The sequence below is a fragment of the Natrix helvetica genome (assembly GCF_964273705.1).
Source record: "Natrix helvetica genome assembly, chromosome: 1".
NCBI lineage: Eukaryota > Metazoa > Chordata > Lepidosauria > Squamata > Natricidae > Natrix > Natrix helvetica.
The window spans coordinates 238,880,173-239,168,530 of NC_138548.1; the positions used below are offsets into that span (position 1 = coordinate 238,880,173).

The following is a 288,358-nucleotide window of genomic DNA, read 5'->3' on the forward strand; positions in this document are numbered from 1 at the left end:
TGATTCAGGGAACTACATCCTAATTCACACACAACAAATTATCTCCATGGAAATTCCCTGCAGTTGGTAATCTAAAGTACTAGAGGAAGCAAGGAGAGATTTGAAGGTAGACAGAAGAATAACCCCACACCAATTTCAATCAAATTCCAAAGGAGGTTTTCTGTCAGGGTATCAGTTTGTAATTATCTCAAGGGAACAAAACCTCGTGGGGAAACAAGGGGAACATAAGGCAGCTTCTAATTAGGCCAGGAAGACAAAATATATATATATATATTTTTGCTATGTGACATCTTTGATAATTACCTATTCAACAGCACCATGAGAATCTCCAGTTTTACCCCAGTCTCTTCAAATTGAAGGGAGATAAAACCTTAAAACAATGGAAAGACAGATAAGAGAACCTTCCACTCCCTGATTAATTGCCTCTAGAAAACAAAGTCCTCAGATTCAAAGGGAGCTTCTTTTATACAATGAATTCTCAGAGCTTCTCCAACAGGGCCAATACAATTTAAGATGCACAGAGAGAGAGAGAGCCTGCGTCAGACACTTTATTACTGAATAGAAAAGTCAGTGCTATCCTCCAATGCAAACAGCGGTTCTCTCCTCCTTGATGTGTCCAGCTGTCTCTCCCCCATTTTCCTTCTACTTTTTGATCTTGATGAGTGAGTGGTAGACGGGCTTGACAATGATATGCAAATGCAAAGAGTTGTCAATCAGGTATTCGGAGGTGCGTTTCTGCAAGTCGGCATATATCAGGAAATCGGCAACTTCATCTGTGCTCTGGTGGAAGTTATAGGTGTGCTTGACAAAGAGTTTACCCTGCTGCCTGACACCCACCAGAATGGTCTTCTGGAAACTGATGCCTGCAAAATCTGAGCTGGTTGTGGCTGGAGTGATAACCAGACGGGGACGTCCGTCCTCGATTCTAATAGGTTGGATGGCACCAGAGACCGAGTCGGAATAGACAGGACGCAGGCTCACCGGGAGCCAGCGAGGAGAGAAGAGGACGTTCCATGTCACTCTTTTGGTAGAATCATGGTTGCTGGGGCCCAGCTGGGTCTGGAAACTGGTACTACGGTCATCTCGAGCAGGGTTATTAATGACCCACTGGGACCCCCAAGAGATGGAAAGGTAGTTACGGGGCAGGAACATACTGCAGTTGATGTCAAAGTATTTGGCAAAATGGATTGGGGAAGCTGAATGGAACTGGAAGGCTTGGAAGAGTAGATCTTGCACAGTGCTGTAGTGTTTCACCATCACAGGAGACTGTTTCTGCAGATGGAAAAGATGGTTGGGGGAGATCATAGGATAACGCAGGGATCTCAGGATCTTCTCCACTACAGGGTCCTCAGGCTGATTTGTGGTAATCCACTTCTCTATGCCTGCGTACAACTCCAATTCACTCTGGAGGACTAGGTCAGACCTTTCAAGCAATAGTAGCAGCAAATCTAGGCTTACAGAGGCCCATTCAGGACTACTCATGACAGCAGAGAAGTTCCAGGCCAGAAACTGGAGGCAGCTCTCCTGCAGAGCCTCATCACCAATCCCCACTGCGTAATGGTACCATCCCACTACATGGCCTTGGCTCGATTCACCAGCCAAGTGGCACCTCATATACTCAGCTATCCCTTGCTGCAAACTGGACACATGGTATTTACTGGCTAGACGGTGAAGTGGGATGGCTTCATGGAGGAATATGGAGACTTCGCCACAATACAGATACCTAGAGAAAGAAGGCAATGAGAATCCGTTTTTCATGCCAGGTTAAATAATCATCTTGCTTATATTTTGCAACAAAACTTCCCTTTTAATGGGGACAAAAGAGATGGTGGGATTTATCTCTTTAGCCATCTACACAATCCCCATGTCAATTCAGCACCGCAAGTAGTAGTACAAGTAGTATGCATTTCTTATAAGTATCAAATCTGGATATGTGTCCACTGCTGGGCATTTAAAAAAGAAATCATCCAGCCATCCACATGTGTTTGATATTGCTGTGCTTATTCTGCTTAAGCGAGAAGGAGCAGTTTTACTATGATGGCTACAGAGCCACTTCTATCTCACTTCCCTTCTCCCAACAGATCTGCCATCCCAAGCTTAAAGAAGAGAACTGCTTCCCTACCCCACCTCCCCAACTCTTCCCTTGCTATTTCTCTAAGCCCTAATAATCTAGAGTTGAGCTGCCAGGTTTGATACAATTGGTCACAAAAATGGGAAAGATGACCTTTTGGTACAACAGAAGATTCCTCATTTTCCTGCTGCCTAAAAGAGAACGATACTGGAAAAATGGTGACAAATGACCAGCAAGGGAAAATGCATGCAGCAATCTCAAGCAGGTAACAGGAGGGCAGGTCCGCATCCCAAGCTTACATCAATATGACTCCAGCAGTGGGCTGCTGGGGGTTCGCAGGGGTTTGGGGTTCCCCAAGAATCCCCAAATCCCACTCCTGGCTGGCCCTGTCCACACCACCCCGCTGCTCCCAGGAGTTCCCATGCGGCCTATTTTGGATGCAGGTAAGTGCAGGGCGCGCATGGAGGCTCGGGGAGGGTGAAAAACGGGCCCAACGGAAGTTCTGGAACACCAGAAATGGGCCTGTTTCCCACCTCCAGGGGGCCTCTGGAGCCTGGGTAGTCCTTTTTTGCCCTGCCGGATGCTCGAGGAAAGCCTCTGGAACCCGGGGAGGGCAAAAATCCCCCCCCTGCTGTGGTGCAGGAGACCGAGTAGGTCACACCCACCATGGCCACACCCACAAAGCAACCTGGCAGAGAACCCCTTGCTAACATTTTGAAACCCACCCCTATATGACTCCCTTCAAAGGTTTTAAACAGCAAGTGGAAGGTGGGAAGCTCTGGAAGAGGCCAAGAGGAGTGTAGGCTGTTTCACAATTGGCCAGGAGGTAGAGTTGAACCCAGGCTTGCGCTTACAACCCCTAGAACAAGCAGGATGGTGTTATACTGTGGTTAGTGAGCCATGCGGAAAAGCCCTTCACATCTTAGCAAGCCGTGTTTCTCAGACCTGTTTATCGCTGACAAGGTTTCATTCAAGGTCTTGTCAACAAGGTCCGTAGGCACAAGGGAGGGTGATCTGAAAGACAAACGCTGCCTGCAGAAATCCAGCGCCCCTCCTGGCATGGAGTCAATGAAAACAATTCACACACTACACTTTCTAATCTGTGGAATTTCCCTCCCTCTCTCTGTATGGAGAGCAGGCCACCACCCGTTTACCTGATGAACTTTTCAAAAAGGGCCACGTTGTCAGGCGGCTCGTGCAAGTCAAGCACTGTCTGGTTCAGCAACAGGGTCTCAAAGGTCTCGCTTTGTAAGCTGAGCATCAGCTGGTGGACGTGAAAGACTTTAATTTCGTCAGAGCCAGCCGTGTGGACCCTCAGGGTGGTGTCACTGGTGTTCCCGTTGAGCAGAAGATCCTGAAGCCGCTTCAGCAGCAGGTGTGAATGGTTGATGGTAACCGCTGCAGGATCCCCGATGGTTTCTGCCTTCTGGACTGCAGCCGACATGATCAAAGATAGCACGAATGGGCAGTGAGATTATTCAGCCAGGAAAATAGGAGAGAAGAAAATGCAGTGCAACAGGGACGTGTCGCTATGAATGTTTCGTACAAGTCAGGAGTTTGCCAAGGGAGCGTGTGATAGTGTATCTTTGCAACTGGACTTCATAACATATCCTACAAAATTCAGATCAGTTTGCACCAAACTATAGGCAAGCAAGAGGGAAAGCAAACAGAGCATGGCATATTGTTCCCTGTGGCATTCCACCCACCCAAGGTTCCTCTCCATGGAGTTAAGCCAGTGATGGCAAATCTTTTCAGCACAGAGTGCCCAAAACGGAACATGTGTGCGTGCTGGAGCACTGGAAACCCGAAGACCAGCTGGCTGGTGCACTGCATGCCTGGGTTTTTTTTTTGGCTGTTTTGGGGGCTGTTTTCAGGCCATTTTTGATCCCTTTTCAGGCTGTTTTTGAGGGTGTTTTTAGCCCAAAAAACAGCCTGAAAAACAGCCCCCAAAACAGCCACATGCATGCTGGAAACTAGAAGAGCATCTGGTGATAGCACTCGTACCCTCAGAGAGGGCCCTGCATGCCACCTCTGGCACACGTGGACATCATGGAGCTAAGCAGAAAGCAAACATTCAGTGGAGTCTGAAAGCTTTCCACAGTAACATAATTACTCTCAGTAGCGTTTTCCAGCTAACCATGGTTATTTACTTTGTCTAGAGCAGGGGTCGGCAATCTTAAACACTCCAAGAGCCACATAGGTCCTAAATGGAAGCCTCCCATTCAATTCTGGAACCGACCGGAAGTCCGGTTCCCCCCACCATAGAGTGTCCTCCTAGTGTGGCATCCTTTTCCCTCTGCTGACTGGAAGTCCGGTTCCCCTACCATAGAGTCTCCTCCTAGCGCAGCATCCTTTTTCCTCTTCCTGTCCTAACTGAAAGCCCTATCAATTGTGGAGCCGACCGGCGACAGGAAGCCCCAGCAGAGGGATGAAAGAGCCACATGCGGCTCCAGAGCCACAGATTGCTGACCCCTGGTCTAGAGGGCTGATGAGCATTAATTGGGGTCCTTGGGCCATCAAACATATATCCGTCTGTGAAGTAGGGAAAGAAACAAAATTGCTCCCCAGTTTGCCTTTTACTTGTTTCCCTTTACATTGGAGGAAGGCAGAAGAGACCAAACAGGGCCAGGATTCTTGTGTAGGGTTTGGCAGCTTTGGGATCTTTGTTGTTAGAGACAATTTTATAGCTTCCACTAGAATATTCATGCGTTCTTGCCTTGAAATGATGAGAAACCCTGTTGCTGAGTTGTAGCTATTGGGGCTGGAGAGAACCTGCTGGCCATGAAACGGATCCTCTGGGAATCTCAGATCTCAGTTTACTCCTGCCTAAATCACTATGAATATTTGGAAAGAGCAGAAAGGGGAAAAGCAAGGAATGACTCTAGCATTAAATCACAATTTATCTGCACAATCAAGCTTCCTATTCTTCTAAGTGTGGCTTGAATAACTACCAGAGAACACCACAATGCCCATCAAATTAAGTTTACATGCTACCCTTCCCATAAATAATGTTTCAAAAGAGCTCACAACCAGAATAGCTTCCTTACCTAAACTTCGAAATGATTCTGTTAGATATATTGCTCTGTTTGTGGGTGCACTCACTGCAGGGGTGGGTTCCTGCCAGTTCTAACCTCTTCTATAGAAGAGGTTCCACAAATCTACAGTGCCGTTTAGAACCGGTTCCAGCTCTCTCTCTCCCCCGCCCGTCCGCACATCATCAAGATGAAGAGTGAGAGGAGGAATTCTGGGGAGTTGAAGTCCACAAGTCTTAAAGCTGTCAAGTTTGAACATCCCTGGGGGTTTCTTTCTAAAGGATTAGGGTTGCAAGAGTCTTGTAACTTGACAGCTTTACGACTTGCGTGCTTCAAATGCCAGAGTTTCTGAGCCGACATGACTGGAGGAGGAATTATGGGAGTTGAAGTCCACAAGTCTTAAAGCTGTCAAGTTTGAACACCCCTGGGGTTTTTTTTCTAAAGGGTTAGGGGTGCAAGGGTCTTATAACTTGACAGCTTTAAGACTTGCACACTTCAAATGCCAGAGTTTCCGAGCCAACATTTTGGTTGCTAAGCAAGAGCATTGTTAAGTGAGTTTCATCACATTTTACAAGTTGACCATGCCCACCCAGTCCCATGGCTGGCAAGCCACTCCCACCCGGTCACATGGCCAGGAAGCCACTCCCACAAAGCAGGCCACACCTACAGAAGAGGTTCTAAAAAATTTTGAAACCCACCACTGACTCACTGCTATGAAATTCTGTGACAGTGGTTCCTGGTGATGGGTGACAATGACAACTCCCCTTGAATTGGTGTAGGTGAATAATAGGGCTCCAAGGATGGATTCTGCTTGCAGTTCCTTCATAGGATACGCTGCTCCTTATTATTGTCATTTATCAAGCAGATAGAGAGCCAGTTTGGTCTAGTGGTTAGGACACCAGTTAGAAACCAGGAGACCACAAGTTCTGGTTCTACTTAACGCACAAGGTCATATGAGCGACCTTGGGCCAATCCCTCTCTCTCAACCCTAGGAAGTAGGCAAGGGTAAACTATTTCTGAAAATCCTTGCCAAGAAAACTGCAGGGATGAATCCAGGCAATTGCCAGCAGTAAACGCTGATTCAAAGGCACACAGAAATCAAGCAGTTACAATCTATTCTGCATATGCAAAGAATCAGGGATAGACTTTTTTCCTTCTTCAGATCATCAATTTCAGAATCTCTTAACTCAAAGCTATGAGAAATATAACTTACAGAATCATATAAGGGTCAAAGCAATGTCTTGTCGTAAAGCTTTTTATAACAACTTTGCTTATATGAAAGGACTGATGTTATTGTTAAAATATTCATGACTGGGAGAGAGATGGGAACAAGGTCAGCCAATGAATAGGCATAGGAACTAAGTCAACCAATGGGAGCTTAAACAGATCTGAGTCTGTGCAAAGAACTGAAACAGAAACTTAAGCAGTCTGCTGCTCTGAGAAGTAAACTAGCAGTCTGTCTGGGCTTGTCTGCTGAAATGATGCTAACTGCATGTGTTTACCTGTAACTCTCCTGCCTTGTGTTTATTTGGAAGAACCACCTGTTGGTATTATACATTTATTCATCTATTCTTATGTATATAAAGAGGTTAATGAATCCTGCTGCATCCATTATCTGTGTGTGCTTCTGGATTTGAAGTTATGCAACAAACGCTGACAGTTATGTTGGATGTTGAAAATGATTTCTGAATCACAACGAACCTAAGTGTTTGACCAACATCTTTTTACTGGAGTTAATTAAGAGGAGATAATCCTGTGTCATGCATTTCTCCCGAGGGCTGTGTTTTTTCTAAGGAAATAATCATTAGACTTTGGAGAAAGCAACCTATCCTTGATTGGGATGTAAGGTGTAAATACGTATACATGCATAGCAGAGTTGTGTTTGTGATAAGTAATCATTGATGCAGGGAGTGAGACAGAGGTAAAGAATAGATGTGAACCAGGCTAGAAAGCAAGAGACTGTGAGTTCAAGCGCCGCCTTAGCCATGAAAGCCAGCTAGGGCCACCTTGGGCCATTCACTGTCACTCAGCCCAACCCACCTCACAGGGTTGTTGTGAGAAAAATAGGAGAAGGAAGGAGGATTAGATGGGATTGCCACCTTCAGTTATTAATAAAAATAATAAAGGCAGGAAAGAAAGAAATGATATATGGGCTCTCACAGCACGTTATCCATTTATATTATATGATAGCAACGATATCTTGAAATGCTCTTCATTTGGTGCACAAAACAACACTGTGTTTAAGGATAACTCCAATCAAGTCATTGACTTTATGCGTTGACTTTAGAAAATGAGCATTAGGTTTTATTTACATTTATTTATGCAACCTACCATATTTTTTGGACTATAAGACACACTGGAGTATAAGACTTTGAAGAGGCAAATTTTAAAAAAAAGTTTTTGCACTCGGCAGATCTCCCAAAAACGGCCCATTTTTTGTGAAAACGGACCCTTTTTTGTCAAAAAAAAGGGCATGCATAGCCTTTAGGAGGCTTGTAGAATGCTCCTGGGGGCGGGGGGGACAAAAACAAGCAAAAAACAGCCAATTTCCCACTCATTTTTGCCCTCCCCAGCCACCAGGAATGCTCTATAAGCCTCCTAAAGCCTATGGATGACCATTTTTGCAAGGGGGGGGGGTTCCGGAGGCCAAAAATGCTGTATTCAGTGTATAAGATGCACCCAGATTTTCACCCCCTTTTTTTGAGGGAAAAAGGTGTGAAAAATTTATAATCCGAAAAATACAGTATATTCCTGGCCTTTGAGAAGCTGCTGTAATCATTTCTAGATCTATATAAGTGAACCCAGATGACCGGCATATTCAGGGTTTTACTGTGCCTCACCATGCAATTGTGCTCATTGCAATTTGGGATGGCCTTTTATAATTACACTCTATAACCCCAGATGGTCTGAAGCTCAGGAGGACGGCAATTACTCCTGCTATTCCTTGAGGGTGTCAGGGCAGACACTTTACCATTCTCAGGAGTTGGATCTGAGCCTCTGGCCATCATTAAATCAATGAAATCATTGCCGTCCAATGAATTAAATGCTTGCCCCGGTCCAAGATGTGTTTCAGGGCCACCCTGGGGGGAAAAGAAAGCTGAGTCTGTTCACATTCTCCGTCTCTTGGCTTGGTTCTTGGTGTCCAGTCCAACTTGGGCAAGGGATAAAAGGGTCACATTCAAAGGCAAATAAACAAACCCGCTTTCTCTCTGTGTCTCTCAAGGACAAAGAGGCATAATGCGATGGGAAAAGGCTCCTTAAAGAGAAAGGCACCCAATGTGGTTATTCCTAGGAAAACATCACTTTTGTTGAAGCCACTTCAAAAAGAAAAACACTGGTGACTCTTCGCTCCAGAGAGCAGAAGAGAAACAACCGCACAATGTCCTCTTTCAGCCTCGTATTGTCCATCTCTCTGCAGCTCTTTTTGTGGGCTTCCTCATATCCGTATCCCAGATTCCTTTGATATTTATGTGGGGGTTCTTCCTGCATTCGGCTGTGGGACATTGATATGCTTGTTTTGCAGTGAGGCACAGCATATTAATGTGGCAATTTTCTTATTTTAACCCTGATTCCCAACTCCCCACCTCACCCCACCTCTTTGTTCACAATTGAAAGTTCATGCCTTTGGCTTGCCATGAAGTGCTAACAGCTAAATTTGGAATATCAAAAAATGAGTTAAAACACAAAAACACAATCTGATTCCAAATATCATCATTTCATTTCGCATAAGTGGTAGCACAGTGAATACAGTCCAAAGATAACTTCCAGTCGTGAATTTTATATCCCATTCAAATTCCCATCCACCTGGGCTATAAATTGATTCAACCCAGACTTTTCCTTTTGATTTCCTTGCACCCTTCAGTGCCAAGTGAGTCTGGTTTAGGTTATATTTGTTTAAATCTTTATCTCAGCCAAAGGATTAGCTTCCTCTAGAAACAAATCCCTCTCCGATCAAGCTGAATTAGAGATTGAAAGTAAAGGATGCAGCCTTTCAGAACAACAGGAAACCCAGCAGCGAAAAGGTACCAGAGGTTATCCATATGGTTTGTTATTGTTGTTCAAAAAACCCTTTTCTATTTCAGCCATAAACCAAGTGGCTATCGGGAAGACAAACAGGATACCAAGGCATGTGTGCTCTTTCCAGTGCAGTTCTGTTAAATCAGTTTAAAGACCAAATGAGTTACTCAGTGAAAGCTGAAAGGGCCACCGTTTCAAAGCTGTGAGAATCCTCACTCTGTTCGACTTACGTCTGAAACCCTCTTGGCAGTCTGTTCAAGCCACACACCTTAGTTTGACTTGAGACTATTGTTCTCTCTCTCTCTCTCTCTCTCTCTCTCTCTCTCTCTCTCTCTCTCTCTCTCTCTCTCTCTCTCTCTCTCTCTCTCTCTCTCTCTCTCTCTCTCTCTCTCTCTCTCTCTCTCTCTCTCTCTCTCTCTCAGCTTTAATGGTTAGAGAGCAAGATCATGACTTCTTGGGCTCGTGAATATGAATGAGGTGCTTTTCTAACCTTGGAGTCAGCAATGTGGAACGCATTGCTGTGGAACAGGAGAGGCCAACTCATTCCCTCTCATTTCCTCACGCTGTAGTCCTACGACAAACTAAGGCTACAGTATTTGATTTTTAAAAAATCTATTATAAATGCATTGCTTGTGGCTTACACACTTTTGGAGAGCACCCCTTCGAAAAGCCTTTGCTGATTCCGATGTTCTGCCAGAAACATCCCCCATTCTAGCTGTTGTGGGGTTTCCACACTCATACCATGCACCAATGTGACACACACACACCATACCACATTTCCATCACCACCGAGCCCAGCAAGTTCACCTGGAGTGTTCCTTCCCAAAAGCCTTTCCTCTTACCTGCTTGGACAGCTAGACACAGCAGTGACAGGGCAGCCAGGAAGCAGGCCCATCGCCGGGGTGCAGCTTGCTGGGTCCCTAGTCCTTTAGCCATTCCTTTTTTTTTTCCTGGAGAAGGTCCAGAGAAGGAATAAGCCCTCAACTGAGCGGGCTAATCTGTCTGACTCTTTATGTAGGACACTGACTCCCCCGGTCCCGCTTGCCATTGATTGGTGGAAAACTAGTAACAGCTGTTACCAAGGAAACGGGTTAAGATTGTGAATGAAGGCCTTTGGGGCATTGTGGGACTCCCAGGCGGTTGGCAGAGTCTCCCTGAGGAAGTAAGACTACCTTGATCCCTCAGCCTGCTGGAAGCTAAGCAGTTGAACAAAGGGCATCCATCTTTTCGCTTTTGCTTTTCTGGTATCTCAGTTTCAAAAGTTACAAAAGTTACTTTCTTCCCGACACAATGTTCCAAAAATACTAAGAGAGAATGAATGCTGCAAAGGAATGAATTCTCTCCCCAGCTTTGATCTTTGCATATTTTAGGTCTGTTGTTATCAGCTGGCTGAAGGTTGGCAGCAGAGCTTCATAGAACACAGAATCCTAGGGCTGTAAAAAACCTTGGAGGTCTTCTAATCCAACCTCAGGCCCCTTATACCATCCCTGTCAAACGGTTGTCTGGTCAGTTTTTGAAAACCTCCAGTGATGGAACATTCTCAACTCTGGGAGGCAAGCTATTCCATTGATTAATTGTTCTCACTATCAGAAAAAAAATGCCTTACTTCAGTTTTTCTCTGTTTGCTGAAGTATGGGATATTCTGCTCTTTGACACTTGTTTGTTCCAAAAGAGGTGTGTGTCACCATATAATGGTCTTCAGCGAGCAACCTAATTTTCCAGCACTCTAGATAAATCTGGCATACTAATGGACTAAACAGAGATATGAGGGTATTTCCACAGTATCGCAGCGGGGCAGTATCACAGTAGGGGAAAAGAGAGTGGACTGCGTTACATATGATTATAATATCTCCCCTGCAAGATATATAAGTATATAGGCTTACTACAATATGCTTAAGTATATTTACTAGCAGCAAACAAGAAAAATCTGTTTTGCACTCTGAAAGTTGCAATTCAGCATCCCAGCTGAGATTTAAAGCGTCCTGAACTATTTCAAATTCATAAAGTTATTTGCCTGTGTAGCCAATAAAGACTTCAGTATACTATAATCTATTGACTGAATGCTTGGCTAATAACCTAGAACCAGGTTTATCTGTCCACATTATGGGCAGTTCAGAATCTATCAAAATTAGAACAAAAGATGAGATAAACGAATAAAAATTGGCAAGTATATGCATGGATGATGCTTAAGGCTTTTTCTGGAGAGTATCCTAACTTTTCATTCTCCATCTTATTCTCTTTTCAAGAAAACAGACCTCCCAGTTTGGTGAGCAACAGTGTGGGGAAAATCCAGCTGATTATATCTGCTCATGCAGAAATGTTATGTGAAAGGAATATGAGTCAGCCATAAATGAACTGACCTGGCATGGTACATCTTTTATCAGCATTGAATGGAGAGAGAAGAAACCACATTCAAATTGCCAGTGTACCAAGGAATTCACTGAGTTATAAACTGGATAGATAGATGATAGATAGATGATAGATGAGATAGATAGATGGTAGATGATAGATAGATAGATAGATAGATAGATGATAGATAGATAGATAGATAGATAGATAGATAGATAGATAGATAGATAGATAGATAGATAGATAGATACAGATGAGATAGATGATGCTAAATGATGATGATAGATATAGATAGATGATATATATATATATATATACAGATGAGAGAGATGATGCTAAATGATGATATATAGCTAGATAGCTAGATAAACGAAACAGAGATAGATAGATAGATAGATAGATAGATAGATAGATAGATAGATAGATAGATAGATAGACAGACAGACAGACAGACAGACAGACAGACAGACAGATGATAGATGAAAGATGAAAGATAGATAAATAAATAGACAGACAGACAGACAGATGATAGAGAGGGGGGAGAGATGATAGAGAAAGGAATATTTACGGCACAGGCTTAGTTACTTGCTGGAGTACCTACTAATTCTGCCCATCTCATAAGATCCAACAAGCTGGATATGCTCCAAGTCCTTTCTACAAAGCAGCGTCATTTGTGGGACCCAGCAGTTGTGCCTTCTCTGTCATGGTACCTGCTCTTTGGAGCTACATATCTCTGCCTCAAGATTCAAATCATCCCGGCTCTGTTGGCCTTCTAGAAGGTCTTTCCCCCAGGCATTGCACAAGGGTTCTGGATGAATCTGTCTGATACAGCAGGAAATTGACTGACTGTGGGTTGACCTAAGTTTCTTTTCCTTCTGTTGTTTGCATCTTGTTAATCAGAGTTGCAAGTTGCAAGTTGAGTAGCTATAAAAATCTATTACATGCATACATACATACGGTACATACCATGGTTTTTGTTATGAGGAAAATATTAAGAAAGATTCCCACATGGATTATTTTAAGCTTCTCAAGAAAAAATAGTATAAAAAATTGAGTCTAGGACAACTCATCACAGCCAATTTGTCACCAGACATTATAATTTGCCAATTCAATACTGTATTAATGATTTCATTCAGTTACTTTTATTATTGATGAACACGTTTTCATCAAAATTACTGTAATTCTTGTATTTCCGGATTGATTTTATTTTATTATTATTGGGCACTGTTAAATCAAATTTAATTTAATTTTTGCATTTGTTGAATTATCCCATCGCAAGTTGGCCACAGTGAGTTGGTCACGGGGGGTTGTCCCATTCTTTAAAAATATAATCTCTTGAACCATTTCAGCTCCTTTGTATCAGAGCTATTTCTGTTATGACAGTTTTACCCAAAAGCACCATCTGTATAAGTGTTTGTGTGTGTGTGTTTTACTAGTTGTAATTTGTCATACATTCTTTCATATTTACATGCATATAGATTGCTGTTTGTACTTTGTTCATCTTCATAGTAAATCATCGTATAAATCTATCCTTGTTTTTATCATGTGTATTTTATATGCATGTTCAATTAATACTGGTAGTAAAATATTATAGATGACTTTTCCTCCAGTAACAACCAATGAAATGCAATTTAATCAATAAATTAAGCTTTATCTGAAGAGGCATTCTTAAAAGGATAACCCTATTGTATAACGGTTGGGTAATTTAGACATTTGCAGCGGGGAAATTGGTTTTTTTTTTAAATCAAAAATAATGTTAGGCTGGGTGGCATGATGAAGCCCTTAAATATATCGAGTAATCTGATCACTGTTTCTTCTTGCAATGCTCAGAACTCACTGGATTTTTATCATTAGCTTTTTTATTTCATTACCTGAATTTTCTAATGCCTCCGTGCCAAAGAGCAAAATGTCTGTGAGCCATGCAAATGTGAGCTTCAAATGTTTCCAATGATTCTGCTTCTCCTGAGTTATGAAAATAGCTTGACTGGGTCGGTGGGAAAGGAGATGGCAGGATGGCCCAAATCTGGGCAGCGAGATGGGAATCAAACTAACGGGCCAGACATGAAAAGCTTGCACAGGAGGGGGGCAGAGAAGAGTTTACACTCCAGTTGCTTGCTTAATTCAACCCAGATGTCTGCATAAATCCAGACAGCTACTCAATAAATAGGAACAAGCTAATATTTCCCCAGCTGTGACCAAATTGGATGTATCTCAGATGAAAGTCATTGTGTTTGCCAGAGCATGACCCCGGGATAGATGAAAACGAGCCTGTGCTGAGACAGAGGAAGAGGAGGCCGCCCGCGTGCGACTTTCACTGGCTAAAATCCATATCTACAGCGGGGTGACTTCTCCTGGCTAGGCAAATGGAGCCACATCCTCAGAACTAATCACTCCTATTTAGCAGCCTCGCCTGTGCAATTAGAGCCTACCCAGCTCCTAATCATTCTGTCAAGCGGTTTTAATATGGTTCTAGAAGTAGCCCATTATTTTTGTAACATCCCCTCTTGTTTCACTTGACAAAGGACTCAACACTACCCCGAGAGATGTTCCTACATGTATAGCAATAGCACTTAGACTTATATACTGCTTCACAGTGTTTTACAGCCTTCTCTAAGTGGTGTACAGAGTCAGCCTATTGCCCCCAACAATCTAGATCCTCACTTTACCCATCTTGGAAGAATGAAAGGTTGAGTCAACTTGAACCTGGTGAGACTCGATCTGCCAAACTGCTGGTAGCCAGTGATCAGCAGAAGTAGCCTGCAGTATTGCACTCTAACCACTGCGCCACCACAGCTCTTCAGACACTATGTTTCTAGCTTTCCATTCTGAATGACCAAAGAATTGTCATAAGTATAAAGGGTCATGGATAGACTCTTAACGAGAGAATGTATGATCTGTTAAGGGAGGGAAATAATAAGAGTCCTGAGAAAATGGAAAATGTGAGAAAGTAAGTCCAAATTGATTCTCTTCAGTATAGGAAGTGGCAGAGAGAAGCTCTGGAGACATTCAAAGTTGATGTCTGAAGATGGCAAGATCAGGAAACAGACACCATGAGAATTACAGGAACACTACCTTATTATTTAGGGTATGAGTCTTGAAAGCTTACTAAAGACACTCTTTTATGTGCAAACATCTTTACAAGCAGGAGAGAGTGCAACCAATAGGTATGTTGATCAAGTTAGAATATCCAACCCCTTATAAATATTTTAATATACATTACATAACAGAAAACGAATGAATGGATTGATCTACTTATTACCGGTAGTTTCTAATATTGGACACTTGGAATAGCTAAAGAAGATAAAATGATAATTACTCTTCAGTGATTTTAAGCAAATACAGTATGGCAAATGCTACATGGACTTTGGATCATCTGTTAATCAAATTCAGAAAGAGAGATACACAAGTACACTTATTTATAATAATATGTAAATATCTTTAAACTCAGCAGCTAATTGGGCTCCATAATTAATTAATTCAATGTCTACATTTCATTAGTAAGCTAGTAATACATTTTATTCTTTTTTTATTTTATCACATTAATAGTCACTCAGCCAATAAAACACCTGTGTCCAGAAACCACATTTTTAGTGGTTCACATTCATATAATTAAATATCTAACATTTCTCAAGTGATGTTTTCCCAAATCAGAGAACTAATAAATTGAATCAGTTATCGCCTTATTCATTGATAATCTTAGGGATGATTTAAATATTTTCAATTTCCGAAAGCAAAGTTTTCTACTTTGCAGGATGAGAGAAATAAATAACAAAAGATGACATCTGAAGTGCCTGCCTAGTTTACAAAATTCATTTGAGTTAATTTGATTACTCAGTTTAACTTTAATGTTAGATCCTTTAACATTCTTCCACTGTAGTCTTCTATGCATGGAGATGGCAGGTTGAATGGTACACAGATAGAAATGGTACCCTTATCAACAGTAATTTTACCTTTGAGCTGCAAGGCAATAGATTTCATACCATTTGACTCTGGACAAAGAGCATCTCCTAGTGGCCATATGAATGGATTGAATATCTAGCTTTCTAGGCACTTTACCATCCAGCCCTGATAATTCAAACAACAAATATTTTTGGAGAAAGAAGGCAAAGGAGGGCTCAGTCAAAGCTTGAGAGCTATCTTTGCCGAGCCTGGACAAGTGAAAAGCTACATTAAAATCAGTTCCTTATCTCTATCAGAGTAATTGTTGCTTTTGATGTCATCTGATCAGACTCTTTTTCCTCTTCTCAGTAATAAGGATTTAGTAACTAAACCAAGAAGAGATACTTAGGACAGCAGTTATCATGGTTCATATTGGGAGAGGAATGATGAAGGAAAAAGAAGATAAGGGAAGGGAAGGGAAGGGAGGGAGGGGGGAGGAAGGAAGGAAGGAAGGAAGGAAGGAAGGAAGGAAGGAAGGAAGGAAGGAAGGAAAGGAAGGAAGGAAGGAAGGAAGGAAGGAAAGAAGGATTGACCAAGTTTAGAGAAGAACAGGAGAGAAATATTTGGCTCTTAAGAAATAAATATTCCAAACTGAAAAAGGAAGGAAGGAAGGAAGGAAGGAAGGAAGGAAGGAAGGAAGGAAGGAAGGAAGGAAGGAAGGAAGGAAGGAAGGAAGGTGTCTCCAAGTTTAGAAAAGAACAGGAGAAAGATTTGGCTCTTGAGAAAGAAATGTTTAAAGCTGAAAAAAGGAGGAAGGAAGGAAGGAAGGAAGGTCCAAATTTAGAGAACAGGAGAGAAAGATTTGGCTCTCAAGGAAGAATTATTTCAAGCTGAAAATATGAAGTGCAGCTGGTGGGTGGGGGAGAGATCAAAGATCAAAAACAGTGTAGATCCTTGGCCCTTTCAGATATCAAGTACAGTTCCATTTGTCACCTCACACCTATCTCTACCTGCCACTAAGTGAGTGTGCCATAACCAGGCAAATATGGATTTTTATATTACTAGTGGCAACGGTGCTCAGTGCTGCCTGCCATTTGTAGGTTAATCGCTTGGCAGTCCATCTGCTGATCGGCTCATTTAGCCACTGGTGCGAAAAACAACAGCTTGATGAGAAAAGGCACACAGTCCACAAGAGGAAAAACAGAGCGATGGGGAGAGAAAAATAAGAGAAGGAAAAATCAGCTTTGGACAGGTCAATAAAGAGGAAACATAGGAGCCCCCTCTTACTGAGATCAATTAGAGGAAAGGAACTCAGGGACATATCTTGGGTTAGGCCAGGCTCATATTTTTTCACACAATGACACCCATGTGCCTCACCCCCCCCTTTAATTAGTGGTATAATGGAAACCTGGTGAATAACTGAAATCCTCCATGAGCAGCGATGTTAGCACATCTCAGCTTCTGGCCTCTCTTCTGAAGGCCATTTTACACCTAGCCTTTCTCTTGACTTGATCGGAGAGCCATGCTGCAGCCTGAGCCAATTATTTAGTCCTCGTGTGATATTATCAGTTAATGCTGTTGTTATTATCGGCTAATTCCTCTATTTTACAGATGGCTGCATTTAACATATGCTCACCTGGCCCTTGGAAGCATCCCTGGGTTGCTGGACTCTCACTTCTTATCAGCTGTGCAGAGAACAACAACATGAAAGGGACCTAGTGTTATGTGTCATACAACCAGAACACCCAACCACACCAAGGCTGGAGAAAACTCTTAAGTTTGAGGGATTTTCCTTTGCTATTCACCTAATAGAAATATGCATATCTCAAGCGTCAATCTTGCTACTATCCCTAGGACTGAGATTCCCAGGGCTCCATTTCTAGATTCTTAGCAAACATTTTTTTTTTCATGTCTCTCATGGAATACTAGTTCTGACGAGAGGAAAACGTTGCTGCAACATCTCAGTTTGGTATTTTGGGGTGCAGAGCTTCAGTCAGCCACATTCTCTCAAGCATTGGGTCTAAATTATATGCTAACTACAAGCTGCTTTGTTCCAGTTTTGTTTTCTCCTTCCATATCTTGTTAACGTTGTGTATTTAAAACAGAATGCAGATGGAAAATATACATTTCAACTAATGGAGTCAAGCTGCAGTCAAGCTGACTGTGCCAGTAACTGGCAAAATCAATTTTCTAGAATTTGCATGGAAAAAAGTGAATATTTCTATCTTTTCAAACTTCACTTATAACTCCTAAAATATATATACTGTAACGTCTCCCTTCAGTCAAATAGGAAACTGAAAGGAGGAAGGTTGACTGATCTATGTTCCTTGTGCACCATTTTTCCAAGAGCTATCATCTAGTAACATTCTTCCTTCTTATCTCAGTGACTTTTAATATAAGAAGAGCTCTACTAACCAAGCAAGGGCCCATCGGCTCCCACGTTCAGCATCCCAATAGATGCATTCAAATAATGATTGTAGCATTTAAGGCAGGCCATCTGTAATTCTGGAGAGAATAATCAGACACCACGAATAATAACCAGGAATATTGCACGGACCGGCTGCACATGTGTTTAAATATTTTAGGGGGAGGGCTTATTTGAGGCGGGGCTTATTTTAGCACATGCACTCAAAAGCCCAATTGGGCTTATTATTCAGGGAGGTCTTATTTTCAGAGAAAGAGGGAAACATTCCAGCATCTATGGCACTGTGTCTCCTCATAAACAAGGTCATAGCATTTCTGCTTTGAACCAAAGTTATGTAAGAATGTGTGTCTTGGGAGAAGTTTAATAGGGAGATGGGCTGAGATATCAACACACGTAGATGGAAACATGTTCTGCCCTCTCCATTTCATCTCACAAGGGTTGTGGAGCAATTCCTGAACCAGGCAATGGACTCAATGATAGATTCTTAAGTGAAAGGCAGAGGCTATCCAGACATGCTTTTTAAATCTCCTGCTAATATGCTCTATCTTCTGGCAACGTAATAGCAGTGACTGTGAGAGGGATCTTGGAGTTTTAGTGGACAACCAATTAAATATAAGCCAAGAGTGTGTGAAAGCAGCCAAAAAAGCCAATGCAATCCTAAATTGCATTAACAGAGGGATACAATCAAGATCAAGTGAGGTACTAATATCACTTTATAAAGCCTTAGCAAGACCACACCTAGAATATTGCATCCAGTTTTGGTTACCACTCTATAAAAAAGATGTTGAGATTCTTGAAAGAGTGCAGAGAAGAGCAACCAAGTTGATTAGGGGACTGGAGGCTAAAACATAGGATGAACAGTTATAGGAACTGGACGTGTCTAGTCTAGTGAAGAGAAGGACCAGGGGAGACATGATAGCAGTGTTCCAATATTTGAGGAGCTGCCACAGAGAGGAGGGGGTCAAGCTATTTTCCAAAGTACCTGAGGGCCAGACGAGGAATAATGGATGGAAACTGACCAAGGCGAGATTCAACCTAGAAATAAGGAGGAACTTTCTGACAGTGAGAACAATCAACCCATGGAATAGAAGTTGTCTTCAGAAGTTGTGGGAGCTTCATCACTGGAGGCTTTCAAAAAGAGACTGGACTGCCATCTGTCAGAAATGGTGTAGGGTCTCCTGCTTGGGCAGGAGTAGATGACTTGCAAGGTCCCTTCCAACTCTGTTAATCTGTTAAATAGGTATAATCCTAAATAATAATAAAACAAGTTTTAAAATGACACAGTGGAAGGATAAAGATCCAGGAAGAGGCTTGGCCAATTACTTTCCTAACTCCAGGAAGAAAACTGCATGAGTGTATCATCCAGAGTCAAGTTCAATTCTATTAAGCGGCCTGATAAGGTAGACCACATCAGGAAATAAGGCAGAATAACTAGAACTATACTTTATAAAAGTAAGCCAAAGTAGCAGAAGCTTGCAAGTGTGATTGTGTCTTTGCCCCCCCCCCTGCCATACCAATTCCCCAATGACTCAGGAAGGAACCAAACTGAGTCACTTGCTAACACTGTCTCCTTTCACAGGGTGCGTGTTTGCATATATGCATGTGAGAGATTTTTTTTTGGAAGTGGAGAGAAAAGGTTTGCACCAGTAACCTCTGGATTCCAATAAGTTCAATGCAACCCCCCCAAAAAAAGTATTGTAGAAGTAAATGGTTAAAATCTCTCCTTTCCCCCTTCTACTGTCATTACGTCATTGCCATATTCCTCGATCATTGTGTCAGAAGAATAATTTGGGGTTCCATCTCAAGCCAGGACTGCACAAGAATAAAAAAAAGGGATCCAGACAGCTGTGAGGAAAGAAGAAATATTTATTTCTAAAAGCAAAACAATTTGCCTTTAGGGGCAGGCTGCATAGAAATGGAGTACAGTGGCAGATTTTTATAGGGGAAGCTTATCCAGGGTGAAGTGTCCACCTGCTGAATCTAGATGACACTTGAGGTGTGTTTGTGTGTGTGTGAAGATATGTTTATTCTTGTGAGCATGCAGTCCCTCTGGGAGACCTAATTTTATTAACTCTGTGTTTGCGGGTCTTATCCTTTGATATGTGGATTAGGTCTGGGTAACTTATTTGGGGGTTTGAGGAAGTTGCTGATTTTAACTTAGTTTCCGCTTGACCATCAATTATCTAGGGGAGACACTGATTCTCAAACTATTGCGGATTCTGTTGATATTTTAAGGGAAGGTGGAAACAGTATAAAGAATAAAATATACTTGGATATAAAACAACTCACAACTGAAAAAATTAGGGGGAGAAATGCAGTAGCCTAGAAGGATTGCCTTCCCTTGATCTAATCTAAGCAGGAAGGCCTGCAGTGTGGGCCTCCTCTGGGATTGATTATGTTTACTAGAAGAACCTGTGACTCAAAGCGTGTTTGATCAATGGATTGGCTGATGTTCTTGGACAAAAAAAGCTTTGCGACAATTATTCACATTCTGGTAACCACCTGCTTAGGTCAATGATCTGTAGTATATCTGGGACTGCTTTTGAACCTTGTCCAAAAGTTCCAGTTAATCAAAACCAGGACAGCTAAGCTGCTCTGTGGGACCTGCCCATCCAAACTCATTAGGCTTGAGCGTAACCATCTGCACTAGCTGTCGTTGTGGCCCGCCAGCGGCCAGCAGAGCTGGTGGGAGACTTGGACAGTGAGGAGGTTGGGGAAGAACATGGGCCAGTCCTGGAGTCTGCGGAAGCCTCTGATGTGGGCTCTGGGTCAGAGGCAGAGGTGGGGCCAGGGCTGCCCGACAGTCATCAGCTGCCTTCAGAGTCAGAGATAAGTGGGCCAGGAGAAGGGAACAGGTAAGGAACAAGGGCCAACTCGGGAGTAAAGGCGCAGGTGGATGGTGAATGGCCCTCCCATAGGGAATAAAGAGGAGCGAAGGGGGAGTGGAGCTTGCTGGAGATAATTTGTTCGTTTAATTAGTGTGAAGATTTGTTCATGACTCTCAGAGACTCCTTGCCAAGTATTTTCTTATACGGCATGGCGTTTGGAAGATATTGGCCTTGGCAGCTCTCCAAGCCTGATAAGGTCTGTGACTGTAAATTCACCCTTGAAAGACTTTTTGCCGATACTTTGCTGGATGTGAATGAGAGGAATTCACATTAGTTTAATAAAAAAAGGCGTTTTGTTGGGGCACGGAGTCTGCTTCGTGGTTTGGGGAAGCCTAGGTCAGAACAGCTGTGGTCTCTTTCCAGATCCAAATCAAGCTATTGATACTCACTTTTCAAGCACTGATTGGTTTGGGCAGAGTTTCTGGAGGAACATCCTCTCTGTCGTTCGTGCCCCTTACTTTACTTTTACTTTTATTTAGATTTTTATACCGCCCCCTCTCCCCAAAGGGACTCGGGGCGGTGTACAGTCAAATAAAAACACATCAATAAATAGAAGATACAAACACAAAGAGGAGGCGATAAGAAACTGTACATATCTGAAGTAAAGTAGCCCCTGCTTGAAGGTCCTCGGGTCCTCATCTCCATCTCCAAGCAAAAGGCATCACGAAATCTTTAGCTTTGGGAGAGGAAAAAGGAGGCGATGGAAAAGAAGACTATGCGTTACAGACATGCATGAGAAGCTCTCTCTTGGGAGGAAGGGTAAGAATTGACATCAGAGGTGTCAGAGGAGCCACAAAAAAAAAAGTCAAGAGGGCAGCTTTGATCACATAGCTGCAGCCACACCACAGTAACCTTTTTTTTCTCTTTTAAATCACCTCTATGGCTGATCTTGAGACAAACTGTCTGCAGAACAAGAGCAAAGCGACCTGTTGCTTCTAGCCCTCTTCCGCCTCTTTTCACTCCTTCTGTCTCAGCTCACTGTCCTCCAATTTGATTACACCCACACTATTGCCATAGGTAAAAGCAAGCTCAAAGGCAGGCAGCCTCGCTGTGGAACACACTCACTGCTGGGCAACATCAGTGGACACCAGTTTCTGGGCCAGAGGGCAGCGTCTGAAGAAGCCTTCGGCCTGAGCCTCTGGGCAGAAGTCCATATGGACATCTATGCCAGTGATGGCGACACCCCCCCATAGGCGCGCACAGCTTTCTTGGAGCCCGGGGAGGGCAAAAACAGCATCCCCCACCCTCCCGGAGGCCCTCTGGAGGCCAGAAATGGACTGTTTTCTGACTTCCGGTGGGTCTGGTAGGCCCAGTTTCCATCCTCTCCAGGCTCCAGAAGATTTCTAGGAGCCTGGGGAGGGCACAAAAGAGCCCAATGCGCAACCCAGAGATCGGGAACGGATTTCCGGGTTGCCCATTGAGCCATTTTTCTCCCTCCGGAGGTTTCAGGAGGGTTCCCTAAAGCCTCTGGAAGGCGAAAAACAGCCCCCCACACACACAAACCGGAAGTCTGTTCCCGAACCTCTGGTTTGCTAGTTGGGCGGGTTTTCGCCCTCCGGAGGCTTCAGAGAAACCTCCGGAGGGCGAAAAACGACCGAAAATCAAGGCTGAAAATCAGCGGGCCAGCGCATACATGCACAAGCACATGCGTGCTGGAGCTGACAGGGCAAGACCTCACCAAAGATTCGCCCTCACAGGTCTGTGGTTTGAGATACCATTTTTGCACCCATACAGCAGAAACAAAAGTAACTGACTGGCAGTACTCTGGGACAGCTTCCTCCCCTCCCTTCCGCCTCCATCTCTGCTCAGCCAGACCAGCCGGCTTCTCCACGCCCTCCTAGGTCTGTCTCAGCCAAGTGCACACCTGCCACTGCTCCTCCTCCTCCTCCCCCCTCCTTTTGCAAGAGCTTGAATCCGCAGCTTGCTCAGCCTCTTTCCCATTTCTCCCCCTGGGCTTTTCTCTTTCTTTTCTCTCTGGGTCCCTACAACAACCTTGCAGAGGGGGGGGGAGGAGGGGGAGGAGGACCTTCAGACATCATCTACTGGGGAGAATCAGCAGGACCACTTGCAGAGCTGGCGAACACAGGACAACAATTTCTGCCACCAAAGCATCCAGGTAAGTTTACACCAGATTGCATCTTTAAGGAGATGGCACGTAGGGAACTGGACTGGAGCCCTGATCTAGCCTGATCTAGCAAGAGGAAAGATAACTGCATTCCCTTGAGCTATGTCGTTACATTGCTTAGTTCTCCCAACCTCAGAAGCCGGATGGATAGAAAGTTGCCACTTGCTAGGAAAGAGTGAAATAGGGGATTGGTCCATAGAGGGGAATAGTGCACCCCAAGACTCTCCTTCTAGGTCTCACTGTCTGGAAATAGAGAAACAGAATCATTCTACCTGAAGGAAACTCAGAGGCTACCTAGCCCAACTCTTTTGTTAAGGCAGGGAACCCATTGCAGTTTCCTAGCTAATAAACTAACCACTGGAAAGAAAGAAAGAAGGCACTAGCAAAATGGAACAGAATATATCTCAGAGTTGGTTGAATGCCTCTTGTATTTAAATGTAGTCATTTATTTCCAGCATGCCCACCATATTGGCATCTGTCTACATCTTTGGGCAGCTTGCTAAATGCCCGACAATATAACGGAACATTCATTAATCCCTTCATGATGTCTCTCTATCCTGAGTTTTGGAGAGGGCACTATAATTCTGTCCTTTAGCTTTACATCTCTAGGTGCTCTTGTTTCCCACACCTAAGTGACTTAACAGAAGAGGAGCAGAAGTTGTCTTTGACCTCTTCTTTAGAAGCTTCATTGTACACCAGCAAATCTCTCTTTACATACACACCAAGGGGAAAAAACTTTTCTCAATTGGAAGGCTATAGAATTGCCAGGATAATGACGACTACGGGGAAATATGTGGGTCAAACGAAATCAATCATTGCCTATAGCTATATTGATTCATTCAGTGGCACCCCTGTTTTGCTATCCATGTTTTTAAAAAAAACAACAAGGAACAATTTCCTGCAGCCAACAGTCCAGGATCGGTGAGATTTCTGCTATTGTAAGCAAGGATTCTATTGTATTTTTTTAACCCCGTTGTCCTTGGTCTCCTCGTAGCCGGAAGGCACTAAGAGAAGATGAACAAAAGTGATCCCGCCTGGGGAAGCAATGCCAAGGACCCAGATGAGAGGGAGATATCGCCTTGCATGGTCAGCATAGGGGCCCTCCTCTACTACTGCATCCTGCTGTGTGTGGGTTTGCCTGGTAAGACAAAAATCAAGAAATCCGACAGCTCCATAGGTGTGTCAGTGAGACGTGTTTATGCGTACTTCCAGCAGGTAGGAGGAGGTAGGTAGACAGCAGCAGCAACAACAACAATAACTGGTAGTTGAGAGATTTTAGAATTATTTGTTTAAGTGCCTGGGTAGTACTGCCAGGAAGACACATGGGGGGGGGGGGGAGAAGAGGCAGTCAAGCTATTCTCCAAGGCACCTGAGGGTAGGACAAGAAGCAATGGATAGAAATCAAGGAGAGAAGCAACGTAGAACTAAGGAGAAATTTCCTGACAGTTAGAACAATTAATCAGTGGAACAACTTGCCTCCAGAAGTTGTGAATGCTCCAACACTGGACATTTTTAAGAAGATGTTGGATAGCCATTTGTCTGAAATGGTATAGGGTTTCCTGCCTGAGAAGGGGGTTGGACTAGAAGACCTCCAAGGTCCCTTCCAACTCTATTATTCTATTCTACTCTAAATATGCAAACGGGCACAATAAAAACTCCATCATATCAACTGAAACAAATACAGTCCAGAAGCCAAATCACATTTTAAAAGCCTGCAGAAGGAGGGACTCAGATATTTTTTTGTGGGAAAGTCTGCCAAGAAAAAAAAATGGATCCCACTGAGAAAGATTTGCCTTTAGTGGCTACCAGGAGAAAACAGTTGGAAATAGGAGCCAAAGGCTATCAGAGAGAATAGGAGATGGAAATGGAAGTCTTGCCCTTGATATGTCCTACAGAGGTGAAATACAAACAAACCAGTGCGAGCTGCAAAAGGCTGACAAACCAAAGTGAACAGCTGCTACAAAGCAAGAAAAATAAAATACATCCAGCCAAATTTGAGAAGGTATATTTTCAGGCAAGGATTATAACTGGAAGGAAAATAACTGAGCCCTTCATTTTAAAATCAGAAGGGTTTAATGTTTTTCTTTACATGTAACTGCAGTGGGATTCACTGATTATTACAAAGTGCTTATCTCTTACCAGCATTCACATATTATATTGGTAAGTGACAAATAGAAAACATTCGTACTTAGAGTGGGAGCGATGTTAAAGTATCCCCCCCCCAAAAAAAATGGACTGCAGAATTCCCATAGAACTGATATATAAAGGAATACTGTGCACGATGTATTGTTCCAGTAAGGACTGGGGGTATTTTTCTAGGAATGTTCAAGATGCAGTATATAGGGATTATAGTAAAATCCCTTAATAAAGTTTATATTACTAAACCTGTTTTATTTTGTGGTTAGATTTATATGCTGCTTTTTGCTCAAGAGCTCAAAGCAATCCAGGCCCTCCCCAGGTTATGAGCAAGTTCCGTTCCTGTGTTTAATTCGAATTTGCATTTAAGTCAGAATTCATACTTACAGATGGACTGCCTGTTACTAAAACTGGCAGACAACATTCTCTTTCCTCAAGCCGATCAACGGCTGAAGCCACACAATATTTCCATGAACCATTGAAAAGACACTATTTGTTAAATGTGCACAGTTTCGGTGGCTCACGAAAACATTGCTTGGCTTCAGCAGTTCTTTAGCTCAAGGAAGAATTGTCAGTCTGTTCATAAGTTATCAATTGTTCAGTTGTTAGTCAATTGTTTTTAACCTGGAAACTGCCAGTGTATCATGCTTCAAACCTCTTACAGCATTTCCCCCCATAAAACAATAAGACTGTCATCAATCCAAACTCACCTAGGGAACTTTTCTTCAGAGATAGTCTAGATCTGTGATGGCCAACCTATGGCACACGTGCCAGAGGTGACACACAGAGCCCTCTCTGTCGGCACATGCACCATCGCCCCAGCTCAGGCAGCTGGTTGTCAGGTTTCCGATGCATGCATGAGCACTGGCCAGCTGGTCATCAAGGTGTGCATGTGCACCAGCCAGCTGATCGTTGGATTTCTGGCGGTCTGGCGCACACCTTCCGCTTTGACCACTCTGTGCCTAAAAGGTTCACCATCACTGGTCTAGATTCTAGATCTCTCTGGAATTTGGTCCAACACTTTGACTAATATCCCACGATCATCACAACTTTTGTCAACTTCTTGTGTATTTTCATCAAAATCCTTTTAGCAGAATTTTTTTTTTCATCAACATTAGTACAAACAAAATCATAAAATGTTAAGAGCACAAACTTTGGATGCCATCCAGTCATTCCAATAACCTATTCAGTACAGGAGATCAGTGCATTCTCCGATGTCTACCTATTATTATTTTTTAGCAAAAGGAAATCCAACTTCATTTCTTACACCAACATTTTAATGCATTTGTCAGGATTTTTTTTTTAAGCATGGCTACAGGACGGTAAGAAGTTTATTAGGTACAACTTTATTCATATGGGCCCATCATAGTGTTAACTTCAAGATGACCACGAGAGGGAGCTATCATCTCACAAAGATGTGGAGAATATTGATGGGCCTTCTAGGCGGTTTTATGAGTCCTTACCAAGGGAAAGTGGGATGGTTGGCTCAGAGAGAAAAAATATGAAATCTGCTTGCCCCACAACTCCATTAGTGTTTGCATCTACAATGCCAGCAATACTGAAAATAATTTGTTTTCACAAAGCGCCTGGCATTACTTTAGCCATTCATAGGAACTAGCCTCATCTGTTTTGAAATGTTAGCACTCACTGTACTATACACTATACATTCCGAGCAAATGGCTGTCCAATCTTTTCTTTAAAACTTCGAGTGTTGGAGCACACACAGCTTCTGGAGGGAAGACATTCCATTCATCAGTGGAACGACTTGCCTCCAAAAGTTGGTGCTCCTTCACTGGAGGTTTTTAAGAAGAGATTGAACAACCATTGTCTGAAATGGTACAGGGTGAGGATGGGGCTGGACTGGAAGACCTCCAAGGTCTGTTCCAACTCTGTTCTTCTGTTATTCGTATGTAAGAACATGTGTGAGAGACAGAAGGAGGAAGAGCTGCAAAGTAGGGATTGGTCAGATAAGAGGCAGCTTAGCTCACAGAAGGAATGAGACCAGAGCAAACATTTGAATTTATTTGTATTTATTAGTTAGTCAAACATGGACCAGATAGCAGGTATAAATATAAACATGGGAATGAATGAAAGAAATGAATACAAATAAATGGGGACAGTAGGACAGGGATGGTAGGCATGCTGGTGCGCTTATGCACGCCCCATTTACGGAGCTCTTAGGAATGGGGTGAGGTCCACAGTAGACAGTTTGAGGTTGAAACTGTGGGGGTTTGAGGATGTAACAATGGAGTCAGGTAGAGCATTCCAGGCATTGACCCCTCTGTTGCTGAAGTCGTATTTTCTGCGGTCGTATTTGGAGCTGTTTACCTCTGAACATCTCTGAAAGGAATCCCCTCCCCCACCCCAAATTTCTTGGATTTGGTAAAGGTAAGGAGAGAGAGAAATGTACTTTCAGACTTGCAACAATAAAGATAGTTCTAGTACTCGTGGTTGTTTCTTTTTGTCTGGATTACTTCTAAGGGGTGACATTGTCCTACTTCCTATTTCGTTTGTATAATTGGGTCCCCAATACAATTACTGTATATCTAGTCCTCCTTCCGAAATCCTGTTTGTTATCTTTCCCAGCCTTATTTTACCTTGATAATAGCCCCGTCAAGGAGAATAAGCTAAATGGCGGCCATTTGGGTCAATTTTACAGAAACCAAATATTAGTCACAGCTATGTATACAAATACTAATTCATCCTAAAGCACTTTTAAAAGCTTACTACCTTTTTGTTATCTTTTCTTCCTTGTTCAAGTTAACATTTTAACTGCCGCTGCACTTTCCCGTCTTGCTGCTCGTACCCAGAAATCCTCGTACTGCTACCTCTTGGCCCTCACCGCTTCTGACATCCTGACCCAGGTCTTTGTGGTCTTTGCTGGCTTCATCGTGCAGGCAGCCATCTTGGCCCGAGATGTGCCAGGTGCCTTTGCCCATGCAATCAACATCTTGCAGTTCACGGCCAATCACGCCTCAATCTGGGTGACGGTACTGTTGACTATGGACCGTTACGTGGCCCTTTGCCATCCCCTGCAGTATAGGGCTGTCTCCTACCCAGAACGCACCCAGAAGATAATTGCTGCCGTGTTTGCAGTCTCACTGGCTACTGGAGTCCCTTTCTACTGGTGGCTGGATGTTTGGCATGATGTCTACCCACCCAGCACTATGGACAAAGTCCTGAAGTGGCTTCATTGCTTCATCATCTACTTCATTCCCTGCACTGTCTTTCTGATGACAAACTCTGTTATCATCTGCAAGCTCAAGCGATCAGGAAATCCCAACCGCCGCCTCAGCAGAACCACAGCCATTTTGCTGGCTGTCACCACTGTCTTCATTGTCCTCTGGGCTCCACGGACATTTGTCATGATCTACCACCTCTACGTGGCGTCAGTCAATCAAGACTGGCGAGTACACCTGGCCTTGGATGTGGCCAACATGGTAGCCATGCTCAATACCTCCATCAACTTCTTCCTTTACTGCTTTGTCAGCAAGACTTTCCGACGTACTGTCCGTGAAGTGCTCATCTCTTACAGGTTCCAATGTACCCAACCATCAAAGAAGGACACTGCTTTGGAATTGACTCTGAAACCCCTGGGGGTCTGGGCTGGGACTTCAGTTTAGGGAGATTATCATCATCCTTCTGCAAACAGCCCCGCTTTTGCTGAATGTGGATTCCGTGGGCCTTTGGGTGCACCAAGATGATGGACGACAAGGACTTCCTTTGTGTCCCTGAGTTCCTTCAAAAAAAGGGGGGGGGTGGGGAGGTAGTGAAGTAGCTTCATTCAGAGATGCTTTGTTTTCATTCTTTATTTTTAAGTAATGAATTGTTTGGGAAAGGGAGGAAGAAGGGAAGCCTTCGTCCTCCTTTTGTTTTATGGTCTTACAACTCTCATCCTTATTCAGGGAGGTGAGCCATCTGTCAAGGGCAAGGACAGACATTCACTGCCATTTTGAGATGTGTTCCACCTCAGTGGAATGTCTTTAGTATATGGCAGAAAGACAAATGTCTGGTTTATCCCCAGCTCTTATTTACCATATCTGTTCTGATTCTGATTCTTCCATAGCAAGGGCAGTGTATACACAGTATTTAAAGAAAGCAAGAAGGGATGTTTGTGTGCATTGATTTCCCTGTTACTGAAGGCAAAAGACAAGGAGGTCTTGAAGAAGCCACGCCCTAGAAATCAAAGAGAGAAAAGTAGCACTGTAATATCCATGTAACAACATGTGGGTTTAGAAGGGTGGAACCAGCAGAATTGTTTCAAGCAAGCAATCCCTTTGTGCGGTGAATGTCTCTGAGCCAGATAATCCATTCCACACTTTCAAAATTCCAACATTCTTCACTCCTCACCCCTAACTTTCCACTCCCATAAATATTTGCCTTTAGGTGGGTTTCTCTGAGTGTTTTTCTCTCGCCTCCTTTGAAAAGCTTCTTTCACACCCTTTTGGAGGGCCTGTCAATCTGGCTGCTCCCCAAATAGCTCCAAGCACCACTGCCTGGGAGGAAAGCCAGCTACGTCCCGCCAAGCATCAACTCATGCTTTCTCCCAGAGGCACAGACAGAGGCATATAGTTCAGCTTCAGACACGGGAAGTAGGCCCGTTGGGACATTCACATGGTCTTAGATCCATGCACAAATTGGAAGGTCTGTGCAGGGTCTGTGTGAAGGTACCTATAACCGTTCATAAGCCACGGTTTGTGGCGTAATCCCAGATAATTTAAATGCATTCAATAATCCAAGTTTCTGTATGGTTTAATCCAATTTGACTGAAATGAATCAGACTCACCTAGTCTCTATACCATGTCAAACTGTTGACAAGGATCAGTGTTATAAATTCCACAAGTAAATGGAGAATGCTTAGATTTGTTTTGTATAGACAAGGCAACTTACAAGTCTGCTTAACTTTTGTTGTTACTGTCTTAATAATAATGAAGGTTTTTGTCATACTTGAACTGCCGGCTACTGATCTATTCACTTGAGAAAGGATATTGAACAATTGGAAAAGTCGGAGAAAAGGGCAACCAAAAGGCTCAAAGAAAAAGAAGTACAATTTAATTTTATTTAACTTGGAATCACCCACCATCAACAAAGAGGGTTTGAAGCTTTTTGATTAAAATTAACACGTATTTAAAGTAATTTGAGAAATTCAAAAACAGAGCTACTTCTCTCCATTTTGTGTGACAGCATTTTTGGATCAGTAGTCTGTTCAGACACTTTCCTTTCTTTTCAGGCATTTTTTTTAGTCAATGGCAGGGATGCTAGTTACTAGGGACATAATAGTATTTAAGGTACCAAACTAAAAAGTTATAGACTCATTTTAGGCACGAAAGCTGGCTGGGTGACTTTGGGACAGTCACTCTCTCTCAGCCCAATCCCCCAAATAGGGTTGTTGAGGGAGGAAGGAATATTAGGTATGTTCACCACCTTGAGTTATTCATAAAAATAATAAAAGGCAGAATAAACACATCTAAAATATGTATAGTATGACAGTGGTAAAATATTGATAAAAGTGTCACGTGTGATATTTTTCAACATTAACAGCTTGGATGAAAACATAAAGATAATGCTTTGCAAATTTTTATACAAGATAAAAACGAGTGAAATATCTAATCTTTTAGACAGCATATATAAGATCCAAAATGATCTTTTTTTATTTTGGTTTGTCAAGCATGTATAAGAAAAACAAGTTTAAGTATGAATATAACATATAAAGATATAAGTATAAACAGGTATACGTAAATACACAAGAAATGAATACAAATAAATGGGAACAGTAGGCCAAGGACGGTAGGCTTGCTAGTGGACGCCCCCTTACAGACCTCTTAGGAAAGGGGTGAGGTCCACGGTAGACAGTTTAAGGTTAAAATTTTGGGGGTTTGAGGATGTAACAACAGAGTCAGGTACTGCATTCCAGGCACTGACCACTCTGTTGCTGAAGTCGTATTTTCTGCAATCAAGTTTGGAGTGGTTTACTTTGAGTTTGTATCTATTGTTTGGCCGTGTATTATTGCAGTTGAAGCTGAAGTAGTTGTTGACAGGCAGGACGTATCTTAAGTTTGAGAGACTTAAAATAGTGCTTTTTAATTTTTAAAAAAATGCAAAGTTATTATCTTAGGATACAAATCAAATGTACAGGGGGTAGGGGATAGGCAGGGGATAACTGGTTTGGAAAGTGTATGTGTGAAACTATCTAGGATTTATAGTTCCCAAATGGATATGGAACAGCAGTGAGATTTGACTATAGCAATAGAAGTATAATTCCCAAGGCACAAGGAGTTATATCTTCACTGAATTCAATAATCATTAAATCCCATCATGTATTGTGTCATCCTAGGCTTTAAGAAGGTTTTCAGAAAAACTGGAACATGTGCAAAAAAAAAAGGGGGGTAACAGTGGTAGAAGAGAATTTGAAAGTTGTTAAGATATGTTTAATCCATAAGCCATGACAATTAATGAAGGTTATTGTGGCCTTCTTCAAGTACCTGCATGAATGCCTTGTCAAACTTGCAAAGACAATATCGAAATAGCAAAGAAAATTTAATACAGGCAATTCAACAAAATATTTTAACACTCTGACCAACATCAAATATTGTGAGAAAAGACAGAGACTGTGCTACATAATACACAGTAAGTTCGAGCAAATGGGGAAAGGATATTCATAACCCCTTCAAATTGAATTTGACTCTGGGTGTTTTCATGGACATGTCTATAAACTGGTGTTTTCTTGTCTCAACAGTCCAAGACTTCTGGACTGTCCCAGTTAGTCTAGTCAATGCTATGGCTTCTTGCCTTCCTTTATGGCCAAGGAAGAAGCTATATTTATAGCTAAATTCTGACCCTCACAGCTAGGATGAAACAAGGAGGCCGTACCAGCTGAGGACTTCCAGATTTGAGGTGCTTACATGTCTAGTGCAGTTCTAGCCAGCATGGATGACACTTGGTCACTCACACTCTAGTCAACCCTTCTTTATCCTCCTACCACCTGGAAGGAGATATAGAAGCATAGGCAGCCACATCAACAGGCTGAAGAACAGTTTTTATCCCTGGGCTGTCAGACTCCTGAATGAAAAATAACTCTACAACAACATAGTACGATTGACTTGCAGGGGTGGCGCAATGTGCAATAAGTTCACATGGTGCAATAGGAATGGGTGTTTGTTAGTAGGATTCATCGGGCTAGGGATTTTTTTGTCTTTCACTGTGAGTTGTATTGTGTTGGGGGCAGTGGTGAAATCCTCTGAAGTCTGCTAGCAGTTCGGTGAGTCTGCTACCAAGCGCGCTCTTAAAAAAGGAACATTTTTGAAGCCTTCTGAGTCTGTTATCATCTGCAAGCTCAAGCAATCTACCAAAGGTAAGTAGAACAGTGAGGGTAGGGGAATCTGCTGTGGCACACAATTTAGATTAGCTAGAAAGCAGGGAATCTGACGATTCCAGCTGATATAAATCGTGCATCACAGCTGATCGTCGGAAATATCGGTTCACCCGAACCAGTAGCATTTTTTTTTACTACCGGTAGCATTTTACTCCTGGTTGTGGGGGGTGCACGAAGGGAGGCTCAGCCAATCTCATTGTACACATGTTGTGCTCTGACAATAAAGGTTTGAATTTGAATTTGTTGAAAGATGCTACTCTCAGGATAAACCTGTTATAGGAAAGTAACACCTATTCCCAAGCAGGATAGGGCAAACTGCAGGTGAAGACTATTTTCAGAGTCTTAAATAATATTTTTGTAACGTCCTATGTATAAAAGGAAGACTCCTCCCACCAAGTTCTGAAGTTATAGAAGCATCCAACCCCCCAACCCCCTGTTTCCACTGAGCAAGCTGGAAAGGCCCTCTGGTTATAGTGTCATAGTGCTTCTTTCCCTCAAGGCAATAACAATTTCTCAAATTGACTCTCCAACGTTTAGCCGCCTTTAATTCATTGTTCATGAATAAATAGACATGCTTATCTGGCTTGGACTAAGCTGGCCAGAGAATTTAAGCAAATCCTTTGCTTAAATTACCCTCTTTTAGCTTCCTTTGACAGATCTACGACTGCTTGGCAGCCTGCAGCAAAGCAGCAAACAAGTAGAACTGCATTTCTTCCTTCATCATTTATTGCACGAGCTCAAGCATGACCCTCCCAAGCCTCTTTGGTATGGCCTTCTGGTGATGTCACTCTTCACTAACCACTAACTACCGCTACCTCCACGGCCCATGAAGCTCAGAGAAAGAGGCCATTTCAGTTGAAAGAATAATCCACATTCCCCTCGTTTCAAAGAAGAAAGGAAAACAGTAATTTCGCACTCCTCTCCTGTTGCACCTGCCTGCCACCTGCTTTGCCACAGACCAGCATCAAGGAGGACAAATACCTGGCCAGCCCTGGCTTGTCAGTTAGAAAGAAAAATAGTTCCATTGAAGGGGGAAAAAGTGGCTCATTGTTTGTTTAATTGAATGAATAAACAGCTTGATCAACTCAAAACTGAGTTGGAGGGCCATCAAAATTTTTAGGATGAGTTATTTACCACTAGACCCTCTCAGTGCCCCTTGCACTGAGAACTGGAAATTGGAAAATCCACCAAGAGAAACTTCTGGGAGGGAGAACTATTTGTTTTCTTCTTTATTGGTGGCCTGTTCAGATCAGGCTACTTGTTATTTCTCTTGACGTATACCTGACACAGTGCCCTATTTGCACAATACATTCACCAAGTCAGTATGTAAATCCTAGGAACTCCCTTCACAATGTGCGTGAGGCATCGCTGGCTTAGACCTTGCTTCATCTTTTAGGTGTCTTAGCAAGCTAGATGAACCCAGCTTGTTTGGTTAGTTCAGGTTTCAATAAATAAGGGGAGACATGATAGCAGTGTTCCAATATTTGAGGAGCTGCCACAGAGAGGAGGGGGTCAAGCTATTCTCCAAAGCACCTGAAGGCCAGACAAGGAATAATGGAGGGAAACTGACCAAGGAGAGATTCAACCTAGAAATAAGGAGGAACTTTCTGACAGTGAGAATCAACCAATGGAACAGAAGTTGCCTTCAGACGTTGTGGGAGCTTCATCACCGGAAGCTTTCAAGAAGAGATTGGACTGCCACCTGTCAGAAATGGTGTAGGGTCTCCTGTTTGAGCGGGGGGCGGGGGCTAGATGACCTATAAAATCCCTTCCAACTCTGTTAATCTGTTAAATTAAACCCAGAGTCAGATTTAAGATATTATGCAAATGCAGCCAGGCTGTGGCTCCCAGTCCTGATTTGCAAAGGAGAACAGCAAGATAGGAATAGCAGTTTTAAAATATCTAGAATTTTTGACCCTTGACTGCATATGAAAAGAGCTCCACCCTCCACCATAACACAGGGATCACCCAGTTGGAATGAGAGATGGAAATCTATGGATATCTAAATCTCTCTGGCCTAAGGCTCGGCTACATATCCACAATTGTATGCTTTTCTCCCAGGCTTGACCTGCTCCTTTTAGATGATACTGCTCCTTCCCCCCCTTCTCAAGATGGGGTTGCTGCTCTCACAGAGATTCACCCCAGTTACTGTCAGGGTAGAAGTTGGTTTTCCTTAGCTGGAAAAAAGAGCTGTGCATTGTGATATCTCACTTAAATTTGTTCTCCACATTTTCTTTGGGGTCTGGGAGCAGAGTTCTGGTCATTATGCTAAAGTAGGTACAGACTGTTTTGCCTTCTCTCTCTTCAGAGAGGAAAAGAAGTGGTTGGCTGGAGGGGGGAAATGATTTCCTGCCCTGGAAACGGACTGGTGGAAGGAGAGCAGTGACGTGCGGTCAGTAGAGGCAGGGGAGGCAGGGCCTCACCTCTCTTCATGGAATAATAGTATATAATATTATATACTATATATAATATTATATACATCCGTCCGGCCGCGCCCGGGAGACGCGGAGGGAGCAATGTTGTCGGCGCCTCCGGATGACGAACCAGTCGCTTGCTTTCGTCATCGGGAGGCCGACAACATTTCTGCCTCCACGTCTCCCGGGCGCCGAAGCAGTCCGGCGAGCGAGCGAGCGAGGCAGCGAGATCTTCGGTCACTCGTCCACCGGACTGCTTCCGCATCTCCCGGGTGCGGATGGACGAAGGTAGCCAGAATGGCGCCGAAGCAGTCCGGCGAGCGAGCGAGCGACGCAGCCTGATCTTCGGTTGCTTCCAGAGCCGGAGCGGGATGGAGCAGCCATCGCCTTGGAAGTGAGTCGCGCGGACGGAGCTTTGGGGCTGAGGAGAGAGGCAGGGATGGAGGGAGTGGGGGGAGAGGAGCCACCCCCCTCAACCCCCAGGCAATGGGGAAAGCTTTCCCGAAATGGGGGGGTGTCGCGGGAAATAAAAAGGGCGCGCGCTGGGGGGGGACGAAGGAGGCTTTGGCGTGCCTTAGAGGCGGGCGGGCAAGCAACGAAAGGAGCAGCGAGGGCGGGCGGTGGCTGCAGGCGGCAAGGCTTGAGCGGGGTGAAAGGGACTGGTGCCGGTGGAGGAAGTAATGCTATGCCGCGGTCCCCTTAATGTTCACTCAGGAAGGTGGAGAACGAGACCACGTGGTCTGCACACGTGGTCTGCACACGTGGTCCCATTCCCCGCCTTCCTGATGACGTCACCAGCCTCCCCAGCCATAACCCTCACCGCACGTCACTGAAGGAGAGATAGGGTGACCAAGAACCAATCAGCCGTTTCTTTAGTTATGCAAACTTCAGAATTCTTAGTAAGCAGAATGTTATAGTTCTCCAAGGTAATTTATGCAATAGAATGCTTATGGTTTAGCCAGTCTGGAAATCTTGAATTATTATTTGATCAGAGAGATATCTGTTCAAGATATGTATAATAATAAAAAGAGGAACAGAACACTTAACTAAAGGATAAACGAAGTGTAGGGCAAGTACAGGGAAGCAGAAAAATGGTGCCATGCACTTCCATTAGTCTAAGAACTGTAGGAAGTTAGCACCCATCCGTCTCCTAGAAAAATGAAATATTTTAGGAAATATTAAAAGGGCAGAATATTTCCCCCTAAAAGGGAAGCACAAACTCAGCCCCTACACCTTTGTCAATAGGCCATTAAGCCCTGAGCCAGTCTATTCTACATAACAAACATCTACCTCCTTCAGGCAGAGGCATAACAAGTCTTTTCATTACATCATTACCCAGCAACAGCTCACCCAAGCTTGGGACTCAAAAGACAACCTACAGAGTTGCCCCTGCATGGCCCCATGGGAGTCTGATAACCAATCAGAATACAAGCTCAAGATCAAAGGCCAGAGAGGGCATAAAACCAGGGCACTCTCAGCATCTCTTCCCTTTTTCTTCAAGATCTTCAAGGCATGTGATCACCCTTTTTCCCCAGGACCTCAAACCATGTGGTCCTGTCCACCCTTAAAACCATCTTTCCAAGCAGCCTCCCTGTTTCCAGTGTTTTTCTCCCCACTTGGAACTGAACCCAGAAGGACATTTCTTCCAACAGAACTTTGGCCAGGTGGGAGAGAATATCCATGGGGAAGCAAAGGACTGGGAAAAGGAACAAAGGGCCAACTTGAGACTGTACATCTTGCACACCTGCTAGGACAGTGTTTCTCAGCCCCTGGAACTTTAAAGAAATGTAGACCTACTCTCAGAATTCCCCATGCTTGCTAAGAAATTATGGGAGTTGAAGTTCACACATCTTAAAATGGCCAAAGTTTAGTATCACCTTGTTGGAGGAAATGTCTATCTGAGTTCAGTTCCAAGTGGGAAGAAAGACACTGGAAACATGGAGGCTGCTTGGAAAGATAGTTTTCAACAGTGGACAGAACCACATGGTTTGAGATCCTGGGGGGAAAAGGGAAGAGATGCAGAGAGTACCCTGGTTTTATGCCCTCTCTGGGCCTTTGAATTTGAGCTTGTATTCTGATTGGTTGGGTAATGATGTAATGAAAGGGCTTTGGGCAATTCCTACTATGGTTCTGCCTGAAGGAGGTAGATCTTTGTTATGTAGAATAGACTGGCCCATTGACAAAGGTGTGTGGGGGGGGGGGCTGAGTTTCTGCCTCCCTTTTAGGGGAAATATTCTGCCATTTTAACATTGCCTAAAATATTTCATTTTCCTAGGAGAGGGGTGGGTGCTAACTTCCTACAATCTAAATGGTTCCTTCATGCAAATCAGAATATTTGCAGGAGGGCGTGTTAACATTTGTTGATGGAGGCTATAGATCACTTGGAACCGGTTTCATCCTGCCAAGGAGAACTTTCAAGAAATGGTTAGCGGGCCACCTCAGCTGCGGTAAGGAAACAGCAGGCTTGTTGTTTTCCATTGGGCTAATCACCTAGCAGTGAAACGTCAAGATGAGGCTTTGTCAGGCCTATTATTCTTTCTGTTCCTACTACTGCACTGTCTTTCTGTGCAGGCACTCATTTCCTAAAATATTTCATTTTCCTAGGAGAGGGGTGGGTGCTAACTTCCTACAATCTAAATGGTTCCTTCATGCAAATCAGAATATTTGCAGGAGGGCGTGTTAACATTTGTTGATGGAGGCTAGTTGATGGATGAATATGTGTGCAAATAACAACCAGAGGGGAGAGTACCTGTTTCATTCTCAGACCTTTATTCTTATATTAAGAATAAAGGTCTGAGAATGAAACAGGTACTCTCCCCTCTGGTTGTTATTTGCACACATATTCATCACTCTGCAAAAATAGATGTTTCCTAGAATGCCTAGATCTTGGTATGGTACTTATGATTTTATGATCATTATTATTTATACTCAGTGGCGTAGCGTGGGGGGTGCAGGGGGGGCCGGCCGCACCGGGCGCAACATCTGGGGGGGCGCAAATCCGATCCGAGCCACCGGGTCGCCGCCCACTGTGGAGGGGGGGTGCCAGCAGTGGCGTAGCGTGGGGGGTGCAGGGGGCGCAAATTACTTGCCTTGCCCCGGGTGCTGACAACCCACGCTACGCCACTGTTTATACTACACCTTTATTGTGGTTATAAATAACTAAATAAAAAGGACACGGTGGCTCAGTGGTTAAGACACTGAGCTTGTTGATCATAAAGGTCAGTAGTTCAGCGGTTCGAATCCCTAATGCCGCGTAACGGAGTGAGCTCACGTAACATGTCCCAGCTTCTGCCAACCTAGCAGTTTGAAAGCATGTAAAAATGCAAGTAGAAAAATAGGAACCACCTTTGGTGGGAAGGTAACAGCGTTTTGTGCACCTTCGGCGTTTAGTCATGCTGGCCACATGTCCCCGGAGATGTCTTTGGACAGCGCTGGCTCTTTGGCTTTGAAACGGAGATGAGTACCACCTTCTAGAGTCAGGAATGACTAGCACATATGTGTGAGGGGAACATTTACCTTTAAATAACTCAAAGTGCCAAACCTATCCACTACTCCTCCCTCCTCCTATTTTCCTCATAACAACCACTATGTAAAGTGAGTTGGACTGAGAGAGAGAGAAGGTACTGGCTCAAGTGCAACGGATCCAGAAATAAACCACAATAGCTATCAAATATAATTCATGGCATCCCAAAAGGCCAGAGCTGATGTCAACCACAATCCACCACTGGGAATGTCCTGAATTGTTTAACAGAACCGGAGTAAAGAGATCTTGGGAAAGAGGACAGTGATACTGGATGTCTGCTAGGATTATTGTTCTTAATCAACATTTGGTTTCAACAAGCAAAACCAAAAACAGAATCAGTATAGTTTAAAACAACCTCCTTATCAGTTCTGTCGTCCTTCCAGTTAAGACTCCTAGTAGGAAAGAAAAAACTGCCAAGATAAATGTACAATTCCCAGTTCACCTAATTTCGCCTAAGACTCCAACAAGCTTCTAAAAAATAATGATTAAACAAGGTTTGGCTTGGATTATGTTTGGCTTGACAATAGCCTAACAGGTTAAATATTTCCAGACACTCCAGGAATCAGCGTAATGTTTAACACCAAACACAAGACAGAGGATAACATAGATTATTCAGTAAGCTCGTTCCCTAAATCCTTAGGGATCAACTACAAATACATTGTGGACAGAAAATGTGAAAATTTTCAGTTTGAAAACTCTTCTATCATAAAAATATCTAGCAGCTTCAACTATTTCTGTGCTAGTTATTGGTTACCTAACATTCCACATTAGCAGCTTGTTAATGCATTTGAAGGAACTGGGTGTTCAGAAATGTTCGTTTTTTAGTATTCTCGTGTATAAATGTCCAGGATGACATTGGTACTTGGTACTGGTACTGTTTTTCTCATCCAGCACTTACCAAAACTCACTTTTTCATGAAAGTAGAATTGCTGGGCATGGTCTCCAAATGTGAGGGGAAAAAAGAAGAAAAAGACAAGGACAAGGACAATGGAAAGAATGTAATAACAAAAACTAAATCAAAGCAAGATGTTGCACTAAATGACCTCCAAATTTCTTTCCAGTTCTGTGATTTTGCAATCCAAATGTGCTGATCCTCAGTTTGCCCCTATAATTCCTACCGTGTTTCCCCGAAAATAAGACAGGGTCTTATTTTCTTTTGACCCCCAAAATAAGCACTTGGCCTTAGTTTTGGGGAGGTCTTATTATTTTTGAGGTGCAGGAGGTGGTGAGTGGGGTCACCTCATGGCTGCTGCTGTGTAGCAATATTTTCGGGGAGGGCTTATTTTAGCACATGTGCTCAAAAACCCAATTGGACTTATTATCCAGGGAGGTCTTATTTTGGGGGAAACAGGGTAAAATGACATAGTTACATACTTGGAAGTAGACGCCAGTCAGAGGGAGGCTGGGCTGATAAAACACTCCTTGACCCATAGACAGTCTGGATATAATTCTAAATGTAGCAGCAAATAAGCCCCATGAAGCCTTGAGAATGTGTTGGCAGTAGAGAGCCAGGATAAACCCCAGAACCCCCTAGGGTAGTGTTTGTCGCTTTGGCAACTTGGTGTCGCCAACTGCAGAGAAAAGTTAATTGCTACTAACCTCCATCCAGTAATTTCAGAATCTCCGTGGTTCTTGAAGTTCTGCTGATTATGTATCAATTGTAGTAATGGCTTAAAGGTAGTATTCCACAGCAGCAAATCGTGGAGAGAAAGATTTTCCAAGTGCAAAGTATTTTTGCTCTTGTTAGAACGACACACCAATACCAAGCTGGGTATTGTTTTTCCGCATCCAGTCCCTGTTCTCCGCAATAGATTCTCTCCCCCCCCCCCCCAATTCTTTGGTCTCTTCTTCCCATAAACAGACTTTTCATGACAGCTATTGCATATTTAAGACAGCTGACATATTTGCTATAATGAAAACCCAGCAGCTTTGGTTGGTTTCCTGGTGTTCAGGAACTCTTCCCATGGCTTATAGTACTTTTGGTTTTGTTTCTTTCAAGCTAAGGCATCTTTAGATAACTCTCGATGCTTGCTTCCTAGGTGCTTCAACAAATTTTGTTTGTTGAAAGTGGGGAAACATTTGTCAGCCATTGAATATTTTCTGAAACGTTTAGCAAGGAACTCAAGCAGCTTTTCAGGGAGTCACATCACTTTCTTGAGATATATTGTTGATAGGAATGACTCACTCTTCCAAATTAGATGCAATTAAAAACCTGAAAAGTTCCTATAAAAGCCTGGCATCAAACCCACTATTTTTGGAGACAATTTAAAAAATCAAGACACGGATGCATAATCAAAATGGTTTTAGGGAATGTCTCTCTCTCTCCAGCTGTGATATTAGTACTGCTGAGAAGAATGCTGAAGACTTCTGTCACTTCTATCTATACCTCCTATTCATATTGTAATTTTGGGCACATTACTCATCTCTGCCTAACCTTTTCATCGGTAGTTAAGCCAAACATTTCTGGGGACTGAATAAATAGAGGGTAAGGGCAAAAGCATTCCTTTACTATTTGTCCTCCTCAACTTTAGACCTTGAATAAAGAACTATCCTAGCAACTGGGAGCAGTTACCATAGGTGGTAACCGTTGACTTACTAAAGATAACTCATTTCTTTCAAAGCCTCCCTTCTAGAATGTATTTTATGAGCTATAAATTAGCCAACCACTTTTTAAGCTAGTCCATTTTGTGTGACTGTTGAGTACATGCCAAATGTACAGTTCAGGACAAACCCAGAGAATTGTGTTCATTTAATAAACAGTAGTTAACTATGAGTAAACATATTGTGCCAACACAGCCAAGAAAAGCTTCTTTTTTTCTCCCCACTTATTTTATCTTTCCAAGTAGAGAGCCTTCTGATTAAAGGGGTGGAGCCATAAAAAGGAGTGTTAAATCCTGGATGCGTGATTCAGAAGCTGAGCCTTTTTTATTTTGACATACTGCAGCTAGGACCTGCCAGGCAGCCATTCATGCATAAAATAGTGTTGTAACCAGAACAGGGCCACCTCATAAATGGTGAGATATAGAGCAGCCCTGGAACAGAGGCTTGAAGGTCATTGTGATCCAAGCCGAGAGGAATTTACAACAGTAATAATTCTGCCCCCTTAGAGGGAAGCTGGTTCAGCTGGGAGAGAACTGTACAGGCCAAGAATTTGGGTTACACTATGAAAACACTCATTCACATCCGATTGCCCCGTAATCTGGTGGAAGGAAAGATGCCAATGGCAGACCTATCAGAAAACAGATCAAAATGTTTACCAACTAACAAGACAGTTCCTGCAATTCTCTCTCCCTATCCCCCCTCCCTCTAGCCTGTCCCAAGGACTAAGAGAGGTCACAGCAGAGCACTCCGGGCAGCTAAATAATTCATGGAGGTGCGGTTTGCTCGGGCTGCCATTTCCGGGAATAGCAGAAAAATTGCTGCCATTACGAAAGGCTATCTGGCTGAAGGATGTAGCCCCTGAACTTGGCATGACCTCCAGTCCACCGTGTATTAATCAAGGCACTCCAGAAAAGTTTGTTAGGGCTGAAGATGTGTTTTGAAAACAATGTCACGCTTCACAAGACATTATGGTCGTTTCATGTCTCCTGCTTGAGAAACACCTCAAGCATAATAACAAACTTTATGGAGCATTTCAGCAAATAGATGACGTAGCAGGTTTTTAAAGACTTTTTTTAAAAAAGAGCTCACAATGCTAGATGGACTGCTGTTATTTTTTTTAAAACTAAATCATCATTTTTGACAGAACACAATATAGCTGTAGTTAGAACACTGGCTCTGTGGATACTGTTCAACACTACTGACACTATTCCTATAAAAGTGGAATATGCAGAAATATTTCTTGGAGGATGTTGACATACATCATATATTCACAAATTTTGCTCACCATTCCAAAGGGCAACTACAATTATTTGAGAAAGAGGGTCTACTGCTACTCCTAAAACTGTGACGTCCATGGTCAGGCTATAAGCTAATGATATAATGCAGAGTTTCTTTTCCTTTTAATTAGAACCATCATACACTGGCCCAATCTGACCTGAAACGTACGTTTGTGTGTGTGTGTGTGTGTGTGTGTGTGTGTGTGTGTGTGTGTATGGAGAGAGAGAGAGAGAGGGAGGGAGGGAGGGAGGGAGGGAGGGAGGGAGAAAAGAATGCACTGATGTGACCTAGTTTGATAATGAAATGTTTGCAAGAAAACAGCCAAGCTCAGAGAGCAGTAAGGACTCCACTAAAAAGGAAAAAAATATCTTTATTCAGAAAATATCTTTATTCATAAATATCTTTATTCATTCACTATCTCTACACTGGCACCCCACCTCCAAGTGGGTAGAAGAGCAAAAAACAAGCTATCGGTAAATTTTTATTGGCTAGAAATTCAGAGAATTGCAAGACTAATTAACGCAGCTACCTGAGTAGCAGCCTAAGGATGAGGCTGGAATACACCCCAACGTCAACCACCACAAAGTACAATGTCAAAGTACATTGTACTTCCATAAGAAAGAGTGACAAAACCAGAAGGTGCCTAGAAGAGGCTGCTGAATCAGACCAATGGGCTATCTAATCCAGTATTCTTGCCACACAATGCCCAACTAGACGGTGTAACCTCTTGGTTATTCTTTAGTAGCTGGCATTTAAAATAAGCTGCTTGTATTTTGAAGATAACAACAATCGTAAAGACAGGTAACACATCTTCAGTTTTAGCAAGAAACAGGTAGCCAGCTCTTGATCACTGGACTCCTACATAATGAAAGATTCTCCTGCTTGTAGATAGGTTGAAATGCTATCAGCACACAGAAAATAGGGTCTTGCTATTTTATTTCTAGAATTCCATAACATCTGGTACAAAGCGTCTATGGAGATTCTCAATTCTCCAGGTCATAGTTGTCCCAAACGTGCTCATCAAAAGGCAACTGGACTTTCTTGGGTTTTTTTTCCCCTTGAAAACATTTCATTCTTTAGATCTGATTCTTGGGTGAAAAGTGAAACATTTTCAAGGGGAAAAAACCCCCCAAAAAGTCCAGTTGCCTTTTGAAAAGTACCTTTGGGATATCTGGTATAAAGATGAGGGGATTCTCATCCAATAATGCTGAGGGGAAATCATGGCCACAAGAAACAATATTTCTGCATGGTGGGAAAAAAGAGAGCATGTTGGAGTGAATGTTTATTGCTCCAAAATGTATTACAGTTAATATTATTAGTATAAATACTTAGGCAGATTACTTGTCTTTTAAGGCAACCTTTAAAAAAAGTTAAAAAGAAAAGAACAAGAGCAAAACAAGAACACTGCCCAGACTGGAACAGAATGTTACGTTCCATACGTTGTCCAGAAAATAAATCCCTTGTCAATAAAACGATCTGAGTTTTCAAATCATAGAATAATCAAGTTCAAACTTCTGGGAAGTCCAAATCCTTCCTATTAATCAGCTGAATCCATCAGTTAGGAAATGCACAGAAGAGAAATATTTGTAATTTTTGCCCTTCTCTTTGTCAACTCTTCTTCCTTTACTCTCAAACCCACAAAAGAATATGACAAAACAAGAAGTCAGAAGCCACTTTTAGGGAAAAAAAGATATTTAATTTGTCAGACAATTCTGAATTTTAAAAAAGGCATATCTGATAAGAACCACTTCCCCAATCTCAGCTTAAAGAGTAGCGTGGATGAAACAGCATTCTGGGACATTCCTCCTTAGTCTTCTGCCATTTTGCATTAGCAAAATGCAATTAGCTTGCATTAGCAGAGGGAGATTACTTCATTCCTCATTATCAGAGCAGAGAATCTTTCAGCCAAAAACTAGAAGCAGACTCATCCTCTAGCAAGGTACAGAAGAGCATCCTCAGCAAGACGGGCAGAAATCATGACTCAATGCAAGCCTCTTCCAGACTAGCCATGGTCTGAGTCAGTATAAACTTGGTCCTTCCACTTCCTGAGCACAGGCTCTGCAGGCAGGGTATGGTCCTTCTATAGACAGTAGAGAAATCCTTTCCAATCAGAAGACGGCCCAAAGAACATCCGTCACTGTCCCAGCACATTTGAAGGCTCCTTGTTTGGAAAAGTCTGGAAAAGAATTTACCTGCTCAAAATGCTTACACAACAAAAGCAGGCTAAACTTCAGAGGACATCAGTCTAGGAGGCCAGCAGAAGACTGGATGAAAAGGCATTGAAAGAAACAGGCAGCGCTTCTTTTTATCAAGGTAGCTTCCTTCTCCTGCTAGCATATGAGAGAGAAACAGCACCCCTTTTCTGCCCAAGAGAGGGGAAAAGAGACAAAGAGAAAAATGGCACACGACAGCAGCCTAAGGACAGGGAGGCCATAAGCCAGCAACTAGCACACCAAGGCATGAAGACAAAGTGGGATACCATGAAAAGGACTGAAGGCATATCAAATAAATGTATTGAGGCATAAGACTGTGCTTCTCAGAACCCATTTCATCAGTGGTGGCTGGGAGACAACTCCACACAGGGGAAAGTTATTGTTTCAGGGTAAACCCAGAGCCTGAACAATTCCGCAAGGAGCAGCACAAAAAGGATGATAAAGGATAAGTCAGCACAGTAAAGCATCCTAAATGGAGATGACTCATCCTCACCTGGTGAGGACGAGGTAAAGTAAGATGAGTAATGCCAAAAAGAGACAATTACGTTTCTGTAGGGAAACTGCCACTCCCAGATGTTTTTAAGCCTGAAAGCATCCATTCCGTAGCAAAATTCCATTTCAGCAGCACACAATCCTTTAAAACTTGGAATAGTTTGTGCAGTTACATGGCACCACCCATCTCTTGCCTTGTGGAGCCCTCTGGCCTCTCCTTGCCATTAAATTCCTTCACTTTCCCTTCATACATCTGCATTTCCACCCCCTAATCTGGGCCCACCAGTTATCTTGCACTCCCACTTTGGTTGGGATGATAGTCCCGTAGTCCTTCAGATTGAGAGAAGATTAAGTTAAGGAGGGTTTATCCATATTGAAAGCACAATCGCCAATGAACCTTTTTGACAAAACAGTACTGATGGCAGTCTTGCAAATCCCATTATATTTATGTTGTCGTGAAATGAAAGTATCATTTTAATATAGCTTCCTCCTTTCATCTCCACTAGTGCCTCCAACATGTTCAATCACCAAGCTGGTTGTCAACATCAGATAAGAATGTTTAAAAATCCCACCACAATATAAAGTAAATCCTCCCTGCTGCATAAACACAGACATTCAAAGTAAAACATCAATCATTTTTTAAAATACACACATATATATGCAGCCTTAATTTTCATAACAGGGTGGGATTAACAGAAGAGGATATAATAAGGATTCCAAAAACAATACCATAATGTCACATTCCAGGGCTTGGTCCAAAGGCAGAAGGATCAGGAGAAAGCAAAGCAGGCTTCCAATAAAGAGGTTCTTGCTACATTTGACCAGTTTCACTCTCTCCGTTAAGAAAAATGGAGTGATACCCTTCTAATTTCCAAAAAAACTCTCTCTTGTGGGAGTAGATATGAGATGGGAGGATGCAGGAAGCATCTATTCCCCCAACAAGAGGCTGAATTGTGATCTGTAGATTGGAACTCCTCAGCATTCATAACGCCATATTTGTACAAAATGAACAAGATTCAATGCACTGAATGTGGCCCCATCATTGGTGGGGTGAAAATAAGGGAGACTCTCAAAATACTGGCAAAACAGAGGTGGAATTATAAATTTGACTGAAGGCTCCAAGGAGAATAGAAGGCCCACTGTTCGGAACACATAACAGGAGGTGGCATCCTGACCCAGTGACCCAGATTTACTGTAACAGATGTCAAGTAGAACGTTTGGTTTATGCATGAGAAAAAGAAATGCATTGCCTCAGCAACCAAGAGGAAATTTTCTCAGTTCCCAGGATAACATCTCCATTCTCCATGTCTATCTGAGGCCTTGCCCCAGTTAGATGCTCCTTTGTGGAGGCTTTTGTAAGGCATCCTCAAGGAACAGGATGTGCGGAGATCAAGGCTCAAAACTTCTACCATCTGTGCTTGCTATATGGAGACGAAGCCTAAGGCAAAACAAGACATTAAAAGGTTAGGTCCTTTACATTAGGAATGTAACCGGGAAAGAGACAGACTGGTCTATTTTACCCACAGCAAATATAAACAGAAAGGTCAGATAAGAATTCAGTTAGTCCTAAGATTACAACAGAATAATCCAAGGCTTACCATTTCGCTCACTTGCCCATTCCTTCCATCTTTCTGAGCCGATGCTTGCTTACTCTGTGAAACATAAGCATCATCGGCACGCAGGGTAGAATTGGCACTGCCCATCATTTGGCTGTTGGCCGTAGCACGAGGGAGGATGACATCGTAAGGGGCATCCAACTGGAATCCACAAAAATAGTAAAAATGGGGTAAAAAGTATAATCCTGGTGTTTTGTTTTGTTTTTTTGAAATGTGACTATAATTGCAAAAGAAACCAAACCAGCATTAAGTCAAAATATTTTAAGGCAATAAAAAGGCTTTCACAGACTTATATTCTCAATAAAGGAGAATATTTGTAGCTCAGGGTTGAAATGAGGGCTCTTTGGTGCTCTCTGAGCTTGGCTGTTTTCTTGCAAACATTTCATTACCCAAACTAGGTAACAACATCAGTGTTGACACAATGCTTATCTCGTTTAAGTAATGAAACATTTGCAAGAAAACAACCAAGCTCAGAGAACACCAAAGAACCCCTCACTTATATTTTCTCATTCCCTAACACGGTTACAAGCTTAGAGTCTCATAAGGTCTATCAAACTAGCCTTGACATTTGCTAGTTTTGGTAACTGTGATGTAGGCTTAGAATTGTGCAGGAGAAAATTGAACAGAACAAGGAAGACTGAGACATTTTAAAGGTAAACCACTGCTACAAAGTAATTAAGGGCACTATTCAGGAAGAGTAAGCATAATTTCTGCCATTTTACTTTAGACCAGTGGTTCTCAACCTTCCCAATGCCGTGACCCCTTAATACAGTTTCTCATGTTGTGGTGACCCCCAGCGATAAAATTGGTGTCTCAGCTCCTAAGACCATCGAAAATATGTGTTTTCCAATGGTCTTAGACGACCCCTGTGAAAGGATTGTTCGACCCCCAAAGGGGTCCCTGACCCACAGGTTGAGAACCACTGCTTTAGACCCACAACTGAAGGCTTCAAACCTTTCCTGAACCCTTAAGCTTCTTGATTCTTTAATTGAACAAGTTCAAAACGAAAATAACAGCTGCCCAGAAAACTGCTGGAGAAGGCCAGGCTCTCTCATAAAACACCCGAGGCACTAAATTAATGTAGGGAACATCAACTCAGGTGAGAATAACTGTAATTGAACAAATATTCACGACTTAAGCAATAGCTGAGCTAAAATTCTCCTACTTAGGAAAATAGAGATCAAGGGAATTTGCCATCTCATATCCTTCTGTGTTTGAGAAGTAGGCCTTACACAGTTGTAACCACAGTTTTTGTTTGTTTATTTTGTTATATGAGGTTTTTCTTTCCTTAAGAATCTGTATATGGTACATTGTTCATTTTAATTTTATTTGCATTATTTTTTTCTTTAAAAATGAAATTAAAAAACTATGCAAAAAATCAGATAAAAAACGAAAGCAATGGATTTGTTATTTTAAACATTTTTTAAAAATGTTTACGCAGAAACATCCATGACCCTATCCACCTTTATTTACAGACTATACCCTCAAATTACTCCTGCTTGTGATGAGCCCTTTCCAACTTATACCTGACATTATTTTTGGATTTAATATCTCAGACAAGCCCTCACTTTTCTGGTCAAGCAGAGCAGTGGTGGGATTCAGCCAGTTCGCACCACTTTGGGAGAACCGGTTGTTAACTTTCTGAGCAGTTTGGCAAACTGGTTGTTGGAAGAAATTATTAGGGCAGAGAACCGGTTGTTAAATCACTTGAATCCCACCACTGAAGCAGAGCCACTTCTTCTAACATCTTTTATAGACGTGGTTTATTTGTTTTAAGCCTACTACCCAAAAAATTAAGCTACAGTCAAGCAAGATGAGGAGGAGAAGCAGCTGCCAGCACAACCGCACATTCACTTACAGGCCCGCTGTGCATTAAAGTCATCTCTGTGGGTTGATAGACGCTTGTCAGGAGCTGCCCATTGTATCCGCTGTATGGGGACACAGGCTTTTTAGCTAGAAAGAGAGAAACCACAGGACAATAACATTTAAATACACCATTCCAAACTTTTTCACGAGCAAAACTAGATAGCATGGTTTGAATGGCAAGCTCTGGAGAAGAATGCTGGTCAATAACTTATATAAGACAATTTGGTATCTAAATATAAAATTATGTTGATTTTCTCGGAATGGGACAACTTGATACAGTCAATTCACTGCAGCCAGTTCACCATGGTCATTTCATCTCAAGACAATTCACTGTGGGGCAACTTGCTGCCGGGCAATTCAGCAATTCAATTTTAAGTACTTAAAATAATTTAGAAATTATTTTAATTTCTGCCATTCACATTTTACTTTGTCTATCGTTCTGCATCCTCTTTTTAATGATTTCCACCATTTCTTCAATATTAATGTAAGTCTTGTCCCACGGCAAGTTGGCTGTGGTGAGTTGCTGGGTGCTGAGTTGGCGAACCTTTTTTTGGCTTGGGTGCCATAAGTGGGGGGAGCACATTGGGGTTGTGCGTGGGTGTGCTGCACCCATAATGCAACATGCGACCTCCCCCAGTGTGCATGCGTGCATGAGAGGCTCTTCCCCCCATTTTTTGCATGCTTTTCTCGCCCCCCCCCCAGGCTCCATAGGCTTTATAGGAGCCTGGGGAGGGAGAAAACAGCTCCCCCCCCCCGAGGCTCTCCGGAGGCAACTTCTGGTTTGCTCGTAGGGTCAGTTTTTGTCATCTGGAGCCTTCAGGGAGGCATCCTGAAGTTCCCTGAAGCTTCCCGGGGGCTTAAACCGACACTATGAGCAAACCGGAAGTCCGTCCCCAAACTTCCGGTTTGCCATTTTTTTGTGCTCCGGAGGCTTCAAGGAAGCTCCTGAAGCCTCCAGAAGGCCTCGGGGGGGGGGCTCTTTTCGTCCTCCCCAGGCTCCTATAAAGCCTCTGGAGACTGGGGAGGGCGAAAAATGGCTTTAAAAAAGGCTGAATTGAGCAGCTGACAGGGCAACGCCTCACATGCCCTGACAAATGGCTCCGCATGCCACCTGTGGCACGCATGCCATAGGTTTGCCATCCCGGTCCTAGACCCAATTTTCTACCACAGCCTCATTAGAAAAAGCTTCCCCTGAGACTGTAGGGTTTCATGTGAAATAAGAGAAAGATTATATTTAAAGGAATTTTGGGCCCAAAATCTCAGCAACTGTTTGCAGCCTCCCACTGTTTTTGGCATTGTTATTATTTTTTTGCTGTCTTCCCATGTATACTTCTGGTTTCTGAAAAAGAATGCCCATTAGGGAAAAGAGGCTCATTTAATGACCACTGTATTTGTTTAACAACTGTGGCATTTTCTTAATGACCATGGCATTTGTTTAACAACTTTAAAAAGGTTGTAAAATTGAATGCAATCACAGGGTGCCCCAACTTCACAAACAGCCATGACTTATGATCGTAATTCTGAGCTCAACTACAGTTGTAAGTCAAGGACTACCTATATAGGTATATTACAATCTTAGCATACTGGGTTTATGTGCCCAGCTACTTTTATAGCTCCAGGAGCAAGGAAAGATAAAAATAGAAAAAGAGAGCAAGATAGACCCTAACAAATAGAGTCACAAGTTTGTACAGAAGTGTATACTTTTTTAAAAAAGTGAAACCCTTACGGCTGTTCCCCAAATTAATGGCATCCTTTCTTAGAAGTACACCTGTATAAACACACATCTATGATTCTTTCCAGTGAGTTGCTGTTGCTTATTAGCATCGTCTGATCAATGCGGTCCAATGAAAAATCCATCAAAAAGCTACTGGGACTTTTGTTTCATAAGCCACCCATAAAACAAATTCTTGTTTGCGGGTAACTATATGCAAAGTAAGTTTTAATGAGCCCAAGGTGCTTGGAGGCTTTCTCTGAACAAGAAAATCCATCTGGATTTATGGCACTCAAGAGACAATGTTGGTTGTATTGATGCTTTGAGGTTCAGCTCTCTCTATAGCACCAGCAATATGGCTGATGTAATCAGTAAGCCAATGACAATAAACCATAATTTCAAACTGACGCATGTGCCTAAAATAAATCTTGCTTATTATATTGAGTCCATTTGTACAGTATATGATACATAATCAACAGGTTCTGTCCTGCGTTGCATCAGATCTTAGCCGGTTTCTCTTCAAATCATATAAAATAAAAAGATGAACTCAGCTACTGGATGCGCTATTCTAAATTGATTTTACCTTAGCTGAAAATAGTCCTAATGTGATATCTTGGTTTTTATTTATAGTACAACATTCCTATCTTTCTCAGCCGGCAGAGTTTCTGGCCATTTCAAAATAGAAGGTATGAGCCTAGAAATCTCGTAAACACACAATAAATTTACTTATCACTGTATAAACTTAGATATAAACTCCACTAGATTTACTTCCTCCCAATAAAATATAGCTGTAAAACTTTTTTATTTTATTCTACCTGTAAAGAAGACCAAATTATAGAGCAGCTCAGATTTAGCAAGCCTGTCTGAATTTTGATGCTATGAAAAATATTGTTCCATCTACTGAGCTACTGTCCAATGGAGTTAGAAAAATTCAACTACAAAATTAGAGGAGACAAAGAACTGTTATAAGATCATAGAAAGGAATTAGATGGCATGAATGCTATGTAAACTCCCTGCCCCAAAAGTGTGCCAAAATGACAGTACCATTCTTGTACGGATTACTGGATATCCAGCACTCCTGGGAATCTACAAATTAAAGCAACCATCACAGCACACCCTGAGATAGGAAGTTGGATCAACCTGATTCGCTATCACCGATGCATCAATTTTTCTGGACTTCTCCAGCTCGACCACAGATACCGATGACTATGATACCCACCCGTAGGCAACATTGTCCTTAAAAGGGGGGAGGGGAGAAGCACAGCAAATAATTTTTTCAGGACAGTTAGTCCTTGACTTACAACCATTTCTTTAGAAACCGTTCGAAGTTACAACAGGACCGAAAAAAGTGACGCACCACCACCCCTCAAACTTATGACTGTTGCAGTACCCTACAATCACTCGATGGAAATGCAGTTTCTTGGCATGTGGCATGTATTTAAGACGGTACCAGAGCCCTAGGATTGCCATTTGCAACCTTCCTGGTTGGGTTCCGATAAACAAGAGTTAATGGGGCAAGTCAGATGTACGATTCATTTAACAACTGTGGCTAAAAGGGCCACAAAATTGGGCACAACTCACTTAACAACTGCTTCACTTAACAATGGAAATGCTGGCTCCAGTTGTGGTTGTAAGTCAAGGACTACCCATAATCATTTTCATGTCTACATAAAAACATGTTAAGCTATGTTTAGCAAACATAAACCTGCATGCAGTTCCTCTGATTACACTCCCACCCCCTCTCCCCGGTCTCCTCACCAATGCCTACCTGAAGAAGGTTCGTCCATTGAGAAAGCTTTGTTCTCCACGAACATGCTTTGGGATTTCTGCTCCTTGAGGATTGTTTCATAACCAACCCCCCGTGTGGGGTAGACATCGTCCTCATAGGCCTGCTCTGGTCCTGGCTTGACCATCTGAGAAATCTCAGGAATGACATAAAACAAAACAAAAACCGAGGCATTGGAGACAAGAGCAATAGCCAAGGTGGGGTCATCCCAGGTTGATCTCTGGTCCTGCCGGTTGCCATACACATACATAACAATCCATACTATCCAGATGGCCATCGAAAAGGAAGTAGTGAGGAGAATGAAAATGGCATGCTTTCTCCAGTGCTTGTAATGGCCGCACAGGACAGGCCAAGTAGCAACGAAAGTAGCTACTTGCAAGAACATTACGTAGATGAGTGCCATGACAAAGTCCTCGTTCTTCAGTTCACAAGGATCCTTGGCAATACCATCATTCCTCACCACGGTAATAATGAGCCACTCAGCATTGATGATGACTTCAACCAAGACAAGGACAAAAGCCATGCCAAAGGTGACCCATCCCCGAGGTCCAGTGTTTTGCCGGGCAAAGAAATTGAGACTGAGGCTATGGGCAGCCAGGCAGGAGAAGCAGATTGCAAAGAGGACACCAAAGAGGAAGCGTCGTGAAGCACATGTTGAGAATTCCTGCTTGACAATGAAGGTAAAGGTCAAGCAGAAAAGCCCCAAAGTGCCCAACAGAAAGAAAGCTTGAGTCCCTATTAAGCTCTTCTTCCGGTAGTCTTGGATAAAAGGCAGACTGGCTACTAAGACCACAGTGAGGACAAAGCTGGTGACAACACCAAAGCTGGCCACGGCTTCTAAGACAACACCCCAGGCGACAGATAGGTCACAGAGGTTGTAGTAGATGGAGTTCAAGTCCTTGCCACATCCAGGCGGTGGGGATGGTTGTGGTGGTGGTGAAGTCCCTTGAGCTAAACATGTCGTCATGGAAAGCACAAGAAGCCAAAGACATGGCAATTGTGTCCTGGATGTAGCCATCATGATGGAATGATGGCAAATATTCTTGGCTCTTCAGGAAAGAACTAGAAAATAAAGGGAAAGAAAAGATAGTGACTGTATGAAAATGCTGATTATTTTTAGTATTTTTCTTCTCCAGACGTATCCAATATATTTGCAACCAAGAGTCATTACTTGGCCTTTAGATCATCTATCAAGAATCACACACCAAAGTGGACACAACCAGGACAAAGTAGGGCTTATTACACCTGAATAAAATAAACACTATCCAAATGAATATTTTCCCTATTTAATACCTTACTCCTTGTATCATATTAAACATTACAATACAATGTAATTTGTAGAAGGGTTATGTAGCCAGAATTTTGAAGGCCCATACAAAGCCTTGAGGCCTCTCTAACTCCATTCTAGTCATGACCATGTTAGCTAGGCCTCTTTGGTTCCCCTCTTCAAGTACCTTTAAGAGCACTGCTAGGGTCTTAAAGGCGTCTGCCCCAGGTTGATTGGTACCCTGAGAAATACTGGGAAAGATAGAAATGCTTACAGCAGGATGGTTAGTCAAGGATCAAGGTTTATTTGAGACAGCTCTACTTCTTGAAAGCACTTTTCCATGCCAGCCAAACTACATGTTCCAGAGCACAGCTAAATTTAGAACTTTTAATTATGAGAATGTTCAAGTTCATTAAAGCAACAGAGCTGGGTGCTTGAATGTTATGCATCAGCCTTATTCAGCTTAATGGCTCACTGAAACTTTACCCCCCCCCCCTCCCAAATCATGGGCCATGCGGGTTGAGGCTTAGAGGAGTTGTACCCCAAAAATCTGGAAGACAAATTTATTGGGGAGAGAAATGACTCAACACTTTCTCCTAAGCAGTTTCCTAAATCTAGATCACAGAAGGCTAAAAGCTAAGGCAAATCAAGAATTAATTTCCTAATCTGTGTATGTTATTTAGCTAATAACAGCACTCAGATCAATTTAAGGGCACGTGAACCTACAGTTTTGTAAGGTCGGAAAATCCAGTAATAGACTCCAAAGTAACTTGAAGTCTAGGTTTTTTTTAAAAAAAAAAAGACCTGCAGCTAATATGGCCCTTCAGTAGCAATTTTCTCATGACACAGATTTAAACTAAGCTGCCTCTTCTAACTTGTGGTTGACCAAGACTATATGAATTCATGGCTCAGTGAGCCTCCAAAATTAGATTAAATCTATAAACGTAGGTTAAGTTTACTAAGGGTAAAACATGATACAGACAGAAGCCACAAGGGAACACATAGATCAATGATTTGATTCGCTATAAGGCAGTTCTTTTTATTTCTGCCTCACAGTGTTTTGTGGCTTACAGCACAGTTAAAAACTTAGAGCAGTCTGAGGGACTGTACTAAAGGAAGCATTATGACACTAAACTGTAAAAGTACATATCAAATCTTAAACACAGAAATTAAAAAAAAAATACCCTAAGACAGTGTTTTCCAACCTTTCCAGATTTGTGGCCCGCATGGAGGGGGAGGAGGGGGGAAGGGGGATGGTTTTGTACGAGGGGCAGGTGCGTGTGTGCCCCTACTCATGCAAGTGGGGCTGTGAACGCCAGGGCTCACCGCAAGAACCAGTAGGGCTACGAGTACTGGTGCCTGTGCACCAGCCCACCATCACACGCCCAGTTGTGAATAGGCCGCAGCCCACAAGTTGGGGACCCCTGCCCAAGAGACTAAAAACCAAGAATCTGGCCAATAAAACTAATCTAAAATTTAATGTAGAAACAAAATAGTCATCATCTGATGTCAACAGCTACAAGCAGCTGTCTTTAAAAAGACTCGGAATAAGATGGCAGTAGCCACTGAGCAGATGGCCTGTCTAAATTAGAAAGAGAGGGTTTTTGTTCCCCTCTTCCTTTCGGGTTTCTGGGGAAATCAATATATTAGAAACACACAAGAAGTAGATGGGGTATCCTGTCAACAAGTAAATCTCAATCAGAATGCAAAGAGAAAATTGCTGCAAACTCTGCATAGGCATCAGGAAGGGCATCTAGCCAATAAACTCTCAGCTCCACCCATTTGTCCCAACTCTATCCTGAAGCAAGAGATAGCACAGCCATTAAAAAAAAGTCAAGCAGGTTAGCTGGTATACCAATAAGCTGACTTTGGTGGCTACTGGAAAAGCCCAAGGGAAGAACGCTGTTGATGTAAACATTTAACAAAGGTTCAAAGTTAGTTCACGAGAGAGGCCTTTCCTTCTCCTGCAGAGCCACCGAAAAGATTTGTGCCATCTCCCTCTTCTTTTGCTAAGTTGTGGCAGAACTGCTAGTGACAGACTTGTGACGTTTGCAGAGAGAAAAGAAGCCTGACGCTACATCTTGTCTTTAGACAAAAAAGTGCAGGGGTTAGGGGGGGTCAGGGCGCAGAGAGGAGAGAAAATGCACAGACTCCACATAAAGAACCGTGGCTGAACTGTTTTGGGGAACAACTATAATAAGAACTCTGCCCCTCCATTTCATTATGTAAAACATTTGCCAGATCAGCTGTGCTCCTCTGAGATAACACCCTCTAGCCCTCCCTTTCCTGGGCTCTCACTCAGGACTGCCTAGTTCCCAGGCTCAGAGGAATCCATGAACTTCTAAAGGCCAGAGGGGTGTGTGTGCTCACATGTCTCCAAATCTGATTATTGCAAGACCAGGACCAATCAGGGTTAATGTGTGTTTCAGGGGCTGATACCTGGGAGCTTTGTAGACTTTGGTTTCCTCTCTATTTAGAAGGCAGCTCTGTCTAGAAGGACTGACGTTTCCTCTATAGCCCTGGTGGCAAACCTTTGGCACAAAGAGCCCTCTCTGTGGGCACGCCAGCCATCGCCCCAGCCCAGCCCCACCGCAGATGCGTGCATGTCTCCCGCCAGCTAGCTGGTCCTTGGGTTTCTGCCACGCATGCGTGGGGTGGCAGGGCACACTGCATTTTGGGGCCTTACGCAGCACCCCCATGAACCGTTTTGGCTTCCAGGTTGGTGCAGGATGCTTTCGGGCGGGAGGGCAGGGTGCATGCGTGGGACAGCGGGGGGGTGTTCACTTGTGCAAGCATGGGAGTGGGGCACGCAGGGGGTGTCACACGTGCATTGTATTATGCAGGCGACAACAAAAAGGTTAGCCATTAGTGCTCTATAGGCATGTAAACAAGCCACTTCATGTCTATGGATTTCGGCCTTTTCAGATCTAAAAAGCAGCCATCCAGTTCCGGGGGGGGGGGGGGAATCTCGTTTCCTACTCATCCAGACTATCATCCTATTTGCTGAACATTACAACCTAAAGAATAACTCTTAAACCTTCTCCATATCTGGCTTTTCACAGTCTACCAATGGTAATCTTGATACCAAAGGTGTTAGTTTAAAGGAACCAGAGTGCCAGAATATAATGCAACAACCTTTAGTAGGGATCCTTTAAAAGGGCCCTTTTGCTAAGCGTCAGATCAGGAATTCACTGAGCTCTTAGTATACACTTGTTAGCTATTATTTCTATTTAATGTGGAATATCAGTTCTTTGGATGAAAACTTGAGAATCTCAGTTATAAATTTAGTGTTTAATATTGTACTGTAACTGTGGGGTTGAAATCATATTAATCCTGTTTGCAAACAGCTAAAAATAATAATATTAAGGCAGGAAAGTTATAAGCTTTGGTTAAGCAAGAAAGCATCAGGCCAATGAATTTCCTGTCCAATTGATTCCTATTTATTTAGTCTCTCTGCATATTTGGCTACCATTTCTGACAACAGACTTTTAACCAGTAACAAAGTAATAACCAAAATGAAATAACTACTCCAAGTCATTGTCTCTTGGATGATGGTGATGATCCTGTGCAATTTGGATTTATATAAAAGTTTTTTTTAAAGTTACCAACTTTTTTTCCAGCAGTGTTTCAATACAGTAAAAAATGGCAATCTAATTTAATAAGAGCTTTTTAACTCTATTAATTCTAATATTTACAGGATCTTTTTCAAGCTTATATAAATGAGCACTGCACAAGTTGCATCTTCTAGACATCAAAGATAGGTTTACCATTATAGAATATTATACTTTTGGCTTAGAGGTGATTTAGCATTATACTCTAAAGCTACAGCATCCTCCAATATCCCTTTAATATGCCCAACTGCAGCACTAGCAATGGAAGCACCAAAATATCTTAAGCAACTACAGACCCTAGGAAGCTTGCAGATTGTACAGGTTTAAGATTTAATAAACAAACACCCGAACATCAAATATTCCTTTTAAAAATGCTTTATCATATAACACCTTAAATTATATAAACAAAAGCTAAGCTCCCTAATTTAAGAGGCTGCTGAGATATGACTGCAACACCCATTGTTTCCTTATTAGCACAATATTGTGCCATTTTACTTTAAAGAGCATTATTTCTGAAGCTTAATTCTACTCTGCAGAACATCAAAGTCAACTTAGAGCATGCCAATGATGATCCAAACAAATACACGGACCTGACCAGTGAGGTGTGCAGCATCACTAGTAGGCTGGCCCTAAATATATTATGCTTATTTGGAAGCTATCAATTCTCCAGTTTTAACCTGCTCCAGCTTGAAAATTAACAGCTCCACAAATGTAGGTATTTCTGGCATTTGAACTACTGTACTGCAAGTCCAACATTGATATAACTTAGTTTTTAGAAAAGAGGGCCTGGCAACTTGGCCTGCATATTCTAACTGTGGTGGAGCTCCCCCATTCTGGGATAGTTCATTATGTGGAAGGAAGGAATTTTGTCCTCCTTAGTGCAATAGGTCTTGGGCATGTAATTTTCTTGATTCTCATTCCCTATCATCGTATCTGCCTTTTTAACATAGTAGCTTCCTTGAGCATGACTCTGTGTGCGTATACACACACATAGGGGTGGACTTCAAATTTTTTAGCAAGGGGTTCTCTGCCTGGTTGGTGGGTGGCTGTCGCTTAGTCAGCTCCTGAACCACGGGGGGGGCTTTTTGCCCTCCCCGGGCTCCAGAGGCTTTCCTCTACCCTCCGGGAGGGCAAAAACAGCCTCCCTAGGCTCCAGAGGTCCTCGGTCCTTCCTGAACTTCCGGTAGGCCCATTTTCGCCTTTCCTGAGCCTCCGCACACGCCTTGCACTTACCTGCATCCAAAAGGGGCCACGTGGGAACTCCTGGGAGGGGTTGGGCAGGGCCAGCCAGAAGTGGGATTTGGGGGTTCTCCAAACTGCACAGAATCTTAGCTAAAGGTTCTCCCAAACCCCTAGCAGCCCACCCCTGCCATATACATATTTATTCACACAAACAGTATGGGTTTTTTTTTCTACATAGCCAAGTATAGGGTTACCAGGTCTGAATTGCATATATCCACACAGATACTAGATGATAGTGATGAGACACAAAAACCTAAGTTTTTGTCATCTAGTAAATGACTGGATTTTTTTTTAATATCCTGGATATAGCTGTCCTATCTAATAACAAGAAAAATCTAGGGTCAATGCATGGTCTGTCAGCAGATGATGTAGCCTTTTTTGCAAAAATCATACAATGCAGATTTTGTCCAATTCAATGCCTGGATAAGATCAGAAAGGCTGTATAAAAATATACTAAACAAATAAGGATTCAGAGCAAGCTAGTTACTGTCACCTCTATTCTTAGAACAAGCACTTTTGCCCTGCTCCCATGTACTCCAACGAACTGCTTGATTCAGCATTAATGTTGCAGAAGCCTTAAGTAAACATTGATACCTACTTCACTGCCAGTTCCTTGGAAATCCACCCCAATAAACTTCCTCAAATTGCTGATCAGTAAGATAGCTTAGCTATTAACCTTTCTTTAGTTCCAATCTTGAATAGGCAGAAACAGATCTGTGTTTAGAATATTGCTAAGTTGGTGAAGGCTTCCATTTTCCCCTAGGAAAAAAATTCAAATAGCAATATAACTAATACTTGACAAACGACTAAAACAGATATGACTTTTCCCCCTATTCTATCTATGACTCTAAAAGGAATGGGGGAAGGGAAGATCCATATTATCATTCTCTCCGATTAGAATTCATTTCTTGTACAAAGCTCATTCACATGTTTCAGTCCCCAGATGCAATTAAAGGTAAAGGTAAAGGTTCCCCTTGCACATATGTGCTAGTCGTTTCTGACTCTAGGGGGCGGTGCTCATCTCCGTTTGAAAGCCGAAGAGCCAGCGCTGTCCAAAGACATCTCCGTGGTCATGTGGCTGGCATGATTAAACGCCAAAGGCTCATGGAACACTGTTATCTTCCCACCAAAGGTGGTCCTTATTTTTCTACTTGCATTTTTACATGCTTTTGAACTGCTAGGGACAAGTAACGGGAGCTCACTCCATTATGCGATGCTAGGGATTCAAACGGCCAAACTGCCAACCTTTGTGATTGACAAGCTGAGGGTCTTAGCCACTGAGCCACCACTTCCAGTTGCAACTACAAACATGTAATATGTTAGAGGCATCACTAGGAAGCTTCGCATACTTCTAAAGGTGTTCTTTGGACAATGGCACTGAATCACACCTGGTCAGGTAAGTCATTTGACGAAAGGACACTTTCAAGCTTACATTCCCTGACTGGTAATAATCACTATGTGCAAAACAAAAATAGAAACTCTGCATTCTACAATACATAGGCGAAGGCTCTCTACATGGCAGCTCTTGATTAAAACATTTGCTCATCCTTGTTGCGGTACCTGAGATTTATCTTAGTTTTCTCTAGAACAACTCAGCTACCAAGGGATAACATGCTTATTTCACTGTAAGAATGCAGCAGGCTTCCTCCTCCATACATCTTCACTTAGCAGGGGAAATAAAAAGCACCTCTGTTAGAACTCACTGCTGGTTGGAAAAAGCAGTGTTGCTCCAGATGTATTAAAGGTCTGAGCTTTCCTGGATCTACTTTTCCCAGATTCTCTTTGCAAATAACATGTGGCATTTTAAGAAAAGAGCGGATGGAAATATTGCTTTAGGGGAATAGCATCAAGGGCCTATGAGAAGCCGCAGTTCTGACATCTGGTTTCCATGGCAGGCCAGGAGGCACAGTACATTTTTATTAAACACTTCTGTTTCAATTTCTCCACTTGTACCAAATGATACATTATCCCAGATGCTTTTGTGAGCTGCCTTCTCACTGTATCCATGTAGACAACACAAAGGACAATTTACACACAAATATATTTCCCTTCTCCCCAATAGCTTTCAGAGAGTACAGAAATAATTGGAAAAGTTCCTTTATTTCTATAGGTAGTTTTCCTTTCCAAGGCAAACAGGCAAACTGCAGAACAGCCCCCAAACTACAAAGGCCCAGAAATTCCTTTCTTCTATGATTCACACCTCTGCAGGAAACAGGCACCATTTCCAAGGTACCTAGAAGTAATTACTGGCTCTGTCTGAAGAAGGTTGGCTGCTTCCAGATGAATCTCTGTAGTAGGCAGGAGAGATGGAAATGGCAGAGGAAGGAGGAAGCAGTGAGCAAGTATTTCTTTTGGCTGGCAGGAGGGGAAAAGAAGGCATAAAATAGAAATAGCAATAGCATTTAGACTTATATACTGCCCCACTGTGCTTTATACAGCACTCTCTGGGGTATTAGCCTATTGCCACCAACAATTTGGGTCCCTATTTTACTGACCTTGGAAGAATGGAGGGCTGAGTCAACCTTGAGCTCTGTCAGGATCGATCTCCAGGCTGTGGACAGAGTTAGCCTGCAATATTGCATTCTAGCACTGTACCACCAGGCCTCTTATAGATTTCAGGGACTCTTTTCTCCGTGGTTCCAAACCCACAAGGATGTCTTAGCAAAGAGCAACAACCTGATCTTAAATATGCTTGATTATGCAGGTAGCTCATACCAGGCAAAAGTGAGAATAGCAAGTGGTGCCCATAGAACAAATCAACAGTGAACAGAAATAACATACAGACATTATTGGATAGGTGACGATGAAGAGATATATGCATATATACATCATCTACCTAAAAGCACTACCAATATTTGCCTGCAAAGAGTATTGAGATCTAGAATTCTGCTCCTAATAAATTGTATGTATCAAATTTCCAGAAACTGAGTTTGGTGAAAACCTATCTACTTAGTTAACTCAAAAAAGCACAGCTGAAGATAACAAATAATGGCTATGTTCACTCACCATCCTTATCTATAATTAACTGAACTATTCCACTCAATATCCTGGGTCTGCCTGATACAATAAACAAGAAATTAATCTCAGTGGCTGAATTCATATGCTATATAAGGCTGAAATGTTGTTGGTAGGTTTGTGCTTCAGTATGTGATATAAACATAACGAAATATAACATCCAGTGTGAAACATTTTTAAAACTGGTTGTGCAAAATCTAGAGCAGGAGTGCCCAACCCTGGCAACTTTAAGACTTGTGAACTTCTGGCTAGGGAACTCTGGGAGTTGAAGTCCACAGGTCTTGTCAAAGTTGGACATCCCTTTTCTAAAGCAAATGCATAGCTCTAATGCAGACCAGAGTATGTTGTGATTGACAGTTTATGATAGCCTGAATTCTGCAGACCAGCTTTGAGAGGTCAATCAGTATCCATAATACTAACTGAAGGTATCAGTCCATATTATATATTGGCCTAATTCCAAGAGCATACACACTTACATTCCTCAATTGATGTTCATCAGATGGCTTTGACTGCAATTCCTATAAGCCTCAGCCACAAAGGCTGAAAGTCAGAAATAACAAAAGTTGTAAACCAAATATATCGAGGTTACCTCACTGGGAAACACTTATATTATTCCTTCTCTGAAGGCTCCAGATGTCAAAGCGACTGAATAATTCTGCAGTGTTATCTGTTGAAGGGTATTTTGATAAGGAAACGATTAAAGTCATGGAAAAGCTTGTAGCAGCTTATGAATTATTACTTCGAGAGAGCCAGTTTCGTGTGGTTTGGTTAAAGCAACAGATTAGGCCCTGGGAGGCTGTGAGCTCTAGTCCTGCTTGAGGCACAAAATCAGCTGGGTGACCTTGGGCCAGTCACTCTGCCTCAGCCCTGGGAAGGAAGTAATGGCAAGTCACTTCTGAAAACTTCAGGGACTTGTCCAGGCACGCACTAGGAGCCAACAGACACTCACACAGATTCCAATTTCACCCATTTAGCCTAGGAAAGTACTAGAAGACCTCCAAGGTCCCTCTTCCAACCCTATTATTCTATCTTCTCCAGCCAAGAAGCAAAGTCCCAGTTTAATTTAGTCCATGTTTGTTTGCAGAAAAGAAATAAAAATGAAATGTTCTCTTTTGACTTACTCACAACCCTTCTGAATGCTTGCCCAAACTCAAAGAGTTCTGTGCTAAAGCTACAAATCCCTAGACCCACCCCCCCTAACGTGAAACCAAAAAGGAATCCATAAGGTAGCTTGGTTCTTAAAAGCCAACTCCCCACAATGTTATGGCAACATGAAGTACCACCAAATGGCTTTTTAAAAAAAAGTTATCAGGCACACTTGTAGTTTCCCTTTCTTCCCAATGCCCTAGGGATAAAATATTTTGTTCAATGTCATGCTCCAGCCAGCCAAAACGTTTGAGGAGGGCTCAGCAAGAATTTGAACCCTGGGTTCTTTTGCTCCACATTCAACAGTTGTTGCATTTTTCAATCCCCTTTGCTGGGAGGGACTGAGTGAGTGGAAGAAAGAGGGGGGGAGAGCGAGAGAGAGACTGTATTTCTAACCCCCGCCCCCCTCTGTATGTATATGCGTTTGTGTGTAAAGGGAGAGAGAAACACACCAACCATTAAAGAATCCCTCTTTTGCCTTGCAAATTCCCAGCCACCATATTAAGCCCCTGGGTGCACTTCAACAACCTTTTGGGAGGGGCTATTATTTGTTTTCCTCTTTCCTCAATCACACACCTCAAACAAAACATTAAAGAATGTTTCCGATCGGTTTTAAAGCTTTAAAAGCTTCTCCTTGCTGTGGTTTTTTTTATATATATTTAAAGAAACAACGTCGGATAATCCAAATGTCGGATGCCCCTATACTTCAATGCCTAATGTGCGCTCACACACATCCAACACCCATCGCCACCCTTAAGTTTTACTTTTAGAAAAGACCTGGGACCATCATCCAGCGGCTCCATAGTTCCGGCGCGCGTTAAGAGGATCTGACTGCGCCAGTTCCTACAAAGCAGAAGCGAAGGAGAACCGTCTAACAGGAAGCGGGGGGGGGGCCTGCTTTGTATTTGAAGGCATTCCTTCCCCCCATTCCCCGCCGCTGCTGTTTCTGAAAGAAACACCCCCCCCTTACCCCTGCCATGCCTCAACTTATCTTCTGAGTCAGCACAAGAAGACCCCGGGACGGGCTTAGCTGGGCTGCGAACGGAACTCCCTCCTCAGAAGAGCGGAGCGAGGACCCAAGCCCCAACGCTTACCTGCTTTAAGGTAGGGCAGACAACTCGACGGGAGCTGAGGAGCCGGCGGGGTTGGCAGTGCGGCCAGCCGGCCTCCCGGGACCCTTCCTCCCACCGGCCGGAGCCGAAAGTTGAGCTGGCGGGAGAGGGGGCGGGGGCGTGTCGTGGCGAGGCTGGGAACGACGCGGGTGGGAGGCGAGACAGAGCAAGGTCTGCTTCTTCTCTCTCTTACTCCCCCCCCCCTTCCTCGAGTGACGCTCCTGGGCTTTCTGTTCTGGGAAGCTACTAGCTTGACACTAGCATGACATCAGGCTCCATTCAAGGGTGCTTATCAGGCCCTCGGCCAGCCTCTCTGGGCAACCAGATTGCAGGCGAATAAATCACCGCCGTTGCCCCGCTCTCGGCCGCCGGAGAACTCTTCGGGTGTCGAGTAACCGAGCTCTCGCCTTACGTACCACGAGCCCGTCCCGCCTCCCCCCTGCCCAGGTTCTGTTTGGCGCTGCAATTCCAGACCTGGTTTTGTAGCTGGCGCACCGGGCTGGTTTCATCCACGCCTCTTCTTTCTTCTGCGTTCTTCTGGCTGTGTCCGAGACAACAAATCCCATCCCAGGAGTTGAAAGAGTCGAGAGTCTGGTTGATTTGACTCCAGAGGGACGCCGCTGATTTGTGGGTTTTTTTTTCCCCTTCCCCCTTTAGTCTAGTTTCACGAAACGCCCAGGTGGGGAAATTCCTGGAGAACTCTGCATAGCCTCAGGGGAGTTGTGTAGGTTTGGTGTTATTCAATCTTTGGTGTTGAAAAGATGCCAGGTGTTGCTCTTAAATTTCCTTGATATTTTGAGGATAGGAATCCCGTACTTTATTGTCAGTTTGAATGTACACTCATCGGCATACATAATTAAAATGAAGTGACATTGCATACAGCTCTCAAAGGGTCTCCCCCTCTAATATACACTACATAAACATGACAAAATAAAAAATAAATACAAAATTATGCATGTAACCACATATATTATATGACACGGAGAAACAACGCAGTCTACTTTGGATGTACCCTGTTTCCCTGAAAATAAGACCTCCCCAGATAATAAGCCCAATCGGACTTTTGAGTGCATGCGCTAAAATAAGCCCTCCCCCAAAAAATAAGCCCTCCCTGAAAGTATTGCAACACAGCAGCAGTCATGAGGTGATCATGCTTGCCGCCTCCTTTACCTCAAAAATAATAAGACCTCCCCGAAAATAAGGTCAAGTGCTTATTTCAGGGGGGTCAAAAGAAAAGACCCTGTCTCATTTTCAGGGAAACATGGCTATACATATACATGGCAAGATAAATAAATGAGGGAGTTTACCAAATGGATGGCATAGGGAACAAAGCTGTTACAGAATCTGGAAGTCCTGCTAGAAATACTTTGAAACCTCCTCCCAGAGGGGAGGAACAGAAACAGACCATGAAGTGGGTGTGTGGGGTCTCTAACAATATTTTGAGCTCTAAGCACATAGCTTAGATCCCCTTTGAAAGCAGGAGACGGTGTGCTGACTTAGTTGTGAAAGGCAGCTGGGTGATGACTTGGGCCGTCCCTCTCAGCCTGACTCCTCTCGCAGGGTGGTTGTGCCCGAAAATAGGAGGAGGAAAATGTATTTGGATAAATCTGCTGCCTTGAGTTATTTGTAAAGATAACCAAAGCAGGATACAATGGAGAAAGAAACGAGGAGGATTGCTGGCTCTAAGGGTGGGGTCTGTCTGTCTGTCTTTTTTTACCTGTTAGTCATCCTGAGGTCAGCAGCCCAATTACACAAATTAGAGCTGGAAAGATGGCAACCTGCCTGCTAGGGTAGAAGCTATAATTCAGCCAAACTATAAATGAATGGCACCATTGGCAATAGAATACCAGAGAGCATTGCCGAAAGGGCAGGTTTGTCCTAGGGAGCATTCGCATCGTGAACTACTGGCTGTGTGAAGGACTGCTTTGGGATACAGACATGGTCCACAGAATGATTCCTAAAGTACATAGTTACATTTTTTTTTAAAAAAGAAATGAAGTATGAGCCCAATGTGACAAAGTAGGAGAATGGAGAAGTATTGGATATGTAAATCCTTTTTTTTTTTTTTTTGAGATTGTACATAGTTCTCAAAAGGTTCGTCTGCTATATCGCCCATCGTTGGCAAGCAGGGAGGGATTAGCCACCTGTGGTTGACTCTGTTGCCTTCTATAGGTATCTCTAAATCTTCTGGCTACTGTGGAGCCCCTCAAGATGGTTCAAAATCTAGTAGAGGAGAGAGGTAGGGAAGAAGAGAGGGATAGGAGAGAGGGCAGGGGGGGAGGAGAGAAAGGGGGAGTGGAAAGGGGAGAGAGGAGAAGGAGACAGGAAGGGGAAGTAGAGAAGAGAAGGACGACAGCGGGAAGAAAGGAGGTAGGGAGGGGGAGGAGAGAGGGAGAAGAAAGTGATGGATAAGGTACAAATATGGTGTATGGAGAGCAGAAGAGCCAATAATTGGTTTTTGGGAGTTGTTGGTAAGATGAATTCATGTAAACATTTAATAATACAATACGATATTGGCTATGTAATAGTATACATGTGATTACATGCTATGAAAATGGAAAAATAAAAAAATTCATATACCAAAAAAAAAAAGATGGTTCAAAATCTGCCTCCAAAGGCACTTTTGAGCAGAGTAAATAAAACCGGATGATTTACTATTCAACTATAATGCTGAACACATTTCATTCTTGAACAGACTTAAAGTGAACTTTAACTCAGATATTCTATGCATGCTTGAAGTATTTTATGAAAACTTGAATATACAGTAGTGAAACATTTCTCATTTTGTTCCACTTCCTAATATGGAAATCAGAAGATGTTTCAGCACACCTGAATCTGACCTTTCTCAAACAGCATGAATACAAATGAGGTTGATGAATAGAGATTTTAGGAGAACAGGTAGTTCTCGACTTAAAACCACAATTGAGCCCAACATTTATGTTGCTAAGTGAGACATTTGTTAAGTCAGTTTTGCTACATTTTACAACCTTTCATTCCACAGCTGTTAAGTGAATCACTGCAGTTGTTAAGTTAATAACATAGTTGTTAAGTGAATCTGGATTCCCCATTGACTTTGCTTGTCAGCAGTATATAAAAGGTGATCACATGACCCTGGGACCAGAGGTGGCATTCAGCAGGTTCTGACCAGTTCTGGAGAACCGGTAGAGGAAATTTTGAGTAGTTCGGAGAACCAGTAAATACCACCTCTGACTGGCCCCCGTCTATTCTCTGCCTCCTGAGCCCCAACTGATCGGGAGGAAATGGGGATTTCGCAGTATCCTTCCCCTGCCACGCCCATCAAGCCACGCCCACAAAGCCACATGCCAGAACTGGTAGTAAAAAAAATTGAATCCCACCACTGCCTGGGACATTGCAATCATCATAAATATGAACCAGTTGCCAAGTGTCTGAATTTTAATCACATGATCATTGGGAAACTGCAATAGTCGTAAATGTGAAAAACATTTGTAAGTCACTTTTTTTAGTGCCATTGTAACTTTGGTTACTAAACAAATGGTTGTCAATCAAGGACTACCTATTTTCAAAAGCATACTTTAAAAAGTTGGTGATGTCTGTTTCTGAATATGGGACTACTACCCTTTTGAAAAAATGGTTAATGTCTATGGCTGAAAAGTCACAGATAAAAAAGAGGCATCCTGGGTGAAAGAAGGGCACTGGGCACTTGCAGCCAGCCAGTCAGTCTTGTGCATTGAATAACCCTCAATTTATATTCAGAAATAGCCCAGCTAACAGGATACAGGTACACAGGAGGAATTAAGAAGAGTATCATGGATGCTTACCCTTTTTACCATATGCTCCTCCTCCATGATCTCCTGCAATAGTTCCTTCCCCCACAAAAAATAAGAACTGTAAAAAGTATGGCAGTATGAAACTCTTTCTTAACAGTGGAAAATCGGTAATGAACAACAGAACCAGCAAACATAGCTGTCAAAATCTGGTTCTCTTTCCTGATTTAAATTGGTTCTAAGGCTCTTTCAGAAGAGCATTAAATCCATATCTATAAAGAGTCCCCAATAAGACTTGATAAACATTTCAAAAATTGCTGCTTCAGCCTTACATGGCCAGATTCTTCTATGGACCTCAGGTGTCCAGTTTCTTCTCTCTTGCAGCCCAAGCCAAAATGGCCATAGAAATCCATGACCAAAGGAGGAGAGGTATTGTCCACAGCAGCCTGAAGTTGATAATAGGAACTGTCCGGATTCTAGCTGCTCATCCCAACTGCAATCTCTTTATCAATGAAGCATGCTAGATGGTATCCACTGCCCAAATGCTATTGGTGGGAAAAGGGAAAATACTACTTTAAAACTAGAACAGCCACAGGCAACTTTAAACTTTTAATGATGGGATAAGAGCAATTTTTAAAAAATTTATTTGTATCCCACCTTTATAATTTTTACTTAGAACTCAAGGTGGTGAATATATTGAGCATACCTTTCACCTCCTATTTTCCCCCAAAACAACAACCCTGTGAGGTGAGCTAAGCTGGGAGAGATAGTGAGCAGCCCAGAGTCACCCAGCCTGCTTTCATGATTAATGCAGGACTAGAACTCAGAGGTTCCTGGCTTCTAGCTTAGTGCCTTAACCACTTAGACCAAACTGGCTCTCATGTTTATATAAAAGAAATGCCTAAATACTTAGTTCTTTCCTCTGGCTTTGTGTTAAGGAGTTTGATGGGTTTCTTTAGGCTCCGGCTGATGTAAGGAGTGTATTATATTTCTTGGGGTGATTGTTGCCCATTTTGTAAAGTAGTTGTCCTTCTGTTTTTATTTGGTGAACCCTTTTGGAAAAGAGCAGTTTAGAAAATTGATAAATAAATAGATACATCTCCTGGTGACCTTTTTGCAGTTCAGATTAAAACAGGATTCATCATAAACCTGTTTTGTATTTGCCTCCTAATTCCAGTTTACTGCCCTAAGATTTTTACCTATGTCTGTTTTCCTATCTGGTCATCACTTCCTTGTTCACCCTCTTCCTTCTTGTTAAAAGATTATGGCCTTTTGTTCTTTAATAGTTCTGCAGTATTTACATCTGCCTAATCTGGTCCTTTTGGGATCTCTAGATTTAAAACCTCTGCTAATTTTGTTTCCTTTTTCTCGTGTGGATGGCAGCCCACAGGCCTGGTGGTTAGGGCCACCGACCTCACAATCAGTGGCCATCTGTTTTGTGGTGAAAACTTAGTTCCCAACCATCTCCTGAATGCCAGCTTTCACTCTTAATTTCTTTAGACTCTGCTGGTGTGTTAGGTTCAAGCTATTAGACCTGCTTGGGTTTTAGCAAAAATATCCAAGCTAGGCTACATTTTAACATATTAAAACCTTTAGCCATTTTTTCCAGGTTTTATTTTTACTAACTTGTACTTGGCTGCCCCCGTTATGTGTTGCAGTCTTTAAGTTTTATGGGATAATAAATTTCTATTACAATAAGAATACTCATGTTCACACACATAATTTTGTAACCAGTAATGCCAATAAAGCACTGCTGTTGCAGGTTGTATGTGTATTTTGTTGAGTGTGTCTGTCTTCAGCAGATGGATGTGGACTCATATCTATTTATTATTTACGACGTGAAGAGTTCTAGGCAAGAACACAAAATAATCAGTAGGATACATTGCTTCACTGAATGCATAAAATAGGATGGTACAATTCTGGCTCACTCACTCCATAGCAGAATGGGCTTGTGCCAGATATCCAACACATCACACCCAATCTAATCAAATGCACTAAGGATCAAGATACCCAGAATCATGGGCCTCATCAACCTGTGCCTCACTGGCTACTTTCAGTTTGATGGTCCAATATACCAACACATCAGAGGAGCACCTATGAAATCACCACTCTCAGGATTCGTAGCACAGACCATAATGCAGCGCCTGGAAGCTATAGCACTCCCACAAATGCATCCCAAATATAGATTTAGTATGTAGATGATACCCCATCATAATAAAAAAGGAACAACTAGAAAAGACACATGAAACAATCAACATCATCTTCAAAGAAATAAAATTCACAAGGGAAAAAGGAAACAGCAACACACTACCCTTCCTGGATATCCTCATCAGCAGAAAAAAAACAATGGCAAATTAGAAACACAAGTCTATTGAAAAACAACCCACATTAGCCAAGTTCACCAATACCAAAGTAACAACCCGATCTCCTACAAAAAGAGCTATGTAGAGGGATACAATTCTGATGCATACAAACACATTGCAACAATCCAAAATTCCAGATACAGGAAAGAACCATTTAAACCAGGGGTGTCAAACACAAAGCCTGTGGGCCAAATGCAACCCGCCATGTGGTCGGATCCTGCCTGGAAAATATAAGGGGTCAGCCAGTGTCACTTCGGCCCAGTCTACCCAGTGCAAGGAGGGACCATTGGGCCAGCGTGGCATCAACCCGGTTTACCCAATGAAAAGAGGAAACCAGCAGTTTGGGGAATGGCATCAAGATGGCCACACCCACCCAGTTGGCCACACCCACCTAGTGGCCACAAGCGGGCAGCCCCCCCCCTGAGGGCCTAATGCGGTCCTCAATGAAATCGAGTTTGACATCCCGGTTCTAGACAATGTCTTCCAGCAAAATGAATACCTAGACAACTTTATTAAAAAGTGCTTTATCGTTCAACTCTTCACAGCACACCCAAAGCTAAGAAAAAGATAATACTACCACACATTGAAAATAACTCAGAAACAACCAACAGATTATTACAACCACATAGCATCACCAAAGCATACAAGCCAACCAAAGTTTTCCAAAACATCTTAAGTAAACTGAAACACCAATTTAGGCCATGGGCAAAAAAAAAGGAATCATTCGAATATTCAATGGAGGAACTGTAACAGCCCTTGTTTAGGACAGACAGGTAAAAGATTAACAGTGTATCATAAACAACAATTAGTAGTCAGAAGATAATATAGAAAATCCATAATCTCACAATACATGGATAGACTCAACTATAGTTTCAATTGGGAAACTGAGCATCTGAGACCAAACTGAAATAAAAAATGCTAGGGAATTTATTGAAGGTTGGCATTCAGCAAAATCAGCCATCAACAGTCACATAGAGATAGACTACATGTATGCACCATTCAAAGGTGGCAATTAAAAAAGCTAAGAAGGAAACAAAAAGAGCAGAACAAATCCAGTAACTAAAACCCAAATAAGCAGGGATTAACACCAGACAAACAATCAAGGACAAAACAATATCTTGATCAAGGAACTATCAATGAGAAAATCACATTCCTTCCAACATTGGCAGGGCAAGTGATTGTATATAAGCATGGATGAAATCCCACGCTCACCAGCACTGATGATGTTACCTGGTGGAATAATGAAATGCCTGCAAGCAAACAACCAAGCTTGAGAGCTCAAGAATTCTACAGTTCATTCCTGAGCTACACATATTCTCCTTTATTAGTTTCTCTCCTCTAAATTAGAAAATCCAGAGTTTTTCAGGAATCCCTAGTGATCCTTTCCTGTGTGACGTGCTGACTATTACCTCATATTGGCAGTGACTTGTGTTTCATGTTTGTGTTTCTGGATGACTAGGTGGTGTTGACTATTAGCTAGATAACATCAGCAGCATCCAGGGCAAGCCACAATTTCGTCAGAATGACCAAACATGTATGGTGGTATTGCAGGATAATTTCCATCCCTTTCGTATTTGCATGCCACACATTGTGACTCATGAGCAAAAGAAAAGATGACATTGAAATGCACTTTTCATCACTTCTCTCTCGCTTGCCTCCCACACAGATGCTGATGTTTGATCTGAAGTGTTGCCTGCCTGCCTGCTCTCTATAATGGCTTTTGTTGAGGTTTCAGGTGCTTAGAAAAGCATGGAAAGAGACAATGTATTTTTGCTCTCCACCCATCTGGCAGAAAAGACATATTGAGGACATTTGCAGTCCCTGGCCTTTTTCATGGCAGTTTTCCAATCCTCATTTTTGGGATGACAGCCTTGATAGTGATCTTCTTGTTCTTGGTCTGGACAATGATGCTTGGTCACAGCTGGTTCAGTATCCTGACTATGCCAGCATATCCATTCAGGCATGAATGCATTGGCCAAGTTTAATTAACGCATTATGTTAATGCTTTTGGGTTTGTGAGGAAGAATAAGAGGCAGGCAGTTGGACAGGCATAGGAAGAAAAATCTTGTCAGAATATCTCCGCTGACAGCAGAGCTTATTCCCACTGCTGGATTGGATGACAGTGCTGACAAGGACAACATTGAAGTGAATATGATGCATAGAACACCAGTCAGCCAAGCTGGTGGAGTTTCCTCAGGACACAGAGTTTGTTGTCTCTTGAGAGGTACTCTCAGATTAAACTGGGCTGCTAAGGGTTTGCAAAGGTTCAGGCAATCATCTATCTTAGGATCTGCCCAATTCGGTGAACCCACAAATCCCACCCCTGGCTGGCCCCTCCCCTCCCCCCCCAGCAGTCTCCACACGGCCCGTTTGGAATACCAGGTAAATGCGGGGCCCATGTGGAGGCTTGGGGAGGGCAAAAAGCGGCCTCCCGGAAGTTCCGGGAGACTGGAAATGGGCCCATTTCCGGCCTCTCGAGGGCCTCCGGAGTCCAGGAGAGGCCATTTTCAACCTCCCAGAGGCTTGAGGAAAGCCTCTGGAGCCCGGGGAGGGCGAAAATGCTCTTCCCCCCCCTGCTGTGGTACAGGAAGCCAACTAGGCCACGCCCACCATGGCCATTCCCACCCAGCAACCGGGCAGAGAACCCCTTGCTAAAAATTTTGAAGCCAACCCCTGGATTAAGCCTGCTCTGGTCCTCAACTGATCCTGGTCTTAAATTGCTCCATAGTTCATTGGCCTCTGCTGGAAATCCTGATGATTTTAGTCCTGACCTATTCCTATGGAATGATACCCAGCAGGAAGCATCTTGGGTCCAAGGTCAACCTTGACACATATACAATAACAAAACTGTAGTACCTCAATGCAAGAACAATGAAGAATATTCAATTGCATTTTCATTCAAATGGAACTTTTTGCCCTGAAACACATCATTTCACTTGCTTTCTTCCATTGTTATTTCTTCATCATTTCAGTAGCACTTTACATGCAAATCCGTTTTGGTTCTTCATTGATAGTTAGATAATAACTATCTGAGGTGCAGCAGGATGAAAACGGACATTTTATTTTACAATCCCTGGTGAGTAGGGGTGGGCTTCAAAAATTTTAGCAAGGGGTTCTCTGCCTGGTTGCTGGGTGGGCATGGTCTAGTCGGCCTACTGCACCATGGCGGGGTGGTATTTTTGCATTCCCAGGGCTCCGGAGGCTTTGTTCGAGCCTCCGGGAGTGCGAAAACGGTCTCCAGAGGCCCTCTGGAATCCTGAAACGGTCCTGTTTCCGCCCTTCCTGAATTTCCAGTAGGCCCGTTTTTTGTCTTCCCCAACCCTCTGCGCATCCCTGCACTTACCTGCATCCAAAACGGGCCACATGGGGACACCTGGGAGGGGTGGGCGGGGCCAGCCAAGAGTTCACCCAAACCCCTGCAAACCCCCAGTCCACCCCTGGTGACTTAAATTATACAATTGTCAATCCTCTTTACATCAAATTCATGTCTACTTTACCTCTGTTTGAGCATGTTTCTAGCCCAATTGAAGGACAGGAGATTAAAATATCAGGGGTTGCTAGAATACACTCCTCTGCTTTAGGCAACTGACTAGTTAGTCAGTATTCTAGGGTTATGGTACATTTTTCATTGGCCCATTATCAACTGGTATTATCAACCAATACTTATTCTATTGGGCATTCACAGAGTTCTATTTAAGCCAATAAAGAAAAAAGACTGCTGAGAATATAGAGCTACACTGCACGAGCCACGTCTTCTTTGTTGTGGGTTCTAATATACGTTCCTGTGTTGTGCTCTGCCCAGATCCCTTTGGATATTATAACTGCTGTGGGCAAGCCTTGTCTCCTCTGGTTATGTTGTGGCTTCCTTCCTAGCAATTTTGGCTTTGGCATCAGGACAAACAGGGCTTCCACTGAGAAATCTACTCACATAAAGTCCAACTGGTGCTTCATAAACCACTGGAAGGAACCTTGATAGAATCCAACCCCTACTCCAAGCAGAACCCTGCATATTTCTGTCAAAGGATCATCCAGCTGTTGTTATGTAATAATTACATAAAGAGAAAGTAATGATCACTTCATGTGATAGCCCATTCCATTGTGGACTCATGAGAGAGAGTGCTAAATGCATGCATTAAAAAAAAAAATCCCGGTGTCGGCAAAATGTTCCACAATTAAAGACGACAATTATAATAAATTAGTGACACAACTAAAAAAAGATTTAGAAAATTGGAAAAATATTCAACTATCACTCATGGGACGTATAGCAACAATTAAAATGAATATTTTACCAAGAATCTTATTCCTATTGCACCTATTAATCCGGGTAAAAAATTCTTTCAAGAATTAAACAAAATTACCGCTAGGTTTATTTGGCAGGGACGAAAAGCGAGGATTAAACTAAAGTCAATGCAAGACAGCAAGGAGAGGGGAGGTTTAGCATTACCAAATTTGGATCTATACACATCAGCAGTAACAATAACATGGGTGAAAGACTGGATAGAGCTAAAGAATAAAAGAATTTTGACCTTGGAAGGCCATGATTTGCAAGCAGGCTGGCATACATTCCTATGGGATGATAAAAATAAAGCGCACAAATACTTTCAAAATCATTTAATTAGAAGAGCGTTATTGCAAAAATGGCTCAAAATAAAAAAAATCCACTATGTGAAAATTCCGAATTGGCTATCACCGACAGAAAGGACGACCCATCCAAATTTTATAGATTTGAACAAAATGCTAAGACATAGAGACTTAATTGATAGACAAGGAAATTTAAAAACAATTGAAGAATTGGCAGAACAGAACATGAAAGTTGATTGGCTAACTTACCTTCAAATCAAAGCGAAATACAATAAAGATACTAAATTATATGACATTGAAACAGAACCACACGAATTGGATAAAATTATTCAAAGCTCAGATAGAAAGATGATAGGGAGAATATATAAATTTCTCCTGAAGTATAAAATGGAAGAGGAAATTGTGAAAGAACAAATGATAAAATGGGCACAGAACTTTGGCTATAATATTAAATTAGACAAATGGGAAAAATTTTGGGGAACAAATTTAAAAATGACATTATCAGTTGCATACAAGGAAAACCAGTACAAAATGTTTTATAGATGGCACCTGGCACCAACAAGGTTAGCTAAAATCTCAACAAATACCTCCCCAACATGTTGGAAATGTGAATCGATACACAGAACATATTACCATTTATGGTGGACCTGTGAGGAGGCTAAAAATGTTGGAAAAAGATCAAAAATTGGCTGGAGGCAATAAAGGGGGTTAAAATAGAATGGAAACCTGAAATTTTTTTATTAGGAATAATGTCTGCGAAATACAAAAAAGAAATCCAGTATTTAATACTACATATAATTACGGCGGCAAGGATTGCTTTTGCCCAGAAATGGAAAAGCAAACTAACTCCAAGTGAAGATGAAATAATAAGAAAGGTTATGGACTGTGCTGAAATGGACAAATTAAGAAATCCAGGGAAAAGAAGAATCAGAATTCTATCAGATATGGGATAAATGGTATAGGTGGATGGAGGAAAGAAACAAGAATCAATGAAGGAATATAACAAAACTCAAAAATAATAGTTATGAGTAAAATAAGAGAGTTGCGAATCATGAAATCCAAATGAAATACAATAGAAGGGGAAATAATATAAGATGAGCGGTATCGATTGATAATTGCTATTAGAAAGAACAGGAAGCTCCTGTTTGTATTGCATTGTGTAAATGTGTTGTATGTCTAAGTTTTGTGTGTGTGTATTTTACATGTTTGTTAATAAAATTGAAAAAAAAAATTCCTGAAAGATAATTTTCCCTGTAAAGAAAGGAGAAGAAAGCCCAAGAAATCCTTGTAAGTTTTTTTACACACTCATAAGTATCAGGTGAAACCACTAGATATAGTTTCAGATATGCCCTAACAGGCAACTCCCAGGGCATAGCAGTCTTGGTATCAAGCAGAAGGAACTTCTCAACATATTCCCCATTAAGAGAATTCAAAAAAGTTATGCCACTTAAGTTGTTAGGGCTCTTTTGTTTAATGAACCTATTGCAGAGGTAGGCTGCTACCTGTATTATTTTGACTTCTTATTATTATTTTTACTGTTATTATTTACTATTATTATTTTATTACTGTTCGCACTGGTTCAGGCGAGTAGTGGAAATTGCGATTGGATCACCGAACCGATGGGGATGGCAGGCTCGCCACCCCCCTGAACCAGTTCCCCGGTCGCCGCAGCATATATTTTTTTGACATTTTTAATGTTCTGCGCATGCACAGACCTATTTACAGGCAATTGTGCACACGTGTGCACCGAACTGGCAGTAATGCCAGCAGAAACCCACCCCTGACCTAATGGTCTTGGGCAAAAGCAGCTTCACCTTGGGTAAGATCCCTACAGCACAACTTTAATGCTGCTGTACCTGATCTGCATGAGAATGGTGAACCTTGGCCAATTTACTGCTCCCCCTCCCACATACACACTCCTTTGGATCAGGTCTAACCATCTATTAAAACCTGCCTTCTTTAGGGCAGTGATCCCCAACCTTTTGGACATCAGGGACTGGTTCCATGGAGCGAGTGTTTCTACAGACTGGAGGGGGCTGTTGTGGCCCGCCAGCAGCCAGCAGAGCTGGCAGCAGATTCGGATAGTGGGGAGGTTGGGGAGGAACATGGGCTAGTCCCGGAGTCTGGGGAAGGCTCTGATGTGGGCTCTGTGTCAGAGGCAGAGATGGGGCCAAGCCCGTCTGACAGTTATCAGCTGCCTTCGGAGTCAGACATCAGTGAGGCAGATGAACAACTGCAGCCTGTTCCCAGTGTGTGTCTACGTAGAGTTGTCAGATGAAGGAAACAGTTGAAGAACAGAGATCTGTCAGGCCTGTAGTTATGTTCCTTTTAGGATCTTTGACCTGCCACACTTTCTATTATTTCACTGTGCTCTTTCATTAGTGTAGTAGTTGGGAGGGGGGAATACAAAGGAGTAGAATTGTAGAATGTGTTGTTGTCATTCTTTTCTAGAAGCCCAAGGTCATCTTTTGTCTCCGCACCTCTGCACCTGACCGGAACCAGCTGGGTGGAGATGCCAGCGTGGCCAAAGAAGATTGGACCATGTGATGGATTTATGGGTGTGGGGATAAGATCATGAACTTTCAACTGGGTGGAATCCCAGGAAGTTTTCAGTTTTGGGATTCCACAGTTTGTTGCCAACATGTCTGACTTATTAAATTGGAACTTTAAGGATAGCTCTGCCTTGGACTCTGATTTAATTCTGCATGATATTTGGAACGCTGACAGATCGACTTGGGAGTAAGGCCACAAGTGGAGGATGAATGGCCTTCCCTGAGAAAATAAAAGAGGAACCAAAGGAGAGTGGAGTTTGCAGGAGACAATTAGTTCGCTTAATTGATTTGTGACTCTCCCAGACTCCTTGCCAAATTTTGCAGCTATCGGCCTGTCAGCTCTCCAAGCCAGATAAGGTCTGTGACTGTAAATCTTCCCTTGAAAGACTTTACTGGATGTGAATAAGCAGAATTCACAGTAAATTAATAAAAAAAGGATTTTTGTCGGGACAAGGAGTTACTTCATGCTCTTGGGAAGACTAGGTCAGCACAGGGGCATGGTTTCACATGCAGCCTACATCCCATGCGCGGGCCAGTTTCTGGCATGCCGTGGACTCGTGCCAGTTAAGAGACAGAGGTTAGGTACCTCTGCTTTAGGGAGAATTATTGTGTTTTCCCAGCAGCAAGGGAATCCATCCATCACTTTTCTTAAGTTGTCTTGCAGTAGACATATGAGGCCAGTAGCAGTTTCTGGTCCCATTGCCGAACCAAAAGAATGCTTAGCAATAAGAGCTAGCATACTGAAGGGCCATTAACAGGTGCGCAATTTGGGCGTCCTCCTAGATGCCCGGCTGTCCATGGATGACCATGTAACAGCCGTGGCAAGGGGGGCGTTCCATCAGGTCCGCCTGATGCGCCAATTGCGCCCCTTATTGGACCGGGATGCCCTACGCACAGTCACCCATGCGCTAGTGACGTCTCGCCTGGATTACTGCAATGCTCTCTACATGGGGCTTCCCTTGAGATGCACTCGGAGACTACAGTTGGTCCAGAACGCGGCCGCGCGGGTGATTATGGGGAGGACTAGATACTCCCCTGTAACACCTCTCCTGCGCGAGCTGCACTGGCTTCCTGTGGTCTACCGAGTGCGTTTCAAGGTTTTGATTATGATCTTTAAAGCGCTTCATGGCACAGGGCCTAGTTACATGCAGGATCGCATCCTGCCCCACACATCCCTACGACCAATTCGCTCACACAGAGAGGGACTTCTCCGGGTGCCGTCCGCCAAACAGTGCCGGGGGGCGACACCCAGGAGCAGAGCCTTCTCTGTGTTGGGCCCAGCCCTGTGGAATGACCTCCCCCGTGACATCAGGATTACTTCCGATCTCCGCTCCTTCCGTGTACAGCTGAAGACCCACCTCTTTCAATTATCTGGCCTGGCTCAATCGCAATCGTAATCTCTCTTATTCCTCCTACTGTTTTTTAAATTGTCTTTTAAATGTCAAATTTTTAACTGCATATTGGGTTTCCTACAATTGGGGTATTTTAATGCTGATTTTTAACTGTCTAAATGATGTAATTTGTTACCTCCTCCGTGTATGTGTGTTTTGTATGTATGTACGTTTATGTGTTTTGATACATCTTCTATGTTTTATATGCTCCATTGTACGCCGCCCCGAGTCCTACTTGGAAAGGGAGCGGCTAATAAATTCAAATTATTAAATTCAAATTATTATTAAGAAAATGTCCTGTTGGTCCCTAGGACAGCACCAAAGATCGCAGGTCTAATGATAGCATTTACAGTTAAACAATGCCACGTTGAAGTTGACAGACAACATTTCTTCTAGATCCATCTTATCTGGACATAGCCATATTGAGGAAGGCCATTATGATCTATTTGCCCCAGCACACCTAGTCTGCTCTTGTTTCTTTTTCCCTACAGCTAGGATTTGATGATGAAACATCAATTGCAAATTGTACTCATTATTCATTTCTTAGATTTATATCCCATCTTTGCCTATTCATTCATTAGATTTATATCCTATCTTTTCCTTTGAGAGCTCAAGGCAAAGTACACGGAATTCTCTCCTGTCACCTTCTCCATTCTTGCCCCAGGGAAATAGATTTGGCTGAAAGACCCTGAATTTATCCACTGAATTTTCATGGTTGAGACTATGCCTTATAAATTTCTGGTTCTTCTGCTTCAAACTTCCTGCCAATCCATTTCAATGGATAAATGCACATTCTACTCTAGTGTCATAGACCAAAAAGACATTATATGATTTGCAAATGATTTAAAGCAGACAAGTTCCACCCTTACAGCACCAGAAACTATCTCAAGTCTTTATGGAGGGAGTGGTAGGTCAGAGTAACCTGATGGAGGAAAAATAAGGCACAGATTTCTGTTTACCGTAAAAGTACTTCTAGAACACACTCAGTGACTATTTAAATTGGAAGAATATTTAATCAGGGAAACTGAATGAAAGCAGAAAATAGAGCAATCAGAAGAGAGAGAGAAAACTTCATCACCAACAAAAATCCACATCTTAACTAAAACAAAATGTACACTGCATAAATATGGAGAACATAAGAGCTATGGATTTGGATTGTAGCAAAAGTCAACTTTTAGGATTTAATATTCCAAATGCTTCTGGAATTTAATAAGCTAGAAGCAGCCAGCCTGGCTTCATTCAAAGGAGAAGAAGCTGATTGTCAGTTCACCTTGGGCAGGCAGTTTAAAGGGAAAAGATGTAGTCCAACTGATCAATGAGAAGCCCAAAAACAAAATTTTCAAGGTTGCATAAATCAGCAACTGAATAAGGCTTTGAATGGCATTTTGAAGAATAGGAGGGCTGGCCAAGGAATTTAGGTGATCAGGAGGTCTACAGAATGAAAATGGTCCCTTTTTAAAATATTTGTAAGGCTTAAGATATAATCCGGTCCAATCTCTATTGACTAATGATACTTTTGTCTTTTCAGTGTTGGGTCGTTATTGGTTCCCCGCCTTGTGTGATCTGAACTTTTTGCCTCTTTATAATATGATTATATATCTGTTTTCTTCCACTTCCTCTACTTTGATACTTAAAAGTCTATAGTGTAGTCCTGGTTGATGAAACATCAGCCCAGTATAGTGATATCCAAAGAGTTGTCATCACCATCTCCTCCTATGCATCCGTCCTAAGGAAAAATAATGACATGAAAGCTTCTTTCCAGAACTTTAAATGCTACAGGCAGCTCAGTTAAAGCAAAAAGTATAGCACTGGTTTGACATAAATCAGAAAGATAATTGTTTGCTGAGCACATCTCTTACCTAACAAGGCTCTTACTAACAATGTAATTAGAAGCTACAGAACCTGAATTTAAACAAAAGTCAGACGAGGTCTGGGCAAAAAGGATTCTGCTCAGTGGTGGGTTGCAGATGGTACGCCCCGGTAGGGGTGTACCGGAGCTTGCCCGGAGCACCAGATACCGTTCGGGTACAGTGCTCCGGAGGGCCCACCCGGGCTCCTTACCTGTCTTTTAAGGCTTCTGCGCAAGCGCATGGCGCATATAGTGCCTGCGCGACACTCCATGGAGCAGCTGGAGCATCGTGGAGGCTTGCGGAGGCGCTAAGATGCATTTGCGTGCTGCGCACATCCATGTGGATGCCGCCGGGCCCACCACTGGGTCCGGAACCCGCCACTGATTCTGCTGTATTATAGAACAAAGAAATCTGCATTTAGATGTTTGGAAACTATGGATGATATCAAGACAAACAACTTGATATATAGAAGTTGTTCCTCTCACCCTTACCCCCAGTGGAAATGGCGCTGGTAGAATGCTGGGCAAAAAGACAATATAATTTCTTTTAATGGTGAGAAGTGTAGGCTCCTTAAACTTTAGTTTGGTACAGCAAGAAATTAACCAGCTGTTGTATGAATTGTATTGCCTTAGTTTTATCGAAAGGAAACACTAACCTAGATTGGCTGAATATGAGCTATCCTTCCATGTAATGTTAAAAGCATAAGAGCCACCAGATATAAAGGACAGCTAATCCAACATACCTCATTCATTCATTCATTCATTCATTCATTCGAATACAATAATCGCCCAAGTGGAAAACAATTTAGCTTTTGTATTTACTGTACTTCAAGATTAATCCGTAAACATTAAATAGTGAAAAACACATTTTGCTGTACTTATAATTTTGATCCCTATTGCCTTTTGGAGTAACTGCCCTTCAAAAAGATTACTTCATCTAAAATCCTCTGTCCCCAATGCCTGTGATTCCATATTAGCAATGTTTTTTTTCACTGGCTGAATTGCAAGGCTATATTTTATTATTACTTAATTACTTTGTTGTTATTGTTAGATTTAAAACTCCCTAGCTTTCTGCCAGAAATTCCTGGATCATCTTTTTTTAAAAAGCTTTCAGATGTTCCAGAAGGTTTGGAGGTGCAGATGGTACAAGGACCACTTTGAACTACTTTTTATTTATTTGTGTATCTACAATAGATAATCACAAAATAAAGGCTGCAATACTTTGGCCATGTCATGTGAGATGGCTCACTTGAAAAGTCAGACATTCTGGGAGTGGTCAGCAGAAAAAGTAGAAGGGACCACTGTAGTACCTGTTGGCTGGACGCATCTTTCCTATCTGCTGTCTTGTTATTTACTCTGCATAGTCTCTCAATACAGGGGGTCCTCAATTTATGACTACAATTGAGCTCACAATTTATGTTGCTAGTGAAACATTTGTTAAGTGAGATTTGCCCCATCTTGCAACTTTTCTTGCCACATTTTCAAGTTAAACTAGTAACACAGTTGTTAAGTGAATCTGGCTTCCCCATTGAGTTTGCTGGTCAGAAGTCACAAAAGGGATCACACGATACCCAGGACACTGTGACCATCATAAATGTGACTCAGTTGCCAAGGATCTGAATTTTGATCACATGTTCCCGAGGATGCTACAAAGGTCATAAGTGTGAAAAATAGTCATGTCACTTTTTTCAGTGTCGTCGTAACTTTGAACGGTCATTAAGCGAACTGTTGCCGGTCGAGGGCTATCTGTAGTGCATCTGAGTTTTTTCCCTGCTACAAATCACCAGCAATGTTTCTTGGACAAGTTTATAATGGGGGAAGTCTCTCAGAATTGAAGGGCAATAACATTACAGGAAATGATCTAACATAAATTCTTATTCTCCCGATTCCTAGAAACATTGTGCTCCAGAAAGTGGGTTATTTACCTCCCAAATGTTTTTAGTTTAAGTTAAACTGAATGCCCTTAAAACAAGTTGCACAAACAAGGCTGGGAGGGAATCACACTTTATTGCAAACATAAAGGATTTAAAAAAAAATTCCTTGGGAACAAGGCACAGTTTTTGGCCGTGGAAAAGTTGTGGCAGTAGCAAGACACTTGTGTTGGATTATACCACATGAAAAAGGGATGAAGGTAGTGTAGCAACTGATGCAGGAGCTATAATAGTTTGAATTCGGAGGTAGTGCTAGGGGTGAGGATAGAGAAGAACTAAAGATGGCCAGAACAGAGTTGAAATCCTCACTCTCTTCTTCTCAAATTCTTCACTTCTTCTCCCCTGGGCCTCACACTCTTAAATTAGCAAGATCCCACTGCCAGGAGAAACAAGGCAACTTTCTTAACAAGCAGCGGTCAGTAATTTGTTTATGCTTTTGATCCATCTTGCATTACTTGTAAAATTAGATGCTGATTTTCTCATTCCCAAGGAATCTCGGGATTTGTAGTTCAAAGTCAAGAGGATATGAATTTCCAATAGCACCTCTCCAAATGATAAAAACCCACAATTTAGAAAGAAGAACCATTTTGCACAAACAAACAGGACTTGAGTCCTCTGTTTGGTTGGGATTCAGTAGCACAGCTGGTTTGTCAGCAGGCTACTCTCTGTAAAAGCGTCTGGTCGAGAGAATCAGTTTTTGGATGCATGTTTCTCATGCCTGAAGTTGACTTCTCCCCCTCTTTCCCCCCCCCCAGGCTTTCGGTGAATTTCCAATGTTAAGGCAAGAAGATAATGGAACACACTCTAATCTTTCTGGATTACATTCAATTCACATCAGCGATCTGCCCAAAAGGGAATAACTAAACCACATGGGTTCATGAGAGTATAAACAAGGCAACCTAAATATGTTCCTAGGGACTCTGTATAATTTGTGCAGAGTACAAATCATAGACCAGTGATAGGCCTCCTTATTATAATTGGAATATAAAATGAAAGATTACAGATTGAATTACAGTTCAAAAAACTCTATTTACTTGATCTTGTTGACTGAGGAAAAATACATTAATTCTCTAGGATGCTTTGTATTAAGGACCTATGTGTGTGGGTTTCAAATTTGTTTACTACCGGCTCTGTGGCCGTGGCTTATTTTGTGGGCATGGCTTGGCAGTCATGTGACCAGGTGGGATGGCTTGGCCTCATGTGACTGGGTGGGAGTGGCTTGGCGGACATTGACTGGGTGGGCATGGCCAACTTAGCCATCAATTTTGCCAATTTAGCAGTCCATTAAACAATACACAGCAGACCCCTTTTCTATTCTTTTTAATACTGCTTGAAGGTTTGCTAGGCACCCCTCCCCCATGCCCTATTTTGGACCTAGCAGGCCTCCCTGAAGCCCCCTGGGAGCCAAAATGGGGCTTGTGGGGATCCTGGAAGGGACGGGGGAAAGTAAGGTTGTGAGCCCGGTGGGGATGGGGGGGGCACAGCAAGCTCCAGACTAGCGAGACTTACCTGTAGGCAAGAGAAGGCAGCTCAGTTGGGGCACAGGGCAGGCAGGCACCATGTGGCAGCTTAGGCAGGCAAGCCGCCTGGGAGGTAAGGAGTGACTGGGTGGAGTGGGTGGGCAGGATAAGCGGTTCGGGGGCGTGGTAGGCCTAGGTCACTGCTGGTTTCAGTGACCCAGGTTGCCAAGTTACTACCTATTCGGCTGAACTGGTCTGAACCGGTAGGAACCCCCTCGTGTGTGGGGGTGGGGGTGGGTGCGCATGCGCGCCCTGAGTATATCACTGCTGAGTTTCTTCACCTAGTTTTCCAGAAGTTAAATCTTGAGGGATGGCAGGAGAAAGGAATGGAACTTGACCACACAATACATACACCAAGCATGATGGCTCTTCACCTAGTTTGCCTAACATGCCATGTCAATTATATTGACCTGCTTTATCTGCAGCCAAAGATTTTGAGCTGCTTGTAAGTCATTGCATGACAGGCGGCTAAACTAACCAACTGAATAAAGCAAGTTCTTCCACAATTCAAAGGATAAGGAACTTAGGCTCCATGGACAGGAGTATTACAGAGATTTGTTTTCAGGAAATATTATGAAAAATACCTAGGGCAGTACATTTCCTACTTCTGCCCTCGTGCCCAAACTGGCCGATTCCAACTTGGCATGGACAACTTGTGTGCTACAGCATTCCAAGTAGACTGGCGGAAGCTACTTCTAAAAGAAGCAGTCGTCCTTAAGCAGTAGCAACAGCGTCTGGCTTGGGACTGCAATTCCTGCCAGCAATAAGTGCTGACCCATCACCAAAGGTGACCAGGACACACACTGTTTCCTTGAGATTATTTATTTTCCACAACTCTCAGATTTATTTTCTAAAAGGGTGACCCTGGGTTGCCCTAACACTGAAACTACTGGAACAAGCATGCAAATTGCAGGAGAGTTCCATATGCACCAATAAAGGCCTCATGACATGGAAGGAAGCGTGGTCATAGAGCCAGGCACCAGGAATGGATTGGACCTCAGAAATGAGCAGTTAACCGCTGGCACCCATCCATTTCAGACTCTTTTGTTACAAACAAGCTTCGGAGAATGTATATCATACCGCTGGCCCAGTAAACCAGCAACATAGTCCTACTTAGATGGGACCAATATTAGTTTCAATGATATTTTTCCTGCTTCTGCTGAGACCATTTTAAGCTGTGACAATGAGACCTGAAGCTGGAATTTGCACCCACCAATAAGTAGCTGATGTCCACAAATGCAAAACTCAGCAGTTATTAGACTCACAGCTATGAAAGCTGACATTTTTCAGGGATATGTTGGTTCAGCAGACCTTAAAATTAAATTGTCGTCTACCTAGTAGAGACTTTAAAACCAAAGTCTGGCGTCCGACTCAATTAATATGCCATTGAAATAATTAGTGTTTTAAATATCCTGAAGGGATATTTAACAAAAAAGTCATATTGTTTGCTAAATTAAGAATCAGATCCTTAGCCATTCGGATAATTATATGCATTATGTGGAAAAGCCTATCCATGGATAAGCCGACCCTTGAAATTTCAGTCGAACTACTGTGAAAAATGTGCTGACCCTTGAATTTTTAACTGTAGTGACTGGTGGGACACTGCAAACTGTTGTGTCATCAGTTATAAAACTGCAATTTAAGACCACGACAAGCTTCAAAAACTCTGAGCTCTGGTCCACAGATAAGCTGAACCCAATTTTTGATGTACTTTGGAGCTTAAAGTTTTTCGGCTTATCAAGTATATGCAGAATCCATCAGGGTCATGCTAAAAAGTTTTGTCCCATGAAGAATAACAGAGCGATGCCAGCTGGCAATTTAGGGGCAGTTCACAGCCAGTCTGGGTCGCTCTGTAGTGCAGGCATCCAGCCAAGTTTTTTTTAAAGTTATTCTTTTTCTTATCATTAACTATAACGCTGTATCAAATTATGTATGTCGGGTATGGAAGTTCAAGGGTTTGGCACCCTAATTTGTCTTTTGTTCAATGACAGCAAACCTACTAAAATGGGAACTTGCCTTCACCATTCTGAATGGAGATGATGGGCGTGGAAGTCCAACATAACTGAAAGGCTCCAGGACATGTCAAATCTGGCTTTGGGGAGACCAGTTCCTCACACCAGCTTTGAAAAGAATGATAAAATATTGATGTGATAACTACCTGTATTTTATGTTAGAAACAGGAAAGTAACAAACTAAAACACAACACTAAGCAAAGTTTTTTTTTAAAAAAAAAAAGCAAAGTAGTGAAAGCAGCGGCTGTGTTAGACCTTCCAAGCATATGATCTTAATTGGTAGTGATATTTCATGATTACTGAAGATTTTCAGCTTCTCCTGAAAATTTTGGCTGGGGGCGGGGCAAGGACATTGTGGACAATCTCTTCTCTCCTATTTATGTAAATGTTGCAGTTATGCAAAGAATGCCTATCCTTATGTGTGTGTGCCGACTATATACGGTTGCCTCCTATTAGAATTCATCATCCAAATTTGGTATCAGAAGAAGACATGTTCTTAGCTGTTCCAAGCATCCGGTACTCTGTGTAAGGCATAAAGAAGACAAATTGAAGTACAGGTAATCCTCAACTTGTAACAGTGGTGGGTTACGACTGGTTCGCCCCGGGTGTACCGGTGCCTGCCGGAAGCACCAGGTATCGTTCCAGTACGGTGCTCCAGAGGGTCCAGCCGCCCGCCCGTGCTCCTTACCTGTGTTTGAGCTGTTCGGGGCTTCCGTGCACGCGCGTGGAGTGTATGCTGCCTGCGTGATGGTCCGCTGAGCAGCTGGAGCGTCACGGGTGGTAAGCACGCATGCGCACGCTGCACATGTATGCTCGTGTTCATGTGGTGGATGCCTGGCCTCGTTGCACCATACCGGTTGCATCAGGATCCGGAACCCACCACTGACTTGTGACCACAATTGAGCCCAAAAATTTCTGTGCTATACGAGACCTTTCTGAGGTGAGTTTTGCCCCATTTTACGGCCTTCTTTGCTACAGTCATTAAGTGAATCGCTGCACTTGTTAAATTAGTAACATGGTTCTTAAGAGGACCTGGCTTCCCCATCAACTTTGCTTGTCAGAAGGTTGCAAAACGCGATCGTGTAACCCCAGGACACTGCAACTGTCATAAATATGAGTCACTTGCCAAGGGACTGAATTTTGACCAGGTGACCGTGGAATGCTGTAATGGTCACAAGTGTGAAAAACGGTCGTAGGTCACTTTTTCCCCAGTGCCGTTGTAACTTTGAATGGTCCCTAAATGAACTGTAAGTCAAGGATTACCTGTACTGTTACTGACCTGCAAAGAGTGTCAGACCTGGAAGCCATCTTTTACATTTGGGCCTTCAGGCCTGTCCCATTTTTCCCCAGTAAACAATTTGGCAGGCCTGAAGGCCCAGATGTAAAAGATGGCTTCCAGGTCTGACCAAGGGTTTGTCTGACTATTAGGACAGCCTCATTATGAATAGAGCATGGCAACTCTTCATTCATAAAATGGCCAATTTCACACACTAAAAAGCAAATCTGAAGGACAGTTCTGTTACTTGACACTCCTTTAGCTAGGGTAGGAATGTCTCTTTTTAAAAAAAAAAAAAAAAACAACCACTCTTCCAGGGGAGAGGCAGATCTGCTCTGCCAAATGCAGGTCTTTGAACAAGGAAACCTGACCTACTTACACACATGGTTTTCTACAGAAGCTTCCAACCACATTCCTTCTAAGAGAACACCTCACAATGCCCTGCATATTTACAAGCAGGCCTTCGGTGCATCGGTAATCCTAACTGAGCTTTCAATTTGGAGTCCTTTATGTATTTATATAAAAGGTTTATACGGTCACCCATTTCGTAGCATAACAGTCTGGGTGGCTAAAAACGGTGATAGAAATACAATAGCAACTGCAATAGCACTTTGGCTTACAGTATATAGCGCTTTACAGTCAGTGGTGGGATACTCCCAGTTTAACAACTGGTTCGGCGATCACGCAATTTGCGTGCGTGAGTGGTGGGTTCCGGATCCCGTTGCAATCGGTACGCTGCAACGGGGCTGGGCGTCTACCACGTGCAGGCGTGCCATGCGCGCATGCGCACCCACCACCCGCAACGCTCCAACTGCTTGGCAGAGTGTCACGCAGGCACCTACGCTGTGCGCATGCGCAAATGGCCTGGTTGGGTCAAATATAGGTAAGGAGGGTGGGCGAGTGGACCCTCCGGAGCACTGTACTGGAATGGTACCTGGTGCTCCCAGCAGGCACAGGTACGCCGGCCATAGCCCATCACTGGCACGCATGTGATTTGCGTGAACATGCGCAGTTTGAAGAAATCTTCACTTCCAGGTTTCTTCGGAGGAATAACACAGCTGATTCGCCCAGCAATCTGGTCTGCCGCGTGAATCAGCTGAGAGGATAAAAGTAGGAAAATAGCACGGGCAGGTGGATGGGCCCATCTGATGGTCGGGGCGAATCGGCTCGCTCCCAACTGATTGTCAAAGCTACCGGTTCACCCAAACTGGTCTGAACCAGTAGAATCCCACCCCTGTTTACAGCCCTCTCTAAGCAGTTTAGAGAGTCAGCCTATTGCCCCCAACAATCTGGGTCCTCATTTTACCCACCTCAGAAGGATAGAAGGCTGAGTCAACCTTGAGCCTAGTCAGAGTCGAACTGTCGAACTGACAGTCGGCAGTCAGCGGAAGTGGCCTGCAATGCTGCATTCTAACCATTGCGCCACAACGGCTCATAAAACACAAACAAACAAACAAAATGGAAGGAACAGTACTTGGCTGTCAGGATCAATCTATCCCAATCCAGCATTACAGGTAGTCCTCAACTTACACCAATTCATTTATGGACAGTTCAAACAACGGCATTGAAAAAAGTGACTTATGATTGTTTTTCACATTTATGACCGTTGCAGCATTCCCGTGGTCACAAGACCAAAATTCAGATGTTTGGAAACTGACTCACGTTTATGATGGTTGCAGATTCCTGGGGTTGCGTGATCACCTTTTGCAACCTTCTGACAAGCAAAGTCAATGAGGAAGCCAGATTCACTTAACAACCCTGTTACTAACTTAACAACTACAGTGATTCACTTAACAAATGCGGCAAGAAAGGTCGTAAAAGTGGGGCAAAACATACGTGAAAATGTCTCACTTAGCAACAAAAATTTTGGGCTCAACTGTGGTCATAAGTTGAGGACTATCTGTATTTTGCAGAACACCTTGCCTTGAAGGCTGCCAGTCAACAACTCAAGAACAAGCTACTGTCAGGATTTCTGAATTCTTAACAAGCACGCTGCCCTTGGAAGGCCCCAAATTTACAAAATAAATCCCTCTGTTCCTGAAGGGTGTTAAGAGGCATTGTTTAATGAAAAATTAACAGTGGGAAGCCAAGTCTAGTTTGAAGGATTATTATTCAACCAGATTACAATAAGATTCTTAAAAGCATCCAAGGAATTAACCTTGGAAAGTGGGGCAGGCAATTCCGGGTTCATGGAAAGGTAAAACACTCTTTTTTTAAAGCCTCTGGGCCTCAGTATTTTCTGTGACCAAATAAATTAATGGGATGATTTGTAAAGACCAATTCCCTGCAGGATGTTTAAAATTATTTTCAGTCATGCGTGGAGAATTATTTCTTTCTCTCTACACTCAGTAAACCAACTTCCTGCTGATAAATACTCGTGTTAGGAGACAATGCTAAGCCTTAGTTATCAATCTTGGGTTAGTGAATATCACGCACTCGGGTTGACCAGCATTTCTCTAAATGTAGCCCTTTGTTTCAAGATGGGACAGGAGCCTAGCACACAGATTAGGACCTGATTTAAACAGACACACACACACACACCCCTCTGGAGAAACGTCCTGGCACTCCAAGGGTCTGCCTGCTTTCAGATTTTCTACCATCAAAATGGGCCCTCTACGATAGCCTATTGGACCCACTCTATCCGCCGGCCTAACGAAGCAGCAATTCCCGTGTTTTTCTTGCTTCGGCAGAACTGTGTTTGCTTAATGGAGAAGGCACAGCTGCAAGCGAAGGCAAACAAAGGCTCAGCGGATCAACAGACCATTAACTAGCTATAGATTGCACAAGAAGTTCACCAACGGAAAAATATGAGGGGGGTTGTTGGAAACCCATCTCCTAAACTGGGAACAGGTTCAAACAACAAGCGGCCTGATGTTGCTACCAAACACTTCCATAAAAGTACTCCAAATATGTGCTGTTGGCCTTCTCGATGTCCCCATGGAAATGTGTTCCACAAGCAGCGACTTATTTATTTATAGCTTTCTACCACCACCACCACCCCAAGGAAATATTAGGCATGTCGCAAATGCTTATGCTGGGCTGGATTTCAAACCACCACTGAATTTCATTGGGAGAGATTTTGAGTGCTCCAATTTTCTTGTGGAAAAAAGGGACCTTAAAGGGTGCTTTATATTACATTATTAATATTCAGGCTAATTATTTGACCTCTCCCACGAGAGATCCTTTCTATTAAAAACCAGAAGTCCTGGGATATCCCTGGCTTTCAAGGTCATGCCTCCTCTTTTTAGATGTTTACACCGTAGGAACTCAAGACTACTCAGAAACGTTGCCTATAAAAGCAACCACAATTAATGTAATGTAATTGTTAATGATAACAGGGCTAAGGAGGCCCAAATTAAAGTTTCCATATGAACATGGACATCAGGAAATAACCTTAATCGGTCCCTCTCTCTCAACCCAATCTACCTCATCAGTCTGGTGTGAAGATAAAATAAAGATATACTCTATATCAGAGGTGGGTTGCTGCCGGTTCTGCCTGGATAGGCCAAACCGGTAGTAGCGGTGGTGGAAGGCTCCGCCCACCCCCAGATGCTTCTGCGCAGAAGTGTCGTGAGCGGGCAGAGGAGCGCACCTGAACCAGTAGTAAAATTGGCAACCTACCTCTGTTCTATATGTACCTCCTAAAAGTACTTCCCAAACCTGTTTTATCCAAACTGCATAAAAATGTGTCCCCCCCTTTGGAGAATGATGCACAAACCCATTACCCATCACAACAGGGATATTTAAATTGACTTAAAAGATTGTCAAATTAGTGAAATATATTCTTAAAATATCCCAAAGTTTTCTTTTAAAAAAGATAAAGGTTTCCCTGTCAATCATATCCCACTCTAGGGTGCAGTTATCATCCCCGTTTCTTGGCCAAGGGAGCCAGCATTGTCCAAAGACATTTTCCATGGTCACGTGGCCAGCCAGACTATATGCCAAAGGCACACAGACTGCTGGAACCTTCCCACTGAAGTGGTACCTATTAATCTACTTGCATTTGCCTGATTTCGAACTGAAAGATGGTCAGGAGCTGGTGCAAGCAATGGGAGTTCACAAAGAGCTACTAAGACAGAAATGGCAATTCATTGGAATGACATAAAGATCATTCGGTTAGGTTGTTTTTGTAATACAACTGGTCCTCAAGTTATAATAAATCATTCAGTGACGGTTCAAAATGGTGATGGTGCCAGTGGTGGGATTCAGACAGTTCACATCAATTCAGGAGAACTAGTTGTTACTTTCTGAACAGTTTGGCAAACTGATTGTTGGAAGAAATCATTAGGTCAGAGAACTGGTTGTGAAATTACTTGAATCCCACCACTGGATGGTGCTGAAGGAAGGGACTTGCAACTGGTCCTCTCCGTTTAGTAAGACTTTCTGATTAGTGGTTTGGAGTAATGAAGGAACAGGGCTTCCTTCATTAGAACATCTCTTAGAACAGGGGTTTCAAACTAACAGCCCATGGGCCAGATGCATCACACACTGACCATATCCACAGCCGGTTCAGTGAAGGGGGGAAAAGTTGTGATATGTCACATGGTTCCACCATGATGCCATTATTTTGACACCCCTGTCCTAGAAGATTTGAGGGTTTTGAAATCCTTGACCCGGTGCAGAGAGACCTTGGGTGGACTCATTGCCGTTAGGTTGTTCCTCTAGCCACTAACAACTCATGTGGCAAAGTCTACATTTAGAATGCAAATGTCTATCCCGAATGCTGCAGAAAGACCTTCTAATGTAGGGGCTCCTAAACATCTTACCGCCACCCTTCCATTTAGTATTATCATAATGTACACACCTCCCTAAAAATCCAAACACCCAAATGAACAATGAAGACAGGGGTCCTTGGTGCGCTCTGAGCTTGCTTGTTTTCTTGCAGATGTTTCATTACCCAAACTAGGTAACATCATCAAAGATAGCTATCAGGTGTAGCCCTGAAGATGTTACCTAGTTTGGGTAATGAAAGGTCTGCAAGAAAACAATCAAGCTCAGAGCGCACCAAGGACTCCTCATTTCAACTCTAAGCTACAAATATTCTCCTTTATCGGTACAATGAAAATGATGCAATGGGGAAGTGGATTTATGGTAACAATATAAGTAAAAGGTTAATCACACTTCCCCTGCACTCTCTCTGCACCTCCAAAGAGAAGTACACCTCACAGTTTGGGAAACCCTGCCCTGCAGAGTTCTACACAAGGGAACCTCTTTCTGAAGGGCATATTAACATTTAGGGTTGTCTCCTTCCTTCCTTCCTTCCTTCCTTTCTTCCTTCCTTCCTTCCTTCCTTCCTTCCTTCCTTCCTTCCTTCCTTCCTTCCTTCCTTCCGGCATGAGAGCCATTTGCATTGCATGCTGTGTTGTTTTGCAGCATCCCCTTCACATTTTTCAGTGCACACCTGGTGTTTACATAATGAGTTATTCTGGGGGACAGCTTGGCTCTCTATTCAAACACATGGAAATAGAAAATCAGGAGTCTGGAAGAGCCTTTCGTGGCAAATTTTATTTAAAAGCCTAAGCTTTGGTGAGCTGTAACTCACGTCATCGGATGCAAGAAGTGACTAGGCTGAAGTGGGATCTGAACAGTAATCTATCTCATGTGACCTGCATCTGCGTAACCAACCTGTCTTCTCCTCCCCTCCCCTCCCTTACCCTTCCTATTTAAATGTTCCATCAGTCTAGCCATTCTATGCATCTGATGAAGTGAGCTGCACCTGATGAAAACATAAAGCATGCCTTCTGATTCTTTTGGAACCAAAATTAACATGGCTCTCTTCTATAATGGTGCAGTGGTTAGAAAACAATATTGCAGGCTGACTCACTACTCACTGTCAGCAGTTCGATTCTCAATGGCTCAAAGTTGACTGAGCCATCCTTCCAAGGTCAGTAAAACGAGGAGCCAGATAGTTGGGATCAATATGCTGACTCTGTAAACTGCTTAGAGAGGCCTGTACAGCACTGTGAAGCGATATATAAGTGCTATTGCTATAATGTTTACGTGGTAAGTACAAGCATGGAGTATGATAGTATGAAATAGTAAAAATTCCACTTTGGGTTTTTCAAATTTGCTCTGGAACATAAGGGAGGTAAGTAACAGCCAATGAAGATGTAAATCCAAGTACCGCTATGATCATAATTTGATTGTATGCTAACAGTTTAGAACTGTCTCTTTGGTTCTATGAGTAAAGGTGAAGATCACCATTGGTGGTCACCACTCATTACAAGAAGGAATTACAGCCATTGTTGCCACAAGTTACAAATGAATTATGGGGCAGCACATGCTATTGTTAAATAGATAACCAAGATCGGAGCTCACAAATAATGTTGGGGGGGGGGAATCCAAAGAGAAGACATGGCAAGCCACTTTCATATTGTTTCCAAGACAACTACACGCTTGACCTGAAGGAAAGTATACAGGAAGTCCTGGAGCTCTGACCGTAATGGAGCATACTCATCATGGTCATAACTCATGATAGTCATAAATGGGGGTCACCCACGTGACCGACCTGATTTTATGTCCTTTTTTGAGGCAGTTGTTAAGTGTACGGCACAGTTGTTAAACAGATCGTTCTTCAGGACAGTTTTGCTGAAAACTGGAAGTAAATGCAGGTTTTCAGGAAAAAAAAACTGTTGTTAAATGAGGTCACATGAGCAAATGGCCATACCGTTTTCCTGAAAATAAGACCTCCCCAGATAATAAGTCCAATCGGGCTATTGAGCGCATGCACTAAAATAAGCCCTTCACCGAAAATAAGGCCAAGTGCTTATTTCGGGGGAGAAAAGACAATAAAACCCTGTCTTATTTTAGGGGAAGCACAGTACATGCGGTCTGGTTACAGAGTGCCCAAAGTGAAGTCACATGACCTCAGGGTTGTGGGGCGGGGTTGTTCAAATTTCAAATCCAGTCATAAGTCAAAGACTACCCATACTTAAACCTGGAACCAGGGAAAATTGCCTCTTCTCTAAACTACAATATTTCTGTTGTATATGTTACTGTGAAAGTCCGAAATCTGGTGAATGTCGACATTCACCGGTGAATGTCGACATTCACATAGTCGCTTGGTGTATGTCCTTATCCTCTCGACACCCTTACCCTAGTACCCTTACCCTAATACCTCGGCTCCTCGCTTCCTTTTAAGCGTCTTCTATTCGCGGACTTTTTTTTAAAAAAACCTGCGATCCTGCGCGGTTAGAACGAGTAGTTTCCAGGATCGCGAATTGAAAAGCAAAAGTAAAGTGTTACGCTGACTCGTTATATATGTCACCGTGAAAGACCGAAATTGGTATGTGTCGACATTCACCGGTGAATGTCGACATTCATCGACATTCACCAATTTCGGTCTTTCACGGTGACATATACACATTATATTATAGACTGCCATATCCAGTTGTTGTTGGTTACAGTTACAGATTAAGTACAAGTAGTTCTCATCTTACAACCACAATTGAGCCCAAAATTTCTGTTGCTAAGCAAGACAGTTGTTGAGTAAGTTTTGCCCCATTTTACGACCTTCCTTGCCCCAGTTGTTAAGTTCATAATTGTTAAGTGAATCTGGCTTCCCCACTGTCTTTGCTTGTCAGAAGGTTGCAAAAGGTGATTACACGACTCCATCATCAATACATCATCATCAATTGCCAAGCCTCTGAGTTTTGATCACATGAGTACTGGGATGCTGCATTGGTCGTAAATGTGAAAAATGATTGTGTTACTTTTTAAAGTGCCAATGTAACTTTGGTCACTAAATGAATGGTTGTTAAATTGAGAACTACCTGTAACTTAAAAAGCTAATACTTGCAAAGATCCTATTTTTAATCTAGCAACCAATTCTGCAATGACAGGCTCAGCTAAAGGGGAGGCAGCACAGGATAAAGCACTAGAGAGCACTAAAGCTATTTAAATTTGAAACACGCTTGCTAGCTCACTTTCTGAATACCAGCCAAGTAGCATGCAATATAAATCCAGGACTCTTAAATCCAGGTCTCTGCCCCTCTGATGATTTTGAAGCTCCAAGTCAAACCAACAAGAGATGGAACAAGAAAGTCCTTTCCGGACGATCTCATTTCTGACAGGAGATACAGGTCCATGAGCTGATGTTTATTCATCAGAATAAAAAATTCTCAACATTAAGAAAACAAAGACTGGCCTGAATTTCAAATTCCACTTTATAACAGTGTCCTGTATGAAACAGGGATCATAGTTTATTTCTGGCATGTTGATTTCCCATGTGACTTAGAGATGCCCATTGCATGTGATCATAAGGAAAAGAAATCAGCTGGATTTACATTTCCACACCACTTGTCAGTTTCTCTAGACATCCATTGGAGTTTTAGACTCCTTCAGAACACCTTCCCATCTCAACATACATTTATGTCCCCTTGGAACTGTTGATTCAGTGCTGCTCCAAACAAGCCAGGGGTGGTATTCAGCAGGTTCTGACCAGTTCTGGAGAACCGGTAGAGGAAATTTTGAGTAGTTCAGAGAACTGGTAAATACCACCTCTGACTGGCCCCGCCCCCATCTATTCTCTGCCTCCCAAGTCCCAGCTGATCAGGAAGAAATGGGGATTTTACAGTATCCTTCCCTTGCCATGCCCACCAAGCCACGCCCACAGAAATGTTTTTGAATCCCACCACTGAAACAAACCTTCAAACGACAATTTCAGCCATAAAGCGTGTGTGTGTGTCAGAAGTGAGTTGCTCCCGGTTCGGCCCGGAATGGCCAAACCGGTAGTGGCAGCGGTGGGAGGCTCTGCCCACTTGCAGAAGCATCATGCGCATGCGTGAGCAAACTGGTAGCCTCAGGATTTGAAACCCACATCTGGTGTGTGTGAGGGAAACTTTGCACAATGGGGTAGCAGCTTCTCTTTGAAAAGAACTTAAAGCAAACATATAGAGCCATAATCAGTGTAATCCCGACTGGAAAAGTAGCAAACACTGCACTTCTGTTACCTGTACAAATAGAATCCAGCTCAGGACACCTGATATCCAAACAAAACATTTTAGCAAGAACAGCTTGAAAAATAGCTCCCATATCTGCCTTAAGTTTTTCATTAGATCTTCTCAGACAACAGTAGAAAAGGAACGCTTGATTCATCTAAAGCTAGAAAATACCGGTACTTGAAGAAGGCAGCAAGGACAAAAGATACCACGAACACATCTAGAAATTTTATTTATTTATTTGTATCCTGCCTTTATTATTTTTACAAATAATTCAAGGGTTTCATACATTTGTGCATTTTTTCAGCCTAAATTTTAAGGCAGAATGCATTATTAAAAACTATCAAAAGAACAACATAACAATAGGACAAATTCATGGAGCAGCTAGTTTTAAAATCAGCACCTTTGCTGTCAGTTTTCTAGGTTTCTAAGGTTGTGAAACTGCTGCCCTGTCTTCCTTCTTGCTAATAGCAAACTTGGGTGACTCCATAAAATGTCCATTGCTCTTTCCTTTCAAACAGTAGGGAAAGTTTTTCAACTTCTCAGACTAGCTCATGGCACTGGCATTTTCAGGTAGATTTCCAGTCCAAGAATTAATCAGAGTCATCTTCTCTGACATCAGATATGTTCATCTAATAATTTGTTCTATTTACTTATATATCGGTTTGGAATAAGGTAGAAAAGGCTCTCGGTGATGGGGGGGGGGGAGGAGGAAGAGGAGGGGAGGATTATCCTCTTTCTTTTCTGAATTGGACATTGCCTGGACTGTAAAACTGGCACTGCTAAAAACATATAGTGCTTCTTAAAAGTTTTTAAAAAGTGACATTGTTGCTTTCCATTCAGTTTTCCAGAATATCTATCCAACTTCATGCTCTCTGAACAATTTTCCATTGTTTGTCTTCTTTGACACTTTCCCCTCTGATGACCTCACAAGCTCTCTTCCAAAAGCCTTCACAATATACCCATAAATTTCACTTCATTAGGAAAAACTTCCTGATTCATTGCTTTTTTAGAAATGCCTAAATATATGGGGGAATGAACTGTAGGAATTCATTCTGTCTACATATTTCTTTTTATGGAAACTTCAAGATGGATCTGTTACAGCAGGTAATTCCTCAGGGTAAGATATCCTTCAACTACCTTAAGCTTCTGCAGCACTACCTAGTCACAACAAAAAAGTGTCCCATAAATGTGATTTATCCCTATCTATAAAAGCTGAGGTTCCAGCCTTAAGTACACAACAAAGCAGAGATTCTCCTCCAAGTCCTTCTTATTCCAAATCTGGATCTCTCTCCATTAAACTGCCTGTTTAGCTTCCACATTTTTGAAAATTTATCCTTTTAGCCAATTACTTCGTGGCAAAGTCTAGAACTTAGGATCAAAAACTGTTCAGCCGATTCAATTTTTATTAGAATATTTTGATTACAGGATTTTTTTTGAAATTGCATCAAATTCTTTCCAGATTAAATTCCTATTAAAGCCTATTAGTATATTTCACTGAAATGGCCTACTGACACAAAACACTCACTTTTTGCAATCTTGTTTGGGGGAACAAACAGAGCATCCTTTTTATTTTTTAAAAATACCAACCGGCAGTTAAGACATTCACTGATGGGGGTAGTCTAACCAAACACAATTAAATGTTTTAGAACATAGGGCCGCCAGGCTGCATACTTAAGAATGCTCACTTTTTACTACGTGACAGTGAAGATAATGGGAACTATGTCTTAAGTGGCAACGCGGTAGGTGCAATCGTATCTCAAGGAATCATGGTGCACATCCATGTAAACAGCTTTCCAAATATTCAGAAGGTAGAAGCTGTTTTAGGAATCTCAAGGATAAGCTGAGAAATCTAATAAAGATCAGTCCACAGCAAAGAGCTGAAAGAAGCAGAGGAACCAGAGTATATCCTTTCTAGTACCTATACCAGTGATGGCAAACCTGACACGTGTATCAAAGATGACATGGCGTTTTGAGTGACACACCTGTGTTTATTAACACCTGACAACAAATATTCTCAAAAGCACCCCCTGTTTTTGAGTGATTTTTTCAGAGGTTACAGAGACCACCTGGGAATGGGATGTGCTGTCTTCAGAACTACGCACAAGAGAAAAAAATGCTTCAAGAATAAAGGCCTCGTGCAACCCAGAGCAGCCTCAGATAGGCCAAAGGAGCTTGTCAACAGAAAGAGAACCCTACTTGAAGATAAGCAACACATGGCAGATCCTAGGAAGCGCTGGGCCATGGGTGCAATTGTGCTTTGGGGCACAATGCAAGGCAGCCTGTTTGAATGGCAGCAGAGGTGCCAAGGTTGAAGTCCAAGTCTTTACTTCAGGCCTAGTTTCGTTACTGAATTCTGTTGTTCAGGGTTGCTTAGATTGAAGGTGGGGAAAACAGAGAATAGTTTCTCTTTTATTGGGTGTGTGTATGACACGCCAGCAGTCAGATTAGACATTTTCTGAATTTTTACATGCCAAGGCCGAAAGGTTTGCCCTCACTGATCTATACAATACACCCAGAGATACCAGAAAACTACAGGCTATGTTTCATGAAAAAAAGGTTTTAGTGGAACTTCATCCTGGAACATGAGAAATTGTGTTAAATCTACAGATAATTGCAGGAAAAATTATAAGAAATATATACAGGATGTTCTCTGTACCACATTCTTCCATTATAAAGAAAAAAAGGTCGCTTTAGAGAAAGAGCTTGCTTAAGGAAAGGAATTCCTCATTGCATACAGATCCTGCCATCTACTGACAAATCTGTGCTGCACCACCCAAAGCCCACACGCCAGCAGTACCTTCCTTAGGACCAACCACCCCTCAAGATTCTGTCCAATACTATATTGATCTTACTTTCTCAACTAAGGATTTTTGGTTTTCCCCCTGCTCCAACCAACCAACTATTGCTGCTTTTTATGGACTGTTCAAAATTTTACTACCTCACTTTGCCAGTCGCCTTTGCTTTGAGAACCTCATCCTACAAATACACACTTGGTTTTTTTTTTTTTTTTGGAAGTCATTTTTTCACACCACTTTTAAAATAACTTTGGCTTGCAGAGTCAAGAATACAGAGTGACTGCTGCTGGGTTCAGCAACATCACTTTACTTCCCTATTTAGGGTCTTTCATTGGTTTTTGCCACTACATGTTCTTGTTATTGTACAACAGCACCAGGATTTGGAAGGGAAAGACAAAGATGGCAAAATTGTTTCCCTCTGATCGCTTTCGTAAAGTTGGAAAAAATGCTCTGCAAAAGAGCATGTTGCTTCCCTTCCCTTCATCTTAAACCTCTGCCAAGGAAGTGTACATTCTGCTTTATCTTCACTTAAGGACTTCCATCCAATCAAAGTTTTTGCTGGTATTCAGTGGTGGATGTCTATATAGAAGCTGTACCTGGAGTAGCAGTCCCACATCTCTTCTGCAAGGAAATCATTTTCGACAAGAGAACCAGCAAACTAGCAAGAAGATGCATTTGTGTAGAAACATATTTTAATCTGATTCATCTGCCTCTGATAACATCTTAGAGATGGTTCAAGCCCCTCAACACATCTCTGACTTTGATTCAGAAACTAATAACTAAACTCCAAAGAGGGACCCAGACTGGATTGTTTTGGTTTTTCACAAACCTTTTTGACAATCCAGGTATGGCGAAAACACACACAGGCTAAAAAAAATTCCAAAAGGAGTGCAATGTCCAACTGGAGAAGAGTTTTCTTCCCCATCAGAAGGAGGCTTATGAGAAACATCAAAATAGATTGGTTCCTGAAAACTAGCTCCGATTCTTGCAGCCAATCCAAATTACTAATCCTTTTGGAAGTAGGGGGTAGAAATATGTGTGTGCAGTGGTGGGTGTTTTCATGTTACAAATTCAACAAACTGAGATACCAGAAACACTTTTTAAAGAATTTGGTCTGCTCAGAAAAGCGAAGCGTGTAAACTTGTATTGCTCAGCTGTTATTCTGTTTATCAGTATTGCTGGTTACTCCCTTCGAAGTGGAAAGGAGAAATGCAGTGGACTTGGTTGTCATTCTACAATTGTAAAGGCATCGTGTTTCTCGGAATGATAGAACCAGTTCTGCCAACTCAGGCTGGTTTCTTTAGTTTGTCTATGGCAAGAAAGCTTTCCTTCAACTGCTGCTGCTGTTTCCTTTTCTTTATATCCCGATAAGCTTGGACGACCCGTTCTCTCTCCTCTTGAATGATCCTTTGGCGAGCGAGAGAGGCATGGACTGATTTGTTAACACTGGCTTTTCTGCCAGAGCCCAAAAGAGACGTTAGCAGAAGTTGCTGCCTCTGATCGCCCTGGAAGAAAAGAAAAATTGGCTGAAGAATCTGTTCTGACCTAGGCTTCCCCAGCAGCACGAAGCCAAGTCCTCATCCCGATAAACCCCTTTTATTTAATTTATAGTGAATTCCTCTCAAGGCAAGTCTTTTCTCTCCCACAGTCTTTCAAGATAGTTCACAATTACCGACCTTTATCAGGCTTGGAGAGTGGCCAGGCCGATATCTTTCAGACGCCACAATACTTGGCAAGAATGCAGGAATGAACTAATTGTCTCCTGCAAACACCCCGCCCCTTTCGCTCCTCTTTTATTCCCTATGGGAGGGGCCATTCACCGTCTACCTGTGGCCTTACTCCCAAGACGACCCTTGTTCCTTAGCTGTTCTTTTCTTCTGGCAACTCTGCACATGCACACACTGGGAACAGGCTCCAGCAGTTTGTCTGCCTCACTGATATCTGACTCTGAAGACATCTGATAACTGGCATATGGTTCTGGCCTCCTCTCTGCCTCCGACACAGAGTCCTCGTCAGAGCCTTCCCCAAACTCCAGGACTGGCTCATTTTCCCCCTCAACCTCCTCACTGTCCGAATATGCTGCCAGCTCTGCTGGCAGGCCACAACAGAATCATGAAGAGGGAAAAGAATATGGATTCAATCTGAGAGCAATCCTGAAGAGAATCTGCTTTTAGAAGAGGATGTCTAAAAAATATAAAACCCTAGGGCAGTGATGGCGAACCTATGGCACGCGTGCCACAAGTGGCACGCGGAGCCATTTGTCAGGGCACGCGAGGCGCTGCCCTGTCAGCTGGCCAGCGAGGCGCTGCCCTGTCAGCTGGCCAGCGCGCGCTGGCCAGCTGAGTTCACCTTTTTAAAAGCTATTTTTCGTCTTCCCCAGGCTCCAGAGGCTTTATAGGAGCCTGGGGAGGGCGAAAAGAGCCTCCCCCGCCCCCCCGGAGGCTTCAGGGACCGTCCCTGAAGCCTTCGGAACGCTTAAAACCACCCTCCAAGCAAACTGGAAGTGACTTCCGGGTTGCTCGGAGGGTGGTTTTAAGCGTTCTGAAGGCTTCAGTGACCGTCCGAGGCTTCCCTGATGCCTTCGGAGCGCTTAAAACCACCCTTCGAGCAACCCGGAAGTCACTTCCGGTTTGCTCAGAGGGTGGTTTTAAGCGCTCCGAAGGCTTCACGGAAGCCTCGGACGGTCACTGAAGCCTCCGGAGCGCCTCCAGGGGATCGGGGGAGGCTCCTTTCGCCCTCCCCAGGCTCCTATAAAGACCCTGGAGCCTGGGGAGGGCGAAAAAAGCATGTAAAATGGGGGGGTCATGCGTTGTGTATGCATACGCACTGGGGGGGTCGCGCATTACATTATGGGTGCGGCACGCCAGCACTCGACCCCCTGCGCTCCCCCCACTTGTGGCATGCGAGCCAAAAAAGGTTCGCCATCACTGCCCTAGGGACAGTTAGCTTAACATAATACCGTTAAATACCAATCAGTAACCTATTCTGAGCCTTGCTGCTGATCAGGTAAATTCCTTCCACAGCAAAAAACAGAAGCTTGTATGGCCACTGGCACAATTAGAAAAGAGAAGTGGAACGTTGCTCAATAAAATGAGGTACCTTGTCTTTGATAACACTCTTCCTGGGTTTCGCTGTAAGTGTGGGAGGCTGTAGAGCAACTTCTCCAAACTTTACTGAGTCTGTAAGGGAATGGAAAGAAGGCAGCTCCAAATCTGATAATTGCAAAGACCATTCCAAAATAATTCAACATGCTTCTTTCATTATTCCTCACAATCAAGCAAATTTAAGCCAGAAATCCACTCTAGCCACAGCCACCTGTCAAAAGGATTGTATTTATTTAGCAATTTTTTATGGCCGCCCATGTTCTACATTATCCACAGGCAGCTTAGAACAATAAAAATAAATAAAAGCTAAAGCAGTACTGCCACATTACTGCTAGATTGAACAATTTATATAGCCACCCAACTCACAAACGGTGATTCCTGGAAGTGTACAACATTAAAAATCTAGTTAAATAAAATCCATATTATACCTCACCCTCGCATCCGAAAATCAGACTTCATGAAACTTGTGTTGTGATATCACAGTACCTGACCTTTGCACTTGGGACAATAATGTTTTATTATGTGCTTTGGTCTCAGAGATTCTACCCAGGGTTCCCAGTGACCAGCGTATGATTCCATTATCCACCATTAGAGCTTTCTTTCATATAATGCTTTGGAATAAAAGTTGAGCTGGATTGAAACAAAGAGAAGTGAGAAGGAATCAAGCAGTCCCATGCCTTCCATATCACCACTCTATTCTGCACTAAGCAAGTTTACCAAGCTCTGATACCAAGGCAACTGTCTCTTATCTCAGACATCAGCAAAACATAAACCTCTCTCCTAGAAGGGACTTGGTGTCAAACTGCATCCCGGGCTTGCCACAGCAGGGTGGGAAGGAGCATGGGTGACAGGGCGCTTAGGACAGCTGCAGCAGCAACAGAGTTGGCTCAGCTGTGCGGTGGGGAGGCATGGGGAGGACGGCAGTTCCTAGCCACACTCAGCTCGGCAGCCTCAGCAGAGACAATAGCAGAATCAGCTGCGAGGCATGGAAGCACGAGGAGCAGCTGTTTCTGGCCCAACAATCAGCTGGCCCTGAGCTTTGTCACATGACAGCCACCGGAGCGAGGCCAACACTGGGAAGAGGCATGGCTTGCCTACTTAAGGGCTGACTTTGCATCTAACAGAAGTTCTAACGGACCTGCTTACTGACTGTTTTGCTGCTGTATGAACTCATTGTGTGCCACAGTCCGGCTGAATAAACCCAGTTTGTTTCCTCACGGGTGTGGGGTTTTCCTACTGGTGCCAGTCTGGAGCTTGGACTCTTGAGACTTAGTTTTTTTCTTAACAAAGTGTCAAAATGTACAGCACACTTACTTTGAAAGTGATGCAGAAGCGAGCATAATTCATAAGAATGGTATTCTGGCAAGATTAGGCTGATAACCACCTGAAGCTCACTAGTGGTTCACTAAAACGTTTATTCTCCTTTCCGACAAATTACAAGAAGTGGTTTGCTACATAAGCTGCTTCTGCTCTTCCAGCCGTGCGCAATGCTTATGATGTGCAGCTCCCTAGATCTGCAGAAACTTGGATTGGAATAGATTTTGATTCAGCCGTCCATTTTTTTGAGGGGGACAAAAGACTCTTACCAAATAATCAAATCAATCTTATCGTCTAAAACTATGGAATGGTACTAAGCTCACCAGTCATGGCTTTTTTTCTGGCTTGCTTTACAATGTAACACTAGACACCATCATTTATAAACCATGGCTTTCAGTTTAGCATGCTGGGCAGACTCAATCAATGGCTGTTTATTCAACACGCCATTTAAACCAACCAAAGCTTACTGCAATTTGCAAACCCAGTATTGTATTGTATTTATTTATACCCTGCCTTTATTAATATTATTACTCTACCTTTGAGAAGATCCTTCTCCAGCATGGTTATTTTTTTCTCTGCTTTTTGCTTACGGATTTTTTCCAGCCTCTTCTTCTGAAATCTGGAGAAACAGGCTTTGTTAAACAAAGGTTACAGAAATTTCATAGCTGCCTATGGGCATGTCAAGAAAGAACCATTCACAAATTCAGTCAGACTTGGAAATAGAGAGGACGCACATCTCTCTATACAGGGATAAGAACCAATGTATCCTCTAACCCAGGGGTATCAAATTTGCATCGTCATGATAGCGGCATGTGACATATTGGGACTTTTTTCCCCTTTGCTAAACCCACCAGGGGTGGGGCCAGCATGTGACACATCCGGCCCCCGGGCTGTGAGTTTGACACCCCTGCTCTAACCAATCAAGGATGTTACACTAAGCATGTAAACTTGGAACCACGTTTAAGTTCCATTGCAGTTTGTAAGGAGTAGTACGGTCTTAACTGACACAGAATCAAGATTAAAAAATAAAGATTCCATCCTGAAAGGAATTGCTACTACTAACCAAAAGAACAGGACTGAGTTAAGGGACAGAAGAAGAAGAAAAGATATTATTGTTATTAACTAACTGGATACCAGTGCTCCACTATGAAACTATGTGATCAGGCTTGATAAATCAACACAGCTTGAAAATTAATGAGTAGTTACGACCAGCTTCTCCTCTCCCTTTCTCTCCCTCAGACTGGCCCATCTGATCCTCTCCTATCCCCTTCTCTCCCTCAGGCTTGCCCCACAGAGGTCTCTTCTATCTTATCCGATTCTCTCCCTCAGGCTGGCCCCATTGATCCTCTCATATCCCCTTCTCTCCCTCAGGCTTGCCCCACAGAGGTCTGTTCTATCTTATCCTCTTCCTCAGGCTGGCTCCATTGATCCTCTCATATCCCCTTTTCTCCCTCAGGCTTGCCCCCGAGGCCTCTCCTATCTTATCCTCTCCCTCAGTCTAACTCCATAGTATCAGAGTGTGATAATAATAATATAAGAAATACTAATGATCTGATGGTCATTTTGAAAAATCCTTTCTTAGTGAGCACTTAGAAGCCAAGAGGAACATACGTGCCAAATTTCAAGTTAGTAGGCTTTAACAGTTCTGGAGATTTTGTGATGATGCATGAGTGGCATTTCGCTTTTATATATATAGATAACTAATTCATTTCTTCCTCTCCTAAATGGAACAACCTTCAGGAGTTCCTGAAGGATGGAATTCTTACACATTAGTTCTGGGGCTAATTCTACATTTGGTGAGCAAAGATCAATAATAATCTGTGAGGCATAATGGCTAGAGAGATTGACAGTGCCTTGGGAAAACCCTCTATTCAATCAAAACATACTGGCCAAAAAGTTAACTTTATGGAATCGTTATGAGGATGAAATAAGGAAAACTGGATTATCAATGACAAATTCATCTCAAGGCTTTCAGACTATAGCACTGCCCTAATTCAAGGGCTGCAAATTCAAACGTAACTCTTTTTTCCTCTGTGACTTTTCTTGGATTTGTATCTCTTTTTCAGGCTCACGCTGCATCTGATTTTCAGTGAGAAAGCGCACGTGCTCAATTTCCCGGTCCATACGTCTATTGTATGAGGTCTCCGTCTCCCCTCGCCGTCTCTTGAATTTCGGTACTGGTATGTCACCCTCTGACTGAGGCTTCTGCTTATTTGCTGCGACAAAAACACAGATGTTATAATCTGCCCAACAACCTTCATGGACATTATAGGAAACAGGTAGAGCCCTAACCTAATCACTCTGCAAAACACCAATCCCTAGCTGAGCAAATAAGAGTTATCTGACAATGAATTGACCTGATATTTAAAAGCAATTTTCTGGGATCTGTAGGAAAAAGGTATTCTGCTATTAACAAGCCATCTTGGATTTCTCTAGCTATACAGCACCATTATTTTATGACCCATGTGCAGTATTAGAGAGCAACAAAATATAATATTGAACTTATTAATTAGATATGGTACCTATTTGCATTGTACCCTTGGTTACTAGAGAACCACTTACAGCAAGCACTTGGAGATCTCCAGCCATAAGGGCATATCTGAAATGTTGGTCACAAAAGAAAACGGATTCATAAACTTATTGTCTTCATTTACTCTGTAACTTGTATGCCCTCCATGTAAGCTTAAGAGAGTTACAACTCTACGGTATACAAATATAGCATGTTTGTACGCATGTAATACTACTATACAACAGGGGTGGATTTATTTATCTAATTTATTAGGCTTAGGTTTTGATGATAAGCAGCCTCTTTATTATTTATTTAGAGGGCTGATGGCAAGCTCTGATAGGCAAATTGGATAGGCTGAACAAAATATGTGGTTTGAGTCAATATTTTTGCTTAAATTATTCAGTGTCCTTTCTCTGCAGGAAATTTGTTCATTTATTTAAAACATTTATATAACCGCCCATCTTCCAACCAATCCAAAATGGGGATTTTCTTTGTTTTTAAAACTGCTTTAAGCTATGTTGGGGCATAGCCTAGAGTTTTTCCATATTTTCTTTTCCAAAGCATTGAAAAATTGTTCCACTAATTTTCAGTGCCATAAAGGAGAGATTAGGGGGAAGGACCAAAAAGGAGAGTGAGGATCCCATGCAGTTCTGGAGTCCCAGAGTCTTCCACCCTTCTGATTTAAAAAATCCTTATAAGGCAGACTCCCTCAAACTAGTACCATCCAGGAGAGTTGTCAAGATGACACTTCCCAAGAATTTCTGGCTAGTTGCTGGAACATATACTCAATATCAAATCATAAAGCTGCTTTTTACCAGGTTTCTTCTTCTTGCGGGTGGGGTTTTTTAGTTCATTTCGGCTCCTCATGATTTCTCGCAACCGATATGGAATTTCTTGCTGATTCAGGCAATCTGGTTTTGAATTTGCCTTTTTCTTCACGTAGCTAAAATTAAAACGAGAGAAATGTTGGTACAGCTAACATTATTGTTGTTATGATTATTCATATAGTCAGCCAGATGTTATCTATCAAGTTCTTACCAAGGACCTAGGATAGACAAATCTGGATGTTTGATGGTGTTACAGATATTGTCGCAGGATGGAAGCAATTCCAAGTAAAGCCGCCTTCTGCAACTGACTGATGGCAAATTTGTCAATGCCTATGGTGTTCAAGTGGTGCTCCAGTTGTTTTGAGACTGCACTCAAGGCACCTATTGCTATTGGTATTACCCTTGCTTGCCTTTGCCACAGTCATTCTATTTCTATTTGTAGGTCTTTGTATTTTGTTATCTTCTAAAGATCTTTCTCTCCTATTCTGCTGTCTCGAGAAATCATCATCGTCATCATCATCATCGTCATCATCATTGTCATCATCTATAAACTTACACAACCTAACCTAGGTGAGTTGAAGGAACTTCTTTAGGATAGATGCAAGCATCTGTCTCACATTTTCATATCTTGTCCTGTAAAGGAATTTCAACAACCTCATTCAGCAGAATGAATGAGATGATGCTGGAAGCACATATATTAGTTTGAATTAGTACCATAGCCAGCCCTATATTTAAAGTGGTATTTCTGTGTTCATCAGGGGTGTTCTTCCTACATCACCTTTCAGGTGCCCTCCACATGTTAATCGACCATAACTTTAAAAAATTGTTAATAACATATTTTTTCTCCACAAAGAAGAAAGAATATGTCATAAATATGATATCTTGTTGCTACTGCTTACAATCTAATTCACTACTCCCCATTTTCACAATGGGTCTACCCATATCTGAAAGGCATGTGGTGGCACATCTCTTTGATCTCTTGATATCGTAACAATTACATAATGAGTCACATTCCATATTGAATCCCCTCTCCAGCATAGAACTGGAGACATCTGTAAGCATTTCCAGAGTGCTGGGAAAGGAGATATAACATATAAAAATCTTAATATCGCTGGCTAATAAGTAGGATAAATTATAGCAACCTTCCATAAATTATGATGATTATTATTATGACTTCATTTCTCAGAATTCTCAGGCTTTATTGATCATAATGGAAAGATAAAAAATGCTAATAAGGAAGAGATTTTATTATTATGGTTGGTTGCATAGTCTGCCAGATATTTAGATGGGATTTGGCAGTTTTATCCAACTATTGAGTTCTTCCCAAGGACGTGGGATAGGCAGATGTTACTGCTTGATAGTGTCAAAGTATCATCCCAGGATGTAGATTGTTCCAAATAAAGCTGCCTTTTGAAATCAACTGATGGCGATTTCATCAATGCCAATGGTGTTCCAGGGATGGTCCATATGTTTTGGGATTGTACCCAAGGCACCTATTACTATTTGTACTATTTTTGCTTTCTTTTGCCAGTCATCCCACTTCTATTTGCAAGTCTTGTTTTGTGATTTTTCTCCAGTTGCTTCTTTTCTGCTGCCTCTAGATACTGCCAACACCTATGGTACTACCCAGACTATTTTTTTCTTGTCTTTTTTATTGACAATTGCTGAGTCTGGGGTGCTATGTAGCAGGTGTTTAGCTATGTACATTTTAAACTTCCAGAGCACTTTTAGCTGCTTCATTTTCTTTTACTCTGCCTGTGTTGGGTCCTCCCCAATTCTTTGCATGTAGGCAAATGCAGATATCATTATTCCATTTTCATATATAAGTCAAGATAGCATCCTCACCTAATATTCCTGCCACTTATTTTCCCTACAACAACCGGGCAAGGTGGCTTGGACCAAGAGAGAGTGGAGTGGGAGCAAAGAATAAACACGTGCAGAATCAAGCAGTAGCAGTCAAAATCCCAATTAGTTCTACATTCACTGGGCAACCTCAAACATGAATGTTATGATAAGTGAGTTAAGATAGCAATAAAATTGGTCAACCCTATAGGGTTATTTTTTTTTTGCCTATCACTTACACAGAATAAGCAAAGCGCTTTAAATTGCACACAGAGAGAAAGAGATCACCGGATTGATACAGACCTACCACGGGGGAGAAGCCCCTTCCGCGGAGCAGCGGAAGCCACAGCAACTTTCTTCTCTTTTTTGCCCATCGCCGCTTGTGACAAGCGCACTCACGTGCTGCCGTCGCTTCCCAGTTTAGTCTTCCCTTGCTTACGCACTCCATTCCCCGCCTTCTTCCGGGGTGTGTGTACAATTTCCCCGTCCATCAGCGCTCTCCGATTGGCGGAACTCGCCACTTCTATCGGAAGTTAGGACAGAATCGAGATCGCTATTGGGCGAAGGAGACGTCACTCCCAGCAGGGGGCGAAGGAGATAGGGTTGCCTAAAGGCGCCCGGAGAGATGCTGCATTTGAGAGTTTTCTGCTGCCGCCGCGGGTTGGCGGGGACTTTTGGTACATCAGAAGCGGGTCAGGTGAGAACTTTAGCCGGGAGGATTAGAGGGTAAAAATCACAGTTTAGCTGCGTTCACACAAAACGCCAAGGGCGGGTTGCTTGTTTACCAAATAAACCGAAGTGGCACATTTTCAATTACACAAGCCCATTTATTTTTATTCTGTTTCAACCACATGATTTAAATGTCTGATCTTGGCAATGTTTATTTGGAATGCTGTCTTCAGTCCGAGGATCAATCCGAGTGCTGTGAAATAACCCTTACTGTTGAAGGATTATCCTGCCCTAAACTCTCCTTTAAAATCTTTTTTTTTATCATTAAAAAATGATTTCTTAAAAAGTCATTTCTGATTCTAAGGTCCTTTGAAGTTAGCATCTTCATTAGGATTCAGTAGAGTCCTAAAATAAGGATCATGTTTCCAGATTCTTTATCAATGCTGGATGTTCAGCAAAGAGGAATTATCTTGGTATCATAACCACAAAGAGTGCCAAAAACTGCTTTCTGACTGCCTTCTAGAATAGGACTAGGCAACCAGTTGCCTTCCTGATGTGTTAGGTGTTAATTCTTGTCAGTCCCAGTCAACACAGGCAGTGGCAAGGGATTTGTACTCCAATCCCTTGACCTATCTGGAGACACCAGGTTGGAAGCTACATGCTAGCATGGTTTCAGGATTGAGAAAGAAATGTTCAGTATTCCATAGGCTGTTTTATGAAAGTATAAAACTGGCAATTATTCTATAGGTTCCTTCTTAGAGAACAGAAATAAGAAGAAATGGGACGTTGATATAAGCTAAGATTAATTTTAGAGTATGTATTAATGGAAATAACACTTGTATTGGTGCATAAGAAAAAAAATCCCAAATCCACACACAGAGACAGAATACTACCGTGAACCAAAACATCTCGCAAATTATTGTGGCAACCTTGCCACATTTTCTTTTGGGTCTTTTGTTTTGATTTTTCAGTGCCTGACTCTAGTAGTGATAACAATTATATGAATTGGTTCCACTCCCTATGTCTCTCTTTAGATATGCCCTTAATTTAATTGTTTGTTATATGTACTTATATGAAACTTTCTGACACAGTCGATGTTGAACTGCTAATTTAATTCACATCTGAAGAGGGTTGGGCAAATTTGTGGAAGATATAAGTATCAGTGGGTGGTACTATTCAGAATGGCTATAGACTTTCTATAGCAGGGGTGTCCAAACTTGGGAACTTTAAGACTTGTGGACTTCAACTCCCAGAATTCCCCAGCCAGCATGGCTGGCTGGGGAATTCTGGGAGTTGAAGTCCACAAGTCTTAAAGTTCCCAAGTTTGGACACCCCTGTTCTATAGCATCAGAATGGGATGTTGCTAAGTACCATTCACCAGAGGACAGGAAAAGAACAACAGTTTTGCCTTCCAGATAATTTGGCCTTTTGGGGGGGGGGGGGAAATGCTGGACTAAGGAATCAATAAAGTCCTCTCAGCTGCATCTACCAGCCCGATTTCTTTCAGTTTACATCCCATCTTTATTATATTTTATAAATAACTCAAGGTGGCAAACATATCAATACATCTGACTCTTCCTATTTTTCCTACAACAACAACAACCCTGTGAAGTGGGTTGGGTTGAGATAGAGTGACTGGCCCAGAGTCACATAAAATGAGGAGATCCAGAGTTTTTCCTGAACTAGACAGTAACATGCATTAAAATCCATATTGAAGAAAACATTACTCAAAATATGTTCCGGAATAAATACTAGTATTCTATATACTATATATTGCTTATATTATCCATTTAAAAATGCATTCCGAAGTCAACTTTCTCATACCAGGTCAAAATGTTTTAAAATCTGAATCTACTTAAATGCATAGTTTTCAACTATGTAAAACGTCACACATCAGAAAGAAGAGTCGGGATCTCACCAGAACTTGGTTTTTGTTTTCAGAACATCGTCAAGATAGTGAAATGCTGTTGCTTACGTACTGAACCAAAAGTCACAAGTGGAACGTAACCCAGATCTTGTAGGCATGATATATTTCTGGATAAATAAGTGAAATTCTGTAGGTCGTATCTTTGCTTGGTTTGACTTCAAAGATGGATTGGATGTCCTGGAAATAAAGGGATATAGAAGTATTGGGGTTTAATTTTGTTTTTCTTCTTACCAGAAGTGTATATATCTGTTTTGGGGCCCCGAGGCTAGTGATACAACAACTCTGGCCCTACTGAAAAGATCTTGCCATGGGAGGCTGGTAAATATAAGCTGGCTCCCTGCAGCACTACTAAGCAGTGGACAGCGTCACTTCTGTGCAGATGCAGAGAGTGGCAATGGCACCCAAAAGGCTGCATCCCTGAAGGATAAGTCGTGCTCCGAGAAGGAAACTGCTTCTTCGGGGACCTGTTTTGACACCCCACCAACGCTTCTCCCTCCCACAACGTGTTGTATGAGTGGATGCCACAACTGCGTCTGGATTGCTTATGCAGAAGAGGTTCTGAAATACTACAAGGATGGTGGCGAGCAAGCTTTGGCCGCTGTGGAGAAACACATAGAGGATGAAAACATTAAAATGTTCCTGAAGATGGAAATTAAGTTCCGTATGAAGAAAGACTGACACTTTTGACCTGATGCACATTTATCCCACGGTTTCGGACTATAGGAGACTTTGAAGAGGAAAAGCTAATTATTTATGGTTCCTTCTGTAAGAGATGATATATTTTATTTTATATAAAGAGTTCTGATGACTGTGTGTCTATTATTGTAGCACTGTCTTCTTTTAAAATTTAATCTACTTAAAACAGAGGTATGATATTTGGCATGACCTGCTGTTTTCATGAACTGGGTTTGTGCTTCAAATGTTTTCAGAATGTCACATTGATCTCATAGATCAGAGGTGTCAAACTTGTGGCATCACGTCATCACGTGACGTATCGCGACTTTCCCCGTTCACTAAAATGGGGGTGGGCGCGGCCAGCACATGATGCATCCAGCCCTCCAGCCGCGCATTTGACACCCTTGTCATAGATGGCATTGTAGTAAAGAAGTTCTGATTTAAGTAGGTAGCTAGGAACAAATGGATCCCTCCTTTGTCAAATAAATACCGTATTTTTCAGACTATAAGAGGTACTTTCCCTCCCCCCAAAAAGTGGGTGGAAATGTCTGTGCATCTTATAGACTGAATACGGCCCTGTTTTGGGCCTCCCGACATCCCTCCCCCCTCCCCCCGCACATCCCATTTTTAGCAAAAACAGGATGCATGAAGTGTTTGGGAGGACTGCAAAGTGCTCCTGGGGTCTGGGGAGGACAAAAAGTGGATGCACGGAGGACAAAAACTTTTTTTTTCTTGTTTTCCACTTCAAAATCTATGTGTGTCTTATATTCCGGTCCGTTTTATAATACGAAAAATACGGTATGTGCCAAATTTCAGTCCGCACATCTTTTAGTAGAAAAGTAGGATCACTCACCCCTGTGAACCAGTATCTTTTTCGATGTGGTTGCTGAACAAGCTGTAATGTGTTTATAGATAACTCTAAGCCTTAAAGGTTGGGTTCATACATTATGCTAAGCTAAAAATAAATAGGCCCGTTGTGGTCTTGCATCATGTCTAAACCAGACGTACAAGATATTCCCAGGAGATTTATTTATATATTGACCAGACTTAGCTTTATGTTTGTTAGTGTATCTTTGCCTTCAGATCACAGCCCATGTAACTCCTTTAGGATCCATTAATCTCCTTTCCCCATCACTTGCTGAAATGCAAAAGCTCCTGGGCTAACTCTTAAGTCACTCTGAATAGCTATAAAATGCTTACATTGCTGCTCTGTGGTAAAAAAGAAATATCTGCTCCATCTGCCAGCAGGTATGAAACTACAGAATTGAAGGAAAGTATATTGTGAACTTTGCAATTTACCATGACACTAAATACCATTGCAGAGCTGTATCCTCCTAGCTCGCAGGAAGACTACAACAAACCAGCTGGCCGACTGGCTGGCCAGTGAGGAGCCAATCTGGCCTCATCTATCATCTAGGGAAGAATTTGTTATTCCATTCTCTTTCCCCTTTCATTTCTATTAGGGGCTGAAAACAGGAATATCCTTGTTTTTCATATCTTCACAGCACTTAGAATGTTACGAATATTTTAGGTGAATAATAATGATTGTGTACACTATAGCTATGAATCAATTTGGTATAAGCAGAGGTGGTATTCAGCAGGCTTTGACCAGTTCTGGAGAACCGGTAGCGGAAATTTTGAGTAGTTCGGAGAACCGGTAAATACCACCTCTGACTGCCCCTGCCCCCATCTATTCTCTGCCTCCTGAGCTCCAGCTGATTGGGAGGGAATGGAGATTTTACAGTATCCTTCCCCTGCCACACACACCAAATCACGCCCACAGAACCGGTAGTAAACATTTTTTAATCCCACCGCTGGATAGGAGGAGTTAAAGCACCAGGCTATTAACCAGGAGGTTGTGAGTCTAATCCTACCTTGGAGTCAAAGCCAGTTGGATGTCCATGGGGCAGCCAGCATTTCTCTTAGCCTTAGGAAGGAGGCTTTGGCAAACCACTTTCGAAAATCCTTCCCAAGAAAACTGAAGGCAATCACGAAGTACACTATAGACTACTTCACATATGTTTGTTATGTTGGCCTTCTGTCATGTCTGAATGCAGCTATCTTCTGTATTTTACTTTTACTTAGGGGTACATTGCACAATTCCATCATCTGCACTACTCTCCTTAAGAAATCTGGATTTTTATTTTGATGTAGTGGCATTAATACAATGGCACTTTATACAGCAATATTTATTTCCCATACGTGCTGCCTTTTCTCCAAGTTAATAAGAGTATGCACAGTATGTAGACAAAGTTTGTACACCCACACTGTGATAATATGGTATTTGGTTTTTGCTAAGAACAGTTTCTGGATCCAGCACACTTTGTTGTATGCCACTTTTGGTGAGATATGGGAAGCTATGATTGATAAGAGTAGAATAGATAAGAGTCTTTTAAGGGTTCAGCATATTTGCAAACTCATCCATTTAACCAGTGAATCATAGGTACACTGGGTCAATCACAAATGTAGTTATGTTGGGAAGATTAGTCTGAGAGTAATTCAATTGAGCTCATTTGATGAGCTTCACAGCTGAGCATGGAACTGAGCACGGACTAGGTGGCTCGGTGGCTAAGACACTGAGCTTGTCAATCAGAAAGGTTGGGAGTTTGGTGGTTTGAACCCCTAGTCCAGGTCTCCTGCATGAGCAGGGGGTTGGACTAGATGACCTACAAGGCCCCTTCCAACTCTGTTACTGTTACTGTTTAAGACATCCAAGGTCCCTTCCAACTCTGTTATTAACCGAAGTGACTACGGAACTATGCATTACTGTACACTACATTCTAAATTTGTATTTATCTTGTGCTTTTGTTTTCTTTCCCCTATAGTATTTATAATAAGATGGATAATTACTAGAACTCATTATGTGGATAGCTTGCTTTTGGCATAGGATATCATCACCTGTGCTCTTATTCTGTATAGGATGGTTACAGTAAAGTAAGACTACCATATTTGGCTTGTAAAATCCAGGCAACCAGTAGATAGCAAGGAAGAAATATAGAAAATTCTGACTGCTGCCATCTGGAAGTTTGCAGTCTGATCTTGTAGCTGCAGTTCAGCAAACTCTTAGTATATCTTACTGCATTGTGTCAACTCAACCATTAAGTCCGCATAGGTGTGAAGCAGTGGTGGGTTCCTACCGGTTCAGACTGGTTCGGGCGAACTGGTAATGGTTTGGCAGCCTGTGTCACTGGAACCAGCAGTGACCCAGGCCTGTTATGACCCTGAACCAGTTCTCCTATTTGTTTTTCGCTTCTGCGCATACACAGAAAAAAAAATATTGCACTGTGCATGCTGCAAAGCACATGCACAGCGCACCCACGAGCAAACCAGCAGTAGTGCCTGCTGGAACCCACCCCTGGTGTGAAGCCCTTTCCGTTTATAATTTACAAAGAAACCTCAAATATTTCATGTTTTATACAGAGGGAAACTGAGAAACTTCCTGCTTAGATGACCTTAGCAGTGAATGTCTGCATAGAGAATGCCATAGGAAACAGTGGTGATAAATCTCTTCCTAGTCCTTGGCTATGTTGCATAGCTTGTTACACTATCAGACTATCAGTCTATCAGTAAATGTAATGTGTTGTCTGAATTTGATCTATGGGTCAAGCTGTGTTCCGGGCAGAGTGTTTTACAATTAGCTTCAGCCAAAGTTACTTTCCCTTATCACCCCAGGATTTACTTGTTGACCAGCTATGGATGTGGGGTTTGTGGTTAACCTCTGGGCAAAACTCAAGAGGCAGAACATCACATGGGAATGGCACACGGGAAGGTAAGTAAAACAGGACCCAAAGGGAACGAAAAGAAAGAAATCCTTCTCCTGCCCCCTTTCACAGTATCTCTGTTCTATAACACTGAAGCTGTTATTTTTAACTGAACAGTAACAAAGAGGAGGCGAGATGTCACCTCTCTTGCTTTAATCGTTGCTTACCAGTGAGTTGTGTTTGGTCTTGCATTGCTGTGTCATCTAGCGCCAGATACCATAGCAAGGACATACTTTATCCATGGTTACTGCCTGATTAGCCACTGTGCAGTCAGGCAGCCCTGACCTTTATTTATGAAGTCCTTACACCCACTCTATTGTCAGTATTAGACACAGGTGAAAGAATTGAATGGCTTACATTGCCCTCTACTTTTTTCCATAAAGGGTCATCGGTGGAAAATAACTTTGGAAGATCTTAGTTAACAACTGCCATCGGTATAACTTTGCAGTCAACGGTTTCTTGCTTTTCAGAAGGACTACAAGAAGATCTTGTTATGGGTTGGATTTGTGCAACAAACCATTTAAGGTTGTAACAAGATGTTTGAACATATCCATTGCAATTGTTAGATAATGACCTATATCCAAATGTATTGTAGGAATCCAAGGATTGGTGGTTGATTCAGTACATACTGGTTAAGCATCAGCAACAGAGTGGTCAATGCCTTGAATGCACTACCTTTCTCTGTTGTTACATCTTCAAATCCCCAATACTGTAACCTTAAACTGCCTACTACTGACCTCACCCCATTCTTAAGAGGTCTGTAAGGGGCGTGCATAAGCACACCATCGTGCCTACTATCCCTGTCCTACTCTCCCCATTTATTCATACCTATTTCATTCATACTCCTATTTATTCTTATACCTATTATCTTGTAAATGATTGACAAATCAAATAAATAAATAAGCCAAGCATAGCTTACTGTTATGTATGAATGAGTTACAGACAGGGGCATCTGTTGACTTTTTATAGGCAGTAAAAGAACAAAACCCAAAGTTTGGGTCCTTGATTGTAAAGCAAATGAGGGAGGTGAGTCCTTGCTTATCATGGTTGTCAGTTGCCCCTGACTAAAAAATAATATCCCCCCACCCCCTCCTTAGCCAGATTACTACCTTGAATGCCTTAAAGAGTAAGATTCAGATGAAAAGAAAAATCAGCAGGAAACTAAACTGCGCCTGTTTCAATTTGTACAAAGAATCAATTTGATAAGTTGGCAATCTAGCATGACAATGGTTCCTTTTAACTAGAATAATTCTCTGTGATCATATTAACGGTTCTCATTTTCAAAACCTACAGTATGAACCCCATTTCAGAATATACCAGTAGTTGAATGGGTGGAATTTAGGCATTCTTAACTAGATTGTTTCATATCTGGGGGAACAAGAGGTACTTCTCTGTTTGCCAGAATAACAGTAACTCTGATATCTCCTTTCCTAGCTGCTTTCTTTGAAATCTTCTGGGTGTCAAGGTTCCAAGTAACACCCCCAATGAAAGAAGATTATGAGGCCTGAGTTTCCTCAAAGTTCCATTTTATTAGAGATGCCATATTCACACATCTGGGAAAACCCAAATGTGAATATTTCCAGGTTTTCCCCACCCAAGTGAAAGTTCAAGTCCCTGCCCAGCACCCACAAGTCCAACACATGGCCCAGTCAAGCACCGTCCAAAACTGGAGATGCCTCCCAGTCACGTCACCCCATCGCAGCTGCAGGGCGAGATGTCCTTGACTCTCTGAGAAAAGAATGTTATTTTGACTATATCTCACCCATACTTCATATAATTCCCCCTCCCATTTTCCCACAGTAGAAAATGTGGCAGGCCTGAAGGCCCAAAGTAAAAGATGGCTTCCAGGTCTGACGGTATAGAAAGCATTACCATGGATTCATTTACAGGGTGCTAGAAGTGGGTCTGGGAGTTTTTTGTCTCTAAAGTCAACAGAGGCAAATATTTAAAATGTATCCCAGTAACGTTGCTTAAAAATATTTTTGTTGTAATATTTAAACATTAAAAATAGTTCAAATTTTAAAATGGGGTATGGAAAATATACAAGCCATCCTCGACGTACAACTATTTGTTTAACGACAATGCTAAAAGTGATTTATAACTGGTCCTCACACTTAAGACTGTCGCAGCATCCCTGTGTTCAATTATCAGAATTTGGGCGCTTGGCAACTCGTATGCATTTACAATATTTGCAGCATCTTCTAGAGGGTCCTGTGATTATGATTTCCAAGAGGCTTCCAACAAGCAAGGTGAATAGGGAAAACGACAGTCACTTAACAACCCCTGGCAAAACAGTCATAAAATTGGGTGCAACTCACTTAATAATTGCATCACTTAGTGACAGAATTTCCAGTTCCATTTGTGTTTGTAAGTCAGTGACTATTGTATAACTACTTCCTCTCCCTGACCTAAGCACACAAACTATAAACAATGTATCTATAAACGAGGGATGATACTGGATTAAAAACAAGAGTCATAAACCTATTATGAGGAATATAATACATTGTAACACCTCTGAAACCTCCAGAACAAGCTTTGACCAACTACAGATACATATTATAAAGGCTGACTCATACAGACCTGCTATCATTAACACTTGCGATAGGGATTTGAGTGGGTGCATCTTTAACTTCTGGTAAGTAACCAAAAGTTTGTATCAGTTTTTAGTCACCAGCCAATTTATTCCACCCACTTTCCAGCTGTTACATTCTTCTGGAGCTAGTTGTGGCTGTGTTCCAGGAAGGTGATATCCATCTGCAAGGAAGAGACCCAGGTGGGTGGTTTTTAAACAAAGCCCGTTTGGGTAATTCACCATTTTCTGACTAACTTTTCTCCTAGGATAATGAATGTGTTGTGCAATTTAAATGAGGCTAAATGCAAGTCTAAATACAAATGAGGCTGAAGTTCCATGGAAGAATTGGAGTTCAGCTATCAAAGCTTCTACAGATTTGGGTAGCATGAGAAGAGCATCTTGATAGCAACAAAAGGTCATTAAAATAGTGGCCGCTGGTTATACTCATGGATGTGAGAGAAGCAGCTAGGTTTGCAAAGTGTTTAAAAGTTTCTAGGGAAAAAAGGTGAAAATGTAAGCTTTTGCATTGCAAGTATATTGGAATGCTAGACAAATAGATGGACGGATGGATGGATGAATAGTAGAGAGAAGATAGATGGATAGATGATAGATAGATAGATAGATAGATAGATGATAGATAGATAGATGATGATAGATAGATAGATAGATAGATAGATAGATAGATAGATAGATAGATGATAGATAGTAGAGAGATGATAGTAGAGAGATGATAGATGGATGGATAGATAGATAAATAGATAGATAGATAGATAGATAGATAGATAGATAGATAGATAGATAGATAGATAGATAGTAGAGAGAGAGAGATAGTAGAGAGAATAGATAGATAGATAGATAGATAGATAGATAGATAGATAGATAGATAGATAGATAGAACAGAGATGATAGATGGATGGATGGATAGATGGATGGATGGATGGATGATAGGTAGGTGTGAATGTGTGTTCTTAGCCCATGGAAAATGTCCCAGGGGTGGGGGATGGAAGGCAAAATCTTCCAAATTTAGTTGCTAGATGAATAGTGGAATCCATGATTTCTAGCACTTTACCCTGAAAAGGTAACATGGCTCTTGCAGGGCTGAATTTATCAAGATTGGTGATAGAACAGCTTTTGAGAAAATTAATAAGAGCTGATGAAACAAACAAAGAAAACCCTTTTCCATTCCGGGAAACAAGCCTAAAACTACTTAAGGGGGTGGAGCACTCTAATCAGATTAGCATCTTTTTCAGGGATTTGAATGTGAGCCTGAGCAGTGTCACCCTGGATGAGACTAATGTTGTTTTATCCCATTGTTCTATCTGGATGGCAGCCAATAACCAATGCTAAATTGCCCCAAGTAAAAACCTCTGGATCTGCTGAGGATGTGTCTCTGCACCAAAGCAAATGCAAGGATTCATTAAACCTAGTCTTCTTCCAGAATGATGCCCAATAGCTCTCTCTCTCTCTCTCTCTCTCTCTCACACACACACACACACACACACACACACACACCAGTCTGCTGCCACTATTGTGCCTGGCAAGTGGACTATCTGCACAATGATTATAAGCAACAAGTTTAGCCAAAGACTCTGGTGAAATATTCTTCTACTGTAGTATCTTAATGTGACAGACTCATTTCTAGTGATGGAAACAGAAAGCATTAGGTGATCTCAACGCAACAGGAAAATGCTCAAGCAAACCAGATTTTAGCAGTGCCAAGGAAAGAAACCAGATATTTTCTGGATCGCAGCCTGCTTTTTCTGATTGGCTCTGAAAATTTAATGTTTTCAGAAGAGCCGGTACTTCACCATCCGAGTTGCATAACTAGACCCCAGCCAAATATATACATCAAACCTTCCTAGTCACATAATTAAAGCAGAGAACAGTCAGTATGTCACCTGCAAGCACCTCCCACAGGGACAGATCCTATGAAGTGGGGAGGATTCTGCAATCAATTGTTATTTCATTACATAATCTTAGTGCATGACTGAGTTCACATATATGATATGTTAAATAAACAACTCTGTTGCTTTCTTTTGTCCAGGTCTTAAAATCATAGAGCTGCAAGGGTCCATTGAAATCCTTGAGTCCAACCCCTGTTTAGCGCAGGAGTCCAATTTAAAACATCGCAGATGGATAGTTGCTTAGCTTCTCCCTAAACACATCCAGTGCAGGGGGGGGGGGGTTCATATTTTTTTTACTACCGGTTCTGTGGCCGTGGCTTAGTAGGCATGTCATGGCTTGGTGGGCATGGCAGGGAAAGGATACTGTAAAATCCCCATTTCCTCCCAATCAGCTAAGACTTGGAAGGCAGAGAATAGATGGGGCGGGGCCAATCAGAGGTGGTATTTACCGGTTCTCTAAACTCTCAAAATTTCTGCCACCAGTTCTCCACAACTGGTCAGAGCTGCTGAATACCACCTCTGATCCAGTGGATGAATGAATGACATCCATAACCTCTCAGTTGATTTGTTCAGGTACATTTTCTAATGTTTAAGTGGGTTTGCCTTCTAACAATGTATTCCTTGAAGAAATACCAACAGAGTTTAAAGGTGGCATATTTCCACTGCATTTAATGATAGACTTCACAATTATTATTATTATTATTTTCTATCTTAACAGATTAACCCACCAGAATCAAGAGGGCTGTTGTTCACAAGTGACATTCTTTCATCCCAGCCATGAACCTTGAAGTTCCAAAACCAGAATTCAAATCTGCCACCAGGGTGACTGGGGGGCCTGTCACTCCCAGGAAAGGCCCTCCCAAATTCAAACAGAGACAAACTAGGCAGTTCAAGAGCAAGCCACCAAAGAAAGGTGTTCAAGGGTGAGATACAAAGTGTTATTTTGCAGGAAGATGGGAATTCATTTTCTTTTAAATCAAAGATGCCTAACCTGAGTTCCAGCCCCAGCTGGCCCTTCAAAGCCACAATGTGACTTCCAGAGCCATACCCATAACTGTTACTCAGTTGTAATCTGTAAAGTATGATAGAAACACATACAGGTAGTCCTGGACTATCAACCATTCCTCCAATAAATGTTCGAAGTTACAACAGTACTGAAAAAAGTGACAGGACCAGTTTTCACACTTATGACTGTTGCAGCATCACCACAGTCACATGATCAAAATTTGGGCTATTGGCAAGTGGCATATATTTATAACCTTCCAAGCCAGCTTGTGACAAGCAAAGTCAATAGGGAAGCCACATTCGCTTAATGATCGCTTGATTCACTTAACAACTTCATTTTAATACAATACAATAGTAGAGTTGGAAGGGACCTTGGAGGTCTTCTAGTCCAACCCCCTGCCTAGGCAGGAAACCCTATACCGTTTCAGACAGATGGCTATCCAACATCTTCTTAAAGACTTCCAGTGTTTTGTTTAGTAACTCTGGCAAAAAAGTTCATAAAATGGAGCGAAGCTCACTTAACAACAGCCTTGCTTAGCAATGGAAATTTTGGGTTCAATTGTGGTCATAAATCGAGGATTACCTGTACACATTGCTTAGATATCTGTACGGGTGTTTCCCCGCAGTGTAGCTGCAGACCAATTCCTGAACTCCCTTACATTATATTATTTCTATAATTCTCTTCTGTCAAAAAGAGTAGCTTTTTAAAATCACCCAACCTAGGTGAATAGAGAGGTAATATTTCCACGAAGTGATGATGATTGGAAGCCAACTTTGTAGGGAAATGGTTTCTTTTTCTTTTGCAGGTTTGGTGATGACATTCCTGGTATGGAAGGCTTGGGAACAGGTATGAAGGATCAATTAATTACCTTAACTGAAGTGCTGAAGTGAGACAGTCAGGTTTCTGCAGCTTCCTTGCAGTTTATCCTTCTCCACATTGCTATGGGCAGGTCCAGCTCTTTTCAGGCACGGATGGGATATTTTGGGCAATGCCACAACTCACATTGAAACCTTTCTACTGTCCGTGGCTTGCTTCCTTTGTCTAAATTTACTGAATTCCCTCGGTAAACGGTTGAATTCCTTGTTCCTGTAATTTTACTCCCTTATATTTTGGCTGTTATATTTTTGTTCTTTTTTATAAGGAGCGTTCTCTGGGCAGGTTGCATAAAAGGAATATAATCCACAGCAGATATTTACCCATTTGTTTTAGGGAGGATCAATCCTAGAACCTGCTCCAAAAAACAGGGAATTGCTATCTAATAGGGAGATCTGGGCAGAGCCAACACAATTCCCTGACTCCTCTTAACTGATTTGTATGATTATTGGTAGCAGCTCCAGAACAGCAGGTGCAAAATGGCCATTTTCAGCCAGATTGCATTCATGGGTGTCCTCATATTTTCTTCTTGGGAGGTTTTTTTTTCCCCATCCAGGATTGCAAAAGGAACATCCTATTTATCCAAGTGGTTCTTCCACAGAAATTGGCTTCTGGGGGACATTAGAGCAGGGGACAGGGCAGTACCGTATTTTTCAGAGTATAAGACGCACATTTTTCCCCCTAAAAGAGCATGGAAATGTTGGTGCGTCTTATACACCAAATTCACCCATTTTTGGCCTCCTGAGGCCCTGCCCCCACATCCTATTTTTGCAAAAAATGGAGGCTTTTTTACCTTCCCTCAGCCCCCAGCAGCCCTCTGCAGGCTTCAGCAGGGCTGAGGCAAAGCAAAAAGGCCCAGTTTTTGCGAAAAATGGGCAAAAATGGGCAGTTTTTCACAAAAACAGAGACTTTTTTGCCTTCCCTCAGCTGCCAGCAGCACCCTGCTGAAGCCTGCAGAGTGTTGCTGGGGCTGAGGGAAGGCAAACACTTTTTTCTTACTTACCTCTTCGAAATCTTGGTGCGTCTTATACACCGGTGCATCTTATAATCCGAAAAATACAGTAAACAGCTTCAAAAAGTACCTGAGATGCTTTTACTCTTGATTATCAGACAGTCATGAATTTTGGCAGAAAGGATGTGTGTGCCTAGCGCAGAAAGTCCACCCAGAGGAAGTCTAGCAGCACTAAGCTACATGTGGCACATCTTTTTTTTTAATCAAACTTTTTATTTGTACCAGTGTAAAGGGGCCAGACATCATGCTGAAGTATGATTTGTATTTCGCAATAACATATAGAGACAACCAGTGCTCCAAAAGCTGTTTTGGCATGTGTGAGAATGCGAAAGTAGCACCTCTCTGAACACCTTGTTGCAGCCCGACAAGTGTGTTTGTGCTTTTGCATGCTTAAGTATCTTTTGAAGGCTGGATCGAAAGCATTGCATGGACCCAGGAATATTATAAGCATCTCCCTGGCTATCATCCTATTCCAAAAATGCTATCGGGGCACAAATACCACTGTTATTCTTTTCCTCTCACAAATGCCTATAAAAGCACTTTGTTTGCAGCTGGGTTTTATGCTACACAGTAAGCTATACTTCCCTTAAGCACTGTTAGTGAATAAACCAAAATTTGATGGATTCACACAATCCATGAGCCACGATTACACATTAAGCTTCAATGCACATGAATAAAGTTGGCGTCCTCAAGCAGTCCGGATCAATCCGTCTCCTTTCTAAAATGTCCTTATTCATTTGTCTGGGGATAACTGTTGCACTCCATTTGATCCTCTGTCCTTTTGTGAAAGGCTATATGGAAGTACTGAATTGTCATTTGTATGTCACATTGCACATTGATACTTTGATCAATGGCAATAAGGTGAACGTAGGCCTCAGTACCACTCCAAAGGACTCAAAGACTGATCATGATCCCATTCCATTGTCTGATTTTTCAAACACCTTGCATGCTTTGAAGTCATGTTCATGTCATCAGAAAGTTAATGCTGGCAAGAAGCAAGAAGGGTTGAGTTGATATGGGCTCTCCTCTCTTTCAGATATCACTGTGATCTGTCCCTGGGAAGCTTTCAGCCACCTGGAACTCCATGAACTGGCACAGTATGGTATCATTTGAAGACGTAGAAGCCAGAAACGGGCCTGATATATGGCTTTCATTCAGCAAGCAAGAACAGTTCATGAGCATTCCCATTATCCGTATTCCTAGCCCTGCAAATTCACTATCCCAGTAGTAGCCTGTTGGGGCCTATAGCAATTGCTCACTAAAATAAAATCCAAGTGAATAAATCTTTGGCTTGGTTTCATACTATGGTTCCTGCAAGGATTTCCTTCCCTCCAATTAAACATTTGCAAAAAAAAAAAAAAGTCACAATGAACCTGAGAAATGACTTCATTTTATATGCAGTAAGTCCTACATTTTACAATATTTCCTTCTAATCTTTTTTTTTAATTCTAGTGTTTTCCCCCCACATATGCAGGGTCCCTCCTTTTTTTCTGGATCTTCTGAGTACCCATTGGTTGTAACAGAAACTGACCATTGCCCAAACCAGACATCATGGGTTGAGAGAGAATGATTGACCCAAAATCACACCGGCTTTCATGTCTAAAATGGGAATAGAACTCTCAGTTTCCTAATTTATAGCCTGGTGTCTTAACCACTAACCAAAACTGCCCCCCTTTCCTTCTGATCTGTCCCTTGGATCATAAAAATTTAAGCAGTAGCTGACGTAACTGAAAACTATTGCAATATTCATTGCTTATGTAAGATGCCAGCAATTGAAGGTCCAGGAGATGGACTGCAGTGATGCACCTTTAAAATTTAAAAGAAATCTGAATAACTACAGATTTACATTTGCACAAAATACAAATATTGGAAATGTTAATATGCTTTTCCTGTGTAATCTTGAAACTTTCAACTAAGAATAAACAGAACAAAATGTTTGGACAAGATAAATATTTATTTCAATGAAACTCTACTTCCTTTTTAGTGGAGGAGACATACTTTCAATGAATTCAACAGTGTTTGCTTCTAGATAAATGAATACAGAATTCCAGCCTCAATTTCTCCACCACACATAAAGCCATTAAGTTTGAGAAGGGATGTCTGTACTGTTGCTATGTAACGATGCATTTAATTCTATGAGCCAAAAGTTGTTGATTATAAATATTAAAATATGACACTGAATAGGTTTAAGAAAGAAAGCATTATATATAATTAATGAAGAAAAAAACTTATTTACAACGAGGACTGAATGAAGCATATAAGGAAAATATTATATTAGGGCAATATAAGTATCTTTGGAAAACTCATCTTTGGTAAGATCACACTTGGAATACTACACCCAGTTTTGGTCATCACAATACAAAAAAAGATGTTGAAACTCTAGAATGAGGGCAGAGAAGAGTAACAAAAATGATTAGAGAGATGGAGGCTAGACCGTATGATGAATGGTTGCAGGAACTAGATACGTCTAATCTAATGAACAGAAGGACCATGGGTGACATGATAGCGGTCTTCCAAATTTGATGGGCTGTCACAAAAAAGAGGGAGTCAACCTATTCTCCAAAGCATCTGAAGGCAGAACAAGAAGTTATGGATGGAAATTTGTCAAGGAGACAACCAACCTGGAAATAAGATGAAATTTCCTGATAGTGAAAACAATTGAAGTCTTGCCTCCATAACTTGGAGGTGCTCCAACACTGGATGTTTTAAGAAGAGATTGGACAGCTATTTACAATACAATACAATACAACAGTAGAGTTGGAAGGGACCTTGGAGGCCTTCTAGTCCAACCCCCTGCCTAGGCAGGAAACCCTATACCATTTCAGACAGATGGCTATCCAACATCTTCTTAAAGACTTCCAGTGTTAGGCCATTCACAACTTCTGGAGGCAAGCTGTTCCACTGATTAATTGTTCTAACTGTCAGGAAATTTCCCCTCAGTTCTAAGTTGCTTCTCTCCTTGATTAGTTTCCACCCATTGCTTCTTGTTCTACCCTCAGGTGCCTTGGAAAGTAGTTTGACTCCCTCTTCTTTGTGGCAACCCCTGAGATATTGGAACAATGCTATCATGTCTCCCCTAGTCCTTCTTTCTCTTAAGCTAAACATACCCAGTTCCTGCAACCGTTCTTCATATGTTTTAGCCCAATGTTCAAGTTTGTCAAGATCCTTCTGTATCTTAAGCCTATCTTCTGGAGTGTTGGTTTTGTCTGGTATAGGATCTCCTGCTTGAGCAGGGAATTGGATAGGAAAACCTCCAAGGTCTCCTCTTACTCTATTGTTCTGTATTTTATGAGATATGGCAAAGTAGTGGCATTTGTGCCTTTTGCATGTCGGCCCCTCAGTCTCTCCTGAGTGGAGATCTGCTGCAATATGCAACTCTGAATTACTGTACTTTCACTTCAGAAAAGTGTAAGAAAGAATCAGAAGGGACAAAGTGTTCCTATTTTTGCTTCTTCTTCTTTTGGAAACCTTACCTGGATTGGAGGGACGTGGTGGCTCAGTGGCTAAGACAATGAGCTTGTTGATCAAAAGTTTGGCAGTTCAGCGGTTCGAATCCCTAGCGCCGCGTAACTGAGTGAGCTCCCATTACTTGTCCCAGCCTCTGCCAACCTAGCAGTTCGAAAGCATGTAAAAAATGCAAATAGAAAAATAGGAACCACTTCGGTGGGAAGGTAACAGCGCTCTGGGTGCCTTCGGTATTTAGTCATGCCAGCTGCATAACCACGGAGATGTCTTTGGACAGCTCTGGCTCTTCGACTTTGAAACGGAGATGAGCACTGCCCCCTAGAGCTGGAAATAACTAGCATGCAAGTGCAGGGGAACCTTTACCTTTACCTTTTACCTGGATTGAAAGTAGTTCCATATCAAAATCAGGAATGAAGGATTTTGAGATATTACTATGAATAATTAGTTGCTAGATTTATAGGGAAGTAGCTTGGGTGTAAAGATCATCTGCTACATTATTCCTCTTTTTCTGACCACAGAGTGGAAAGGTGGCAGGAGTTATTAGAAAACAAAGGGAACTAGGAGAATGGGCAAGATAAATACATGTGAAAATCAGCTTTTGTTTTTATCTTCCCCTGTCTATTTTATCCTGAGTAAATTAACTAGTACAAATGGTATTATATAATACTTTATATTGTATTCCTCAAAAGATTATGAATACATCCATCTCTCCCAATAGGAGAACTAATGCATGCCCTCCTTCCCACTATAATGCTGAGTCCGAGCAGAAGTAATGCCTGCCAGGAGCTTAATGGCCAGAAGCAGGCTAACTACTTCGATCACAACCAAAACTACAGCAAAGAAGCCTATTGTTCCTGCGTGACTATTGAGCCACCTGTTTAACTGGGGAACACAGCCTCCAAGATAGATGGTGCTTTGAACTGCAAACTCCTCCATGCCCAGGGTGCCAAAGCCACACTGGGAGTTCAGGACGGTACCATTTTCCAGTGGATTTAGACAACACGATGCAGGAACGCCACAGGCTTGCACACCTGGAGAAGTGCAGTTAAAATACCTGTTAAGTTAAAAAAAAAGGAAGAAACGTTTCATTCTTCAGTTCATCCCAAGGCGCATCTCCCAGGTTTTTTCAGTATGTACTTCGTCCACCCAATGTAAGCCAGATGATCCCATGGCCAATCTATCTGTGAATTCATTGGATCAAGATCTATATATGTAACAAGAAAGTACCCCTTCCTCCATTGCTACTGGGTTCCAGAAAATCTTGAGGTAATCTAGCACAAATCATGCAGGATTCTATCCGTATCTCAGTTTACCTTTTTTCCTCTTCATCTAATGGATAGTTTATCAAATCAGCCGTTAGACTCTTTGCTAGGACTGAAGCCTGCTGCCGTGACTCAAGGAACGGTAACTACAACTATAATATCTCCTAAGCAATCGGCTTGGGTCAAAAGTCCTAACTACAAAGACTTGCATTAACCAAGGAAGTCTTTGAACAAAAATGGGCTGAAACCAATTTTACCTATCACCTATGTGACAAAAGAATAATCTTCCTTGCAATATCTACTTATGTTTGGTTACCAAACTGACAAGACCCAGTTCTGATAACAGACCCTGAGTTCTTGAGATAGTGAAGTAGACTGAATTTAATCTCCACCCTTCTGTGCAGGGTGAACAGGCAGGTGAGGTTGTTAAAGATGACTGTGCCAAGAATGTGTTTACAGACCTTATGTAAAACTCTTTTGCAATGAACACTGTTTATTTCTACTATTACTGTAATCAGAGATAATGCATTAGTCAAACAGATTAGGAATTATCTAGAGTATCTAACAAGTAAAGATGAAAACATATCACAGTGACTTCCCAATAAACAAAGATACTAATATTTAAACAGTACATATGGCCAACCAAAAGACTGATCCAAAACACAGAAAATGGGAAAATACTAAACCAGAAAACCTAGACAGGCTTGATTAACCATTCTGTTCCAAGCAAAAGTGGAGGTAATACTGTTGAAGCAAAAAGAGCCAGTCATTAATTATCACACTATTGTTTATCAGGCTTATTTAAGCAATCCCAGAAAGAAAGAATGCCAAGAAAGGCAACAGAAGAGATACATGGGCATACCTTTATGTACGTATAATGAAAACAAAGACTGTTCATAGCACATTTAACAGGAAGACAATAATGACTAGTGCTGTTATATAAGATGTTGTTTTATATGAAGGGGCAAGAAAGAGATTCCTGTCTCAATCTAAGCAAACTGAGGATGAGGTGAGTAACCTGAAAACCCTACTGTAGGAAGTTAGTACCCATCCCTCTCCTAGGAAAATGAGATATTTTAGGGGATATTAAAAGGGCAGAATATTTGCCATAAAAGGGAGGCAGAAACTCAGCCCCCCCCCCTTTGTTAAGGCCTGAGTCAGTCTATTCTACATAACAAAGATCTACCTCCTTCAGGCAGAGCCATAATAGGAATCCCAAAGCCCTTTCATTACATCACCACCCAGCAATGCTCAACCAAACCTGGGCTCAAAAGACAACCTAGAGTTGCCCCTGCATGGTCCCATGGGAGTCTGACAACCAATCAGAATACAAGCTCAAATTCAATAGCCCAGAGAGGGCATAAAACCCAGGGACTCTCAACATCTCTTCCCTTATTTTCTTCAAGATCTTCAAGGCATGTAATCCCTATTTCCCCCAGGATCTCAAACCATGCGGTCCTGTCTATCATCAATAAACCTTCTTTTCAAGCAACTTCCATGAATCCAGTGTCTTTTCCCCACTTGGAACTGAACTCAGAAGGACATTTCTTCCAACACTATTAATAGTGTATAGGATTCCAGTTCTTATGGGCATGATCAGAGAGGATGGACATCACAATTCAACATATGTGGGGAACTACCATGCCTTCTGTTGGAGACTAAGACTAACCTGTCCTGGGAGATACTTTTCATCATAATGTGCAGTGCTGTTTATTTTAATTCTACAGGAATGCTCCCTTATATTTGCATCCAGAAACAATAAAATACCTTGCATTGTTTCTAGATGGAAATATAAAGAAGCATTCCTGAAATCAAACAGCAAATAGAACCATCCATTCACTCATATTAATTATACAAAGCTTACTTTGGTGTGAGACAATCCCTTGGCAGCAAAATGCCAGCGATAACATTAGTTGAACAATGTTAAAATGAAAATAAAAATTACATTTTCCAGATTTCAGTGCTACAATTCTGTGTGTGTGTGTGTGTGTGTGTGTGTGTGTCTGTCTGTCTGTCTGTCTGTCTGTCTGTCCATCCGTCCATTAATTCATCCGTACATCCATCCATCATCACTCCATCTTATTTCTAGACTGCCACGTTCTCCAAGGATTAAAGTTATACTTTACTGCTTTGGCACACCTATCTTTCCTGGAAACTGATAATATAGGCCAAAAAATTTACTCACAGATTTGCTTTCCAATCCAGATAAGACTTTACTCCACAGCATTGGAGACCTGATTGAATTTCATCCATAATGAACTGGAGATCTAGGTCATCCTGGTACTGTAACATGGCCACCATAAGAAAATTTTGTAAGGAAGCCTTGATGTGTTGTCTCAGAGAAAAGACGACGATTCCACCCAAAATTTCCAAAACCACAAAAATTATTATTCCTCCAGTAAAAAGCTTCAGAAGAAAGATGCTTTTAAAGAGGGCTCCTGTACAACCCAAAAGGGATATAGATGTAGCAACTAGTCCCACTAATACAAAAAAAAGCATGGGGTCACTGCCCAAATATGTTATTCGTTCACTTTCTAGAGATTCCTTCTCGGAGAGCCCCCAAATTCCTATGGCCAAAATGAATAATCCTATAATGGAGAAAATTGCATTCCAAGTAAAGGTCAAGCATTTAGCGCACCAGCTAAATGAATCCAGAGGAAGATGGGAAGACGGATGAAGAAGGTGCCATTGTCTTGCTTGGTTCCAAGAAGGACCACTTTCTTGTCCATCAGGGCTCAGAGCTCTGTCTTGTGCATTATATGAATAATACTTGCGATCATTCTAATCAGCACAGAAGAGAATCAGAGAATGGAAATTATATATCAAAAATAGGAAACATGCATTTTTTTCCTACAGTATTTGAAAGGCAATACATAACTGGAAAACTCTGAAATATTTTTGTGTCAATTTTCAAAATTGAACATTTTTACAATATGACTGGACTATTAAAAACAACAAGATTCATTCCTCTATTCCACTATATCAGCATCCAAGATGCTTGGGACCTCATGGGGATTAAGTATATCATTCAAAACATCTGGAATCTATGGCATGATGAGGAAACTGTGGCCATCCAGGTGTTTCCTGGCTTGAGTATGGATTTAACCCTAATTGCTATGGACAAAACTGAGTGTAATTGGTATTATGATTCAACATATAGTCCTCGACTTACAACAGTTCGTTTAGTGACTGTTCAATTACAACAGTACTGAAGAGTTATGACCATTGCAGCATCCCTGTGGTCACATGATCAAAATTCAGATGCTTGGCCACGGTCTCATATTTATGAGAGTTTAAGTGTCTCGGGGTCATGTGATCACCTTTTGCAACCTTCTGACAAGCAAAGTCAATGGGGAAGTCATATTCAGCCATGTTACTAAATTAATAATCACAGTGATTCACTTAACAAGTGTAGCAAGAAAGGTCACAAAATGAGACAAAACTCACTTAACAAATGTCTGAGCCCAACAGAAATTTTGGGCTCAATTGTGGATGTAGGTTGAGGTCTACCTGTGCACTGAAGGGAATATTTTTTTCTTCTCATGCCCTGTTGTTCCATAGAAGAGGAATAGACCTTCTATGTATATTGATTTCTGATTTCCAGTGTTACTTACTTACGGTATGTACTTTTGTACGCTGCCTGCTCTAGTGATTCTAGATGGACTATGGTACAACCTTAAGAAAAAATCTGTGAAAGAATACAATAATTTTAATAAGGCACTTGTAATATCTCCCCCAACCGTGTTTTCTGAAATAGTTTACATAAAAAAGGAATTTCTAGCATTTTGCATATTTTAAAAAATGGATATATACATTTATGGATGTCAACTAGACATGGGTTGTTGCCTTTTTGGCCCGGATCAGCCAAACCGGTAGTAGTGGCGGCGGGAGGCTTTGCCCACCCGCCCAGATGCTTCTGCATGCGTGCAGGAGCTCGCCCGAACTGGTAGTAAAAAAATTAGCAACCCACCTCTGATATCAACCTATTATCCAACATACAGACTATTATCCTGAGAGAGGAGCCTAAATATATCACTGGTTGGAAGTACCGGCAATGTTAATTTGTTAATCAAGATGGACCAATTGGTAGAGTGTGAAAGATTCTTGCCCTGGTGAGATTAACTACACCACGTGATAGGAATGCATTGTGTCCAGGCAATCCACGGAAAAGAGAATTGTATCTCTTTAAAATGAGAAAACAATCCTTGTCTCATTACATTAGTCCATCCCACCTGATTAGGCAGGGAATCATGTTGCAGACCCCATTAGTTAAAGGCAGTGACGTGCGGTGAGGTTTACGGCTGGTGAGGCTGGTGACGTCATCAGGAAGGCGGGGAATGGGACCATGTGTGCTAGAGGCTGAGGCTGCCTCATCCTCCAGCACACGTGATCCCATTCCCCGCCTTCCTGAGCGTGCTCCGCCGGCTCGCGCTCCGCAGTCCAGCAGAGGCAGGAAGGTTCTCATTGTTCCCCAGTCGCTTTCATGGCTTCGTCATTCAGGAGCGCCAACAACATTTCTGCCTCCACAGCTCTTGGGTGCGGCCGGGCGGATGTATATAATATTATAATTATATATTATTATAATTATATTATATACTATTATTTCATGAAGAGAGGTGAGGCTCTGCCTCCCTTGCCTCCCCTGACCGCACGTCCCTAGTTAAAGAAGTCCGAATGGTGGTATCCAAAAAGAGAGCCTTTTCTGCCATTGCCCGTCCTAGGAAATATTCTCCCCTCAGAATTGAGGTGAGCTGCCACTCTCCTGGCCTTCCAGAATGCTGTGGAAGCAAGGCTCTGTGCAGCGGTGAAATCTAATCCCCCCCACCAGTTTTTTGGGTGTGGTTGGTGATGGTGGGGTCATGTGACTGGGTGGGCATGTCCAACTTTTTTTTCACTTTCAGCTATTTTTTTTTTTTTTTAGCTTTTTAAAGCATTTTTTCCCTGCCGGTTCAGGCAAACTGGTAGGAAAAAATGCTTTTAAAAGCTTAAAAAATAGCTTCCGATGATCGTGTGACTCAGCTGTGAAATGCGCAATCATCGGAAGCTATTTTTAAAGCTTTTTAAAGCGGAAAAAAGAGCTTCTGATGATTATGCCGCTCAGAGCTCTGCGCAAGCTTTTTTTTTGGCTACTGATTCACAGAAAAAAATGGTTCCTACTGGTTCGGCCGAATTAGGCCAAACCAGGAGGATTTCATCCATGGTTCTGTGGCTTTGCTTGGGGTATACAGAGGAATACATAGCTATGGGGGTGATTAGCACCAAGAAAGCCTTCCCTTCACCTTTTAATTAATTTTTAACATTGTTTTTAATCATCCTTGCCTTTTAATTTTTTTAAACTTTTATCAATTGTTGTTATGCGTTAATGTTTTATTCCACACTGCCCAGAGTTCCTCTGTAAGGGAGGTGGGCAGTTCTGGAATGCGATGAATAAAATAAATAATGACCATTATAAGATGCAAGAATTTAGAAAGTGAGTATTATCAAGAAACAGTGAGGAAAAAAAATCACGGAAAGGGGTGGGCATGCTGTCATTTATAAACAAAATGCGAAGATTTGAAATGAGAAAAATGACTTAATGATGTCATATTATTGTACACAAAATTCTTTTAAGATGTCACTTCCCACTTCTGAGAAGTGGGGGTGAGAGGCATGGAATCAGGGTGTTGCTTCTTAGTTGCAGGGTGGGTACTGTATTCTGGGAAAACCTTCTGGCATAGATAAAATTGGCCCTTCTCATTGATGGCTTTCAGAAGGATATTAAAGACCAAATGTTTTTGAAGTGCATTCTTAGTTAAGTGGAATTTTTTATTTATTTTATTTATATTGTCTTGTGTTATTTAATTTTATGATGCATTTTTCCGTTTAATTTATTACCATGTCCCTTCGGGGAGTCCCTTCGGGGAGAGGGCGCGGTATATATATATATATATATATATATATATATATATATATATATATATATATATATATATATATATATATATATATATATATATATATATATATATATATATATATATATATATATATATATATATATATATATATATATATATATATATATATACATGTTGTATTTGTACTGATAAATAAATAAAGGGAGATCAGTACAAATACAACACAAATATAAAAGGCAACATTAAAAATAAGAATATGGTTTTCTGCCTGCATGGTCTTCTGTGATGAAGCCGAAGGACAGAAAGAGGGAGTAGTGACCTTCCTCCATATTTAGGCATACCAGGGGTTGCAACACAAATATATATAAATATAAATATAAATATAAATATAAATATAAATATAATATATATATATATATATATATATATATATATATATATATATATATATATATATATATATATATATATATATATATATATATATATATATATATATATATATATATATATATATAATGTTTTCAAACCAAATTAGCTGCAAGTCACCAAATTACCACAGAATATAAATAAGATAAATATATAGCAAATAGTTGTAAGGTGTCCCCATGTGACTATCTACTCATAAATATTGAAAAGAGAGAAGAATGGAGTGGTTATAACTGAATAGTCTCTATTTTGGTTATTTTATTCTCCTGGCTCTATTTTTGAAAGTCAAAAGACAATAATCCCCAACTCCAATGTAATTTTGAACAATCAATCAATCAATCCCAGTCAAGGAAACTAATTCTGGTAAATGTGCTTTTCCTTAACTATGATGGTTTTGGTGTAATAGTAAATATTGCCATGGTTTAGCATGTCGTATGAATCTGAATTATTCAGAACTGCTGCTTTAGGATAAATATTTGAAAATCCTGAAAAAATATTGATGTTAAAAATCTTAAAATCACCTGGAATTGTTTAACAGAAAAAGTTAAGTATATATTTGATTTTAGCTTTGATTAATATTTACTCTTGCTACATAATTTCATTCAGCAAATGTGTCCCCCAAAAAAGTCATGGATAAGAGAAAAAGATACTGACACAATAAAATACAATTTGAACTGAAAAAGGAACCATTTTAAACAAGTGAAGAGATGCAATATGAAAATTTGGTGGTCAGGTTGACACGTATAGATAAATGTGAAATATAGCAAAAGTAACATTGTCAAGAGCAATAAACATAAAATGGGACTGCAAATAACTCTTTGTCAGCAAATAACCATTTTTAATTTTAAAAATTACTAAAATAATCAAAGTAGAAACAAATTTACCTTGATCGTTTTTTAAGGAACACTTGTAAGAAAGCTAAGATGATTCAGCATATTTATCTGTAAAAAGTGTCATAAAATTCACTGGGATTTTACTTTTAATAAATATATTTTCTTACAATTTATTAATACTATTTATTGGAGTCTGCTGCAGGATGGATTAGAGAGTTGTTACCTCTGAAGCCTTTCTGTCACAGTTTCTTACGCCTGCTTCTTAGGCAACAAAGAATAAATAATCTCCCAGTTAAAAAACAAACACAACTGAAAAGTAGCATCACCGCCCCGAGTCCCTTTCTGGGAGAGGGGGCGGTTTAGAAATCCAATAAATAAATAAATAAATATGCCAAGAACAAAGATTCAGGATCTCCTTGGATAAAAGCTGAAACAAGCCCAATATGTAACACAAGTCCTTGTTTATTACCTTTGATAGCAAAACTTTTATTTCATCTTCTCCAATCTTGGTGCTCGGAAAGTGAAGATACTTCAAGAAAGAATTCACAATTGTAATCAATTTCTTCATATTTAATGTACAGCATGAAATGGATTTGAAATGATTCCGCAGCTCCTTGGAGTAGCCAGATAACAGTCCAACATTCATGTATGAGGAGAATTTTGGCGTAGACCTACCACAGTCATACTTGCATCATGTGATAAATCACATTTCTCAGCTTAAAAAGATTTGCTTTGTCTCACTTGCTGTAAGTATATTCATTAAATAGTAGTATATCATTATGCCTGTCAGCTGAGTGCATAGTACGATATAACTATTAAGTCTATGTAAAACATTCAGACGGGATAGTTAAGGTTTACAATGTATAGGAGTACAAATAAAACACCTTTCTTTCAATCTTTAAAGCAGCTATATCTTTTGCAAAGCTCCCAGGCCTAAGTTATTTGAAAAGCTGCTTCCAATTATTTCACATGCATTTCAATGCTTTGCTTGACCTTTATACACAGAGATGTACAAAAATGTGGTATTGCGGTTGAATCAAGGCTTTCACTAACAGATATCAACATAAAAAGCTAATTTACATTATATAGGCATTTACATTAATACATAATGTTACAGAGTTCCAGTGCAAGTACATTATGAACAAGAGGCACATTTCATATTAAAAGGGGAATGTGTACAAATTGTAAATATCTGGCCTGAATCCACTGAATAAAATATGGTTGTAGAAGTGAATTTCCAAATTCAGTTGCAAATTTTCTGAATGGCTGGAATCAACCCATTCTCCCTCACCCTTGGTTTCCTAGCTCTAAAGTAATAGTGATGATATTTAACCCTATTATCAAGGGGTATATTATATGAAACATGGTTTTTAAAAACCTTACAATTACAGTAATTTTAAACTGAACAGTGGACTGAATATGTACAAGACTACACAGTATCACCAAGAATCAAGATAGCTTTCTCCATAGCTACATAATCCAAGAGGTTGTGATGTGCAGTGCAAACAATATATTGTGATTGGCTACTATTGCCATGTACATTTTTAAAAATGATAACTTTTGGGATATTTACAAGAGGGCTTACATAGTATTTGCAAACAGATGTGTAAAGAAACAAAACCTGAATCTGCTAAACCTTTACTGAGAGGAACAATACAAATGAGTAATGTAAACACATTTACCTGGAACTAGATCAGTTTAATTAGTCTGCAACTATAATTGCAATATATGAGTAGTCTATATTATATACTGATGGCTGTAAAATTGTTTAGAGAAATTATATCAGATTTTATGAATTAGTTACAACAGACCAATATCACTGTACATCCTAAGTGCGGTGGGGCAGTGGTTAGAGTGCAGTACTGCAGGCTGCTTCTGCTGATCACCGGCTGCCAGCAGTTTGGCAGATCGAATCTCACCAGGCTCAAGGTTGACTCAGCCTTCCATCCTTTCGAGGTGGGTAAAATGAAGACCCAGATTGTTTGGGGGCAATAGGCTGACTCTGTAAACTGCTTAGAGAGGGCTGTAAAAGCACTATGAAGCGGTATATAAGTCTAAGTGCTATTGCTGTATGTCCCAAAAAATAGTTTGAAAAATGGTTTGGTTCAACATTCAATTTTTTTTCCCCAGAATGACAGTATATTGCAAATGTATGCTTTGATCAGTGTTTCTCCTTCCAATAATAGTTAACATTCACCTATCTCATGTGGGTTATTTTGGGATTAATATAGAATGTGAATTCAGCCATAATGATTTGCAAACAATAACTTATGATTGTGTTTTATAAAATGCTTCTGATTAAACATACTATGGCTTACCTAAATATGTATATCAAGCCATACACAAATAAAAAGTACTGATGACTACATAACTATATTTCCTTTATTAATATAGCAGTTTCACTTTTACGCATGCACAGAAAACAATCTAAATTTAAAACAATTTTATCTAGGTATAACATAACTTCATTTTCAAGGGCTGCTGAAAGCATTTAGGAGATCTGAAATTAAAGTAGCCATGCTCATGCATCACATTAACCTTTTGTCTTAATCATAGTTTGTTGACACACTACAACATGAATCATAAACATGAGTCATAAACCAGTCGCAAGCTACAAAGGTTAAATTCATTCATCACAGCAGAATGAAAATATAATGTGGCTTAGTAAGATAACTCATACATAATTCTGATAATCTTATGAGGAAGGATTGATCCCCATACATCCCCAGACAAAACATGGTCTGTCCTGGTTGTGGCTTATTCACCAAACCATGTCAAAGCAAAGAAAAACCTTTTAGTTTGATATTTTAAATTTGACCACCGAACCAGTAGTAATGCCAGCAGAAACCCACCCGATACAAACTTATGGTAAACCACTCCAAACTTGACTGCAGAAAATATGACTTCAATAACAGAATTGTCAATGCCTGGAATGCACTACCAGACAATGTGGTTCCTTCCCCAAACCCCCAAAACGTTAACCTTAGACCAGGGGTCCCCAAACTTGGCAGCTTTAAGACTTGTGGACTTCTGGGAGTTGACGTCCACAACAAGTCTTAAAGTTGCCAAGATGGAAGACCTCTGCCTTAGACTGTCTACTGTCGACCTCATCCCCTTCCTAACAGGTCTTTAAGGGGCGTGCATAAGCACACCAGAGTGCCTACCGTCCCTATACTAATAATCCCTTGTATTTGTATCCATTTCATGTATGCATAATCATGTTTATACATATATTTGTTATCTAATTCATGCTTGATTAGATAGATAGAAAGAAAGATAGATAGAGATAGAGATAAATAGATGATAGATAGATAGATAGATAGATAGATAGATAGATAGATAGATAGATAGATAGATAGATAGATAGATAGATAGATGCCTCTGACCCTGACCCCATGGGGGAAAAGAAAAAAAAATCTCTCAGACCAAAAGTCTGTAGAGATTCTCAGTCATCCAAGTCAAGGTTGAAAAGGAAAAAACAAACAAACAAACAAGAAAGTCCAGTCGCCTCCTGAAAAAAGCTCCTTTGGGACTCTCTGATAAAATCAGAAGCCACTAGGCCAGTGTTTCCCAACCTTGGCCACTTGAAGATGCCTGCACTTCAACTCCCAGAATTCTGGGAGTTGAAGTCCAAACATCTTCAAGTGGCCAAGGTTGGGAAACACCGCACTAGGCGGAGCCAGCGAACGGGAATGGGAAAGGAAAGAGAGGCTAAGGCTGCGTCTTCTTCGGGGCGGACCTTTTCTACCCGGAACCTTGTTGCTTCTTCTGCGCTGCCGGGCGGGAAACGGTGACGCGGCAGTATTGGCGGCGTACGAGCAGCGGGGAGGGCGGGTAAGGGGCGGAGCTGCCGGAGCCGGGGCAGGACGAGGGTCGGAACGGCGGCAAGGATATGGCGGAGACCATTGTAAGTTCGGCTCGTCCGAGGGGGACGAAGCCGGGGAGGGGGAAGGAGGGGGGTTCTCCCTCTTCTCTCATCCCTCCCGGAGGGGTTTCCCCCCCTCCGGTCTTTTGTCATTGTAAAGCGGGCGGGGGGGGGGGTCTCCCGACTTGGCTTCCCCAGCGCCTGTCCGGCTGGGGGCTGACAGCTCTGCCTTGGGAAGATGGGAGGCACCAGCCCGCGGTGGGGTTTATTTTCCTGCCCCGTCTTCTCCCTTGCCAGGGTTGTGGAAGAGCAAGGGGGACCTCCCTGAACGAGGGGGGCGCGGGTCTGCTGCAACTGAAGATGGGGGTCCCCTCCCCACCTTCATTGAGTGTTGAAATATGGACTTCTGTCCAGAGAGGGAAGAACTGAGCACATCAGGGCTTTCAAGCCAGTTTCGTTATATATATATATAACGAAACTATATATATAACAAAACTATATATATATATATCTTCCCCTCACCACTAAAAAAAGTAGTGTCACTGGACAAGATGGACCAGAAATGAAGAATTTTCAAAAGCAAAATCCCCCAAGTTCTCTGGAGAAAAACGTGTGGATATAGCATTGATATATGTCCAGTAAATTGGACTGACTTAACATTTTGGGCTCTTTCTCCTTAGGTCAGGATATATGCAAAGAGTTCAAAAATTAAAAGCTGAGCTTTCGTTACAAATGCACAATAATAATAATATAATTCTTTATTGTCAGTGCACAACATATATACAATGAGATTGGTTGAGCTCCCTGATACATAGAATAAGAATCTATCTCTAAAGATTTTTTTTTCTCTTGAAATACCGGACTACTTTTCCTATAATCCCAGGATGATGTGTTCATAGGAGTTTAATACATTTAGAAGGCAACAAAAACTTGGAAAAGCTGACAGAGTTTCTATAACTCTGTTTTTTTTCCCCTTTAAAACCCTAATTATTTTGGATCTAGGTTCAATATTAACATTACTTGCAATAAATTAAGATAGCTACATCCATAGTATATATGACTTCCTGCCCACATTCCCTTAATTATTGTATTACTTTGCATGCCAGACAGCATGAATCATGTGTATCCCAGTGGATCACTTGTTTGGGGTTTTTGACAGTAAGAAACTCCTCAGTAAATAAGTGAAGCTTTGGCTATGCTAGAACTACTTCAATACTTGCTTTATATTAATAGCATTTAAGAAGTATCTTCAATGTTTTCCTTATCTGAATTGGCAAAGGTGAAAAACTCTTCCCTGTCCTTTATCATCAGTGAAAAGGTTTAGTTAAGGCGTAACGATAGCAGGTCCTACCACGCTTAAAAGCATATTGCACTGCCATCTTTCCTTTCTATCAGATTTTATTATAATAAAGAAATAAATAGAAAAATATGTATAGCAAGACCAATCCAAATTTTAAAATTATCTTTTGGCAGCTAGGTTTGTATAATATTTCATAAAATTGGACAGTACGAGTTTTAATAAAGTTAGACCAATTTTCCTTGTTTTATATTAATAGATTGTCGATCTCTTTGGTCTTAGTACTGGCTACATTGTATTTGGGTCACATTGATACAATTAGTTATATATTGCAAATTGCAGGCAATTTGAGCAACTTTGGCGGTAATCTGTAGCCTTCCATCTCAGCAGTTAGACTATACTGTGAATCAGTTTGATTTAAATTCTGCTTTTAGTTGAATTTAATCAGTATTTTGATACAGGGCTTTACAGAATCTTTAGTTTCCTTTTAAAATAGGGTGCCAATGTGGTAGCCTTTAAGTCACTTATACATCCATTCAAATTATATCCGATTTCTTTTTTACCAAAGTTTATACTAAATTTTTAATTTTCTTTATTAATTTTAATAATAAAATTTATTTTAAACTGCCAATAACCATCATTTGTATAATTACATGAATATGTAATGGACCATTGTACATTTCAAAGTATAACTTTGGGAGATTATATAATTTTGAAATAAATTCTATTTGCTATTTTTCTCCAAATATTAAGAAAAAACGTAATTTAACTGCTTACTATAGTTCCAAAATATCAAAATATTACCAGTTGGTAAATATCTGCACATCCACATCTGGAAATTGCAGTATATCAGCTTTTCTTTAAAAGTATTTTTTTAAATATACACCAATCTTTTAAATGTTCCTATTTTTAAAAATACAGTTTCCTCTTGAAATTTGTACCAAATAGAAAGTGGGTGTGTACATGTGTATGCACATACATTATCTAGTTTTAAAAAGATTTTAAGATTTGGACATTGTTCAAGGAGATAATTAATGGTTTGGCATTGTCCTAGAATTAGTTATTTAGCTGTGTCTCCAGGTGCAATGCTAGCTGGAATTATGGAATCAGCACTTTGAGGCAAAGGAGTTGAGCTCAATACAAGAGCATCTTTACCTTTTAAAGACAGAATTGCTTCACCAGTGTGCTGTGCTGCAATGTAGTCAGATCCAATTCATATTCAGACTGAAATTACCTATGCTTATTGTAATAGAATTATCAAGAAAGCCATATAGAATTGCTTCTTTGCATTAATACATTTTTCTGGAACCACGTGTTGGAAAGCTATCATATTAAAAAGTGTTTCAAACATTTTATAGGACATTAGCATGTGTGAATTTCCACCATGTTTAATTCTTACATTCAAGTGAAGTGAACCCCAATTAATCTGTAAAATCTGCCCTTAAACTGCATCATCTTTCAAGTATAGATTTGAACTCTGAGCAGTGGCCTAACAAAGGATATAGGGTTGTGCACATTAATGCAGCTTGTGTATGTTTTTAAATTCTGTAAGAAGATATAGTCAGTGGTGGGTTGTAGGCGGTATACCCCGGTACAGGCATACCAGATCCTGCCTGGAACACCAGGTACCATTCCGGTAGGGTGCTCCGGAGAGCCCATCCACTCGCCCGCCCGTGCTCCTTACCTGTGCTTTAAGCTTTTGACGCTTCCGCGCACGCGCATGGTGCATACGGCGCCTGCGCAGTGCTCCGCTGAGCAGCTGGAGCATTGCGGAGGCTTGCGGAAGCATTTGATGCTACAATGCATGCGCGCGTGCGTGCGTGCATGTGGGTAACTCCGGAATCCGGAACCCACCACTGAATATAGCGTTTAGTGCTAAATGTTGCCAAAAACAAGTTAGTCTCTTATCAAAGCTAAGCTTGACTTCCTCAGTAAATAGACACTATTCTTCCTGTGTATCCCACAGGATTGGTGTGACTTTTCATTTTAATGAAGATGGATGACAATTTTCCTTTAAAATGAAGCATGCATGCAATTAATGATGCAATGTGGTGTAATATTCTTTTACCAGTCTAAAAAGCTCATGAAATTTCTTTATATGTCTGAATTAAAGCTCTGCAATTTGTAACTTAAAAACTTAAAATTCATTCTATGTTTTTCTAATATTATTTATTACTAGCTGAACTAATGAAATTAATAGTTAAGTACAATCCTATTGTACAGCTATTAATTTCTTTACTTTGGCTAGCTATATATTTTTGACAAATTTTTGTATGTTAAAAATAACATTCATGAAATGTTACATCTCTTACATATTCTAGAGTCAGATTTGTATATATGCTCTCTTTTCTTTTGCCTTAATCATGAAAATTTGATGGACATTATTTTTAAGTTATTTTTCTTTAGCTTTTTCCTAAATCTGTAAAATTCCTTATAGATAATCCGTGTCCAGTCACCAGAAGGAGTGAAACGTATTACTGCAACAAAACGAGAAACTGCTGCAACATTTCTGAAAAAGGTATTCTGGTTTTGGCATATTCTTTGGGCTATCCTAAGATAGTAATAGAAGTTCATCTCACATTGGTTGAATAAGCCAGTCCAAGCATCTATACTGTTTAGTTTTTGCCCCGAAACTTTTGATGATGTATTTTTACTTTGAATTTTCACTGAAGCTTTATCTGAATTCAAAGAGAGCAAAGACATTCCAGAATCTCTATTGACACTGCCTTTATTAGGCCAAATCAGGCTGACCAAATAGTGTGTATCTCTCTGAATAACTTCATCAGATAAAATTTCAAAACAATAAGTTGGGGAGGGGTCACATTATGGTGTCTACAACTGAATGCAGTGTTAAATTGTTGTATGAATGTCTAGAGAATATGGTGTTAGGCTCTATTTTGAACTTGTCCTGACATGTTGCAATGAATTTCTGTTGAAGGATTGTTTTAAACTGTTTGATGAGAAAAGATCTGGTGTGATGAATTACAGCATCTGCCAGTCAGATGGTGCAGAGCAAAAAAGTTGGTCTCCATGTTGAGAGACCAGTAGGATTAATACAGGTAAGGTGAATAGAATGAGAAGCAATTATTGCATTCAGAATTGCCATATTAGTTTATACCTTTAACATTCTATAACTGTTATGTAGAACCCCCATCTGCACTCATAAGCATGTATAGTAGGAATAGGATTATATTACATTCTGCAGAATTTAATTCCTAATTCTGAGAAATGTACAGATAGGCCTATATATTGTAATTATTGTAATTATAGACTACTTGTGTAGTGAGAGCCAGTGTCGTATAACTGGTTAAGGTACCAGTTATAGGTGCAGTGAGACTTTGGTTCTAATCCTCCCTTAGGCACAGAAGCCAGTTGGGTGTCTGTAGGCCAGTTACTCAGAGCTGAAAATAGGCTCTCTGAAAATGGCTGAAGGACATACCCCTTGTCACATCATACACTGATGGTTTCACCATATTAAATCAGCAAGCAGGGTGAAAATAAGCAGATTTTGCAACCAAAATGAATAAATACTAAAAAGAAAAACATTGACAACTTATTTAAGAATGTAAGTAACCAATACAGCATACATCATAATTTTTGATTGAAAAAGTAATTGTATTTTTAAACATACATAACTTTTAAGCACTACTTTCAAAGTAATGCCCATGTTCATTTTAATAAAATAAATAGTTTAAAATCATGGTGTAGTTATAACTTAAAATTGAAATGCAAGTAGTCCTTATATGGTCGTACCCATAATTTAGCCCAACATTTTTGTTGCTAAGCAAGACATTTTTTAAGTGAATTTTGTCCCATTTTACGACCTTTCTTGCCACAGTTTTTAAGTGAATCACTTTAGTTTTTAAATTAGCAACGTGATTGTTAACTGAATCTGGCTCTCCCGTTTGCTTATCAGAAGTTCGCAAAAGGTGATCACATGACCCAGGACACTGTAACACTCATAAATATGAACCAGTTGCCAAACATTTGAATTTTGATTATCTTGCCATGGGGATGCTGCAACGGTTTTAAATGTGAAGAATGGTCGTAAGTCCATGTTGTAATTTTGAACAGTCATTAAATGCTGTAAGTTGAAGGCTACCTGTACAGCTGTACTAGCAATGTTCCTCCTGATTCTACACTAAACATCAGAAGCAATAGGAAAACCATGAAGTTTTTTTGCTGAGAATCTGAAAACGTATACAGTGAGGAAGAGCCTATATTTTTCTGATGTAGAAAAGGCACTTCCCCTAACCCATGATGTTGGATCCTGAGCTCCATGTTCCGTTCAAAGAGTTCATCCCTGTTGTGTGTGGATAGGATTATGGCAAGCATAAATTTTGCTCAGGCTGACCATGCTGTCTAGGAGTTGTTGAATCCTAAAATAGAAGGAGTACATTTAGGCAAAAGAGCCAGCTGAGTTTCTGCAGAGAACAAATTTCAAAAGTATATTGATAGCCATATTTCAATTTAATGCCACTTATTTGGATGTCCAACTTATAAATACCCTGCTAGCTCTAATGATATTTTATACTGTGTGTATTTGGATATATTGTGAAGCAGTGAATGTTCTTACTACTTCTGTATTAAACTAGAGAGAGAGAAAATGTTGAAAGATGTGAAATTTGTTTGCCCCCTTTTTCTACCAGTTTCAGCTGGTGATTTGATTAATCTGGTTGAAGCAATATGTTTTCCTTCACAAATGGATTAAATATAGTTAATCATTAACATTAGCAATCAGGCTTTGTTTCTAAAATCCATCCTTATAGAGTCTTAATTTAAATGTGAACAAATAATTCAGATGTACTGGAGAGTCCTTGAATAGCTGTTATATGTATGTAAGTATGATAAATTATGTTCACACTTTTGTAATATTTACAGACAGAATAAGATGCTTTGTATCTTGATTTCTACCAATAAATTAATTTGTTTGTATAGGTTGCAAAAGAATTTGGCTTCAGAAATAATGGATTTTCTGTGTACATCAATAGAAACAGGACTGGTGAGATCACATCCTCTCCCAATAAATCCCTCAACTTACTGAAGATCAAGTAAGTATTCAGTAAAATATTGGGGCCACGCTTGGACTAGAGTTGATTGCCGTTATGTTTTGACAAGTCAAGAGACTGTATTGTGATATCTTTATATGTGTATCTGTTAAATATTTTCCAGGTTCGATTTCTTTTATGTATTGTTATGCAATCCAGCTAAAACAGTTTTGATATTGCATTATATGTATCCAGTCAAAATACTAACAAACAGGAAAATAAAAACTCATCATCACAGAGCTGCCCAATCATCAAACAAGTAAACACCATCAATCCCTAAGTGCCCATTGCTTTGCAAAAGTCTATTAGAGAGAGTACCAGGTATACTTCCAAGGGCAAAGCGTTCTGGGATTTGGAGGCCACAAAAAGTCTTTCTTTTCAGCCTATGACTCTTTGCATTCTCATAAGGGTGGAACCTTGAACATCCTCCCCCTCCTCCCACCTGTGAATTCAGGAACTAACAAATTCTGCCTGGAGGAAATGGTTTCTAAGGTATTCTGGAACAAACCCATATAGAGTTTTGTAGATTAAAAGCAGCATTTTAATTGGTTTCAGAAACCTATTAGCAACCTATACTGCAGAGAATATAATTATACTTTCATTTTGGCTGTTGCACTCTATAAACTCGAATTATCATCAAAGGCAACCCCTTTAGAGCACATGTAAACCCAAAGAGCATGAATTACTCTCACCAGGGTTTCCAGGTCCGAGTAGGGTTGCAATTGGCTCATCAGCCCCTGCTGGGCAATGTCTCCCAATTGTAGTGTCCATCTGCTGCTCCAGCAAAAGCAGGAAGTCCACAAATACCAAGACAACCCTGTGCAAAGACAATAATGAGGCCATCTTGGTATTTCTCAATAACTAGTAAATATATATCGCTAGGATTTAGGGTTATTTTTAGCCACCCAGACCCTTAGAACCTCTTGGCTTTAAGTTAGAAAATGATACACAATTGAGTTACTATCAATGAATTGGTGTTATTTCTTCCCAAACTGATCAATGACCTCTCCCAAAATGTGATCCAATAATATATGTGGGCAGACCCAGCCTCAGCAAATGGACATAGTAGGTAGAAACTTATTGCAGATGTTAAAAAACAATGCAAAAAGAACCAAGCTTTGGAGCACCTATACTGGAGCAGCCAAAGGGCTTGACTGCTCCTTCTCTTCCACTGTTAACTGGACCTGGCCAGTAAATAAGAGGAGAGCTGCTGCAAAGTAAGGCCCCCAATTTCTGCCTCCTGTCGATGGCCTAACAAACTGCTATGGTTGATGATTTCAGAAGCCACTGAGAGGTCCAAAAGGATCAAGAGAGGCACACCCCAACTTTCTAGGTCCCAATGAAAGTCTTCACCAGAGCAATTAGCACTACTACTCTCCGACTCTAAGTCTGAATCTTGACTGAAGGCTCAATTCTGAAGGGATCATCTTTTCTATAATATTCTCCAGAAAGGAGTATTTGGAGACTGAGCAGTGGTTTTCCACCATGCTGGATCAAGATATGGCTTCTTTAGGAGGACACATACCACTTTGGTAGTATCTTCACCTTCCTTTAAAGAAACACCTTTGAATCTTGTTGCCCATGCCTTACCCTCTCTGCCTGAAGGGAACCAGGAGGGAGAGGGCTGCTTCTCAAAAATCCTATTTATTTCCATTGATGCAGCTGTGACATACTTAATTGATTTGCCATCTGGCTAAAGTATGAAGTACCCAGACATGTTGTGGATTACTTGGGATTTGAGAGTAACCCCATCTACAACAGGTTGGACTCCAAAACAAAATTACCATCTTTTCAGGATATTTGCATATGTATTTCACATAACACAAATAAGTCAGCATGGTTAGATGGGTGAATTGTTTCTCAGGAAGTAAATTGTTCTTTAATAGTTTGAAGTTTTTGAATGTTTCAAGCACTGTATTGGTAGAAGAGAAAAGAATTTTAAACTCAAATAGGTTACGTAGGCATACACATGGCATCTGTCTGTCCATCTATCAAATTTATATAGCCACCTATCTCTCAAAGGATGACTATTTGCTTTACCTCTTGGCTGATTCATTAGATGTTTCAGGGCAGTGGTGGGTTCCTACTGGTTCAGACTGGTAGTGGTTTGGCGGCCTGGGTCACTGGAACCGGCAGTGCCCCAGGCCTGCCATACCCCCGAATTGATTCCTTGGTTGGTGCCGCCAGCGCCACCATCTTGTTTTTCAGTTCTGTGCATGTGCATAACAATTTTAATTGCACTGCGCATGTGTGCGCATCAAGCATGCGTGCACAAAGCATGCACACGAGTGAACCAGCAGTAGTGCCGGCCAGAATCCACCCCTGTTTCAGGGTAAAGAAAGGACAATCATAATTGTTCTTGCTTTTCACTTTAAATATCTTATTCTGTTGTCATTTTTATAACTAGGGAGCAGTCTATTTAATTTTGCTTTCTTTTGGAATAATGTTGCTTTTCACAAACTGGTATACTATGATAGTAAAATGTATCTGCATAGTCTTTGTAGGGTCTATTCCTCATTTCAGCAAGAGCATGCTTGGTGGATCCCATTTAGCTTCCTCATTTTTTCCACTATGGGAAAAGACTAGCCGCAGTCACATCTTTTCCAAAGTCTGAAACTTCAAAAGGCTTTGGTGGGTCTCTATCATAAATAAGTATGTGGCATGTATTTTATTATAAAGACCTATAGAATCTATCTGAGGTAAGTGCAGCTAGTCTTTGAGTTACAGCCCTTTGTTCAACCACTATTTAAAGTGGCAATGCACTGAATGGAGGGATTTACAGCTGGTCCTCAGAATTCTGGCTATGGTCATAGCAACAAAATTGAAGCATTTGGCAACCAGTTTGCACCTATGACTGGCTTCAGCATTCCGCAGTCACATGTTTGCCATTTGGCAACTTCCCTGCAGGCCTTTCACAAGGAAAGTCAAGTAAGTGTCGTCCCCCCCCCCCCCCGTCTTTTTAGCTCGCATGCACCATGCCTTTCTTTCCCCCTTTGTTTACATGCATCCAACACCCACTGCTTCTGTCTCCCAGTACTCACATGGATGCACTCCATGTGAGTACTGGGAGACGCATGTTTGCATGCATATATACCATGTTGCCTTTCAGTGTCTTCCCTGTGATTACATGTACCCCTCAGCACCTTTCCTCATTTTCCCTGCAGTTGCACATACACATGAACCTTATGTTCTCTTCTTATGGCCTCCGTCACTCACACTTACGAGCTGTGCTGAACCTTTCAGGGACTCTCCCACTCCCTGCAACACTTCTGCACTTTTTTACCTTGGACTCCCTCTGCTTCCTGCTTAATGGCCCACACCTCTGGGTTATGACAACAGCCAGACCGCAAGGATTTCTGGTTGCTAAGTGACGAAATTAGGCAATGTCATATTTTACAACTGCATCATTTAGCAATGGCAATTCCACTTCCAATTGCAGATGTAACTCAAGGGCTACCTGTACATGCTGTGCGTATTTAACCCACTTATATATTCCTCACTCACTTTTGATGGTACATTATGCAATTAAAATAGCAGCTATTAAAATATGGCATAGCATGTTTAATTCCTAAATGCCAATTGAAATGAGACAAAACCTCCTTACTTTTTCCTATGAAATGTAAAAGGAGGAGACTGCGCTATTCCCTTGAAGGTACTTTTTATTTGGAGCAGGCAATTAATTGGTTTCTCCGTCAACCCTTGATGTTACCATTCCGAGAAGAAAAGCTAACCTTGGTAGAATAGGTTACTCATCATTTCCCTTGTGAATCATCCATAGTCTACTAGTTTTTGGCAGCTTTCCAATAATTGTAGGCGGAAAAAGGCAGAAATATGAAACTGTTTAGAACTTGTTCTTTCCTTGGTCTGTTTTTATCTTGAATAGGATGGGGAGGTGGGAGTCCTTTTGCTACCATTATAAAAAAAATGGCTCTTTGGGAAATGACATCTCAGAAAAATGCAGCTTCAGAAGAGCCATCATTATTTGTCATGAGATAAAAAGAAATAATGTAAAAACTGGAAAGTTCTTAAATCGCAATCCTCTGTGCATTTATCTCACAATAACTTCAGTTGAACTCAGGGAAACTTACTTGCAAATAAATAATCATAAGATCGTTCTAGTGTAGGCTCAGTACACTTTGGGTTTAGATCCAGTTTTCCTTTGATCTACATTCTGCTCACAGGAAAGTTAGTTGCAAGGGTGGGGAGATTGTTTACTTGATTATGTCTGTAGCTCCCCAAAAAGCTGTTTCAGAAAGTTGAGGCACCATCCAGAATAGTTCGGAAGATGGTGCAGACAGCTTGGAAGAAGAAAGGAGAGTTCAGAGAAGATGGTCTCAATTTCTTTGTAGAAAGCTTCGGCTTAATCTCCCTCCTTTCTGTAAATGGGAAAAGATGGTGTAATGAAATCTACAATTGCCAATCCTGTAGAGTGCCCACCTAAAATCCCCCTAAGTATTTCCAAACTAAAATAGTTTGATTCGGTTGAATATCATTCTGAAATTGATAAGTCTGTAACAGTTCTACCATTTTTGTTTTGTTTTTGCAGACATGGAGATATGCTATTTCTTTTTCCATCAAGCACACCTGGCTCTTCCTCTGAGAACATGGATACCTCAATTTCTCAAGGAACACGTCCACTAGGTGTTCCCCAGGTGGTAGAAGATGAAATTGATCAGTACCTAATAAAACAAGATGGGAAAATTTATAGAAGCAGAGACCAGCAATTGTAAATATCATTGTGTTTTCTTATTTCCACAAAATTCCTCACAGTTTGCTGTTTATTTCCTGTTTTCCTTCTCTGTTTTCCTGTTTCCCCATTCTCAAAGGTAACTAAAGTAATCCCATGTCAATTCATGTTGAAGCACTTTCCCACAATTTGGTAGTAATTTAGTTCTCTGAGATGGGTTGATAATAGCCAAAGATGCTATGTGTTTCAGCACTGCTTATGTGAAACAACTCAAAAATGGATTCTTTCTTTAGAAATCTTGGAAAATTGATGCATTGATCTTCAGAACAGGCCATGGGGGAAAAATGGTACTGGCTTTTGTAGGAAAGTCAGCCTCATAGTATTTTGATAGAAGTTTTGTCTTTGTATGGTAATCAATACATGTGTTCAGTAAAGATGCACTCTGAAATTCTCATAGAAAGTAGCTTCAGACAGATTTGTAATCCTATTCTTTAAAAAAAAATACGTTACTGTTGTTCACAAAAAACACTGACAGCCATTGAAAAGGTCTGATCTATATTAATTGTTAGACTTATCTGACCTTCAAATCATTTAGAGCTTTGTAGAATGGAGTGCATCTTAGTCATCATTTGTTAAAAGCACATAATGAAATAATATTGTAGCTTAGTACTTGAGTAATCCATTTGTTCCCATCTAAAATCTTGGAGTGCCACAATTTGGCCTATGTCCTTACATCTGTACTGTAGATGTAATAATAGTAGACATGAATAATTTCAGGCAAGTCTGGGTAGAATATGGAGTAACTTCTTTCTTTAGCCAAACTTAAATTGTGCAAGAGAGCTCTAAGCGCATAGTATAAGCTTGATTTGCTTTTATTAAATACAATTGCTTATTCACAATTCTAGTACTCTCAATAAAAGTCCTGTCTGTCTTGAATTTACTGGATTTCTAATAACAGCAGCAAAGGATGAGAAATATTTAGTCAACTAAAGTACAGAAGCCCTTCATTTAACACTATGAATTTTGGGACAGAAGCTTCTGAAGTGGCAACTGCAATACTTTAGGCCGTAAACATAGGAAGTAGCCCTCACTAGATCATCTACTGCAAACCTGCTGGGTCTTGCTGAAGATGATACTGGATGGCTGATTAGTTTGAAGAAAATTTCCAATTTAACTGAACATTTAAAGCATGCTTAGAATTGTGCATCCCAAACATCAACATAGATGATTTGAAATTGCCACTAACAAATATAGGGTGGTTTATGCCCATGCAAGAGCAACATTGATAATAAATAGATAGAGAGATAGAGATATAGAATCAAAGGTAGTGACTGTATTTTATAATAGTGTTCATATCCTTCTAATTATTATAGTTTTGAAATACTTGAGCTTCTACAAGTAAGAAAGGGAAAAATAATAACACAGAATTACAAAAAGGCCATCATAGATACTTTGTTAAGCCAGTAGAAGTCATATTAAGAAGACATGATTGTAGACAATTTGCTTGGTTTTTACCTTCTAAATCTTTTACACCTGTAAAACTTCAAAACTTCAGAAATGGTGCATGCTTTAGTATTTCTCACATATATTGAGAAGCTCAGAATTGCTTTCGATAGCCATTTTGATCCTAGCTGGAATCTTTAAAGAGACACAAAATATATTATTCTCACAGGGTACACTGAGAACATTGCAGTAGTTGGTGTCTGTCTGAGGAAATGGCACTGTGACCACCAGAAGGCTACTTGTGGTGTATAGCTATACATTTTAGAGTAGACCTCTATTAATAGTAACTATTATAAGAATCTGATTTAAACTTCTATAATGTGTTATTTCTTTTAAGGTTAGGTAGGTCTACACTGGTCCTTTATGCAGTTTTCCATGTATTGGAATGATTGCTTCAGTGAAGATCAAAAACCAAAAGCCTTTGAATAGTGAAGTATTGTTGGCAGTTGTGTGGTTTTTAAAAAAAGTGGTCATGAAAGCATCATAGGCAAAAAAAATCTCTTGTTGAATGTATGCCTTTATATATATATATAAAGTGAAAGTTGCTAAGAACACACTTAACTTTTATGAAGAAAATGCCAACAGCAGAGAAAGAAAGTTGTTCTGAAAGACCTGCTGTCAAAATAAATCTTGAATAAATGGAAGATTTTTAAAATATTGAATAATAGCCTATTGCCTCCTTAAATGGATGGAAATGGAAGATGGTGCTCTGGATCTTTTCTGCAACAGTATAACCAATCTGTCTCTATTCCATTTTTAACAAAAATAGCATTGTATCTTATCAGTACTCTCCATAATTACATTTGTGAAATTAGGGAATATTCTCAGTGTAGTCGGCAATCAGCACAGTAATTCTTAGCTGATGTGTGCTTAACCATTTGTTAATCTGTGATCAGTACGGGCAGTCCTTGCTTAATGACTATACATTTGACAGCTGTTTGAAGTTATGACAGTGCTGAATGAATGGTATTTAAATAGGTTCTTCACATTACAATCATTGAAATGCTCCGATGGGCACATGATCAAAATTCAGGTACTTGACAGACTATTCAGATTGAGGACCATAAGAGGTGCTTCAACTTCATTTACTCACCTGTCTCCTCTCCATCTCTGTCCTTTTGGCCATCATGCATTCTGCTTCCCTCTCCATCCATATTGCCCTGCATTCAGCTGCCCCACTCTACCACCCCCAGCTGATCTTTGCTGCCTTCTGTTGACGAGGTATGCCTGGCCCCGCCCTCTGCAAGTCATCCTCACACAGAGGGCTGTATGAGACCCTCTGAAGACCTTATCAGGGGCAAGCAGAAGCAGAAGAAGATGATGATCAGCTGGGATAGCAGGGGTGACCACAAGGGCAGACATGGTGGGTAAATAGGCAGGGCAGGAGAAACATGAGGTCCCCATCTAAGGACCGCTGGGTCCTGCCCTAACAACTGCAACATGGAACTGCTATTGCTAATCGGTGTAGTCATAGCATGCTGTGCTTAATGACTGCTTTGCTTAGCAATGGAAATCTCAGGCCGTTGGGCTCATATTAATTTATGAATGTGTATTAAGTATTAATCTGTAAAGCTTTACAAAATAGAGTGCTTTTCTGTTTTTGCCAGTAAATTTAGCTGCTGATGTTCTCTTTACACAGATGTCGACATGGTCCATTGGGCAAATGTGTACATTGTGTACCTTTAGAGGTAAGCAGATAAGTGAAAGCTATTATAGTAATACTTTACAAGGTAAAAGTTTTCTTGATGTATAAGGTTGCTTTAATGGCATCAATAGAGAGGATGTTGTTGAAACTTTAATGCATCCTAGCTGTGCTGATAATGGTTAAAGAGGTAAAATTGGACCCTTGGATATACCTGTCAAATCAGAACTTGGATTTATCTGTTTTTTGACTTCTGGCTTTTTGCAATAGTGGTTTTAACAGGATATACTATTTTATGTTACAAGTTTCAAGAAAGCATATGCAGTTGGTATTTTCCACTTATATGGGAAGTGGATTCTTTCCTTTTTAAAAGCTACAACTGGGGGGGGGGGGATATGTTTATATCCTGCACTGTTTTTACTAATGACTTATATAATAACCTTTTAATCATTTTTAGTTGTGCACAGATTCTTCAGTTAGTTAGGTAACCTCTGCTAGAATTCTCTAGCTTTGTTTTTAGCTCTGTAAGCTTAGAAAAGCAAGAATATTACTTCCATGAGATAGGTTGGGTTTCTAAAGCTATTTTGTAGAAGAGTAAAACATTTTAACGTGCGGGGGAGGGAGAAGAAAGGGCTCCTCTATTACTGTCAGAATAGCAACTGCCGTGGAAAAAGAGCATAACATTGCCTAATTATTTCCACATTGAATGCCAACAGAGTATTCAGACTAAAAGATCCATTTGTACGGTGATCAATGTATTATCAAGCAGGTGTCTGACTTGGTTTTCCTTTGTGTATGTGGTCTTGGCAGCCTTTTGATGAGGATTATTTAAACCATCTGGAACCTCCTGTGAAGCATATGTCATTCCATGCCTATATCAGGAAACTGACCGGAGGTGCAGACAAGTAAGAAACTTTGTACCTACTACAGGGGAGTAGAAAGATGACAAAATGGCAAAATCTGAAAAATTAGAAAACAAATTGGCTTCAAATACCTTGCTTCCCCCAAAATAAGACCTCCCCGGATAATAAGCCCAATCAGGCTTTTGAGTGCATGTGCTAAAACATGTCCTCCCCCCCAAAATAAGCCCTCCCTTAAAATACTTAAAAGCATGCATAGCCGGTCCCCGCCATTTCCTAGGGGGGACATGCCCCACGCACCCCACATACACCTGCCATCCACACAGAATGGCCTCGCAGGGGCCACTCCCACAAACCCTAGCTACCGTGCCCCTTCTCTTACTGGCGGCCGCAAAAAGAGCAGCAGGCCCAGCGACACTAGACTGGCAAGAGTGTGCCAGAAACCGAGACAGAACTTCTGGCCCTCTCTGGATCAGCTGATCCACGGGCCAAGTTTAAGGGGGCTCCTGCACCTCAAAAATAATAAGATGTCTCCGAAAATAAGCGCTTACTTCAGGGATCAAAAGAAAATAAGACCCTGTCGTGTTTTCAGGGAAACACGGTAGTAACAATCATTTTTAAATAAGTTTGCTATATTGGGGGAGATGAATTTTATTTTTCCCCTTGGTTGTTGACCTTAAACTAACTTATACATTGGTGCAGCAAAGACATTTTTGAAGCAGAGGTCAGAATAAAAAAAAAACTGTCCTAGAAGCACCATATTTCCATTAATGTCTCATGTACATTTCTTCTTATGGTGATTTCTCATAAAACATATTCCATGCATAGAAATAGCAAATGTTAAAACATCTTTATTTTTATTATGCTGTGAATCTGCAACTGATGTTTCTCATGTTTACAGTTTCTATGTTGATCACACTGTGTTAGCAGTTATTTGCATACTTGATATGTTTGCTAACACCAGTGTAAATGAGAGAAGAGGCAGGTTAGTATCTACATTGAACTGCTCCCCCCCCCCCCCCCAGTTTACAGGATTAGGGAGTTATATGCAGACTGCATATAGCTGTAGAGTCTGATGGTAACTTCTGGCAGGATGTCTGCTGTATGTTTATTGATTGTTATTGTTGTTGTTTAGATATTAAGCATGTTTCTTCTTTTGTTTAGGGGGAAGTTTGTTGCTCTTGAAAACATTAGCTGCAAGATTAAATCTGGATGTGAGGGGCATCCTCCATGGCCAGAAGGAATCTGTACCAAGTGCCAGCCAAGTGCTATCACACTCAACAGGCAGGTAAGATGAGTATTGGAAGCTAGCTTTTCAAGGCAGTAGAGAAAGCTCTTGCCTATGATGTTTGTTTTGGGAAGGAATAGCCAGGAGAGTTTGAAGAGTGTTCTGACAGCCGCTTGGTGACCAACTGTTAGCACTCATATAGAAAGATAAAGCAATATATTTATCTGATAGATTCCTTATAAATAGAGGAAATCTGCAATATATATGAAAAATCACAGCAATTTTAAATTCCAACTCTGTTGTTCTGTTAAATGAGTGACCACCACCACATATTTCAATTATATTTTGATTCTGAGCAGCTATGTCTATAGAAGGGATAGTATAAAAAAGATACCCCAAAATTCTACTAAGCCACCACGATCAACAAAAAAGAAAACCTGTAAGCTGGGATCACCCTACAAGTATAAAGTACTAGGAACTGCCTAGGGCTGTGAGTGAAAGGAGAACAGTGACACATGTTTTTTTTTAAATTGTTATATCAAAGTGCCCATAGACCATGATTGGGGTTCCATAGAGAAAGTTAGAATTGGATGTCTGGAAATTTACTCCAGCTACTTGTATAAATTAAAGTTGCATTCTGACAATTCACTTTGCAAGGAATCCTTTTGAAACTCTGGTATTCAAAAGTTGTGCTTTCGCTTCAGTTGAATAAGGATTGCTGCAGGATAAAGGATTGTTACAACTACATCTTGTTCTTGCTGGGTCTCAATGATGTCTCTTTGTATTAAATAAATGTTTTATTACAACAGTGAATTTTGCAGGCTATTCAAGGTGTATGTCAGTCATTATGCCATGTTGTATAAAGCAATAACTCAAAATACAAAATGTGTCTATGGATCCAAAAATATTGGAAAAAGTAAAGTTCTATGAATGTGTAAAAAATAATTGGCCACATTCAGATATCACAGTAAACTAAATTCTTTAATATTGTTGAACGATGGCTCACAAATTTGTAAGTAATATCTTTGAGAATCATATAGTTGAAGTGGGACTTCTAGAAAGAAGTAGAAAGAGAAATTTTGGATATTTATATGTGAAACATGCAGAATATAAAGATATCTTCTGAGAATCCAAGCTGAGGTTTCTGCAATTCGTGAACCTCCCTAGCTAACATAGCATAAAAGAAGAGAAAGAAGCTGAAGTTTTTTTCTTCATGGATAGAGCTGTCAATTGTTCAGCTACTTCTATTAGCGGAAGCAGCCAAGTGGGCATGATCAAACAGGATGCTTTTCCTAAAAAGAGTGTTGGTTTTCTGTAACTCCAAATGAAGCAACCTGAGTTAAAAGGCTAATATCTACAGTTTTGTGACTCTATTAAACTCTACTGATTCTGATAAGGGAAAGTGTTTGATTATGGCTTTATGTTTCTTTTTTCAAATGGCAGAAATATAGACATGTGGATAATATCATGTTTGAGAACCATACAATTGCAGATCGTTTCTTGGACTTCTGGAGAAAAACAGGAAACCAACATTTTGGATATCTATATGGGAGGTACACAGAACATAAAGACATTCCTCTGGGTATTCGAGCTGAGGTTTCTGCCATCTATGAACCTCCACAGGTATCAAATCCTACTCTTAAAACCTCTTGACTTGCTCCATTAGGAAGAATGCATGGGAAACAACATTTCTCTTGTATTTTCTGATAATTGAAGTAGAAAAATGTATTGACGTATTTTGGGGAGAAGAATTTTGCTACGAGCAGAAAAGAAACAAACTTGATTTCAGCCTGAACGTTTTCACACTTATGTGAAATTAAATCTCTCTAGGTGTGTTTATATTAAACAAAGGTTTGTAGGCTCTCTGTTAACGTACACTTTGTAAATAATTGCTTTCCTATTATCGGGGGGGGGGGGGGGGAAATGTGTCTGCATGCTTCCTTCTGCTTCTGCTGAAAATATGCCTGCACAATTTTATATAGTTGAGGAAGACAGGTTGCCAAGTATGCATTGATCTGTAACAGATAAGGATTTATATTGCAAGCATGGTTGTTTTTAATCTAACACCATGCTGAACTGAAAACCTGAACGATAGGCTAAAGAGCGTTAGGTACATCAAACTGAGTCAGCAACCGGTATCTATTTCTTTTTATAAATTAGAATTTGCCCCTCACATTGGCAAGTCGTCCAGTCTCAGTTGTTGAGCAAGTCATACAACAATAGCAGAGCCTGATGTTGCTACTTTGAGATATTCATCAACGTTTCTATTGCTATTGTTGATAAAGCACTTTGAGTGTCATCCTAACACAAGTGTTGTCCGAGTATGCACATACATGCAGAAGCCCTTAAAACAGCATTGGTGAGGGGACAGTATGTTGGCATTTTGAGTAGAAGGATCAGGCTATTTGGCTGTTTTGTAAAGGGTTCATATAGCCCAATCAATTGGTAAACTTAGGGTGCCTTGGATTTTGTTTTCATAACTGCATGATCATATTAAGTCACCAGATGGCACTGTTCACTGAGTACTGAAAGGTGATTCAGATTGAACAATACCTGTAGTTATAACTGTAGAGTTCATTATAATGGTTAGCAATCATAGGTTAATGTAGACTTCTGCCCTAACTAGGTTTCCACATTTGAATCATGATCTGGAACCAAGCCAATTACTTACCATTCCCATCAGTTACAATTCTTTTTGAATTCTGTAATGTAGGCAGAAACTCAAAGGAAATTTGCTGATAGGCATAAGATATATGCAAAAGTCAAATTAAAAAGAGAACTAAATTATATTTCTCTGCCACCCAACTCACCAAATGACTTTACATGAACTAGGGCAGTGATGGCAAACCTATGGCACGCCTGCCGCAGGAGGCACGCGGAGCCATTTGTCAGGGCACACGAGGCGCTGTCCTGTTAGCTAAGTTTACCCTTTTTTAAAGCCATTTTTCGCCCTCCCCAGGCTCCAGAGGCTTTATAGAAAAGCCCCCCCCCCCGAAAGCCCTCTGGAGGCGTCATGAGCTTCCCTGAAGCCTCCAGAGCGCAAAAACCCGGCCCTACGGGCAAACCAGAAATTCAGGAACAGACTTCCTGTTTGCTCGGAGGGTCGTTTTGACTGCTCCGGAGGCTTCAGGGAAGCCTCTTGAAGGTCCCTGAAGCCTTCGGAGCGCTTAAAACGACCCTCCGAGCAAACTGGAAGTGATTTCTGGTTTGCTCGGAGGGTTGTTTTGACTGCTTCGGAGGCTTCAGGGAAGCCTCCTGAAGGTCCCTGAAGCCTCCGGAGGGCTTCAGGGTGGGGGAGGTTGTTTTCACCCTCCCCATGTTCCTATAAAGCCTCTGGAGCCTGGGGAGGGCGAAAAAGCATGCAAAAATGGGAGGTGGTCACACCTGTAGTGCGTGCATGCGCACTGGGGGCACGCGCATTGCATAATGGTGCGGCACGCCTGTACACGATCCCCCTGCGCTCCCCCCACTTATGGCACGCGAGCCAAAAAAGGTTCGCCATCGCTGAACTAGGGCAAGTGAGAAAAAAATGTGGCTTATCTGCCATATGTTGAATTTTAGAACAAATCCATATCCCTGTGTCACTAGCCCTACTTCCTAAAAGACCAAATAGAATTGGAAAGGCGTATACTGGAGGTATTTTTGAGAATAGAAGTGTTTTCCTTTCCTATTCCTTTTTTTAAAAAAGGAGACAATAAAGTATTACTGTGGTCATTTCTTTTATGCTCCATCTTCTAAAATGGAAATCAAGTTCCATGACTGCCTAATGTAAGGGCTTCTTTCCTCTAAGAAATAGGGTATAGGTTTTGCAAAAAGCAAAAGTAAGGTCTAATAAAGTGGGCTTTTCTTTGAGAAGAAGCTAAGCAATGCTTATAAGATTACATAAGAAAAGAGAAATGTAACAACTTTCTTTTTCTGGACTTTTGGATATATCTTATGCATATATTCTCTTTGAGTTTCTTCCTAGGTGCAGAATTCTAGAAGTATTATAAAAGATGCTTATTGTTAGGAAGGAACTACCATATTTTTCGGAGTATAAGACGTACCAGAGTATAAGACACACTAAGGTTTTGAAGAGGCAAATTAAAAAAAAAGTTTTTGCACTCTGCAGACCTCCCCAAAATGGCCCATTTTTCGCAAAAACAGACCTGTTTCCCCCCCCCCAAAAAAGGCATGAATAGCCTTTAGGGGGCTTGCAGAGCGCTCCTGGCGGGATGGGGGGCCAAACACAAGCAAAAGATGCCCCATTTTTTGCGAAAACGGGCCCATTTTTGTTACAAAAAGGGCATGGATAGCCTTTAGGAAGCTTATAGAGTGCTCCTGGGGTCTGGGGGGAGGGTTAAAATTGAGCAAAAAAATGGCTGTTTTTTACTCATTTCTGCCCTCCCCAGCCCCCAGGAGTTCTCTAAAAGCTTCCTAGAGGCTCTGCACGACCATTTTGGTGAAGGAGTGGGGTTTCGGAAGGTTAAAAATGCTGTATTCAGTGTATAAGACCCACCCCGATTTTCAGCCTCTTTTTTGAGGGGAAAAAGTGTGTCTTATACTTTGAAAAATATAGTAAGTGGAGTTTAAAGGGCTCAGTGGCTAAGATGCGGAGCTTGTTGATCAGAAAGGTCGACAGGTCAGCGGTTTGAATCCCTAGCACCGCATAATGGACTGAGCTCCTGTTACTTGTTCCAGCTTCTGCCAACCTAGCAGTTTAAAAGCATGTAAAAATGCAAGTAGAAAAATAGAGGAACCACTTTGGTGGGAAGGTAACAGCGTTCCGTGCGCCTTTGGTGTTTAGTCATGCTGGCCACATGACCACGGAGACATCTTCAGACAGAGCTGGCTTTGAAAGGGAGATGAGCACCCCCCCTAGAGTTTGGAATAAGTAGCACATATGTGTGAGGGGAACCTTTACCTTTAAGTAGAGTTTTGCAATCTTGGGATCAACAATCTTTAATTCAGACTGAGGTCACCCAGCTAGGTATGTGCCTGAGGCAAGAATAGAATTCAAAAATTTCCAGTGTCTTAACTACTACACCAACCTGGCTGTATTCACAGATCCTTACAGATTATAATATATATTCACTCATCACTGTTAATTGCAATCAATCATTTGCAAGCATTAAAAGTATTTTTAAAAAGATGATTAATGAAACAATGTAAAAGAAAGAAAAGCATTATACAAAACGAATTTAGATAGCCTGCTCTCATTCATTTTTTTCCTATACTTTTCTTCTGAATATATTCTGAATTCACTTAACAGATAAATATTAGTACGGTAATTTAAATAGCAGAATTTTTATAAAGGTTAGCAATGATCAATGAGCTTATACATCTAGAAATTTAACAGATAATAATTTTTGTTGGAGAAAGGGAAATCAAACCTATCTGGAGAAAAATTAATTACCGTATTTTTCAGAGTATAAGATGCACCGGAGTATAAGACACACCAAGGTTTTGAAGAGGCAATTTTTTTTAAAAAGTAGGTAGGTAGAGGGTTAGACAGGGAGAGAAAGAGAGAGAAATACAGTAGGTAGGTAGGGAGAGAGATAGTAGTTAGGTAGGTAGGTAGATAAAGGGAGAGAGAGAGAAATAGAGAGAGAGAGAGAAATACAGTAGGTAGGTAGGAAGAGAGAGGGTGTGTGTAGATAGGTTGGTAGGTAGGTAGGTAGAGGGATAGAGAGAGAGAAATAGAGATAGAGAGAAATACAGCAGATAGGTAGGTGTTTCTGCTGGCACAGCACTTGATCAATGTAGTTCTCCTCAATCAGTTAAAGAGCTTTCCAAAAGAAAAAAAAAAGGTTTTGTACTCTACAAACCTCCCCAAAATGGCCTGTTTTTCACGAAAACGGGCTGTGGTTTTTTAAAGGCATGAATAGCCGGGGGGGGCAAAAAGAGCAAAAAACAGCCCGTTTTTCATGAAAATGGGCCTGTTTTTTGTCAAACAAATTGCATGCATACCTTTATGGAGGCTTATAGAGTGCTGCTGGGGGGGGGGCAAAAATAGCATGTTTTTTGCCCATTTCTGCCCTCCCCAGCCCCCAGGAGCTTTCTGAAAGCCTCCATAAGGATATGCACAGCCATTTTGGTGAAGGGAGGCAAAAAATGCTATATTCGGTGTATAAGATGCACCCAGATTTTCAGCCTCTTTTTTGAGGAAAAAAGGTGCGTCTTATGCTCCGAAAAATACGGTAAATATTTTAAAGGGAGAAGAGAAATTAAAAAGGGATATGGACAGGGAAAATAGAGAGGAACACAGAACTCTGGAATCTTTAAGTTGATTTGCATTCAGCATATTTTTTGCATCATTCTGGTTAGCCCACTTGGAAAGAAGCGCAGTGCAGGAATTCTCTGTTGATGCTTCATCTGCTGTCTCACAAGTCATTGTTATCCACCTTTCTATGGAGTGATTCCAATGCATTCTGACAGACAGTGTCTTAATGTTTAGATCAATTCTTAAGATTAAGGTGGGATAAGAAGCAATGGATAGAGACTAATCAAGGAGAGAATCAGCCTATTCCTGTCAGAACAATTAATCAGTGGAGCTTCAGAAGTTTTGGGCGCGCCATCACCAAAGGTTTTTAAGCCATTTGTCTGAAATACTATAGGGTCTTCTGCTTGAGCAAGGTTTTGGACTAGAAGACCTCCAAGGTCCCTTCCAACTCTGTTACTCTTATTCTGATTCTTGAAAGTAAAGTCTGATTTTATCAGGAAAGCATACATGTTCTAAACATTACGTAAGTACAGATCTGCTATATTCATAAGTGAAACTTCTGTAAATGGGACAAAGTAGCGTGTCTGTTTTCATTCTTCTAATACTTCCGCATTGTGGATGATGTTATTTTCCCTTTCAGATGCTAAATGCCTACCTGTTAAAAATTAGTTCTCTAATGCCGTTTGCTTTTTTTTCTTTTAGATTGGTACACAAAATAGTCTAGAGCTCCTGGAAGACCCAAAAGCAGAGGTTGTGGATGAGATTGCTGCAAAACTTGGCCTAAGAAAGGTATTGAAATACATTGGAGTCGAAATACTGAAGGAAATTTCTTTATACAAGGGAAGAAAACCTTACTAAATACCAAAATCATTTTGTCAATATGCAATTTATACAAACCATATTGCAATGTAATTGTATTGGAGTTGTGTAAAAGTATATGTATTTTAAAGGAAAGAAATATTTTATAATAAGATATCTGACAAACAAAAAAATCCTATCTGCCTAATGGAGGAAAAAAGGGAGAAATCCAAAAAAGAAAAAAGGAATAACAAGTCTGCATTAAATAAATAAATAAATTATTAAATAAATAAATAAAACTACACCATTATACTAAAATTTAAAAGAAAAATGTTTTTAAAAGTTATGTACTGTTAAAATTATATAACCATCATTATATTTCAGTTTTTAAACAACATACTAATATGTTTAATTTTGACTTGTATTTTGATTATCTTTATCTAAAGACTGCCAGTCATTTTTTTAAAATTGTGGCACATCAGCTTTCAGATCAATAATTAATTTTCTTATATAGGTGGAGGTAATTTATATTGTTAATCCTTGTTCCAGAGAAATAAAATAGATTTTATTTCCTGGAGTTTGAGCAAATCACATGACAAAATATTAATTTGGATTTATGCAAACATCTTTATCTACACATGGAATTTTCCTTTTTGGCTGTAAGATTGTTTTCTCATAGTTGCCAACCTTTTGGGCTGGTAAATATGTTTGGGATTTTGAGTGCTGTCAATGTTGTCACAAAATGCCATGAGGGGCTGCGTCAAAAAACAATATTTTCACAGAAAACAAATCAGTGTGATTATAAGAAAGTAACAATTGGACAAGAACCCAAAGGTGAGACAAGTGGGAATGAGCTAAAATCAAAAAGTTGCTTTTTTGATCACATAGCATTATTTATATATTTGGATTGAATGACATTCCAGTTGATCAGACTTTTAGCAGTTTACAATTACTCCTTTCAGTAAATAGAATTAAAATAGTGTATATAAGGTGGTAATGAAGTAAAATATAATTCTGATAAACACCCAGGAGCTCAGCACTCATCAAACTTTCACTTTGGATCAGCCACATTTCTATTCCACCCACAGAAACTGTGCAGAAGAGCCCTATTTTTTACCATTCCCTCAAGCACTAATAGGGATGGACTGTCTTTACCTGTAGGGCGGGTTCCCCAAACCCCAGTCCGTGAACTGGCATCAGGCCATGACATGCCAGAAACCGGTCCACACAAACAAGCGAAGCCCCATCTGTGGGATGCAGGCAGCATGCGAAACCATGCCCCCTCCGGTCCATGGAAAAATTTCTCTCCATGGAACCAGTCCCTGGTACCCAAAAGATTGGGGGCCATAGCTCTAGGGATAATGTGCGTAGAAGAGGCCATAATAGAGGGCGCCCTTGACAATATTTTCTCAAATGTGGGACGTACCTTCCCTCACAGATCTTCACCTGTTGGTCAGATTCCATAAGCAGGCAGTCTTGAAAGATGTACAGCTCCTAAGCTCCTAGACCTGAATGGAAAGATTTGATCTTGCTTTTTAGATTAACTAATATAAAAATTGAATATTGAGAAAAGTTCTGTGAACGACTCTTGGTTTTGCTGTCTAAATCATAGAAGACTAAATACCTTTTTTTTTTTTTTGCAAGGAGTCTGAAAAGTAGGAACCCTGTAGAAGTCATCAGATCTTTTCATAAGGGAGCCTAAAACTGCAGGTCTTACCAGCTGGCACTATAAAATGTATTCAAATGAGTTCTGCAATGCTAGAGAAATAATTTTTTTCCCCCCAGACAGCTGTGAAGAATATTTTCTCCAAGGGATTTATATAACGGAGGCCATATTGTACTAACTAGGATGGGCAACATTTTTAAATAAAACAAAACAAAAATAAATAAATAAATAAATAAATAAATAAATGTATATGTATTATGTTTTAAGGTTGGCTGGATATTCACAGATCTGGTTTCAGAAGACACACGGAAGGGGACTGTTCGCTACAGCCGAAACAAAGTAAGAATTTTTTCCTCTTTAATTTGCTTCTGGTTTTACAAAAAATATTGTATCATCTAGATGCACAATTCATGAGGAACAGGAATTCAAAAGGAATCCTGTGATGGATATGTAGGATTTTTATACTGAAGAAATATGTAGCACATTTTAATACTATATCTTACAACATATTTCCCTTTCCCTTCAATAAAAAGCTAAAGTCTCATTTGAATTGGGCTTTGTTATTGGCAATCTGCACAGCTCCATGTAGTTTTCCTGGCAAAAAAATATGGAAATGGTTTACTTTTTCCAAGGTGGCTTTTTTTTAACTTCCTGGCCTATAGCCCTGGATCTTTCCCATCAAAGTACTAACCAAGGCCTGAAGCCACTTAGCTTCTGAACCGACAAGGTGAGCTGAATCCTGTCACCTGCTGAGGCTTTTTTAAAACAAAACTTCCCTAGCAGTCATCTTGACTGTAGCGTTTTTTTTAAAAAAGATTTTTTGCTGTGAGACTATATCACCTAAAAGTAAGCTGAATATCTAATAACTGAATGTTCCCCACATTTATTCCAGTTCTTTTATACTAATCAGTTTTCCATTTTTTTCATCCTAATTCCAACCCTTCCAGTGTTGAATCTTCTATAATATTTTATAAATATCTTAGCTGGACATTATTTTGCAACCAAAACTAAACAGGAAAGTTTAACTATTTCTATTGCTATTTTTCTACCTTGATGAAATTGAAATATATTAAGTCTAAAGCTGATAGCATCTTGCCACTGAGATACCAGTGAGATCAAAACTTAATGCAGTTTTTTATTTGTATAGAGGTATATCGGTCCCTTGGGAAGTCAGCCAGTATGAAAACCTTAAGAATAGCCCATATTTTTGATCTTTTTGTAAAAAATTGTTAGGTCATTTAAGTATGCATGCTGGTAAAGACATGTTGAAATGTCAACTGATAAAGGATAAATGTTTAAAATTGGTCTTAAATGTTTTCAACTAGAAATCAAATAGATAACATGATTTATCTTTTATTTTCAAATCTAATTTCCTAATTCATTTTCCTAACGCCTTGTTTAAATTATCTATTATACAAAGCCCAGCTTCTGCTTGTAATTTCTTATATCAAGAAAAACCAAATACCCTAATCTCAATTCTTCTTCTATTCTGTCAGAAAACATGGTAAAGTGATGAAAATTCACAGGCATGAGGATCCCTGATAAGTGGCTAATCTTTTTCCAGGATGATACTCTATGCTGGATATTAATTCATACTTTAAAAAAAATCCTGTTAGGTTTCCTTAAAAATGCTCACCTGTGTTGTGTTGTCTTTTCTTCCTCTATAGGATGCCTTTTTCCTTAGTGCAGAAGAATGCATTACAGCTGGGCATTTTCAGAACCAGCAGCCAAACATATGCCGCTTGTCTCCAGATGGACATTTTGGATCTAAGTTTGTGACTGTTGTGGCTACAGGTAACAATAAAATACTGTCGTGTTTCTCCTTACCCTGAAGAGTTCTTGTCTGTCTTCATCCCTGAGGTAAAAAGCAAGGTTTTCTAGAAATGTTCAAAATCAAACACAACGCATTTTGCTCTACATTTTGACTTTTCTGCTTACAAAAATATCAGGGTATATGCTTAGGCATGTTGGATGGCAAAACAGAAGCAGGGTTTTTCAGTAAAAGTTCCTTAGCTATGGAATTAGTTTTATAAAGAGGTCCACCTGCTGTCTATTCTGTTATTTTTAGTGCGAGGCAAATAATTTTTTATTCCTGTAGGCCTTTTTAATCTGTTTATATTACTGCTGCATATGGCCTATTTTAGTAGTTTTATTCCCGCTGCGTTTAACTACTATTTCAATCAACCATTTTATTATATTTTAGCATGGCTATTTTGGATATTGGCAACTTAACACTATTTAGAAATATGTAAATATAGGAAGGTTGCCAGGGTACATAAATTGATGATTGATTTCAGATGTCACTTTCAACTTTCTTTTTTTTCTTTTTTTTGCCTTCTTATAACACAGATTCTTTTCTCTTCTACTAGTTTATGTTGCCATAACTCATCTTGTTTGAACTGGCAAGTTACTGTAATTATATTGAAATTTATTCTTCGCTAAATATTTTTCATGCAAGTATCTTTAAATTCCACAATCTAGTCTCTTGCAGTTTTCAAATACAGACAGTCCTTGACTTATGACCACAATTGAGCCCAACATTTCTGTTGTTAAGTGAGACATTTGTTAAGTGAGCTTTGTCCCATTTTACATTTCTTGCCACTGTTGTTTAGCGAATCACTGAAATTGTTAAGTTAGTAAACCAGTTGTTGAGTGAATCTGGCTTCCCCGCTGACTTCACTTGTCAGGTCACAAAAGGTGATCACATGACCCTGAGACACAGCAATAAATATGAATAAATATGAACTAGTTGCCAAGCATCTGAATTTTAATCATATGACCATAGGGTTGTAATTGTGAAAAATGGTCATAAGTCACTTTATTCAATGACGTTTTCATAAATGAACTGTTGTAAGTCAGGACTACCTTACAGCCATGGATCCTAATGTGTTTCTGCCTCTGTAGAAGAAAAGGTTAACTTCACGCACCTGTAATCCGTACCCTTTTTATTTTGACCAATCACATGCAGTTTTCCTCTGCCCCCTTCCCCCCAAAAGCAAAGAAACCACAAGAATATGTTTTCAAAATTAGCACTGCAGAGCAAAAAAGGAAAGACAAATCCTATTATTTGGCTAAAGCTTTTTTCTTGACAAAAAATTCCACACATACTGTATTTCTCCAAGTATAAGACGCACCTTTTTTCCTCAAAAAAGAGGCTGAAAATCTGGGTGCGTCTTATACATCGAATACAGCATTTTTTGCCTCCCGAAACTCCACCACCTTCACCAAAATGGCTGTGCATATCCTTATGAAGGCTTTCAGAGAGCTCCTGGGGGCTGGGGAGGGCAGAACTGAGCAAAAAAACAGGCTGTTTTTTGCCTCCCCAGCCCACAGCAGCACTCTATAAGCCCCCATAAGGGTATGCATGCAATTTCTTTGACAAAAAATGAGCCCGTTTTTGCAACAATCGGGCCGTTTTTTGCTCATTTTGCCCCCCCCTCCAGGAACACTCTGCAAGCCCCCCCCCCCCCCCCCCAAGGCTATTCATGCCTTTTATTGGGGAAAAACCAGGCCCGTTTTCGCAAAAAACAGGCTGTTTGGGGGAGATTTGCAGAGTGCAAAAACTTTTTTTTCCTTTTGGAAAGCTCTTTAACTGATGAGAATTACATTGATCAAGTGCTGTGCCAGCAGAAACAAAGTCTTAAGGTTTGTCAGCTATTTCCTTCTCCAGCACATGGATAAATATACCTGGAAACATCTACCTATCTACTCTCTCTCTCTCCCTATCTACTGTATTTCTCTCTCTCTATCCCTCTACCTACCTACCTACCTTCCTACACACACACACACTCTACCTACCTACCTACTGTATTTCTCTCTCTATCCCTCTACCTACTTACCTACTCTCTCTCTCCCTACCTATCTACTGTATTTCTCTTTCTCTATCCCTCTACCTACCTACCTACCTACACACTCTCTCCCTACCTACCTACACACTCTCTCTCCATACCTACCTACTGTATCTATCTATCTATCTATCTATCTATCTATCTATCTATCTATCTATCATCTATCTATCTCTATTTCTCCCTCTCTCTATCCCTTTACCTAGCTACCTACCTACTCTCTCTACCTACCTACTGTATTTCTCTTTCTTTCTATCCCTCTATCTACCTACCTACTTTTTTAAAAAAAAATGCCTCTTCAAAATCTTGGTGCGGCTTATACTCTGATGTGTCTTATACTCCGAAAAATACGGTATACATGTCTAATTAGTAATTTCATAGCTTCTTAAAATGTCATGGTTTGCAGGTACTCAATATTTCATTTAATTTTGTAGTGATACCATTGAAACAATAGTAATACACATTGGCAATTTATGCAGTAAAACATTCACTGAGTGGGCTTCAATTTGTTAATTGGTTATATTAATTACCTTTGTTCTTCTGTTTTGGTTGCTCTCTCTAAATAAGAGAACTCAAAAGCAGAATATTTTTATTTAAATCTTAAATGAGTATACCAAGGGGGCTTTTTCAAAAGGCAACTGCACTTTGTTTTTCCTTGAGGACATTTCACTTCTTATCCAAGAAGCTTCTTCAGTATTCACTGTCAGAACTGTAGTCAGAACTGAAGAAACTTCTTGTTTTCTTCAAGGAAAAACAAAGTCCAGTTGCCTTTTGAAAAAGTACTCTTGGGACAACCATGACCTGGATGACTGACAATCTCCATAGACATCTTGAATGACTAGCATATTTCAGCTGCTAAATTGAGGTGAATTATAATGGCTTCCACATGAGTAACACTATGCTATGTGATCATTCAAAGATAGTCAGAAAACAGGACAGAAATAATAGAAGGATGTAACAAAAGTCACATTTGACCTTCTTTGTGACTTGCTTGCTCTAGCTCAAGTCTTTCTATCCTTCCCCCACAAAATGAGGTTTTGATAGAAGAGGATGATAATATGGTACTTTTGTGGATTTTTTGCCCCTCGTGATTCTTGGTTTTCTCTAAGGCCAATTCACAAGATTCTTTTTAAACAGTGATGTGTTTGTTGTATAATGTGCTTCCTGAAACATAGTAATCCATGTCACTAGATTATTTGCTTGTCAGCAGCTGAGTAGAAACCTCAGGGCCACGACTGCACTTTCACCATTATTTGCAATTAAGTGATATTTCCCAGAGTTAAATACTTCATGATATTTTAGATTTTGCTTATCTTGATTTTTTTTAAAGTTATTTGCGGACTTCTGCAGATTCCTCAATACCTCTTGGTGCTGTTTTGCAGGTTCCTTTGTAGAGTCACATCACTATAGAGCAGTGTTTCTCAATCTTGGTGACTTTAGGTTCTGTGGACTTCAACTCCCAGAATTCCCCAGCCAGCTGCTGGCTGGGAGATTCTGGGAATTGAAGTCCACAGGACTTAAAATCACCAAGGTTGAGAAACACTGCTACAGAGTAATTTACTCCAAAGGTTATATTTGTCTTATATGTCCAATGCAAAATTATATTTTAAGAATATTACAAATGATCTCTTTGTATAAAATGGTAGTAGACAAATTGGATAACACCAGAATCTTCGACTCTGTGCTTACTTCATTGCATTAAACATTAAAGTTTATTACTAATATGCTTTTTTTTTTACTAAGATGCTCTTCATTTGGGCTGCATGTGACCCAGCAATAGACAGATGGGGATAAGGTTGAGAAGAATGAGGAACTATCAACAGCTAGTGTTTGTAGAGATGACATAATCAGCACTGTTTATTTGAGTAGGATAAATTCAGCAGCTTACACTTTAGAGACAGGATTCTAAAGAAAACCGAGCTTTTGCAAATAGAAAGAGGGTGCCATTTTTGGAGACAACAAAAACATTATGATATTCACATATTGAGTTCATGACAGAAGCGCTCCTGTCAGCAGAATTAAAAGATGAGTTCTTTCCTCTGGACATCTTTAAATCTGAGTATAGGACTTGATTTTAGGAGTGGAGAGAGGGGAGGAGCAGGAGCAATTCCCGTGTTATAAGTAGATTACCACTTGGCACTCAATTATGCCCATTTACGTATAAGCTTCATGAATGTAAAGTCACCGGCTCAAAATTGATATAGTAGAGGAAACTTGTAATATGAAATGAATTATATTTCAAAAAGCAGTTTTGTAAAGTTGATTTCTTAACTCAGCAAAAGCTCACCGAAATTAAAACACAAGTAAATATAGGGAAATTATGTCAGTCTAAACAATTCTGCCTTTCAGTGGAATGATTTAACTTGTTATCCAAAGTTTTGAGCAATTAGGAAGAACTTGTAGAGAATCATGAATCATTGGGGTCGGGGTGGTAAATCACTATATTTATTTATTCTTTAAAACTTTTACGTAGACCAAATATTTTTATGTTTAGTGCTGTCAGGCAGTCACTCTTGAGAATAGGGTGGTGCAAGGAATGATAGGGGCAACACATTTTGGGAATATGATGCTGCTGCTTTGCAGGTTGTACTGGTTGCCAGTTTTCTTCTGGGGACAATTCAAGAGGCTAGTTATCACCTTAAAACCCTTCCTGGCATAGAGCCTGCTATCTCCAGTTGCTTCTGCCCATCTGGTTTGGTCCAGCAGTGCCGTGTGCTCTGAGTCTCATCAATTAAAAAATACATTGTTACAGAAAGCCAGCATTCTTGGTTGCAATCTCTGCCCTGCGCCATAATCTGCCCCCAGGCATTTGTGTGGCTCCTGCCCTTATGCCTATCAGGAAATTACTGGCGATCTGATTGTTCTCCCAGGCTTTGAATATAGATGCTTGTAGAGTCTCTTTTTAGTTTTGGTTTAGTTTTGGTTTGTTTGTTTGTTTGTTTGTTGTGCTTTGCTCTTTTGGACCTTTGTATTTGAATAAGTTGGATTTTAGTTACAATTAAATTTTGGGAGTTGGGTGGCAAATAAATAATAAAGAATAGTATAAAGAATAAAGAATAAAAGTAGAAATGACAGCAATGGGGACTGCCAGGATTGCATCCACTAAGTGATGTAGTTATATGGCATTGCATTTTATGGCACATTACTTAGTGAAATTCCAGTTGCTATTACCATCATTAAGCAAGGACTACCTGTTTATAAATGCCCATTTGATCTTGATAAGGTATTGTGAACAGGTTGTAGGGTAAGAATTGGGAAGGACACAGTGCTCAATGCTACCTTTATAAAAATCTATTTCACAGTGTGTGTGTGTGTGTGTGTGTGTGTGTGTGTGTGTGTAATCAGTTCATTTAATCTTTCAGGAATTATGTAAATATGATATATGATGTTCTGTGCCTTATTGTCTAATGAACAAGGTATCTTTAAAACAATCCCCTGTATATGGTAAATCCTTTGGATAGTGTGATATCATTCCTCATTTGAAAACTTTTAAGCCAAGATTCTAGAAAAAGTCTGTTCTGTCTGGGCCATAAACTCTGAATTGAGGCTGCATTTCTTAATGAAATAACATGTTCTTCATAAAATCAGTGATAACCCATCTAGCAGCTTGAAGTGTGTTCTAACCTAACTCTGTCAAACTTATCTTCTTAAAATATCTCTGTTTCAGGGGGTCCTGACAACCAAGTCCACTTTGAGGGCTACCAAGTATCCAATCAATGCATGGCTCTAGTGCGTGATGAATGTTTGTTGCCATGCCGTGATGCTCCAGAACTCGGCTATGCAAAGGAATCCAGCAGTGAACAATATGTGCCTGATGTCTTCTATAAGGTAAATATTCATAACTTACACATCTCTGTTAACATACGACTTCTGTGAAGACCATTAAAGATACATAGCTTATCTTGTGTCTTACAAGCCATAGATGGCTTCATTTACTTATGATCTGGAGGGAAGGAGTAGCTTGAATCAGGAGTTTCATGAGTAAATGGGATCTGGTACAACTCAAAGCTTACAACTTGTGCTTTTTTATTTTTGTTTTTATTAGCAAAGCAAGGCAAGTTCTTAGTTTTGCTTTCATTCATGTAAAGTACTTCAAGCAGTTCTTCACTAAAGCAAGTTTGCTTTTCCCCACTTCCTACTTCATATCCTTTCTTATAAGGAGGGTAAAATCCTTATGGTAGTAAAGTTGAAAGAAAGAACTAGGGTTGACATGATAACAGTGTTCCAATATCTAAGGGGCTGCCACCAAGAAGGGGTGTGTGCCAACATAGCCTCCAAAGCACCAGGGGGCAGGATAAGAATGGGAAGAAACTAATGAAGGAGAGAAGCAACCTAGAACTAGGGAGAAATTAATTGACAATGAAAACAATTAATCAATGGACTACCTTACCTCAGAAAGTTGTGACTGCACCAACACTGGAGGTTTTTAAGATACTAGGCAACCATTTGTCTGAAATGATATAGGGTTTCCTGCTTGAGTAAGTGTTGGACTGCAAGACCTCCAAGATCCCTTCCCACTCCATTATTCTGTTAGTCATAAAACATCAGCCTGTTTTATGTGCACCCAGCTGTGCATGCTAAAGGTTCTTTTCTTCTAAATAAGTATATGTTTGTGGTCTGTAATGTTGATGAAATGTCTGCAGTGCTGTTTCTGTATTTCTTTCTTACTTAGAATTAAGTGAGGAGTTAATTACACTAGCTGATATTCTGTTTTGGGTGATGTTCTTTCTTTTTAATCTTTTTGGAAAGCCATTTCTGCCAGAAAGGCATGTCTCTTTTTGTTCTTCTTTTCACTAGTTTTGGGACCATCACCATTACTGATTCCGGCTTTCCCAGAACCAAGAAACCTTCATAGTTAGTGCTGTGTAGAATGCATTTAGTTGTTGTTGTTGTTGTTGCCAGCTATCCTCCTCCTTTCCAGAAATCTCTCTTTCAGTCTCTGGCTCTTCTGCCCTTTGCCCTCAATGGTTTTTTTTTTTTTTAATTTGAGGATATAAATTGTTTTTGTATATTTTTCTGCTCCAAAGCAGATCTCTGCTGATTAGTGATATAGTTTTGAGTACTTTTGTTTCTTGGCATTTCCAAGAGCCATTAATAGATGAGTGCCTATTAAATCTTTGGTTTTTATGTCTTTTTTAGTTGGATTAAAATATTTCACATTTTTAATTCATTGAATTTGCATTTCAGATATTATGTCAAATACCTCAGCTGGTGTATTTTATCCTCATGATTTTTCTCTTACATGAATGACGTTGAAGTAAACATAGTACCAGCCTTTCAGAATTTAAAAAGAATCTATGTTGATATACAACCACTAATCCTATCAGTGCTAACCAGAACTAATAAAGCCACAGGATGCCATTTTGTTTTGTTTTTTCTACAATTCAGCAGCCCTTTTGGCTTCCTTCTTTTCTGGTTTTGGAATCCCACCTAATCACCTCCAAAGATGACATTACTGATTTGTCTCCTCCTTACAGTAGCATAAACTATCTCTCTTAGTACATCAGAGTTGGGTTTCTTAATCTTGGAGAGCCATCAGTCTTGAGGGTGATAGCTCTATCGAGAGGTGGTTGGCAGTTTTGTGCTGTTAACATTCTATGTCCGATCCAGAGCAAAAACGTTGAAACTGGAAGTTGAGAGGTGAAGGGAAAGACAGACTAGTTAGCTACGTGATTGAAGAAAAATTGGAGCCTGCATATTTGCACCTACTGCTTACAAATAATACATCCATATCTATGGAAATACATGTTTGCAATATTTTCTTGTATAAGATCAATTTTTCCTTTTGTAATAGTGTCCCATCACTTTCCAGAGACAGCTTAACTTCAGCGTGAAGTATGTGGTTCTCTCCATCATGCCTCCTAGCAAGCTCTCAGAATTAACAATGCCACTTGTGTTTGGTAGTTGCTGCCGTCCCTCAGCTGACTTTAAATCCCCAACTAATGTTTGTTTGGTTGTTGTTGTTTTTCCCCTGGCCCAATTATGCTTAGATGAGATGTTCACTGAAGCAAAATGATGCAGCAATAAAAGCTGCAGGTTTCTCACAGCCAGCCAGAATAGTTTTGTGGTATGTGTGGAATATGCTTATAAGGTACCTGGTGAGAAGCATGAATTGCAACAAAGTGCAAAATAATAAAATGCAAAACAAGGATTTAAAGAGCCTCCGAGGCTAAGAATGAGGTGTGGGTGGTCATTGTGAAGAGGGAAGTTATGCCAAGAAAAGGCTTTTATATATCCATAAGATAGGACCCTAATGGAGATAAAGGCAATATTCCTAGTCTGTTAATGCAGACAGGCTGCATCCTTTTTTTCTTACCACAGCAATACAATTCTTAAAACTGTCTTAATTCTTATGGTTCATATGATACCTATTTAGAATTTTTTGCAGTGCTGTATTTTCTAAAGGAAGAAATCTTTAACCGATTTTTTAAAAACAAAAAAGCTTAATAATCTAAATATTTGTATTAGAGCAATGTTTTCTTAATATTTTTCAAAGTATATCCAAAGTCAAATGCTTGATAAGCTATAATTAATATCCATCTGGTTTTAATGTACAAATATTTTTAATAGTGCAGTAGAAATAGCACCACTCCAGAAAGAGAATTAATGTCCTTAATTGTCAATTTCATTTATATTTTTGTCAAGAAGTGAAAAAACCAATCAAATAAAGATGTAATGTTAGTCTGTAACATGGATTCTTTGGATTTCTGATTCTTTCAGTTTATAAGATGAATCTTTAATGTTACGTGCAGAGCAGGCTGTGAGAATGCAGACTTCTCTTGGGATCACCAAGATGCTCTTGTTTTTAAAGCATTTCTGATAGATATAAAATATAAATCTTAAAATAAGGGGTTTTTTTCTTTCAGTAAATGTTATCTTGCTTAATTGATCTGACTAGTGATAATTTACACTTTTAATTCCTACTCTTCAGGGGAATATTTTTATAGCTTTATATCACTAAGGATACATATTGGGCAGAATTTGTACACTGCTGAACATAGGACTTAGACATGCGAGAACTGCTTCTCCAGTTTAGAGAAAACACAAAAATGAAAATTTTGAAGGGGAAATAATTCTTGTATTAAGCCACTAACTTAATCACAAGCTTTTTGCTTCAATGTAAACCTAAACAGTAAGTAAATAATAATAATCAGGAAATATTTTTGACCTTCACATCAGGGGCACATGAGGCTGAACCATTTATTGTTGGAGATTAAGGACATATTTTGCTTGCAGGTTGAAGATTTAGATAAGAGATGGGACGAAGCTAATTGAAGTACTTAGATTAGATTATTCATTGGGGTGAAGGTCTTCTGGGAGATTCAGATTTTTGTCTCTTGGGAGATTTCTCTGAGGCACACCACAAGTGCTCTTCTATAAAATAACGAAAGATTTGTGCCTGAGAGCAGTATATATGGGTAGCATTCCCATGAAAGAGCTTTTAGAAATTTATTGGATATGCCCCAAGAAGCCAATGTTTGTGTAATGTGGAGTACATTTATCTCTCAATGTTAACAGCAGTTTAAATACAGCAGAAGCTATTGAACCCCTATGTTGTCTAACTGGGTAGAAGAACAGATGGTTTGAAAGCTCCTGTGGTCAGAAAAAAAAGGTGATATATGTAAAACTAGATAGATTTGAAGCAGTGCCTGTACAAACCCTGTGCCTTGCATGAGGTATCTGGTCCGAATCTGTTATTTCTTTACGTTTGAAAGGGAGCTGCTGAGTTAGTATTGTTGCTTACGAAAAAGCATATATTGGGGCTCAAGTTACATAGCTGAGAAAAATTGCTGAAAATATTATAAGCTGGAGCGCCTCAGTGAGTGAAGAGAAGTTTTAAAGTGAAAATATTAAACCTCTTTTTTAAGTCACACTTGTGTGGAACTAGGCTGGGGATTGTTGCTCCCTAGTCAGCCTTTTACTGATCTTGCCAGTTCTTCTGAGAATATATGAATAATCCGTGTCTTAAATATGATAAACATAGGAAAAGTGGGAGCCCCAGGCTTGTTCTGATTCTATAAAATGAGGCATTTTTCCCTAGCAACACCTTTAGGGTTTTTTTTGCCATATACTTTATCTTGGTTTTTTTAAAGACCAAGAAGAATTGGCAGCAATTCTTGGCTGAATTTTGACTGAAATGTTGACTGAATTTGGACTCAGACTCAGTTAGCATAGAGAGATAAAAGCTTACTCTACTTAGAAAATTGGGAATTATGAAAACGGGAATAAATATTCTAAATAGCTATTTTCTCTGTACCGGTTGATCAAGGAAATAGCCCCTGAAATACTATAGGCTAAGATACTATAACCACATTTATATAGTGCAACAGGTAGTCCTCACTTAGCAACCACAATCGAGACTGATCACACAGTCATTAAACAGAAAAATCAAGTAACCACGACTTTTAAGATTTTATTTCCATCTTCCATATTAAATCTGCTTGTGCCAAGCCGGCTGTGAAATTGGCAAACGGCAATCACATGAAAAGGATGCTGTGGACAGTCATAGATGCAACAGCAGTTGTGAATTATGCAAATGACAATGAGATGAATGTAGGACCCCGTAATGGATGTAAATTGTGAGGAATGATTGCAAAATTATGTTTACAACCATTGTAATTTTAAACTGTCACTCTACAAGGCATTTGGTAAGCATAGACTTAATGGCAGCACCTGAGTTAGTTAGTTACATGACTGCTGAGCCTTCTTTACTTTTTCAGTTGTGTGCTGTACAAACACAGTCTTCATCAATTTGTCTAAAATCAGGATTCATACAAGAGTAACAGTTTAAATAAACAGTATACTTTCAGTAATATGAAAAAGAAGTTTCCTTCTATCAACCTGAAGTTATCACTGGAGATTTCCTTGAGTTGTGGGAGAGAAATCCTATATAATAGGCAAAATCCTCTATATATAGCATAACAAACATATACGTGTTTGGTGTTTCTTTTAACATACATTGCCATTGGTTACAACATAGAGGAATGAAGTTATTGGAAGCCCTGAATGGGGAATTCATTTAAAACTCTGTATATATTTCAGTTTGAAATTTATGATGAACCATCTTTGATTTATGTGTTTCTGCGTATTTGAATACCTTCTTCCTGAAGTGGAGTTTAGTTAATTTATGAAGTTTAACTTTCCACTGTCTAATTGACATTTTATTGGGCTCCCTTGTGAGAGTTCAGCTGTGTTGTACTCTTGAAGTTGGTTCCTGCACCTTGGGGTTCCAGTCCCAGACTTATTTCAGAGATGGCTCAACATTCCATCAAATATATCATGCCCCCAAAATCCAAAGGGCACCTGGATTTTATGGATCCTTTGAAGCCCTCAAAGTAGCTAAAGTTTACTGCTTTTGCAGGACTCGGTTTCCTTATCGACTTCAAAAGAATAGCTGTGATTTTGGCATTAGTGAAAAGATATCACTCATCTTTGCAGTGAGCAAAGGTTATTATTGATGCTCTGATGTTTAAGTACTTAGGATTAATAGAGACAGATGATGACATTGTTTTTGCAAGGAGACCTTTGCCTGGCCTATCTCTTCAGAAACAAACTGGGTAAGATTTTTGCAATTCTACTATTGGTTCAGCCTGCATTTCTTCAGGCCATTGTACGCTGGCCTGAAGAAATGCCAGTTACTAGATTTTAGTTTCCACATGAAGTCATGTACATAAGGTTGCGTTCCATCATGTGATTTCAGTGGCGGTGGGATATTTTTGGCTAAATAGCTTTCTTCATTCTCGTTTTAAATAATACTCTTGGTCTTACTGAATGATGAATGCTTTGTATGTAGAATGGATCATTACATCTGAATAGGTGAGATGTCAAATACAGAGCTTGGTTGCAAGAATTACTAAAGGTGCTCAAGATTCTTCTGGTTCAGCAAATTCTGTAGTGCATGTCCATCTCCTTCTTTTCTCCTTCCTATCCCTATAGGTAGCTATATCCATATAGCTACTATAAAGCAGTGCAGGGGCGGGTGGGTAAGGTTGGTGGATTAGAACTCACAGTCTTGAACTTTGTGTGACATCCTTTAATAAGGTGACCAACTTTTTTACAATGAAAAGGAGGACAAAACACGTTCTATTGTCCAAAAGATACTTGAAAACTGTTTAATTTGAAACATTTCCAACTCCTTCAGGCTCTCTTTATAAGCATTATATCTTGTCCTGTCCTAGTTTTCCTCACTGTCCTTCCCTGGATCTGTTTCAGTTTCTCTGAATCCTTCTTAAAATGTATCCAGAACTCAATGCAATACTAGATGTGGAGTCAGACTAAAGTAGAATAATGAGAATTTGGAATGCATACATTTTTTGATGCAGCATAAATTGCATTTGCCTTTTATTGCAGCCACACTACACTTAGTGGCTCATATTCAGTTTGCTCCAAGTGCTGTAATTGAAATAGTAGTTTTCCTACAGTGCTTTTCTACTTTGTAGTTTTCCTACAGTGCTTTTCTACTTTGATGAATCAGTTCATTGCTTATTTGGAGCTGAGAAAGATTCTATTTTCAAGACAAATAAGTATTTTAAAAAAGAACCTAATTGGAAACAAGATCTTTCCTTCCTCCTATTTATTGTAAATATATATTTAACTAACATGGAGATGCAACTTCATGCCGTCCTTTATGTGGTATTACATACTGCTCATAAATGGGAAGCATCATAATTACTGCCAAATTAGCAAAGAAAATAGTATTTTCCTTATGGTTGCTGTACTTGACATTTATTGTACTAAAAGGCTTTCAAAAACATACTTAAAATAATTAGCAAGGGATTATATGTTCTTTCTTCATTTTAGGGTTCTGGGTTTATTTACTAGGTTTTCTATTACTGTTTTATACCAGAGAGAACAAAGATTTTGTTTGAAACCTATTCAACCATTTTTTTCACTTTGATTTCAGAAACTTGCTCTTAAAAAAAAAGTGAAATTCCCCAAAAGTAAAATATGAAGGTGCTGAAAAAATGTTTCTGCATTTTAGAACTTGATTGGATTTAAAGATCTATTCCATAGTGGCAAATTATATGAGTGGCATGGCAAATTCTCCCTTGCATAAGCAAATCTATAGATTGGTTTCACTGAATTTGTTTTTTGCCTTTATGTGGAAAAAGCACTCCTGTTGGATAATTGCTCATAGCTGCTGGCTTGGTATTCTCAGTAATTCAGGGAGCATTCTTAAAAGAAAGACAACTTTTGTCTAAAATATTATGCTTAATATCATTGGTATGTATGGGACAAAACCTTGTGCATCACTATAGAGATTAATTGCGCTATGGAAGTACACCAGCTTTCACAATAAATGCTGTTGAGATGGGCCCATGAAAAGAAACTGTATATATGTATGTCTGCTGTGTAAACTTCCTTCCCCTCCAAATTTTCCTGCTGAAGTTTAAAATATTTAAAAGCACTAGCCCTTGCAGTAATTATTGGAAATGTCATTATTTGAAGCATTATACTAACCTTGTTTGAGCAATAAAACATCTGTGAGATTTTTTTTTTTTACATTATGCTTGGAAAGCCCACTGAGTTACATTTTTCACTAGATGCCTAACTGATCGTGCAGTGAAGTAAGAAGAAGAGGTCAGTGATACTCTGTGTTTCCAGCTATGGGTTAACAGCTGCTTTTTTGTGTAAAGACGAAGGGTGACAAACAGTCTTGTTAACCAGCTAAAATGATTAAAATTGACATGTTGGCATATTTATAGTTGTTTGGCAAGTAATAATTAGAAAAGAGTTGAATTGCTTTTGTGAAACTGAAACCTGTTCCATGAGGTGGAGAGGCAGGGACCAAGACATAAATAAAATTTGAATCTGCTGTTGTGAGAATTACAAGTTTGACTGACTACACCTTAGCTACACCTTATGTTCTGTTTAGCTTGTGCATTGTTCATCAGCAGTGCCCATCTTAGGATTTTACATTTCTCTCCAGCTCTCTATTTTTCTTTGTTTATAGGGGTGCGTGTGCACACCTGTGCATCTATGTGAAGTTTATCTTCTTCCTCCCAGGGTTTCTTGGTTATACATCAAGTAAATTACATGGATAACCTTGTTCAAGTACCTTTGGAACCTGCCTCATGGCTACATTTTCAAAGCATAAGAAAAGAAAAAATGCGGTTGGGGATTATAAATGTGTAATTGATTTGTATTTGAGTAGGTTATTAATACCATTTAAATTGTGGTTTAGAAAATTTAATGAAAAATACCTGTTTTTAGCATATTAATTTCTGAAGTAATGTGTGCTTGACGGAAGTAAGGTCTTTTGCCACTTTGTCATTAGTAAATAAATACCAGCCATCTCCCTTCCCTTACTGAACTTGTAAAATAAGCCCAAATTTTGGCTTTTCTGGGCCACGACCAGAGGTGGTATTTAGCAGGTTCTGACCAGTTCTGGACAACCGTTAGCGGTAATTTTGAGTAGTTTGGAGAACCGGTAAATACCACCTCTGACTGGCCATCTATTCTCTGCCTCCCGAGTCCCAGCTGATGGGGAGGGAATGGGGATTTTGCAGTATCCTTCCCCTGCCTCGCCCACCAAGCCATGTCACACCCACCAAGCCATGCCCATAGAACTGGTAGTTAAAAAATTTGAATCCCATCATTGGCCACAACTATAGTTTAAGAAATAAAGGAGATTCGTAGTTTTTAGCAGCAAAATTTTCAAGGGAAGAAAGAGAACAGATTCAAAGCTGTGTGGGATAGTCATTCAAGTTCATAAGATGCATTGCTTCTCAATGGTAGATGAAGTCTGTAAAGAATGTTAGAAAAACCAAGGCACTTAAAATAATAACAAAGAACAACATTGTGTTGACTTGTCTCAAACTTGAGACAAGTCAAAAATTACCTTTCTAGTGAGCAACATAGGAACAGCAGAAAGTAAGGGGAAGTAATCTTAAGAAGACAGTGATCCTTGTATTTTTTTACTGTTTTTATGATGATTGTTAAGCAAATCACTTGGTCATTAAATGAATTACATGGTCATAAGTGCAACCCCATTTTGTCAAATGGGCACAAAACAGCAAAAGTCACAAAACATGATAATGTGACTATTGTACCCTGCAGTAGTTGTGAATGCAAGCCAGTTACCAAGCACCCAAAATGTGATCATGTGATTTCAAGGATGGGTGATCTTTTTTTCAAATCCATCATAATTTCAAATGGTTGTTATGCAACCAATCATAAGTCAAGGACTACCTGTAATGACGGAGCAAAAGCTGGGAATAGTTCTAGAACTTTTGGTGTGCCCATAGCATTTCTGAATTCAACACATCAAGAAAATAAAGACAAGTCATAGACTACAGTACTGGATTACTGCAATGCTATTCTAACTTCATTTACCTGTACATCAGCAATGTATCGATAGATAGATAGATAGATGATAGATAGATAGATAGATAGATAGATAGATAGATAGATAGATAGATAGATAATAGATAGATAGATAGATAGATAGATGATAGATAGATAGATAGATAGATAGATAGATAGATGATGATAGATAGATGATAGATAGATAGATAGATAGATAGATAGATAGATAGATAGATAGATAGATGATAGACAGACAGACAGACAGACAGATAGATAGATAGATGATAGATAGATAGATGATAGATAGATAGATAGATAGATGATAGATAGATAGATAGATAGATGATAGATAGATAGATAGATGATAGATAGATAGATGATAGATAGATAGATGATAGATAGATAGATAGATGATAGATAGATAGATGATAGATAGATAGATAGATAGATAGATAGATAGATAGATAGATAGATAGATAGATGATAGATAGATAGATAGATAGATAGATAGATGATAGATAGATAGGGTGGTATCTACTCATTTTAAATAAACCATGCAGTTAATGGTATAATCAGTTTTATAACTGCCTTTTAGAGGAAAAAATGGGATAAATATTTTAAAATACTAACTGCTTCTTTTACATGGTCTGTTTTTATAACAAGAACGCCTGAATGTTTTGGATTTAAACATGTGAATTCATATTTTACTTAATGAGATACAGTGAGAGGAAAAGGTATGAAAGATACTTGAATGTTAGAATCTTATCAGTTTGCTGGTGCTTAGATGACATACTATCCTGTTTCCCTGAAAATAAGATCTCCCCAGATAATAAGGCCAATTGGGCTTTTGAGTGCATGCACTAAAATAAGCCCTCCCCTGAAAATAAGCCCTCCCTCAAAATATTGCAATACAGCAGCAGCCATGAGGTGACCACGCTTGCTGCCTCCTGCACCTCAAAAATAATAAGACCTCCCCGAAAATAAGGCCAAGTGCTTATTTCAGAGGTCCTGTGTTATTTTCGGGGTAACATGGTAGGAATTGACCAATGGGCCCCTGGTTTTCTGTGTTTAATTGTTTTCTTCTCTTCAATAAACTATAGTTCTTTTTGTAATTCTTGGTTAGTTGTCTTGTGTAACAATTTGGGATGGCTTTTGTTTTAGGATATAGACAAGTTTGGCAATGAGATCACTCAGCTAGCTCGTCCTCTCCCTGTTGAGTACCTAATCATAGATGTAAGTATCAGTTTTGCTTACTTTTTACTTTGCCTAAAGTAAATAGAAACATTGAATAGATATATGCAAAATTCTCTCCATAAGTTAAATTGGGGGACTCTTGTCATATTAGTTCCTTACTGAAAAGGTAAGTGCTAACAAGTAGCTTATAGCTTTCTGATTGCAATTTTATTTTGGTTGTGTAAAATCTCAGAAGAGTGTTTAGTTTCTATATTAACATACTGCTCAAAGGATCTCACTGCTCCTACAAAATTATGTTTGCATGTTAAATAAGTGGGAAGTGCCATCTTCATAGAGATGTTAGTGATTACATCTGTAAGAGAACAAGTGTGTGCTGTATCTTTCAGAGAAATGATTAAGCAATGTATGTGTGACATGACTTTATTTATTTAGATCTCTATCCTACCTTTATTTTTACAACTCAAGGTGTATTCATAATGTGTCTTTTGATTTGTTGGTTAACATCTATCCTATGCAATATCAGGTTATATATGACACCTTTTCATTTTTAAAACTCAATCATCTGTAATATTAGCATGCCTGGGGCAACAAAATAAGTGTAGAATCCATTCTGTTAGAGGAATAGGGCTGCAAAAGCCATTGCTTTTGATAGCAAAGACAAGAGCTTTTTGTCTTACCTATATATTTTTTTAAAAAAAAGCTGTCTTACCTCCTTCTAGACTAGAAAGCAGTAGGAATTTGAATCTTTGATGGTTTCAGAAGTCTTGGGCAATATGGTCCTTTTGTCAGAGGTGTACTGATTCTTAATTACCTCATGCAAAACACTGAAAAAACCATAGCTTGCTTATATTTGCTAAAATATATAGGGAGACATACGAGAGGTTTTTTTAAAAAGTGACTGAAAGACCCATAAGAAACTTCATTTCATCTCTCCTTTCAATTTTTCTACCTGAGTCTTTATTTTAAAGGCATTATCTGAGGCCTGTCTCTGTCATAGATAGGGTTTTTGCCCTGTCTCTTTCAGTGCCTGTTGACATCATTTGTCATTTGAATTTCAACTGTTGTTATTTTTACTGTTTTGAAGATTACTACCACGTTTCCAAAAGATCCAGTTTACACATTTTCTATTTCTCAAAGTCAATTCCCTATTGAGAATCGTGATGTACTGGGAGAAACTCAGGTAAGTGTAAATAACAGTTTGGATGAAGGGAAGTATCTATACAATTGCATTTATTTAGTTTTTTTATATTTAAAAGCAGATAACATCATGCATAAAATTGACTTAGTTGCAAATGGTAAACAGTTTTAATTCACCCCTTTTTAGGTTTGTGCAAAATCTGACAAATTCTATGTGAACAGATTTCACATAGTCATGTAAAATGAAGTTTTTGCTATATCTGGAGATCAGAAAAAGTTTGCATATATGTTACCATGAGCAAAATGTCTACCAAGGTTACAAATTATGTCTCAGTAAGACTTCTATTGAGCACACCTGTTTGTATACGCTATATGCTTCAGCTGTACCCTTGACTTTTACTACCAAACAAAATATCTTTGCAATATTTAATTGGAAAAAAGGAAACACTAAGCAGATTTTGTCCTTTGAGAAGAAGAAAATATAATCTGCTGCCTTTTCTATTCCTGCTGTCTCCTTTTGAGCCTATGTTCATAGAGATAGAGAATAACTATTGGATCTAAACACATTTTAGCTTATTTCAGCGTGTGGTCAACTTTTAACAGCTGGGAAAGCTCACATAATCTGCCTCATTGCTAAGAATGGCATTACTCCATTGGTCAGACATTGGATGAAAATTATAAGTGGTAGAACTGCAACTGTCTTCATAGGTTCTGCTGAACTATTGTTACCATCACTTGAAAAGAAATACAGTAAATTTTCCTGAAGAGGAAGCTTTATCTAAATTCTCCTTGATGTGGAAGGAATATCTGGTTGGTCTTTGGCAAAAAAAAAAGTGACACTCATTTGCTCTCTTTACATCACAAATACTGGCAGACTTCATAGATAGGACAAAATACGTGAAATTGCTCTTTGAACTAGGAAGAATAGGAGAGCTCAAATGCAAAACCTGCAGGCCAAGTATGGCATGGTGGGGTATCTAAGAGAGCCCATAACGCTGTTTTCCCTTCCCAACCGTTACTTACTGTTGCTTCTACTACATTTCCTGCCCTCTGCATCCCAGCTACTGTTTCTTTTGCTGCCTCCACATCCCCCCCCCCCAGTTTTTCCTACTGTCTCTCTGCCTCCCTTCTGCTTTGTTTGCCTCTATATTCCCCAGCTTCTTTGTCTTCTTGCATAATCTCTTAAATTTGATGTGTTTGCTTCTGGCTGCTATTTCTGTCTATTCATTCTTGCTGGAAGAGTTTCGTCAGCAGAGAGTGCTATGATCCCGAGAAAAGACTCAGTATCGTAATACTTTTGCTAAAAAAGAAAAAAAAACTGCAGGTATTTTAGTTTGAGAATGTTGCTGCAAATAAAGAGAAATAATTAAATGCTTAAAGAAGTATAAATTTAAATAATAAAGTTAGTATTAAGGTCATATTAAAAAAATCATCTGACTGCTTGGGTCCTGTCCACAAGTACAGCTATTAAGATAACAGGTTTGTTTTGCAGCCCTGTGACAGGATATTACATATACTGGTAAATTGCATAGAATGTTCCAGTTGACTAAAGAATGCCTTTGTCAATCTTTGCAGGACTTTCACATTCTAGCTACATATTTGTCCCAGAATACCTCTTCTGTATTCCTTGACATCATCTCTGATTTTCATCTTCTCCTCTTCTTGGTCACCAATGAAGTGATGCCTTTAAGGGTATGTAATGACTTTATTTTTTTGGAGAAAAGCATAAAGCTTACATTAAGAAGGCTGTTAAGCATAACTGACTTTAAAACAGGATACCTTGACTCATTAGAAGTGGTTTCTAGATTGGTACTTTGGCAGTCACTTCTAAGCTGTTTAGAGAAATGAGTTGTTAGCAATTGTAGCTCAGCCTGAGTGGAGCAAGTTTGACACTTAGGCATGTTGTTAAATTTTCTGTATCAGAAATTCTTGTTGTAAACTATCAATTCTGCCATCTCATTTGTTTATTTTTAATTCGTGCTTATGGCTAACTCAATTTTCTAACTTTTGCTAGATCACTGATAAACATGACGCTCTGCCTTTACAATCAACTTTTTTTTAAAAAAAGGCGGGAAAAGTAATAATGTCCTGTATTTTCCAGAGAGCCTGAAGAACTATAATGATGTGTGGAATAGTTGAGCTGCCAGTGGGCAATTAACCAGGTTTACTGAATGTTATAATGATAATGAAGTGTAATTGCAATGATACAATTGTTGTTTTAAGGATGAAATATGGGATGCACAAAGTCTATCCTCTTTACATTTTAGAAACTTCCCATCAGATTTTCATAATTCTGGATGTAGCTTTTCCCATCTGCCTTTGATTTAGAGAAACTGAACTCTGTAGTTTATAGTATAGAAAGCACAAGAAATTCTGCTTTTCAGCAGAATGGGGTTAAATTTGTAACCAAACCAGAACTTTTTGAAGATGTACCTTCCTAAATTTGATAGAAATCAGAACAGGTATTTTTGAAGTAAACTTCATTAATCCTTTTTAAAGAACAGTTCCTGTAACTTTGCTGTTAGGTCAGTGTAATAGCACTTAACAGGTGTAGTAATTGCTTCTCTGGTGAGTATCCATCCTAGTCTTCAAACAGTTTCATTTCCTGATTATTCATATACATCAGGATCTGTTATATAATAAATCCAATGTGCAAACCTAATACAGATTCTGACATTTATGCAGTAATGTGATTATGAAGCCAGTAGAAACATTTTTATTTCCTGAGCCCGCTTCGCTCAAGAAAAAGGATGAAATGACAATGCATATTGTTATCCAGTTCATTTCAGAACTTTAGTCTGCAATGCCACCTGCTGTTCAAATCTCAATAAATGTTTTTTTCTTTCAGCAAATCCATTTTAATGTAATCCTGCATAGTGTCACTTGTGAATGTTGGAGAACAGTTGCTGCTAACTGAAATGTGGAGCATGATGTTTCATTCATGCATTCTTGCTCATACGAGTATTCTAGATGGGGTCTTGTTTTTACGCTGGCATTTCCTTTCTTAAAGGAGTCTGACTTGTTCTTTTTGTGCCACTCAATCATGGAACACAAAATAAGTGGAGTTAACAACGCACATGCAATATAGTGCCTCTGTCTAGATTCTGCTAAACAAAGCAGTACAAGTTTCATTTCTTGCTACTTTCAAGAATAATTGGCCTTTAAAACTGGAATGGAAATGGGATACCTGAAATGGCATTCTTAGGTCTCAGGAAACAAAATGTATTTTTATACTGTTGCTCCATGCCTTTAGATGTCCTGAAAGTGGGAGAAGAGATAGAGTGCAACCTATTTTGGAGATTGTAAATCATTTGACAAAAAAATGTTTTTGTGTAATGGAATATTTAGATATTAAATATTACTGACAGTTACAGCTAGTGGAATATGGTGCATTAATCCTTTATTTAAAATGTAGGTAGTGTGATGTGGTTTATTTCCTCTTTTAGGACAGTATCAGCTTGTTGCTGGAGGCAGTAAGAACCCGGAATGAAGATCTCGCTCAGACCTGGAAAAAATCTGAACAGTGGGCTACCATTGAGCAGCTTTGCAGTATGTTTAATGTCTTTTCTCTTTTTGAATCACCTCACTCCAAAGATGCTGGACAGCTTTTGTTTACCTATGTCAAATTGCCTAGTGTTGGAATTTAGATTTGTGTTGGGAATACAACACAAGTAAACAAAACTTTACACTTTGTAGCCAAGTAGTTACCGATATAGATGGATAGATAGATAGATAGATGATAGATAGATAGATAGATAGATAGATAGATAGATAGATAGATAGATAGATAGATAGATAGATAGATAGATGATAGATAGATAGATGATAGATAGATGATAGATAGATAGATGATAGATGATAGATAGATAGATAGATAGATAGATAGATAGATAGATGATAGATAGATAGATAGATAGATAGATGATAGATAGATAGATAGATAGATAGATGATAGATAGATAGATAGATAGATAGATAGATGATAGATAGATAGATAGATAGATAGATAGATAGATAGATAGATAGATAGATAGATAATAGATAGATAATAGGGAGGGAGGGAGGGAGGGAGGGAGGGGTAATTTAATTCATGCAGGAAAGAAAGGAAGAGATTTAGAGGATACAATTGTAGAAATCTGTGGAAAGAATTAGACAGTGTTGTGCCAAGGAATGGGAATTTTCCTAAGGGAAGATTGCATTCATTCTAGAAATTATCTAGCAATTTGTAAAGTTTCTAGGCAAAAATGTTTTCTGCTTGTTGGAGCTCTTTCCATCTCCTAATTATTCCATTTCATTTTTTCAGGCACAGTGGGTGTTCAGTTGCCAGGACTCCAAGAATATGGCGCCATGGGCAGTTCAACACATGCAACAACTTCTTCAATGTGGGCCTGTCAGCACTGCACCTTCATGAACCAACCAGGCACAGATCATTGCGAGATGTGTAGCCTCCCACGGAGCTAGGCCCTTTCTGGCTTGGCGATCGGGGCAGCCATTACAGACCAACTGGCACAAATACAGAGGCAAACCTTTAGCCAGGCAGGACTGTTCTTCCTCCTGGGACTATGTACTGTGTGGGGCGGGGCAAGACAGGAAAGGAGGGAAAGGACCCATATCACAGGTATTCAATTGCCATTTACAAGGTGGCAGCTTGCAGTTGGAACAGGATGTCCCGGTGGGAAAAAATAAGATAGCCCCACTGTGCTGCCTTGTCTTTTCTTTGCTCTCAGTATTGTAGAAAGCCAGAGGTCCTGCTTCCCTTGAGCTGAAGTCGCACAGGTGGCTGATCAGCTCTGTGGGCTCATGGCGGTGTGGCCGTGTCGCCCTGTTAGCTTGCATGCCACAAGCTTTCCCCGCCTTAAGCTTGTCAGTGAGGCTAGGCAGTAGTGTTGAAGGGATGACTTGGTCCCCCAGGGCTAGCTTGTGTAATGTTGTTCTCTTGACATGCTTTGCATTTAGCCCCAGAGTTTCTGGGTCACTGGTGCCTGAGCCACATTGGTCCACTCTCTCATTATAGCTTCAATTTGAGTGACGTGCGATCGCAGGGCATACTGTGGCTTTAAAGCCCCAGGTTGAACCACGGCACTGGAGAGTGAGGGAAGAACATCTTTCTCAACCAGGCAGGGATGATTCTGGTTGCCACTTCCTCCGTTTCTTGCCCTACATCCCTAATGGCAGCAGATTAAAATAATTCCCAGAATTCCTCATCAATACTTAGCTGAGAGAGAAGGTGATTTTCATCCTGGTTTGGCAACGGGAATCATATCCTGCCACTTCCAGGTTTGGAACCCTACAGCAGCTTCATTCCAGCTGTGTCAGGACTGGGAAAGCAACAGTTCACAAGCAGTTTTTGTACCGAGTCTCCATGCACTATTTTCCCTTTATATTTAAAGCAATTTCCTGGGATCCAAAGCTATGATCGGGCAAAATATCTAGGCATTTTATTCATGTCTATTAATGACTACACAGGGATCAGCACAACAAAATTAAATGGAGCATATATTGGAATGGGAGTTTGTCTTACCTCACTAAAATGCCTGTGTAAAAATTACCTTGCCTCTAGAAGATAGTGACTGCAATAGAAATGGCCTTGCCTCTAGAACACAACCCTGCCTACTGTTCATATCATCATATATTAGCTGTGCCTCCTATTCCTTATTTCTTCTGATACCTGGGCTCCTCCATTCAAGTGTCCTGATATTCTTATTTTTTTCATTATCCAAAATTCCCAGTATCTCTGCTAGGACTGTTTTATGTTAAGTCACAATTGATTCCCCTTGCAGAAGTAGCCTGCATAGCAAGCCTATATAATCACCCTTACGAATCTCGCAATATTAGAGAGAAAGAGGCCCTTCACGTCAACTCTCTGATTATGTGGACATACAGCCTTTATTTCTGCCCTTCCATAGTTTATACTCCTAGGTCTTCGTCACCACCAAAAAAATGTGCCTCCGTCCCAGCTCCCATTTTCATTATGGGCACATAGGACTGGCCTCCAAACACTTGCTATGAAGGATGCGGTCTTTGCCTTTCAAGGCAGTTGTAGCTGGGGCTCATAAACACTCTCTCTGGCCCTAGTTATTGCTGGCAGGACGTGTGACTTTTGTTTCCTGGGTTTGCATTTTGGCTAGATTTCTCAAGCTCAATGGGCTGTAGCCGCTCTTGCTGTTCTTCTTGGTTCTTTGGGTTGCAGAGGTGTATGTTTGGTTTGGACTGGACTTAACTGAATAACAGCCCTGCAAATAAAAACCTATTAAAAGCATCCAAAATGATGGCTTTGGGTCCTTTTGTTGCTTTCTCCACTTTGCTCTCTACTCGTTTTGAAATTATGCAGTCCTTGAGCCCAAAACATTTCTCCTGACCACCATTCATGCATTGTTCTAATGTAGATACCATATTTTTTGGAGTATAAGACACACTTTTTCCCCTCAAAAAAGAGGCTGAAAATCTGTGTGCATCTTATACACGGAATACAGCACTTTTTGCCTCCCAAAACCCCGCCCCCTTCACCAAAATGGCCGTGCATAGCTTTTAGAAGGCTTTCAGAGAGCTCCTGGAGGCTGGGGAGGGCAGAAATGAGCGAAAAACGGCCCATTTTTTGCTCAATTTTACCCCAGCCCCCTGGAGCACTCTATAAGCTTCCTAAAGGCTATCCATGCTCTTTTTGTTTACGAAAAACGGGCCGTTTTTTATTTGTTTTTGCCCCCCCCCCGAGCACTCTGCAAGCTCCCTAAAGGCTATTCATGCCTTTTGGGGGGGGGGAACAGCCCCGTTTTTGCGGAAAACGGGCCGTTTTGGGGAGGTTTGCAAAGTGCAAAAAATATTTTTCCCTTCTTCAAAACCTTGCTGCGTCTTATACTCCGGGTGTCTTATACTCCGAAAAATACGGTATATGTGTCATGGTGATTCACTTCAAGTCCCAACAACATCTAATTTCTAAAGTGCTTGCTGTGTATGTGTGCAGTCAGCTATTATTTCAAATCTCATCTTAAAACACAAAATTTGGGATCCATGTTTTTAGCAATCTGACAAGTCAAGAATATAGGTTTTATTTGAATATGAAATGGGTTGTACCTGTTAATGGCTGCAGCCATTGATAACAAATGGCTAAACCTGAACCATTTATATATGATGGCTCATAGGAAGATTAACATACTTCTGACCTCCTTCTTGATCATGATTTAGAATTATGAAAGGAACTACTTTCCGCTGCTACATAAACTAGGACCAGAAATAATGGGCACAAGAGAGGTTATGGGTTCTCCATCTTTGGATATTGTTAGGAAGGGCCTGAACTGCCACCACTTGAGGAAGAAGCTAATTGGTTTTCCTATGCATTGCAGAGGATTGGACTAATTAACCCTTGTGGTCCCTTCAAACTCCACAATTCTATGATTCTAAAGCAATGACTTGGATTAACTGATGGAGGATATAACATTGTTGAGATATTAATACCTTACAAGAGAGAAATAAGATTCAAAATGGTTTTGATGGGTTATAGAAACAGCTAAATATACCAATTTAAGAGGCAAATGCAAAGTTCTCAACTTAGGGGGAAACGAGGATAAAATACATAGATACAGGATAGGGGAAGCCACATATATAATAGACCTTTCAAGAAAAACATTGAAATATTTGCCTTAATAGTGAAGACCTATGTCCAGCTTGCGGTGTGGCTCCAAGAAAACAAATACAATTTTAGCCTGCATCAATCAAGTATTTTCCAAATTCTGGGAAGTAATTGGCTCCACTTCATTCTGCGTTAGTCAGATCACACCTTGAATATTGCATCAAGGTCTAAAAACCAGTTTTTGGAAGAATTCAGACAAGTATTTCCCGAGAAGAGCAAGAACTAGAAACATTTAAGTCCATGAAGAGAATTTGAAGGAGCTGTAAATGTTTATCTTGGATGGGGGTATGCTGGAGAAATGTCAAAGGATGATATGCCGAAAAGTAAGTTTGTGAAGACTTCCATGCATCCTTTGCATCAATTACAGTAGTATCTGTGAGCTGGCCCAAAGCGTGCATGTCTTGTGCATGTACCACAAAGGTCCTCTCGGATGTGAACTAGGGTAGGAGAAAAAAGGTTCAAAGCGACATGGCTTTAGAGAACTAGGATTGGTATGGCAGATGGATGCAGATTGTAGGAGGAAAAATGTGGGTTTCTGTATAGCGGCAGAGGAATCCAATGGATGTGTCTTTAAGATTTTCCTAATTTGCTATTTGATTTTGGTTTTGGCCCTCCCTCCCTGGAATAGCCCAGACAAACTTCCAAGGTATAATGGAAGTTTTCTTTCACATGGACAAAACATTTTTAATGTCATCCCTTCCAAGAAGGTCAAGATCTATTATTCTAACTACCAAAGAATAACTTGAAGTTGTAGTAAAAACAAAGTTTGATTGAATTTAGTGCTGTTAGGCTATGGAGCTCATTAACCAGAGAAATGATGGGCTTCCTTTCACAGATTGCAAGACAGCCATCTGGTTAAGAATATTTTCATTTGGATTCTTAATTCTTGAGCTGTGGCTCAATGGATGAAGTGGCCTTTTCCAACTCTACCAGTGCTCTGTAGGTCAGGAGATAGATTTCTGATCCCATCCATTTTCCTTCAGCTTATCTCTATTGTGCCATCTGGACTCATAAACACCGACAAGGGACTGACGTATGTCGCCATCTGGCTATCTGATGTGAATCACGCTGAATGTGCTCTTCTCACTTTAAAAAAAAATCCATTGTCTGGATATCATTAAGAGCAAGGGGAGGGAGGAGAGCAGCAAAGCTAATGCCAACAAGACGGGTCGTTTCTCTCTAACTTTCAAAAGAAATAAGTCATTTACCTTTTGTAATTCCCAGTTGTCCATATTTCCCAAGAAAACACATGCTGGGGAATTGCAGTTTTGTGCCTTTGTAAACAGTTTCTGTGTAAATTGTGCACAGCGGAGTTGGAGCGGACAGCTTTTTCCCTGAGCTCCTTTTTCTTATCTATCCATCAAAGAAAGTATGAATAAACAGAATTTTCCTCTTTATTCTTAAGCGCTAGTGACCTAAAATGTACTTTGGAGTATTTGTCCCACAAATCTCTTACTTCCCTCCTCCATCCCTTCCAAGATATAAACAGCAGATCGGAGTGTTTCCTATAGCAGGCCAAAAGGATCTGTTTGTAATTTGAAGGATGGCAAAATTTCAGGACAATGTTATAAATTGAAGAGAGGCAGATCTTGGTTTGAAGGGAAAAAAACAAGCTAGACTTGAAAGAATGACCACCACAACTGAGGATTTCAGCAGGTAAATAAAGTTTTTATTCAGTTGTGGGTTTTTTTAATTAAATATTTTCTGAAAGTCTTGATCACAGGCTGGCTGGCAAGTTAAAGTTGGAATCTAATTCATCTGGAAAGTGGCAAACTGCATGCCAGCATTAACTTCTCAATGCATTCTCAATTCCTTCCTATTAAAAAGCCTTGAACAGATAAACACATATAGGATACATGATAGGATCCATAGTTATCTAGGTTCAGATCAGTGACGTGCAGGCAGGGGAGGCACAGCCTCACCACTGTCATCATGAAAAGAAAAAAAAATGTAAAAGGAAAAAGGCGAGAGCTAAGGTCAGGCTGAGCTAGTTGCTGCCTCACCACGGATGACTCTGCTTAACTGTTTAAAAAAGCCTCTAAAAAAGCGCCCTCTACTCTGAGGCAGGAGAACTGCATGCCTCATCTAGTCTGACTTTAGGTGTTTTATGATCACTCGAGCAGAGTTAAGCAAGGGTTAAAAGCCTAAAAATTCTTGACGTAGGTGAAGCATGCAGTTATCCTGCCTCATAGTAGAGGGCGCTCGTTTGGGCGGGGCTTCTTCAGAGGACCCGAGGCAAGAGCAGATTTGAAATCCTCTCTGAAACAGCTGGAAAAGGTACGTGTGGGTCAGAGGGAGGGGGAGGAATTCAAACTTCATCCTCCTGGTGCGGGGCTTTGGGCAAAGGCTGGATGGAAGGACTCCGGCTCACTTATGCTCTCCCTGGGGTGTAGTTTGATTGCAGGCAGAGCCACGTTGCCTTTTCAAACCTGTAATCAGTGAAGCTGGGCTAGATCCTTCCGGGGCTGGGGGAAAGTGTGTGTAGTCCAATCCAACGTGTGTGTGTGTGTGTGTGTGTGTGTGTGTGTGTGTGTGTGTGTGTGTGTGTTTGAGAGGGGGGAGGGAGGGAGAGGGAGGAAGGAGGGGAAGGGAGAAGAAAAAGAAAAAGAAGGAAAATTCTTTCGCAAAGGAGAAAAACAAATGCTGTTGCTTTAAATCGGAACTGAGCATGCCTGGCTGTGGAATTCTGGGAGTTGAAGTCCACAAGTCTAAAAAAATTTGAAACCCACCACTGGGTCAGTGCCTCACCAGCCATAAACCTCACCGCACGTCACTGGTTCAGATGGCAAAGTCGTGACTACCGTATGTCAGTCTAGGTCACGTTACTTGCCTGGCTCACCCTCGATTTTTCTGCAGTCTGACATTAGTTCCAGCCATTGGCCCAAATCGGCCTCTATTTATATGCAAAGGGAGAAGGGTCTAAAAGGACCAATTCTGAACAAAGGAGGCGAGAGCTGAGGTTGGGTGAGGAATAGAAACATGACACGCAGGCCCCAAGTGACAAGGGGCTTCAAGCAGTTGCAGCAGCCACTCTCTGACTCTGGCTATAGCTAGCCCAGTCTGTTAGCCTGAAATCATGGGAAAGAATGGAAGTGAGAATGAAATGAAAAAATGAATGTTTGCAGTCTTGGGAGATTTCAGCTGTATCTCTTTCTTCCTCCCCCCTTCATGTTTGGTGTGTTACAATATGATAGCACTCTTAATAGCAACCATATTATTTATTGTGCTTATCTACTGCTAAATTAACATGATCACTGGTTGACACAAGTCCAATCCAATGAAGACATAGCCTAAGCTACCCCCGTCCTAACAATAAGGAACTAGCAAGATTGAGCAATTTGCCTGCTCAGATCCACAGCTTCTACTCTTCCCTGTCCACCCACTTCCACTTCTTTCCAACTTGCAAGATCCCAATGTTTGAAAGCTATTGAGGCACATGGAGGAAATGGGGACCTTCTACAGAGAGGACGGTCATAAGTCAGATGATATCCGAATTCCAACAGGACGTCGTTAAACCCCTGGACAATATTTCCATCCAGCTGGACTTGGACTGGTGAATGGATGCAATGAGTGTTGTGTTTCTACGGCTACAGAAGTAGAGACGCCTTTTCTTTCTCTGCTCACTGATATGACAAACTGGTGACCAGCCCAGCTAGACGAGCAACCATATGGGAGCCATCAAGGAAAAAAAAGGGGTGGGGTTGGACGCAGAACAGGAATGAGGCTGTGAGGTCTCTGCGGAGACTGTGAAGAGGATCTTTTGATTCGGTCTTCCTTCTCTTGCCGCTGTCAAGGCAGCATGAAGCAGATTCTCTGGCTGCTGCTGTTGGTCGCCGTCAGCTATGCAGCCATACCGAAGGGGCGGGAAGCCACCCTCGAATGGGACTACCGATCAGAAGGTAACAGGTCCTAAATAACATGGCTTTCCCCAGAAAGTGGGCTGTTCCTTGGAACAACAGAAAGTTTTCTTTATTGTGAATTGGGCCAGAGGGGCACTTGGATAGCCCGGCCCCTCTTTGCTAAGGGCCTTGGAACCCCCATTGTGTAAGGGGGAATTATTTTGGCGACACACTTGCTTTGGACAGTGGATGCCCCAAAGCCCATTTGTTTTTCATAAAGGCTGCTAACCTGAGATTCCAATCCTCTTCCCATTTCCACATTTCTTATACAGTTCTGAACTTCTTTTCTGCGTGCATGATTATTCATAGTTTTAAGTATCTGTGAGCGCCTGAACTTTAGCTATAAATCATATTTCTCCTTGTGCAACTCCCAGGACATGTTTTCAGGGAGTTGAACACATTTCACTTTGGAAACAATACTGTCGGTCCTAAAATGAACTCTTAAAGAAAGGCGGGTCTTTTTTCAACCCCTAAAGATACATTCAAAAATTAGGATCCCTTTATTCTATCTTTATGTTTGATGTCACGCTGAAGCAACTTTATTCCTCCTAAATTTGCTCTCCACCCGAAATAATGTAAAAATGGTGAGTTGCCACATTGTTTTTGAGCACTTTCTTTTACCCATGAAGAAGGTATGAATGTATGGTGAAGGTCTGGCTATTGTCCTCAATAGTCCTGCTAGATTCTCATTTCATGTTAATGGTGTGGAAATGCCTCCTCGGGGACATACAGCATTTAGGAACAAAAGTGCAGTACTGGAGGAAGAGGGGAAGGAAAAGGAGGAGTTGGATTGTTGTTGTTACTACATAATCTACTAGATAGTTCCAACTGGATATGGCATAGTATTTTGACTGGCAGATTATTTTCAAGGCTCTAGCTCAGTGTTTCTCAAACTTGGCGACTTTAAGTCCTGTGGACTTCAACTCCCAGAATTCCCCAGCCAGCTATGCTGGCTGGGGGATTCTGGGAGTTGAAGTCCACAGGACTTAAAGTCGCCAAGTTTGAGAAACACTGCTCTAGCTAGTGATACTATTGAAATATAGGCACTGTATCAAATAATGTGACATTTTGTAACTGATGTGTTGAGATTCATATGGTGTCCAAATGCTTTTCTAGATATTTTGGTATGTACCCAATCACTAATACTTTATTTTTATGCATTCACCCAATTGTAGTTGAAGGTTTGTATTTTTCCTTATTTTTTTAAGACAATGATGATGATTTTACACAACTACTTCTTTGTTATACCACATTCCAGTTTGGTCTTCTTTTCTCTTTCCTCTTCCAGCTGATAAAGTCAATACAAGGGGATGTTCTAATCTTACTGTGGTTCTTGACAACTGGGAATTTGCCATTATGACTCAAATCAGGAATCTTCTCCTCCATGATCACCAAACAGTGTTGCCGGACTATGGAAGGTGAGGGCTGGGGGTCCAGGCAGAGATCTGGATAGGTTTCTAATTGACTTAGCATAGCACCTCAAAATATGCCAGTCTAGGGGAGAATTGATAAATTTGTGTCAGCAGTTGATCTAGAAGAACAAGGGTAGTGGAATCAAGTGGAATCTTGTTCATAGGATTAGGATTAAGATTAAATAGAACATGCTCTGCCCTAGGATGTTTCCACTACATACAAAACCAATGGGATTTTCACAACATCCTCACCCATTTTTTGGCTTTGTCCAATGTGTGCGTGTCCATATATAGTGTGAGATATATTTGGATTTAAAAAAAAAACCTGACTCAATCTTGAAAGATCCTGGGTAGTGCACAAAAAACAACAATAACCCATGTTAGCCTGTTAACAAGCCCTAATTAAGGAACAAAGAAATAATTTACCATTCGCAGATTGATAAAACTGAGTTGATGAAACTGGACTCCTGCCTTGGGCAGAGGGTTGGACTAGAAGACCTTCAAGGTCTCTTCCATCCGTATGATTCCATGTACTGTTATGGACCATACAGCTAAATAAAATAAATATTTCTGGGTCAATGTCACTGCATCTGTATTATGGAAATATCATCCCCAAGAAATGGACATTTGCTTGAGCAAAGTTTTGCACAGATGACTTGCATCTGCGTAAATAAATTGCCGCCTACGAGCCATAATTGAGTTTGGCAGCATAGATCCAACTCTATTGTTGAACCTTGCCAGAATAAAATGAAAAGCTGATTCCGTTAAATTAGAATAGGGTGTTTGTTATTTAACCCATAACCCTTCTTGCCTGTTGTCTTTTTAGAATCAAACCTCTTTCTGATGCCCTGGATGACCTATACAAGGAATTTAATGCCCTCAAGGAACATCTTGGAGAACTGACTAAACGCTTCGAGGGGGTGGAATCTTTTGTAGATGAGATGAACAAAAGGCAGAACCTGCCTCCAGCTAAGCCTTTCATCAGGGCTACCCAACTAGGAGAGAAAAAGGTTGCCCTCCTGCCAGCCAAACGCCGCAGAATCCTGATCCGGAATGGGAGGCGGATCATAGAGCCCTTGACTGAGGGAAGGCAATAAGTGCTCCAGCTGGTGTTGGACCTTCACTGCAATTTTGGAAACCAAACGCATCCTTTTGTCTGCCTGTCTTTTCCCCTTCAAAAAACTTACTATGAGGGTTCAAGTGTGAAAGACCCAGGATAAAGATAGGAATCCTTTCTTGGCTGATAATCTGGAGACACAATTCCCAACATATTATTGGAATAAATGCCAAGGAATGGTTTTATCAAATACATGTCTCCTTAAGAGTAGACTATAAGACCCTGTCATTGTTTTAAGTTATGCACAGCTTAACTTAATGACAGATGAAATCACACCTGACCGGTTGTAAAAGTGGATACAGCACCCAGTTTGCATCACATTCTTCAGTTCTTACATATGTTAAGAATGATTCTGGCTGCTTTACATAGTTCTCACATGCTTATTGCACACCATGTAATAGTTACATGATAACTACATATGATAGACCACCAAAATGCTGGGAATTATACTCTCCATGACTGTAGACTACATTACAATCTACATCACCTATTTTTGGTAGTAGAAGTGAATTGATTTCTAAGATGCAGAATGTCACACCCCTTGCAAACATATACATCCTCCTTCTATTTGCACTGCTATTTGCTATGCTCGCTGAAGCATTCCATGTATGACTCCAGAAGTACTTTATGAAGAAACAGAGCTATTTCCCGTTCGTTAAAGGTGGCTGGCACCTGGCAGTCAATAAAGATTTGCTTATGGATACAGCATTAAGGAAAGTACCAACTCTCTACATAGCTTCCAATTTATCTGTATGGATGACTGTGTGCATGAATGTGTGGATCAGTTATGAGAACAGTCTCTTCCTATCTCTTCTAACAATCAGAGGATGCCCACCGTTTGTCTGCATATTTATCTAAAAAGGTAAAGTTTTCCCTGTCAGTTGTGCCCAACACTAGGGCACGGTGCTCCTCTCCGTTTCTTGGCCAAGGGAGCCAGCATTGTCTGAAGACAATTTCCATGGTCATGTAGCCAGCATGACTATATACACCAAAGGCGCACAGAATGCTATTACGTCCCAACAAAAGTGGTACCTATTAATGTACTTGCACTTGCATGCTTTCGAACTGCTAGGTGGACATGTTTAACTAGGAGACACTAAATTGCTCATCGGTCTAGGACTGCAAGATGAGAAATCGACCATAATTGCATTGCAAACTCCTGTATCCAAAACTGCTTGATAAAATGGGTATCCTGTGCTCCAGTGGCAGCCACATGGTCTAAAACTCTCGGTCCATGTATTGTAAGAAATGCCCATCTGGGTTCAGTTCCAAATGGGGAAAAAGACATTGGAAACATGGAGGCTGTTGGAAAGATGGTTTAATGATGGACAGGATCACATGACTTGAGTTCCTGAACAGGATCACATAGCTTGAGTTCCTGAGCAGAAAAAAGGGAAGAGATTCTGAGAGTCTCTGGTTTTATACTCTCTGTTGGGCTTTGGACTTCCTAGGGCACAGGAAGAGTATCCTGATTGGTTGCTGGCTTTGTAGGTTGTCATAGCTAGCTTTGTAGGTTGTCTGCTAAGTTTGGTTTAAACTTGGTGGGTGGTGCAATGAAGGGCAATGAAATGGGGTAGATCTTTGTTATGTAGAATAGGCTGGCTCAGGCCTTAATGGCCCATTGACAAAGATGGGGAGGCGGCTGAATTTCTGTCTCTCTGAGTTTCTACTTCTCTTTTTTGGGGAAATATTCTGCCTTTTTAATATTTCCTAAAACATTTCATTTTTCTAGGAGAGAGGTGGGCGCTAACTTCCTACACATATAACATCTTCATAAGAAGCTTCATTTCCTGAAGTTAAATCCCTGCAAATTGGCTCCTTTGGCTATAATTTACTAATGACCTTCCTTATTTCTTGAATGTTCCTTTTTTAAAACCCACTACTATACTGTAGTCAGATCAGATGCTACAAAAGAGGAATCTGGGTGCATTTTAAGCACAAAGGATCCAAATTCTTCTCCATCTGTATGCCAAAGCTGGTTTTAGCCAATGAGAAAAGTCCCGCCTAATTTCCACATACCTAAATATAAACAGATTAAGAGCAACTGCATATTATGTAATCTTTCTGGTTCTCCTAGGAGCTGACAGACTATTCTGGCTTGATGTTATGTATGGCTGGTAAGCATATGCCTTGAGGACTGTATCTTGGCTACCAGGCCTTTATGCAGGCTCTCATGTTTTAGCAATGGAAAAACAATGAGAACTATGTTGATTTTTTAATTGGCTTAATGGTTTGACTGTTTCCAGACTTCTCTTTTCAAGTACTAGGTACACAGATTTAGCACATCCATCAACATCCACATCATGCTCAATGAAGATGTGTTTAGGATTGTAAGATTCACGGTTTCCTAAATCCACGATTAAAGATAGGTTAAGTATGGGTGCCATAAGGCCTAAAAAACACATCAGGACACGTCTTTACAATAAACTACTGGAAAAACTGTTCGAGCCAAGTTTTTCTGTAACTTTTCATATTATTTGGATATGATAAATGTGTGGGAGTCTTTACTTATTTGTTTTGAGCTATGCTTGTGAATAAAAACTCAGCAAACTAATTCATTCTTCCCCATCCTTGCAACTTATTGAGTTACTTTGAGGTAAAATGGATGGCCAATAAATTTTATAAACAAATAAATCATATACACCTAGTTTAATTTTCAGCAGGATTTAATAAATTATATTCAGCGTATTAAAAAGAACATATAGCATTTTTAACAAAACCCACTAAAGTTTACATATTGTAAGCTATAGCTTTTGGAAGGCCAAATTGTGTTGACTCATTCATATACGCCCACAGACACAAAGCATTTAATGACTATGCTAGAAATATTTTGATGTAAAGAAGCTAAGCATTTGAGACTGACATTTTTGAATCTGCATTTTTAAGTGTTTTAAAAATCTGCATTTTTTTCAAAGCATAATTTTTGAGTGTACAAATAAATCTGTAAATTAATCTAGCAGTTATTTTGGTATGGTTCTTAGTAACCAAAATGAAGTCCTTGCTCCAACTTTATACAAATGTCTTCACATTGCTAAAATTTTATTTATTTGTTACATTTATAGACCACCCATCTTGCGATCACACAACTCTGGGGTGGCTATTGACATGATAAAACAATATTATAAAACATTAAAACCATAAGTGTAACATTAATAGAGAATTAACTAAGATGGGGAGTTATAAAATGGGATGAAGGTGGAATGGTTTCATTTAATTTGCTGATCCCACCTCCAGAAGGGCACACACCCATATCTGAACCCCAGGCAAATAGAAAGAGACAGGTTCAAGGCCCTTTCGGAAGGCCAAGAGGATAGGAGCATATCCCACCTTGAGGGATATGATGCTCCAGATGGTAGGAGCCACAGCAGAGAAGGCTCTTCTCCTGCACCCCATTCGTTGGAATTCCTTGGCCAATGGGGTTTGCTCATTGCTCCTTCTGCCCATCTGAATGGAGCAGGCCAATCCCATTGGAATGAGATGTTTCCTCAGGTTACATCAACAAAATGTATTAAAACAAACAATTGAGGCTTCTCTGAAAATATTTCCAAGCCTTACTTCAATTTAACATTTTTCTGGGACTATTATGTCCCATATTATGGCTACTCATTAAATTTAATACACTGCAAAGGCACAAAACTATCCTTCAAATTTGTGCCTATTAAAATACCATTCTTGCGTCTTTCTGAAAAATTTCTAGCTTCTATAAACTATTCTATGTCATTGTGTGCATTTTTACTCCAGATATGCATACATTTAAATAGAACCACTTGTAGGCTCTGTCTTTGAACTTTGTTATTATATCTTTGATTTTCACAGTTGCATAAGCCCCTATCAAAATCTACAACCCCCCAAAATCAAGATGTATTCCACATATAATCACACTTTGCAGTTTTCTAGAAAATAGATTTAAATCAATTTTAGTTGGTGAATCAGCAATCAAGCTTGATGGAATTTTTAAAAAATACTAAAAAATCTCTGTGACCGACCCAGACCAAGCAACATTTCCTGAGACATGTATATTTGATTTCATTTGTGAAAAAACATTAAGGCATAATAAAGGCAAATGGGGGTTAATAGATAAGAGGAAATAAATCATGTTAACTTCAGTTCCTGGAATTTGGGCTGAAGGATGAAACAAATCATTTAATTGATAATTCCTTTACTAGTCTCATGGTATTTTGAAATGATAGTTATCACTGCAAACAACACTGCCATCTACTGTCTCAGCTGCGCTGTGATTTTATTTTATTTTTTTTACACTGGCGCCTACAGCTACTGTTGCATGCATATGCCAGATGATTGCCACTTTCTCCTTCTAGCTTTAAAATGTGGGGTTGCATCTGGACCATTATTACAAAACTTTAATAGAACAAAAAGCTGTGGAATCAACAGCAAGCAATACATTGTCAAATATAGTACTCACCACAATGCCCAGCCTACATGAACCTTTTGTTGGTTAGGCACCGAACCAATGATTATTTTTTGTACTGATATTCCAATTTTTAGCGTGGGAGCAAAATGTGACTGACTTGGTGGGAAGGCTGTTTTTTTTATGATTATACTTATTTCTATTTATTTAAAGCCACAGCGGTCCTGTAAGATAGACTTAAGAAACCATTCAAAGTCAACTTGTGAACTCATGATTAAAATCCAATATTTGACCCATAACATACACTTAGTAGTGGTGGGATTCAAAAATTTTTACTGGTTCTGTGGGAGTGGATTGGTTGGGGTGACATGCTTGGTGGGCGTGGCTTAGTGGGTGTGGCAGGGGAAGAATACTGTAAAATCTCCATTCCTTCCCCACTCCAGGGGAAGGTTACTGCAAAATCCCCATTTCCTCCTGATCAGCTGGGACTCAGAAGGCAGAGAATAGATGAGGGCAGGGCCAGTCCGAAGTGATATTTATCAGTTCTCCACACTACTCAAATTTTCCGCTACCGGTTCTCCAGAATTGGTCAGAACCTGCTGAACTTCTGACTTAGTAGCTGCAGATAAATCAATAGCAATAGAACGTAGACTTATATCCTGCCCCACAGTGCTTTACAGCATTCTCTGGGCAGTTTACAATGTAAGCATATTGCCCTCAGCAAGCTAGGCCCTCATTTTACACACTGGGGAAGGATGCAAGGCTGAGTCAACCTTGATCCCCATCAGGACTGATCTCCAGGCTGTGGGTAGTTAACCTGCAATACAGGTAGTCCTTGATTTACAACCACAATCGAGCTCAAAATTTCTGTTGCTAAGCAAGACAGTTGTGAGTTTTGCCCCATTTCACAACCTTTCTTGCCACAGTTAAGTGAAACACTGCAGTTGTTAAATTAGTAACACAGTTGTTAAATGAATCTGGTTTCCCCATTGACTTTGTTTGTTAGAAGATTGCAAAAGGTGATCACATAACATTGGGACACTGCCATAAATATGAGTCAGTTGCCAAGTATCTGAATTTTAATCATATGACCATGAGAATGCCGCAACGGTTGTATAAAAAATGGTGATGTCACTTTTTTCAGTTCCATGTAATTTTGAAAGGTCACTAAAAGAACTATTAAGTCGAGGACTACCACTGAGCCACCGCAGCTCCTTACTCAATTCCAAAGAGAGATGACTGGGATTCCTCTTGGAGACCAGATGTGCTTGCTTTTTCTCTACGTATCTGATTTCACAGTAGTGTTAAGAGCCCCACAAAACCTAGGCTTCCTCAGTATCAATTGGGAACCACTCTCAAGAGTTGCCATGTTAATGACACCTTGGAGTCAAGCTATTCAGTTTGGCTCTATGGACGCATCCAGGCAGCCTCTTTGCTAGCCATGCACGTGTATTTTCCCCTTCCTAAACCAGCCCTCTGATTTCTTGGTGGTCTCCCATATCCAATCGGGGATCAGACCCGAAGCTGCTTGCCTTTATTTATTTATTTGTCAAGAATGTATAAGATAACAGAAATAAGTATAAACATGATTATGAATACATGAAGAGTATACAAATAAAAAGGGACAGTAGGACAAGGACGGTAGGCATGTTGGTGGGCTTATGCACGCCCCTTTACAGACCTCTTAGGAATGGGGTGAGGTCGACAGTAGACAGTCTAAGGCAGGGGTGTCCAAACTTGGGTACTTTAAGACTTGTGGACTTCAACTCCCAGAATTCCTCAGCCAGCTGGCTGGGGAATTCTGGGAGTTGAAGTCCACAAGTCTTAAAGTTCCCAAGTTTGGACACCCCTGGTCTAAGGTTAAAGTTTAGGGGTTGGGGAAGAAATCAGTCAGGTAGTGCATTCCAGGCATTGACCACTCTGTTGCCGAAGTCCTATTGCAAGAGCGACCTGGAGCTTCCCGGCATGCCCGGAGGACCCCAGTCCAGCCAAGAGTGTTTGAGCCCCTCTTTTTTCTTTTTGGAGTGTCTCCTTCCCCTCCCATCAGTGGGAACCACACAAGCTTTCTAAGCCTTCCCCCTCCAAATACGAATGCAAGACCCCGCATCCGTCATGCCTTGGCTCCGTGTGTCCCTCTCCCCAGTCCCGCCACCGAGCATCCTCTCCTTGGGTCGCCCTGATATTCCTTTATTCCCCCAACAAGACGCTCCCGTAGCGGGACCCGCTCTTCTCATCCCCATGGCAACAGCGAGCCGCACCAGCAGCGGGAAAGGGCGCGCAAAAGCTCGCTCGCCCTCCCTCCCTCCCTTTACAGCGCGTCGTAAACCGTCTCTGCAGCCGCTTGTGCTTCCGCCAGCTCTAGTCGAGAGCCCGGAGAGAGAGGCAGACAGACAGAGGAAGCCGTAAAGCAGCGCCTCCCCCCGCGCTTAGTAACTGGCGGCGTTCCTACCGCTGCCTTGGAGAGAAGGAGGAGGCGGGGTCAGAATGGCAGCTCCGCCCCCTTTGGTTTTGTGGCGGGGGGGGGCTGGCGACCTATGCTGGGTTTGGGGAGGGGTGTGTGGAAGGCGAGACCAGTTGCTTTGCTAATTTGCAATTTGTGACTATTGTCTTTCCCGTTTCGAGCCTTGCCTTGTCTATTGTGAAAAGGTGTGTGTTGTGTGTGTGTATGTTGTGTTGTATTGTGTGTCCTTCGGGGTTTATTGTTCCCTTCGTTCCCACCGGAGGCGCCGGGGCTGGAGTAGTAATATGGCCCGGGTGGGGCGGCCCCTTTGCACGCAAAGCTGACTTGCTCCGTTCCCACGTGCTTTTTCGCAGACGAGGCGGGGTGACACCTGAAGGGCTCTCTCCGCTTCCGTCCCCACCACGTCTCTCTTGATTCCTCTCCCCAGGCTGGCAGCGGCAGTCATGGCCCAGGTGGGGCACAGGGTGGATTACCTGGCGGGGTTTTGCTGCCCGGTTGGGGGGTTGGCAGCCGGGAAGCCCCGCGTGCTGTGCCACGAGAACCAGATCTACCTCTCCAATGGCACCGAGTACGTCTATGTCTACGACCAAGAAGGGCGGCTGATGAAGGTACGTCTGGACTGGCGCTTTGTCCTTCTTTCACAGGGACGGGAGCCATGGGGGAGATACCAGACGCTGGAAATCAGATCAGATGCTGAGGAGGCAATTTTAGGCTGATGGGGTGGCTGGAGAAGGCAGAGCCTATAGATCAGTGGTTCCCAACCATTTTTTGGCCATCTCTAAAATCCTGACCCCCCCCCCCCTGCCCCCACATATAATTCTTACTTTACTCAAAAAGTGAACTCTACTCATGCAGAGGAAGCCTGAAAGGCCATTAACTTGGTTTAAGCAAGGTTCAAATTGCCCCCATTAAAATCAAATTTGCCCCCCCTGTGAGGTGTGGGCCCCACATTGGGAACCACTGCTCTAAAGATTATGACAGCAGCAGCATCTTTAAAAGTTTGAAAACACCATTATGTTAATAATTACAGAATCCTAGTTGATCTCTCTTAACCTGATTTAATATCTCCCATCAGTGTACAGAACAATGCATTGTCTAAGCACTGGAGATAATGACAGGTGCAATTCACACTGCATCCTTTAAGCGCTAGCTTTAAGCTACCTTCCCCAGTCTGACAGCTTCCAGATATAATGAAAGTACAATTCCGCTGCTCTTTACTTAGTGTATGATGGGGATTGTGGTCCAAAGCATCAGAGGATGCCGGGATGGATTAAATCCCACGGATGTACGCCTGCAACAGGTTGCGGTATTAAGCTGACCTTGAGTGATCTCAGAAGCAAAGCAGGGTTGTCCCTGTTTAGTACTGGGATGGGGAACTTCTAGGAATTTCAGGTCTGTGGACTAGACGGGGAACTTGAAAATGTGTTCTACAAGAATGCATTGGCAAACCATTCCATACTGTTGGCAAGAAGGCTGCATGGGTGTACCCCAAAGAGTCTGTAAATTGAGTTCAATTTGGTGGGTAAAAGCTGAAGAGATGCATTCATTTTCATGGTAGCTCTGTCTCCCAGTTTGTATTTTACTGTGAGTTTTATTCAACCCCATAAATGCTAAAAATAAACATGTTTATACAGCACATGAGCATGAAGCAAATTCTATACAGATCTACCTTATGTCACTAATCCTAATTCTAAATACAGCATTTGAACTAAAAAGAGAAAAAGTAGAGCAGTACTGCAACACGATAATGCTATCCCTAACAGAATGTTGAATTTCTTTGCTCTTTCCCTTCAGGAGACTCAAAGGTAGAAGTAGTACAGTGTCTTGGTAGCTTTGTTTAGGAGAATCAGCCCAAAGTAGTGACAGAAAGCACATTCTTGCACCAGAAGAAACTGTGTAAAGAAAAGCAATAATTGAATGCAATGTACCTTTTGCACAGTGGGTGATAACTTGGTGCCCTTTGGAAGTTTGGGCTACAAAATCTCTCATTTATCATATTTAGGAGAACTAAAGAGTCCAGAACTTCTGTAAAGCACCAGCTAACCTATCCCAGTCATAAAATGTATCCTGACAGTATGGGATCCATTCAGTGATTGGATTGTGACCAATATTTCTTTTTATCATGAATGAAGGCGAATATATGTGTCCCACATATTTTTTTATTGTTCATCCTTTTAGGATGCTTTCAAAACACACCTATTTACAATTGCTTGGTTCCTATCGGGGACCAGAAACATTTTGCAAATAAGTGCTGAAGTTGTCTTCCTGCATATAAATTTTTAGGAGAAGAGCAAGGAGAAAATGAAGTTGGCCCTTCATAGTTCTGGATCAGAGCAAATGAAATTTACTGTATTCTCTTTGTCCATACAGCTACTTCTGACAAAAGTAAAACTTGATCAGAAATGTAGCTGAAACTAGGGCGTTGCGTTTTTCCTTCATCAGTCCCTTGAGCTTCTAATCTGTTAATTTCTTTTTAAAAAACTATCTGCTTCTTAGGAACAGAGAACAGATGAGTAGAATGCACTGCAAACACATAGCTTGCATGTCTGTGTGTGGGAGGCTTAATAATAAGAGTGGCATAGTAGTTCAGAGAAAGAAACAAAGTGAAATGGATCCTCTGTGGTTAACTCAGACTGGTTTGATGCTTTGTTTCCTGCCCTCCCCATCACATTATTCTAACTGGAGCCCAAGATCACCCAAGTTCACTCCCGCTCTCCCTTCTTCCCTCTTTATCTGGTATTTTACATAAATAGTCTGCTGGAAACCACAGCTTAATGTTTGAAAGACCCCTTGGGTTATTAATTTTTTTCCTATAAAATTGAACAGGCAGGGAGGATGTGTGAGATGCAGAGATGCTCTTAACCATCTAAATCTTTAATTTATATTTTTCTTGTTGATTTTTTAAATATCTTTTTCACCATAGCAACCTTTGGTAGCAAACTGGTTGTTCTTCATAAGTCATCTACGTGTAGCATCCAATTCTTGACATCAGTCTGTGGTGATTCTTCTCCCTCCCTCCTTAAAACTGCCCTTACAAATCTGCCTTTTTTCTGTAGACTGGTCTTGTTGAACAATAAAACGAAGGATATGTTTTCTGTTTGAAGTATTATCACAAATGATACATACTGGTATATGAAATATATTTTCCCTAGATTGCATAGATTTTCCAGTGTTGATTCCTAGATCTAAACCATACCTTCACATATTAAAGCAATGTTTCTGAACCTCAACAATTTTAAGGTGGTTGGATTTCAACTCCCAGAATTCCCCAGCTGGTAAGCCGGCTGGGGAATTCTGGGAATTGAAATTGCACACTCGAATCTTATTGAGGTTTAGAAACACTGTATTAAAGGCACCCCTTAATTTATTCTTTTGATTTTACCTAAGAAGTCTATTTTGACAATAACCATCTGAACCTTGCACACTTTCCACTCACATAGAGAGATGGGTAACAAATAGGTTAATATGCATATAGATTATTAGGTTCTCAAACAAATGATAAAAATACAGACTTTGCAGGGCTTTCTCCATACAGAAATGGTACTCAGTTCTCTATGCTTATAATACTGTTGCAGCTTTGACTGCAGACAGATGTGTGTGTATTGGGTGCTGCTGCTTGTTCTCTCACTGCTGAAATGATAGCCCCCATCTTGGATATAATATGCCACTTGTTCAGCAACGCATCAGCAATCGTTAATGGCTTCAAAGGAGGAATGACATGCAAAATAACATTCTCCTCTTGTTGCAGGGTATGCTTTTAGGTGAAAATAGTAACAACTGCACATCCTCGGATAAAGAAACAAAACATACAAGCTTTACTTCAAGCTTCCCTCTAGCTGAGAATGAAGCTCCTTTTAAATCAAGGAATGTACAGAAAACGGCTTCAAACTAGATGTGTGAGGTGTCTTAAATGATACTCAGAGGATCCTGGGTCTGATTCTGCACATGGCAGCAAGTTATTACTTGATTTCTTTAGTAGATTTCTATCCGACCGTAATCTATCCAGCCCTCAGTGGCATTAGTCCTTCAAGGTAGTCCAGGCAAGAGGTACAAGCAGGAGTAATAGCTCTGCTTTTATTGTCAGCCTGCACCTATTTCTCCCTTCCTCTCATTTTAACTCTCCAGACCTCCCAGAAACAGGGAGTAGTTGCTTGTTTCTCCTGACAAAAGCATGGGCCAATTTAATAGGGTGCTGCAGTTCTGCCAGTAACCTGTTGCCAAGCACGAAGGTCTTTGTAGATTAACACCCGCACTTTAGTTTGCACACAGAAGCCAATAAGCAGCCAAAGCGGAGCCTGCAGTAACAGAGGCTCCGGGCTCCAGTGATGTCTCTGGTGAGCATTTGGTCTGCTGCATTCTCTACCGACGGAAGCTTCCAGATGGTAATTAAAGGCAGCCCTGTGCATTGCGGTAGTTGAGACAGGTGGTGATCTAGCTCGGCTTTTGGAGAGACAGATTTTCAATTTCCCCCTTGTTTTGGTTTTCTCTTTTTCCCACATGAAGTTTGTGGCCTCCACAGGTGAACATTACCAGCTTTTCACTGGCATTGCGTTCACGCTTTTGACAACAGCGGCATGAGAGGGGTAAATTGAGGTGAAATTTCTCCCCTTTAACCGATAGGTGGAGAAAGCTTCACCTACTGGATGTTACTTTACTAAGCAAGAAGCAGTACCAACAACAACAACAACAATGATATCTATAAACTGTATGCTTCGGCCCTCTACAACTGTGATATCTGGCATTTTGTGTTCCAAATTTCAAATACAGACAGATCGTCATTTGGAACACAACATGCCAGATATCACGGTTGTAGAGGGCCAAAGCGTACAGTTTATTGATATCGCAGTTCCTGGAGATGCCAGAGTCAAAAAAAGGAACTAGAAAAAATAATGAAATATTGCGACCTGGCCATCTAAACTACACAGCTATAGATGAAGCATGTAACAGTGATACCCATTGTCATTGGGGCACTTGGTACCATGTCCAAGAATTTTATAAAATACATCAACAAATTGCAGCTTCCTGCATTAACACCAGCAGAACTGCAAAAAACTGTGCTGCTCGGAACATTTAATATTTTAAGAATGTACTTGGTTGATACCTAGGAGACTGACAACAACCCGTATCAACCATTAGCACCAGTCAATGGTATTTGTGATGCATTTTTGAATGTTCAGTTGACTGAGTTTCATGTTTAATGAATAAAGTATAATAACAATAACAACAACAATAATAATAATAGATAAATTTAATGGTGTAAAGGACTCTTACTTCTTGTAATGATTAAATAATTGTCAAGTGCCAGAGTAAGGTTATAGGTAGATGTCCTTTAATGATTGCCTTATTTAGTGACCATTCAAAATTATGACTGTTGAAAAAGCAACGGTTCTCACATTTATGCCTCTCACAGCATCCCCATGGTCACATGATCAAGATTAGAGTACTTTGCAACTGGGGGCGGGTGGGTTGACTGTGGGATGCTCTGACTACCGTCAGAGCATCCCACAGTCATGTGATTGTCATTTGCACACTTCATAATGGTCGTCCTCCTGACAAACAGAGTCCAATTATGGAGCCAGCAGTAAAACTGCAAGTCACAGTCATGTGGTGTCCCACTTAATGACTGGCAGAAGTGAGGGAGTGAGTTCATTGTGGTTATGTTATGTTTTCCTTGACAACCCTGTTGCTTAGCAACCAAAGAGGACTGCTTCTAGTTTGATAGTAAATAATGCACACTTTGGTTTATCAGGAACCAAAGCAGATTTTATTAGGGAAGGTCTTCCCTGCTCATTCTAGGGCTACTGATGACCAGATGGATATGTATTTATGTGCCCAGTCTTCCTGTGAGGGCTAATGTGAGTCTATAAACCAGAAAATGGGCTCTAAAGATGTCTGCTAATGCATTATTTTACCTTCCTGAAGGCTTTTTGCGATCCTCCTCCTGTTTTCTTCCTAGGCTGTCTACAGGTTTCCTGATCAAGTCTGGCATGTGGAACTCTTGCCCCTCCACCATCAGCTGTATATTCTCTGCGCTGGAGTTGGCATTTATTGCGTGTCCTTGGACTATCAAAGCAGGTGAGGGATGGAATGTGACTGCATTAAGTATTCCATGCTTCCTCACTTGCCTAAAATTCTTGGATTAAAGGCTGGAGTGATCACATAGACTAGGACATAGAATGATAGGGTGGAAAGGGGCCTTGGGGGTCTTCTGCTCAAGCAGGAGACCCTATACCATTCCAGACAAATGGCTGTCCAGTCTTTTCTTGAAAACCCCCAGTAATAGAACATCCGTAACTGGATGTAAGGATAGGATAAGATGGGATATAGCATAGAACAGGATATAGGTTATAGGATGTAGGATATAGGATAGGATATGTCTGATATGTCCCAATGTGGCCAATAGAACCTCTGTTGAGCCCATGTAGGTCAGATAATGCCAGTTAATGGGCTGAATTTCTATGACTCGTAGAGATGTCTGATTGGGAGCTTTGGGAATGATCATGCTGTCGATGGCAACTAACTTCTGATGCTTATAATAGAGTATGAGGATGGGATATGTATGCAAAAGTGGGATATGAAGGAAATAAGTGGCATCTCTAAAGTAGCAGGAGGGAGAACTCGGATTCTTTGGAGAATGCAGGGTGTTTCCAGAGGGCTGGGAGTCATGAGGGCATGAGGAACAAAGGCAAGGATATCTTAGATTAGAAGAACAGAAGATTGTTGAAGTTGCAATACATGGGGGTGGGAAGGAATATGACATTTTCAAGATGTACCACTCATCCATCTCTGTTACTAGATTCTGGGCCAAAAGCAATTTCCAAACCATGTTCAAGAGCCAAGAAGCACAGTGTAATAAACACATCTTGGTATGACTAGACATGTGTCACCAAAAGCAGCTCTCCGGGTAGACGTTTGGTAAAAGCTGAATATTTATGGCAAAAGATCTTTTACACGCTTCTCTGTGTCAGTCCTGTATTTAGGGGATGTTTTTATTGACGAAATTATGACCTTAAACAAAGGATATCACCCAAATCTTGAAGCCCAGACCCTCAAGAATGAGCAACAAACCCATCTTGCCCAATGTTATGTACACCCAGATTTCTGTCAATCAGTTAATCAGAATAGAGCCGGAAGGGACTTTGGAGGTCTTCTAGTCCAACCCCCTGCAGGAAACCCTAGTGACTGTCCAGCCTCTTCTTAAAAACCTCCAGTGATGAAGCACCTACAGCTTTTGACGGCAAGCTGTTTCACAGGTTAATTGTTCTCACTGTTAGGAAGTTTCCCCTAGACACATGGGGAGGCTATCAAAACATGGAATCCTGAACATTGATTAGAACAGAGGTCTTCAAACTTGGCCACTTTAAGACTTGTGGACTTAAACTCCCAGAATTCTCCAGCCAGCAGAGCTCCTGGACTAGAATCTTGGCATTGTGGAAATCAAGGTTTGTCTTTTTCTTCCCCCACCATGCTTGCACGGGTAGTATCTGTTGGGCAGTGTTGAGCATCAAGATTTAGCAACCATTGTCCAGACCAGTATTAGTTAAAGTGTGCTCTGAGGACCTCTGGAGATCTACCAAGACTCTCTGAGGCTCTGAGAAATCAAAATTATTTGCCAGATATTAAAGTTATTTGCAAAACTTTAAAGCAATGTCACTCTTCTCATTTTTTCCTTTGTTAAAAAATAGATACTTTTCCCATGAAAAAATGACATCAATATCAACAACATGGTTATTTTTACATGATTTGATGAATATATATTTCATGAATGTGTCCGATTTAATTTTTAATACAGTGAATATTGATAGATAAAATCCATAAAAAGTATAGCTCTTTTGGGATTCTCCCTAACTTTTAAGCACAGGACAAAATCCTAAGAACAAGAAAGTTTAAGAAACACTGGTCTAGACAACAGATTTCCTGATGATTTGCTGGAAACTGTGATTAGCGTCTTCAGAGGCAGGATAACCATTCAAAACACCTGGTGAAACATCAGGAAATTGGTTATGTAGACCATGATAATTAAACCCTGAAGCTCAACACCTTCCTGAGGTTGACTTTCCTTATCTAGCAAAACTGTTAATACAGTCATGCAACACGTGCAAACAGCAGCTTCACACCTTGCGGCTTTTAATGGAGACTGGGTCAAGGGGAGCTTTCAAATCTCCCTGCCAGTCTCATTGACCCAGATAGCACATCTCCTCTAATGTAGCCTATAGGAACACATCTGCAGGGAGCCCTATTCTTGGCTCTCGTACCTAGGTTATCCCTTGGCTGTTTGTGTGTGTTTCTCTGCCATTCATCCTTTTGCCATTCTTTTCCAGGTTCCAAGCATTTTAAAATAAGAATTCTTATAGGCAAAAAATAAAATAAAAAAAGAATTAAGGGGTTGGAACTTCCCTCCAGAGCTGTCATTCTGTCCGTCTTAATCCAGCTCTCCCCATTCTTGAATCCAGCTCAGCGAAGCGGATGCTAAACCTTGTAATTTGCCAGCGCTATTTCCGGGTTTTCTCCCTTTGGCTACTCTGAGAGGTTTTTCTTGTTTGCTTTGAAGGTTAGTGAAGCAGACGGACGGCGAGGAAAGCGACTGCTTTTCCAGCATCTTCCCTATGGGCTGTGATGCCTGCGCTCTCCCTGATGCCACACTTTGCACCTTCACGCTGCTCAATGATGTCTTGGTCACCCTTTCCCAAGTCCGAGAGAAGTGGTGCATGAATCTCCACAAACTCCCAGGCCCTGAAGCCCAGGAGAAATTGCCGCATCAGCCAGTCAGCCACGTGGACATCACCACCAGCACAAGCAACGATGGCGACATGTCTTTAGCCCACTTCCTCCCGGTGCTGTGTTGTGCATCTGCTCCTGGCGCCAGTGACCATTGGGAGGGGCTTCGCCATTCTGGGGGGTTTGTGCTGGAGGAGCCCCTCTTCAGCCTCCTTTTCGGTGTAGACGCTGCCATGCTGGATTCTCCCATGATCCTCTGTGGCTTCCCCGATGGGCAGTTGTGTTCAGTGCCTTTGAAGGCCCTGAACTCGCCCGGAGACCACGGCTGGGAAGACTCGCCCGTCAAGATCCTTCATCATCTGGAGGAGCCAGTGGTTTTCATTGGGGCCCTGAGGACTGAACGGAAATCTCCCGATGCAGAGGAGCATCCAGGCTTGGGTTGTGACTGCGTCGTGGCTTTGGGACACTACGGCAAAATGGTGGCCATCAAAGCCTCTCAAGAAGAAGAAGTCAAAGTCCCAGAGCTGCGGGAGTATTATCTACAAGGGCCAGTTCTGTGTGCAGCCTGCAGTGGGGGAAGCTGCATGTACTACAGCACCCATTCTGACATCTATGCAGTTGACTTGGACAGCAACACACCTGAGGCTGAAAAAGTGGAGGCTCCGGCAGGGACCCTTCCTTCAGCTGTGTCGCCTGCCAGCTTGAGTATTTGCAGTGTGGTGGCGCTTTCCTTATCTTCCCGGGAGTCAGAAGGTATTAGACCATCAGAACAGGTCTACAATCTGGAACGGTAGAGTAATCCTACCTACTGTCTTTCCCCGAAAATAAGAGTGTCTTATTTTCTTTTGACCCCTGAAATAAGCACTTGGCCTTATTTTCAGGGAGGTCTTATAATTTTTGAGGTGCAGGAGGCAGCGAGCGTGGTCACCTCATGGCTGCTGCTGTGTTGCAATATTTTTGGGGCGGCCTTATTTTCAGGGGAGGGTTTATTTTAGCGCATGCGCTCAAAAGCCCAATTGGTCTTATTATCTAGGGAGGTCTTATTTTCAGGGAAACAGGGTACATGAAGTTCTTGTCTGGATACATCCTACTGAACCTATTAGTACAGGTAGTCCTTGACCAGTCACTCAGCAACCACTCAAAATTATAACCTGGAAAGGGACTTTAGGACCTGATGGCAGGTTCTGACAGTTGCACCCGCCCATGAGGCAGCACTTCGGGCGCTTGGCAATATGGATGCCTTCATGGCTGTTTGCAGTGTCCTGCAGTCACGTGACCGTGCTTTACGATGGTTTTGCCGAAAACCACCACATCCAGTTTTTCGCAAAACCGTGTCATGGCGAACAAGGGGTTCGCTTGATGACCACAGCGTTCACACTTAGGACTGCCATGTTTGCTTAATGAACACTGGGGGGAAAAAACCCCCGTAAAATTGCATCAGTCACAAATAGTTTTATGATCATTACAATTTACAAGCATAAAAAGAAGGCCCCATTATGGTTGTAACTGTAGAACTACCTGCAGTAAATTATGAAGAGAAGCAAATGAGACGGGAGGAAATAATGGTGTGGACAGACTGTATCTTGACCCAGGCTCGAGTGCTGATTCATATTTACACTTCTTTTGCTGAAAATGAATTTGTCCATGGTAGAGATAGTCCTCAATCTATGGCCACAATTGAGTCCCATATTTCCATTGCTAAGCAGGACAACGATTGTGAGTTTTGTCCCATTTTACTATCTATCTTGCCACGGTGGTTAAATGAATCCTTGCAGCTGTTAAGTTAGTAAAATGCTTGTTAAGTGAAAAGTGTGAAAAACAGTCATGTCACTTTTTCCAGTACCATGGTAACTTCAGTTTGTCAAGGACTACCTGTATTATTACCTCAGAACAAACGAGGATCACATCCAGAAAAGCTCAAGAGAGGATTTTCTTTAACTCTGATCTTTTCTTAGGCGCGAAATGACCTTTAGGATAAAAAAACACTTTTGTCGTCTTTCCCTAGCTTTGCCAGGATAGCAACCAAGTGTGTTACTGCACTGGGCTTGTGAGGTGGCCGCATGAAAGAAGAAAGTTGTGTGCTCCTTTGTTCCAACATGCGTTAAATAATCCCTGAGCTGCAGACTTCAGTCAGGAGACAGAGATCCCTAGTCAATCCATCCTTCAGCCTATGGTATTGCTGAGGGACCTTGGCAGTCATTTTAAGATTTTGTCCGAGATTGGGCAATGTTCGTATCCAAGGCTTCCTTGAGCAACTTCCACAGCACAACAAAGTGGCACCAAAGTGAGGTCTTATCTGGCCAAGAAGGTCATCGCACAAACGTTGCCATGATATAATTGCACCCCAATGTTTGACACAGTAGATAAATTGCAGCAGGGGAGAGAAGTTATCAGTACCAAATGTGTGGTCATTTATCCCCACTCTCATTTGGGATAGCTACATCTCGTGATCATATAAAGGGGGCAATTACAGGTAGTCCTCAACGTACGACCACAATGGAGTCCATAATTTGCATTGCGAAGCAAGATAGTTATCAAGCGAGCTGTGCCCCACCGGACAACCTTTTTTTGCCATCGTTGTTAAACGAATCACTGCAGTTATTAAGTGAATCATACGGTTGTTAAGTGAATCTCGCTTTCCCCATTGATGTTGCTTGTTGGAAACCGGATGGGAAGTTTACAAATGTTGTCCCACATAATGGTGGGAGAGAGTGCAGCTGTCATAAAATACAGGTTGGTTGCCAAGACACCAAATTTTGATCACAGACCATGGGGATGCTGCTACATTTGTAAGTGTAAAAACTGGTCAGAAGTCACTTTTTTTCAGTGTCATTGTAAACTTATAAATGGTTGTAAGTCGAGGATTACCCTTATGTTGTCTACGCAAGTAAGATTCTCCAGTTTTTCCTCCTCTTAGAGGACTAAAAGTTCTCAAGGTTTTCTCTGTCCCGCCTCCTTTTTTAAAAATGATGATTGCACTCTTTCAGGTCTTAGAGGTAGCGCACCTCCAGCATATTCCCCAGGGATGCCAGTGTGCCTGCGGACATTCTCTCGTTTGCCTTAAGACTTCCTATTCTTTATAAGCTTTTCATTTTTTTAATAAACAAAGGGGATTAATGGAAAACTGTTTTAGGGAGGGGGGGGTTGGTTTTTTTTTAAAGGGAAGCTGGCATGCTGTAATGTGATATCACAGGCTCCAGAATACAGCATGATCATTTCCAGAAACATCTCCAGGCTCCAGAAGGACCTATTTGTTAAAAAAATAAAAGTATAATGTGGCTGTAGCCTTTTATTTAGCTGCCCATAAAAAATGACAGAAGTAAGTAAGGGTTCGCAGAGTGCAGCCTGCAGGAGGAAGAGCTGGCATACTGGTAAATTGGTGCTTTGTAGCCAGTTAGTTCCCCGTGCAGCTATTTTCTGAACGGGCAGGTTGCCCAACTCGCAGGATGCTCACTAAATTTCAAATCTGCCCGTCATCCACTCAAGGCTAAGAGATCCTTAGCTTCTATTCTGATTTAGACTCAGGTGCAGCGTTCCACTTCAAAACGGCGGGAAGGCGTTCTACCGTGTTTCAGAAACTGTCATCCGAGGGGCAGCAAAACTGAATTCATAACTAGATGCGGCTCTGTGGCCTTAGATTGCCTAGCCCTAGCCCTGCTAAAAAGTTCATTTGTTTTATATCCCGACTTCATTATTTTTATAAACAACTCAAAGGGCGAAGATACTTAATGCTCCTTCCTTCCTTCTACTTTCCCCACAACAGCCACCCATGAGGTGAATTGGGCTGAGAAAGAGTCACCCAGCTGGTTTTCAAGCCTAAGGCCAGACTAGAACTCACCGTCTCCTAGTTTCCACCCTGGTGCCTTAATCCCTGGACTGAATTGAACTCTTTGTCCCTTTTCCTACTCCCTCTCCCTCTCCTTGTTAAGACTATTTTCTGTGGCTTGTTCCTATCATACTTGCCCAGACAGACAGGGATTTGAGGTGAAGGAGTTCAGCCCTTGCAGCTTTGTATGGTCATTATATGCTAGCGTGTAATACTTTCTTGTTTCGGGCTTTTGCACAGGGAAAAGCTTGAGGCCAGCTTGAACCAACTCAGCTCCATCAAGAAAACAAGGAGGCTGGAACTCTAGTTCAAGAGCTCTGCCTCCTTTCAGCAAAATGGCTCTGAAATGCTGTAACCTGGGGAGACTAAGCAGTTCGCCCCCTTTTCTTCCTTTCTTGTGCAAAACATCTGCATTGTGCTTTCTCACCAGGGCAAAGGCATTCAGATCCTGCATGCAGGAAACAGACTTCCTTTCTAGCAAGAATTGATGGAGGACATTTGTCTCCCCCTTGAACACAAAGGAAAGGGAAAAGGGGGGGGGGTTGCTCCAGCTACCAAAACGGTTTTAGGAAGCAAATGACTTTGCACCCTTCCTTGCCATAACCGGAGTATTTGGCAGGTATGGTGAAAAGGCCTTGTCTAAAGTTGCTGCGTACTTTTTTTGGAGAGAGGAGAAAAAGGAAATGGATAAGAAAGAAGCAAGCAAGGAAACTGGGAGTGTTTTGTTTGTATGGACAAATTGTAGTGGTGGTGAAGCCGTTTCTGAAAGCAGCAGGGAGGAGACTTAGAATTATACAGCATGTGAGAAGCTGGCTATCTGGCCCACTATAAGCTTTATTTGTAGTGCTGCTTTAATTCCTGAGCTGCCAATAGACTTTTTCTCCTTCAACCTTCTTTACATGCTAATGAGATCCAGCAACAAGTTTTATTTTAAAAGGCTCTATTCAGGAAGTCCAATTTTCAGTGCAATCCCAGCTCTTGTTGTGGGAGGTCAGTTGTCACTGTACCTCTTCCTTTCCCCAGGGGCTCTTTCTTCAGTTTCTGAACCCTAATTCCTTGCATTTTAGGATGAAATGGTTCTATTTGGAAAGGGTCATTAGCAAGTAAAATGAAGCCTTCGACTAGGATAAGGATTCTGGGAAGGGAACTTACCTAGATATTCAGTTGCCCTTCTCTCTCTTCCTGTTCTTGCCATTTGCCTCATTTTGTTGTTCTCCCCACAACTTTCAGTATCATTCCCTACTTTGATCTTTTGTGAGGGAAGATGGTCTGCCTGTCTATCTGTAGTATCAACTGTATCTATCTTCTAATTTGTATCCCATCTTTGTTGTGTTTATAAACAACTCAAGCCAGCGAAAATATCGAATGTTCCCTCTTCCTCTTAATTTCCCCACAACAACCCTGTGAGGTGGCTTGGGCTGAAAAAGAGCTTGGGCCAAGGTCACCCAGCTGGCTTTCATGTCTTGAACTCTCCGTTTCCCAGTTTCTATTTGAAGCATTGGCCTGTGGAAAGGGCAGGGTGCCTGTCAGCTCTGAGTCTGCTGCATTTCTTTTTCACTCTTCAAGCCCCTCCTGGAGCCACCAATTTTTTCTGCCCCCTGGAGTGGTGGGAGTCTACTATGGCTTTGCTTGCTCCCAGCATGAGTGCGGCTGTGACTGAAGTTAATTTCTGTGCCCAGAAATTGACATTAGCTCTTTCCAGGACAGGCTGAGCACTGTCCTTCTTGCAGCTCTTCCTGCAGGTTGAGAGGAGTTATCCATAGGCTAATATACAGGCAACCCAGATCCTGGCTATGCCACTGGTCCATATACGTACAACATAGCCAATAAACTTTTTATTCCCCATTACCTTTTTAATTCTCCTGTGATCTCCTTTGCCCCTGTTCGACTTCCTCCCTCTGATGCAAAATACTTTCTATTCTCAGTCCCCTTTCCAACTTACTTTTTATCTTTTCCCTGTATAGGTGGGCAGGTTTCCAGATAAAACACTGTGCTGCAGCCACCTGCTGTTTTATTGTAATAAATGTGGTGGAGCTGTGGTTTAATTGGCAACATGCCTGCTTCTCTTCTCTCTTTTGTGAAAAAGAAAGACTCTTTTGAATATCTGGTGCGGCAGGGATATTGAGGGGCATGTGCACAGACAGAGACTCCCGAATTTCAGCTTTTTGTTGCATCATGAAAGCTGTCTTCCAAATGCTGGTTACATTGCCCATTCCTTCTCTCTCTAAGGTCGTGTAACCATCACCTCCAAACCAGCATAGCTGTTCCAGAGGGTTTATAGTCAGACGTTTCTAGGACAGTGTTTTTCAAACTTGGCAGCTTTAAGATGTGTGTACTTCAACTCCCAGAATTTCCCAGCCAGCATGTTTGCCTGTTTGGAAAAGCTGAAGAAAATATTTTTGTTTTGAATATTGTATGGGGAAGTACAGATCCCTCGTGGTTTGAATGTTTATTTCCTCGTTCCAGCAACAATTGAGCTCAAAATTCCTCTTGCTAAGCAAGACAGCTGTTGAGCGAGTTTTGCCCCATTTTATGACCATTCTTGCCACCTTTGTTAAATGAATCACTGCAGTTCTTAAGTCACATGGCTGTTAGGTGAATCTGGTTTCCCTATTCATTTTGCTTTTCAGTGGTGACCACATGACCCTGGGATGCTGCAACCGTCATAAACATGAACCAGTTGTCAAACATCTGATTTCGATCACGTGACTGCAACGGTCATAAGTGTGAAAAATGATCACAAATCACTTTGCAGCGCCATTGTAACTTCTGACAGTTACTAAATGTATGGTTGTAAAACAAGGATTTTTTGTATTGATTCATTTTTTTTTTAATCCCACCTTTATTACTTTATAAGTAACTTAAGGTATTCCTAATACTCCGTCCTCTTATTTTTCCCACAACAACCATTCTATGAGGTAGGTAGGGCTGAGAGAGAGTGCGACTTTCATGCCTAAGGCGGAACTAGAACCAGAACTCACAGTCTCCTGATTTCTAGGCCAGCACCTTAAAACCACTACACTAGAATACACGAATGTAAGGCTTACACAGGTTTTAAAAGCAGTAACATTTATTTGTGTGACATATATTTATTTATTAAATTTCTAGGCCTCCCATCTTCCCCTACAAGGTGAAGCCTATAGGAAAGACGGCAAGAGATTCTGTAGTAGGTGGATCGGGACAAAAACTAAATCTGATTTGATTTACTTTTTAATTAATTTAAAATTAAATTTTATACAATTATCCTTCCATTGAGTTTAATCATTTTATCCTCCAGTGACACACTAAACATGGTAATATGGGAGCCACTTGGTGAAGGCTCTTTAAGGCTCTATGTAACCTTCACACTTCTGCTCCTCTGATCTATTGCTGGGGAGGCAGACTGGAAATCTCCCCCATGGTGTTAACTCTCTCCTCTGCTTGTCTCCTCCTCTTCTACATCGCTGCCCCGTGCACAGGAGAATCTGAACTTCTGGCTCTCTCCGCCAAAGGCCGTCTCATGACCTGTGGCTTGTGCAGCCCAGATGATACACAGCCGCTCAAGATGAACGCTGACAAAGCTGGGCAGAGGATCAAAGAGCTGCTGTCTGGGATAGGCCATGTCTCTGAAAGGTAAGAGTTGACCTCACTGTGAATAGCATCTCTGTGTGTGGAGTACAAATGTGGCATTTTTACCTGTGTGGCTTGGGAAGCTCACCAGGAAGCATTTGCTAATGCTACCTGGATTTGTCCTGCCTCAGCGATTTTTTCTGGCACAAGGATTTGATGCTAAATCCTGCAGTGGGGATGGAAGGGTGAGACGCAATATGCTCAGTTAATGGGCAAGGTGGGAAACATGGCACTAGTGGCTGGATGGGTGAAGGTGACAGTTATGCAGGAGACTCTGTTTGGGGTGGCAGTGGAACTTGAAGAAGCGGAGGCTTAAGGGCAGGGGTGAGATGCTACCAGTTCAGACTGGTTCTCCTGAACCGGTAGTAAAAATGCTACGGGTTTGCCCGAACCGGTAATAAAATAAATGAAAGTGGTTCAGGCAAATTGGTTTTTGTGATGATCAGCTGTGATGGACGATTTATATTAGCTAGAAAGCAGGATTTCCTGCTAATATAAATCTTGCGGCATAGTGGATTCGCCCCCCCCCCACTGTTCACTTACCTTACCTTTTTGACGCTCTGTGCATGCACGGAGGTGGCGTGTGCAAGTAAAGTTCACACACTCACATTGCTACCGAACTGGTAGCAAAGGTAAGTGGATTTCACCCAACCCTAAGGGCTTCTGGAAGACTGGTACTCAACTTACAACTGCAATTGAGCCCAAAGTTTATGTTGCTAAGTGAGAAATTTGTTAAGTTTTGCCCCATTTTACGAATTTTCTTGCCGCGTTTGTTAAGTGACTCATTGCAGTTGTTAAGTTAGTAACATGGTTGTTAAGTGAATCTGGCTTCCCCTTTGACTTTGCTTGTCAGAGGGTGACAAAAAGTGATCCCATGACCCTGGGACATTGAATATGAATCAGTTGTCAAGCATCTGAATGTAAATCACATGACCATAGGGGGATGCTGCAACGGTCATAAGTGTGGGAAATGATCAAAAGTCACTTTTTTCAGTGCCGTTGTAACTTTGAACGGTCACTACATCAACTGTTATAAGTCGAGGGCTACCTGTATATGCTCTGCAGCTTTTCATTGGATGCTCTCCTTGAGAACTGGCCTGCAGGCTGCAGCGAGGGATGGAAGTGAGTCCCGTGCCAACACAGCTGACTTGTAGGCCCTCCGGTCACTTGGCTGAGCCTTCAAACAAAGCCACGCAAAGGGCCAGCAGTTTCCAACATCTTCTGACATATAAGTTTTCCATTGCATCTCTCTCTTTCGCATAGGGATCTCTTGGGCAGTTTTTTTTTACCATCAGTATCGTTCAGTGTTTCTTTCTCTTTCTGATACCTGCAGAGTGTCCTCCCTAAAAAAAGCAGTGGACCAAAAAAACCAAGCTTTAACCTGCCTGAACCAAGTGATGAACGTGAGTGCAGCTTTGCTTTCAAGCCAGAATGGTCCCAAGCCCATCACTTGCACCATCGCTGCTCATTGGAGCCACATGCTGGTTCAGGACACCTTAACCATCTCCTGCATCTTGGAAAACTCAAGCGAATGCAGCCTGGAGCGGGGCTGGACCTTCTGCGTCCAGCTTTTCACCAACTCCTGTGACTTTGAGGAAACCACTTCAGATTCTGCCACCACCTATACTTTCCCTATAGATCAGCTTCTTCCAGGGAATAAGACGGAGGTGACCCTTCCGGTCAGCCCCGCCGAAGGCTCCAAACTGAATCTGCCTTTCACTGTCTCCTGCTCCCTCTACTACAGTTTGCAGGAGATCTTAGGCACCGTTTCTGAATCCACCGAGCTTCTGGATGACCTCTTCTCAGATGATTCCCCTGGCCTTGCTCTGGACAGAGAAGGCATCTGCCTGCCCTTGAGGGAAGATATCATTGACCTCCTGCAGTGCCTTCGCTTGGATGGCAACAAGGGAATGTCTGAAGCTAGCTCACCTGCTGTGGCCATTTCTGTCCCTGGGGATCCAGTTGAAAACTTCTTGAAGTTATCTCTCAAGAGCATGGAAGAGAACGATGAGCTTGTCCCAAAGGGGTTGAGTATGATCGATGAAAATTACTTGGCTCCAACTGTAGCTTCAATCAAGGTATCCTCTGAACTGCTGAGAACATCCTTGAAGGACTTCTGTGAAGGTGGGTGTTACCTGTGAATACTTTTAAACTTCCTGTCTTTTATCCTCTCCTTGCCTTTCATTAGGTTTAGCACCTCCAAGGCCCACCTGCATTCACAGCTCCCATGGCCTGTTTGCCCTGAAAAGAACATAAGGGTCTCTTATTTGCAAGGCAGCTGTTATGAGAGACTTGGGAGGCCTCGCTTGTCAATGGACCAGTTAATAATGTTCTTGGCCCAATTATGTCATGATGGAACTTCCTGTAATTGTCTTTTGTTTTTCACACACACAGCAGAATTCTAAAAGAAGAGTTGGAGCTTCGTGGCTCTGCAGATGTTGCTATGTAGCCAGCCAACATGGCAGTGATGAGGGATGCTGGGAATTGCAGTCCTGTAGCATCTGTAAGGTCCAGGTTTCCCATTGCTGTCTTACACAATCTCTTCCAGACTCAGAGAGTGTCAAATTAATAGACTGAAAGCCAGCAATAGGCCACCTTTGGGTTTTAATGAGTTTTCCGCCATCGAAAAGCCTGCAAATGACTCCCAGATCCTTTGAGTTAGCAGGGGACAGCGTTGCAGCCAAACCCAGTGATAGAAGCTGGATATCTTTCCTCTTGGCAAATTAAAAACAATGCAAGTAGTGCACCATGTCCATGAGCAAATCCTCACCTCCGTCTAATCCTGAGAATTAATTTCAGCCCAGGCTAGAGTGGATACTTTGCCAAGATGAGCAATAAAATGTTTTCTAAGGCTACTTAAAATGTTATATTTATATGATGTTGGGTATACGTTTGCATAATGGTTCTCAACAAAGTGATGTTGCAGGGAGGAAGACGGACAGATTTTGAATATTTTGCAAGAATTGCAAGCAGTGATAAGACAGGGATTGTAGATATTTCCTTCGTCCGTCTTGCTGGAGCAGAGATCTGATATTTGTCGGCAGTATAGGTTTTTAGATCTCCGTGTTAAAATATATATTAAAAAATTGGAGACTGCCTATCTCATTCATAGACAAGTTTGGGAGGGGAGGCTACGATTAAAACAGAAAGCATAAAATTATTGTGTGTCTTTTTCTAAAAAGTCCCTTGGGATTCTTTTATTTACACCATCACAACCTCAGATTCGTCAAGGTGGGTCCTTACACTCAAAAAAGGATATAAGACAATCAGATCAATCTAACATCTTTATTATGATGTTACATCTGTCTTTGGAGATTCTCAGTCATCCAGGTCATAGTTGTCCCAAAGGTGCTTTTTTCAAAAGATAACTGGACTTCGTTTTTCCTTGAAGATGTTTGGCTTCTCATCTAAGAAGCTTCTTCAGTTCTGATTGAATGGTGGAGGATGGAAGGATTTATATTCCTTTCAGTCATCTAGTCGATAGCACTCTTTCTGAGAGTGGAACAGCCCTTTGCACTATTCAGGTGACCCTGAGGGCACAGATAAACTTCCAAGTGACCTCAACGACTCTCAGAAGGAACGCTAGCTCTTTGAATGCAAGGAATATAAATCCTTCCATCCCCCACCATTCAGTCAGAACTGAAGAGGCTTCTTTGGGTGAGAAGCGAAAAGTCAAAGCCCAGTTGCCTTTTGAAAATAGCCTCCTAGACTTACAGACTCTAAGTATGTTTGGAAAACCAGTAGGAGAATCAGGGAATGTCATTTGGGTATCCCCCAGGTATCCTGCTTTTCAGGTCGCAAAGATTGCCCTTCTTCCCTTCCTCTTTTGTTATCTTTGCCCAGAAGTGCCGCTGTGCTGTGTTGTGCTGCGATGGCTGCTGGCTGAAAATGCTGAAGCGGATGCCCTTCGGAGCCAGGAAGTGGCGATCATGCAAGGGTTGGCCCCAGATGGAGGCAAAGTGCAGCTGAGCATCCGAGAGGCAAGGCAGGGGTTGTAATTGGGCCGCGAAACTTTGACTTTGGGTTATGCTGATTAGATAGGTTTGTTGTCATAGAAACGGGTTGTATATAGATTTTATGTCAAAGTAAAACGTCGAGGCTGTTTGTTATTATCTTATTCTACTGTGCTAAAGAAAGAGATGGAGGTATAATGGTTTTCTTTCCTTTTTCCCCTTTCCCCCTACCCTTTTTCCTCTTCTCTTTTAACCCCCCCCCCCATTTTTTCCACTATTTTCATTTTCTTAGACAGAATAACTTTATTGTCACTTTGAATGTACACTAATTGGCATGCATTCAATGAAATTTCCTTGCCTACAGCTCTCAAAGGGTCACCATCTCCAACCTACTGAGATACATACATACACTTTACATTTTGATAAACAAATACAAATTAGGGATGTGTAATTGAGCCAGCATTAGAGGGACATGTAGGGAGAGGAGAACCTTCCTGATGGAGAACTGCACTTCAGTCAGTGTGTGGCAATCAGCATCATGGCCCTAAGCATGACGCAGTTTGTAAAGATGCATTTAGCAATCCTGAGTGGTTACAAATGCTCTCTGCGTCTTGCTTGTTCCCTTTCATGGGCCACATGTGCTCTTGTCTTGCTACACGGAACATAGAATAACAGGTTAGGAAGGGATCTTGGAGTCCCTCTCCCTCGCCCCCCCGGCTGTTGCCACCACTACTAGTCCACAGAACCAGAAAGCGGTCCCCAATCTTTCTGGTTCTGTGGACTAGTAGTGGTGGCAACAGCCGGGGGGGCGGGGGAGAGGGATAGTTTTGCACGCATGCATGCCTATTGTTTGCACAAATGCACCTTTGTGCATGCACTCACCTGGCACTTCCACGAATGTAGCTTGGCACACACACTTGTACAGCCTGGCACACATCACTTGTACAACCTGGTTCCCAATGGGCCAGGGCCCAGTACTAGGCCACAGATCAGAGGTTGGGGACTCCTATTCTAGTCCAACCCCCTGCAGGAAACCCTATACCCGTGATGGTGAACCTACGGCACATGTACCGGAAGTGGCATGCAAAGCTATCTTTCCGGGCACACCAGCCATTGCCTGTTGCTCTTCCGGGTTCTGGCGGGTGTGTGGTCTTTGTGTACGTGGGAGCGCTGGAAACCAGAAGAGCAGCTCCCTGGCGTGCATGCCGGAAACCAGAAGCTTAGCTTCCCGGCACGCACATGCTCACTGGGAAACATCTCTTCCGGTTTCCAGTATCCCCTGCGGATGTGCGCTCCTGTTTCAGCATTCAGTGTTGAAAAGGTTCGCCAATACTGCCCTATACCATTCCGGACAAATAGCACTCTTGGGCAGTTTACACTGTAAGCCTATTGGCCCCCAACAATCTGGGTCCTCATTTTACCGATCTCACCAGGATGGAAGGCCGAGTCAACCTTGAGTTGGTCAGGATCGAACTCCTGGCAGTGGGTAGAGTTCGCCTGCAATACAGGTAGTCCTCGACTTACAACTACAATAGAGCTCAAAATTTCCATTACTAAGCAAGACCATTGTTAAGTGAATTTTGTCCCATTTTACAACCTTTCTTGTGATAATTGTTAAGCGGATCACTGCAGTTGTTAAGTTAGTAACGGCTGTTAAGGGAATCTGGCTTTCCCATTGACTTTGCTTGTCAGAAGGTCACAAAAAGTGATCTCATGACCACCACCACCCCAAGACACTGAAACCGTCATAAATACGAGGTAGCTGCCAAGCCTCCAGAGTTTTGACCATGTGACCATGGAGATGCTGCAATGGTTGCAAGTGTGAAAAACGGTCAGAAGTCACTTTTTTCCGTGCCATTGTTACTTGAAACGTCCACGAAATGAACTGAGTCCAGGACTACCTGTATAAAATTCCCATTCTAATGTTTTGCTACAGGTCAAACTGCACGCTGCGAGCTTAAATGCAAGGCAACCTTTCCAATGAACTGGAAAAACCACTTTGGGAGAAGTCCATTGACTCTCCTATCATTCCAGTGACAGCCTCTCCAAGCATGCCGCCTTAGCTTAAATTGGAGGCACAAATCATATCAATAAATAAATTTGGGAAAGGGATACTGTGCTTCCAGACAAAATAGCTCAGGACATGGAAGAAAAAAAAGGAAAAAAAAAATGCCCATAATAGTTAACATGCTTAAAATGCTGCTTGACCTTCCGTGCTCTTACATAAGATGGAACCCTACTCTCTTCCTCCCTCTTTTTCCTCTCGGAGAGTCAGTGGTGTGGAACAGTGATTATTTCCCCCTGTCAAATGAAAGCCATTTAAAAAAAAAAAGATTGACCCTTCCTTACTCTCAGTTTCGCTGCTCGGTGAAACCGGTGGCAGTGACATTCTTGTTTTCCTCCCAGGTGACTGTCAGTGACCTGAGCCCAGCAGGTCCTATCCAAGCTGTGGAGATTGCCATCCAGGGCTCTCCCCTGGCAAACATGTGTCAGCTGCATCATGCGGTGGTTCGGCGCATTCAGGTAGGTGCTGTGGCAGAGTGAAAGAAGGCAGGATGTTTGCCTGTTATATCCTGAAAAACTTTGGTTGCACAAACAAGATAGGGGTTGCAGGAGGTGGGGCTACATGGTATTTTTCCTGTTGCCCTACCCCAAAACCTGGGCTGATTTGTGGAACAGTCTTGAGGCCACCTACGCTTCCCTTCTCTCTCTCTCTCTCTCTCTCTCTCTCTCTCTCTCTCTCCCTCCCTCCCTCCCTCCCTCCCTCCCTCCCTCCCTCCCTCTCTCTCTCTCTCTCTCGAAAGGGAATGAATATTTCATGGTCCTCATGTTAAGAAACAAAGGCTTTTGAGGGTTTTCTCCCATCGTCCACCAAGAGCTACTTTGTGAAGGAGATGACAGCATAAGAAAATAATAATAAATAAAATTAAAAATCAAGTTGCCAAGGGAACAAAACAGGGGTGTGTGTGTGTTCTGGCAGGCACTACCGACGGTTTGCTCATGTGCGTGCTGCGCATGCATGCACAATGCAATTAAAATTGTTCTGCGCAGAACTGAAAAACAAGATGGTGGCATTTATGGCACCGCCCCGGGAACCGGTTCGGGGGCGTCGCAGGCCTGAGTCGCTCCCGGTTCCAGCGACCCAGGCCATCAAATCACTACCAGTTCAGCCAAAGCTGTTTGAATCGGTAGGAACCCACCCCTGGAACAGACGTAGGTGGGTTTTTTTTTTAATGTAGGTCTCTCTACTGCTGGGAGTGTGTTATGGGTTCTTACTGTGAACCCCTATGAAAGAACTGCTCTTTACAAATCTTGCGTTTTGGGGTGATAAAGAAAACATAAACTTTGATGTGTCATTTGAGTTTCCTTAAGGCTTCCCGGGGGGAGGTGGGAATGAGAGCGTATCCTACAGACAAAGGGGGAAAGCAGGAAACCCAGAGGTGCTGAGCCTGATCCTTTAGGAGTTTGCTAGGTCATCAGCACTTCACATTTGAAAAGCACAGGGGGTCGAATTTGAAGACCTGGTCGGATTTCCCACCTGGCCCTGGCATTTATTTTCTCGATTTCACTCATTTACATTCATTGAGCTCATTCATCAATGAGTAATAAGAGAATGAATAAATGACAATTAGGACCAGGCGCGTTATAAAATTACATCAAAACAGTGAAGTAAAAATGCTTTAACTATACATAAAGATAAATGGTGTCAATTGTAAAGCATGGCAACTAGGAAAGGAAAGATAGAAGAAAAAGGCTATGCTTCAAATTTTTTTCTCAAAGCATGACAAAGAAGAAAGCCAGCTGGACCAATTTGGGGAGGAAATTCCGGAGTGTTGACAACGCCACCAAGGACTGTAGATGCTTTCGCTATTTAATTCCAGGCAGGCTTCCTTTGGGGTAGCACGCAAACAAGGCCCTTGTCTTCAGAGCATAGAGCCTGGGTGGGACCATATGGAAGAAACCATTGCTTCAAATGGCGAGGTTTAAGCAGTCCTGTTTCTTTTGATCTGATTAACACAGGCTCTGATTTTGGAACAAGCTACCCAGGATTCTTCTCCCCCAGATATCCGAGTACAGTATCTCCAACAGATCCAAGCCAACCATGAGGTAAGCAGCTACCCAGACTCCAGGCACTGGAGGAAGCAAGGGTGCATTGCAGGCTTCGTTCAAGCTGGCTGTGGGAGAACTTCAACCACCTGCCTTTGGCTGAACTCTGTCATTTCATTATATAGGTCATCCTTGCTTAGCGACTCTTACTGGGACTGAAATTTCTGTCACTAACTGTTGGGTGAAACATCTTATGACCACACTGCTTAGTGAAGGCATTCCAGTAGTCCTGCCTGGTTGTTAGGCAAGGACTGTGCAATCATTTGGAGAGGACCTCAAAATTTTCCTGCCCTGTTAGCTCATCTGTTTTAGTTCCCCCATATCTATCTATCTAAGCTATCTATCTATCTATCTATCTATCTATCTATCTATCTATCTATCTATCTATCTATCATCTATCTATCTATCTATCTATCTATCTATCTATCTATCTATCTAATCTATCTAATCTATCTGTCTATCTAATCTATCTATCTATCATCTATCTATCTATCTATCTATCATCTATCTATCTATCTATCTATCTATCTAATCTATCTAATCTATCTGTCTATCTAATCTATCTATCATCTATCTATCTATCTATCTATCTATCTATCTATCTATCTATCTATCTATCTATCTCACCTCCATCTCTACCCTTTTGGCACTGGAGGAAGATCAGAGGGAAGGGCACCAGGGGTTGGTGGCAATGGCGGAGTGCAGGGCAGCCAAAAGAACAGAGATTTAGGGGGGGAGGCAGGAAATAGGAGTTGGGGAGAGTTGAAGTGCACACTGCAGTTGTAAATGCAGGCAGGCTGCCAAATATCTGAATTTTGATTATGTGACTGTGGGTGGTGGGGACCTACGACAGCTACAAATTCAAGGGCTGGTTGTAACTACCATTTCTTCATTTGTTCAAACTCCATCTTTGAATGGTTGCTAAATGAATGGTCAATAAGCAAGGACTTCCACATTTATTTTTAGCGACTATTGGAATTAGGGAGGCTGAACATCTTAGTTTCAGAATCTGACTTGACAGAGCCAATGAGGGAATGATTTTACAGCTTCTTCCATGGTTGTTGACTGCCTCACCCAGCCTTGAATCAGCTGCGTTCATTCTGTTTCTGTGTTCCATAATTTGATTAGTGACACCATTCTTTCCTTCCGTGCCTTAGCCCAGAGCTAAAAGCAGACGTTCATATAAAGCGTGACCCGTGACTTCACAGCGGAACCTTTCAGGCAACTGAAGGTTTCACTTGAGGGCTGGGTTTTGTCTTCCCACTTTTCTCCCTGTCCCCAGTCATGGAAATACACACTGCCCACCCTGGGTTTATGTAGAGCAGCAACCTTAAACACTCAAAGAGCCACAAAGGTCCTAACTGGAAGCCCCCACCCACCCACCTTCAATTCTGGAGCCAACTGGAAGTCCGGTTACCCCACCATAGAGTCTCCTCCTAGCACGACGTCCTTTTTTTATTTGCCGACCGGAAGTATGGTTCCCTCACCATAGAGCCTCCTCCTAGCATGGCATTCTTTTTCCTTTTACCGACTGGCCACAGGGAGCCGCAGCAGAGGGATGAAAGAACCACATGCGGCTCCAGAGCCATGGGTTGCTGACCCCTCATGTAGAGCATTCGAATAGATCTCCTCCCTCAGGACAAGGTGCATTTTAATCCAGCACTATGTTCCCCACAATAGCCAATAGGCTGCCTCTGAAAGGCTCCCAGGCATGAGAGGGAGATACACCCTTCTTGTAGCTGTTGCTCTTGTTGGTGATATCAGTTTACCAGACTTCACTTTGCCAGACTCTGGACATAATAGATACAATACCTTACCATCTCACGTATGGATAATACCATTTTATCTCCATGCAAACTCAAAAGATTTACATCTTGCTAGATAGGGGCAGTCCTTGGTTTATGATGACGATTCGGACTGGGACCCCCATCACTAAGCGAGGAGGTCATCACATGAGTCACACCCCATTTTACAAGCATTTTGCCGTGGTCACTAAGTGAATCACATGGCCATTAAGCAAACCCAGTTCCCCCCATTGACTTGGCTTGTCAGAAGATGATTGCGAAGGTTGAAATGCTGACGATGGTCATGTGGCCCTGGGATGCTGCAACCATTGTAAATACATGCTGATTGTCAAGTACCTAAATTTTGAGTGCAAGGACTGGTCATAAATCACTTTTTTCACTGCTGTAAAAAAGTGGCCAGTAACTTTGGTCACTAAATGTAAATTGGGGACTACCTGCATTTTGTCCCCACAACAACAGCTGCAAGGTTCATGGGGCTGAAAGACGATGACTGACTGGATTAAAATTCCTCTGCAGTTGATAGTTTTGAGGCCTGTTTTCCTCAATATCTACTCTTCGGATCTAATAGCCTTAGATTGGTCCTTCGATCAATTTACCCTCTCATCTTACAGACCGCCAGTCTAGTGACCCTCACCACATCTTGTAATAGATTTCACAGATTAATTATGTGAATAACACATTCATTCTGAGCCATCTGTGGTCTACGTGTAGCCACTGAGTTAATTTCTGTCCAGGCCATTAAATTCTAGCAGCAGATTTTAGAATCAATGTCCTCCGTTCGAAGATGTTCTTAACTTTTTACTGTAAACCAATTAATATTCATCCAGAAAAGCTGGAGGGAGAAAAACCCAGTAAATACCCTGTTTCCCTGAAAATAAGATCTCCCCTGATAATAAGCCCAATCAGGCTTTTGAGTAAATGCGCTATTTCGGGGGTCCAAAGAAAATAAGACCCTGTCTTATTTTGGGGGACACACTGTAGCACTCTACCCCCAAAATAAACTGATGAGGTAAAGGTAAAGATTCCCCTCACACATATGTGCTAGTCGTTCCCAACTCTAGGGAGCAGTGCTCATCTCCGTTTCAAAGCCGAAGAGGCCAGCGCTGTCCGAAGACGTCTCCGGGGTCATGTGGCCAGCATGACTAAATGCCAAAGGCTCACGGAACGCTGTTACCTTCCCACCAAAAGTGGTTCCCATTTTTCTACTTGCATTTTTTACATGCTTTTGAACTGTTAGGTTGGAAGAAGCTGGGATAAGTAATGGGAGCTGACTCCGTTACACGGCACCAGGGATTCGAACCGCCAAACTGCCGACCTTTCTGATCGACAAGCTCAGCGTCTGGGTTCCCCCACCATCTCTGATGGTCTGCCAAAACTCTGGACTCTCCTAGTTTGTCCAACAGGGAGGGGTTGTTGTTGTTTTTGCTTTCTGTTTGGAAGGGATTCTTTCAGCTCAGGGAGGGAGGGGAGGGGAGGTGCTTTGGATCTTCCTGTATGAAGGCCAGAAGCCCTGACCATTATAAATTCTGCTAATCCTGAAACCCAGAAGAGCTGCAGAACCACGCAATCTTGTGGAGGGAGAAAGATTTAATGGGAAATCCTTCTTTTGAATTGAATATGTACAGTCATTGTTTGACTAGCACAGTTGGGACCAGCAACTCCATCACTAACTACCATGATCATTAAGCAAGACATCACATCACCATGATTTTTCTTTTTCTTTCTGGCTTCTCTGTTGACTCTGCTTGTTGGAAGCTAGCTGTCACATCACAAGATGCTTTGATGGTTGTATGAACAAGGACCAATCACAAAGTTACTTTTTAGGCACCATCATAATTTTAAGTGGTCACTAAATGGGGCAGTCATTAAGTGAGGGCCATCAGTATGATGAATCAATCTTTATCACCAGATTCTATTTAGGTAGTGTATAAAAATGTAAAAGTAGCCATACACAAAACCAGTATCATTCTTCTCTCCAAAACAAAAAAACACAATTCCCCCCACACACACCCGCCAAAACCTACAAAAGTGGCAGACCAGCCACCATTAAGCTTTGAAAGCCCAACTGCATGAAATTATTTTCACAGCCTTCCAAAATGTTAGCCCCAAATGGGCCAGTTCTATCTTTGGAGGCAACTTGTTGCAGAATGAGTAGGATACATCCAGGGGTAGCCTTCAAAAATTTCAGCAACGGGCTCGCTGGCAGGTTGCTGGGTGGGCGTGGCCATAGTGGGCGTGGCCTAGTCAGACTCCTGCACCACGGCGGGTATATGTGTGTTTGCCTACCCCAGGCTCCGGAGGCACATTTTTTCCCCTCCCTGAGCCTCTGCCTGGACCCTACACTTACCTCGCATCCAAAACAGGCCATGTGGAGACTCCGGGGAGGGAAGGGAAAGGATGGGCAGGGCCAGCCAGGGGTGGAATTTGGAGGTTCTCTGAACCGGCCATAACGTTAGCCATGGGTTCTCCCGAACCCAGTTGAACCCGTAGCGCTCCTCCCCCCTCCCCGATACATCACAAAAGACCTGTAGTGGGGCTACCAGATTTTGAATAAGCCCTTATTGGATGACTTGACAGGACAGGCCGGAACATCTTGGAGACCACGCCCCCTGCTGAGCATAGAACAATGTTATAAGGAGCTTTATGGGTAACTAATAGAATGCCTGAAGAATAGGAACTGCATTGTCACTTCCAAGGTGTCTTCGAAGGGCAGCCCAAATAAAGTGCAATGTAGAAGCCTGGCTGTGTGGGGAAGGAGGGCTTAGAATGCCATGTTCACTAGTTGGGCATGAGACTGCTGGCAAAGGCAGCCATTTCTGGGAAGCTTGTTGATCAGTCACTCCTAGTCAAGGAGAGAAGCAACTTAGAACCAAGGAGAAATTTCCTGACAGTTAGAACAATTAATCAGTGGAACAGCTTGCCTCCAGAAGTTGTGAATGCCCCAACACTGGAAGTCTTTAAGAAGATGTTGGACAGCCATTTGTCTGAAGTGGGTTCCCTGCCTAAGCAGGGAGTTGGACTAGAAGACCTCCAAGGTCCCTTCCCACTCTGTTATTCTATTCTATTCTATACTGTGTTGCTTGCCTTCCTTAAAAGAAGCTACGTGGCCATTTTCATCTCTAATAAAATCTGGGCTGTAAAAACACACACACACATATATACACACACACACACACACATATATATATGGTTAAATGGAAAGAACAGTTGTTCCAACCATTTCATTAAGCCCCATTTCCTGAATTTCTGGGATATCTATGTATAAAGAGGTGTTCATTTTTATAAAGCCAACATTTTCCAGCCAATCTACTACATCACGGGTATCAAACTCGTGGTGTCACATTGCCATCATGTGACATTTCATGATGTTTTTCCCATTCATGGAGCTGGGGTGGGCGTGGCCTGTTCCAGCTCTATTGTTCTGTCTGTCCTGTTCTGTTCACAAGAAATGATAATTCTCCAAAACAATCTTTTTGGCATGGAATGGATGGAAAGAGGTCAAATGTAGGCTCTAGCCTTCCAGAGAACTGTTCGTTTTGAAGCCCACGTTGCCCCTAAATTCTCCCCCGTGCTTTCAGAAATGCCCAAAGTCTTTCATTTTTATCAACACGTAAAGGTTTTCCCCCTGATTTATTCCGTCCATTACATCAGGAACTCCTCCCCCCCGCGCTGCTCCCCTGATGACATTGGATTATGGGTTTCCTGCCTGAGCAGGGGTTTGGGCTTGAAGATCTCCATGGTCCCTTCCAATTCTGTTATTCTGTTTCTGTTAGATGCTGTTAAAGGAAGCCCAGTCCCTCCGGGATAACTTGTGTCTGGGGAATGATTCAGATGCAACAGTGGAGAAGCTTCTTCATGTTTACCAGCAGCTACGCAACCCCAGCCTTGTGGTCCTGTGAGTGTCAAGCAGCGGCACCCCTCGGAGGATCCCATTGCCGCCTCTGCCCAGAGCTGGTGGATGAAGGGAGCAGCGGGCTGTGCACTTTCTGGAAAGGAGGCTGAAGCAGAGGCGTGGCAGAGAAGGGGTGGAAGGTCCCAACAGGCAGACCCCGGCTCCTCTGGAGACGGAAGGATCAGGGCCCAAGCTTTCTCCCGCAATCCCCAAATCCTCTTTTCCCTTTGAACACAACTGGCTCCCCTGCCCACCCTCCCTAGGCTCCGTGTTTTATGCCCACCCTGTACGGGCGCCTGGTTGCATTGTGACAGCTCTCACACGCAGGCAGGTGGCCCGGTCCTTGTGTGCACGTGTGTGCAGAGATGCCCAGGTGCATGTGTGTAATTTGGATGGCTAGCCAGACGCTCCCGTGGCTGAGGGTGGTGTGTTGTGGATTACCCTCGATGTCGTTAGTTTAGCTTTTCTCGCTTTTGGTGGCACTTAGCATTGCTGTGGCAGGCAAGTCGGGTGAGTTGTTGGTGGGGAAGGGAGATGTTGGAAATGCAACGCCTTTGGGTTCATTCCCAGCAGCAGCAGCAGTAGCCGCCACTATCACCATCCAAGGGCTATGCTTCTAGCTGTGTCACATTCAGAAAACACTGTGGAAAAACAGGCTGCCACATACCTAGGTAACTCAGGGGGTGCTCTTAGTACGGCATCCCTTTTTCTAATGGGACATTTTGCTCCTTTTTCCAATATGTTTCCTTTCTATAAACTACTCGCTTGTCAATTTCCAAGGCAGAGACTCCTGCAGACTTGTGTGTATGTGTGTCCTAACCCTCCTTTGCTTCTCAAGGGACTTGTATTGATGGGGAAATGCCCAGCGTTTTGTCAAGCTGTTAACTCCTGCGATAGCCCTCCCTTGCTGGGAAGTCCAGTCTTCCCTCCCTTCCCCTCCCCCTGGCAGCCCCCTGGCAGCTTGGGGGCTTTGCCTGCTTCCTCCCCGCTGAGCTAATGCAGCATCTGTTTTAAAAGCTGCCTCCTCCTGATGAATAATTGAAAAGCCCCAGCGCCAGCACTCACTGGCTGGCACCAAGGGCCATTAGGAAACACACCATCGCTCAGGGGTGAAGGCTGCCGTGCACTTTCGTCTTGTCCAATCTGGAATAATTGATGTCATGGCTGCCCTCTGCCCTGGGTGAGAATCCTCACCTTGAATCCCGGGAGCTCTTTCCAGGCAGATGGGGCTGCCCTCCCCTCCCCTCCCCCTGCGGCCCTTTCCCTTGTAGTTACCAGGTCAGCCTGAAAATTTTAAAATGGGGGGGGGAGGGGGAGAGAGCTGCTACCACCCACAGGGGGAATGCCTGCTTTGTATTTGGGAGGCTGTCCAAAGCCCTGTTTCTTGAATCTTAGGATGCCCCTGACCTGACCTCCCCCCTTCCCCATAGAGGCAAAGGCCGGGCTGTCCAAACAGCAGCAGCTGAAGCTTCCTTGAGGGAGCCCCGTTTTTTTTTTTTTTTTACAGAAGCTGCAGTTTTCCCCTGCTTACCTAGCCATGTCAGGCTCCATAAATACACTCACACTGCATCTATGTAATTAACCTTCCAAAATGAAGGTTAAGCGAACCTTTGCTGTTCAAGGCTTGGGAATAGGTATTGAGCGAAAGGAGGAGAGATGCTACTGCTTCCCTGGCCCGCCTTTTCTAATTTCTCTTAATATATTGGAATTCAGGGAGACACCCCTTGCTCCTCTTGCACCTGAAACCGTGTAATCGTGGAAGTGCTCCACCAGCGGCACTTGCAAGGATTTTTGGCGGGGGGGGGAGGGGCAAGCAGCTGAGCTGTGTCTGAGTAGGAAAAAGCAGGGAACCAAATGGAGAACGGTCCCAGCACCTCTCTTTTTGGAAAAGTTCAGGTTTCGGTTAGTGACAGCGCTTGTGGGGACTGAGATTCTCTGCTCCAGTGTCCTCGCCTCCTGCTCAGCAAGTCCTGAGTGGAAGAATTGACAGGTCTGGGTCTCAGCCTCCCTGCAGTGCAAGCCTAATTGGATGCCGGCCAACAGCCATTCAGCACTGAACACGTACAGAGAGAGTCCAGCCCCCCTCCTCCCCCCAGCTCCACGAGGAGCAGGAATTGGCTCTAGAGACCGTCTCTGCTTGGAGAAATCATAGCTGGTGGGTAATGAAACTGGAAAACCTAAGGAGAAAAAAGAGGTTCCTAGTAACTGCGAGGAGAAGGAGAAGGAGGAGAAGGAGGAGGAGGAAGAAGTGGCGGCTAGAAAGTATCCTATTTGTTTATCATCAAGAGTGTCAGTCACACTTTCACCAAACTGAGCTCTGATTTATCCCATAACACCACCACCCCCTCTCTCCACTATACACATACCTTTAGGGCGATAAATGTGTAGAGCAGACGCACTTGTGTTTTCTCATTATGAATAATCGTGTATAATTCCGCTGAAAATTGCTGGGCTGGTCCTGCATCAGGAATATAGTTGCACTACCCTCTTGCCATCAGCAGAGGTCAATATGACATCAACTCTGGGTTGCTTGGAGGGGGATTTCTCTTGAGGTCCATGGAGGCTGAAGCTGAGCAAATGCCATTTTGGCTCTGAACTGAGAGGTCCTTAGCCAAGTGGGCCACAAGATCCACAGTATATTCCGTGTTTAATCCTCAGGAATATGTCTTGTGTTGATCCTCCCAGGATCTGGTGACTTTATGGCAGTCTCTTTCGACCCTGCTCTCTTGCCTCAGAGATAGCAGCATCACAGCTACCCAAACCATTTAGCTATCTTTTCTTTATTCTAGTGTGCGCTCTCTCTCTAACATCACACAAGCAAGCAAATCTGCTGGGATCAGCAGGAGTTTAAAAGCTCACCTGCTGCTCCTTGCCCAAGATCTCCGAGCAATTTTGAAGCCGCCTTCTGTCCAAATGCAATACACCGAGCGCTTGCTTTTGTGTGTCTGAAGAACTAGCAGTGGGATAGAGCTGTTATTTCCCCTGTGGCACATATGCATTTCTTCTGCTATCTTTTTCCTATGAAGACTAACACAAAACACATTATGCCTGCTTCCTGAAAAATGAGAATTTCTTCCAGCTCAAAACATACTCACAAAAGAAGGGGTATTTTTGTTACACTGATGTATAGTGCCTTCCCATAAGTCACATTAAGGGTCTGGTTTGAAGCCCAACCCAAAGGACATACAGATGGGTCCACGCGTTGCATTAAACATGACTTAATTCATCAAGATTTTTGGATTAATTCTCACTTGACTGGGCTCACAGGACAGTTTTACAATTATATTTCCAAACTGGAGTGACCAGATTGATGAAATCTGCAACACTAAAGCTAAGTAACTCTCACTTGTATATAGGCATGTCCCCCCCCCTCATCCCCCCACTAGGGATGGTTTACAAGAGTACAATTACAACTGACTTTAAACAATCTGGCTCAACACAGTGGCAGAACCTACTTCTACACTTGGTTTGCAGCAGCTTGGATAACACCCAAGTGCCCCCACATTGGTTGTGAATAATACACAGATCAACCATTTTGCTGGTGTCAAGATGGCTGGCTGCTGCAGAGAGATGTCCTGGCTTTTTGATGAATGCCTACTATGGGTGCATCAATACATCACTTGGGTATTGTTCCCAATGTAATTAACAGAGATGCCAACTGTATTGGGTGTGTGTGTGAAGGGAGGGGGTTTCATAATGACATGAAAGCGTGCAGTGCTTAATAAGTTGTTTAAACCAGATATATCTTGAGTCCCTACACGATTTTCCCTCTCTAATTAGGCGGGTCTTTCAAGCTTTCCCACGCAGGGAAAAAAGAAAAATGGGCAGAGGCCTAACCCTGCATTAGCTCAGCAGTCGTAACTTTTGCCCGAGTTGGCTGCTTTTCTTCTTTCTTCCTTTCATTGACATTCGCTGTCGAGCTTCAACTGGCGTTCCCTGCCCATCTCCCACAGGCGGGAGGGGGAGCACCAGCGCCCATTCATCCTTTCGGCGATTTACGGAGCCGCTCCCGCCCATGCGGAAGACGATCAGCCTGGCGATCGCACTCCCCTTTGCAAAGGTCCCCCGTCTGCCAGCGATGCCCTTTTTTGGATCGGGGACTCGCCCCGCTGCCCAGAGCGGATATAGGCGGCGCCGCGGTCCCCAGTGGGAGTCGCTGGTCCTCTCCGCAGCGCAGGCATGGAGAGCAGCTCGCCGTGGGATCAAGAGAGGCGGTCACCCCCTCGCCCTGCGCGATTTGACGCTTAGCGACCGGAGCCAAGGAGCTTCTTTTCTCTGAGTGAAGCGAGGAACGTGACTTTTTTCATCCACCGATTGCACAAACACGCACACACACACGCCCCATTTAAACCCTAACTTGGCTTTGCCGACCAGATGGCAGATTGGACGCCCCCGTGTCCCTCGATCCGTTTGCTCGGGGGAAAGTCTGGATTTTTTTTTTTAAGGGACGCTGTGTCCTTTTTGCCTTTGATGCGAGGCGGTTCGAGATAAGCGAGATTCGGATACTGCATGTAATTGCTACTCGTGTGCGGTTTCCTAACATCTGGATCTGGGGTCTAAAGTCTGTCGCTCTGTTTGCCTTATATGGCTCTGTCCGAACTTGCCCTGCCTGTTTCCTTTCCCTTCAGGGCAGGGGAAAAAAATTGCCTTTATAAGGGCCGGGGACAGCGAGGGGGGGGGGGGAGAGGAAGAGGAGGAGGCGATCTCGCCGTCGCTTTCTTTTGCAGCACAAAGGATTTCCATTTCTCCTTCCGCTTCTTGTACTCGATCACCTGCTAGATAGACCATCATTTGAATGTCTGCAGCCCCCGCCCACATACCTCAAGCTGGAGAAGCCATTCGGCTCGCCTGACTTGCCTTAAACCCTAAATCGGCTAGGTTCTTCCCCCCCCCCGCCCACTTTCCCCGATCAAGTGTTTGTAACCTTTTCCCAGAAAGATGGGAAGGTGAACAGTAAGCAGTAACAGAGTAGGAAGGGACCTTGGGGGTCATCTAGTCCAACCCCCTGCTCTGTACTAGAGATTCGAACCGGGAAACTGCTGACCTTTCTTATCGACAAGCTCAGTGTCTCAGCAACTGAGCCACTTTAGCGACCTTTGTGATGGGCCCAATAAAAGCATTGCCCCCAATATGTCTTTTGAATGACTTTTGAGAGACTAAAGGACAACGAATTATTCCATACATTCATTCTCTCCCCCCCCCCCCTTGCTCTTTCTCTCTCAAAAGTGGCAGCTGCATTGTAAGGCAGGTGGTTTTTTTCCCCTGGCTCCAGGGACCGCTTTGCTTACTTGCCTGAATTATTGTCAGGTACTTGAGAGAGGCCATTTTATTCCCCGTGATGGAGCCTTGTTATGGGACCCTGTGGAAAACTTAAATGGCAGCTCTCGCAGGAGCACAGCTGCCCTCCAGATGAAATGCTGGCACCGAGACACCGCACAGTGGAGGGGTTTTCTGGCCCTGTTTGTGTGCAGTGCTGCATCCCTCTGCAGCTAGTTGTAGTTTAAAACCTGCTACTGCATGTGAGCTCACTCAAAATGGCTAATTCTCAGTTCAGAATGCCATGTAGACACAGAACATTCACTTCACTGAGTATCCAGTGGGTAGGCCAAATAAATCCAGCCTTGAGTTTAAGGGATAGAGTGGCTCTTAAAATGCCCAGTATATGAAATGTGATGAGTAAACTGTGCCACAGGGGGCTGTGCTGCTCTTTATGCTCCAGATCACACCTCCATCTGTTCCCTGACTTCGTAGCATCTGCGTAACTGCCCGGGTATTTTTCTCTTCTTCTCTGTATAAACATGTGTACATGCACTGAGGTGACTAGTACAATAAATGCTTTGGCTAGGTATTCAGGAACTCCTCCTCAGTTCCATTAGAACAAGATCTGGCTCATAATAATGCCAGCACAAAGCATGGACTAGACTGGGTTAAATGTTTACACAGAAGGTTTTGTTGCTTTCCACTGTGTAAACGTATAAATCAGGTGTGTAAGAAAGCCTTCAAAGAGAAACAAAGAACCTCCATGAATTGTACATAGTCCTTGCTTATTGCCCACTTGGAATTTACCATGGAAATAATAAGATTCCAGTTGAAAAAATAATGTTATCACTAATTTACGACTATTTATGACCTTCATAGTGTCCCTGGGTCACAATTTTGCCATTACAGGCAGTATGCACTGTCCTTTGCATGACCTGTTTTATATTTCTTTTCTTCCCCTTTGCAAAACAGTGATATCGGAGAGGAAGGGATTTCAAGAGAATAAACTGTTTTGTTCTTTCATACATTGAAAGCAATGTGATCACACTGGCAGCCTGGAGCTAGCAGCCACAAGTGTGCTAGGCAAACAGTTTACAGTTTTCTCTTGAAATCTCTTTCTCTCCAATCTCTCTTGTGAGGAGAGAGGAGAAATAAAGCAAGTGATTTGACCTTTCTCTTGTCTGCAGAGCAGCGAGATGGGACAGGAAGAGATTTCAAGACAGTCAGCTGTTCATTCTTCTATATATTGAAAGCAATAGAACGTGCTGGCAGCAGGAAACGTTTGGGCAAAGGAGAAACTACCTACAAAAATCATTTGGTTTTTTTTCTCCCCATTCTCACAATGTGGAGAGATTGGAGAGCAATTTCAAGAAAGTACTGTAAGCTGTTTGTGTAGTGTTCCTGCCCCAAGATGTGCTGTAATTGCATTGCTTTCTATGTGTACAACAAAGTAAGCAGGTACTGGAGCATTCCAAAGGGCAAGAGAATGGTTAGGAGGCAAGCAACAGGTGAAGTTGTAACTATTCTGTTTTATGGATCTGCATCTTTTTATACACCACTGTAATTTTCTTCATCTTTATTGCAGCTTCATTTTTCTTGTTTTGAGCTGATGAGTTTCTAATGACTCTAAGTTGAAGAAGTAAATACTAGTCTCGTTCTCAGATGCAAGTATGCTTTTGGACAGTACCTTTTGGGCAACAAAACAAAAAGCAAATCTGAAATACTCATTTGTTTAGTATCCACACTCCTGCCTGTTTGTTGCCTTCGAATAACGAGAGTCTCTCCATTTCCAGTAGAGGGCGGGGGATGGTAGAAAGGCTGCTTCCACTGCAGTGGTGGGATTCAAATTTTTTACTACTGGTTCAGTGGGTGTGGCTTGTGGGTGTGGCATGGCTTGGGGGCGTGGCTTGGGGCGTGGCAGGGGAAGGATACTGTAAAATCTCCATTCCTACCCCACTCCAAGGGAAGGTTACTGCAAAATCCCCATTCCTTCCCGATCAGCTGGGACTCGGGAGGCAGAGAATAGATGGGGGCAGGGCCAATCAGAGGTGGTACTTACCGGTTCTCTGAACTACTCAAAATTTCCACTACTGGTTCTCCAGAACTAGTCAGAACCTGCTGAATACCACCTCTGTTTTACTGGAAGATTTCTGTTTTTGCCTGCTGCACCGCATTAGCAATAGTGTTGCTTTACAATTGCTATGCATTACTTTCAGACTAAAAATAGAGAAAAGGGGTACAAAAAAAAGGCAGAATGCTGTGAATTCTGAAACAATACAAAAGTTCCAGTTACAACTTACTCAGCCTCCGTTCTCCTGCTAAAGGCCTTTGCTTTTTCCAATGCTGTGGAAGCAGAGCCATTCCATCAGGCAGGAGAAACTAGGGGAGCCAGCCATGTCTGTAGAGATCTCATAGACAATGGTGTTGCATGACAGCTATTGGGACAGGAAACTTCATTGAACCAGCATCCTTCCTTTTCAGGTTATTTGCGGAAGGGATGTCGGATATGGAAGGAGAGCAGAGTAGAAGGTTGCTTCAATAACTGGACAGCCCTGGGAATGGTGAAAATTTCCTGAAGAGCAACTGTAAAATTAATCCTAACTCAGGCAAGAATTCCACAGCCCCAGACCTCCATTCTTCCTATAAAAAAGCTCATCCATCACTAATTTTCCTTCCTTTAAATCTTAGTCGATATTTTGCAAGCCTGCCCAAAATTCAATCTACTCTCCTTCTTGTCTTACCCCAGGATTTTATTTTATTATTTAAAAGCTTGCAACAGCTGGACCACCTCATTCTCCTCCTGCCAGGCATTTCTGAGTGTGTTAGCTTCTAAACTATATCTCCGGCATCTAGAGTAGAAAATACATTACATTTTATGCGTTTATTGTCTTTATTTCATCAGATTTGAATCCCACTTTTTATAACATCAGCTCAAAGCGGTATACAAAGTTTGTGCACTCTCTCTCTTCCCCCCTCCCACTCTCTCTCCCCCTCCATTTCTCCTCACAATACCACCCTGTGATATTTGGGCTGAGAGAACAGCCACACACCACCAAATTCCTCCCATGTTTGGGCTATAAAACCTCTTGAGTTAGGAAAGTTAATGTGGGAAGGGCTTGATTCAAAAGAGCTGTTCCTAGAAACAAAAGTAATCTGGAAATACAGAGCATATTAAACATATTGCAGGCCTTGACTGAAACTGCCAAGAGCAGAGAATATAGGGATGTCCGGGGCCTATTGCTACTTAGCTTTAAAATACCAGATTTTAAGGGCCAGATAAATACCCAAGCCTTTATTGTGTTGGGTATTGGGAGCACCCCTAACATCTGTGTCTTTAGTTATTGCATCCAGCTAGCTGACTTTCCACGTTTGCAATGAATCCTGAAACTGTGGTGTCTCCTTTGTTTTGCATACCCATGTTTCCTGGAACGTTGACATACCAACATCGGATGTCTTGTAAAGTATGACACCTCTGGAGGAAAAAAACAAGGATGCCTAGGGAAACTGGTAGGGAAATACAACCTCTGCGACTTAGTCAGGCACAGCATAGTAATCTCCTTCTAGGAGCCTTACTAGTGTGTCACTTCTAAACTTAGGCAAGAAAGACCAAAATAAAAATAAAAATACCCCTAGGTGAAGAGGTTCCTCTATCCTGAGCCATCTTTTTCCTTGCAGGCTATGGAAGCGCAAGGCCCCTCGAGTCCAGGTGCCAGAACTCACCTTCCCCTCTCACATGCCACCCAAGTGTCCAGGCTTGGGCACCAGGCTGGGCCCTGGAGAATCTCAAGCCTTGTGGGAGGGGCTCAGTACTCCCAAAATGTCGCATAGTTTAGGGTATCAGCATCAGCCCGCAGGGTTCCAGCTGGGTCTCCTCGTAGGTATTTGCCATTCTTCCCTTTAATGGCCACCTGGCTGCACTCGCGGAACTCAAAGAAGAAGTCCTCAGACGTCTCACCGTCGCTGCACACGGTGCCATTGCTAGCCACATACCAGAACCTGTCATTGAGGCCTAGGAGCACCAAAGAGGCACAAGTCATTGAAAGGCGCATACAATGGAGCCACTTGGCCTTATTAATTCTAAACCTTTGCTTGGATGTTTCCCTGATAGCGTGTTTCTCCCAAAGTAAGACAGGGTCTTATTTTCTTTTGACCCCCGAAATAAGCACTTGGCCTTATTTTCGGGGAGGTCTTGTTATTTTTGAGGTGCAGGAGGCAGCGAGAGTGGTCACCTCATGGCTGCTGCTGTGTTGCAATATTTTCTGGGAGGGCTTATTTTCGGGGGAGGGCTTATTTTAGCGCATGCGCTCAAAAGCCCAATTGGCCTTATTATCCGGGGAGGTCTTATTTTCAGGGAAACAGGGTAGTTTTTCTTGTAGGGAAATCACATGCAAGCCAGAATCCACAATGGACCAGGATGTTCAAACTTTGTAAAGGGATGATTGAAATATGAAAACGAGCACTAATGCCAGGATGATGAGGTGATTATGAAGGTTCTTTAGAGTGGGGGGAAGGACTCTTAAAAAGACAACATTTGTCCAGTTCTCTCATTCAACAACCAACACACTCAAGATCACAGTACAGAATCTAGAGTGCAGATGGTTCCACCATATGCAAGAACATGTTAGGAGAAGTGAAAATAAAAGCCACGTTAAAAATAGCATGAAGCCCCAGGCTCCCTAATTAAAACACTGGCATATGCATCCTTTGCCAAGGCCAGTCCTCTGTTTAAATGTCTTCCAATTGAACAGCTGCCCATAGCTGCTCAAGGTAGAGGAATGAGATAAGAGAACAAGGAGTTGCCCATTCCAGGTGATTCCTGCAAGACAGACCATACAAGACACTCACTTGGTCACAATCTTCCCCCAATATAGGGAGATTTGATCCCTATCACCATAATTATTTCCCAATAAGCACCCAGAAAGAAAAATGAACATGTGCCATTTTGTGTTCTTTTGCAAATGAGTATCTTCTTTTCCTCACATGGAGCAGAGGGTGGGGATGATGGAACAGCTGGAGCAAGGTGGAAATGTTCTAAATCTCTTTCTTGTCTACCAACAGCAGCACAGCAGCTAACTATGATAGCCCAGAGATAGCTCCATATGGCAAGTCAGATGTGAGGCTCCCTTGTGACTTGGATAACTTTCCACAGTTTAATCTATTGTGTGAAATTAGCTGATGGATTGTAAAGATCTGCTCTACGTTAATTTTTTAAAATGCTTGTGATGCTCCTAAACTGCCCATTATAGCTGTTTCCCTTCCAATTTTCTTTCTTCAACAGTCAGTAGCCTTTGACTGTTGATCATATTCAGTTTTCATTAGGCCTTTTTTTTTACAATCTATTTCTCCACTTGTACAATACTTCCTTCTTGGGGATGATAATACAGGTGGGCCCACAATTGGCCCCAAAATTCCTGTTACTAAGTGAGACATCTGTTAAGTCTGTTTTGTCCCATTTTTACAACTGTTCTTGCCACAATTAAGTGAATCACTACACTTATTAACCAATTCCGTTGTATTCATTTTGTATAATGACAATAAAGGCTATACTATACTATTAAATTATTAACATGGTTCTTAAGTGAATCTGGCTTCCCGATTGACTTTGCTTGTTGAAAGGAGATCACATGACTGTGGAAAACTGCAACCGTGAGAAATAAAAGCAAGTTGCCACATATGTTAATATTGATCCCATGGCCATGGGGCTCCTGCAATGGTCATAAGTGTGAAAAATGGTCATAACTTCAAATTTATGTAACTTCTTATGATCACTAAACAAATTGTTTTAAATTGGGGACTACCTGTATTTTGTCTACGGATGCACTGGCACTTAGAACATTTAATAACTATTATTATACAGGGTTGGGATGAATTGTAGTCAACAAAATGGACATTCTTGCATGTGAATGCATATGGGAACTTCAAAGCATTAACACTAAGCAACCTTTGAATACACTACATGTTCACTCACATGCAGGAAGTGCCCCACTGTGTTTCGTGTATGGCATTCCTCTGACGTGTGATTGATTGATTAATTAATTAATTAATTCACGGTGTGAATGAAGAACGTTCCCCAACTCCTTCTCTCTTCCAACCACCCAGTTTTCAGCCAACTAATTACCTTTGACCTGGTAAGCACCATCACTGAAGTTGAGGTGGAAGACATCATAGATGGAACGGTTGGCATCCAACAAGTTGGAGTTGCGATGGTAACAGACAAAGCCATGAGCCCCACGAAGAACTAGAATGGGTCGGTTGATCAACTTGAGAACAAATTCTTCATCTTTCCCTGTTGCAACAACTATAACTCAGTGCATTCTGAGGTGAATGAGACTACCATATAACCCTGAAGAGCTAGGAAATCTAAAAAAGGACATTTCACACAAAAGAATACAAGTTTGCTCCCTTAGAAATGCCTGTTCATGTGGATATTTGGCAAACAGAAGGGAAGATTTTAAGTAGTTAGGGCTATGAAGTTGGACAGTCCTACTTCTGCAAGTTCCCTGCATCTGCCAAAATTCTAGAAATGTTGAAGAACCCTGCTTCTTTCCATGCTTGGGGTAATCCAGATACAATAATCTCTTAATTCTGAGGCTAAACAAGTCTTGCTTTAGGATTCTCTTGTCAGTTAAAATTGTTTTCACATAAGGTAAAGGTAAAGCTTCCCCTTGCACATGTGTGCTAGTCATTCCTGACTCTAGGGGGCGGTGCTCATCTCCCTTTCAAAGCCAGCGCTGTCTGAAGATCTCTCTGTGGTCATCGTGCCGGCATGACTAAACGCCGAAGGCGCACGGAATGCTGTTACCTTCCCACCAAAGGTGGTTCCTATTTTTCTACTTGTATTTTTACATGCTTTCCAACTGCTAGGTTGGCGGAAGGTGCGACAAGTAATGGGAGCTCACTCCATTACATGACGCTAGGGATTCGAACCGCTGAATTGCCAACCTTCTGATTTACAAGCTCAGCATCTTAGCCACTGAGCTATCCCGTCCCTAGTTTTCACATACAGGATGCAGAGCTATTTACTAATAAAAGAGCTTGAGAGTGTTCTAGAGTCAGCTCAAGAACACAATGATGTCCTCTTGTCAGCCTGTATTGAGCAGATAAGTCTCATTGGATTTACTTGCTCCTTACTAACTGATCTGAACATCTGCTTTGCTAACTATGGCTTCAAAACTGGCTGATCAGGGTCTACCAACTCAATGATAAGGTTCCCATAATTGCTAAGCCAATGGTGCTTAACCATGCTTGGTTCATGATGCCACAAGTACCCAGGTTCATATGACATGTTTAACTCAAAATAAGCATATACAGGTAACATAATGCTTAACATGCTGCTGAACACAGCTAGCATTTCTAGAAATAGATTCGGTTTTTTCCAACTTCCTTGGAAACTTCAGTTTTCTTCAATTCTCTATCTAACTCTCCACTATTACACACACATTTTAGGATCTATTCCGGCTCTCTCCAGTCCCTCTTGATTTTTCTAAGCCCCAAAGTTTATTGCTTGCAGTGGGGCACAGGGAGAACGATAATGAGAGTGTAGTCCAATGTATTTGGAGAGATCCAGATTTATACTCGCTTTTTTTTTTGCTACTATGGTAATTAGAGCTATATAGAAACTTCAACCATACTTTCAGATATTGTTAGATTATCTGGCTTTATTCTGCTTTACCATTTTTGAGATTCCACAAAGCATACAATTGTGTTCAATATTTGATATCCAGATTTGGTTTGATTATTCATCTTTCAAAGCCATTTTTAATATGAAAGTGGTAGAAAACGAATGGGTTTGACTAATCCACCACTCCACTAAAACTCCACTTAGCACGGCAATTGCCAGATATGTTGTGGTCCTTCAGTATCCAAAAGACAACAGATTTCTCACAACGGCTTCCTACTTTTTTCGATCTAGAAGGACTGAGCTTCTGAAACAAAGCCCCCAGGGAGCTTCATCTTCAGGATCCAGATTCCAGAGATAAGACTCACCCACTCTGTCACTGACAGCTGCCAGTTGCCCATTCTTCTTGGTGCAGATGTATTTGCCATTGTTAGCTTTAAGGGCAACACGGCGACCACGCCATTCAAGATCGAACATGGTGCTGGCGGATCTGAGGAAACCAAAGCAGAAAGGAAGAGCAGGGATTGATGGGAGAATCAGAAAGGAGAAACTATTCATTCCTTCCAAAATATTTTATTCTTTTTGTTCTATTCGACATTTATTACACATATAAAGCAGGCGTACAGTATATCTACAGCATCCCACAACATGGGAGGGAGATCTATGGAATCTTGATACATTTGTAAAAATTGTACCTTGGATTGTATTTACAAAGGTTTATCGTGCCTTTGTAAACCAAAGGGGTGTCAAACTGGATTTCTTCACGGGCTGGATCAGCATTGTAGTTCTCCTCGGTGGGCTGCTGAGGGGGGGAGAGATGGGACGAATGCCTACTACAGCACCCTGCTGGCCAAAATGGGGTGTGCTCCCCCACCCCATTTTGGCAGCCAGAGGCATTTTGGGCCGCTTCTTTGCTATTTCCAGGCCGACCCTGCGAGCCACATTAAAACATCCTGCACGGCGAATCTGGCCCGCGGGCCTTGAGTTTGACACCCCTGCTCTATTGCAACCGTTTCCTGAAGGCTTAGATGCATTACTATTGAGCTTTGCCCTACCTTAACTCATTGGGTTTGCAGGTTTTCCCATGGAGAGCAAACCTTGTCTGACTAATCCTCTGCATTAGATATTCTACTAAATACGGTAAGTAATTTCCCCAAAGCACCAGGAGGCAAGACAAGAAACAATGGATGGAAACTAATCAAGGAGAAAAGCAACCTAGAACTAAGAAGAAATGTCCTAATAGTGAGAACAATGAATGGCTTGCCTTCAGAAATTGTGGGTGCCCCATCAATTGATGCTTTCAAGAAGAGACTGAACAGCCACTTGTCTGGAATGGTAGGGTCTCCTGCTTGAGCAGGTGGTTGAACTAGATGACCTCCAAGGTTATTCTATTCTATTCTATTCTATTCTATTCTTCTCCACTGCTCTTGGCAATCGATAGACTATGTGGAGTGGGGAATTTGCCATACTAAATGAAAAATGAAGGTCAGGAAACCCATTTGTAATGCACATTCCACCCAAAGCAGGGGCTTGGGAGGGCACATATTGCTGAATATTTTCCTTTTTCTTTGACACGGTTCCAGTGAATTGTAGCATAAAAGCATCCAGGCTTTACTCAGGGGCAGAAATAGGATTTTCCTAGATGTGACAAGTCTCTACAAGGAACATCAGGGAACTTATGTGCTTCATTTTATTGCCAAGTCCTATCCGGCCTTTGTCTTTGAATAGACATTCGTGTCACTGAAGAAGAATAGGGCGGCGGGGAGGGGGGAATATTTCTTTAGTGTCTACATATATGTTTCCAAGAGTTAATCTCACTCACTGTTAAATATGCTAATTTTAATCTAATCTACTTTTGTCCAGTTTTAGCCCGCAGCCCTGAGCTCATGCTTGCCTGGATTAGAAAGTTCTTAAATGTTCTTGCTTAAAAGAAGTGTCACATGTTAAAGGGGAAGTGAGGGCGCAGTTGGAGGAGGAGAAGGCAGAGAAGCTGTTGCTGGATCGCCCAGATTCTAAAATTAAAAACAGCTAAAAACAACCAAGAAGGTGGTGCTTGCTCTTTATTGTATTGAAACGAGGACACTTGAGAAAAGATGTTATTCTTTTCCATCATGTTTTTCTGGTCCTGCACTTACCTTGCATCCAAAATGGGACGCATGGAGATTCCTGGCAAGGGCGGGGTGGAGTGGGAGGGGCCAGCCAGGGGTGGGATTTGGAGATTCTCCGAACCAGTCATAATGTTACCTATGAGTTCTCCCGAACCCGGAAGAACCCGTAGCCGCCCTCCCGTTTGTACTAAACCAGCAGTCACTTCTGAAAGGGATTTTTTTTTAAATGATTGGGGGAAATGATTGGGGGAAAGGCTGATACCCCCATTCTTGGCAAACCTAATCCCATTCTTCCTCTCTTGAGGGTGCTTTCAATTTTGCAGCATCCCAGATCTTTCACAGATTCGGTTATGCGGTCCAAAGATGCCACTGACATATTCTCCAATCCTACTATTAAAAGTTCTCGAGCAACTGAGAAAACATTTCGCTAAAATAATAATAACAATTTAAAAAAAAACAGATTTAACAATTGTTGACAAGAAAGACAAAAGAGGTAGTGGACGTGGCAGCGCTGGAGACAGCAGAAGAAAAGAGACAGAACTGAAAAAGGTCACAAAATACCAAGACTGGCTAATAGAAGTGGAATAACAGTACAAAAGAATGCAAATGCTAACAGTGGTTGGCCGCTTGGGTTAAATTCCAAAGCAACTAGAGCACTACTTGAAAATCACCACCATTGACAAGATCACCATTACTCAATCCCAAAAGGCAGGTTTTCTTGGAACAATTTACATTCTGCCACAATATCTTTAACACCATCAAAACAGCATCATCTGCCTATCCCAGGTCCTTGGGAAGGACTCAATAGATCAGGGGTGTCAAACTTGATTTCATTTGGGGTTGTGTTGAATCTTGGGGGAGGGGGAGGGGTGGGTGTGGCCAGCTTGATGTCAGTCATGTCAGGGGCGCCTATGGCCCAAGCACTCTATGGCCCAGCGAAAACAGGCCCCCAAGCTCCATTTTCAGCTGGGATGGCCTCCTGCAATCCTCTGCCAGTGAAATCGGAGCTTGGGAGGGCCGTGCTTCGCCCTCGCAAGCTCTGTTTTCAGCTGCCATGGCCTCCTGCAGCCCTTTGCCAGCAAAACCAGAGCCCCCCCCCCTTGTGCTCTGTTTTCACTTGCAGAGGCACCAAGGGTCGGACCTTAGTTGTTTCTAGGGTGGCCCAGCGGGCCAGATCTAAGCACCCCACAGGCCAGATCCGGCCTAAGGGCCTTGAGTTTGACACGCCTGCAATAGGTGGGTAAAAGTGCCAAATCCAGTCTGATTATCTGGCTGACTGTGTGACGAACTATAATACATTTAATAATTTATTAAATTTGTAAGCTGCCCAACTCTCAGTAGCTCTGAGGCTGACAACCGTCAATTAATCAAGCATACAAACAAATAGTAAAATCAATGTAGTCCAAGGCAGAATCTATGACACTAGATTCTGCAGAAGAGAATTATGAAATTAGTTCTGATCAAGCAGTTGAATTATTTTAACCTTCCACCAACTGGCTGGCTGTTATTTGTGTAGAAGCAGATGAATGTTTCGTACAGGAATAACTTTTTGAAAACACCCACACCATCCAAATGTCCAAACATGGATTCCCGCACGAGGTGTGTGCCTTTTCAAAGAGATGGAGTCATTTGCATAGCACCTTTTTCAACCTGTTCCACTCTTACACGTTTGCCAAAGTTGTTGGTTTGGACAGGGGAGGAGGGGGAGAGAAGCAGAGAGAGACAGCATAGGAACAGTTGCTGCTGAAGGAGGAAGGGACATGTTCTTGAGAAACAGCAATTGTCTAAATGCAAACTCTGCAGAGGAAGATAAACGGGGGAGCAGATGCCAAAAGCAGCATCTTGCCATCATGGCACAAGCTTTCCCCCTTTTGCACAGGCACATTAACTCTATGGGTCTGCAAAAAAGAGAACCTGCTTTGTGAAGGTGCAGTGTTATTATTGTTGCTTTGATGAATTTAGCTCTTTGCTAAATCTGGTGCCCATTTCTCCTCCAAATGAGTTCTTCATTAAGATGCCTAGTGCATGCAACGGACACTCTTCTGAAATCCTGATTATTTAGGGTAGGACTATGCAATTTTCTTATGCTTAGGGGCTAGAGACAATGTCACTGCTGGAGACTAGCTGCTTTGATTGACTGTGCTTTCACCAAAATGGCTGCCCAAGGAGGTGGTAATGATCTATACTATAGTGATGTCTGCCTCACAGACAGACATGGAAATATATTTATTTTAATCCATATTCGGTCCACCGAGCATAGGTTATCAATCCCTGCTTTAGGGACCTGTCAGCAAAATGAAGCCACAGTGCAACTCACATTTCAGTAGCCATGGCTTGAATCCCTCCATGTGCCACCAAGGTCCAGTAGTTGCCTGCGTTGGAATGGAAAATGCACTTCTTGGTTTCTTTGTCAATCTGCATCTGGAAAGTCTCATGGTGTGTCTCTTCATCCTGATTGGCCGAGACATTCACACCTAGAAGGAAGAAGGCATTTTCAAATCATTTAGTTACCAGGTATCCCAATGGTAAGAAAAGATGCCAAGATCCTTAGGAAAATACTCAAGTAGGGGTACTAATTTAGACACATGGAACTTGTAAATAATTATTTAAACAGTTAAAACAGCACAATATGTTTTATTAACCACCCATTATTAATAATAACAATTAGGCATTTTATGTACACTTTATAATCTCCTCTCAACAGGCAAAAAGGCTCAAAGTCAAGGTTCCAAATAGCACCCAAAAATAAAGCAGAGTCCGAAGCAAAGTATTGCTCAAAGTTCCAATTTATTAAGAGAGCCATGTTGGCACATCTGGGAAAACCCGAATCTGAAAGCTTTCCGGTTTTCCACACCCAGTTGAAAGTCCAAGATCTTGCCCCCACACCCACAAGTCCATCACATGGTCTAATCTTCCACTGTCATGCTGGCAGTTCCACCTATCCAATTCCGGTCAAGTGCAGAGGTGCAGAGACAAAGGATGACCTTGGCTTTCTAGAAAGGATTTTGTTGTGACTACGTACAATCCCCCCTCCCATTTCCCACAATGCATAGCAGAATAATAGAAAGTGTGGCAGGCCAAAGACCCAAAAGAAAAGATGACTGCAGGCCCAACACTCAAGTCTGCTCACCTTGAGGGAAGCCTTCAAGACCACCAGGCCCAGCTGAATGAGAGTTCCTGATTCATTGTTCTGTTATGTTGTGTGGTTACATTTACATTTGTTTGTGGTTTATTATAAAAGATATTTATTTGTTTATTGTTATATGGTGTCCTTTTCTGTCCCTTGGAACATGCATTTATTCACCCAATTTATAGGGCCAGCCATCTAACAATGGGCAGTGAAAAAGATAAAAATCATAACTGTTCAAACTAATTAAGAGTTGAGGTTCTTATAAACATCTAATTCAAGCATATCACCTACACCTATTCCCAAACTCTATTAATATCCTAGCCTCAGTGCCTTGGAGAGAAGTCAGATCTTCAGGGGCTTCTGGAAAGCTAACAGGTTTGGAGCTGTTTATAGTATCTCTGTCAGAATGCTGTTGTATAAGATAAACACCATGGCAGAGATGCTTCCAAGGGCCCATCAGGTGACTATTTTATTACTTTATTGAAGGGACATAGAGTATGCCTTTGCATTGCAGATAGGCAGTCCGAAAAACGATAAGGCCTCATGCTATGTAGGTGATGACCAACACCTTGAATTGCACCTGTGTAGCTCACATAGCAAACGTGTTATGTAGCCATACTTTGGTATATCCAAAATCTGAGTCTGTGGTTTCATTCTGGACCAGCTGAAGCTTTGAATGATTTTCAACAGTAGCCTCATATACAGTATGTTGTGGTGTGTTGCAGTAGTCTACTCGGGAGGTGACTAAGGCATGGGTGGTTGTGAGTGTGCTTTATGATCTAAGAACAGGCACAACTAGTGCACATGAAATATTTATACAAAGGCTCTCCCAGCCACAACTGCCACCTGCTCTTTAAGAGGCAAATCTAAAAGGAGTCCCAGAGGGTGCACCAACTCTGCCTGAGGCAAAGATGGAAATCGCTAGATACAAGAGGCCCTGACACCCAGAGCCACTGTTTTCTTTTAGCTACCCTGTTTCCCTGAAAATAAGACCTCCCTAGATAATAACCCCAATTGGGCTTTTGAGTGCATGTGCTAAAATAAGGCTTCCCCCGAAAATAAGCCCTCCCTGAAAATATTGGAACGCAGCAGTAGCCATGAGGTGGCCACGCTCACCACCTCCTGCACCTCAAAAATAGTAAGACTTCCCCGAAAATAAGGCCAAGCGCTTATTTCGGGGGTCAAAAGAAAACAAGACCCTGTCCTTCTCCATCCATATTCAAACATTGGCCTTGGGAATGTACCTTGATGGGATCATCTGGATAACCCGAAACATATGTAAGGTATAAGAGATATATTGATTATTTTTGACCCCATGTCAATAGATAATCTTGCCCACCAGTTTCATTTAAATCTTACAGAGGAGTGGAAAGAGAATTGATCTCTGTGCCATCCCACAAAACAGAGGCCTAGGGCTGGACCTTTCCTGTACTACTACCAACACTGACTGAAATCTGGAGGTCAGAGAACCACTGAAGAATTATGGCACCCGGTCCTGGCACCCTTAGCCAGCACAGAAGGATACCGAAAGCACAGAAGGATACCGAAAGCAAGGAGGGCCAGAATTGATACACTATCTCTGTCCTAGCAGCAGAGCTTATCGATATGTACAGTCAACACTGCCTGTTACTATAGCCTGTCCTGAAACCCGACTGTAAAGGGTCCAGATTGTTTATCTATTTATTTAAAACATTGGTGTAGCTGCCTATTTTAGAATTAACTCTGGGCAGCTCACAACCAATAAAACAATCATAAACTATCATAAAACCAAAAGCAATAAAACAATAAAGCTAAAAACCAGAAAAACCTGGTGCCGCAATTGCATTGACCTGATGAAACCCACATTCTTAACCCATCCTGTCTTCCCACTATCCCAATTTTTAGAAGAGCCAGATTTTATTGTTCTGAGGAAGGATAAAAGGTTAAGAGGCTATTGGGTTTCATGGAGCAGAGCTGCAATGGAATCTGCTTCCTTCAGGGCCCTTTGGAGTATAAGCCCTTATAAGCTATAAGCCAAAAAGGAAATGTTGGAGACTGGACTGAAATTGTCCAGTACTGCTAAGCTGAATGATGAGCTCTTGAAGAGTGTTATTTCTTGCTGAACTCCCATGACTCTTCGCTGAGGGTGGACAAAACATTTTCAGTCGAGAATAGATGTTGACGTTCCTGGAGAGCCTTCAGATGGCTGTTTTGAGCTTGAGGCAACTATTTCAGGCTCAAAACCTGCTTAATTCAGAATGCTTTCCACATTTAAGTTCCTCACTAGAATTCCAGTCATGCCAGATTTGGGAATTATATTTGCTGTCCTCAATCATGAATATCTGGGAATAAAGGGAATTGAAATCCAGGAGACTTGAGAAAGACTTCATTACCCAAATAAACTGACGTTACATCTAATAGAAAGCCTGCATGCTGGTTATATTCCATGTAACGTCTTCCCTCTCACAGTTTGGTTTTACCTATTATTTGCTATTTTAATGGGTTTGTAAAATATTTTATTTCCTAGTTTTATTATAGGCCGCCTAGAGTCACTTTGGGGGAAATGGGCAAAGTAAATTTGTCAAATAAATAAATAAACCTCCTCAAAGCCTTATGATGCAAGTCTTTCCTTTTATTCCATAAATGCTGGGGTTGTTCTAAGATAGGAACCTCCTGGAGCCATAGTTACTGAGATTGTGGGCAAAAAAAGTGGTTTTAAATTTAAATTTTAAAATTTAAATTTAAAAACCAAAGAAGTTCCCAAATTCCCAATCCTGCTTCAAAATCTTGACAATGATAGGCCTTTGCACTATTACCCTATTAATCGAGGCCTTTTATATTCAGAGGCCAAATGTGGCTCCTGGCCATCAAAGGGTTATAATAATAATAATACTTTAATTTATAGACCGCACCCTCTCCTAGAAAGGACTCGGGGCAGTGTACAGTCATATTAAAACAACCATGTGGATACAAAAATATAGATATACATAGATATACGGAGGAGGTAGGATATACACTGTACAATAATGGTTAAAATTCGAATAAAAAATTAAAATTACCCTTAAAAACTACCCCAGAATAAGATGTTTGCCAGGAGGTTATCTACTGGTAACTGAGTTATCCAATATGTTTGTTTGAAAGGTCCAACTTTCTTGGCATGGTAAATAGTAACCTAATTCTCAATGCTGACCATAACGACGAAGGCTTTATACAGACACCACAGGTGTTATGTCAAAAGCCCATCATGTACCCTTGCCCAGAAGGCTGTTCCACCTGATCCAAAATGTTGGTGGGCATTGCTCCAAAAGATGGAGAATTCTGAGGTACAGTTTTTAATTAACATGATAATTTTTTCATCAGCTCCAAAACTGCAGCCATCGATCTAATGACATGCCAGGATGAGAGCAAGTAGATTTAGACTTGCTGCTTACCTTCACAGAAAACATAAAGGAAGGTCTTTCATTACTGTTTTGCTTGATTAGAATCGAACATCTATCACATGTACTTGGAAAGAGTATTCCATACAGAAGAAACTTGGAAGGAGGAAGGATCCACTCAAACTGGTTCCACCTGCCAAATCTGACCCACCCCTAACATTCCCCATGTTAGGAGGTCATTGGAAAGGGACTCCGCATGCAAGCATTAAGAAGTTGAGCTATGTTACCAATGTTGCTGCAGCCTTTGCCTAACAACAACAACAACAACAACAACAACAACAACAACAACAATCAAGAATGGAGAGTTGGCAGAACAAAGCCTTACAAGGTCAATTTCTGGAAAAAATAAAAGATAAAGTGGACAGTGAAAAAACTTGGTTATGGTTAACAACAGGTACATTAAAGAAAGAAACAGAGTCACTAATCCTGGCTGCGCAAGAACAAGCTATCCGAACAAATGCCATTAAGGCCAAAATCGAAAAATCCTCTGATGATGCCAAATTCAGACTCTGCAAAGAAGTTGATGAAACTGTTGACCACATACTCAGCCGCTGTAAAAAAATCACGCAGACTGATTATAAATTGCGGCACAATTCAGTAGCATAAATGATCCACAGGAATTTGTGCAAAAATTATAATATTAAAACAACAACAAACTGGTGGGAACATAAGCCTGAAAAAGTCACCGAAAATCAGATGGTCAAGATCCTATAGGATTTTTGTATACACTGGCGCATAACACACCAGACATCACACTGGTTGAGAAAAATAAGGTTACAATCATAGACATCGCAATACCAGGTGATAGCAGGGTTGACGAGAAGGAACATGAAAAAATCACTAAATACCAGGACTTAAAAATTGAAATTCAACAATTATGGCACAAACCAGCAGTGGTAATTCCAGTGGTAATCGGCACACTGGGTGCTATTCCAAAAGCACTTCACTGTTAAAATTACATTTAAAACAGTTAAAACTTGACAAAATCACCATCAGTCAAATGCAAAAAGCTGCACTGCTTGGATCCGCACGTATATTACGAAAATATGTTACGACGTCCTAGTTGACTAGTATCAATGTCAAATACGGCAAAGCAACTGGCCGCTGTAATATAATTGTATAACAATAACAACAACAACAACAAGAACAACAGCTACATTTGCCAGCGGGCATTAACCCAGCTTCTGAAGTGTTCAAATGTAAATTAAGAGCCAGGAGCACATTGCCTGCATTAAAAAAAAAAATCAGGTGACATTCATCTTGCACTATTAAACAAGGAAATGTCATAGATGCAAGCAGGGACCATGACCAAGAGTTATTTTGTTTTTGTTTTCATTTTTCTTTAGCAGTGAGCACTGGAAACAGAATAGAAAATGGAAGCCTGGTAGCCTCTCCCGTGGCTGTATGTTTTATCCTGCATATCTGCTGACAGTAGAGAGCATCTCATCTGATCAAATAGAAACTGAAAGAATCCAAGAGATGCTGAGACGAGGGAATGTGACAGGCACCCGGGGCTCCTTGGAATATTAAATGACCTGGCAAAATTGTGCAGATTACGGCAAACACAACAACTGACACAAAAGAAACTGAATGGGAATGGTCAGAAAATCATTGGCAGGCAATAGAGCTGGGATGGTGAACCAATGGCACATGGGCTACAGGTGGCATGCAGAGCCCTCTCTGTAGGCACCCCAGCTGTCGCCTCAGCCCAGGTCCACTGCAGATGCGCGCACACTTCCTGCCGGCCAACTGGTCTTCAGGTCTCTGCCGTGTATGGGGGGGGCGCATGCGCAGGGGGCCCACTCACATTGCATTTTGGGGCCTCACGCAGCTCCCCCGTGCCCCATTTTGGGCCTGGAAAGCCTCTTGCACCAACCTGAAAGCCAAAAATGGGCGAGGGGGGGGGAGTGTGAGACAAATCGCGCACACATGCGTGGGGTTGTGTATGCACATGCACGGGGGGTTGTTTACACATGCGCAGGGGGCTGGGTGTGTGTGGGGGTCACACACACATTGCATTAAGCATTGCACACCTAAGGACAGAGAACTCCAGATCCCTGTACTCCGGTTGTGCAGTCTAGAAAAGCAATTTGTGCCCCGCCTCAGAGACAGCAGTAGGAGCTGCATTGTTGTAACACCAGCAGCCTCTCACGTATGCTAGAGAGCCTTGTCTGGACGAGAGGGAGAGTTCGAAGAGTATAAAAGAACCGTAGGCTGTGATGTTTGGGAGAACACTGCAGGTGAAATTAGATCATAAACCCGGAAAGCACTGCTGAGCTCCCTAAAGAAGCTTTAGATGAGAGGATGCGGATTTTGATGTGTACATTGAACTTCCTGGGTGAATATTTCGTAGTGGCAGATTCTTTAAATAGTGCCTTCTTCTATCAATCCAGTGATAAGAGTTTGGTAGGGAAACAGCTGTTAGCAACCTACATTTTATTGTAGGAAGAGGGGGGACATGCCGACTAAAGCTTTACAGATCACTGAAAATATGGACGATGGGTGAGATGAAACATTGAACTGCCAGTGGAAAACTACATCCTGATACTCAGAGGGATGAGTTTAGTATTGGGGGATGGGATTATTGTGCTATTTCCTCTCCCTGAGGGACAAGCAACAGAAGGAGACTTGTATTTCCGTAAAATGCTGTGTCAATATTGGAGAAAGGTTAAAGAAATCTAAAAGCAGGAGAAAGTCTGCTTTATAATGTAGGAAGTTAGCACCCTCTCCTAGGAGAATGAAATATTTTAGGAAATATTAAAAGGGCAAAATATTTCCCCCTAAAAGGGAGGCATGAAACCCATCCCCCACCTTTGTCAATAGGCCATTAAGGCCTGAGCCAGAGAAACATGTGTTTTAGGCAGGAAATAGACTCACTCTTAATAGTCCCCCCCACCTTTGTCAATGGGCCATTAAGGCCTGAGCCAGCCTATTCTACATAAGAAAGATCTACCCCATTTCATTGCACCACCCAAGTTTCAACCCAACTTAGCACAAAGACAACCTACAAAGCTAGCTATGACCTCTGACAGCAACCAATCAGGATACTCTTCCTATGTCTCAGGAAGTTCAAAGCCCAGAGAGGGCATAAAACCCAGGAACTCTCAGCATCTCTTCCCTTTTCACCCAGGAGCGCCAAGACATGTCATCCTGTTTACCATTAAGCCATCTTTCCAAACAGCCTCCATGTTTCTAGTGTCTTTTTCCCCACTTGGAACTGAACCCAGATGGACATTTCTTCCAACAATAAAATGTAGATTGCTATTCTATTTTTTGGCAAATATGCTCTGTCTGTATATTAGATTTCAAGTAGTTGTACATAAATAACAGAGTCGTTTTGCCTCTTACAGCTTGGCTGTACAATATTCTCAGAAAACTGGGCACAGTTTGCATCAAGCGAACTTAAGGCCTTCCAGGCAGAGTGGGAATCTGAACATCAAGTATTTTCGCCTGTTTCTCCTCAGAGCAATGGAAAAGCAGAATAAACTGATCTTGAAGGTCAAGAGAAGAGGAAAGAAAGTGAGATCATATCTCCAGCTCTGCTTTTCTGGATTTTTTTTTTTTTTACATAAATTGGAACAATCAGAGTGCAAAACTGAGACAATCCAAATCAAACAGGATGTGTGGTGAGCCAAGTTATTTTTTGGTACCATAGTAATCTTTGCAGGATTTGGATCAGGGAGGATGGATTGAAACTTTCACCCCACGTGAGGTAATCTACTACTGGCAGGGGACTGCAAGAGATCCACTGCATTTTTAGCGACCATTCAAAGTTACAGTAGCACTGAAGAAAGTGATTCATGATTGTTTTTCACATTTACGACCCTTGCCACATCCCCATAGTCACATGATCGAAATATAGACACTTGGCAACTGATTCACATTTATGACAGTTGTAAATGTCTCGGAGTCATGTGATCCCTTTTTGTGACCTTCTGACAAGCAAAGTCAATGGGAAAGTCAGATTCATTGAACAATTGTGTTACTAATTTAAGGACTGCAGTGATTCACTTAACAACTGTGGCAAGAAAGGTCATAAAACGGTGCAATATTCACATAAGAAATGTCTCACTTAGCAACCAAAATTTCGGGCTCAATTGTGGTCATAAGTCAACACGTGTTTTAAAACCGCAGCAGTGATTGGAGATCATTTGAACAGCGAGGGATGAGTAGGAAGGAGAAATTTCTCTCCTTGTAGGCATAAAGTTTCTTCTGACAGAGAAGACGAATTACTGCTCTCCTTTTAGCACTATTTTGCAGGATATTCAAATTGGCAGAAAGGTGAAAGCCCATTGGTCAGATGAATCCCCTGGCCTGATCATCCCATTGGCAGACTTTTCCAGCCAATCAGCTTTGCTCAAAATTTAGCTCCTCTGACCTTTTTATATTTTCATTAGACTGGTCTTCCTGCATTTTCTAATGTGAATTTAATGGGATCTACCACACATGAATGGTTAGAAGGTATGGGAGCCATATATGGCATGGACAATTTATATACCATGCATTTTTAAAATGTTTGTGCTATTAAAAATGAAGCAGATTTCCCCATTTTTCTCAAAACAGCAATTATTTGATAATAGCAGAGACTTTTACCTTTTCAATATTGCTCCCGAAGCTACTTTTCACTCTCTAGAGAGAATAGGGGATATGAAGTAATTTTTATGGCTGCATTAATATATAATCCGCCTTTCCCCAAGTGATCAGAAAGATATATTGACATAAATGGCACTGCCTCAAAGGCCAAATTTTATTCTATTATAGAAAGAGGCATACAAACATATTGAATGGTGACAAGGAAAGTGGTGAATATCTCTGGCTTCCTTGGTCTTCCTACTGAACATCACCTGATAGGGAGAAAAGTTCCTACTAATCATTCTCCCCAAACACTGAAGTGGGGCTGAGAAGGTGGGTTTTGACACCTGAATAGTTAACAGTTGTCTCTTCTCTCAAAGTTAATATCAAAGCGTGATATATTTTTTCTCTGCTCTTGTAGATGAAAGGACAGGAAGAGAATTCCTGAGGTTTCTGCCAGCTTAGTTGAAAGAGAGGATGAAATGTTATCTGCTACCTTCCCCCATCTCTCCTGCAGATGAAGAGTGGGAAGGGGCTGACAGCACCCACATCCACACGTATACACATATCCAGCAACATAAAGTAGACAATGGGAGCTAAGAATGTTGCAGCATCATCAACAACATCAACAAAGCATAGCAGATTGCATGGGGAGATTTATGAAGGGAGAAGAGGAGAAGCACTACTATGGACCCCCAAACCTCATCCAGAATTCCTCTGGGTCTTTACAGTCTGATCTTCTTCCCCTCCTTTGCTTTTTTTAATAGTAGCTTGATAGCTCCTTTCCCACCACCTCTTCTCTAAGGGATGTCTCACAGGGCATTTAGCTTCCAATCCCAGTGTATAAGAGGAATAGGCTTTTGCAGCCTGGTATGACCTTTTGGGAATTCAAAAACATCAAAATGCAAACATTTAAATAATTTAAATAAGGCCACCTCTTAATCATCTAGTACAGAGGTACGTTTGGAGGTTTCAGTCCTTCCTTCCTAGGCTTCAAATTACTTTTTTAAAAAAATCTGTAAGGGAAGGCAACATTCCAGGCAAAAGCACACACACACAAAATCTCTCCAATCTATTACAATATATTACAGGGCACCAGAGAATTCTAAAGTAGAATGTTCATTTTCATGACTATGCCCGAAGTATACTTTGGTGTTAGTGTGTGCTACATATATTGTGCTTTTGCAGTTTTATATTTTACCACTTCTATTCCTCTCTTTTTGTTATAATTTTTGTTATAATTCTAAAAGCCATCCAAGAATTGCAATTCATAAGTTGGTTGGTTGGTTGGTTGGTTGGTTGGTTGGTTGGTTGGTTGGTTGGTTGGTTGGTTGGTTGGTTGGATGGATGAATGGGCGAGCGGGCAGGCGGGCAGGCAGGCATTGAAATTAAATGTTCAATTCTACAACTTGTACAGTGAGATAAGAACATAAGATTTACAAAACACACAAAACAGACATTTAAATCTGTAGTGCAGATACTTGATTATAAGTAATTGTCCCTTTCTACAGAAATACAAGGCTTTTTAAGACATGCCACCTTGCTTCACATTTCTAGACTTCTCCAACTTCTCAGAGATTTCCAACATTAATCAATGTCTGCTGAGACAGTAAAAAAATCTGATTTTTACTTTTCCATTTTCCGTTTTCTCTTTACAGTATTACAACACAACACCATTTTCTATATATGGCACAGAGAATCTGGAGTAGTCTGAATCTGGGTCTACGTATATGACTAAGAGCCATCTCTCACTGATAAGGATGTGGACTATCTGATTCTGCAGATTGGTATTTAGATTACATTTATAACAATAAACTGTAAAATTAGAATAATTAAGTTTTTCTATATTCTGATGCACACTTTGCCATGGACACCATCAGACACATTTCCCCAATCCTTCTATCAGTATCATAGTCAAGTGAGATGTAGGATTGATGTGGCACCTATTATTCATTTTAGACTGCTGCATATTCTTTTCTTCCTCCAACATGATTTCTCTTTACTGTCATCCTCGGCTTTGGGCAGTGAGAAAATCTGGGTTTTTCTTCAAACCAGACTATGCTCCTGGATCCACTTGATCTCTATGTAGATCAGCCTGACCAGCAGCTTCTCCAAGATAATTCTTTGCTTCCTCATGGTAAAACTGTCCAGTCTTTGCATCTGTCAATGTCTATGGAGATTCTCAATCATCTTGAATAATCACCTTTGGGGCACCTGTCAATATTTGTTCTGGCTCTTTTTGACCACAAATTTAGCACTTTTCCAGACTAGGATTAAATATGTGTCAGCCAATGACCAATCTCTGTTTGCAGATGGTTTAGTGCTTGTTCTAGAAAAGTGCTATTTCAATAATGGTCTCCCTCTAAATGCACCAGCAGTTACATAAATACAAGGGGTTCTTGACAAATGCTTAAATCCACAGGTCTAGCCATCTTTCAAAACTCACTTAGCTCTTCTATGCCAAAGCAATTGCTTGATGATTTTTCTGGATTGGTAATATTTGATGGCAGGAAGGAGCAAAGGCTGGAGGAGTTCACCAATCACTGTCCTTAATATGTACTGTATGCTATAAATAAATACCATACAATTGCCAACATTGTGCCTGCAGCAAAATAAGAGACTGGAAAGGAGAAGGGCAAATTTTATTCATGTGTAGTTTTCTGCTGGCTCTAGGAATGGTAGATACCATTTTAACTCAGGCATGGAGAAAAGACCTATGGGTCAGGGTTCCAAGTAACACCCCAACGAAAAAAAAGACTCTGAGGATTGAGATTCCTCAAAGTTCCATTTTATTAGAGATGTCATATTGGCACATCTGGGAAAACCCGAATCTGAAAGCTTCCAGGTTTTCCCCACCCAAACAAAAGTTCAAATCCCTGCCCAGCATCCGCATGTCCATCACATGGTCCAATCAAGCACTGTCCTAACTGGAGATGCCTCCCAGTCATGCCACTCCAGGTGCAGAGCAAGATGTCCTTGACTCTCCGAGAAAGGAATGTTATTTTGACTATATCTACCCCACTCCATATAATCCCCGCTCTCAGATTCCCTCAGTAATAAATGTGGCAGGCCTGAAGGCCCAATGCAAAAGATGGCTTCCAGGACTGACACTGTTTCTTTAAGGGTGTCAATTTTCACCAAACCAAAGGTTAGTGAGCATTCTGGCTTCCAATTTATCCAAGTTCATTGCAAGCCTCTTTTTTTTTTTTTTTTTTTTTTTTTTTTCAAGAAGTTTTATTGGTTTTTTTAAAAACATTTATGCGGAAAAGGGTAAGTGGAATAGTTACAAATTTTGGCAGTTGCAAGTATGGCAGACGCCCCCTCCCTCCAGACTCCTAGGTTACATCAAAATATCAAACCTTATTACATAGTCATAAAAAAAATCAGCATATTAATTCTAGAAAAAATACTTTTCAATCAGTTTATATAATTATAATATATAGTCTAGTTGTAAATTCATTAATACTTTCGGTCTGTTTATAACATTGTGGTTTTCTTATTTATTTTTGTGATCTGAGCTTTCTTGGTGTTGCCCCTTCACCCCCCGCTGGCAGAGCTCCGGCCCCTCCCGTGTCCTGTATAACCGTTGTAGTGTCATCTGTTTTTTCTAGGTTCGCTTTGTTTTTTTCCATAAAGGCCTGTGCCTCTATGGGTGTGTTGATTCTGATTCTTGTCTCCTCCCAGAATATCAGCATACCTTCAGGCATCAACCATCTAAACCACACCCCCTTCTGGTATAATTTATTCGCCAATTGCGAATAACTTTTCCTTTTTTCCCTAATTTTTTTGGGAATCTGCTTTAGAATGGTTATCTCCCTATCGTGGTATGTCAGTGTTTGCCCCCTTTGTACACCCAGAATTTCATCTCTTGTGGTTTTCCTAAGAAATTTAATATGAACCTCCCTGGGTACATTATGTGTTCTGGCATATGCTGAATTCACTCTATAAGCTAGATCTATCTCCCATTCCATCTGCTGTTTATCTTTGTGTATGTATTCAGCTAGAATGTTAGTCATAATGTCCCTTATATTTTCCCCATCTGCTTCTATTACATTTTGAAATCTAAGATAAAAGGACATTCTTTCAAACTCTGCTTTCATTTGTTGGATATCAAGTTCTTTGTTCCCCTTCTGTAAGGCCTCTACCCCCCCCCTCGCCTCCGCCACCCCACCCTCCACAAGGTCCAGTCTCTGTGAGTTCTTAAAGATTTGGGCTTGATTCTGTTTAATTTCATCTTTCATTTCCCTTAACTGTTTCTTAATTTCCTCCTGGCCTTGTAAAATTTGTTGAAGCATTTGTTGGAAGTCTATCTCTGTAGTCTTGGGTTGCATCAATTCTGATATCTTTGACTGTGTAGCTGGACTAGACGTTGCAGACGTTGGAGCAGAAGTAGCAAAGCCAGGCTTTCCAGGAGGTGGTCTTTTTGGAGACATGGTTTATGAAGCAAGGAGATCAGTCAAAGTAGAGACTGGGCAGCTGGAGAGGTAGAGCAGGCAGGCGAATTCAGAAGGCAGAGGATCCAAACAGATGGGGATTTCTTTAGTCACTCTAGCAGTAGATGAAAGTTTTTTTTCTCCAAAGAGTTCAGAAAGTAGCAATCCACAAGAAATTCCTCTGGGTGACTCGGAGACAAAGACCGGAAGCCTGAATTTTAAAGGTGGAGTCAGGTTTCACAGTTCATGAAGACAACGGAAGTGTGCCATCTTGCCCTGCCAGCTTTGGGCTCAGAGGCATAGTAAAATTTTTAAAAGTTCAAAAAGTTCTCAGTTCATCCATTAGTTCTGGAGCTAGGTCGAATGAAAATCACTTTTATAGGGGTGAGGCATCATTAGTTGGCTCTCCCCCCTCCTCCTCTCTGGGGATGGAAGGAAAGTCTTTTCAAGCCGCTTGTCCGAGGGAGGGGGGGAAATCCCCCTCCCTCTAGCCGCACCTCCAGCAGGGATCCGAAAGTTTAACTTTTTAAAAGTGCTGAAAAGTTCATCAATTCAAAAGCGAAGGAATGCAGAAAGGAAGCCTCTCACCATACTGCCGCTGCTTCGTTCGGAAGTGTGTTCTCCGATCGGCATGGGGCGAGACGCGTGCGCACGCACGTCCTCCAAAACTGCTCCCCGATGCCTAGAACGAAGCGGAGGAGCCCCCGCCAGCCGCCGCCGACGCCAGGACCCTCCGCGAGCCGTTCCTTCGGCAAGACGCCCCTCCAAGGCGTCTTGTGCCCCCCCAGAAGCGGGGGAAGCCCACCGGGAGAGCTGGAGCAGGCAGCGATCTGCCTGTCGCCGTAGCCGCCGGAACCGGAAGTCCATTGCAAGCCTCTTGAGAGTTTAATTTGACCCCCCCCCTCCAATGCTTATCTCTAGAAAGGACTGCATTCATACATATACATAGACACAGATTGGAAGAATCATGCCTGTTGGCAGCACTGAACCATGGATAGGCCTTTCCTCCAGTGCCTCCTTGGAATAGCACAAAGAATGCCTTTTTGTATATGCTGTGCTCTTACCAATATACCGATATCTCTGGTATTCTGCAGCCCTGGTGAAAATGATTCAAACGTGCCAAAAAGAGAAAGATCGAGGCTAGTTGTGATTGGTGGGTTTTGTCTGCTATTCATTTGACAGAGTGGTGGGTTTCAAATTTTTTTAGAACCTCTTCTGTAGGTGTGGCCTGCTTTGTGGGAGTGGCTTGCTGGCCATGTGACTGAGTGGGAGTGGCTTGGCAGTCATGTGACTGGGTGGGTGTGGCCAACTTGTAAAATGTAGTGAAACTCATTTAACAACGCTCTTGCTTAGCAACCAAAATGTTGGCTCAGAAACTCTGGCATTTGAAGCACGCAAGTCTTAAAACTGTCAAGTTACAAGACCCTTGCAACCCTAATTCTTTAAAAAAACAACCAGGGGTGTTCAAACTTGACAGCTTTAAGACTTGTGGACTTCAACTCCCAGAATTCCTCCTCCAGTCATGTTGGCTCAGGAACTCTGGCATTGAAGTGTGCAAGTCTTAAAGCTGTCAAGTTACAAGACCCTTGCACCCCTAACCCTTTAGAAAAAAAAGCCCAGGGGTGTTCAAACTTGACAGCTTTAAGACTTGTGGACTTCAACTCCCAGAATTCCTCCTCTCGCTCTTCATCTTGATGATGGGCGGATGGGCGGGGGGGGGGAGAGCTGGAACCGGTTCTAAAAGGCACTGTAGATTTGTGGAACCTCTTCTATAGAAGAGGTTAGAACTGGCAGGAACCCACCCCTGATTTGACACCATAATATTGCTTTTCTCAAAATGGCATCCTCTATATGTGTTGCAACGGCAGCTCTCAGAAAGCTATTCTGGCTGAGAATAGTGTCAGTTAGATACACTGCCAATGTGACAAGTTGTGAAAGATTGATATCTCCTCCTCGCAAGAAGAAGCTAGCTTCATAGCTTTCCAACGTTCATTGACACTTTTGTTCCCGAAAGCATATTTTATTCATCAACACAAAACAGATTTTCTCTCTCTTTCTTAGGTAAGCAATGTTATCAACATGCAGGGGGGAAAAAGAGTAAAACATGGTAAAGAAACTAAAAGCATGAGATAAGAGAAAGAAAGAGAAATTGTTGTATCTGCTTTACATTTAACACCATATCTCACCATACCATACCTTTCTATCCTACAAATCTTGTTTGAAGTACGAGATTCATAGGATGCCTTTTAAACTTTTCACCTCTCTCTTGGAAAATTTCATTGGCTCCATCCAATCATGACTTTTTTTGGTCTGTCCTGGTCTTGTGCTGCATTTGTTCTCACTAATGATCAAACCACCTTTGTGTATTTCTTTCCTATGAATTACTTTATTTTGTATTCAATCCACATTCATTCATCACTCTTAAGAGTGCTGAAGTCACCTCTTCTTCTGTTTCTACAATGCACTTTATAAATTCCTTTTTTTTTTTGCACTTCACTTCCTTTTTTGTATCTTTTCACATACCCAGGGCTTGTTTCCATTTAACAAGATGGGAAGAAGTATGTCCTTATATATACCCATTTTTGCTTATTCAGCCAAAATAAATTTCTCACATCATTTAACTTTCTATCAACAACCGCGTGTCTTAAAAATTTTCCATCCATTTCCCAATCTTTATTAAACATTCCATCAAAGTAGACTAATTAATCCATTTGTTCTGGCTATGTTTTAGGTTTTATGTGTAACTTGGTATATTATTCCATTTCCTATCAAATACAGCTTAAAGGTGTATAATGTTCCCATCATTTAATATATTTATGGATGCTTATAGTTAACTGTGGAGGTATGTTGTTGGCAAATCTGCATTACTCTATGTGTCTATGTTGGGTATAGTTTTTAAGGCATTGTTGACTGAATGATGTGCTATGAATGTTAGATTGCATGATGTAACAAAGTACGGTCTGAGGTACACGCATACTACCGTATGTACAGATCGGCATACAGATTTACAAACAACATACCTGTACAGTTACTACATCCATAAATACATTAAATAATCAAGAAAACATTACACATCTTTGTTTTATTCCTTATTCAAATGCTGATGCATTGACTAAACTTTTCATTAATTAGGATGCATGCTTTATTTCCATCATATAGTGCTCTTACTTCATTCAGCAATTGCTCTTCAACTCCGTATTTGTGCAAAACATCCCTTCCTTCCTACTTAGTCACATGATCATACGCTTCCTCTGAGCCGAGCCAAGTACAGAAAGCATGCAGAGCAGGGCTTCTGGAATTCATCCCAACTTCTTAGTAATAGCAAAGCTCCAGGTCACTTGCCTAGGAAGGAAGAGGGCTTAGAACGGAAAAGCTGAGATGGCAACATCTTCTTTCTGTGGTGTCCAATTTCCATTCATTCTGCTATGAGATTAATCTATCTCATACTTTCTTTTCCTGTGGTTGTGCTACTTTCACTCTCATTTGTTTCACTTCCTTTTCTTTCATACTCATTTTTTTTAATTGAGGCCCACTGTTTCATGTTGTCATCAACCTGGTATTCTTTGCTAATTCTCTAAATCTTTCATCATGAACAATCAAATCAGTCACGTTTTTCATTCCTTTGCTATGAGTACACGTGAATAGACTTACGCCTAAACTTCATATACAATTCCTATTTCCTATTTCGCCCCGCCTCCCCCCAGCCCCGGATCATATTCATTCAGAATGTTGGGCAACTTTTCTTCCAAACTTTGTTTTTTCATTAACACCATTCTCTGCAGCATATCATACAGCTATTGCCAACTTGTGAATTGGTGATAGTTGACTTGACTTGAATTTAAAACTGAGTAGCTATATTGGGGGAAAAAATGGAAGTGGCTTTCTGAACATGAACTATAAAGCTAGTACCGTGTTTTCCCGAAAATAAGACTGGGTTTTATATTATTTTTTTGCTCCAAAAGAGGCACTAGGGCTTATTTTCTGGTTAGGTCTTATTTTGGGGAAATACGGTACTAATTGCATCCGTCTGGCTGATGATCTTAACTAGGGCTTATTTTGGGGGTAGGATTTATATTACAAGCGCCCTGAAAAATCATGCTAGGTTTTATTTTCTGCTTGGGTCTTATTTTCAGGGAAACAGGGTAGACAAGATGGGGAGGGAAGGGGAACCAAAGTAGATTTAAAGCGATACAGAATAAATATCTTGGAATTTGTTGTTACAGGGAAGGTTTTCCCTCCAAGTTCTTATTTCAGAGAGCTTTACCACAGAACAGCTGGTGTTAATGGCCCTGATGGTGAGAGGGGCAGGGAGAACAGGTAGCCCTTGACTTATGACCACAATTGAGCCCAAAATGTATGTTGCTAAGAGACATTTCTTAAGTGTGTGTTTCCTCATTTTATGACATTTCTTGCCCAAGTTGTTAAGTGAATCGCTGCAGCTGATAAGTTAGCAACGTGGTTGTTAAGTGAATCTGGTTTTCCTTATTGACTTTGCTTGTCAAAAGGTTGCAAAATGGGATCTACATGACCCCTGGGATGGTGCAACAGTCATAAGTATGAACCAGTTGAATCTAAATATTGATCACATGATAACCGGGGGGGGGTGCTGCAAAAGCCGTAACTCTGAAAAATGGCCCTAAATTGCTTCCAGTGCTGTTGTAAATTTGAACGGTTACCAAATGAACGTTAAGGTAAGTCGAGGACTACCTGTATTCCTATCCAGTCTGTTATAAAGCCAAGGGTAAACAGAAAGGGTTTAGCACAATCGGTAAATCCAGTCTGTTTTCAACCCGTCAGGAAATGCAAGATTTCTCCCAATTCCCAGAGATGCATAATAGCGAAGTTGTCTGGAACCCATACAACAAAACCAGCTGCAGCTCTAATTGCAGAAGCTGGCTCAGCTGTGGACAAGTTCATAAACAGACACCAAGGACATGCAGTCAAGTAAAAACCCTTGGAATTGTTGGGCTGACGATTCCTCTTCCCTCCCCTCCTTCATGCTCAGCACCAGAACTCCACATTTAGGAGCAGGCAATGACAGCTTTTCTACAAATCGGCAAGCCACGACTAACCCTAAGGTTTCATAGCATCTGGCAGGCAAAATTCCAACCATTTGTACAATAATCTCTTTTTAAAAAGTAATAACTTTGCCACTAGCCATAGGAAACAAATTCTATATTAGATTTCTCAGGTTTCAAATGAATGTGGAGGCCGGGGTGGACTGCTGTAGGTTCATTCAGGAGAACTCTTATCTAATGTTATGGCCGGTTCGGAAAACCTCCAAATCCCACCCCAGGCTGGCCCCGCCCAGCTCACCCCTCCCAAAAGTCTCCAGGCAGCCTATTTTGGATATGAGATAAGTGCAGGGGCCATGTGGAGGCTTGGGGAGGAGGAAAAAATGGGCCCCCCAGACTTTACAGAAGGATGAAAACGGTCCCGTTTCTGGCCTCTGGAGGAAGCAGTTTTTGCCCTACCAGAGGCTCGGGGAAAGCCTCCGGAGCCTGGGGAAGGTGAAACGCCCCCCCCCCCATGATGGAGGGGGCTAACTAGGCCACACACATCCAGCAACCAGACAGAGATCCCGTTGCTGATATTTCTGAAGCCCACCCCTGCGTGGAAGTTACTATCGCCGCTCACTTTTGGATAGGAGTATCCATACAATATGCTGAACTTCTTTCCATGACTTGTTTTGCTGTCCATCTGAGATCAACTCCCAAGAAAACTGGATTGCAAGCAAATTAACATTAGCCCTTGGGCAGTGTGGCACTTCCTGATCCTACTTACTGTGTGCCAGCAACTATTTGGTTGATTCATGCAGATGTTCTGAATTATAATTCCTACAGTCTCACTTAACTTTCCACAATGCACGTGTCTGATAGGAACAGTGGTCAAACCCTGTGGAACCAACAAATTGGGAAAGAATACTAACAAATAATTATACCGGGCTTCTGAAGACAGCTGCAATTTTACACAGCAGTTTGTGCAATTAAAACTTCCCCAAACAAGGATTTCTTGAGATGCATGCCTTTTCAATATAGGACAATTTGGACTGATCCTCTTGTCTGCATGTGGTTATTTATTCTGGTGGAGGTGAATTTCAGAATGATTCATTGTGAATTGTTAAGGTAGAAGATTGTTTCTTTTACATTTAAAGCTCCAGGTTAGAGCACAATTTGGAAAACTTATAATTATCTATTTATCACTTAGTTCAGAGGTGGTATTCAACAAGTTCTGACCAGTTCTGGAGAACCGGCAGCAGATATTTTGAATAGTTCGGCGGACCGGTAAATACCACCTCTGACTGGCCCTTCCCCATCTACTCCCTGCCTCCTGAGCCCCAGCTGATCGGGAGGAAATGGGGATTTTGCAGTATCCATCCTCTGGAGTGAGGAGGGAATGGAGATTTTACAGTATCCTTCCCCTGCCACGCCCATCAAGCCAAGCGCACAGAACCGGTGGTAAAAAAAGTTGAATCCCACCACTGACTCAGTTGTATCTGATTTTCAAATACTGCCTGGGTAAGTCCCTGCAGTTTTCTTGGCACGGTATTACAGAAGTACCAGTTTGCCATTGCCTCCTTCTTAGAGCTGAGAGAAAATGACTGGCCCAAGATCACCCAACTGGCTTTGTGCCTAAAGTGAGATTAGAACTCATAGTCTCCCGGTTTCTAATCTGATGTCCTAACCATCACATCAGACTGGCTCTACATCTATATAGAGAAAGACATAAACAGATATATATGACTCTCTTCATACACACCTATATATATGACTACATTTGGGCAGGGGAATATAATCCATAATACAGTCCCTAATACTTTCATCAATATCAAAAAGGAGAGAGAGAGCTGGGATGCTGGATAAAGCAAGTTTTCCTGCCAATGAAAGAACCATCCTGCCCAACTCAAACACCAAAAACTCTCTGCTTCACAGCTATTCTTCCTGCATCACATTTCAGCCAGAAGTTCTTTGGCTCAGCCGCTGAAGACAGAGGACAATTTTGGAAGCCAGGGATATGGTACCCATGTTACTGAGTGTCTGTGTGGGTGTGCTTTTAGAAACCAAGTGATCTACTGTATTCTTGGCTTCACTAGGACCAAAGTGAGCAACAAAGGAGTAGCATTTGCTAGAGATCTGAGCTCTGTAATCAAGAAACCTCTAAGCAGGGGTGGGCTGCTACAGGTTCACCCAGGTTCAGGAGAACCCACAGCTAATGTTATGGCCGGTTTGGAGAACCTCCAAATCCCACCCCTGGCTGGCCCTCTCCTCCCACCCTGCCCCTCCTAATTTTCACCCTCCCAGAGACTCGAGGAAAGCCTCCGGAGCCTGTGGAAGGCAAAAACGGCCCATGCCCCACCATGCCCAAAATTTCAGCAACGGGTTTTCTGCCCAGTGGCTGATTGGACGTGGCCATGGCCCAGGCTGACTAGGCCACGCCCACATCCAATCAGCCACTAGGCAGAGAACCCGTTGCTGAAATTTTTGAAGCCCACCTCTGCCTCTAAGGCTCTCAGGATCTTTTAGTTTGCATGTTTTTTCAGAATATTTACTGATTTCCATTGTTTCTGTTTTGTTTTTAAAAGTAAGATTTTAGGTGTCATGAATTAGAGAATTCTACAAAGAATAAGTTAAAACACATGAAGACTGTCTGCAATAGTTTTTGGTGCTCTGATTAGAAGAAATGGTAGCATGTATGTTTCCTTTTTTTTTGCTTTTATATCTTATCTTTCCATATTTAATATACATATTAGTCCTCCTAGATCTTTTCTTAATTTTCTCGTTCATATATCATGCTCAAGAAATGTGAGAATAAAATATGTAAACGTCTGAATAGAATAAAATATATAAACTGTTACTCCCAGAGGATTTTGTGTGCAAATGATTTCTTTTCATGGAGAAAATAACGTTCTATTCCCTGTGAATTGCCATACATCACTGCCATGAAGCGGTAGTTATTGGACTCTGATTCAGAAATTGGCAATCTTATATACCTTCGATGTTGTGGTTGTACAATTTAGGGCTGTAAGCATGGAATTTCAGTTTGTTTTACACCAACCAAAAGATCAGAAAAAAAGAAGCACTAGACTCTTAAAATAACATTAACCAGAATAATGATTCGTGTATGCTTCATTTTTCTATGGGAAAAGAAGCAAGGGCATTTTTCCAAGTATATTTAAATCAATCTATAATTCCTTTGGTTTGCTGATAATATGGCAGTTATCATCATTTTAAATTGTTAACTTATTTCTTCTTCTAAATTTGTTCTTGATGCTAACGAATGAACAATTTACCATGATGGGTTAAATGTGTTGGATTGGATTGTCTTTTCTAAACTACAGGAACACTAAGAAAATGTTTTTTTCCCCTTACAGTTGTAACAGAGATCAACTCCGGCTTCTGTAGCATTAAAATCAACCCTAACATCAGAAATTAAGCAGGTTTCTTGCCCTTGATCTTCATGTCACAAAAAAACTTACTTTGTTTCTTCCTATTGGGAGACTAAGTTTAGAGCTTAAAAAATCACAGTCAAAATTTTGATGAAGGTAATGACCAAGAGCAAAATAACATGAATTCACATCAATTTGATTATGAATATCTTTGCTAGCTTTGGGGAGGGGGATAATTTGGGGGTATTTCTCTATCTCTTCTGCATATGAAACAATAGATAATTTCCCCAGTGTTGTGATGGCAAAAACTCAAGGTTATGTGATGGAATTCTGTTATAGCAGAAAACTAGGACAGACATACTGTAAAAGTTATGCACCCTACAAATCATGTTGCTGTTAGGCAAACCAACTGACGTAATTATTACTCAGTTACTGCAGGCAGAGAAACGGAGAAACATGGTAGCTGTATAAATCTTTTAATAACCACATCTAAGTGGTCAGCTAAGACATATTAACGTAGAAAGAAATTGTGCATACACAAAAGCGCTTCAAATATGATCTGCTGGAAATTGTGGGGTTGACTTTGTACTCTTGTTTCCCTTGGAGGACCAGCATTGTCCTTTGGATCTGCAGAAATAAGATTATATTAGGAACACTTGTTTTCAGGTAGACTACCCGCCTCTGGGTGCCCACAGAAAAATATCTCTTGCGCTTTGAAAACAAAAGGTACTGAGTTAACTTCACAGTGGCATTTGGATTTTATTTTTATTTTGGAATTCTAGGGAAAGGAAATAGTATATTCACACAGTTCGGTTGTTTATAGGAACTTGAGTGTTCAGGGGAAGACATGAGATGAAGGATAGGCAATAATTTCACTGTTCATATGTAGGAGATGAGCAAGCTAAGCTGAGTTGGAAGGCGGGGTTAAATGCGTCATCAGTATGGGATCTTTGTGCTTCCACAAGAGACCTAAGTTCAGCCTTCTGTGAATTCCATTGACCTTAGCTAGGACTAGTTTACCTTTGACCATTAACTGACCAGACCCTTGTGGATAGGTAGAGCAATTATAAACTGTTCGGGGCTTTGAGCTCAGTGAGTGTTCCTGATTCTTTATGCCTGACATCACATCAGTTTATTATTGTTCTACCTATCCACAAGGGTCTGGTCAGTTAATGGTCAAAGGTAAACTAGTCCTAGCTAAGGTCAATGGAATTCACAGAAGGCTGAACTTAGGTCTCTTGTGGAAGCACAAAGATCCCATACCCAACACTCAGTGAGTGTTCCTGATTCTTTATGCCTGACATCACATCATATTCCCGCACATTTTTTTAAAAAAGAAAGCACTACAGAACATTTAAATCTGCAAAAAGTTTTCTTAAACAGATTATTTTGTTAAAGATGAGGAGTAGGATGGAAGCCATGATAGGGAGACACAAACTATGGGTTGATGACTAAAGGACAACATTGTTGTCTGGATGATCAATCAAATTACCATAACTGCACAAGAGTCATTCTGTAGCCAAATGAAAAAGCTACCTCAGGAGTTTTGATTTGTCATACCCCAAAATTCAGCTCTGAGATGACAGAGGAAAGCAGTTTCAAAAAGGTTGGGCACTTTATATTTAAGCAAGTAATTGTCATATTTCCTTAGGTAGATGGTAAATGCATAAGAGGAAGATGGGCGGTTAAATAAAGTAAAATAAATTACATTTAAAAAATGAACTAAATAGCACCCTTGGATTCATCTTGAAAAATTTGTAAAGCAAAAATATAAAATGAGATTGATTTTTAGGAATGAGTTTTATTTTTATGGCTGATAAGCTCTGACTTTTATTAATGGACAGCACCCAAAACAGATAACCTGAAAAGCTGATCTCAGGTCTCACTGAACTGATTGGACTGATTTAAATCAGGAAGGAAGGAATTAGAAGATATTCTCTAAGTAGTCTCACCTAATGGCCCAGAAGTAAATTAAACACAATGAGCATAAACTCTGTCTGTGTGCTGCTGAAATTTATAGAAGCTGTGGGACAGCTGTTGCACAAATCACACTTATGCAACAAGTCTTGTGCCAAAGAATGCCAGACTAGATGGGGGATATCCAGGGACATATTTGTTTTACTTATGGGTTTTCTCTCATGTGTCAAAGAAGGCGGGATGATGTACCTGAGAAATATTTCTTGTACGCCATAAACACTTCAGATCTTAGGTCCTTTATCAAGGGCTCGGAAAACTCTGCCACTTCTCAAACAGGTCTCAGGCACTTTGAGGAAAGACCCCTATTTTAACTGTTTGTGCCTTGACAGAGATGGAAGCCAGTTAATGAGATCTACTACCCACTTTAGGTAGCAGCCCTTCCATTCACACACCGAAGCCTGAAATCTGGTGGCTGCTCAGTGAAGACGGGCATCCTCCCAATGCTCTACAGTTACCAGAAAACAAGCTTTCCCCCCCTCCAGGATGTGTTTTCTTATCCTTTGTCTTGGTTTTGGAAAGACTGATTCCCCACCAGGCTGTCAGCGAAGCCTGAGAGTCCCCCAAAGGAGGTGTAAGCCGCTTTAGCTGAGGTTGATGAGGGCTACGTTACCCCACCTTTGCAACAACTTGCTAATTCAAAAGAAGGCATTGTGGCAGGACTCAAGCGTGTCTTTCTTGTCAAAGAATCAGCAGCAGAAATGCTAACGGAGTCCCTAACATTATTGCACAGACTGAAGAGGCTCAGTTGAACACTTAACTAGCTGACAGCTGCAACAAAGCTCCCAGACACTCTATGGCTGCTCACTTTGGTGAATGTCCTTCATTCTTAAATCCTAGCCCAGCTCTTACCGATAATACCTCTTGGATTCAAATCCCTTTTGTACAATTGAGGTAATCTGTACTTTTCACAACTCAGACACCAGTCCCACGCATACTGTACCTCATATTAAAGCTATGATTTGTTGACTGAGCCTGTAAGTGCCAGAGTTCATACATCATGTAAACCTAAATTTACAATTTACAGTGACTGGATTCAAACAACATGCCAAACACACTATGTTACAGTTTTATTACATGTCATGAACCAATCGGTACACTGATAAAAATCAAGAATTGTTACAGAGTAATGAAATTAAATGCCCTTTCCATTCAAGTACACAGATGTAGTGTGAAGGGTAGGAAGGTGACTGCCAAAAAGGTCTAGAAAAATCACATGTCAAAAAATCTCCAGAAACTATGGAGAGGCAGTATGACAAATATTGCCATTGCCCCCATTGTGCAGCCAGCGAGTTAAGCAAATATAAGCACATTTCCCATTTGCAAGACAGACAAAGAATTAGGCACATACTGTATAAGCCTGTTACTGAAGTGGGAGAGAAACATTGCCCGGCCAAGGGCAGCCCTACAAAGCAAAAAGGGGATGAGTTTATTACCTTGACGGATGGAGACGTATCTGCCATTGGAAGCCACGAAAACCACTTGCGGATGACTCTCTTCCAGATCAAAGAGTTCGTCTTTCCCTGGCTTGGAGCTCCTGCCAGATTTTAGAGTGCCCGTAGGTCCCACCGGTGCTAGGTACTTCCCATCACAATCCTTGAAGGCCAACTTCCCTGCCTTGAATTCCAGGGTGTAACCTGAATGGCGGTCAGGCTCCTGGACCAGGGTGCCATCGTTCCGCAGGTAGCGGTTGTCGCAGGTTCGTAGGCAATACTTCTTGCTCTGGAAGGTAAGGGTGATCAGCGAATCCACACCCCAAGGGATGTTGCTGTCAATAGAGATCTCGTCCTCTTGGGCACTGAGGTGAGCGTACCTTCGCCTGCTAACGCTCAGAAGATTAGCTTGGGGGTGGATGGCCAAGTGTACAATCCAGAGTTCAGTTTCAGTAATGGTTTGGGCGAAACAGGACAACCTGTCTTCAGAACCACCAAAGAAGCGCTTGTACGGTTCCGACTGGAGTGCCCAGCGTCCGTCTGACTGAGTGACAATGATAAAACACCCATCCGTTTCTGGCTTCTCAGCTTCACAGGAGACCTTGCCATCCTTGTCGGCAGACAGGTACCTACCTAAGTGGCTCTTTAAGAAGACCACCGAGCTGTCTCCATCCTGTTCCAGGCTCCATATTTGCTTCCTTTTCAGACTTGGCGCCGAGGCATTGATTTTATAGCCAAAGTGCTCTGCTGTTAAATAGCGATTATCAGAGTTGATTAAGCCAAACTGGATCTTCAAGGCCTGGTGGATCCCATTGGTTGGCATCTTCAGTCTAGAACAGCAAACAATCCTAAAGACTGGGGGGAAAGTCAAGTTTTCCCCAGTTATTAATAGGTGGTACGAATGTTATGCCCAGCCTCACAATTGAGGAATCTGGATCAAAAGCAAACGAGTGTTTTACATCTCAGTCAAAGCCACGGGTGACCTGCAAATGCCCCTGTTCCAGGTCCGTCTGCAGGAGCTTTTCCTTCATCTAATCTGCAGCCCATAAAACCAATCTTGTTCATTACTTTTTCCCCGCCCTCCAAACCTCCTCGAGCTGGCAGCATTGCTCTCTCCTGCACTGCTCACATTGACTTCTCCTCCTCCTCCTCCTCCTCCCCCCCTCCCCAAGACACAGCAGGGATGGGGAGGGGAGGAGGGAGAAAAGTAGGCACTTAGCACTGCACCAGCCTTGCTTAATTAGCACAGCTAGGATTACAAAGCTTTCAATGAGCTGCCAGCCTCCTGTAACCAATAGTGGAGCTTCTAGATAAAACCCACAAGAAAAGGGGGTTGACAGGTGACACAATAGCCTTTTGATCAGCTGTGTTCTTCAGTGGGATCTTGTATTCTACAATAGTGGCGTTCTGCTCTAGAGCTCCGTCTCTTTTCCTTTGCTGTCTCATTATCTCTAAATGTTTCATGGACTCCCTACCTAGCTCCTTCACATCTCAGGGCTAAGGTACCTTGCAAACAAACCTGCTGCCTTCCTGGTTGATTTTCTCCGTGGACATGGTTATCTGATTCCGTGTGGTAGGTCACCTTCGAGCTGAATGCCTCTTTGGTCCAGCTTCTAATCTTCTTAACAATTAAAAGGGCCTTTCTATTAGTATAATTCTTTTATCCTCCTTCAGATTCTTTGCCTCCATCTGTTAAGTAGCCCCAAATCCATGGCTCCTTTAAAAGGAAAGTGGCAGGAGCCCTTCAATTTAAGGAACTGGCCTACCCCAGAAGTGGAATGGGGCAGCCCATAAAGCAAATGGAGTTAGCTAGGATAGCAAACCCAAGTCTTGAATAAGTAAATCTCAAAGAAATGCTGCTTAATTTAAACATAAAAACCTCTGGATCTGCTAAAGGAGAAATTATTCAAAATACAGAACGGAAGCTACACCAAGTACCCTATTTAGGGAGTTGCTAAGAAGCAGCACCAAATTCATGGCATATAATCAATCAATCAATCAATTTAATGATCTGCAGTGGATTCCAGATTTCCATCTAGTTACAGTATTCCATTAGGCAAAATGCAGCTGCTTCTGGCATTTCTCCTAAGCTTCCAGGCCAGCCAGTTGCTTTCAGGTGCAATGAAGGACCTTGTGTTCCTAGATAGAAAACAAAAACAAAAATGCACCCAGCTGCTTCTAGACAGAAGAGGGCAAGGGACACCAAGGAGAGAGGCAACCTGGAATTAAGGAGAAACTTCCTAACAGTGAGAACAATTAACCAGTGGAAAAGCTTGCCTTCAGAAATTGTGGGTGTTTCATCACTGGAGGTTTTTAAAGAAAAGACTGGACAGTCACTTGTCTGAAATGGTATAGGGCAGTGATGGAAAACCTGTGGCACGCGTGCCACAGGTGGCACGCGGAGCCATTTGTCAGGGCACGCGAGGAGGGTTGTTTTGAGTGCTCCGAAGGCGTCAGGGAAGCCTCCGGACGGTCCCTGAAGCCTTTGGAATGCTTAAAAGGACCCTCCGAGCAAACCGGAAGTGACTTCCAGTTTGCTCGGAGGGTTATTTTGAGCGCTCTGAAGGCGTCAGGGAAGCCTCTGGACAGTCCCTGAAGCATTCGGAACGCTCAAAACGACCCTCCGAGCAAACCGGAAGTGACTTCCGGTTTGCTTGGAGGATCGTTTTGAGCTCTCCGAAGGCTTCAGGAACTGTCTGGAGGCTTCCCTGACGCCTCCAGAGGGCGTCCGGGGGGGCGGGGGAGGCTGTTTTCACTCTCTCCAGGTTCTTATAAAGCCTCTGGAGCCTGGGGAGGGCGAAAAAAGCATGTAAAAATGGGAGGGGGAGCGCCTGTAGTGCACGCATGCGCACTGGGGGTCGCGCATTGCATTATGGGTGTGGCACACCCACACACGACCCCCATGCACTCCCCACACTTATGGCATGCGAGCCAAAAAAGGTTAGCCATCACTGGTATAGGGTCTCCTGTTTGCGCAGGCGGTTGGACTAGAAGACCTCCAAGATCTCTTCCAGTTTTATTCTGATTGATTTGCACCTTCCATTTTGCCCTTGTCTTGAGCAGCAAAATCTCTTGTGCTAGTTCGGCAGTTGCTTTTCCACCCCCTTCCATCCCTCTAGACTCCCTGCATTCATAGAAAAATATGTTTCTTGAAATTAGAGAATATTGTGAAAACTCTGGTAATATGAAGATGAAATGGAGAGTTGGTAGAGGCACAATATAATATTGGAAATTATATTGGTGGTGAGACATGAATGGGAAACTTGCTCTTGGACAAAGTTTAAGTAGGGTGAAACGAACAGTTCACTTCTTGGGTGCTGCATGAGTCAGGGAGGCGGAGTCTAGATAGTGAGGAGCAATGCTAGTACAGACAGTCCTCAACTTATGACCATTCACTTAGTGATCGTTTCAGGTTACAACAGCACCAGTGGTGGGTTTCAATTTTTTTTAGAACCTATTCTGTGGGTGTGGCCCATTTTGTGGGCATGGCTTGGCAGTCATATGACCGGGCAGGTATGTCCAACTTGACATCACTCTTGCACACTCAGTCACATGACCACACACACACCCAAGCCATGTGGCAAAAAAATTTGGGAGTCCTATGAAGGGGGGGGAGGGGAAAATCTCCCAAAAATAGACAACTGGAGGGCTGAAATTAGGGAGATCGGAGAATGCAGGACAGAGAGGAATCCAGTAGAAAGCTATCGCACGCTGGGGAAAGAACCTTGGGAGATCGGAGGAGGCAAGACAGGGGGGAATCCAGTAGAAAGCTATTGCATGCTGGGGAAAGAACCTTGGGGGATCGGAGAATGCAGGACAGAAGGGAATCCAGTAGAAAGCTATCGCACACTGGGGAAAGAACCCTGGGAGATTGGAGGAGGCAAGACAGGGGGGAATCCAGTAGAAAGCTATTGCATGCTGGGGAAAGAACCTTGGGGGATCGGAGAATGCAGGACAGAAGGGAATCCAGTAGAAAGCTATCGCACACTGGGGAAAGAACCCTGGGAGATTGGAGGAGGCAAGACAGAGGGGAATCCAGTAGAAAGCTATCGCATGCTGGGGAAAGAACCTTGGGGGATCGGAGAATGCAGGACAGAAGGGAATCCAGTAGAAAGCTATCGCACACTGGGGAAAGAACCCTGGGAGATTGGAGGAGGCAAGACAGGGGGGAATCCAGTAGAAAGCTATCGCATGCTGGGGAAAGAACCTTGGGGGATCGGAGAATGCAGGACAGAAGGGAATCCAGTAGAAAGCTATCGCACACTGGGGAAAGAACCCTGGGAGATTGGAGGAGGCAAGACAGGGGGGAATCCAGTAGAAAGCTATCGCATGCTGGGGAAAGAACCCTGGGAGATCGGAGGAGGCAAGACAGAGGGGAATCCAGTAGAAAGCTATCGCATGCTGGGGAAAGAACCCTGGGAGATTGGAGGAGGCAAGACAGGGGGGAATCCAGTAGAAAGCTATCGCATGCTGGGGAAAGAACCCTGGGAGATCGGAGAATGCAGGACAGAAGGGAATCCAGTAGAAAGCTATCGCACACTGGGGAAAGAACCCTGGGAGATTGGAGGAGGCAAGACAGGGGGGAATCCAGTAGAAAGCTATCGCATGCTGGGGAAAGAACCCTGGGAGATCGGAGGAGGCAAGACAGAGGGGAATCCAGTAGAAAGCTATCGCACGTTGGGGAAAGAACCTTGGGAGATCAGAGGACAGAGGGGAATCCAGGAGAAAACGCCTGAGCTTGCCACTGCTGTCTGGTGGATTGTGCCGCTGGACCTCTCCATTCTTCTCAGTTCACCACCTCCACTCCCAGGTATTGGACTCGACACAGGATTGGGTAGGATAGTGCGGATGGGCAGATGGGGGGGGGAGGCGAGCGAGCGACAGGGCCGGGGCAGGCGTTCCGGAAGTTACTTCCAGGTCCACCAGTCGAACCTCCTCTCACCGGATCGGTAACTTTCACCATCCGGTTCTCCCGAGCCGGTGCAAACCGGCAGAAACCCACCACTGAACAGCACTGAACAAAGTGACTTACAACCGGTCTTTGCACTTACAACTGTCATAGCCTCCCCATGGTAACATGATCAGAATTTGGATGCTTGGCAACCAGCATCCCGGGGTCATGTGATTACCATTTGCAACCTTCCCAGCAGGCTTCTGAAAAGCAAATTTGATAACAGGAACCAGATTCACTTAGCAACTCTTAATTCCCGCTGCTCACGCAAATGGAGCATGTGTGCATGTGCTCACCCACTGCTTGTGCAAATGGGCTCAGATAATTCCAGGGCCCGGTTCTGAAAGGTTGGGGATCCCTGTATTAGAGGATATGCTTCTAAACCTAAACAGAGTGCTGAAAAGAACTGAATAACTACGTACCAGAAAGTCCCCTTACAAAGAAAACACAATTTATAATGTATTGTTTGTTTGATGAAGATTATGGTCAGCTGTCAGTGAAGGGAAGAGCTGCTTTTGTTCTTGAACTTGATCCTTACCTATGTTATCTACCTATTAGAAGGCCAAGACAAATTTGCACGGAGATGCTTTTCATCATCCAATGGTGGTTAGTATAAATAGTTCTCTGGAGAGTACATCGTTTTGAGGATAGAAGGCAAAGCAGACACAAAGTGAATTCTGCTAGCATCCATATATCTCTCTTTTCATTTTTGTTCATGTGACGTAATGCTTAGCAATGTGGAAGACTACCAGATGAATCACCAATTCACTCTAGCATCAGAGCAAGGGTGATAATGGGAACCATTTATGCCCGGCACTCCATTCTCCAGTACTTTATATCCATGAGAAACAGCTTCTTCAACATTTCATGTCCAAACGGCTAGTTAATTCTTGTATCAATCATTAGGTCATCGCTTTCTTGGACAACCTTTTCTTCCCCAAAACATAAGAATCTTTTAAAATTAAATGTATGGAATAAATGTTGTCCGCCTGAAACATGAGAAGAGGTTTTAAAAAAGAAATCTTGTTCTTTGAGAAAGGAATCCTCACTCTGAAGCAAGGAACCACCCATCTCTTCCCCCCATAGGTGGCTGAATTGTTGCTCCCAAAATAATTACATGGCTGGGGTAGCTTTCAGATATTGTTCAGCATCATCCAAAGGCCCACAAATTCTTCATTCCTACCATGTATGCAGAGGTGGGTTGCTGCCAGTTCGGCCTGGGTTGGGCGAACCAGTAATAGCGGCAGTGGGCACCAGGAGGCTCCGCCCACCCACCCGGACGCTTCTGCGTGTGCACAGAAGCATCATGTGAGGGCACCCGAACTGGTAGTAAAAAAAATTGGCAATCCACCTTTGCGTGTATGGAATTTGATCTTAGAGAAAAGAGGACTGCAGATAGGCTTAAGATACAGAAGGATCTTGACAGACTTGAACATTGGGCGCTATCTAACAAAATGAAATTCAGTGGTGACAAAAGTAAGGTTCTACAGTTAGGCAAGAAAAACGAAATGCACAGGTACAGTATAGGTGGTACCTTCCTCAACTGTGAGAGGGATCTTGGGAGTCCTAGGGGACAACCATTTAAATATGAGCCAGCAGTGTGCAGCAGCTGCCAAAAAAGCCAACACAGTTCTAGGCTACATAAACAGAGGGATAGAATCAAGATCAAGTGAAGTGTTAATGCCACTTTATAATGCCTTGGTAAGGCCACACTTGGAATACTGCATTCAGTTCTGGTCACCACAATGTAGAAAAGATGGTGAGACTCTAGAAAGAGTGCAGAGAAGAGCAACAAAGATGATTAGGAGGCTTGAGGATAAAACATATAAAGAACGGTTGCTGGAACTGGGTATGTCTAGTTCAATGAAAAGAAGGACCAGGGGAGACATAGCAGTGTTTCAATATCTCAGGGACTGCCACAAAGAAGAGGGAATCAAGCTTTTCTCTAAAGCCCCTGAGGGCAGGACAAGAAACAATGGGTGGGAAATAATCAACTTGCCTCCAGAAGTCATGGATGTTCTAACACTCGAAGTTTTTAAGAAGATGTTGGATATCCATTTGTCTGTAGTGGTGTAGGGTTTCCTGCCTAAGCAGGCAGTTGGATTAGAAGACCTCAAAGGTCCCTTCCAACTCTGCTATTCTATTTTACACTGTGTTGCTTGCCTTCCTTAAAAGAAGCTACAAGGCCATTTTCATCCCTAATAAAATCTGGGCTGTAAAAAAAAAAATCCAGAAGACCCCCAAGATGGCAGCAAAGGGGTTTTCTGAAGCTTTGAAGGCCACATCTAGCAGCTTTATCCTCTCTCTTCCAGCACAACTAGGTGACTATCAAACTACAGTAGCAAAAACTGATCCTTCTAAGTGAGCACTAGCTGAGCTGACTCAGCCTCACCAATATTTTATTGTTCCTCAAGGTCAAAAGGAGAACACAGTGGCATCACTGAGAGTTACCACACAGCTTCCCTAGTTAGGAAATGCCTACTGCAGTATCTGTGTGTGGTTCAGGATATGCCCTTCCAAACCACAGGAGGAAATAATAGATCTTGCCAATTCACTTAACTTGCATCTTTCTGGATTGGAGCAAAGAATTTATATATATATATATATATATATATATATATATATATATATATATATATATATATATATATATATATATATATATATATATATATATATATATTTGTTTTCGTAGATTTTCACGGGTGTAGGTATGCTGGTCTTGTTGTATTCGGGTTTTTTCCTGTGTAAGATTGAGATTGTCTTGGTAACGTTTCGGCGAGGTCTCACTCGCCATCCTCAGGCTGGTGTTTTTGGCTTAAAGCATGGTCTTTCTATAAATCTTGGTGGGGGTGTGTGGAGTGCTGGCGTTGTTTCAGTAAGTGGATTGATTGGCTGTGTGGCTGTATCATGAATGGGAGATTGGTGCTGATTGGTGCTGGCTGTGTGTCCATTGTTGTTTTGTGTTGTAACGGCCTGGGTGGTGGGTGGGGCTCGTTTGTTTACCAGGGCTGGTTTCCAGAACTCTGTCAGGCAGGAGGCATCGTCACGTTTATTCATGTTGTGGGGGTGTTTCTCTATTTCGATAGCTTCCATAATTATTCTCTTGTTGAAGTGTTCAGTTTTGGAGATTAATTTGGTTCCTTCAAAATTAATTTCATGTCCTGTAGCTTTAAGGTGCTGGAAAAGGGAGGAAGTTTTTTCTTTTTTTCTTACTGTGTCTTGTGTTCTGCAGATGCGTGCATTTATTCTCCTGTTCGTTTGTCCTATGTATATTGCAGGGCAGATTTTGCTTGGTTTTCTAGCTGGATCTTGTCTTTGGGGTTTCTTAAGATGTTGGCTATTTTTTGGTCAGTGTTGAAGGCTGTCTTGATATTGTATTTGTGGAGAATTTTGCTGATTTTATCTGTGGTGCCTTTGATGTAAAGGAGGAGGGCAATATCGTTGTCCTGTTCTGTGTCTGGGTTTTTGGGGGGAGTCTCCCTTTGGATTAGGTTGGTAAACAAACGAGCCCCACCCACACCCAGGCCGTTACAACACAAAACAACAATGGACACACAGCCAGCACCAATCAGCACCAATCAACCAAGCATGATATAGCCACACAGCCAATCAATCCACTTACTGAAACAACGCCAGCACTCCACACATCCCCACCAAGATTTATAGAAAGACGGCATCTCCGACCACGCTTTAAGCCAAAAACACCAGCCTGAGGATGGCGAGTGAGACCTCGCCGAAACGTTGCCAAGACAATCTCAATCTTACACAGGAAAAGACCTGAATACAACAAGACCTGTGTGTGTGTGTGTGTGTGTGTGTGTGTGTGTGTATTATAGATAGATAGACAGACAGACAGACAGACAGACCCACTCCATGAATTGCTCCCCACTTCATCCACCACAGAGTGCTTTTACTTCTAGAGGAGAATCTAGTTAAATGGAAAGAACAGTTGTTCCAACCATTTTCATTAAGCCCCATTTCCTGATACCTCCTGAATGTTGTGGATACATAAATTTCTTCCACAGTTCAGATCCAGTTCCAGATTTCTGGGATATCTATGAATAAAGAGTTGTTCATTTTCATAAAGCCAACATTTTCCAGCCGATCTACTACATCACGGGTATCAAACTCGTGGTGTCACATTGCCATCACGTGACATTGCATGATGATTTTCCCCTTCACGGAGCTGGGGTGGGCGTGCCCTGTGCGTGACGCATCCAGCCCGCAGGCCGCCAATTTGACACCCCTGTTTACATGTTTTCCAAACAAGTTTGCCTTACTTTTCTTCTAATAATCTTAACTGTGCACTCTTACAATCTGAATTTTCATTTCCTGGCTACAGAATGGAAAAACCAGTTTTTGTTCTTGATGGATTTAAACAATTTATCTTTACGTATCTAAGATATAAGCAGCTCTTGCTGGATTTATTGACTCTTTTCATTCTGAAACTAACAGGAAGCGCCTCCTGCACGTGTGAATCAAGTATTTGCAGAATCAATCCTGCAGCTGTAGGTAGGAAGCCTTTGTTCTGACAAATGTCAGTTCCTCTGCCTCTGCTTGAAGGAAATCACAGATATTTCCTCTGGCCCTGTCTGGTTTCCGTTCTTTAATCTTTTTTCTAGCGTACAACAGATTTGGAAAGGCAGCTACATATTCTCTTAGACTGCCTTTTCAAAATGGTGGGTGAAAGAACAAGGCCCACACCTTCTAATCTGCTGCTTTCCTCTTCGGTAAATGGCTGGAAAGTTTCAGAGATACGAGACTCCTTTAAAGCAGGGAAAACAGAATAGATTATTAATAAATAAAATTATTTTTGTCTCCTGCGGTAGTTAATCTCCTTTAGCTCAGCTGGAAGATGGTTCCCCTCTGAGCGTTGCTGGCAGTGCATTCATTTAGACCAGAGGATTGGCAATTTTCTGCAGACAAAGAACGACATGGGAGTCTGTATCAGGAGCCTCATAACTAGCACAGGCCTGGATGACAGAAAAGTGTTAGAATTAACTATGCGGCACTGTACAGTAGATCTTTGCTGACATTTTGTGCGCTTTGCAGCCCAGATCTGGTAACCAGAGAAAAATTGAGCATGGGTGGCTAATCTTTGATTTAATCCCAGTCTGAGTAATTTTGTCTTACCAATAGGGTTAGTCAAATTCATTCACTTTCTACAGTTTTCAAATTAAAAATGAATATGAAAGATGAATAATCAGAACCATATCCAGACATCAAACATTTAACACAATGAGTGCTTTGTGGAATCTAGAAGATGGTGAAACAGAATAAAATCAGATGATATCAATAAAGAAGAACATCTGTAGCTCAGGGTTGAACTGTGGGCTCCTTGGTGCTTTCTCAGCTTGGCTGTTTTTCTTGCAGATGGTTCATTACCCAACTATTGATACACTGATGATGATACTTAGTTGGGTAATAAAACATCTGCAAGAAAATAGCCAAGCTCAGAGAGCACCAAGGACCCCGTAACTTTATCTTGGTCTTCAGAAGGCTTTACCTCAGGGGTGGGTTACTGCTGGTTTTACTACCGATTCGCAACCCGCACGCAACGCACACACGTTATTCAATGTAAATTGTTCTTTGCGCATGCGCAGAACAATTTACAGTGAAATGTGCACGCGCAGTCACTAAAAACCAAAATGATGGTGGCCAAGCGGGGCTGCCAGTTCTGTGACCCAGGCCTGAATTCCACTACCGAAACGGGAGCAACCCACCTCTGCGGTACTTCCATATGAATTGGACTTCCCTATGGAGATTGGGAACATTCTTTCATGGTGGGACTTTTTTATACTTTCCCCCAAATTTATGCTCACGTCCAGTGTCTGGACTGTGTATACAGTCTCCAGTTTACATTTTATAACAGATCTAATAACTTAAGGCTTTTTTTAATATTAAAAATGGAGGGAGGATAAGATTAGATAAAATTGATGTGAATTGTGTAGACAGCTTGTCAGTTTCATCTATCCATTTTGTGTTCCTTTCCCCCCTCTGTGTTTCTATCCTGAATCTTTGACCGGACTCTTCTGGCTTTATTATTTTTTATTTTTTTGCATTCTCACTTTCAATTCTAGATTCGGAAACAATTCTCTGGGTGCTGCCCCATATTTCATCTCTTCCCTCATTTTTGCCTTTGGAATGGGCTCAACGTCTTGTGACCTACAACCCTCTCAAATCACACTTCATTCATTTCCCTGATCTCAGTTCTGTTCCTGTACCCAAGGAAAAGCAGCCAGGAGCAATGAGCGTAAGTGCTTCAAGCCAAGCTGCAGATAATGACATAATTCGCTTAGACTCTATGCAGGGCTTGTACGTGTTGTATTTACCTGAAAGGAAGATGAGTCTGAATTCTCCAAAAGGGAGGACAGACAGGGAAAACCTGTGTGGTATCTACTTTCCCCATCTTATCAACCTGGGTTGCTAATTTCAGCTGAAACCAATCTTAAAGACACTCCACCCTCACCTAGTAAATGTGCACTTATGACACAAATGTATGTACCCTATCTATGAATGTTTATATACACCTGTCAGAAGCCATACAACAAGAAAGGGCAAGGCCAGGATGGAGGGGGAAAAATATGCTCATTGAATTACTGATTAAAATTAATTGCCTGTAAAATGAAGTACCCATTTATAAAATTAAATCTGCATACATCAGTTACTAAACATTCAAATGCAAACTCTTTTCTCTTTCTAGCAGAAGGAAAAGGAGGAAAGGAAGAAAAGGAGAAAATTCAGGATTTCTGACGGGGGAAGAAATAGCTGTCCTTGGGAGTCAAAGAAAGAGAAAGAGGGAGAAATTGGATGGAAATAAGATTAGTCAGGAAGATAATTGGATGAAGGAAAGCAAGTTAGGCATTATAAGGAACATTCACTAACTTGACCAAACAAACAGCCTTTTCCAAACAACCTCTAAATTTCAAAAGTGTTAGTCCATCCATCCATCCTGTTAAATTCACAGGGAATCATTTGTGGGGAAATGTATTATGTTAGATGAATTGCTGAGAAGGGACTAACCCCAGAATTATCTACAAGAGGGATATGAGGAATATTCCAGCTACCTGACCAATAAAAATTGCTTGTATTTGTTTGGAGCTGGTCTCCAAGTAGGCAGATCTCAATCCTTTCTATACTTCACTCAACTATGCCCACAATTACAGTCAATATTTATTATTTGCAGTAGTTCTATAAAGTCCACAAACCCTGAATGGGCAAATACTTAACCATACTGTTTCTACAGGAAGTCCAGGGTTAGGTTCCTGCAAGCCTCTGGTCATAACAATTTTGTAACTCAATCAATACAATAAGTGAGGTTGCTTGGTGTGGTGATTAAGGCACCAGGCTAAAAAAAACAACAGGAGATAGCAGGAGCAAGTACTCCTCGTTGTGTTTCTTGTCTGGGCTACTTTGAAGGGCCAACATGTTATGAGAGCTGAAGCAAGAAGGCAGTGCATTGCCTTCTTCAATCTCAGCTGTGAATGTGCACATGAGGTGACTCAAATGTTTTGCCATACTCTATGTCCACAAATGACCATGAAAGTTACTGCAAGTCCATGTAGTCCTTGACTTACAAGCACAATTGATCCCCACATTTCCATTGCTAAGCAAGACAGTTGTTGAGTGAGTTCTGCTTCATTTTACAACCTTTCTTACCACAGCTATTAAATGAATCCCTGCAGTTGTTAAATGAGTAACACGGTTGTTAATTGAATCTGGCTTTGTTTATCAGAAGGTTGTGAAAGATGATCACATGGCCCCAGGACACTGCAGCTGTCATAAATACATGCCAGTTGCCAAGCATCTTACTTTTGATCACGTGACCATGGGGATGTGAAAAACAGTTACCTGTCACTTACAGTGCCACTCAGGGGTGGGTTCCGGCTTCTTCTACTGCTGGTTCATTCAGGGATGCACTTCAGGCGTGTGTGCGCTTCGGGCGCGCACACGCTTAATGCACACTACGTG

General features: G+C 41.7%; 10 protein-coding genes across 20 annotated transcripts in view; 5 read left to right on the forward strand and 5 right to left on the reverse strand.

Moving 5' to 3' along the window:
- Positions 1-478: 478 nt before the first annotated feature.
- Positions 479-10,056, reverse strand: BTBD17 (BTB domain containing 17; the record flags this gene model as incomplete). The annotated part of the gene is made up of 3 exons (XM_081938730.1): positions 479-1,723; positions 3,226-3,502; positions 9,963-10,056. The coding sequence occupies 3 exons, from the start codon at positions 10,054-10,056 to the stop codon at positions 643-645; spliced, it is 1,452 nt and encodes a 483-aa protein (XP_081794856.1). The 3' UTR covers positions 479-642.
- A 12,698-nt stretch (positions 10,057-22,754) lies between these two features.
- GPR142 (G protein-coupled receptor 142) lies at positions 22,755-29,698 on the forward strand. Its single transcript, XM_081938743.1, has 3 exons — positions 22,755-22,777; positions 23,781-23,927; positions 27,683-29,698. The coding sequence occupies exons 2-3, from the start codon at positions 23,801-23,803 to the stop codon at positions 28,543-28,545; spliced, it is 990 nt and encodes a 329-aa protein (XP_081794869.1). The 5' UTR covers positions 22,755-22,777; positions 23,781-23,800; the 3' UTR covers positions 28,546-29,698.
- A 14,086-nt stretch (positions 29,699-43,784) lies between these two features.
- Positions 43,785-63,868, reverse strand: GPRC5C (G protein-coupled receptor class C group 5 member C). Of its 6 annotated transcripts, none has more exons than XM_081938733.1 (5): positions 63,662-63,868; positions 51,777-52,856; positions 48,290-48,384; positions 46,414-46,572; positions 43,785-46,253 (listed from the first exon to the last, which is right to left on the reverse strand). In XM_081938733.1, the coding sequence occupies exons 2-5, from the start codon at positions 52,813-52,815 to the stop codon at positions 46,221-46,223; spliced, it is 1,326 nt and encodes a 441-aa protein (XP_081794859.1). In that variant the 5' UTR covers positions 52,816-52,856; positions 63,662-63,868; the 3' UTR covers positions 43,785-46,220. The 6 variants fall into 6 exon arrangements, with proteins under 6 accessions (XP_081794859.1, XP_081794858.1, XP_081794862.1 ...); XM_081938732.1 differs by lacking the exon at positions 63,662-63,868 and adding an exon at positions 63,170-63,625; XM_081938736.1 differs by lacking the exon at positions 63,662-63,868 and adding an exon at positions 63,046-63,139.
- LOC309384894 (retinal rod rhodopsin-sensitive cGMP 3',5'-cyclic phosphodiesterase subunit gamma) lies at positions 63,044-123,971 on the forward strand. 5 transcript variants are annotated; one of them, XM_081938747.1, is made up of 5 exons: positions 63,044-63,179; positions 117,476-117,549; positions 119,971-120,175; positions 121,064-121,104; positions 123,180-123,971. In XM_081938747.1, the coding sequence occupies exons 3-5, from the start codon at positions 120,030-120,032 to the stop codon at positions 123,254-123,256; spliced, it is 264 nt and encodes an 87-aa protein (XP_081794873.1). In that variant the 5' UTR covers positions 63,044-63,179; positions 117,476-117,549; positions 119,971-120,029; the 3' UTR covers positions 123,257-123,971. The 5 variants fall into 5 exon arrangements, with proteins under 5 accessions (XP_081794873.1, XP_081794872.1, XP_081794874.1 ...); XM_081938746.1 differs by lacking the exon at positions 117,476-117,549 and adding an exon at positions 104,633-104,746 and having other exon boundaries at positions 63,046-63,179; XM_081938748.1 differs by lacking the exon at positions 117,476-117,549 and having other exon boundaries at positions 63,054-63,179.
- CCDC137 (coiled-coil domain containing 137) lies at positions 95,577-108,207 on the reverse strand. The gene is made up of 6 exons (XM_081938744.1): positions 108,048-108,207; positions 105,891-106,018; positions 104,587-104,782; positions 103,103-103,185; positions 101,245-101,324; positions 95,577-99,650 (listed from the first exon to the last, which is right to left on the reverse strand). Exons 1-6 carry the CDS (start codon positions 108,116-108,118, stop codon positions 99,432-99,434), a joined length of 777 nt encoding a protein of 258 aa, XP_081794870.1. The 5' UTR covers positions 108,119-108,207; the 3' UTR covers positions 95,577-99,431.
- Positions 123,972-125,929: 1,958 nt separating the features above from the next.
- On the reverse strand, positions 125,930-134,746 carry TSPAN10 (tetraspanin 10). The gene is made up of 3 exons (XM_081938742.1): positions 134,499-134,746; positions 129,056-129,651; positions 125,930-126,662 (listed from the first exon to the last, which is right to left on the reverse strand). Exons 1-3 carry the CDS (start codon positions 134,673-134,675, stop codon positions 126,332-126,334), a joined length of 1,104 nt encoding a protein of 367 aa, XP_081794868.1. The 5' UTR covers positions 134,676-134,746; the 3' UTR covers positions 125,930-126,331.
- A 3,058-nt stretch (positions 134,747-137,804) lies between these two features.
- Positions 137,805-188,578, forward strand: NPLOC4 (NPL4 homolog, ubiquitin recognition factor). Its single transcript, XM_081938726.1, has 17 exons — positions 137,805-137,936; positions 141,629-141,709; positions 144,130-144,242; positions 148,786-148,965; positions 152,069-152,117; positions 152,882-152,976; positions 154,096-154,219; positions 155,603-155,782; positions 161,064-161,150; positions 163,093-163,164; positions 164,493-164,619; positions 170,338-170,498; positions 181,140-181,211; positions 182,257-182,352; positions 183,885-184,001; positions 185,756-185,858; positions 186,613-188,578. The coding sequence occupies exons 1-17, from the start codon at positions 137,922-137,924 to the stop codon at positions 186,768-186,770; spliced, it is 1,830 nt and encodes a 609-aa protein (XP_081794852.1). The 5' UTR covers positions 137,805-137,921; the 3' UTR covers positions 186,771-188,578.
- A 5,096-nt stretch (positions 188,579-193,674) lies between these two features.
- Positions 193,675-197,082, forward strand: LOC309384895 (uncharacterized protein). The gene is made up of 3 exons (XM_081938750.1): positions 193,675-193,835; positions 195,124-195,253; positions 196,074-197,082. Exons 1-3 carry the CDS (start codon positions 193,736-193,738, stop codon positions 196,342-196,344), a joined length of 501 nt encoding a protein of 166 aa, XP_081794876.1. The 5' UTR covers positions 193,675-193,735; the 3' UTR covers positions 196,345-197,082.
- Positions 197,083-203,102: 6,020 nt separating this feature from the next.
- FAAP100 (FA core complex associated protein 100) lies at positions 203,103-233,885 on the forward strand. Of its 2 annotated transcripts, none has more exons than XM_081938725.1 (10): positions 203,103-203,211; positions 203,622-203,802; positions 209,151-209,269; positions 211,746-212,665; positions 219,197-219,350; positions 220,681-221,471; positions 223,191-223,327; positions 225,707-225,823; positions 227,321-227,407; positions 232,986-233,885. In XM_081938725.1, the coding sequence occupies exons 2-10, from the start codon at positions 203,638-203,640 to the stop codon at positions 233,109-233,111; spliced, it is 2,616 nt and encodes an 871-aa protein (XP_081794851.1). In that variant the 5' UTR covers positions 203,103-203,211; positions 203,622-203,637; the 3' UTR covers positions 233,112-233,885. The 2 variants fall into 2 exon arrangements, with proteins under 2 accessions (XP_081794851.1, XP_081794850.1); XM_081938724.1 differs by lacking the exon at positions 203,103-203,211 and adding an exon at positions 203,240-203,379.
- A 7,484-nt stretch (positions 233,886-241,369) lies between these two features.
- The window catches only part of FSCN2 (fascin actin-bundling protein 2, retinal), an 85,867-nt gene continuing 38,878 nt past the window's right edge, over positions 241,370-288,358 (reverse strand). The window contains exons 2-6 of the mRNA XM_081938729.1: positions 275,437-276,288; positions 250,407-250,563; positions 246,350-246,471; positions 244,482-244,649; positions 241,370-242,372 (exon numbers count right to left, since the gene is read on the reverse strand). Of these exons, the coding sequence (XP_081794855.1) occupies positions 242,167-242,372; positions 244,482-244,649; positions 246,350-246,471; positions 250,407-250,563; positions 275,437-276,256 (1,473 nt within the window). The 5' untranslated portion in view covers positions 276,257-276,288 and the 3' untranslated portion in view covers positions 241,370-242,166. The remainder of the gene's footprint in view (positions 242,373-244,481; positions 244,650-246,349; positions 246,472-250,406; positions 250,564-275,436; positions 276,289-288,358) is intronic.

What these genes read in the sequence shown, in the direction of transcription:
- GPR142 (XM_081938743.1), top strand. Translation starts at nt 23,801, where the DNA reads ATGAACAAAAGTGATCCCGCCTGGGGAAGCAATGCCAAGGACCCAGAT. An exon ending in GCTGTGTGTGGGTTTGCCTG is followed by an intron (nt 23,928 to 27,682) that starts GTAAGACAAAAA and finishes TCCTTGTTCAAG; the next exon opens with TTAACATTTTAACTGCCGCT.
- GPRC5C (XM_081938731.1), bottom strand. Translation starts at nt 62,878, where the DNA reads ATGGAGCCGCTGGATGATGGTCCCAGGTCTTTTCTAAAAGTAAAACTT. An exon ending in AATGGACGAACCTTCTTCAG is followed by an intron (nt 48,385 to 51,776) that starts GTAGGCATTGGT and finishes CTCTCTTTCTAG; the next exon opens with CTAAAAAGCCTGTGTCCCCA. An exon ending in ATGGGCAAGTGAGCGAAATG is followed by an intron (nt 46,254 to 46,413) that starts GTAAGCCTTGGA and finishes GTTTTGCCTTAG; the next exon opens with GCTTCGTCTCCATATAGCAA.
- CCDC137 (XM_081938744.1), bottom strand. Translation starts at nt 108,118, where the DNA reads ATGGGCAAAAAAGAGAAGAAAGTTGCTGTGGCTTCCGCTGCTCCGCGG. An exon ending in AAGTCACAGAGGAAAAAAGA is followed by an intron (nt 103,186 to 104,586) that starts GTTACGTTTGAA and finishes CTGTTTCTCCAG; the next exon opens with ATTTCAGAAGAAGAGGCTGG. An exon ending in AGAGTGTTATCAAAGACAAG is followed by an intron (nt 99,651 to 101,244) that starts GTACCTCATTTT and finishes CTTTTCTTCCAG; the next exon opens with GGCGATCAGAGGCAGCAACT.
- LOC309384894 (XM_081938745.1), top strand. Translation starts at nt 108,370, where the DNA reads ATGCTGCATTTGAGAGTTTTCTGCTGCCGCCGCGGGTTGGCGGGGACT. An exon ending in GTACATCAGAAGCGGGTCAG is followed by an intron (nt 108,442 to 110,574) that starts GTGAGAACTTTA and finishes TCTTCTTACCAG; the next exon opens with AAGTGTATATATCTGTTTTG.
- TSPAN10 (XM_081938742.1), bottom strand. Translation starts at nt 134,675, where the DNA reads ATGAATGTTGGACTGTTATCTGGCTACTCCAAGGAGCTGCGGAATCAT. An exon ending in TAAAAGTTTTGCTATCAAAG is followed by an intron (nt 129,652 to 134,498) that starts GTAATAAACAAG and finishes TGTGCTGATTAG; the next exon opens with AATGATCGCAAGTATTATTC. An exon ending in CTGGATTGGAAAGCAAATCT is followed by an intron (nt 126,663 to 129,055) that starts GTGAGTAAATTT and finishes TTAACTTAACAG; the next exon opens with GTATTTTAACTGCACTTCTC.
- NPLOC4 (XM_081938726.1), top strand. An exon ending in TGCCTGATGTCTTCTATAAG is followed by an intron (nt 170,499 to 181,139) that starts GTAAATATTCAT and finishes CTTTTGTTTTAG; the next exon opens with GATATAGACAAGTTTGGCAA. An exon ending in ATGTACTGGGAGAAACTCAG is followed by an intron (nt 182,353 to 183,884) that starts GTAAGTGTAAAT and finishes CAATCTTTGCAG; the next exon opens with GACTTTCACATTCTAGCTAC.
- LOC309384895 (XM_081938750.1), top strand. Translation starts at nt 193,736, where the DNA reads ATGAAGCAGATTCTCTGGCTGCTGCTGTTGGTCGCCGTCAGCTATGCA. An exon ending in ATGGGACTACCGATCAGAAG is followed by an intron (nt 193,836 to 195,123) that starts GTAACAGGTCCT and finishes TTCCTCTTCCAG; the next exon opens with CTGATAAAGTCAATACAAGG. An exon ending in GTGTTGCCGGACTATGGAAG is followed by an intron (nt 195,254 to 196,073) that starts GTGAGGGCTGGG and finishes TTGTCTTTTTAG; the next exon opens with AATCAAACCTCTTTCTGATG.
- FAAP100 (XM_081938725.1), top strand. Translation starts at nt 203,638, where the DNA reads ATGGCCCAGGTGGGGCACAGGGTGGATTACCTGGCGGGGTTTTGCTGC. An exon ending in ATAGGCCATGTCTCTGAAAG is followed by an intron (nt 219,351 to 220,680) that starts GTAAGAGTTGAC and finishes TGATACCTGCAG; the next exon opens with AGTGTCCTCCCTAAAAAAAG. An exon ending in CTTGAAGGACTTCTGTGAAG is followed by an intron (nt 221,472 to 223,190) that starts GTGGGTGTTACC and finishes ATCTTTGCCCAG; the next exon opens with AAGTGCCGCTGTGCTGTGTT.